General features: G+C 31.4%; 1 protein-coding gene across 1 annotated transcript; it reads left to right on the top strand.

Moving 5' to 3' along the window:
• The first annotated feature begins 71998 nt into the window (after positions 1 to 71998).
• On the top strand, positions 71999 to 241861 carry LOC129976262 (heparan sulfate glucosamine 3-O-sulfotransferase 3A1-like). Its single transcript, XM_056089742.1, has 5 exons — positions 71999 to 72796; positions 110575 to 110754; positions 228400 to 228618; positions 236211 to 236367; positions 239438 to 241861. The coding sequence occupies exons 1-5, from the start codon at positions 72522 to 72524 to the stop codon at positions 239681 to 239683; spliced, it is 1077 nt and encodes a 358-aa protein (XP_055945717.1). The 5' UTR covers positions 71999 to 72521; the 3' UTR covers positions 239684 to 241861.
• The last annotated feature ends 46497 nt before the right edge of the window (positions 241862 to 288358 follow it).

Here is a 288358-nt window from a genome sequence, read left to right as displayed (position 1 = left end):
TTTTTAATTCAATTTCATCTCTGAATTCATCCGATTTATCCAAAGATAACACATTTTCGAAACGAGTTAACTGAGCTTTGATGCTTCCTTTTTTAATATTTAGTTTTTCCATATTCATGAAATGAAAATTATTCATACAAAAACGAATATTCCACGAAACTAATACATGTAAACGAAAACGAAATCATTCAAAAACTCCGGCTCGACGGACCAAAATGTAGAATATTAAATGTAGATTACTAAATGGACTGTATGCATTACTTTTTCTATAAAGTTTCGACGAGTACTGGTTCGTTTCTTAAATGATGAAACTAATTTGTAATCAACAATATTTAATTAACAGTTCAATACTATTCATGACTGAACGCTCACCATAGAACGCTAACCACGCAACGAGACGAACAAGAATCTTAAAGAACAAATATCAGAATCATACAGAAGAATGGTTGCCACAATTGGCGCACTATCATCTGACATGGCGATATTAACAATATTTTTGATTGATATTTAACAGTGACTATAACTGTAGTTTTATATCAGATTTTGGTTTCAGTTGGTGGGGAAACAAGCTCCCGAAATTCAAAGTGCCATGATTGATTCAGTAAACATGCTGGATTCGCGATAAAGATCTATATTTCGTAACTGCTGTTCGCCAATTCCATGCAAGACACGGACCTTCAACAAGATCCTCAATTTTATGCAGGGAAGGGGTGTAAGATATTTATTGAAGAATATACAAGAAAGTTTCAGAGGAACCAATCTCACTGGTTTATTTATCGCTTTCATATGCTCAGGAATAGGTACATCGATTGACAAAATACCCTGTGCACGATATGATCCGAAGTTTTCTGCACGTATACATTGATTTGTATATGCCAAATGGCGCCTATCGGCATATACAAATATTTGAGGGGTCATATTCATATGCATACGAACAAACAGATACTCCTTTTGATGAATTTTGTCGCAAATTTGGTAAAGATCTAAGATTTTAGTGCAAAGGGTACTACACCAAATTTTATATCAAAACTATTTCTGTTTTTTAGTTATTGCTTTCGTAAACAATGGGACAATCAAAATTTTAAAAATGTTTTCTTTTAGGTTCCAGAAATGATTATAATATGGATTTTCCAACAAAAATCGAGTGTGAATTCTTTCACGATTGCAATGTTTATTCTTCGAATACTTTTTATTTACTTAGCAAAGAATAAGCAAAATCCTGAAGTCGGATATTTGATAATTATATGCTTTTGTTGTATAACACGGAACGTTGACGAAGAGCAGGTGTTTAATTTTAGATTCTAAAATTAAATTAAAGTGGTAGATATGAATTTGACCAATTAAAATATGATAACCGGAATTACAGGTTCATAAATACGTATGTTCAGTCTAAAAATGTTCTTATAAATAAACATAGTCAAGTTTTTGTGTCGTCTTCTTTCGAATTTTCTGCTTCTTGTATAGATAAACATTTCTTCCTTATATAAGAACTTAAAGTAAATATCCCTTCAAAAGTATCTTCACCAAAAAATAATAAACAATTTCGTTTTAAAAAACCATAACTAAAGGAAAAGAGTGAACATTTTTTCTCGCTTTCTCATCAAGCGTCACCTTTCGAATCTTTAAACATCGAACAACAAGTAAGAAAGTATCTTCTTTTTGTGAAAATAAAGAAGGGGTTATTGTACTATAAAACCCACTTCCTTTTATTACAACAAATCAAAAATAGATGTAGTTAAAAAATTACTTTCTTAGCAGGTTCAAATAAAACAATTCGGAGTGAGATCGCTTCTAGATCGCAATTTTTTTTTCATTTTCGTTCTTTTTCATATCATTCCGAGATTTTAATATTCATCACAGTTTCAGACATTTTGATACATTTTCTTTTCTCACAGCACGAGGGGAACCGGTTGTGATTTATAACTGTGAGCTGATTGTAAGTAAAAACTTTTATGCTCATCGGGTAAAAAAGATAAGCAAGCGACCTTCTTTTGACGTTTGTTCTTACACGTGGGCCGACAGCGAAGCGGTTTCCGTTTGAGACGCTGTGAACTTAATTGTTCTTTAAAATGCTCGAGATGTCGCAGTTTGGCGCCAGAGAAAAAGAATTCAGATCCCATGAAATGTTTTCGCGAAAATGCGAGGATTGAAAGTGTTCAAGGGATCACTGGCAAAGCTTTATTATCATGCATCATAAGCCAAAAACATTCGTCAACTTCAAACGAGAGTTGGAAATTTAATTATAGAAGCTTAGATGCACAATTTTTTTTTAGCAATCGCATTCGCTTATTTTTAAAGATAATCACATTTTTTTTTTCATTCATACCTGATATATAAACCTATCAATAGATTTGTATTATTCTTTTTCTGGTTTTTAATATTCTGTTGGAGACACTGGGGGAACTGCAATGATTATCTTTATTGAGAAAAAAAAATTTAATATGTACTGCGATTTCGAACTGTATAGACTTCGAATTTTGCGCAAGCGCAGTGAAAAACCACAGTCGTTCCGATATTGTGATGAGCAAAACGTTCTTTCTCAAAACAGAACTTATTTCTCTTTTTGAGATGCTGCAAGGTTTCAAATGTTTTCCCGATGAAGAGAAAATTTTTCATGCTCTGAAATTTGAATATAAATAAAAAAGTGACGGATAATAATTGACAAATAAAATATTACTTAAAAATATTATATTAGAAGCCCTTTTTTTTTTCTAAATTTATATGAAAGTAACACTGCTATATATGTATTTCTTTAATTTTTATATTTTTATGATTCTTTATTACTTAATCACAACTAAGCAAATCTTTGCAATCAAGTAAGAAAAACAAGCGAGATAATTGAAAACATATATTTTGGAATTAATGTTTTAGTCAAAATTTAATTGGAAATTAATTATTGTTCTTTTACTGTTTATTTGTTGAATTTATTTATATCAAATCAAAATATAATTCTATATCTCCTAATATTATTTAAAATTGATTAGAAAAAGTCAAAATCTAAGTTAAGGGGCTATAGGACCTTTAAATCTTTAATTTTACGAATTTTTTAATGAATTTATTTGATAGCCGAAATCCTTCTGAACATTATTTGGTATCTGAACATTACATGTATGTGCATAAATTAGTTTAAAAGATGTAGACAAAATCGCGAAGATCACTTTTATCTATATCTTTCAATAAACTATATCTACATCAGAAGCGTTTACTTTAAAATCATTTTTCTCAATATAATATTTTCAGAGCTTGCGCTCAGGATTAAACACAATCGTTCATCGTATCAATATGAAATTTTCCAGGTATGCTTATATAGACGTAATGAGGGCCGCGATGGCCTGGTGGTAAGGTTTCGCCTTGTGAGCCGTAGGGCTTCAGGTTCGAGACCGATTGCACCGAAGAACCGTCGTGTAAGGGGGTCTGTTGCACGTTAAATCCGTCGTGCCAAACGTCCTCCCGCTGGTGTGGTGTGGAGAGGGGGGTGCCAGCTCGGATGTCTTCCTCGTCATCTAACCGCGGATTAAAATTATGAGGTCCGTACCAAAATAGCCCTAGTGTTGCTTTACAACGGGTCATTAATATAACTAAACTAAACTAAATACACGTAATAAAGAAAAGCATGTAAAATCGAAGCACTATTATGTATACTTCTTTTTCAGTAAATGCTAAAAATCTTTTAAAAAACCGTTATCATATTTTAACAACATAAAAAGTAAAATAACTCGAGTAAATCTATTAAAATTTATATCATTTTGCATGATTATCAAGTTATGTTCCTTGGGAGTAAATTGGTTGCAACATTTGTTAGTATAAGTTGCTTATTTGCTGAAAAACTATGCGCGCAAGCAAATTCTGTCTTCGACAGTTTACACGGAACATGATTGCTTTCGTACATATTTTATTCAATGAAAATTATTTCACAAACTTAGATTCATAATTATAAGGTTAAATCTAATATATAAAAATCTCGTGTCATGGTGTTTGTGTTCGTACTCCTCCGAAACGGCTCGACCGATTTTTATGAAATTTTTTATGTGCATTTGGTAGGCATGAGAATAGGTCGTAAAGTATAAATAATATATTTCATAATGCTAGGTAATTAGGGTGTCCCTATCCAGAATTTTTTTTTGTATATTTTTTTTTATTTGGCATCAAAAAATACCTATAACCCCAAATTTTCACCCCTAAACTATTCTATTCAAAAGTTCATAAATCGATCATATCTGACAGCAAAATATAGATCATTTACTTATTTAAAAGTTGCAGTGTCAAGAATATTTCGAGAATAGGTTCACTTAGGACTGTATAAAATTTAGATTTCATAACTTTCTTAAGTTTATTTATAGACAAAAACAAAATAAAAAATATATATTTAACGTCATTTAAATCCTTTAGAAAATAAAACTAAAAACTGAGTTTTATGATGAATCTTTGTAGAATAATTCTTAAGATACTACATAAGTTATGAAAATTATTCTGTAGTGCACGTATGACTTAAATACTGAACGATTCTGTTTTCAGTACTCACATTTTTTAAAAAATGCGTGGTTTCAGTAAAAAATGTTTTTTTATATTGATTGCAGTTTAATCATTATCACTTTAATTTTACGGGAGCTGATTGAAAATTAGAGAGAGAGTACATTATGGCTTAAGGTGTTTTTAAAAGTATGAGTGTGAATTATATGACTATCAAATTTGAAGCTTAAAATATTTTGATGAAGAAGCAATTGTGAAAACACATAAAATATTTCTATGTAACTTGAAATTTTAAGGAGCATTAAGAACGGCGAACTGGCTGGTCGCCAAAGGCGGCTAGTATCTTATAAAACTGTAGTAAAAAAATCTATTAAAATTAAGAATTTTTAGGAACGTTAGGAAGAGTTGCATTTGACTAACTTTCGAGGTCTGCTTTAGCTGTTAAAGGTCCTAGAGTTCCTGAAATCGAAAGACATAGATGCGCATAAGTCATAACTAAGATGACTTATAGTCATTTTAGTTATGCAACTAAACTTTATGCAACTAAGTTGACTTTATGCAACTTTAGTATGCAACTAAGATGACTTATAGTCATGACTTATGATAGATGAGTATAAGTCATAACTGCCCTCTCCTTAAAAAGGCTGATTTTCGACTGGGCAGTTGCATAAAGTTGCTGTGTTGTGAAGGAGGCCAAAGTCAGGATCGTTAAATAATATTATTATTCTAGGTGTCAAATAAATATTTTTTTTAAAAAAAATAAGAAAAATAAGATTTTTGGGGAAGGTTTTACCTTTCTTTGTATTTTATAAATCTTTATCTGAAGATCTTTATGGATATTTCTTTTTCGTCCATTTCCTATTATGAATTTTAGGCACATGTGGCGGATTTTGCGATGAGCGAGGATAGAATCCGGGACCTTGTGATTCGCAGCCGAGTAACATGACCACAATACAAAAGCAATTGCTGGTGTAGGGTAGATGTTAACTGGCTTATAAGCTTTCACCACAGACTCTCCCTCCAGTGAGTCGCAGGTGAGACGAACGATATGGCTGTTGAGTAGTGATGTATTATTAGCTGTTGAGTCTAATACACCTGTACCCATTTGAGTAGCGCCAAGCGTTATGGCGAGCGTATGTGGGTGAGTGTTTGCTGTTGCTTCGTCAAGTGAGTTTGACGACTTTGGGTTGCTGTGGATAGATGACGCCACAACAGCTGTAATAAAGGCTGAAGGATCATCGTCCGAGATCACCAATGTGGCGGATTGGTATGACCGAGGATAGAACCGGGGACCTTGTGGTTCGCAGCCCAGTAACATGACCACAATACAAAAGCAATTTCTCGAGTAGCGTAGCTGTTAACTGGCTTATAAGCTTTCACCACACATATGTACAGGGTGATTATAATTAAAGTCACGATTTCAAAAATCGATAATTTTAAAAGTACTGGTCAGAGTAACTTGATATTTTAGCAGAACAATCGTGAAACAAGGGGATTTTGTTTGGCGGAGGAAAAATATAGTTCCAAAATGGACCGATAGATGACGTTGTCAGGAGAAATACCAAAAAATTGAATCGTTAAAAACAGGAATATTGTTAGCCTAAAGGAAATAATATCCAGGGGTTTACTAAAAATTTATTAGCGATAAGACAAGAATACAAGTTTGTAGCGACAACAGTGATAATGACAAAAAAAAAAAAAAAAAAAAAAAAATGGAACAAACATCTTTCTTATGGTTTAAGGCATAAGTTGTTCGATATGCCCTTCTCCTTGTTCCGTTACTGGTTGAAAGCGCAAAACGGCATACTCCATAACAGATCGGAGGGTATCTGTACTGATACAATGGATGTGGTGTGCAATGCTTGCCTTCAAGTCTGCTAGATTCTAAATCCGCCCGTTGTAAGAAACATTTTTCTGGTACCCCCAAATCCAAAAATCACACGGGTTAAAGTCGGGGGAGCGTGGCGGGCTCATTGTTGGAAAATGGCGGTTTATGAGCCTATCATCTCCGAAATGAGCATTCAGCAGCTGCTTCACAGGAGTAGCAATGTGCAGAGAAGCTCCATCTTGCATGATCATTGTGCGATCCACACATTGACGCTGCTGAAATGCCGGAAGGACATGGTTAAGCAAAAGTGCTTCATACCGCTTGCTAGTAACGGTGCAGGTAACGGAACCCGCAGGTGGGATCTCCTCGGAGAAAAACGGATCGACGATAAACGCTGCCGTAATTCCGCACCACACAGTGACTTTTTCAGATTGAATGGCTGTAGCTGGAAAGGATTCTTGGTCGCCCATATCCTGCTATTTTGCGTATTTACAGAACCACAAATGGAAATGGGCATCGTCAGATCACAGAATATTCCATGGCCTTCCGTTGTCCACTTCCATCACGGCAAAAGATTCAGATGCTTCCAAATCAGCAGGTAGCAACTGCTGTACATGAGTTATCTTCCTTCTTATAGTAAACTGGTAAAAGTCTTTTTTTTTTCAAGCTGTTTTTATAGAGCTTATTAAAATTTTAAATTATTTTGATTTCTTGGGAGGATATACAAACATGGATTTTCATTTTAAGATGTAAAATTTATGCATGCTTTTTAACTCTGATCCACATTACATATCGATCATAAAAATTAAATACGAAAATCAAAAACACATTTTCAAAGAAAACTAGTCGAACACTCATTTGCTATATTTGTGATGAAGATTTAAAACGAAGCTAAATAATTTGAAGGTGCGTAAACAAAGAAATGTAGACTGCAGTAAGGGAATAATAGAGGTTTGTCTGTATGCTGTTGTTGTTACTTATGGCACTTGTCATAGACAAACCTGCTGACAAAGTCAGTGATTTAAGACCGAGTTTGGGCAGTTGCTTCTCAGGGTAAAGGGCCCTCAGTGACTGTGGGTATCCGAGTCTGACTTCTCATATGAAGATGACACTCACACACTCGTTTATACAACCCCTTTTTCCGTGGGGGGGGGGGCTCGTTCACACACCTCACAGTAAAAACACAGCATAGAAAACAACAATGCCCAAACCAGGACCCGAACCCGGGTCACCCAGATCATGGGGAAGATGTTTAGTTTAGTTATATTAACGTCCCGTTTGAAGCAAAACTGGTGCTATTTTGGAACGGACCTCGTAAATTTGAACCGCGGTCAGATGACGAGGACGACACCTGAGCTGGCACCCCCCCCCTCTCCACACCGCACCACACCAGCGGTCATGACGGATTTAACGTGCAACAGACCCCCTTACACGACGGTTCTTCGGTGGAATCGGGTCTCGAACCTGAAACCCTCCGGTTCCGAAGCCGAGACCTTACCACCAGGCCACCGCGGCCATATCACGGGGAAGAAGCGCTATCCCTAAGCCAGAACGCTGGCAGATTTTTCTGTATGATTCTGACATATGATAATAAACATATGATTCTCTTGACGTATAATTCTCAAGAACGATGGATTAAATTCAAGTTATTTGATATAGTGTGAAAAATTGACCCGACCTACAAGATTTTAAAAAAAATTTATTAGAATTTGATTCAATGCTAGTGGCGAAGTCTAGTATTAACTTTGCGAAAAACTGATTACAAGAATTCAAAATATGTACACTTTCGAATTCTTTTAACTTTTTTTTTACTCATATGCTAAAATTATTATTAATATTATTGTTATTCAATAAAAAGAAATAATAGACATCAAAACAAAAGCATGAAGCCTTGTAAACAGAAATTAAATTGCATTGCATATTCTAAAAAAGAAAATTCATAAATATGACTTAAAATTAATATATATCTCATCAATGTAATTAAAATTGAAATTTGCTTAGAATACTTCAATCGGCCCATGACGCTTTTAAAATTTTATTTAGGTTCCAACAATTTTTATAAACAAAATTGTTTTCTGCTTTTTAATATGATAATAAAAGCTTTTTAAACAATTTTATTTAGTTTATGTTATTGGATGTTTGTAAAGATGAAATTTTACAAATAATTTTTCATTCACTTCCTGATATTCAAGAATCTAAGCATACAAAGGCATTCCTATTTCAATGCACCATTTCAGTATTTTCAGACCTTAATTATCATTTAATCATTAAATTAAATTAGATTTGATTTTTTTTTACTGATGCCATCTGCTACAGGATAAGTGAAAAATTAATTTCAAGAATCCATAATATGTATAAAATTAATTATAAAAAAAAATTTAAAAATTTAAATAAAAAGTAATGTTTGTTTAGCACAATAAGAAAAGTGTGTTTTTATTAAATTTGTTCATCTTTATTTTATAGTTGCATACATTTAAAAGGAGTAGAAATGAAAACAATAAGGTCTAGATCCGGTACAGATGATTGGATATTTAATTTTAAAAATCTTATTCAATTAATTTAATTAAATTTAAATTCCGTAAAACTGGAACACTTGGTATTTTAAATGAGAATTTGATTTTGAGATTCTATAGCATTTAAAATATTTATAAATTAAAGGGGGGAAATTAGAAAATGGTTTAAAAATAAAATTTAATTATTTTGTACATTAAAATGGGTTTTTAAAAAGCGTTTTAATTTCTTTAAAAAATATAATTATAATCTGGTTTTAGCAATAAATTAATTTTAGTACTGAAATTCTTTCGCTTTTAGAATGCGTGTGTAGTTTGACTGAAGGGCATATTTTAAAATGTGATCGAACATTGAAGAATATTTATTCCTTTTAAAAAAATTCTGGGCAACTGTAGTTATTTTTTTAGATATAATTCTAAGATACACAACCTGATCTGGCCAAATATATAAATATATGATAAAGCATCTTCTGGATAAGTGCTTTCTTTAAAAAAAAATTACTAATAAGATTTTGATGATATTTTATATTCTCCATTAAACTCTTAAGTACTAATATAGTAAAATTTCCGTTACCCGTATTAATTGGAACCAAAACCAATGATTCGGATAGACAAATAACGAATAGTTTAGGGTTAAAAAAAGAAATTTCCAAATATAATGACTGCTAAATAAATGCTGTTTACATTTTATATTTTTGAATACTACATAAAAATATTGTTACGGTTCGAACCGGTTCGTGAATTGAATGGACTTAAATTAAAAAGACACGAACATAAATTTATTTACATTAGTTATTTGCAAATGTTTTTAGTTAATAAAGAAAGAACAATCGGTTTTTAACAGGCTACATCAGCAACGTTTAGCTCACACAGAACACAAGTGAAAAACTCAAAATTCTGCGCAGCAAACTGACTCAGGTTCTCGGCCAAATTTAGCACTTCATATCTGTCAAAAACACCGATGATCGCATCCCATATTTACTCACTAAAATGCCAAAAGCGGCTCTTTTTTAAAAATAAACAAATTAAATGATGATATAAACTTTTGATATAGACAAATAATTATAGACAAAAAGCTTTAGAGCTCCCACAAAAACTTAATGCTTAATGGATAATGGTTGAGCTGAAGTGAGAGATCTGAAAAAAATTAGAAGTCTGATCATGAGGCAATGCTTGTGGAGAAAAGCAAGCCAATCAGTGTTGAGATACTGGAGTGCAGCACTGTGAACCAATAAGAGCAGAGGCTTAATAAGTGAGAGATTCCTAAATCAGGGATGGGAAAGAACAATTAATACATGGATGGTTTGGATTAAGATTAATGGGATAATGGATGATACATGGATAGTTTGGATTACATGGATTAAGTTTTATCAGACGAGCTTTTGGAAGAAATAAGTTTCTGTATACCACCAGTGACTTTAAATAATTGTAGAAAAAGTAGTTTAATTTCTTGCATGGCTTGAATCAGATCTTGCATAATAATGGTAAAATTGGGAGGAAGTGGGTTTTCTTGGTCATTGGTGGGTTGACTCTGGAGATTCATGAAAGGATTGCGTAGGAGGCTGCTGTTGCGGGATATTTTCTTATGTCGCGCTTCCCTAAGTATTGCTTGTTATATTTCTATCGTTTTTTAGGGGGTGGGGGTTCTTTCCAGGCGGCTATATAATGTTCTTCTTGCAATTACTACAAGTGAACTGCCTTTCAATCTTGCTTTTAATCTCTTTCGGCGATTTCAGGAAGGCTTTTATACATTCACAGAAATTTCCCGATTTTTCAAGAAAGGAGTGGAAATTTCTCAATGCCAAGTCACCATATATATCGTCGCTTTTCGCCAAATATAACGTCGAAAACCTTTCAAAAAGGCAAAATGTTTAAGAATGCAAATTTCGTAACAATAATCATTGCTTGCATTTAGAGTCAGTTGTAAAATTGTCAAATATGCAAATGCAATTCATTTCGAGGGTGTGTTTTTTTTTCATTTGATTATAACTTTTACTTGAAAAGATTGTGTTTGCGAACTCCTTACCCCTTTCCAAAGCCATTTGGATAAATAGATTTTGGGTAACTGGAGTGATTAAGAAAAATTAAAGAATAAAAGCAATTTATGATCGATTGATTACTATATCATTGAAAAACGATCATTTTATATAATTCCATCATAATTCTAAGCTTAGACATTCATTTTAAATATTTGCAAATGTTATCTCTGTTTTATTCATATTTCCTTAACATTTGTTTCTTTTATGATAAATTTCTCGTTTTCGTGTTTCATAGTGATAAGGAAAAAAACATGACTAGTAACCAAGATTGCAATTTCCTTTGTGGCATGAACGAATGCGTTTCCTGAAGTTTGTGGAACCTATTTTGCAAGCTGTCTGCACGAACAATGATCTATTACAACTTTTATTAGTCATTCATTCCATCTTAAAAGATGTGTGGGGAAATATTGCGAACTGATGAAGTGGGAGCTTTATTTGAAGTTATTTTTTTTAACCTTTTTCATGAAAATCGATTATTTTTCTGAAAAATCTGGAAAAAAAATAATGGAGAGTGTGAGAGAAATGAAAGAATAGAGGACATTTCTGAGGGATGTCTATAGCAAACGAACACAAATATATACTTTTGCAATTGTTTAATTTTCGAATGAAAAGAATGCAACAGCTAAATTGAAAAGAAAACTGAATAGGTTTAAATAAGAAACATTTTTAAACACAAATTTGGTTATCTATTAAACATAAATTTAAGTAACAGCAATTTTTAATATCCAATTTCCTAGTGTACTAAAAAGCAAAATGTTTTCATTACTTTATTTTTTTTTAATTTCAATTTGATTTATTTATTACTTTATTTTTTTTATTTTGCTTTAATTTTTTAAATATTAATTACTTTAATTTTGATTTTTTATTTGATTTTTTTTATTTTGATTACTTTATTTTTTACTTCGATTTTATTTTGTTTATTTTATTTTTTTTTATTTCGGTTTGACATTTTTTTTTTTGATTACTTTATTCTTTCTACTTTGATTTTATTTTTTCTATTTTGATTACTTAATTTTTTTATTTCGATTTTATTTTGTTTATTTTATTTTTTTTATTTCGGTTTGACATTTTTTTTATTTTGATTATTTTTATTCTTTTTATTTCAATTTGATTTTTTTTTTAATTTTGATTGCTAGTTGTTTCTTAAACTAATCAGATGGCATTAATCATCATCAAAATAAAATTTTATCAAAATCAATCGATTATCAAATCAATGGAATAGAATCAAAATTTAAATCGATTGAGGATTAATACAATATATTTCATAAGAATTGACATTTTCTGATAAAATAATGGGGAAAAGAGTGAGAAGTATTTATTGCGCAATTTTTAACAGAATTTCAACAATCTCTTAATTTTCAACAATAAATTTATTATTGCTCTAAAATTTAAAATGTTTTTATGATTTCATAAAATATTTAATTGTGTATTGTTTAATATAAAGGCGAAAGAGTGTTTATTATTTGCACAGTTTATGTGAGAAATAAGAAATTAAATTACGGAACCTTGAAAATTAACAGACAAATGAATTAAGAGGCTACATTTTTTTATGGCATTATTATGCTATGGAACGTAACTCCAACAGAAAAGCTCATTTACACAATAAAAAGAACAAATGAAAGCCAATTAGCAGTTTGAAATTTGAAAATGCTTTGGTGCGGGTATAACGACCATCAAAGTTATAGTAAAAGATTTTATGGAATTTAAAAACAACCAATATTTCCGGTGAATGTACTAGCGAATATCTGGAGAGAATGAAACCATTAAACCAGAATGCTGAGAGTCAGGGCGCTCCTCGAAAGGCAGGTTGTTTGACAGATGGGACGTTAGGATAGATATAAGATTAGAAAGTCAGACAAGTACCGAAATAGTGGTCATCGGTATGATTTTCAAATTCTCTCAAATTCATATGTATGCCAAACTGTAAAGCTTGATTTTTAACTCGAAATTAATGAGCTTTCTCTTTTTACCTTGAAATTAATTCTCTTTTTACCTTGAAATTAATTCATGGGGTTTGTTTTGATTCCTTTATATCATGCCAAAATAAGCAAAGTAAGCTTTTACTACAAAATCTGAATCGTTTTTTTTTGTTGTGTTGTTGCCTGTTTATTATATAACTGCGAAAAATATAGTGTTGATTAAATATATCCTTTGGAAGTCATTTTTCTCAGGTGCAATATAAATTATAAATTTTTAAAAAATTCTACTCAAGGCATGCAGTTGTACCTATTTATATATACACTCACCTTGCTTATTATATACATTAATGGAGAAGTAGGAAAAAATGGTAAAAAGTGGAAGGGGAACGTAGGAAGCGGAAGAGGTGAACAGTGGCATACAGTGATTAATTCAGATATTTTGTTGCCCTAAGCAGTGCACATTATGGGGAGGGGGGGGTTAGGGGGATCTTTTATTAAATATGTATTTATTTTAGTGAATAACATGCATTTGTTTTCATTTAGCGTTTGTGGTCTCAGGCTGCCCAGCGCCCCATTTGTACAAAATATTATTGAAGCATATATTCGATTGCATAAACATTGTAATAATCAAGCAAACAAAATGAAACATACAGGAATCTGACCAATTATCTTTGTTACAACATTGATATTATCCTTATATTTTATTATTCATAGAATTCGTATTTATTGACAAGTACTTATTTGCAAGTACGTATTTTCGTACTTATTTATTACAAGGAAAATAAGCTGTCTAGTTGGAAATCCGCCACTGCAAACATGTTTCAACTTGCTTATGATCCGTTTTAACTTGTTTTCTCTGACTTTACCCTTGTGCTTAACACTCAATCTACTAATTTAAAAGGAAATTTGCAAATAAATATTAATTTTTCTTTTTATGGATAGAATTTATATAGATCTAATTATATTTAAAATCTTAAAATAGGTTTAATAAGTTTACAAATATCATAACATTGTTCTTCAATTCACAAAATTCATACACAATAAACCTGTGTTAAAAATGTTCACGAAGGAATTTTTAATTCTTTCCATTATTTACCATTTATAGAACTATAAAAAATTTATTATTTCAACACTAGAAACTTGCATTAGAGGATTTTAGATGACCCTAAACTAATTTTCATTGTTTGGAGACACCTACAGCTAATGATCAATGATAAAAATGAATCTATTTTTTATCTACAAACCATTGATTCCGTGAGAGGATAAATTCCGTTGAAAAGGAACTTTCAAAACTTGCCGCTGCAGTGTCTTGCAGGCATGGAAGGTCAGTACGTTGATAAAACTGTAGGGGGACAAAGGGAACCTAATGTTGACCAATGAAAACTTATTTTGAACGAATATCATACTGAGTGTCAGTCATTTCTGTAAGTAAAATTTTTATCAATTGAACAACTGAAAATGTACATAATCAGTTCTCCGTGCCTTCATTGTGACTCGCTTTTTTTTCACAGCGCCATAATCTCTCCTATCGACAATGTTAGTTTTTAATCGAGAGCAAATGGTCTCCCTAAAACTTTCTAGCATACTCTCTAATAAAGTTAAATTTGTGTTTTAGACACATTTTTTCATATCCGATTGAAATCCCAATTTGATACAAAACTTCAACTGCAATAATTAAATCACTTGCCAAATTTGATATATTTGTCATTTCGTTTTTGAGTCATCGCTCTTAGATACTTGTGAAAGTACCGACAGCTAGATGATCAATTCCTTGCTAGATTTGGCTCAAAATTTGATAGGTATCTTCACTACAGATACTTGTGAAAGATAGATAGACAAGTATCTCTCAGATATTGTGAAAGTATAGACCACCAGATGAACAATTCCTTTCTAGATTTGGCTCAAAATTTAATAGGTATCTTCACTACAGATACTTGTGAAAGATAGATAGACAAGTATCTCTTAGATGTTTGTGAAAGTACAGACCGCCAGATGAACAATTCCTTGCTAGATTTGGCTCAAAATTTGAAAAGTATCTTCACTACAGATGCTAAAAATCAAATTCATCCATCCAGCTTGGTAGTTATCATATTAATTTAACTACCGTACTTACATTTGAAGAGCCAGACATACAGACTTCTTCTACCCAAAATTTGATAGAAATCAACATTTTTGGTGTAAAGACCACATGCCAAATTTTATCCATCTCTAGCTCAAAGCGTTTTTGCTTTATCTTTGTCACAGACGGACAGACATTCTCCAAAAATGAATTTTTCGAACTCTAGGTGATCTAAAATGTGGAAATTTATCAAAATCTCGAATTCGGATTTTTTTGGCTATTACAATACTGTATTTATACTTCGTGCATAGAAAGTAACCAGGCTAAATTCGAGTCAAGGATTAATATTTCGTAGATCATTGTATGCAATACCATATAAGGCTTTTTCTGGGATAACAACTTTATTAAGCAGTATGAGAGAAAATTCTGTGGAGACCACTTAAATATAATTTTGCATATGAATTGTAATATGATGAAATTGAAAACGTTTATCGAAATATTCAGTCTAGTGTTTTTCCCATTGCTTTTCACTATTCCAATGAAATTTGGCTTCATTCCCTTTTGTCCATTTTCGCTGCAGAAGTTTCCAAATAGGGAAAGTTATTTATGGCCACACTGCTCATCTTACAAGACAACTGTCTTTACAAAAATAAATAAATTCATAATCTGTCGTATTCTTACTGCTTCACCTGACAGCTCCGAAAAAGCAACATCTCATTATTCAACTTTTATCTCTCCACCAATCACTGAAAGCGAAAATAAAGCATCTAAAACAATTTTTCATGAATAAATAAGTCGCTTTTTTTATAATTACTCAATATGCTTCCTGTGTCTCTCTCTTATCTATCTTTTAGATTTTTCAACCATTACTCATGAAGTTTTTTTCTTTTTTGGAGGAAAAAAATGACAAAGCAGGATTTTCACTCCATCCGAAATGTAAATCAAATGATGGGGACTGATGATGAATACGAAATAGAATTGCCATTTTTAGATCTTTTCTTGCTTTTTTTTCCATTTTAATATGTCGTGTTGGTTTTATCAATGGAGTTGAGGGTTACTAGATACTGTAACATGACAGACAGTTCGGAAGTTTGAAATCGAACGTTGTTATGAAAAATGAACGATTCAAATATGTTTGTTGAAGGAATGGATATTAAGACCCCCCCCCTTTTCTTTTCTTTTTTTTTCTTTTTGGAAACATCGTAGCTAATATTGACTGCCTACGTTCGAGACAATTTTTTAAGGCTATTTTTTAAGCTTTAATTGGTGTTTTCTAGCTAAATGGGATATTATAAGAATAAAAATCTATTTTAAAAAATTCTGTGACTTCCCAATTTTTTTGAATTGTCAAATTTGATGTAAATTTTAGCAAAAATTAACCAAAACGGTTAACACTCTACACAAAATTCTAATTCAGCAATTAAAATTTTCTTTACACATATCATACATAACATAGTTATCTTCAAAATGAACTAAAATCTAAGAGATTTATTAAAATGCAAAAATATTATGAAGGTTTTTATGTTGCCATGTACACATTATTCATAATTTTTCAGATATTTTCTAACAAAAAAGGCTATAAGTAAAAAAGTATTAGATGTATAACAAAACTTTTAGTTCATTTCATAGACAATGATATAAAGATCATTTTCTAAAAATTTCATTAAAAAATATTAATTAATGCTGGAGATATCATGTTAATGGTTTACAACTTCTATCGAAAAAATTATTTTGAGAAAAATGAGTTTAAAGTTTACAGTTAATTTAAAAAAGCATTTCCTCTTAATAAATCAGTCTAAAATTCTCCACATTTATAGGTCAAACCTTCTTTTACTTCATGCATTGCAAATTTTTTCTTTCGCTGAGCTCTTTTTTTCTTTCTTTGAACTTTTGCAGCTGGTAATGAGTGCCTTTTTGAGCTACAAATTCAATCATAATCAAAAAGCTGTAGTCCTTTATGAATTTGACTACCAACTTCTATTTCCAATTGATTTAACATACTTTTTATGCCATTCCCACCTTCATTAAATTGAAGGACAGCAATATAGGACCCCAAAGACAGAGTTTGGAGCTCAACAAAATGTTGTTTTGGGACTATATTCCAGAGCAAACCATTAAAACTCTCATTAGCATTTTGTGTCATTCCATGCAAGCACTTCTTTAACAGTTTTTGATCACAAATCTGCATATATAAAGGTTTGATGATGTTAATAATTTTTTCTGGAAGTCCAATGGATTTCCCAAGAAAGATTTTCCCCTGTGCCATAGCTCGTTGATATTTACACCAGCTATCGACACCTACTGGACATTGCCCATGCATAGGATGTTTTAAGCTGGAACAACAGTGCTAAAATGCTGCAATAACTCCAGACTGCGTGTTATTTAGATTATCAAGATTATTACGAATGGCAATTCCATAGTAATTCTGTAATCTGTCGATAAAATTATCAGTTAATTTGCCCTTGCCTTTCAGGCCGTTTGTTGATTTTTTCAATTTTCTCAACCGACTGCCAACTCTTTTTTGCACGTGACCAATGCATTCTAATTTGGTGACCGTATTTACCCCATATATATTTTTCACAGCATCATAAGCTTTGGAGTCACCATCGCCATAATACTGAGTATATTGCAAATTTCTTGAATCTTCAAAGCGTTCAAATATACGATAGGCTCCGACAGTCTCCATACTAGAAGCAGAACCTTTGTGATTTCGACAAGTATGTTTTTTCTTGTTAGATTTTGACATGCTGTTGCACTCTCTACAAAAATTGGACATTATTTCAATATCTAACACCTTTCCAGTGTCAACTGATATGCAACTTACGCAACCATTGCGGGAAGAATAACCACGTTTCTGCCATGTACCATCCACAGACACTCCACAATTTGAGGTATTTTTCTGTGATGTGATTTTATTAGCAGCAGTTTTCATAGATTTTTTAGCTGCTTTAGAAGCAGCCTCCTTAAGTTTTATCTCTTGATTTCTAAAAGTTCTTTTGGAAAGAAATGGCAAATCCAGAAGACAGAAAAGTTTTCTCCCACCATTATATCCTTTTCCAATCAATCTTAAAGCCAAAACAACAAGTGTGTTCAAGTGATTCTTGTTATCGACTTTCATTACTGAAGGAAATCCTCTGGCAAAGCTGCAGTTTTTGCATCTTATACAAAAATTTGATGATATACCAAATCTGGAATCTTCATGTAGCACCAAATAATTTTTGAAGCACATAGGACAACATAATGCAGCAATTACAGATATCAATATTTGCACACTTATGATACGATTTCCAGAGAATTCAGAAAGAGTTTCTTTTGCAAAATCATCATAACTGGTACTTACAAGTTTCGAAACACTTGCAGTTAATTTCTGATCACCATTATCAGGAACATGCTGATCATCTGTTTTGGTACTCGCATTTGAATAGTGATTCCCAACAAACTTTCGTTTCTTGCTGCGATATTTTTTTGCGTGACCCATTTCAACAAAGTTAAATGTGATTTACGATCAAAATAAAATCTAGAAAAAATAGATTTCAGTGAAAAAATTGCGAAGAAATATAAGAGTCGAAAAGCGAACTACAATGTAAACAGAGTCTCGAGAGAGTGACAATGTTGCCATTTACCAGGAAGAAAACTAAAAAAGTAGATATTCAAAAGTTATGGCCGTGTACTGGCAACATTATAAAATTATTATTTGCGTTTTAAAACAAGAAAAAGGTAAAAAATATGATAAAAGGGGCATTTTACAACAACTTCCGGTTAATTTTCAATTACACTGCACTTTTTTAATTTGATATATCTAGGCTTCTAGAAGACATAAAATGAAAAGAAAAACAGTTTTAGAAAGAAAAATGTTTGAATTAAAATATTTTTGAAAAAAATTTTTTTGACCAAGATGGTCGAAAAATGCCATTTTCAACGTAGGCAGTCACCTTAATCTCACTTCGTCTGACTTGATTGCATCAACCACTGCATTCAATGCATAGCGACTTTTACATCGCACAATTAGCAAAAAGAACGCAAACTTAAAAATATATCACCCCTCAACCACTCCCCTCCTCTTTTATTAAAAACTTATTAAATATTTTTACAATGTATTGAAATAACTATATGACAATTTATGATAACTTTAATTTTTACTTTCTTTTAGAGAAAGTATAGAAATATAGTAAAATACGAAATCAAAAAATAAATCTCTAGATTTCGCCGAATCTCCACGTTTTATACCTCTCTGAGTTCGAAAAACATATTTTTGGAAAATGTCCGTCTGTCTGTCTGTGACAAAGATATCTAAAAAATCCATTAAGTTAGACAGATAAAATTTGGTATACGGTATTTAACTCCGAATTTGCAGATTTCTTTCAAAATTTGAGCAAAATACATCCAGATGAAGTCCGTCTGTCCTGCTATTCTAATATATGTAGACACAATAATTACAAAATGGAGAGAGCTATATAAACAAAATTCGGTACACAGATTTAACATCGATAGCATAGATATCAATAAAATTTTGAGTTAAATCCAATAAGGGGTTGACCGTCTGTTGACCTCCAATTTCAGAAACATGCAAACAATAAGTCAAAGATAGAAAGACTTTAATATATAAAAATTTGGTATGAAATTTTGTCATTGTACGAGTAAATTAGGGTCAAATGTTTGTTTTAATAGGTTGGGATAAACAAATCTAAAATACAAATTCGATTTTTGGTTGATATAAACTGCATGCCGGAGTAACTAATGTACGTCAATACCAAGCAAAGCGTTCTCTGAAATAACACCTTTATTAGAGAGCATGCGAGAAAGGTTTGGGAAGACTATTCCGGCTGCATTTCTCTCTCTCTCTCTCTCTTTTAGCATGTGAGAACATGACGTTGTTTTAGTTGGGGGGGGGGGGGGGGTTGAAGCTCGAAATTGCGTAGGCAATGAATAAAGCATAAATGGCACTTTTCAACATCATCGTTTAATCGAATATATTTTTTACCTGCTTTTGCCAGTATTGCGATATTATTATGTATGCTTCTTTGAAAGTAGATGCGTTTTTAAAAGGTTGACCTGCTTTTACCAGTATTGCTTTATTATTACGTATGCCTCTTTGACAGCAGATGCGTTTTGACGTAGAGCAATGACATCATAGCTGTTATTTCATCTCAAAATCGGTCGAGCTCCAAAACTCTGTTTGCCAGCTAGAAAAATTGAAAATGAAAGTTTAAAAAAATTATCATTATATATATATATATATATATATAGAGAGAGAGAGAGAGAGAGAACTATAGAGAAGTCTCGTGATTGGTTTCAAACCGGTTTAAACTGGTTAATGACTTCAATTAATTAAGACAAATAAGGACTTAAAAAATAATAATGTTCTCACATGATAACTTGAAATTTGCAATCGTAGATTTCATTTTAATTTTTTTATTATTAAATTTATTTTTATATTCTGATTGAAGGTTATTCTGATAAGGACTTAAAAAATAATAATGTTCTCACATGATAACTTGAAATTTGCAATCGTAGATTTCATTTTAATTTTTTTATTATAAAATTTATTTTTATATTCTGGTTGAAGGTTGACTGGTATCCAGTCACTATAGGATATTATTTCCATTAGCGCCTCGGAATTTCTAAGGTCAACCTTGCTGATATTGTTCATTCAATAAATTATATTGTATAAGAAAGATACATTTCTCGTGATAGTGTGTAATAGTTGAGTTCTAAATTCGATATCTTTATTCACACGATAAAGTCAAAAATTATTCCTCGTTGAAAGGCTTTTTCAAACAATAACCCAGCATTTTTTTTTTTTTGGTAATTAGAGAAAAATATTTTAACAATTTCAAAATAGGCTGATCTTAGAGCAAGAGTTACATTTTCTGCATATTTGGAACGAAGGGTTACAGAAGCGAGTTTTGCATTCCAAGCTGAAAACGCAGAGCCAATTATGAGTCAAAAACTCTTCTATTTATCATCCTAAATTATTACACTGGTTTCAAAATTATTCTTATCAGATGAAATGATGAATAATTACGAATAATATATGGCTCTCATTTTAGTAAATATATATTCATAATTAAATGAAAAGCCTTGTTGTTTTAAACTAAAAATCGTTGCGTAATTACTGCGAAATGTACGCAGAGACTGAACGCAATTTATAAACTTTTGTAGATAAATATCTGACACGCGTTTTGCCCTCAATTTCTAACTTTGAACGAGGTTATCCTTATCTTTAAACTGTGAGTAGCTTATTAACGTAATATGGCACTGAGCATTAATTTTTCTGACTTTCTTTAAACTTGGACATCGAATTAAAAAGATGAGATAGCATGGATTGTAATTTTAATGTTCGAGCTTGTAATGATTTTGGGAGATATATGACATAGATAAAGTTTTAAGAACCTTGAAGGTATTTAATACCTTTATCTAAAATGGGGAAACACAAATGATGGACCCGATTTAAAAAAAAATCATATTTTCGAAACTACTGCACATATTACAATAAATGATGCATAAATTTAAAGAGAAATATACCAAGATTTTTTTCATTTACAAATGTCCGATGTGTGACCCTCTTGTTACATAGCATGCGTCCCGTCTGTAATCCAATTCGTTCCAAACAATTTGTAGTATTTTCTTTTGTAGTATTATCTTTGTCATAATTCCATAAAAAGAAATTATCGAGACCAAAAATTGTTTATGTACCACCAATGCTGAAAACACTACCAGAACTTAAAGAACGCATTTGTGCAGCATTCCGAACCATTGACAGAGTGATGTTACAAAATGTTTGGAACGAACTGGATTTCAGATTGGACGTATGCCCTGTAACAGGAGGGTCACACATTGGACATTTGTAACGGAAAAAAACTTGGTAAATTTCTCTTTAAATTCATGTATCACTCATTGCAATATGTGCAGTAGTTTCGAAAATATGATTTTTTTTAAAATCGAGTCCACCATTTGTACTAGAAGAAAAGCTAAATATAATAATAGAAAAATATTTAACTTAATATTATTCTATATTAATATTATTCTAGAAGAAGAATTCTTAATATTATTCTAGAAGATAATAGAAGGAAATAATAGAAGGAATATAAAATATAATAGAAGTAAAGTTAAATCGAATAATAGAAGGAAAGTTAAATCTATATAATAGAATGAAAGTAAAATCGAATTCATTACTAATTCAAATTATTTTTCCTGCTCCCTTAAGTTTCTTATTAATATAGATTAAAATATTGTTTAAAATTCATGTTATTTTCGTTCATTCAAGTTTTTATGAAGTCTCGATAGTTCAATTATTGGCAGTATCCAAATTATCAATTGCTTTTTCTACTGCAATGCTTTTCTAGTCTACTGTTTGGAAACTGTAGATAGTTTCAAAGTTATTCATTGAAATTGTATTCGAAATTTTTTTTTCTTTCTATAAAAAGTGTCTTATATCAGATCAGGTATTTAATTGTTATTAAATAAATAAATAAATAAAAATCAATTTAAAAAGGCAAAACTTATTAATATAATATAATAATGCTGCTACGAAAAATTTAAAATCTGAACCTGGTAGCTATAGATCTAACAATATCTTTAAAACCAAGCTTTGCTGGGCAGATTTTGTTTTGTTTTGTTTTCTTTTGTTTTTTGTCAAATCTTATTTTTTTCGAAGAAAATATTTCGATTCGAATCATACACTGATTACATATGAATATTTTTCAATCTTACCAGCATATGAACTTGTCATTTAAATATAAAAAAAAATGTGAATGCATTTAGTTTAACACTTTAATCTACTGCATTCATTTTACAGTTTATCTATCATTACTTACGTTTTTCAACTTAAATTCAGTTTTATCATGATAAAATCGAGTCCGAGAGGGCGCCATATGACATTGTCAACATGAGAGCAAATAGAAAAAGGCTCTAATAGCTAGTTATAAAAAACTGTTTTCTTGTGTGTGTGCGTGTGCGTGTGCGTGTGCGTGCGTGTGTGTGCGCGTGTGCGTGTGCGTGCGTGTGTGTGTGTGTGTGTGTGCATGTGCGTGTGTATTTGTGTGTTTTGCGTTTTTTCAGGAAAGACAGATAGATAAATTTAAAAAGCAAAAATATTATATATATATTTACATAAATAAAAAAAATAAAGCAAAATGCGCGACTCGAACCGAGGACCTGCAGTGCACGCGGCATTCGTGTTGTTCTGGCCATTCTACTGCACTTCGAAAGAGGAATTTAAATATACTTATTCTAACAATTAGTTATTAAAAAATGCTTTGTGTGTGTGTGTGTAAAATTACGTTTTTTCAAGAAAGAAACCTATATAGATGAGTTCAAAAAGCAAAACCTTATCTATTAATAAAATTTGATCCAAATCGTTAGAACCGTTTCTGAGATACATGAAATAAATAAATTTGCATGTATAAACGAATCGCTCATTTAAAGTAGTTATAATAGATCTAAAATTTTGTCTTATACAGCGCTAACTCACGAACTCAACCGCTCACTTTCTTATTTGCTGTTAGCAGATATTAAGATATAGAAAATAATTAAAATTAATATGTATATATATATAATTTGGATATCCACTAAAAGAAGAATTTTATTTACCTGTTAATTTTGCAATGCTTTAAAAAAAACGTAAGAAAAATATTAATTTTGATTTCAATTTTTACAGTTCACGGAATTTCAGTGTTTGACCGGAACTTCACTTTCCAACTCTCTTGTTGATTTATTATTTATCTTCCGCGATGGCATTATTTGGTTATCGTTTTTATTGCTTCATTTCCAATTTCTAAACACCCCATTGTTTTTTAAGCTTATGATGACTCATTAGATTTACATTTCCAAATGTCATTAAAAATTCACTGTTTATATATTTCAGTGATAGCATTTTAAAATTCATTTCTTCCTGTCATGTTTTGTTATGCTTTTTGCAAGGCTGCCTTATTATCTGTTATTGTTTTCAAATAGCATTATGGACTGCCTTCATTCCTATTTGCTGTTGCAGGTGGCCAAAGCAGAAAAATAAACAGCAAAAATGCTTAATCATTGCATTTATTACACAGAATTCTTTTTAAAAAAAATAAATCTGCGTTTAATGATTAAAAACAGATGTATTCTTTTTCTTTTCATTTAGGTTCAGCGTTCCTTTATATTTAAACAATACTCACATTTTAGATTATCTCAAGCGAAAATGACAAAACTTATCAAGTATTTCAAGCAAACAAACTGGTAGTCAAAAGTTCTCTGAACTGAGAAAAAGTTTTGAGAGAACACATTTTGGAAACTGAGAACACATTTTTGGAAAATGTCCGTCTGTCTGGCTGTGACTAAGATAACTCAAAAATGTTTTGATCTAGTCGGACGAAATTTGGTATATAGTCTTTACAACATGTTTGTGCCGGTGATCTGGCCTAGGGATAGCGCGTCTTCTCTGGGATATAGACTTCCTGGGTTCGAGGATGGTTGTTCTCCACCCTGTGTTCTAGCTGTGAGGTGTGTGAAAGAGCCCCCCTGTTAAAGGGAAGATGTAAGCGAATGTATCTTCATATGTGCTACATGTCAGACTTCTGCCCTCGGATGCTCAGGGGCTTTGCCCTCAGAAGCTACTGTACACTCGGCTTAAATCACTGACAGTTCGTCAGTGGGCTTGTAAAATACCATAAGTAACAACAGAAACACCAAATCTGTAGATTTCTTTCGAATTTTAAGCAACGATAACACGATAATTTCAAAACGAAGAGGTTTAGATGAATAAAAGTGGGTGCTCAGAAAAAAAAATCTAAACTGTAAACACCTGTCAAATTGTGAGCAAAATCCAACAAGGGGTTGGCCGTCTGTTGCTCTGTACTTTCAGTAGCATATAAACGAAATAACTCAAAAATACAATTACTTAAATATATCAAATTTGGTATGATTGATATACCAAATATATAAATATATTAAATTTGATTTTGAGATTACAAGTCTAGTTCCGTGTAGAATTTTGGTATCAATCTGTTGGGGAAATTTGTTTTAAACACAAATTCGATTTTCAGATACAATTAACCGAATGCCAAAAATTAATCGCCAAAGATGACACAATAGATTCAGTAAAAAGGCTAATTTCACGCCAAAGGTAAATATTTCGTAATTAATATACGCCAATGCCATGCAAGATATTCTTTGAGATAACACCTTTATTAGAGAGCATGAGAGAAAGTTTTGGAGAAACCACCCCTGATGGCTGAAGAAAGAGACCATAAGATCTCGCTCTGGTACTTTTAAACCAGAACGCAATTAGCACCAATGAGCTAAAGTTTGACGCTGATATTGGTTATTATTTGCTGTACGTTGCTGCATTTTCATCATTAGTTGGCGCCAATGAGCCTCAATTTGTTATCTTGGCGATGGTTGTTTTTTCCGTCAGCGAGATACAAGCAGTATCGCATCAAGATGTAATACCTATTTTTAATGTGTTATTACTTTGTAGCTAAATGTTGGCGACAATTGACACCAATATTTTAGTTTGCCGAGGATTGGTGCAATGTTATCGTAAAAATACTCTTATTCCCATTTCTTACTTTCTGGTATAGGCAGTAGAAGAAAGAGAAGATATTGCAATCATTAAGATTCTAGCAAAAGGTTTCGCCACATTTCAAATTACAGTTCATCAAAGATGATTTTTAGATTATTTCTGTATTGTATTTAGAGTTAGATAGAAATCTATTTCAGTGGATCCTTCATATCGCCAAGAATGCAAACAATGACAATTTTGCCGTGTTTACATTCGACTAGTTATAAGACGGCCAGTAGACAGCGCATGCGCAGAACGGGCCTGATTTATGTTTGCCTCAATTTCATAAGATAGATTCAGGCAATCCATTCTTGGCTATAAATTGCCGTTTTGGTGCCCCTGAATTTTTCATTTTCACTGTATTCGTATAAAAATGATGGATATTTACGCAAAGAAACATGGTAAAATAAAATGAAAAAGGTCAACATACCTAAATTTGGAAAATTATTTTTTAAAAAAAAAGACCAATAAAAAGAAAAAAAACAACAACATCGCATCAGAAAGAATAAAGAGCAAAAACTGTCGAAATTAATCTATGATATGTGAACAATTTTTTCGCGCCAAAGAAACCGCCAAATTCTACAAACGCATGCGCAGTAAGAAAAAAATACAATACAGCGGCATGCTGTTGTCCTGTCGGAACAATTACTTGCCATGGACCGAACTGCATTTTTTAGCTTTTCTACGCAAGCGCTGCCTACTGGCCAAGTGTAAACCTTGCATTCGCCAAAATACCATATGTTTAGTTCAATCATAAAAAAAGTAAACAAATCAGCAATAGGGTTGCCAGAAAATATTACTGAGCTTTAATGCTTGGATAACCATATTGGCGACAAATTCGAGGAAACACACTAAAGTAGATTTCAAACGATTAATTAAAAATAGAAAATTACGATTTGAAAATAAACAGTAGACTTACTTTTCTTGGCCTAGCTTTCAGAAAAAATGCCAATAATGTTTTTTTTCTTTGAAATTTATTTTACTGTGCCTCTTCATATGCCAATATGAACTAACAAATATCTGTTAAAGCAATAAGAAAGATAAGAAAACAATGAAACAATCATAGATAAAGTATAAATGTTTCAAGTCTAAATCAATATCCAGTTTTAGTAGATGAAAAAAGAAATTCCATATGTTTTTTATTATATTTTCCAGTTTTACTAGAATTTCTATTTATTTTATATATTCTGTTTTTATGTCATATCTTTATTTCTTTAATATATAATTTTTATAGATTCTTTTAAATTTCGAATTAAGTTTGGATTGTTTCAGCTTCCAAAATTTGCCTTTTGAATTTTTATCGGTAGCGAATCCGTTGGCTTCAGTGAAATCTATAATTTTTTTAATAGATTGTGCTAGTCCTTGTAAAATAGAATTATAAAAAAGTTTGAGATGTTGTGACATTTTTAATGAACAACGGTAACAAAATTTTGATTTAAAAATCATTCGATGGCTTCATTATACAAATAAAAATAATAATTTTAAGCAAATCAGCGGAGAAACAATCCGCTCGCTATTCGTGGAGTCTTTCTGTCACTATTAATTTCTTAAACAAAATTAAATCAAGAGAGCCATAAACTAAGACAAAAAAAAAGCGAAAAAAGCTCAAGCATTCCGTTGAAATAAAGAATTTATGTTAAAATCACGATTTGAAAAATAAAGTCAAACAACTTTAAAAAGCTCGAGGGCAGACGATTTTTCAGAAGATAATAGATTCAAAAATTCATTTATGAATACGCGAAGGAAAAAAAAAAAAAAAAAAAAAAAAACTTTTTGAAATTTGATTTAAAGATAATCCCAAAATGTTTTTAATTTATTCGAAATAATTTTATTTGAAAGAAATTGATTTCATATTTTTATTTAATTTTGTAAAGAATAATCATATTTTAGTTATTTTAAATTTTCTTCTCTTATAATTCGTATAGAGGAGATACAATTCTACAACAAAAACACTAGCCAAAGGCTGCCAGGAACTTTTCCACTCAATTATATGGGTTGCCATATTGGCGACAAACTCAAAGAGCACACTAGAATTGATTCTAACCGTCTATTTTATTTTTTGTGTTAAAACATCTTTATATTTTGTGATCGAATATTTTGAGCTTAACAATAGCGAATCATTTATAGTTTACTTAGTAAAAACTAAGGAACACTATGAAGTTTTTATGCTATCCTTGACAAATCGTGCAAAATAGTACAAAAGTCGCCAAATATTAACTAAAAAATACAGTTATTAAATTTAACAGTTTATCGCTTGATTAAAAAATTAGTTTCGGGATTGTGCTACGTTCTTTAGTTTAGCCATTTACTAATCTCGATTTCCTGTGCTAATACTTATAAAGAAGAAAAATTATATTTTCTAAATATTATTGGCATTTATATTGGGCATTCGTTTTTTACAAGTCATTTTTTGGAAGGCATTTACAAGGCAAAAGCTATCCGAATATAAATTAATATGATAACTTCGAAACAGAAAGAATTCGATAAATAAATTTGGTTCACAGATTTAACATCTAAAGTAGAGATATGTATTGAATTTGGAGCCAAATCCGTCAAGAGGTTGACCATCTGCCGGTCTGTAGCTTTGCAAGCATGTAAATGCGATAAAAACGCAATGACTGAAATATATGAAATTTGATATGAGATGTAACTACAACTGTTGTCTTATGTCAAATTTTTGTTTTAATCGGTTGTAAGAAAGACGTCTAAACTATTCATTCGTTGTTCTGGTACTTTTGTATTAATCTTATCTTAGCTATCAATCGCCAAAAAAATGGCCAAAGAGAGCAGACTTAATAAGAGTCTTTAATAGACTCTTTGGTCATTACTGTTCGCCAATGAAATTTGGTTACTAATGCACAGAATATACGAGAAAATTTCCTGGAAAGCGCTCTCTCTGGTTGCTTTTTACATGTGGTTCATAGATTGGTACATTGTCTCTAAATTGCGGCATGCATGATACAAAATCACTCAAAATGATCGTCCAAGTAGATCGCCGAATTTAGAATTATCAAATCAGGCAGGCAGTTATTTCTTGGTTTGTAGATGTTCAATGAGGAAAGATTTTTGAAATTTTGATTTGGCTTTTTAACTAAAAAAAATGAATTAAATGGACGGCTTCTCTTCATAACTTTATCGTATATTTTTACTCAAAATTCATATTTATACTTTCAAATTTAAAAAATAAGCTTTTCCAAAGCTTTATAGATTCCGAAGTGAAAAAGGTTTTTAGAATCGATTTTTCCGAACAATATTTCTATAATTTTAATAAAATATTTAAGTGTTTTTCAAAATAATGCTTTCCATTGTTTTAATTACAACATTTTGCTCTCAATTTACTATAAGTATCGATGTTTTAGCATCATGATTTAGAGTAAATTTTATAGATGAATTATATTTGGAAAAATCAAACCTAAAACATTATCAAGTTATGATGTGTCTGATGAGAAATTCTAAACTCCGTTCTCTCTCCCTCTCTCTCTCTCCCCTCTACCTTTTTTAATATTATTCTTAAAAATACAAGAATAGACAAACCCTCAAACTATTCATGGATCTGATGGAAAATTTGACAGAAATACGTAATTTTAGTATAAGGATCTCACGCCACAATTCTAATGTTTCTAAATTCTCGTTTTCACATATAAATGCTAATGGAAAGGATCCATATTTGGGAAATATCGATAATATCTGATAAAAATCGGCATTCTCCAAATCCTTTGGTACATATTTGAAATATTTGCTAATTATTGTTTATTTTCGTTTATATTTGCGAATGTCGACATTCAGCAGGCAGTAATGGTGTAATAGAAACATGAAAATGCTTTTGTTAAATTAAGACAAAAATACAAGTCTTTAATTCATATTTTAATATTAAAATATATCCTGATATATATCATAATGGATAAAATCTTAAATAGCAAAATATACAAAAAAAAAATCTTGTTGAACCTAAAACGGGCACAGCATTCTAAATGAGAAAATAACACTAATAAAACTACAGAACAACTATTAACTACACAGAAGCTAAATATAAAATGTTATATATTTTCAATCGATGCAATAATAAGTCACCAGGAATGTTGGTTATATTTAATTTCAGATAAATAAATAACTTAGATATGACTTCATGTTTTTTATTCCATCAAATATTCAGATATTAAAGATCTGTTATTTTAATTGTGTCATTTAAATTCTGATCATTATCTTAATATCATGTCCTGTCTCATTCATTGTCTTCCACAATATCACACCCATAATGTAACTATGCTCGGTTCATTTATCTTCTAGAATTTCGCGGTATTGTAACTTCACCTTTTTATTCATTTTGTAAAAATGCGCAGACAATAAAGCTATTTTTATTATTATTATTTATTCTGTTTAATATTTGTATAATTTACACAGTATGAACTATTCAGATATTAAACAGAATCCTTCTTCTTTAGTTTTCAAAATTGGAAGAAAATCATGCGATTAAATATTTGAAGAAGTCATATCACTGACTCTCCGACGAACCCGAAGGCCCACAGATAATAAATAATAAATGACCGGACCGCCGCAACAGCAACACTGACGGGAACTGTGGTTGAGTCCTAAGGGTACCACGTCCCGTCATTTATGGGTGGAGCCAGACCCCCACCTTTTCATGCACCCTCCAGGGTGGCGAGATCCAATCACCATGCCGGAAGCATCTCATCTTCATTAAGAAATGCCCCCCCTCGGTATAATAAATATTTGATGAGAAAATTAAGACAGTTTTCAGGATAACAATATAAAAAAATTCTTGTAAATTAGTGCTAAGTGTTGTAATTAGTGTAAAATTGTCATGCAAGAATCATTTTTTTACAATTACAGAAATGTAAAAGATTTTGTAGTTGTTGGAAATTATGTAGGTATCTTTCTATCTATAAATAGATAAATATTTAAAAATTTGTCAGAATTCTGGAAAAATTTGCATAACTATTAAAATGGTATCCTTTAAAACAAACTGTTAAACTTTAAAATGGTATAAAATTTATTTTTGTGCAATAATAATTTCGGGTTTTTCGCCAAATTTCAGTTTAATTTTTAATTAATTAAAATTTCAAATAAGTCACCCAGAGATGTACATTTCTACTCTCTAAGATATGTATGCATCGAAGTTAGTAATTGGAGGTCAAACTTTCTGGTAAGAAGATAGCCAACACACAAACACACACTCACATATTCATCCATATTATTAAAAGAACTGTAAACTATTAGCCTCTCTGGTTGCGCCCACTCGGCTTCATTTTTCATCTCTCAAATCTCTCTTATCGGCATACACCGGCGATTATTCGAATCTAAAAGAATAAAACCAAATATTCAGACTCTCGCCAACCTATTTTGTGCGCGACGACATTCACCAGAGAATACTAACAATCTTTCATTTCGATCATTCACTATAATGTACGCATCAGCTCACCAAGTGCTAGTAAATCCTGAAATGGGTTGGTTTCAAATTTGATACAGAAATGAAATTCTACCGATTAAACCAATTCCAAATTCCATTCATGGAGTTCATCATGTTCTTGAGCTGACGTTTTAAAAAAACATGCAAATAATATTTCCAAAAAGTAATTTATCAGATTCAACAAGTTTAGAACATGGAGATTCGACTACATTTCTTAAATCCATTTATTGACGATTCTTGTTCTTTCCTCTTTGGAATCAAGACGGTAAAACTGAGTATTGTTTTCACATCAATGTTTAATCAATTTTCAGACTTTAAAGCCATATTTATTACCTGATCTTAAATCAGCCTTTGACCCTATCCTTATATCAACATATTAACAACTAGGCATATACCTAGCGGCTCAAGAGGAAGGCGAGTTCATGTAAAAGGATTAAAAATTGCTGTGAGCCTTGTTGTGAATAAAAATTGTTAAGAGTTCATCATTTAAAATTGTTATTCGCCTAACTGACAAATAAATAAATTCGTCAAATTATACAAATTTCATTAATTATAAGATATTAAGACGATAATGTGTTTCTATATTGAATAATAGAAATTATAATTAAATATATGTTGTTTCTTATGGCACTTAGACAAGCCTGCTGTTACGAAGACAGCGATTTAAGCCGATAGGGGGGCGGCTCTTATTTTAGAGCGCCAATTAGGGCCAAGAGTACGACTTTGCCACTCACGCATCACTCATTTTTTTTTTGCACAACCCCTTTTTACAGGGGGGCACATTCACACAACTCACAGATAGAACAGAGGAAGAACAACCACGCCCGAACCGGGACTCGAACCCAGGACGCCCAGATCACAGGAAAGACGCGCTATCCCTATGCCAGGAGGCCAGCATTTAACGTATTAAAGTGTTTATACTTACTTATTGTTTATATAATGAAATATTAATTATTCGTTTAACCGGTTATTTGTTTTCCATTTCATGAATTCTGTAAAATATTCATTTAGATGTTAAATTTGCTTGAAGTTTATTATTAAATAATAATTAATTATTTTTTTGTAATTATGAAAATCGCTAACTGAAAATAATTTCCTAATCGCTCGAACCGTGTTCTTCACCATAATTTTTATTTCTAAGTTGCGCGGGTTATTCTTTTTCTCACGGAATCAAAATGTATAATCGTCAAATTCTTTTTTAGAACTATATAAGCTCAGAATATTTCCTCATGTGTGCTCTTTCGTACTTTTTGTCTCCTTATTCTGTTTGCTGCATTGCTTTCGTTACATCAATATATATATATAGTAGACTCCCAAGTACCCGGTCTTGTGGCGGAAGGGCAGTTCGGATAACAAAACAGCCGGATAGGCCGGAGTTCTATGAACTCATCTCTTTGCCCATCAATACCAGAAGACAAAGTTTATATGCCAAAACTGACTGCTATAATATGCATTTTCTCACTTCTTATTGAGCACTAAGCTCTCCATTTATCTCTAGCCACTTAGAATGTGAAAGCGGCCCGATGAATTATAGAAGAGTTGCCGGTAACGTGTCGAGTTAAAATAGAAGGCTCTGTACTGGTATATACTTATATTCTGCACTGCATTCTTCAAAAATTTATTAGAGAAAAAGTAAGTTAAAGGATAAAACCTGCTCACATTTTAAAATAAATTCTTTAATGCCCAATTTAAATACAGGAAACATAAACAATGTTGCCAATGCGATGAATTGCCTTCTTCATTTAATTACGATGAAAGAAAACTAGGCCGGATAGTACGGAAGCCGGATAGTCGCGAACTTGATATTTGGGAATGTTGTATAGTGTGTGTATTTGTGTGCGTGTGTGCGTGCGTGCGTGCGTGCGTGCGTGTGTGCGTGCGTGCGTGCGTGCGTGCGTGCGCGCGCGCGCGCGCGCGCGTGTGTGTGTGTGTGTGTGTGTGTGTGTGTGTGTGTGTGTGTGTGTGCGTGTGTGTGTTGAATAAATATTTAAAAGGAATTATATATTCCTAAGCTCATTTAATTTTTTCTAAGAAATATTTCAAATGTTAGACAAAGTTGATCAGTCCTTTAGAGGGGCTTCATATTGTGCTTTGCATGTATAAAAAATGTTAAACTCCGCGGTAGTCACTTTTACACCATCAAGAGACTGTAAAAACTAATCTAGGTCTGAAATTTTGGAATTTGAGCTAGACTTTACCCGAACCATGCGTTTTAATCTCAAAGTAAATCACAGCCAGCGACATACAGACACAAAAAACTGCCTCACACCAAAGTAAATGAGAGAAGATAAATGACTAGTTTAAATTAAAACATAAACTTTAGCATCCCATCTATCGATACAAATTGTTCATTTGTATCGGTATCACGAATAAATATCAAACATTGTGCATCGATTTATCACGGCCAACAAAATAGTAGACAGGTAACATTCTTCTTTTCGCCACCAACCACCTGTAAGAGGATTCTTCAACTGAAAGATACTAGTATAGTATTTCAATCATGTCGCTTACGACTCAGCATTCCAATCGCGTCTTGTTTCTCGGTATCTAGCCATGATGTATGCCGTAACCATAGTCGTGTGGCCCTAATGGAACGCCTCCTCAACTTCTCGTTCTAATGGGGGGAGGGATTAAGATATTACACCCTCAAAATTTATGGTCTTCGTTCTTCAAAGGAGGAAATAATTGAATGGCGAAAACTAATTGGGCATCCGCTTCTACGAAGTGCTAAACAGCGCTCGTGCCTTTTTTTAAGAGCATCATAATTCTTTCCTCTCATCGTTGCCACAATAAAAAAAGAAAAGTAAAAAGTATCCAAAATGCATTTCGGTCCGTTTAATTTGGGGTTGTCGTGTTGTGTGTCTTGCAGTTTAAAAGAATGTTATCAGACTATCGTTAGTGAGAACCAGGAGCGGCTTGAGTGGTGGCACCGAGGAACAGCAGTACTCAACCCTCCTCCTCCCCCCCAAAAAAAATCTATATAATCTCAAATAGAATTGCTAACTTGTTTAATTTTGTTCTCAATATCTAAATCTATCAATTATTTAATACCATTCCTTTCAGTGAGAACAAACAAGTGAAAGAAGGGCATGCAGTACTTTTTCCCTTTTTAAACAGAGAGAGTACAACTGGCTTTTTAATTTCTGGTACACGTTGTATAGAAGAAGTGTAATTATTGCAAAAAAAATTCAAACATGAGATTTTGGCAAATCTTTACGTTTTAGACAAACCTTAATTCTAAAAATACAGTTTCAGAAAATGTCCATCTCTCTGTCGGTTGTCGGTCTGTTTATGACAAAGACAGCTCAAAAACGCTCCGTAAAAGACAGCTGAAATTTGGTATACAGTCTTTACGCCAAATTTGCAGACATCTATCAAATTTTGAGCAAAATCTATTCAGAAGAAATTCGTCTGTCCAGCTGTCCGAATATAAGTTAACACGATAACTACCAAACGAAGAGAGCTAGATAGATAAAATTCGGTGCTGAGATTTAACATCTATAGTGTAGATGCCTGAAAAAATCTGAGTCAAATCCAACAAAGGGTTGATTGTCTGTCGGTCTGTCCTTTCAAAACCATGTAAGCACGATAATTCAAGCAGGCATTAATTTAAATATATGAAATTCGATATAGAATTTTGTGACTACAAGTGTAGTTTTGTATCAAATTTTTATTTCAATCGGTTGAAAAAAATGTGTCTGAAGCACAAATTCTATTTTCGGATACTTTTAAATGCATGCCAGGGATTAATCGCCAAATAACTCGCCAAGTATTACATGAATAGATTCAGTAGAATGTAATTCAATAGATTCTAAATTCACGCAAAAAGTTAAAATTTCGTAGCTGTTGTACCCCAATGACATTCTGACGTAAGGCGTTCTCTGGCATGACAAGTTCATTCGAAAGTATGCTAGTAGGTTTCAGGGAGATCACTTCTGCTACTTTAAGTTTTCATGCAGCAGACATTTTTTTTCTTAAGCCTGGAATTTCAATATAAAGAAAGCAAAAAAATGAAGGCTAATTATTGAGAAATAAAAATTAATCAAAAATATTGTATTATTAAATTATCTGTAAACTCAAAAGTAATATCCTAACATGCCTTAAAACCTTGCAATTTTATGATTCCTTTATAGTTCGACCACAATTGAGTAAATCGTTTGTTTATCGTTTCCTCGTTAAAACATACCTGTACTGAATTAACAATGTAATTATTATTACAAAAATAATTAAATTATTTAATTTTTTTTGGAAAATCAAAATTTAAGCTATATTAAAAGACATCACTGTGCTGTGTAGGATAAGTTATATAACACTCAAGGCTAAAATGTAGCTATTGCTGACTACTCAAATTAATAGTAAGGAGAATTTAATCATGTATCAATGCCCTAATTAAATGAATGTGATCTTTATTTAGTGAAAAGTTAGTATATTATTCTCGTTAATATGCTATTTTGCCTTCACGATTTATTTCTAGTTGCCTTCGACGATCAGCTGTTCGCTCAACATATATAAATAGCATTCATTTAGCATTGTCAACAACTTTGATGAGCAATATCTTGTTATTAAAAAAGGTTTTGTGTTAAATTGCACTGTCGACAAAGAGCAAAATGACAAAATTAATTGGTAAAACTAAGGACTGAAACAAAGTTCCTTTTTTTTCCAATAATTTTTTTAAAACTAGATGTTGATATAGATACATTAGTGAAGTATCTAGGGATCGTAAGCTTTCATATAAAATAAAAACTGGCGAAATCAATATAGAAATTGTAGCTGGGGTATTTTATCAAGAATTGTTTTGTTATAAAAAATATACGATGAAATAGAGTTTTTGAGAATTTCCCTTAAAAAGAGGGTAAGGTTGAGGCAATCATCCATTGATGACACATCAAGAAATCAAAAGCTTTGATTCCGAATCGAAGAAATCGGACAAGCGGTAGTGACCATGGATATAAACGAAAATATGCACACACACAAAAAAAAAGAAAAAACGATGATAAAAAGAGGTATGTCCACATCGCGATACACGAGCAAAGTGACAGAAATTTTCCCCTTCAATGATTTTTCTAAGAAAATCTATTAGGAATATCTATGACGCAGACCTAGAAATGGGAATCTTAGGTATCTTTGAAAGGAATACGTAGGAATGAAGGATTTTTATTCCTTCCGAAACGTGAGAAATTGCAATGGTCAGTTTTCTAGAGAGGGTATTAGAAATAATTAAATAAATAGTGCTAATTGGATCAGAAAATAAGAAAATATTTTAGAATGAAGTTAAAATGGGCCAATTTAAAATAAAAATTAGAAAATTATTTAAGATTTAAATTATACTTAAAATTCGACAGGATTCGAAATAACATATATATATATATATATATATATATATATATATATATATATATATAATGTTATTTCGAATCCTGTCGACTAAATAATATGTAACATTATTTTGGTTGAAGTACAATGCAGGTTCGAAGACGTTGAAGAGACATGTTATATTTTTAAATTAATTTTAATACCCATGTCGTGAAAGCATAATTATTTACAAGAAGGCGCAGCGCGGCACAAAAGCAGAAGTAAAGAAGAACAAAAGGGACGAGCAAATGATCACTAGTCTTATATAACATAGGATTTCTGGCCAGGCGTCAATTCAATACATGTGGTGACCTTTGACAAGATTGATTTTTTACAAAGGGATTAATTAAACCGAAAGTGGAATTGGATCACGAAATAAGAGAATATTTTTAGAATGAAGTTACGATGGGCTAAATTAAGATAAAATCTTGGAAATTAATTAAATTGAAATTAGAATTAAAATATCATTACATATATATATTCCAAAAGTAAATTTTATTCTTTTTATTTAAAAATAATTATATTCTGTTTTTCCTCAGAATGAATTTAACCAAGAAACAAGCTTCTACATCATGACACTCCAGTCCATCCAATTATTCTAAATAAATTGTCCACTTCTGCCTCTCACTTCTTGTTTAGTTTAGTATTTTAATAATATTATTTGAATGTCTTGACTCGTCATATTACAACACAGCTAATATCGCATGTTACATGTTTCATAATTCTCTTTGCTCTTCACTGGGATGGACGATACGCGTATTTTCAAATTGAAGATAATTTTCATTTATTAAACGTAATATAATAAATTACAAAACTGTATCAGTATTAAACTGAAACAAAATACCTGAGGATAATAAAGCTATTTTTATTTTTTTTAACTAAAATTATGACGCTTGAGACAGTGTCGAAAAAATTGGAACATTAATGATAGCAATTCGATAAATTTTTAAAAGAATTCTTTAATTTTTTTTTCAAATTTAAAATTTTTTTTTTTGTCATCTATTTTTCTTTCTCATATACGAAATATATAAAAGAAAAATAGCATAATTGCCAAAAAAATTCGAAGTCGAGATTTTGAAGAATCTTATGTTTCACACCAATCTGAATACTAAAAGATGCATTTTTGGAATAATGCCTGTTTGTCTGTAAATACGATAACACAAAAATATTTTAAGCTAGACGGATGAAATTTGGTATATAGACTTAATAACACATTTGTAGATTTCTATCAAACTTTGAACGAAATCCATTCAAAGAAATTCAATCTACCTAGTTGTCGAAGCACAAGTGAACACGATAACTGCAAAACCTAAAGATCTCGTTAGATGAAATTTGGTACATAGCTTATGTAAAATGAAAGAGAGGTGCTCTGAAAAATTAACTAAACTAAGATTATTAAGAGTAACTAAGTTAATTTCTAAGATAAGAGAAGCTGAGATAATTAAAGAGTAAACTAAGATTTCTTCATTCAATGTGATAAAATTAATTTAATTTCGCATGAGATTGTATAATCTTCTCGCCTTTCGATATAATACACTGGAACTCTCAGACCACAGAATAGTTCATATTAACAGCTCTGACTGTATCACCTTCATATATCTTAAATAAATATTTATTTCTTTTTTGCAGAAGAAAGAAAAACATTCTGAAAGATAAGTAATTAATTAAATAAAGTCATTTTCAAGATTTTTTTTATACGTACATCAGTAAAAAGCCAATGACAGTGCTACCCTTAAACCTTTCCCGCTTTCTAATAATATAGATGTCATCCTAGAGAACACCTTGCATTATTTTATCGCAGAATAGTTAAGAAATATTAACCTTTGGTGTAAATATAGTATTTCTGTGAATGTATCGCGTGATCCTTGGCGAGTTTTTGGCGATTAATCTCTACCATGCCCATCCGAAAATCGAATTCGTGTTTTTAGACGCGTTTTTCCCAACCGATTGAAATAAAAATTTGAGTTAGAACTATAATTATAATCATAAAATCACGTACAAAATTTAATAAATTTAAGTTATAGTGTTTTTGAGCTATCGTTTCTTAAGTTGTCGTTACGTGTTTCTGAAAGCAGAGACCAACAAATGATCAACTCCTTGTTAGATTTGGCTCAAAATTTGTTCGGTGTGTAGACTGTAGATGTTAATTTTTTTCTACCGAATTTTAATCATTTAGCTCTCTTCGTTCTGTAATAATCGCGTTACAGCTGGACAGACAGGCTTTCTCTGAAGGTATTGCGATCAAAATTTGACAGATATCTAGAAATTTAGTGTAAAGACTGTATACCAAATTTTATGCATCTAGTTCAAAGCGTTTCTGAATTATCTTTATTACAATCATACAAGTAGACAGCTGGACAAACAGACGACAGACGGACATTTTCCAAAAGTGTGTTTTTCGAATTGAGGGAGGTATAAAGGAGATTCGTCAAAATCTCGAGTTCGAATTTTTTGACGGTTACAATACTTTTTCTGTACTTTGTATTCGAGAAAGTAAAAATGTTTATTGTTTTTTTTAAATTTATTTTCTTGCCTTTTTTTTTTTTTTTTTGATAATTTGATTTTTATGCATAATATAATTTCAAACATGGAAAATATATTTACCTATATATTTAATAAAAACATTATTATACTATATTTTCACACCCTAGACTAAATGAAAAACTTTATGAATTCCCCATAGCATAATCCGAATACAAACTTTTTAACTTAGGGACTTCTGATCAAAACATCTCATTGTTTCATTTCTTTATATCATATAACCAGACAGCTTGCGGTGCGATTTGTTTCAATCGACTCATCCGATACGAATCCACAGGTGTCTAGATTACGCAAAGAGCCCGCTTTGGATTAAAACGTTCGTGCGTGGTGGGCGTGAAAGAGACCCAGGGTCGCGACCCCACGCCCCCATTTATCATGCGCCGTCGCCCCCGATAAACGCCCTCCATTACCCCTAACGCCCTGCGATCAGGGCGGTTCCGAGCCTTTCTTTTTCGGCTCTTCCCTAATAAAAATAATAACGGATCAGCCTTGTTATCGCTGTGATGCTCACGTTTCTAGTCGAGTTTTGACGGGCCTTTTAGCCCCTAATCGCCCCAAAATCGGCATGGATGAGGGTTCTGGAAATGGTTTGTTAAGGTTGGAAGTGATTTTGATTTTGACTTCCAAGTGCCCTATTTAGAGAAAAATATGGTGCGATATTGGAAATATGATGCAGGACTTTTTAAACTGTAGGTCATAACTTCTTGTAGAATCATGTGAAAGAATGTTGAGTTTAATATTAAGTTTACAATGCATTCTTGCTTAAATTTTTCAGTATCTGTTAAGAAAAACAGTGACTAAAATCTCTTCGACTCAAAATAATTCAATGAAAGTAGTTTGATTAAATAATTCATTTCGTCCACTAAAAGGAAATTTTTTTATTTCTCGATGCGAAGTATACAGAAAGAAAATATTGTAATCATCAAAAAATTCGAAATCGAGATTTTGACGAATCTGTAAGTTCCAGACCTCCCGGAGTTCATAAACCATGCAGGAATTATGTCTCTTTGTCTGAAGACAAAATTGGTAGATTACTCTCAAATTTTGAACGAAATCTATTCAAGTCTATCCTGTTTGAACGAAATCTTTCAAGTCTATCCGGTTTGAAAGAAATCTATTCAAGTCGATCCGGTTTGAACGAAATCTATTCAAGTCGATCCGGTTTGAACGAAATCTTTCAAGTCGATCTGGTTCGAACAAATTCTATCTGGCTGACAATCCGTTATAATACAATAACTACCGAATGAAGGGATATAGATGGAAAAAATTAGGTATAAATATTTAATATGGCATGCATATAATTTAAAAATAAATCAATCAAAGGGTCAACTGTCTGTCGGTCTGTACTTTCAGAAGCATGCACACAAGATAATTAAAGAAATTCAATGAATTAAAAAATTGAATTTGATATAGGATTTTGTAAATACAATTGTCGTTCTTCGACAAATTTGATTTGAATCGGACGGAAAAAAGGCAACCAAAATGTACATCCGGTTTTCTGGTACTTGTATATAAACTGCATCTGAGCGATTAATCACCGTGTATTTTTTTTTTTCTTCACAGCTTTGGAATATATCATTGCACAAAAAAAAACCATTTTTATTCCTTTTTAAAATTCAAAAAATAAAAATAAATAAATAATGATAATAATAATGAAGATAATAATAAGGAATTTTTTAACTTCACTTTTTTATTTGTTATTATTTATTTATTTTTATTACTTTCTTCACTTTAAACTACACAGACATTAAACTGAATTCTTTTTCATTAACTTTCAACAGTGGAAGAAAATCACGCAAAAAATATATATGATGAAACAATGAAAATGGCTTGAATTTCAGAACAAAAATCTAATTTGTTGGAAATTACACACAAAAAAATTTTTTTTTAAATTTAAAAAATAAAATCCAGAAAACATTTGCACGACTATTAAATTGATATCATTAGAAAGACGAATTTTGAAACAATGTGATTTTTATGCAATACATTTTCTGAAGTTATCGTGGAAAACGCAAGAATTCAGCTTAATTGCGCCAAATTTGGCAATTCTAGGCTTATTTAGCTCTAACACATACACAAACATATTCATCGTTATTGAGATAGTGATTTTATTTCCGTAACAAGGATAGAAAAAAAATTGATTTTCATCAAATTTAATTTTTGTACTATGAGTAAAAAAACAAAGGGGGAAAAACAAATTTATATGTGTGTCAGTATCCTTGAAGAGAATAAGATGAATTTTATTTTTATTTATTACAAGTTGCGAGATCAACATGTTCTGTAAATATATTATTTGTTTTCCATTTCAATGAAACGCTCTTGCGTGATTTCATTACTATTGTGTTTTTGTTCAAATTATTTTTAAATTTAAAATTAGAGTTGGAACTTTATTCTCAGCATATCGAGTGACTTTCAACGGTTTTTCTTGTACTCCAGGGCATGCAAATTGATTTTTTTTAAATTTAATATTTAACCTCTAAACTATTTTAATTTCTCTGCAATCGACTCATCAGTATAGTCAACCATCTAACTCTCCGACCCGCCCGAAGGCACACGGATTTAAACCATAAAACTGAATGACCGGACCGCCGCAACAGCAACATTGGCGGGAACTGTGGTTGAGTCCTAAGGGCCGTCACCGGCCAAGGTACAACCCTCCCCGAAGGAAGTACGCCCCGTCATCGATGGGAGGAGCCAGATCCCCCACCTATTAGTGTACCCTCCAGGGTGGCGAGATCCAACCCCCATGCCGGAAGCATCTCATCCTCATTTCGAAGTGCCCCCCGGGGGTATGACTCATCAGTATATATAGTCCTCCACCGTCGTCTGTAATGAGTCCGTTGGGAAATTAAAAATGGCTCTGTCCTTTTGGTCTGCGTTTTACCGAATACGCAAATCAAAACTTCACATTAGATGTCTAGCAACTGACATAGGTAACTTTTTTTTTAATGTTTAAATTGATCGATTTATCGGTGCAAGAATAAATAGCAAAGATCAATGAGCTGAAGTCTGCAATTTTTATTCTTTTATGATTATGCTGATTCACTATATTCGGCCTTCACGGGATAAATTAAAGTTTATATTTAATATTTTTTCCTGCATTTTTTTAAAATGTTGTATTTGTTTTTTTTTTTTTTTTCTTCTTCTTTTTTTTCTTCATTTTATTAGTGAATCACTACTTCAATTAGAATTTAACGATTAATTTTTATTAAAATGCCCACGAATGTTATGAATGGAGAAGATTCCATCACAAGTAAGTGAAACTTCTAATATTACTATATATGTAAACTGAAGTGTATTGCAAATAATAAACTTTGTTCATTTCTTAATCACCCCCTCCCCATGATATTTTCTAGTTCAGATTTCCTAGGTTATTCTATGACAATCAGATCTTGCATAGTAACCGGTTAACAACCCGTTAATACGGGCATAAATTCTAGTCTTAAAATAAATGCTAATGGATTCCGTGCGATTTTCGTATTGAACTGAAATATTTATGAATGACTTAGTCTTAATTATAGATAAAAATATTCTTAAGTGTATGACGCACAAATGACATACAGACAGCCCAATCAAGAAATTAATGTAAAAGTGAAAATTTAAAAAATTCAATCGAATCCTAACGTTTGCTGATTTAAGTGGTTCGGGTCTTTCTTTTTTGCACTCCGTTAAAAAAAATTCAATTGTCATTATCGCTGTGACTTTTATAGTCTTTATCGAATTCGGCCGTATTTTTCAGCTCCTAGTCGTCTCAGAATCGGATTGGATGAGTGTTCTGGAAATAATATATTGAAGCTGGAAATTATATTCATTTTGAATTCCGTGTATAGCCATGTGACATATAACACTAAAAATGTGATATGATTGTGAAAATATTACACAGGATTTATAAAACTACGGATCGCGACCCGCACGTTTATATTACTACATATTGCTTTTACAAAACGCTTTTGGTTATTGTATTTTATAAATCTATATATAGAGAGAGTAGAAATAAACAAGCAATGAGTAAATAAACATTAAAGGCCTTGTTACACTGAAGAAAATGTGGGTCACAATTTTGCACTCTTAAACGGGACAAAAAATTATTCTTCCATTCATATAATAATGATTCAAAAACTTAATAATTGTTTAATTAGCCGTTTTTTAATTACCCATTACGTCAATTCCCTTTATTTTTAAAACATACTTAGATCACACCTTTCACATAAACTGATCGCCATTTATGATATTTTTTTTCCATATAGGAGAAAAAAAAATCTGATGATTCAGGAGATTACTTTGAATGAATCTCGGAATAATCGCCGATTAGATCTCGTTACGGTTGAGTTCTGTCAGTTGTAATTTTTCAATTTTCATTCTTTATGAAGATAAACATTGCAATTTCAATTTCAAATTTCCTACCATGAGTTACGTGTACTGAATACAGAACGATGTCTCTATAAATTCAGAAGCCCATAATGGCTTCAATCAAGAATTTTGCAAGTTCAAAATAACCATTTCCCGACATTATTTCATATTTTTTTTTACATAAAGAACATTAAATTTTATTTAATATTAACTAACTTTTATTCACTTACCTTTCAATTCATTAGCATTTAAAAGAGAAAGTCATTTATTGGAAATATTTTTTAAATGGGTCATATGTATGTGCGATAGTCTTACAAAAATTTTCAAAGATAACAATTAATACAAATAATTGAAACAAGGAAACTTGTTTTCATCATAAAAGAACTTTAATTAGTTAATGTGTATTAAAAACAAATACATTTAAAAAATGAATAATTTTACGAAAGAATTCGAAGCGAATAAATAAATAGACGAATTTAAAACGATTAAAAAACGAACGTATTTCTGAAAAGAACAAGCGGGAATGCCCCTCCCCCTTCTCGAAAAATTCTCGTAAACACTTCAATAAAGATGTTATACCAGAAAATGCTTTGCATAGCATTGGCGTATATTACTTACGAAATATTAAATTTTGCCGTGAATTGTGCATTTTTACTGAATCTATCCTGCCATCCTTGGCGAGTTATTTGGCGATTAATTCCTGGCATGCGGTAAAGAGTATCTGAAAATCGAATTTAGTTTTAGACGCGTTTTTCCCAACTGACTGAAACTAAATTTACCACAAAACTGCACTTGTAATATATTTAAATCATTACGTTTTTAAGTAATTGCGTTTACGTGGTTCGGAAAATACAGACTGACAGACGGTCAACCCGTTGTTGGATTTTGCTCAAATTTTGAAAGATGTCTAGACTATAGATGCTAATTCTGTGTATCGAATTTTATCAATCTAGCTGTCTTCGTTTTGTAGTTATTGTGTTAAATTATATTCGAACAGCCAGACAAACAGTCTTCCTCTGGGCAAACTTTGATGAAAATTCGATAGAAATCAAAATTGGTATGAGATCGTATACCGATTTTCATGCATTTAGCTCAAAGCGTTTTTGTACTATCTTTGTCCCAGACAGGCGGGTATTTTACAAAAATGCATTTTTGGAAGATCTGAAACGTAGAGATTCGTCAAAATCTCGAGTTCGAATTTTTTGAAGATTATTGTACTTTTTCTGTAATATATATATATATACTACAAGGTAATAATCTTCTCAGAGTAGTTTGTAGTTTGTTTGTACAAAATAACAATAATTGAATGATGTATTTGGCGCAAGAACTTTCATCAAATAAATCTAAATGTAATCGCGCCATTCTAACTCTATTAAGTGGTTTTAATTATTTAGGACATAGGTTCCCAAAGTGGTCCAGGTGGACCCCCAGGGGTCCATAGGAGACAAACAGGGGTCCATAGGAGACCAAACAGGGGTCCATGTAGACGTGAAAAGAAAACAGGGGTTCACACTTTCTAAGTGGGGGTCCACGAAAAATTTTCTGGTTTTCATAATAAAGAACAAAAATTTTGGCTTGGATTTACCTATCAACGTAGGCAGGTAGCATCATTCACTAGGTAGGTACTCAAAAATATTCGAGACTCAGTTCAAACACAGAATTGAATAGAACAATAGATAATAGTACAAGTGGGGAATAGTGGGAAATTGCGAGAAAATTTTTGATAGCGTTTCCCTCGTCATAACTTGTCAAAAGAAGTTTTAGTGCCGTTACCAACCTGTTAACAAAGAAAAGGAGCAGATTTAACATCACAGAACGGGGAGATTTGAGATTATTTCTTACAAAACTGAAGCCAAATATTGATAATTTGCTGTCAATTCATCAAGTACATCCGTCTCATTAAAAGTATGACTATTTTTTATTGTTGATTTACATTTCATAGTTCATTGTTGATTTTTTTTGTCAATTGTTGATTGTTTGTAATAATAAATGTTTATAATTTTGTATAACCACAAGTATTATTTTAATAAATAGGACACAAGAAAATGTGCTACTTTTTTTTCTTCATAACAGCCCCAATTTAGGGTGATATTTTTTAGGAGTTTTGGGAATACAGTAGAAATGTAGCAGCAGGGGCCTGCCGAAAGTAGTAAAACTTTGAAAAAGGTCCACGAGAAAAAAAAGTTTGGGAACCTCTGATTTAGGATGTACATCTAAAATCTATTTCTAGCTTTCAATGAATCGAAGATATCATAAAACACAGAATAACATTTATTGACGAACACGAACACAAAGAAACATCGTTCTACGTTACATCTCTAATAGACATTACAAATTTTGAATAGTTAAGTATATAAAAAAAAGAAACGTATCAAAGTCCAACAGAAACTGCGCATGCGCCTGTTGACTACAGCTGGAATAGGGGAAAGGCGTCTCTAAGAGGGAACAATAATAATAATAAAAGAAAATTTCTTTTCTGTTTACTTGGTTTTTTGTATGAAGTACAGTATGCAAAGAGATGTATTGTAATTTATTTAAACACTCTTTCGCCATTAATATTAAAGAAGTGAATCTCTACAAATATTGAAAGAAAATGAATGTATTCAGCTTTCTACAGGAAAGACTGTCTAATTTAAAGTAAACTAAACCGCGACTATTCGTTTTTTTTTATTCTAATTAAATTTTAATTAATCAAAAATTAAATGAGATTTCGGCGTTTTTGCATGATAACTCCAAAAATTATCATTGCACAAAACTCCTTTATGCATAGTTTTATGATTTAAGAAGCCGCCATTTTAATGACATCAAATTAATTCCAATGTAATTTTTTTCTTGAATTTTGACATTTTTTTAAAATTTTTTTAATGGATTTCATTATTGAACTCAAATTCTAATTGTCTTCATTGTTCATCATATATTTATTTGTGGATTTCCTTTCATTATTTATAGATAAGGAAGCATTATTCTTGTTCAAATCTGTAAAGCGGGAAAACAACAACAAATAGATGTTAACAGTGCCGCTGAAGTTAGATGAATCGGACTTAACGTTTTTAATAGCAGTATAATGTCACAGAACTTTTTTCTGTTTGGATTATTCATATAGTATACAGTAGGAATAATAGGTGTAACGTTATTCAGATAGCATAGCTTTCGTTTCTGTTACAATTTGATGCTTAAAAGGGTTTTAGGGGTAATTGTAATATATATGCACAAGAGATATGATTGAAAATAAAAGCTAATATTCCCTGCAAACCAGCTAGTCGACAAAGGCGGCTGATAAACGCTACTAATAATAAAGATGAATAAGTGATGTGTGTGGGAGGGGGAGATAAAACGGCTATTGTAATCAAATTAGATGAATTTTATGTTAAATGTAGTTAGTTATTAATTCCAAATATTGCAAAAACTACATTGAAACATATATAATGCCATATTTGATAAATAGAATTGAATTAAAAAAAAGTAATTTTATTTATATTTTTTCATTTTTAATTACTGTAATCAACTTAGATAAATTCTATGCCAACAGTAATTAATTATTAATCCGCATATTGAATTAATGGCACCGAAACATGTATAATACCGATATTTCATAAATAAAATTGGATAAATTAAAATCTGTAATTTTATTTGTACTTTTCCATTTTTAATTACTACAATCAACTGATATAAATTCTGTACTAAAAATAATTAGTTTTTAATCTATACTTATAATAAAGCTCAATGTGTGTGTGTGTGTGTTTGTGTGTTGGCGCTCTACAGGCCAGGTCATTTGACAAACAGCTATCAAATTTGGTACATGTATACCTTAGAGGTCGGGAATGTGCACCTGGGGTCCCTTTTTTTGAAATTTTAATTAGAATTTTAATTATTAATTAAAAACTAACTTTCCCGCCAAAAAATCTTCCATTTTCCCCACCGCCAAATGAGTAAGGCTTTAGTTCTTTTTTTCTCCCAACAGTAATGAGGCTAGGGTTAACATTTTTCGGCGGATTATTTCAAACGATTCTGTTTATTTTCTTTATGTTTTATGCATTTAAAATTAAACATTGTTCATTAATCCATGTTTCAGATTCATTCTGAAGTACTTTTGAATTAAAATAACACAGAATAAAGGAAATTAAAAATGTATAATCTGCCTAGCGTTACCCCAACTGGCGTAGAAAAATTCACGCATTTACGTTGCCGTAAGTGGCGAAGAAAATTCACGCATGCGCATTGTTTTCTCATTGTTGCCATGACAACCATTATCAACGGATGATTTAAATTATTTTTAGGTTAGTTGCATGCTTTTGTAAGTAAATTGTATTTATGTTAGTTATATATTTTTTGTATATGCTTATAGTTTTAAGTACATCTTTTTTTAAGTAGTTTTTTTAAACCTGTTTTAGACCGATTATTTTAAACGATTCATTTTATTTTCTTAGTGTTTCATGCATTTAAAATTAAACATTGTTAATTAATAGATCATGATGAATCTGAGAAAATGTTGTTGACAAATTCTTGAGATATTACATAAATTAAGAAAGATATTCTTTAGTGCCCATAAAGTTTAAACGCTCAGTGACTCTATTATCAGTAATCATATTATTAAAAAAAATGCTTTGTTTCAGTAAAAAATATTATTATATTAATTGCAGATTAATCATTTACACTTTAATTTAAAGCATAAATTTTACGTGGGGTAACAGAAAATTAGAGAGATACATATCACATTATGACTGAAGGCCTTTATAATATTATGAGTGAATTATATGACTATCAAAATTTGAAGTTTTAAAATATTTTGCTGAAGAATCTATTAAAGTTGGAATTGTGTAAAATATTTAATGGTACGACCGGAGTTTAACCCCCTGCTTGACCAAATTTTTAAAAATCGCCAATAACGGCCTTGCGAAATGTTCAAAAGCAAAGGAGCAGATGTTCAATCATAGTGCATAATAAAGATTGGCAGCTTTGGCGCGTTATCGCAACTTGACGAAGAAGGGGGTTAAACTCCGGTTCAAGCTATTTAATTATTAAAATTTGAACGAACATTAAGACTGGCGAATTGGCAGGTCGGCAAAGGCGGCTAGTTCCTAATATTTCACCAACGGCACTTAAAACATGTATGACACCAACAATTGATAAATAAAATTGGATTAATTAAAATCTGTCATTTTACTTGTATTTTTCCATTTTTACTCTCTACAATCATATAAAATGAATTTTAATTTGGTAGCTGTAATTATTAATTTCTATTATCTCATCAGTGGTATTGGAAACTGATATAATCTTTGCATATGATAAATAAGATTATTTTAATTTAAAAATCTATTTTTTAATTTATACTTTTAAGATTTTCAATTTCTATAATCAACGTAGACGGATTCTACGTTGGCGGTAGTTATTAATTTCCATTGCGCTACCAGTTATACTTGAATCTTTTAAAGCATCAACAAAAGACAATATGGTAATTCGATTTCTTTCTACATTGTAACGAGATAAAAATATCTCACCAGTTGGCAACACTTTTTTATTTTTTCTTATTATTCAAATGAGGATATGGGCGTAATTGTGAAGGATGGCAGTAATTATATTATAATTTCACAAATTAAAAAAGAAGCTTCCATTGTTCAATAACGAAAAAAAAAAAAAAAAAGAAAAAAAAAGCTGGCATACCACACTGCAAAGAGAAGCAACTCTACCCAAAGATTTTTTCAGCCCTATAAACCTGAGTAATTCATCATCATATCATAATATAACAGCGTTAAGAAGTAATTATCTAAAAGTAATTACACTCGGGTCGCGAAGTTAACCCACGGAGGGGTGGTCCATGGACAGCCAGACTCCCTTATTTTCCTCGAAAACTAGTATTTTAAGCTCTGTTTATATGTGTTCTAAGTGAACTGCACTCCGACATTTTTGTTTGAATAATTCGCCATAATCGATATATTACTATTATTAACTTATTCTAGTAAATATGTAATTATTGTATTTATAGAAGTTTTTAATAATTGGAATTTTCCAAGATTTGGCAGGTGGTTTCGAGGTACTAAATCCATAACAACTTATATATTTTGTGTTGGTTTTATTATTCGCCGTTTGAGAAAAAAATACGTGGAACAGAAAATGAGGCTCATATAATACAGAAGTTATGGAAAAGCATTGATTTTCGAATATTCGAAATTCAGGACTGTAAAGACTTTGCCAGCAAAATGTTTCGGTATATTTTGTGATTCTTTTTTTAAATTCTTTTTTAATTTCATTCCAAAATAAATAGGGTTTATTTTGGATTTTTTTTTTTACTGCATTGCCATGGCAACAATAATAGAGCGAGATACTTAATTTTCTTTATTTGATGAAAAATGTTTGGAATGAAAAATGAAGTTTCGAATAGTAGAGGTATTGATTTTGGAATATTCGTAGTTCCGGAAATTAAAGAATCGTTAGTAAGACATTTTTTTAGTATTTTGTCTTTTTTTTTTTTTAATGCGTCCATTTCTTTTAGGATTTTAATTGTGTTGCCATGGTTACAGCATGAAAGGCGCCATGGGTTTGTTATGCGTTTCTTTTGGAACCAACTGGGTCCATTCTTAAAATTTTGTTTACTCTAAAAAAAGGGCCATATGATAGCAGATAATGAGTTATAAAATAAGAAATTAAAATTCCTGTTATTTCAGAAAATATGTGCCAATAAACGCCCAAAATTGTTAACAATACGCTTGAATTTAATTTATAAAATAATAAAAATTTAAATTTTAAGACTCATTTTTATTGAAAAGCAGAAAATATTCTTTTACTTAAAAAATTTGTAAATTACAATGTACAGAAAATCCAAAAACGTAAGGCGTTGAGAAACCAATATTTTAAAGATATTGTAATTTTAAATGTATTTTCAATACTTGTTTGAATTTAGTTTTCTTATATCTATTGATATATAATTTTCTTATAATCAATTAATAAAAAAGTGTTCTGAATTTTCTGAATTTAAAATTTTTAATCAACAATTATAATTGTTATGGTACTTTGGCAATAATTTGTTCTCATATTTATTACCACATGACGCACCTCTTAGAAACAGAAGTTAAAAGTAATCGTTTAATTGACAATTAAATTCTGAAAATTATTAAAATATTGTATAATAATTGTAATATTACATAGTAAGAAAACGGCGTAAAATTTCAAAACTATAGCACATAAGAAAGAAAAATGTCAATTACAAAATGCCGTCAAGTTAAATAAAAACATGCTATTCAAATTTTTCACATTGATTCTTGGAATAGATATTTTGGAAAAATTCAGTAATATATTTAAATTTTCGTTGCATCTTTTTACTTTTTCATATACGAAATACACAAAAAGGAAGTATTGTTTTTTGTCAAAAAAAAAAAATGCGAACTCGAGATTTTGACGAGTTCCACGTTTCGGACTTGGGTTGAAAGTTGTGTTTCAGACTTGAGCTCTTAAAAAAAATAAAAAGACATTTTAAACTTATTGGATCTCACATGAAGAGATTTTATCAGATTATAAGTTAGTACGATGCATACAAAACGAAGAGAGCTAGAAAGATAAAATTCGGCGCACAGATTTAACAACTTTAGTAAAGACGCCTATCAGATTTTGAGCAAAATCTGGCAACAAGTTGACAGTCTGTACTTTAAAAAACATGTAAACTCAAAAACGCCATGACTAAAATATGTCAAATATGATAGGTGTTTTGCGACTGTAAGTATAGTTTTCTGCCAAATTTTTGTTTCAATTGGTTGGTAAAAACGCTTCTGAAATGCAATTTGATTTTTGGATAATTTTGGCCGCATTCCAGGGATTAATTTATACACACGCTTGTTGAATCCATGCCAAAAGAATTTTATCTAATGAATACCCAAAAAAGTATTAAAATATTTGATTATTTACACTTTTTTTTTTACATTTGTTGAATATTCAAAGTTTCTAGTTACTTATGTGAGATTGTTTTTAATACTTTCTCGGTAAATTTATTTTTCCATAAAAGATATTGAATTTATTTTGATTACAGTAAGCAAGTTTTATTATAACGAAATAAAGTTTATATGAAAACTTTTTTAAGTAAATCTTTTAATCTTTAGAGAATGTTTGTTTTTTAAGTAAGTTTCAAAAACATAAGTGTTTAAAAATAAATCTATGTTTGGTATACAAAGTTTTATTGAATTAGAAGGAGATGTGAAATATGCATACAAAGCCTCAATGTTTTTTACTTGTATAAAGATATTATAAATATGTGAAATCATCTTATCATTTGCTCGTTTTTAAATTAAAATTATAGCATCAGATGTACCAAACGAGTTTTAAAAGATTGAAAACAATTGGAAAGAAGAAGAAATAATATTTTTTAAATTATATGAAATTTAATTAAATATTTTAAGAATAATACAAAATTTAATTACAACATACATTACATGTGTGTGTGTGTGTGTGTGTTTCTTTTAAAGTCAAGTTGAATTCCTATCACTTATTAAGTTTACTTTATCTATTTTTACAATTCAGAATGCTCATTTAATTAAAGAATTGTCCTTTTTAATGAAAAAAGCAGCTTTCATGGTGTAAAACACATTATTCTGAGACAAGATTATGAATAATATTATATGCTAATTATTATGCTAATCAAATTTTTCTAAATCTTTCCTCTCCAAATGCAGGATGTTAAACATCTTTAAAAACAGAGCAATACAATAAAAATTAAAATTTAACACATTTCTAGGGAAGAAATTCTATTCGGTCCAACTAAAGTAGTAATAAAACAATCAGCTTTTTTTTCCAATTTAAGAGCTAGTTGAATTTAAATTACTCATTAAGTTTAATCTAACTTAGTTTTCCAATTCAAAGTGCTCATTTAATCTAAACATTTGCCTATTTTTATTTATTCATTTTTAAAAATAAATCGTACATGTAATCACTTTTTTACACCGAATAACTAAGTTTTGAAAGAGAAATGATAAGCTGGGTTAATTGCTTTGCAAAGCCTCTGAAATTATTATTGTCATTATTCTTTTTATTTAAAATGTGCCAAACGATTTTAAACGATTTATTAATCACATTCTCAAAAATAATACAATCGGTCATTCGTAAAAATTTCGACTTTATCTTCTTTATTTAAAGTTATATTTATAATAAAATCATATTTATATTTGAATACAATCGGAAAGAAATTGAAACAAAAAAAAAGTCGTAGTGAATTGTTCAACAAAATATTTCAATAAGTTTATGAGAAAATATTAGAACTGCATTTAAATTATTTTTTAAAATATGAAATTATTGGAAAATTATTTTAAAATCTTGAACAGAAATTTTTTCAAAACTATTGTTGTTGTAAACGCCTGTAAATTCACCATTCACTGCATTATTTGTTCTTTTTTCGAACGAAAGTTAGTAGGGCAACTTTCTTAATTACAAAAGAAAAAAAAATTGGTTTAGCTTTTTAATCAAAATTTATTTTTAAAATTATGATCTTATATTATGCGTTTCGTTGTCAGAAAATCTTTCCTATCTTAAGGCAGCAATGCTAGAATTAAACCTTTTCGTTAATTAATTACCAAAACATCTAAAATTAATTTTTGTAATAATTGAGATTAAAAATATTCCTAACTGTGAACTGGTAAGAATTAAATTACGAGATATTTTTTTCTATACTTCTAATAAACACTGCAGAAATTTTATTATTTTATTTTTTTACATTATCCGATATACTCAGTATTGCTTACTATAAAATTAAATTTCTGTTTTTAACTACTGGAAAATTCACTGTGTGATTGGCAAAGTAAAACCCTCGTTAAAATCTCTCTTGTACTTCGGTATTCACGAGCAAAATTTGAAATGCTTTCAACAAATATTTACAGCGATGATCAAAGTTATTTCATATCAAATCAGCTGTTGAAACCTACATGGTTACATGTTCATCATATGCTAGAAAGTAAAAATATATTTAAATGTTTGAAATTAACAGAATTCCTGAGCAAAAATCTTTTTTTTTTTTTTTTTTTTTTTTTTTTTTTTTTTTATCGTTTGCAACTTTGTTTTAAATAAAAGAGAAAAAAATCTTTTGCACCAAGAAATTTAATATCTGATATCTTATTGAAAAATAAAAAATTGTTCCAAGCGATTTTTTTTTTAATCGCAGAAAAACAATTTGTCATAACATTTTAACACTGTTTTAAGAAAAGTATGAAATTTATATGGGAGGTAATTTAAACATGTGAGTTATCAGCATAAAATAAGAAAGCAACCATTTTGAACAGTGAATTTAAATCTCTATCTCTGATTAAAAATAAACTCTCAAAAATTAAATTAGTTTTTAAACAATGCAAACGATTAAAAAGCAATTTTCAACATCAATCATGGCAATGAAATCTTGCTTAAATATCTTTTTTAGTCATGTTTTGGCTGTTTTAAATTGCGCGCATTATATTGTCTGCATTATGTGTAATTTTAATATAATTTTTAATTAAAAAAATAACCATGGAAGTAATTAACTTGTAACAATTACTAAAAACTGCCTATATTTCTCAGCATATGTGACCAAAATTTGAAGAAAATCTGTTTAGTCGCCTGAACATCTTTAGCACATAAAAATTTAATTGCTTCAATTACATTTTTTTATGAAAAAATAAAATTCCTATTTAAAACTGCCATGTGAAACGAATGCCGTCGAATCGGTAAAAATAATCATAGAAAGGATTTTTTTTATGTTTTTAATTCAAACTGTTTTTTACATTTTGTGAAAATTATTTGCTCTTTTTTTAATAATAGTTCCTCTTTTTCTAATAATAATGAAATGCTTATCTTATCTTTTTTTTTTCTGTCAATATGCTTGTTTATATCAAGTTTGTTTCGCACCTGCACGTCGAAGTGGAGAATAAAAGACGAATGGAAAATTAAAATCTTGCCGCCTATATTTTGATGAAATGAGCAATTTTATTTTTAGAGGTAAGAGAAACGAGATAAATTTGGAACTCAGGTACAACCGTCCAACTGTTCTATGTCGAATTTAATATGGGGGGAAATATATGATCATAGTCTAAATTATTCTACAGGGGATTGTTCTATTAAATCTAATATATCATGATATGAGCATGCCCAAGGAATAAAAGAACACAAAACTACATCAAACAACTCTACGGCTGTTGAAAACCGAGCAAATTATCCTTTTGAGAAGTTCGCTTTCACCGTTTAACTAAAGCGCTTATAACTGAAATTTTCCGCAAACGTTATCAAAGCTCTTTTGTCAAAAAATTGTTCCTTTTCAAAAAAAACATAACAGAACAACCCGTAATAACCGCTATGATCTTCTTGCGGTTCTTTGTTCCTGGTTCTTTTACGCATGCCCAATGTTCACGAGCGGATGAACCTGGAAGTGGAGGGAGGGGGGATATTCAGGCATTTATCACCCCGTGTTATTATTCGAAGCTTTTCTAGGTTTCTTTGAGGTACCGACCGCGAAATTTCGCTCCTCCTCCCTCCCTCCCAAACCCTAAAGAGGGGTATTCCGGCCCTTAAATGTCTCGGTTATGGATTGATTGAGGAAATTTCATTCTTCTGTCGCATCTAAAACACCACTGCGGGGCTAAGTTTTTCTCAAAGTGAATCATAAAAATCCAGTGATTTAGATTGATCGAGTGCGATTTCCGGGCCATAGAAGTCCGCTCCAGTATGCTAATAAATCTCCATCAAATGCTGGTTATTACGATTCTGCAAGCTGAAAAAAAAAATCGTATAAAATTGCAGTTTCTAATAGATTGTATACCAAATACGTACACTCCACATTAATATACTGTATATGTTACCGTTAAAGTATGAAATCCGTAATTTTATAGAATACCTAGTTATTCCATGAAGTAACTGATCGTGTCCGTTAAAGTGTAAAACTCTCTTGTATTTCATAGTTTAACTAGTTATTTCATAGAATAACGATCTGCAACCCGTTAAAGTGTAAAATAATCTATATCATATATCTCGCACGACAAATACATTTACCTTCCGCCCCTACTGCATTTATGTTTTTGTTTGTTTGTTTAGAAATAAAAAATGTTTTTGTTTTAGAAATAATGTTCTTTATAATTCCAAGTGGCATTTTAGTAATCCTTGTTGTAACAAATGATTTTATGGTTCGTTTCCATAAATACCATTTATACTCTGCATAAATTAGATAAATTGCTTCTTTTTCATTTTAATTGTCTATCATTAGTTTCATTTCATTTTAGACAAATTGTTTATTTTACACTTAAACTGTCTCTCATTAGTTAATTTATAGAATACCTAGTTATTTCATAGAATAACTAGTTAAAGTGTCAAATTAATAACATATTACACACTTTAACGAACACGATCAGTTATTTCATGGAATAACTAGGTATTCTATGAAATAACTGCATTATATACTTTAACGGTAACATATACATATATATTTTAACACAGAATAAAATTTTTCACGAATTAAACGGAATTATTATAAAATTAAAACATTAAGAATGTTGTTAGAAATGTCGCCATTCTGGTGTCGTCATTTTAGATATAACAATAGCCATTACATTTAAATTTTTCAAAGATACTATAAGGCTGGTAAGAAAAGTATTGGAAACTAACGTATCTAGATACAATTAAAAAAAATTTTAAGAAACTTGATCATAATGATTTATACAATAAAATATTTTTCAATTTCAAATTTTCATCGACACGGAACTTATACTATTTATAAATCAGACTGATTTGTCAAGATTCAGTCTTTCTAAAGCTTCAATTAAAAATATTTTAAGAAAATTAATCATAATGGTTTGTTTGAACAGTAAAATATTTTTCAGTTTCAACTTTTCATAGTCATGGAACTCATAATATTTATGAATGAGATTGAATGAGGATAATTTGTCAAGATTAATTATTTCTAAAGCTTCAATTAAAAATATTTTATGAAATAAGAAAATAATGGTTTGTATAGTAAAATATTTTTTAATCTCAAAATTTTCATGGACATGGAACTCAGACTATTAATGAAGCCTTTCATTGTTCTATTCCTTGTGCTAAATAAGTGATAAAGTATTATCCACAAAGTTTTGCCATCTTAATTTAAAATTCTAACTTTAATTTACGAAATGAAACTTCCACTACTTCTAAAGTTAAACTTTATTTGTAGGTAAAACAAAATTCTAAAAAATTATTAAAGGCATGCTTTCAACAACTAGCGGGAATGGTCTCTTCGAAACTTTCTCGCATACTCTCTAATTAACTTGTTATACCAGAGAATACCTTGCATGGCACTGGCGTACAATAATTGAGAAATATTCATTTTTGGCCTGAATTTAGCATTTTTACTGGATCTTTGGCGATCATGTCATCTTTGGCGAGTTTTTTTTTTTTTTTTTTTGGTGATTTATCCCTGGCATGAATATTCGAAAATCGAATTTGTGTTTTAGACACATTTTCCTCAAACGATTGAAACAAAAATTTTACACAAAATTGTACTTACTACAAAATCCCGTACCAAATTTGATGTATTTATCATTGCGTTTTTGAATTAGCGCGTTTACATTGTTACTGAAAATACAGACCGATAGACAGTCAACCCATAGTTGGATTTGGCTCAAAATTTGACTGGTGTCTACACTATAGTTGTTAGATCTGGGTACTGAATTTTGTCTATCTAGCTCTCTTCTTTTTGTAATTATCGTGTTAAACTATAATTAAAGGACAGACTTCATCTGAAGAGATTTTGCTTAAAATTTGATTTAAAAAAATGCAGATTTGGAGTAAAGAACTATACTAAATTTCAACAGCTAATATAAGCTAATAACTCAAAGCGTTTTTGAGTTATCTTTGTCACAGGCAAACAGACAGAGGGACATTTTAGAAAAAATGTGTTTTACGCATTCAGGGAGATCTAAAACAAATTTTTGATGATTCAATATTTTCTCTATACTACATATACCAGAAAGTAAAAATCTACCGACATGAGAAATTAAACCGTATTTTCCATATCTTCATTAATAATAATGGCAGATAAATGCAGGATAAAGTATTTGTGCCAGGGCCCGACTTAGCTAAAGTGAGACTCGGGGCAAAAACTTCTTTGGGGGGGGGGGCTCTACTTCACTACTTTAGTAATGAAGAACGTTCATTAAAGAAGGAAACGTAAAATAAAATTTCTATTCGATTTGGGGACCCCTCTGAGGGGGGCCCGTATGTCTTAGTCAAGCTCTGTTTGTAGCAATGATAAAACCGATTTGAATTTCATTATATACAATCTTTACAATTAATTAATTACTTTAAAATTAATTAAAGGAAGGAAAATTATATGGCAATTTATATATATATATATAATTTTAAGATGACATAAAATAATTTGTGTGCCATAATATTATTGAAAATTATAGCAAAAAAAAAAAAACACGACAATTTTTATCACTTTTTTAAAATCTCAAATCTAAATTAAGTTTCAAAAAATTCTCTCTGAAACGCACATTACTATTCTCCAAAGTATATCCGAAAATACATGTACCAATACATGTAGCTATGAATCAAACAGCCTCGCCTGTAGAGAGCCAACGCACACGCATTCATCTTTATTATTTGTTGAAGATAGAGGCAGCGATTGCTTATACAATATAGTCATAAAAGAACTTTTGCCAGTTATAGGCATAGTTAATCAACAGAGTAAAACCAAAACTCATATCAAGATTGAGTAAAATAGGAATTAATTAATTTTGCAAAAAAAAAAAAAATAGAAATTAGTACGATAATATGCTGATAAGAGTGACTTCAGCGGTGTTGTCACGTACGTATAGAAAATTCGCATTATTTAGACAGATTCTGTGAATTATGCTTGCGAAATGTGCATTTGACATGCATACGTGACAGCGGTCTTATCTCTCTCTTTCTCTCTCTCTCTGTTTTTTTATTCTGAAAAAAAGAACGGCCAAGATTCACTCAGAAGTTCTTTGATTCAATGTTGATTTCAGCTTAGTGTGCGTCCCTAAGCGAGTTTCATTCATAAAATTTTTTTACAACAATAAGTCGTGTAATGATGCGTTGAATTTAGAAAACTTTAAAAACTACATGAAGGACCAATGTATTTGGTAGTACAGAGAGGAATGATTAAAACCAGCGGGTGTGGTCTCCTTGGAATTTTCTCGCTTATTCTCCATAAAAGTTTTTAATTTCTTATCCCTTTATTTACTTTTAACGACGATATTAAATACTTTTTCTGTAAACACCTTATTACCTTGGAGGAATGATGTTAAGATGTCATGCATTATTTTGATATTGTTTGAACGCCAGGGAGATCTTGCGAAAACATCGGAAATTAAATGAAATAAAATTTTAAATTGACCACAGAGATTGCTAAAAATTGTGTTATTAAAGAATTTGACTAATTTTGAGGTTGAAGTAAAGCAATTCAAACAAATATTTCAGTTCGGATTTTCTCAGATTAGAGTGGTGTGGTTTGAAAGATTAGAGTGGTGTATATTTTTTCCTACCATATGAAAACTAAGCTCCAGAATTGAAAATAATGTCAGGGGGAAAAAAGTTCCAAAAAAAGCATTTTAAGAAGTTTTTAAAGTACAAATTTTTAAGAGTGTATTAAAAAAGTATAAATAAAATATTAGTCATAAAAATATAGATTTTTCCCCTATAGAAATATAAATTAAAATTGTAAACACTACAAGAAAATTGGGATATTAATTCCTAATATATTTTAAAAGAAAATCCCAAGGTTTTTTTTAAATAATGATTTACAATATTATATCCAAAAAATATTTTCGATTTTTTAGTACAGTAATGAAAGCAACCTTTTAAAAAAATATTTTCGATATCTTTAAAATATTTTATCATTCTTAATTAAAATTCGCAATCAATTTGCAATCAATTTTTTTTCTACCTATGCAATTTCTTTCTAAGGAAAGAGTGTTACTGAATGTAATTCTTTTCTAAGTAAATAGTGGCACCAAAATTAATCTTTTTCTAAAGAAATAGTGTTACCAAATGTAATCTCTTTCTAAAGAATCAAGATTAATCGATTAACTGATAATTAAAATATGAAAATAACTCAGTAGCTGAAATATGTCTTTTTTGGACCTAAACAATGTGCATTATGAGGTTTCTCGTTAAATAAATTGGTCGATTTAATTTCAGAAATCCAAATACTTTTAAATCTTAATCTAAAAACGTTAGTTTTTTTTTGTTTTGTTTTTAGATTTTTTTTTATTTTAATAATGTTTTACAATATATAAGTTTTTATTGTTTAATTTAATATTATTCATTACTAAGTGCCATTTATGTTTGGGCACAATGTTATTTAAGCGGACATTCGGTTGTTTTAAATCTGTAATCTAAGTGAATGTGAGGTACCATATTGGAACCTAACTAATTATATTTGAAAAAGTGTTAATGATATCCAAATGTTTTGTAATTTTTATTTATGATTTGTATCTTTTACAAAGTCATTTAGCAAATTACTCTGTCAATTTTTTTTAATCGATCTCTCTGTTTCTCTCCTTAATTAAGCCATTCTAGGCAGCAGTCCAATCTGCTTAGTCAGAAATTCGCGCAGAAAATATAATATCGTCATGAAAAACATTCAACCAATAAAGATTTAAAAAATAAAGTATATCGGAAAGCAAGGGAAAAGTCTATTACAAAATTCTTTCTTCAAAATCAGATTGAGGTGGCCTGGTGGTAAAGTCTCGGCTCGTGAGCCGTAGGGTTTCAGTTTCGGGACCCGATTCCACAGAAGAACCGTCGTGTAAGGGGATCTGCTGCACGCAAAATCCGTCAGGCTAAACCTCCTCCTGATGGTGTGGTGTGAAGAGGGGGTTGCTAGCACAGGTGCCGTCCTCGTCATCTGACCGTGGTTCAAAATTACGAAGTCCGTCCCAAAATAGCTCTAGTATTGCTTTAAATGGGATGTTAATACAGCTAAACTAAACTAAACCGTCTCCAAAATCATTTAAGAAATCAATGGGAGTGATCTCCGTAAAATTCTTTCGCATACTCTCTCATAAATATGCCCCCCCCCTTCTCCCGCATAAAATTGCAAATTCTGGATAAGGACACGAATGCCTTGCATGCCATCTGTGATAATTAATTCCTTGCATGCTGTTAGTACCCGTAAATCAAATTTGCATTTCAGACACGTTATTTACAAGTGATTGACAAGTATTACAAGTTTACCAAAATCTGATACAGAACTATAATCGCATTCACAAAATAACATACTAAACTTCATATATTTAAGTTATTGTGTTTGGTTTGGTTATATTAACGTCCCGTTTTGAAGCAACACTAGGGCTATTTTGGGACGGACCTCGTACGTTTGAACCGCGGTCAGATGACGAGGACGACACCTGAGCTGGCACCCCCCTCTCCACACCACACCACACCAGCGGGAGGACGTTTGGTCATGACGGATTTAACGTGCAACTGACCCCCTTACACGACGGTTCTTCAGTGGAATCGGGTCTCGAACCTGAAACCCTCCGGTTCCGAAGCCGAGACCTTACCACCAGGCCACCACGGCCCTGTGTTTTGAGTTATCGCGTTTGCAAGTTTCTCAGAATACATACAGACGTATGCTCAATCCCTTGACTGATTTAATACCAAATATCATAAGTCATATTGTACTAACTATAGATGATAAATCTACCTACCAAATTTTATTCATCTGACTATCTTCGTTTTGTATTTATCGTGTTACCTTATATTTATACAATTAGACAGCCAGCTTCCTCTAAATGATTTTTTGAGAAAATTTGATAGAAATCTACAAATATGGTGTAAATAGCGTATGCCGAATTTCACTCGTCTAGTTTTATCGTATTCATATTTACACTAATGGACAGATAGGAAGACAGACAGACATAATGCAAAAATGTCAATGTTTTTGTGACTGAGTGAGGTTTGAAACTTGGAAATTCGTCAAAATATCGATTTTTTTTTTTTTTTTTTTTCACCATGTGAAAACATGTTTGGTTTGGTTTGGTTTAGTTATATTAACGTCCCGTTTGAAGCAACACTTGGACTATTTTGGGACGGACCTCGTACTTTTGAACCACGGTCAGATGGCGAGGACGACACCTGAGCTGGCACCCCCCTCTCCACACCACACCACACCAGCGGGAATGTGAAAACATGGTGTTGTTTTAGTTAGGAGGTTTTGAAACTCGAAATCGCGTAGACAATGAATAAAGCATAAGTGGCAATTTCCATCATCATCTTTTAATAGCATATATTTTTTTACCTGCTTTTACCAGTATTGCTTTATTATTACGTATGCTTCTTTGACAGCAGATACGTTTCGACGTAGAACGATGACATCGTAGCTGTTATTTTATCTCAAAATCAGTCGAGCTCCAAAACTTTATTTGCCGGCTAGAAAAATTGAAAATGAAAGTTTAAAGAAATCATCATTATATATATATATATAATGATATTTTAATTCTAATTTCAATTTAATTAATTTCCAAGATTTTATCTTAATTTAGCCCATAGTAACTTCATTCTAAAAGTATTCTCTTATTTCGTAATCTAATTCCACTTTCGGTTTAATTAATCGGTTAATCGGTTTAATTCGGTTTTTGTAAAAATAATGCGTCATCAGTGCTACGTATCAAATGAAAGTGATACTTTCATTGCCTTTCTCAAGGTCAACACATGCATTGCATTGGCGTGTGGCCGGAAACCCCATGTTATATAAGACTAGTGATCATTTGTTTCTGCCCTTTTTGCTTTCTTTCTTACTTCTGCTTTTGTGTCGCAGTGCGTCTGCTTGTAAATAAATTGCTTTCCCGGGATCAATTAAAATGAATTTAAAACTGTAAAGTGTCTCTTCACTGCTTCGAACCTGCATTCTATTGCAACCAAAAATGATGTTATATATATATATATATATATATATATATATATATATATATATATATATATATATAGGGAGAGAGAGAGGGAGGTGATAGAGACAGATAGAGAAATTTCGTAATTGTTTCAAACCGGTTTAAACTGGTTAATGACTTAAACTAATTAAGACAAATAATGATTTAAAAATAATAATGTTCTCACATGATAACTTGAAATTTGCGATAGTAGATTTCATTTAAATTTTTCTCAAGCTTTTTTTTTTTTTTTTTTTTTTGACGATTGCAATGCTGTCTGTACACAAGAAAGTGATAAAAACGGGCAATGTGTAATCATAAAATTACATTAAACATTGTAAAATTATTGACATTATTATTTTGCTCCTCATATGGGAGGTTAACATCAGATCTACTACCTTTAGAATTTAAGGGAAGTTATAGAATTTGAAAAGATTTAAAAATAAATAAAAAAAAAAGTAAAAGCTCCTCTTTCCGTTGCCAGTGTACGGTGAGAAAATTCAAAGGACACACATGTCATCTTTCCTCTGTTGTGGTACACGCAACCTAAATCTTCACAATGCCCCGTCTTACATGAAAGGAACAAGATTCACCTGCATACGACATTTTTTACATGTCCTGTCAAGAATCACCTTTCACGTCAGTTCCTGTACCTTCGAACGTAAGAAATTCTTCCAGCTCGAATGCTCCCTTCCCTGAACAAAAAGTCTTTTGAGAAAATCTTTTGAACATCCCATCATGGCCGTGCCCCGAAAATCACCGTTTTTATTCGCAGTATTGAATTTTTATGAACCAGTATTAGAAAAAAAAAAAAATTGCTTACATCGATACTTTGTATTCTATCGATAAGACATCGTTTTCTAGTCTCTGGTATGGTTATTTTAAATTTTCCCACTCGCTGCCACTTTTTTTGTGTAAAAGTTTAATGATTCCCTTTTTATTTTAATAATAAATAATTAATTTAACAATTTCAATTTTGATAATTAAAATTGCAGTAATTTAAATTACATTTTCTTTGTTTTCCAAAAAAAAAGTTATTTTATTATTTAATTATAATATTGTATTGTTATTTTAGAGATATCTTTGATCCGAATTTAATATAAGGGATTGAATTCAATTGAATCTGTACATTATTTACAATTTTAAGCTTTACTTTTTACTTTTTCATATATGAAGTCACAAAAAGAAAATATTTCAATTGTTGACAAATTCAAATCCGACATTTCGACCAACTTCCCCGTTTCGAGTCTCCCTGAACTGATAAACGCATTTTTAAAGTTATGTTTGTCTGTGAACAATTTGAAAACGATTTCAGCTAGATGAATAAAATTTGATATTCAGTCTTAACACCAATTTGTAGATTTTTTTTTTTTTTTCAAATTTTAAACGAAATTCATTTACAGGAAGTTCAACTGTCTGCCTGTCTAGTAAATAAGTGAACATAATAATTATAAATCCCCCCCCCAAAAAAAATCCCTACATGAACAAAATTTATTACACAGTTTTAACATCTAAAGTGTAATTTTGAACCTAATTCGTTCGTACTCATTTGTCAGTTGGCCTATGTATTTACATACCTGCGAACGCCAATACTCAAGCTAAGTTTAATTATATTAACATCCTGTTTTAAAGCAGCACTAGGTCTATCTTGGGACGGATCTCATCATTTTGAACCGCGATCAGATGATGAGGACAACACCTGAGCTGCCACCTGCCTCTTCAAACTACACCATACCAGCCCAAGGACGTTTGGCCCGGACGGATTTAACGTGCACCAGACCCGCTTACACAACAGTTCTTTGATGGAATTGGGTCGCGAACCTAAAACACTCTGGTTCCGAAGCCGAGTCCTTACCCCCAGGCCACCGCGGCGAAAAATATTCCTATTCATTTTTAGATTTCTATGTATCTATCGGTTTGTCTCTAAGCACCTTAATTCAAAAATCCAGATGAAATTTAGCATGCGATTTTTAGTATACAGATTTAGCAAATTTAGTATACAGATGAAATTTAGCATGCGATTTTTATTCTATGTATCTATCGGTTTGTCTCTAAGCACCTTAATTCAAAAATCCAGATGAAATTTAGCATGCGATTTTTAGTATACAGATTTAGCGAATTTAGTATACAGATGAAATTTAGCATGCGATTTTTATTCTATGTATCTATCGGTTTGTCTCTAAGCACCTTAATTCAAAAATCCAGATGAAATTTAGCATGCGATTTTTAGTATACAGATTTAGCGAATTTAGTATACAGATGAAATTTAGCATGCGATTTTTAGTATACAGATTTAGCGAATTTAGTATACAGATGAAATTTAGCATGCGATTTTTATTCTATGTATCTATCGGTTTGTCTCTAAGCACCTTAATTCAAAAATCCAGATGAAATTTAGCATGCGATTTTTAGTATACAGATTTAGCGAATTTAGTATACAGATGAAATTTAGCATGCGATTTTTAGTATACAGATTTAGCGAATTTAGTATACAGATGAAATTTAGCATGCGATTTTTATTTTAAAAAATGACAATTACTAAGCTTTAGGAAAAATCCGTCTATACATCGTCGAAAAAAAAGTCGACCCATCCATCCAAATGAATGTGAAGACGATCAATTAAAACTGCTGCAAGATGGATGGATGAATTTCAACGTATGATTTTAGCTCAAAATTTTAGGTTCGTGTTTAAAAGTAAATTAAATCCGTCACAGGGTAGTACCTGTTTATGAGTTTGCCAGTGGCGGAATTTGGTGTTTTGCGGTCCCAGTTTATGAGTTTGCCAGTGGCGGAATTTGATGCTTTGCGGTTCCAGGCAATGCACTTCATCTCTGTGTCCCTTTTAATAAACTGGTGAATTTGTTTAACTTTTCAAATATTTTTATCATGTTAATGATTTAATTTAGATTATCTTTTTTATATTACTAACTTTGTGAACGAGCGTTTGCTTGCCGGCGTCTTGGCCTAGGGGTAGCGCGGCTCGTCTTCCCCATAATCCGGGCTTCCCGGGTTCGAGTCTTGGTTCCGGCATGGTTGCTCTCTCCCTTGTGTGACGCGTGTGATAGAACCCCCCTGTTGTGCACGCGAGTATGTGAGTGTCATTTTCATATGAGATAAAGCCAGACTTCTGCCTGCGGGTGCACTGAGGGGTGTTTACCCTCAGAAGCTACTGTATCCCTCTCTGCCTGATCTCTTGTCTTGGTTTGAATCGGTGTTCAATCCAAAGGGGATAAGCAATTATTTATTTATTATGATTCCAGACTGCCCGGTATCCGAATTTGTGATCATATTATTGAAGCAAACATCGGGTGCTTATATATCTTCTAATAACTAAAGAAACATACAAGAATACAACTAATTGATACAGAGATGATAACAGTCCAATATCTTATAATTCATAGAAGATGCATTTATTTGGCAGCTAGGAAAATGATTTTTAATTGATCGGATTGAGATCCCTTTTCAGGCTCCTAGGCAGCTGCCTATCCTGCTTACAGTTGGAAATCCGCCACTAGCGTTTGCTCTTGTAATTGTGAATGCAGCAATTCAAAACACAAGAATGATCGATTGTAAAAGTTTCGAAAGTAACTATATTGTTAATATGGTATTTATCTAAGTGGACTCATTATAAATTTTAAAATAAGGTGAACCACAATTATTTCTACATAGCAATGTTGCATTCTTGCCATTTTCAAAATATTTCCTGGAAGTTTTTCAAGCATTTTTTTCAATTCGCGTTGGATTTTTCGTCGCCTTACAGTGTTGTTTCGCGCTTAAAGCATTCGTGTCACTAAAACAGGGGAAAAAAAAAAAAAAAAAACTTTTCATTACTCATAGCGGCAACGTCGTAAATTTACTGAATCATGTATCGCGTTTCTGTTGCGGATTTTAGGAGCTTGTTGCAAAATTTCGCGTTCACTCTTTGTACATGTTATGATCGTAAGAATAATAACGCGCGTGGTCACTAAAGTTCAAACTGTCCAGCCATCGATGCACATAATGAGTATTTCTTGGAGTACTGATTTACGCACGTTGTTACTCCCTGTCATTATGTGCACGGCTTTGGATCGCTGTCTTTCGGAGTTTTACAGAATTTGTATTGAAGTTTTCAGTGATCACTTCGCAAGAAGTATGAAATTTTGTATGCATTCTTGTCTTCAAATTATTTTTTTTTTTTTCAAATTTTGGACTCAATTGATCAATGATAAAAATTAGAAAATTCTTTTTCGATTATGTTTTTTATACTATTTAGATAAAAACAAAAATTTCAATATTACGTACGCATACGAAAGTTTTTTCGGAAAATCATTAAATTTAACTCAATAAACGACTAAAACGGAATACAAAATTAACATTTATTGACTAGTTTCTGATCATCTTGTTATCGAACCACATTATGTAAAGGTAGGAAAAAATAGCAGTGAGCTGTTTGAGGGGGGCGAAACTCGAAATTGCACAAGAGGAGCTGTTGTTAATCGTGTCCGGGACGATGTAAGGAAAGGTGCTCCATGTGACCACCTTCATTCACCTGTAAAATTTCAAATCGGTGGACAGTGTGTTCAACAGCAGGTCGTAACTGATCAGTTGTGATGCGTTGAGCGTTATGGAGTACTTTAAGTCATTCAACGTCTCAACATCTGCACGACACACCAGACTTTTGAAGTGCCCCTAGAACTAGAAATCGCACGGACATAAAACATGACAACGTCTGCAAACGTTTCATACCCTAACCTGTTTTTCATAAAGCTCCCTCTTCTTCGCAAGCATGCAAATCTCGTCATTTTTTTCTCCTACAATTGACAGCTTTTTCCCGGTTTTACATTTTATTACTCATAATTCTTGTTCTCGATTGTTAATATTGTTTCTGTAATTGTTTGTTGTATTAAGTTTAATGTTTTCTGGAAAAGGCGCCCTCTGGTGCACACTTTGGAACTAAAACAATTTCGAGCACATCTCACGTATAGTCTCTATATCAAATTTCGTTCAAATGCGTTCATCTGTTTGCGTTGTAGGATGCTGTTTATAGGGGAAGATTAATTATAACCACTCTGTATTTCGTGTAGAAAAAAGTAAACAAAAAAAACCCCTTCTGGTATAACATATATAACTGTTTAGAAAATAGAGGAAAATATGTAGTACTAAATTTGTACCATTTACCAGTAAATATTAATGATTTCCAAATTTAGATATTAGAAATATGAAGCTTAAGATATGAAACCATTATGAAAACGTTTAGTGCTAAATTGGCTACAGAGCAAAATTTCCTATTGCAAGGCGGGAATTTAACGTCTTTCTTGTAGATAATTAATCTCTTGAACTAATATTCTTCTGTCACTAACACAGAGGATTAAGTACATCTCGTCAAAACAATCTTGAGAAGAAATGTCTTGACTCCCATCATTTTACACCTAAAACCATACCTTCTACGAAAGCGCTGAGATTCCAGTAAAATGAAAGACATCAATTCTGCTAAATGAATCGTCAGATTAAAGCTTCGTGTCTAATATCTCCTCACTAATCCTTTACTTATTAGAAAGGGTGTGGTTACCAGTTCTCAGAAGAATTAAAGCTTTCGATTCTGTCCTAATATGTTCATAGAAAGAGACAAAGTACGATCGGGCCTTAATGTAAAAAGCAATATCAGACGGAATTTGTAAAAGACATATTATGGCTGTTACAAAATAACTGTCAATTGTGCTCGGATTATCAAATACAATAGAATTCCAATAATCCGAGCTCTGTTTACCTAGATGGAGACAAGGAAAGGAATTTAGAGGTGATGTTTTCTGGAAAACATTACTACATTACATCGATTGAAAACATCACATCGATTGAATATTCAGACATTGTTACTTTAATGTTATATGTGGGGGCTATAAGCACAAAATGCCGAACAAATATTGTTACGATATCTTTCCAACATTGGTCGGCATTCAAAACATCGAACAACATGATGGATATATCGTACAATATTTTGTGCTAATAGTGAGGGTACAAAATATAAACAACATTGTTTTTGTAGTCATTAAATGAACACGATATAAGCAAAATTCTTTTTTTTTTTTCTTATTCTCTCTGTTCTAAAATATTAATAGCAGTTGATGATTTTACTTTATCCCATATAATAGTAGCAAAAGAAAATAAATACAGAACGCCTCATTTATTATCAAAAAGCTAGATTAAATTAAACAATAAATTACATATATTAAGCCTAATTTTTATTTTGAGTGTTCAGATAGTTTCTTTTTTCAATAATTTCTTTACTGAATACTTTACTTTAAATTTATAGGTAGGATCTCTTGGCTGCGAAACTTTGCTTTCTTATTCTTTTCTGCAAGAAATGATTTCATTGAACTTGAAATTCTTTGAAATTTTTCCTTCTTTCAAAATTCCGAATAATATAGATTTGTGAATTTCAATAGCGTGAACTACAGATCTTATGGACTTGTTCTGCTAAGATATAATTCGTAAAAATTAAGTGAACTTGAAAATTGAAAGGCGTGTCAAAACAAATAACAAATAGCCTGGATTTTAGTTAGTAAGAAATAATCATTTTTACCAATTTTTTTTTCAATTACCCAATTATCTACATGTTTGATTTACATATCTGCATCATAATTAGATGTAAGGAGTGAGAAATAATCATTTTTACCAATTATTTTTTTCAATTACCCAATTATCTGCATATTTGATTTACATATCTGCATCATAATTTAATGCAAGGAGTGAGAAATAATCATCTTTACCAATTTTTTTTTTCATTTACCCAATTATCTGCATGTTTGATTTACATATCTGCATCATAATTAGATGTAAGGAGTGAAAAATAATCATTTTTACCAATTATTTTTTCTCAATTACCCAATTATTTACATGTTTGATTTACATATCTGCATCATAATTTAAAGCAAGGAGTGAAATATAATTATTTTTACCAAATTTTTTTTTCAATTATCCAATTATTTGCATATTTGATTTTCCGTTTCGGATCTGGCCCTAAATGATTCGCATTTATCCTTAATATAATTAATGGCGTATTTATGGATTTTAGGGCATCAGGAGGCAATGTTCTTTTAATAATTGATAAATTTTGTTTCACATTTCTTAAATTTTTTTTAACTTAATTAACGAGTTAATAATTTCTTTTAGTTTAATTTCTTATTTTAGTAATTTTATGAAAACATAAGCGCTTTTATTTATTTATTTTTTTCAATATGAGTATCATGTAAAAAAATGACTAAAATGAGCAATTCGGTAAAAAAATTAAAATCATAATTATTTATTATGTATTTTGTTACTTATAAATAAAAGCATTTAATTATGATAAGTTATAATTAAATAATTAACAAACCGAATTTAAATTTTTTTTAAATTATTCGAGATTACTTGTTAAATGGAATCAAAGGTAGCCAGTTAATAATTAATATTCCAAAATATTATAAAAATTAATTATTTATACTTTAATGAGTTTAATTATTATTTATCTACACATATATTATAGTTTTAATAATTTATTACTTAAAAAATTTGTATTCCTGGCAAATTTATTTAATTGATAACTAACTATATAACATTTTTTTAATCTACTGATCATGGCCTCTCTCAGCTCAGCGCTATAAACAGCTCGTTGTCTGCTTGCAAATCAGCCAATGAATGTTATTCTATCTGGATACATAACGACGATATATGCTAGTAATCTATTTTATTATTTTATTGACAGATGGCAGGTTCTCGATATGGAATGCCAGAAGATTTAAGAATATATTTCAGAAAAGGAACTACTCTTACCATTTTAATTCGAAGCTTTTTTCATTTATCTTCATAAATACTTTCTTCGTACATTAATTTTACAGCTTTCGATACGAAAATCTATCGTTCGAGAGAATAGAGCTCAAGGATGCCTAGTTTATATTCTGCATCACGTATTGCAGAAACAACAAATCTTATTTCCCCCTCAACTTGTTCCCCTTAATCAATACATTTGAAGACTTCATTGGCAACACAGTACGAATAGAAAACATTCCGCAACAAAATCGTCTGCGCATGAAAAACTGTTCCGAAACGTGATTCAAATAGTAACAATTGCTCGTGTTTAACTCGTGGAGAGGGGGATCTATTATTGATTACACCCCTGACTGAATAATGCACCAAACCCTGAGTCCATTTCAGATTAATTCTGGGTGCGAGGTATATTTAACTGGAAGAGTGCGGAGAGGTTGACAGACATTTAATCACACAGCTTCCGGGCATAGATCTATTTTATCAATCAACTTATCATTTTGCACCACCGTTCTTCAGTTGCAGCTGCTCTCAGCGAAAATATGAGCGCCGTTGAAATGTTTAATTAATTTTTCTGTTCTTTATATCATTGTTCCGATGGGAAATATTTTATCCATTGAGCATTGCTGGGTGCAGACAGTCACTATTACACATTATCTTGTCTGTAAATTTTAAGTATTCAAGAAAGTGTATTTTAATCTCGACAATGTTTCTAGGTCAGCTTAATATCTGCAAATTGCATGAATAAATAAAATGATTAAAAAAACGTTCTAAACACTCTACAGAACATATTTTTGGACTTAGAGCTACCAAATTTGGAACTAATTATCATTTCTTGAGTAATAGATGCTCATCAAGAAAAGTTCTTTTAATATCAAATGCATATTTAATTAAAATTTTATAAAAATTCTAAGGGTTTTTTCTCTCTCGAAACTTTGGAGCATATTGTTGCACATAATCCATTTTTACACTATTTCAAAATGCAAAAAAAAAAAAAAAAAAAAAAGAAGAAGAAGAAGAAGCTTTACAAAGATGCTAATTTTTTTCGGTGCAAAATTTTTTTTAATTAGCATAAATTTTTAGGTATATTTTCCAATATTTTCTATCATTTTAGTTATTTGATTTCTACTCAAACATGTTGTGATGATATTCATTACTTTTCATGTGTGTAGGTGTTTGTAATCTAACGTTTTTATTGTTAAGAGCAAATTTAAAAAATAAAATAAAAACTAAGAAATGAAGTCAAAAATTTTATAGTGCTCCAAATTTTTGGATAAAAATCGAAACTTCTTTATGGTTTCTTTCTTTCTTTCTTTTTTTTTTTTCCTTTTTTTTTTTTTTTTTGTATGTATAATCCTTCCCATTTCGTGTATTTTCAAATAAACCAAATGTTCTGTAATATTTGTAAAATATGTTCAAATAGGAACCTGTGTTTCATTACCATATTTTCGCATTCCGTCAAAGCAATTGATTAATAATTTGAAACCATTTGAGCTTACATTCGAAGCTGAGATGTTTTTTTTTTTTTTTAAATCTTCCGAAAAACTTGTATTTAAAAATATATATATAAATTCTCGTTAAAATATTCAAAGATATCAGATAACTTGGGATACAAAAAATGACAACATTTAGAAAAAAAACAAAACAAACAAAAAAAAACAATATGAGTAAGTTCGAAAAAAAAAAAAGAAAATATAAAGAATTCCTTCTTAATAGTTAATTATTTGTTAAATTCTATTTAAAAATTTGAAAATGTAACTAAAATGTGATTTCTTTTGAAGAAGAGCAATAAATTATATTTACTAAATAAATGCATAACATTTCATAGAAAAGTCGAAGTTGGGCCTCAACTCTCTTTCAAGCTGTAATTTCAAACAACTCACGAGCAAAGCATTTGCAGATAAACTCTCTCTCCATATTTTCCTTCAACACTTGAAATTTTTTGACATTTATTGATTGAAGATATTGTTGAACGCTGGGATGACAGCCTTTGTAGCTAAAAATCCCTAAATCCCCCTCATTCAATCAAACAAACAATCAAATTCATAGAAAAGCCCGAACTGAAAATACTCTTACAAACAATAAAAACATGAAAAATTAGAGAAGAGAAAAAAAAAATGCAAGTAGAAAAGGAAGTGATTCAAAATTTTCTATTCGTATCAGCGTATCACAAACAAAAGCCAAAAAAAATGAAGCAGGGACATTTTCTCCTTTCCTATTAACATTTGGCGAGATATAACTTGCGATCATGCCAATCTGGCGTCGAAAGCAACCATTCAACCGAGCCAACTTTGTGAAAGAAGTCAAGCAGCTGAAGTAATGTCGTTGGAGTCCTCCAAACCCTCCCAGAGCGTTGGTGAGGATTGTTGTTTGTTTGGGGTTGTGGATGTTGAGGAACATGTGCTCGGTCGCTCCGACTGTTTAGAAATATAAGCGGGAATGTTTGTGGACGTTGTAAACTTTTATTTTTAAATACTTAAAAATTTGGCAGCATAATATGAGTTAATTTACTGAAAGGGGAGAATTTTTCGAGCACTGTTTAAGAGAAGCAAAACTGTAGAAAATGTAATGGAATTTCGGCTATCAAAATTTTTATTAAATGATACAGCTACACTTATTTGATTAAAAAAGCTGACACCGATTTCGCTTTTTTAAAAAATAGTGCATTTTTGAAAAATAACATGTTTTTATGATCACTTAACATTGGCCAAAACTTACAGCTGTTTTTGGCGTCACTGTTGGTGCCCTTTTGATATGGGTTGACTGTTTCGATTCGTATTCTTATGAAATACAAATCAAGTGCGGCACCACACAGGTGTCTGTGAGTTCTGAAGGGTATGGCTTGTCTTAAGCAGATTCGCAGGGGCTTGTGGAAAGCCCTTGCTGTGTCGGTGGCCCTCTGCATTGTGGTTTATGTCGCCTACTTGGATGCCCAGATGCGCTATCGGACATCTGTGGTTCAGGAAAGAAAAGATTCTGGTCAGTGGAATGCATCCACTAAACGCCGGACACTGATGCAAAGATTGGACTGGTGGCAAAAAAATGGGATTGTAGTGAGATCTTCAAACAATGACGGCGATAAGTTGTCATCGTTTTTCGACACGGATGAAAGGTAAGATCTGTTTGAACTCTATTCACCTTATGTAAGTAACAATAAATCTGTCTTTGAATGATTTTCATTGACAAACAGTCGAAAGAAATTGAAAATCTATGCTTATTAATTATCATTCACAAAATTATTTAATTATAAATTCGTTTCGATGACTTTTATTAAATAGTATGATTTTCTTTTATTTAAAATCGGAATTAATGAATATTTGAATAATTGCTGTTTATTTTTGCTGTTAAAAAATTATATGAAATCATTTGTTTGATGAATCGTCAGAAAATCATTTATATTATATAAACTCATTTAATGAAAAAATTACATGAAAATTTAAAAAAATAATTCATTATTTCATTTCTGTCTTGTACCACGAACAGAATAATTTTAATTTTTTTGAAAAACAAACTCGAAATTAATAAATAATTCAACTATTGCTTTTTAAGTTTGTTGAAAATTTTCTTCAGGAAAGAGAAAATGGAATCCATTTACCATTTTCAACCATTAAATAACTGATAAACTTATTTGTACGCTGCATTACTAACAGAACAAGTTTGATTAATTTTGCATCGCAGAATTCGAAAATAATAAATATTTTAGCAATTGATATTCATTTGCTTAAAGTAATTACTTGAAAATTAAAACGAGAAAGTAATATTTTTGCTACCGGCTGCCATTATCAACTTTTGAACAGTTGTGTATTACAAGTTGTAACATAATTAGAAATTAACATATATATCTGAATACTTGTTATTCATTTGTTGAAAAATAATTTCTTACATATTTACTATATCTCTATCACTTAAAACTTAAAGGCTATGAAAGTTTGAAAAGTTTCTAATTTAAGAGAAAGAATATTCTGTTTTTAAAAGTTGAATATTTGTTTCTTTGGCATGCAAAATTCAATGAATTCTTATACATTATTTCAGCTAACATAACATAACACATTAAAAACACGTTAACTGCAACTAACAAAATACATTAAACTATCATGCTATACTTAGGTTGTTATTCAAAAAGCACAAATTGTTATTCAAAGCAATATATTATTGTTGCCAAACCCTTGTTGGTGAAATAATATTATTAAAAATAACAAAAAATTTAAATTAACGCTTATACTGCAAAGAAAAAAACTTAACACAATATTATCGCTTTCAATAAATCGTTGGCAACTAACTACTCATATGATAATTTTTTCAACAAATTTTGCACTTGATTTGTTTATGTTCTGATATGGAATAAACATTTATGTTCTGATATGGAATAAACATTGTAAAATTCAGTTTAGTTTCATTCAATGAAAAAAAGTAATTTTCGTCAAATATAAACGGTTATATTTTCAAGCAATCATGTTTTTAAATTGATTGTTTATCTTTTTCACCTACTAAAAACATGAATTTAGTTTGGAATGTATTAATTCATTCAAAAAAGAAAATTTTTGGGCAAGTTAATCAAAAAAAAATCGATGAAATAAATTATTTATGTTTATATTAAATAAAGCGCTTTCAGTTTCAGAAATCCAATAATAATTGTAAACGCGTTCGAATGGTGAGATTTTGCCATAAACAAAGAGAAATTCTGTTGGAGAAAAAGTTTATTTGGATTTGCCTTCTTTTAATTTAAATTCTAAATTCATGCAGTACTTTTTTAAATAAGTATATGTCTCATGTTAATTTTACTAACTAGAAATGGCCGTGTTATTACAAGTTTTAGAAAGTTCATTTCCTTATTAGTTGTGATGAATTAACATGGACATAAAACCATTATTTAACTTGAAAGTCTGTCTTTTATGGTAATGAACTGACCCTTCTTACCGTAATTTCCTTATTTTGAATCATTAATTTCTTGCTAACTGAATCTCATTTTGCCGTTAGCAAATTATTTAAAGCATCTACGTCTAGGGGCTCAAGGAATATCAAATGGAAGATAGCGTATAAGAAGTTGAATAAAATTCATTTGAAAGACAAACTGAAGAAAAATTTTAAAGGAAAAAAAAACATTTAAATCAAATCATTTTGGAAAAAAGAGGGTAAAAAGAGATTAAAGAAGTATAAAAATAATTTTTTCTGCTACCTGAAAAATGATTTGTATACAATAATTGTATTAAGACGATTATATGTATAAGATGGCAAAGAATGTTTAATAATAATAAGAAATAATCTCGGAAGGAAGATAAATTTCTCGGAAATAAATTTATTTCACTTCATTTCTTAAAACACATAATTTACATTTAAGTGTAAAACTGGAAAACTGAATCATTTTATTTCAAATTGTAATTTTAGGCATTTTAAATTGAATTATATACATTTTAATTGTTGTACTGTATACATTTTAAAATTAATATATAAAGAATTGTATACATTTAATATTTATTGTATACATTTTAAATTTAATATAAAAAAACCCAATAAAAGTACTAAAATAACAAACGATTCGTCATTAAAATCGTTTGCTTAAGAAAACACAGCATTATTCGCGAGTTTTAACTGAGTTGCTCGAATTCGATAGTACAGTAGGTTAATAAATAATCGCTATAAATATGCAGAAAATTAATCAAACTGTTATAAATGATTCTAACCTCTGAAATAAAACATATTTATGGCTATATGAATTAAATGAGAAACACTAGATTTGTATTCTTCAAATTAAGTTTTCTTAAACAGTGAATAGGATTGTAATTAAAGAAGAATTGAGTTACAAAAACTTTCAGGTTGTTTGTCAATTTTTTTTATATTCATAAATGAAATTTTTTTGGAACTTATCTTCATTGAATAATTATTTTAAATTCAATTTTTTTATTAGCAACTTTTCGCAATAAACTTGTTTACCCAGAACATTATTTTTTCTGGAACTATTAATATGCTGTACCTTTTTTTATTTTTAATTTCACCTTCTTGTTTGATGAGATTGGAAAATATGAATTTTATAGTATCATTCTGCAACAAATTATTATTATTGCGTGAAATTAAAAAAGTACGTACACTATGAAATAAAAGCGAGAATTAAAATCCTATTTCGAAGTTGATATCATAAGAATCCATTAACATTGCAAAAGCGCGCTAATGTTGTAATAATGAAATTAGTTTTAATTTCATTGTCATAATAAAAACACTGCTGCAGACTATGTATCAAATTAAATATTTAAAAAATATATCAAAGTCTGAGAAAAAATTAATTGTATAGAAACAATATTAATTAAACAACTTATAATTAATTAATAATTATAAATTACAGTGCTGTCTACAGTTTTAGCTGAAAAATTAATTGTAAGTTATAAGTCATTCTCTTTAATTTATAACTAATTTTTGTACTTCAGAAAACTGAGAGTAGCTTTTCTCCTCTCTTGGAAGATTACATATACGAAATTTCGTCAAGATAACATAAAAACTGTAGGTTTCCTTAAAAGAAATTCAAACATTCGTGTACACATTTATAGATTAACTAGTTGATATACCTGGCGTTGTTGAAAATTAAAATCCTTTCATTGATAATATTTTTAACGCTAAAGCTACTTTTGTATAAAATATAAAAATATACAAAATTCTTTCATCGTTTGCTTTATTTAAAATTAAAATATCATTTGAGCCAGAATATTTTCAGAAACAATCGATAGACAATTTTCTCCATAAGTTATTAATCTTTGCTATATTTATACAGCAAATTTTGTTCACAGAGCAAGAAAAAAAGTTTTCATTTAACTTTGGTTTTAAACAGGGTTAAATTACTACTTTGAGACTATTAAGAGCATTGTCAAGAGGTGTATTAAATTTGTCATTAAGAAGTTTACAGTATATTATTAATTTTAAAATTTTGAAGGCAGAATTATATTATTGGAATTAGAATAATGTCGTCAGTTGAAAAATGTTTTGTAACATTTGAGTTAAAAGTTTTTTTTACCCCTTTTGCTTATTTGAATCTATAAGTTGAATAGATGTTTAGCAACTTCATCTTCCATGACTTAATTTTATTAAAACGGCTATAAGTCCTTTAAAATGTGTTAGTTATTTCATTTAAATTGTATGTTAAAAACAAATTTGTATCGAAAATTGGTTCATGTTTCATTTAATTTGACTTTTGGAAAATGGCATCAATCTTTGGGTTCTATCAAATATAAAGCATATTCTACGAACAAGAATTTCTAATTGAAAACTTACACAGAAAACATCATAGCATGATAGTATTCTTTCAGACATGATTTGCCTAACTTTGTTTTTAAAATTTGTTCTTAATTAAAGTAGCGGTAATGTTCTGATAAAAAATGCATTTAATATCGTCGCTACGCTGAGTTTTGAGTATAAATTGAATAACAAAAATGAAAAGTATAATTCTTAAATGTAATTAAAATACTTTTAAAAATTTAGCGAAATAAAAGAAAAAGATTGTGCAGAAGTAAAACTGATATCACTGGAAAGTTTATTTTTAAATTTAATAAAAGTATAGAAATAACGGAAGATTTTTTTATTGAAAATCAAATTAGAATTTTTATAAACCTTATTTTTAATAAGTATTTTCTGCCCTATAAAGTGTTTAAAATTATTTTTGCAACATGCATATTGCATCATGTATGTCGAATGTCATAATCAACAGATAAACAGTCCAGCCGATAAAGATTATCGCATTAAAAACCATTTTTACTATAACCGTCTTTATAATTTTTGTTTGGGTTTTTTTTTGTTCGGTTTTAGCAGATTTCTCTAAATAAAACAAATCATCTATGTTGTTTATAGTAAAAGCTAACATAGATTTTAAATATTCTAGTTTGTCGCTTTTTTACATAGTAAAATATTCTGTTATTGTAAATATTATTCTTATCACTTTAAAAATAAACTTTATAGTTGAAAATATCTAAAGGGAATTAACATAAAAAGTAAAAGAATCAAAAATAAAAGTTTTAAATTATGTATTTGAAATTCAAACTATTCTCATCCATTATGTATTATTTTAACTCAATGATATCAGTGTTTAACCCTGTCAAGAAATATATATATTTTTTAACGAATACATATAAATAAACATACAATAAATATTACTAAATACAAAATCCATTATTCTTTGTAGCAGTAAGTTTTTTTTTTCATTTATTTATTTGCTCTGTTAAGCGAACTTTTCTTGCATTAAAGATTTCTAAATATTTTTTCTTTCTACGAATTCAGCGTATCCTTGAAATAATACATGAATGTTTGTATTTCACGGAAAATTTGCATTCTATAAGAAAATTGACTGGAAGATTTTTTTTGGAAGTGATTATACTGTTGAATTTTATCTACATCCATGAACATTTTTCTGTGTAACAGAAAATTAACAAGACAACAGAATTTTATCTTCTTAGAATTTATACTTGTTTAGGTTTTCATTTGTTGATTTTTTGCAAAACTGATATGTTTTTGCTTTTAACCGAATGATAATCGCGCTGAATATAGCTCGCAATTTAGACATGTGATCATTTAACATTTTCACTGTATATTTCCTTTTTTTTAATAATGAAATCTTCTGTTTTTTATGATGAATTTAACATTAACTTTTTTTAATTATAAGACTATGTAACAGGGCGTTGAAACTATCTTCACGTATGGAAGGTAAAAAATTTTTTAATGACACATTTTATCGCGACTGAAAAGTTAGGAAATAGTATATGTAAGAAAATTTATCATTTATACATGTTAACTCTAAGAAATTCAATCTATGGAGAAAAAAAAGAACCGTTAAAAATAATTTGTACACCGTAGAAATCTAAAATACGAAATGGATTTTCTTATTCTTGTTGACAGAAGTTACAAAGAAAACTTTATGGAGATTTCATAACAGCTAAATTGGTAAATATTTTGTTAACAAAGAACTATGGTTATATGTTGTAAAAATTTGCAACTTTTGGTTACCAGTTCAAATTTGGCATCGTTACTATTGCTACCACAGGAATTAAAAGAAATTAAACAAGTTAAAGGAGCAACGAAAAAGAGATTTTAATGAGCAGCACAGAAAAAGATGAATCGACTTGAGTCAGAGATAATGATGAGATGGAGAATTCAAATTAGAATCGATTGCAGGGCGGCACGAAGCAATTTTCAGCTTGATCTTGGCAGTATATTTCCCTTTACAGAAAAGATTATAACATCATTATTGTTGCCATTCCTATTTAATGGAATTATATATATTTCACATTTTTTTAGTTATTTGTTTATTAATTCGCAATGTTTTAAATATAGTTTGTCTCAATTAGCTTTGATAGTTTTGGAAAAAGCTGAAAAAAATGAGCATCGATGATTTAAAAATCGTTTGGTACTATTGATGTTCCCATTTTAGCTAAAAAAATAAAGTTGCAGACGATAATACTTAACATAAAAATGTTTTTATTGCAATAAAAATATCATAAACATTGTTATTCTTAAAAAATTGGTTTTATAAATGTTCGCATTTTTCATATGTATATGATATCCAGTTGATACGAGACAGCCTATGATTTTTTGTAAATGTTTGTTAGGTTATAAGCATTTGATATTTTACTTACCGGAATTGAAATATAAGGAAAGACTTAGTGAAAATTTCTTCACAGTTAATTAAGTAGTTAAATTGTTATTGATAAAAGACAAAATATTTTCATCCCGTTGAATACCGGATGCATCCTTAATTAAAAATAATTATTTTGCGAATTTGAATTAAATAATTTAACCAAGTAAAATATTCTAAAAGCAGCGTGCTTTATGAAAGCTTTTGAGTTATCAATTTTCTCTAAGTTTCATACTTTTTATAATGGCAATGGCAGATTAAATTCTCTTGTATAGAATATTGTATAGATTGTCATAGAATGTTTCTGTGGCGGAAATCCGGTCATTGTAAATGACGAATATTTATAGTTTTCCTTACTTTTTGGTACTGTAAAAAATCATATTATCATATTTTTTAAGGGGCAATTAAAAATTATATAATTTCTACCAAGGATAAAAAAAACTATTAATTTTTATCGATGAACTACATTTCTGAGATTTCAAAAATGCCGTCTTAGTATATTATGAGGCTTTTAATGTCAAACAATGGTAATACAAATTGAAATATTTTTAACATTTTATATAAATTCTATTTTTGAATTAACTGAACAAGATGTAATAATAAATTACTTTTATTTTAAGGCAATCTTTATTGGGTAATCATAGGTATAGATTTCCGAATTTTTATCACAGAACAAATAATAAAATGTCGTTCTCTTTAATGGATACATTGCGATAATTTTATTACAAGGGACAGAAATTAAAATTATCATCTTTATTTCAGAAGTTCTCGATATTTTTTTTCTTAAAAATTAACAAGGGAACGCATTTTAATTTCATTTAGATACAAAATTAAGTTTTATCGTCCAATTTTTGGTTTTGAATTCTACTTAAAGCGTCTTGAATTAAATTAATTAATATCCTCTGAAATCTTTTCACCCATGGCTTTTAGTGAAGTAATATCAAATCACTGAGATGTTTCAAAGAATTTTTTAAGTCATCGAAATGGATAAAAATGAAATGGGACCAAGGAAAAATGGCACACGAACAGAATTTTTCTGTAGCATTGTTTATTTATTAAAGTTGATGTAAATTTAAGAAAATGTTTATTTTCTTTAATTTTGCTGTTCAAAAAAATACTAAATTTAATTTCCGATTTACAATTAATTAATTATTTTTCAAATTTTTATAGATTTACTCATTTACTCCTATTATTTATTCTGCTTCATGATTTAACCAATTCGTAAGTTCAAAAACTAAAATCTTGATGTCTAATTTAATGCTGATCTTGGCGATATTCCAGTGTTATCTTTCTCAGTATTAACATTTTCATCCGTGTTTTGAAATTGAAATTGCTTCCGTACGAATTGTGATGTAAGCGACTGGAAAAAAGCTGCTATAAATAACATCGTTTTGTGTCTTTTCCGAATGATTTAATTACCTTACTTTCACAAGCATTTCAAATAAATTTGAATTATACTTATTTTTGAATTTATTATTTTTAGAAAGACTGCGTATTTTATATACTTAGAAAGATTTGGAGTTTAGACCGTTCTTTGCGATCTTTTGGCTAATACGATATTTTATATTATGTTTTTAATTCAATTTTACATTTTACTCCTATTTTTTTCGTTGTTGTGCCATTAGAGCGATACTATTATATTTAAGAATTTTTCTTGTATGTAGTTTTCACTTGTTTTGAACTTTTCTTATTTAGATAATTTGTACCTTTTACTCCATTTACTCCATAAAATCTTGGCGATAATAAGATGTAAAAGACTGTTAGTTGGTATTTTCCTTCTAATAATATGAAGCGTCTTTGCCATGCTTCATATTACATTTTGACCGAACATAATCCCGTGATTATCCCATTTTTAAGATTAATAATATGTATAAATGGATCGAATATTTTGTTCATGAAATAGTTCCTCGTTTATTGTTATGTTTCGATCTGTTTTGTGTCAAAGCAGATAATTTTCATTAAATATGTTCCTGCTTTCTGTTAATAGAACAAATTGTTCTGTTCAAAGTAATTCAAATCCTGTAAATTTAAGATCATACCGTAAATATCTCATGATTTCTTTCAATTAATTGTTAGTTATTATTTCAAGAATACAGTTTTGATCCAAGTAAAAGTTTAGACAAAGTGAATATTTCTTGATATCCATGCATTGTTTCTAGAAAAACTTTTAGAAATAAAAGCGTCTAATTCGTTCAAAGATTTACACCAATGCGGATTTTGTTGTCGCTTCTTAATTTTGATCACTTTGAAAGATAGAATTGTTCTTCACTGTTTTTTTAGTTTTCTACTTTGCTTTTGAACTGCCATCATCCGTATTTTCCGGCTTGCACCTTGTGAAGTATTCTTATGTACGATATCGATGTTTATTGATGAATTTCCTTCATTTTCTCATACAGAGAAGAAATTATTTATAATTTCTCTAAAAAAAAATCAGCATTCTATTACTGAAGTTTAGTTGCCAGGAATGCGGTCATCTTAAGATAAATAAAAATTTCGATCCGAACCAGGATTGTTTTCAAATAAATATCTCAAAATTTGTTAACAATTTTTTATAGATATTTTTTTTTTATAAATGCTCCTTGTGACATCATGAGAGAAAATATATGTTGAATATCTAGAGAAATTAAGAATAAAAAAAATGTCAAAAGAAATTGATACCTGTTATTTCAATAAAGTAGACTGTTTCAAACATAAAACCGAATGTAGATGACCAGCTGGTGTTTTTTACCATGACCTCTATTGATTTATACTGCTTCCAATCAGATTATAATCAAATGCCCTTGAAATCAGAAACAAATATAGGTCGCTGGTAAATTAAAATAGAATGGAAAACACATCCTTATCTGCAATATCTTTTTCAGCTGTCAAAATGGCCGTAGCTCTCATTTTGGATGTACACATTTCTTGTGTCAAAAATAAGCAAAAATTAATTTTAAAAATTCTGCATATTTTTTAAGAATAATTAGCAAAAGTCTAGAATAAATAAAAAAAACGAAGAACAAGCTAAAAAAGATAAACATTTGATATTTGTTTGCTGACAAAATGAGAAATTTTTACCTTTATAATGCAAAAAAAAAAATTGTTGTTGATCGAAAATAAATTATTCTTAATTTTTTACCATAAGCATTCTTAATTCGCTCACTAAGTAAAAGTCTGTGAAAGATTCCTTTAGAAAATTAAATAATAAATCAGAATTTAATGATAAGTGAAACAGCGTTACTATTCGTATAATTCAAAGTCCTAGATCCTGAGAAGTCTCTATGTTTGAAATATGATATAACAAAAAGAAACCGCTGTCATAAATAACCTCACTTTGTGTCATTTACATACAATTTACTGTATGTTATTTTCTAGTTAGTTTACGAGCAAGTTCAAATAGTATCATTTTCTAAATATTTTTCTTGGGATTAAAGAAAATTATTTATTATAATAAATACCATTATACTTGATTATTAACCATTAGCAATCTAATTTTTACCAATACGAGAAGAGTCCATTAGGATATTCATAGATGATGCGAAATTAGTAGTAAGCAAAGCAGCTTTATTATTCGTTTGTTTCGAAATCTGACCGTGAGAAGTCTCTTCGCGTGAAATATGACGTAACAGAAACGAACAACTGTCATAAATAACATCACTTTGTGTCACTTATGAATAATTTATTTTTGTTACCTTCACATGTTTCTGGTTACATTATAACCAAGTTTGAATAATATTGTTTTCTTGTATTTCATATTTTTTCGTTAATCGTTTGCTATAATTTCATGTTTTATATTATATTTCATCTAATTTCATAATAATTAATTTCATTTCGTAATTTCTTATATTTATTATTTCATATATTTTTCTTTCTTTTTTTTTCCTGTATTAATTACTAGCCAATGGCATTCTTAACAGCCATCATAAACCAACGTTTGGTTTGGTACCTTAATTCAAGTGTCAATTACACCACAGCATAAACCAAAAGGACATAAAAAAGAATCTATTAGGAAATTCTATTATATGAATCAAAAATTATGCGAACGAATATTTTTATTTGCCTAATTCAAAACTGATTACTGTACTTATCGGCTGTAACGGCCACCAAAAATCGCCAAGAAAAGATTACGCCAATTAAGCGATTTCAATCGTTAAACTATATAGCACGTGATTCGCACGTTCAAAATTTTTCGTAATAAATGATAATGCACTTGAGTATATTTTTATAATTTGGCTAAATTTTTTCTTGCCGCTTTTTGGTCGCCGTTAAAACTGAATTGTGCCCTGATTACGAGTATCTAAAATAATCAGATTAACCTCTAATCGCAATTAGAAACGATTTCTAAAAGAAGCGAGAAGAGATTCTTTGGCGAGAATTCAAAAAATGAATGTAAAAAAAAAAATCCTGAAATGATTAATTAGTATAAATAAAGCTGATTTTCCCGCCTTTTAACCGCCAATTTTCTTGTTCCCTATGGAAATCAAAATTATTAAACATATTTGCTTAGCACATTTTATTCTATAACTGTGAAGATAAATCGTTAATTTTTAATTAATAGAACACTTTTGTTCCCTCTGCATACACACTGAAGTGCACTGGCAAATAATGTGGCGTTTATCAGAAAGAATAAAATAGTTATTTTTATAACTTAAAATCTCTGTTTCTTTTCCTCATGCGTTATGTTGCAATAGCAAACAACATGGCGGCATTTAAGATTCGTTTAGCTAATGGAATTGAAAATATCCAAAAACTAGATAAAAATAGATATATATAAATAAGATTTATTTTTATTTTATTAATACTGAAAAAAAGGTTTTTTTTTTTATTATTATTATTATTTGAGAATTCTTAAAAATATTTCCGTTTCTTTTAAATTGATTCAAAACGTGGCTACTTATTTTTAACGATCGATGAGAAATTAAAGTTTCAGTTGAAAATGTTTATCTTCGTATTCTATGTTGTAAATATACATCTAAGCTGCCACTCATAATATCTGTAATATTCTTTAAAAAGAATTAACAAATAAAAAAAATCTTTTTGTGGTTTTTAAATTTTTTGAGAAGCAGAGATATTAAAAACGCTTTGGTGAAATGTATTTTTTTAGTTTGATTAAGATTATAGTTGCAAACGATAAAATGATTTCGTTTTTTTCTTTCTAATATTTTATGTAATCTTTTGTATAAAAAAAAAGTTACGAAAGTTTTATGTTTAGTGAAGCGGCGGAATTTTGCTGAACACGAATATAATTGTATTTTGTAATTTCCACACTGATCTGCTATTAAAACCTGATTTGATAATTTAAAACTTCTATCACTGCTATAAATATTTGCTATATCATAAATATTTCCAGTTTTTGCGTACTATACTCTAGTACAAGCAATTTTTTTTGCAATTTTTCTGACAATTAAATAGTTACTTTCACATTATTAAAAGAAACATGAAGATTTTCCTCCAAGTAATGCTGTGTTTATCCGCTAGTTTATAAAAATTTTCAAAATAAAAATAAATAAATGAAAAAGCCATTTAAAAAATCATGATTAAAATATCTTACTATTACTTTTATTATTATTATTTCAAATTGATTTTAATTTATTATTAATGTCAATTTGGAAGACCTTATTCTAATGTAGTATTAGAAAGGAGAATTTTGCCCTATAAATCTGATTTACTAATGAAATGTAATTTATCTTTAATATAATACTTATTTATAAAAATAAAAAGAGATAATTCGAGAAAATAACTCTTTTTTAATCCAGTATTTTTTTAATAAAAAAATTTAATTAAGAGTTAATTTGTGATATGTTATGATGGATTCTAGTTTTAGAATAAAAAGAAAGAAAGATTTATTACAATAAAAAGAAAGGGAAATAAGTAAATTTATTGCAATAAGAATTTTTTAGGGAAAAGATTTTCTTTGAAAGTATTCTATTATTTTTGACTATAATACCATTTTATACTATACCATTGAGTTTTGGATTTCATTATATCATTATGATTTTTATTGATAGTTTGCATATTATGAACATATTTTCACCAAGTTCAAGTCAACTTAAAAATAAATTCTTCAATGTTCCGCTTTTTTTTTTTTTTTCCATTTTGAAAAGACGGTTAAAAAAAAATATTTCTTTCATTCTCTGCATGCAAAAAAATTCTAAATATATCTTAGTTCTATGCGTCAACCATTTTTCACGCTTGTCATCAATTAACTGTTAATTACTCCGCACAATACTGAGAAAACTTGGAGTTGCTTAATATAAGAACAAGACCTTTGGTTGACGAAGCCAGAAAGAAAAGAATTTAGTCTTTTTATGCAAAATCAGAAAAGAAAGACTGATGTACTGAAAATACAGATAGGCGACGCGTTATCGATTATTGCCAGGTTTAACGATTTTCTTAATTTTTATATAAATAGGGAAAGTAGAAAGAATTAAATAAGAAAGAATAGGAAGTTAACTTCCTAGTTAGCAACATATTAATCAGTAAACTGTTTCGACTTCTTCGGAAAACGAGCATCTAAATTGTATCTTTTGAATAATCATTTATTAATTGTAACTACTGTGTAATATATACTTGTTTCTCCTGATTAATTATTACTCCTGACGAATAAATGCTCATAAAGCAAAATGTCGTACTTTTTCCGTGACGAGTATACTCGTCAAAAACAGTTAATGGGTTAAAAAGGTTTGAAATTTGACATATAATTTTATCACTGAAGTTAAAAATCAATGTCAAATTCTAGACAAAATTCGAGAACGGGAAAAGGTAATGTTCTAAATGCACTTTAGTGAGAAATATTCGCGTCATTATTGTGATAATGAAGTTAAAGCACTTTCATTGTAATTCTTTCTTAAATTCTTTCAAATTACTAAAGAAATTTTAAAAAATGCATTGTACGTTAACTAATTGCATACCATACGAGCTAAGTAAAAGTAGAAATGTGGTTAAAATTCCAGTTTATCTAGAGTATTTCTATGAGAATTTTGGAATTTTACGGTTTCTTTCTTTCTTTTTTTTTTTTTTTGTAGTCTATATTTTTAATTAAAAAAATAATTATAAGTAAAAAGTTAAGAAAAGAAGATATGAATTGAAATATTTATTTATTATAATATTGAACGTATGAATATGAATGCGAATAAAAATATTGATTTTAAAAATCAAAAATATTAGAAAATAATTTTATAAAGATAAAAAAAAAATTATAACCGTTTAGAATACGGATGGCGAACTTCAAAACTGCCGTCCGGTTTGGCATAGTGATTTGCGCTCGGTATTAGGACGTCAGCGACCGACCGGTTAAGACTTGGTTTTTACATTGGCGAATTTCCGACTGGACACTAGCCTGGGGCACTTAGGCTGATAGTGAGCCGCTAGCAGGGTGATTAAAAACTTCATTTTTCCTATTTGCCAAATATATAAATTTGTAAAATATACAAATTCTATGAATTATAAAATATTATGATCTTATTAACATATTAAGAAGTATTATTGTTCAGATTCTTATAAGTCTCATTGAATTCACATAGAAACATTTATAAAAACCAAATATCTACTTCAATAAAATTGCGTACAAACATGGCTGCTGGGCTATGTGGAAGAATAAAAGATAAATTAAAAACAAATGAGTTATCACAAACTTAATAAAATAAATCCTTAAAGTGATGAAATGGGAATATAAATTGTTCAGTTTATTAAAAGAAGGGCCTCTCAATGCACTCAACAAAGGACAGCAAAAGAGCTAGTGTCCCCATTAGTTGTTTATAAATGTAAGTGTCGGAACTCTGTTGCTAAATAGCGCTGGGGGAAAAAAACGCCTTTTGTGATTAATATTTGTTAATTATATTGAAAGCTAAATATTAATAAAAATTAAATCCCAAAGAAAAAGAGAACATTTTTATCAAAAACCAAGGCCTAGATAGGAGGACGATATAAAACCGCGATGAGTATCGTAAGAATCAAAAAAGTATTTAACGCTCAGTGCTTAAATATTAAAATACATTATAAATGTGATTGTAGTTTAGTTTATTTAAGGTAATTCTTTCAACATCCATAAAAATTCTCTATCCAAAATAATCGTTTGCATTGACTTTTTTCATGGCTTTTTTTTTGTTTGTTTTTTTGCTCTGTTTTTTTAATATTTTTGTGCATTAGCTTTGGAAATTTTTGCGCTAATGCTCCTGAATTTGCCATTTATACTATTTCATAAAATCACATTAAAAAAAAAAAACTTTTTCGCGCTTAACTGTCATCTCTGAGTTACGATAACAAAATACTCATAAAATAAATACAACGTGACAAAAGATTTGTATCTTTATTTAACAGAGTTAAGCTATCGACTTAAACATAATTTAGTTTTCAATCAACCGTGATATCAATTACAAATTTTGTCTTATCAGAGTTGGCCACATGTTGATAATTTATTAGTATTATCCTAAAATATTTTTTTAAATATATACTAGCCATTTATTGTGACCAACTAGTCTGCCGGGAAATTCGTTTAGCTTCAATTAAATTTTTTATGCATAATTTGATGTTATGATTCTTTTAAAATATTTTTAAGCATGAAATTGTAGTAGATATTAAAAACATGTTGTTTTGATAGTCTTGCACATGTTCTATTTGTTCATGAACCTTCCTAATGGAATCATAGCTCTTAACAACTTAATACATGAAAAATGAAACTTCTGGAATATCTATTCTCTGACTGCACGTAGTCTTAGGCGATACTATTGTTTCATTTCCTTATTCCTCCTTAAGACGAATAGAGTAATTCTATTTTAGCTTTTAAAGAAAATGATAAACATGTTATTAATATTTCATGAAACAAAAATGAAGCTTGGTGGAATTCATTTAAACAATAAAACAGTATTAAAAAAATGCTTTTCAAAAATGATCAAACTTCAAGAAATAAATTGCATGACAATTAAATGGCCATCATTAATTTTTCGAGCTTTAAAATGGCATGAAAATCATTTCTATGCAGTAATATTTATATAAATTAGAAAAGAAATTTTAAAAATCTCGCTTAATTTTTAACTAATTAAATTTTTAAGAAAACAGGAGAAGTAGTTTTCCCAAAACTTTATTGCATACGCTCCAATAAAAGAGTTATCCTATTTTCCCCTCATAAAATTGTGGACTTATCCAAAGTCCACAAAATTCTTAACATGGTGCAAGTAGTTAGCATAAAGTGAATGCTTAGCATGCAACTGACGAACTATAGTTACGAAATATAGATGATGCGAATCTAAAATTTTTACTGAATCTATTATGCCGTCTTTCGCGATTAGTCTTGGTATGAGTTTTATATATAATAATCAGAAAATCAAATATGTGACGCCTGATTTTCGATCGATAAAAACCAAAATTTGACATAGAACTACAATTGTAATAACATATCTCATACCAAATTTAATTTAGTCTTTGCACTTTTGAGTTAATGCATTTACGTGTATGCGAAAGTACAGACCGACAGACTGTCACTTTTGATAGATTTAGTTCAAAATTTGATTTAAAAAAAATCTACATTTTAATTTCTAAATCTGTGTCGCAAATTTTAATTATCTCAACTTTTCACCTTTTGTAGTTATGGCGTTCACTTGTAGTCAGGCAACTGAACAGTCAGACTTTCTCTGAATGTATTTTATCGAAAATTGATAGAGACGTACAAATTTGATGTGAAATCCATGTGCTAAATTTCATTTTTCTAGTTCTTCTGTCTGCGTTTTTGAGTTATCGTGTTTGCAGATAGATATTCTAAAAATGCATTTTTCAGACTGAAACGCAAATTCGTCAAAATTTCTCGAGTTCGAAATTTTTGGTGAAAACAATGCTTTCTCTTTGTATATTTCGTATACAAGAGAGTAAATGTCATGAAAATTTGTTCGTATACAAGAGGGTAAATATCATGAAAATTTGTTCGTATACAAATTTGTTCGTATACAAGAGAGTAAATATCATGAAAATTTGTTCATATACAAATTTGTTCGTATACAAGAGAGTAAATATCATGAAAATTTGTTCGTATACAAGAGAGTAAATATCATGAAAATTTGTTCATATACAAATTTGTTCGTATACAAGAGAGTAAATATCATGAAAATTTGTTCGTATACAAGAGAGTAAATATCATGAAAATTTGTTCGTATACAAGTTCGTATACAAATTTGTTCGTATACAAGAGAGTAAATATCATGAAAATTTGTTCATATACAAATTTGTTCGTATACAAGAGAGTACATATCATGAAAATTTGTTCGTATACAAATTTGTTCGTATACAAGAGAGTAAATATCATGAAAATTTGTTCATATACAAATTTGTTCGTATACAAGAGAGTAAATATCATGAAAATTTGTTCATATACAAATTTGTTCGTATACAAAAGAGTAAATATCATGAAATTTTGTTCATATACAAATTTGTTCGTATACAAGAGAGTAAAAATCCTGAAAATTTGTTCGTATACAAATTTGTTCGTATACAAGAGAATAAATATCATGAAAATTTGTTCATATACAAGAGAGTAAAAATCATGAAAATTACTTTGTACACAAGAGGATAAAAATCATGAAAATTAATTCCGAGAAAATGAAGTTATATAGTTAATCTGTAAATCAGTCAAAGAGGAATTGTTTAAAAAACAAAAAAGAAAAGAAAAGAAAGAAAAAAAGGAAGGAGAAGAAGAAAGAATTCTGGCCATTCTTTAATATCTCATGTAATTTGTAATTTTTTATCAGGATTAAAATAATTTTAACTGTGTGAAATATGACATGCTCTGTCTATTTATAAGATTAAATAAAATCGCACCTGTAGAGGTTAAATTGCCCTAATCCGAGCTCTATTTTTCGTTGTTACAACGTTCTCGCGCGGAATTACCACCTTCTGAAATCATATCACCTCTCGCTGTCAAACGATTTGAAAATAAAATGCTAGTTCGCCGCTAAAACCAAAATATTAAGCAGCTGTTCTTTGGATTAAGTTACGCCATATCCGTAGCCCTGTCGTTATTAACAGTTGTTTATCTGCCTGTTTAGTTCAGATGTGAGGGGGGGGGATAGAAAAAACAAAACAATACGTCGAATCGCCCACATCTTCACATAAAGCTTGATTTATTTTCCACAGGAATGCGACTTAACAAAATGAGTTAAGGGACACGTGACATTCAAGTTCAGAGCAATTCCGCTGAACTCTTTGGCTTCCTTGGCGTCAAAAACCGAACAAATGGCTTTAGCGCGCCGCAATTATAAATGTTACGCCTCTCGCTTCTTAATTTAATATCCGCTCTTTTCGCTGGAAACACAATGGGTGTTTACGTTGATGCCGCTAAAATGTTCACTTTTTGAAGAATTTATTAATATATTATTCGGTTAATCCGACTACTGCATCTCTCGCTGTTAGAAACCTAAGTGATTCATCCGGTATTTTTGTGTTTCTTAATAGCTGTAATATGGCTTAAGGTAAAGCTTGCTTAATCCTTGGAAAATTTTCAGAATTGTGAAAATTCATAATCTTTCCTGTTTTTCATTTTTTTTTTGTACTTACTTTACATTTTATTACTTTTTTATTACGTTCAAGCTACTTATCCTTTTAAAAATATCCAAATAGGTTAAAAACATGAATTTGGACAAAAATTCGCATTTTTATTTTTATTTTTTGCAGTTTTAAAAAATAGATATGTTTCTGTTTCCATATCTTTAATTTGTTTCTATGTCAATTAATATCCAAATTATAGCAAACGATTGACAAGTAAATTTTGCTTATTTATAAACTTTAAATGCATTTTTGGAAAAAACGAGTTTTTTCATAATTCTATTGCATCACCATATCTAAAAAGATATTTTATTAGGTATGTTAATGAAATTTTTAATTAGTGCTCTTTATGTTATGCAGAATGTAATGAACGATGGATTTAACGTTGAATGTTCTTAAAGTGGATTTGCGATTATTTAATATAAATATTGTTGAAAAAAATTCCAAAATGTCATAGATAATGTCATATATTACTCACAGAAATTTTATTTTTGAATATAATTCCTAGATTTACACTCTAATATATGTTATACATGTAATGTTGCAAAGAAAAATGAAAAACTGTAAAAAAAAAAAAAATTCTCTAGAACAATCCTAGTTTTTGTAAATAAATGCTAAAATTTACTTTAAAATATGCTTTTTCTTCAGAAGTTACATATATATTTAAATAAATTCATTTTTATTTATCATTTTAATCTTATGTTAATAAAAAAAATATAAAGTATATGTTTTTTTGAAAAATCCCTTCCAAACTTAGTCGGATATCTTAAGGAAAGTAAAATTATTATTAACGAATGTTTGATTCCCAATAAAAATATCAGAACCACTTTTAGGTAGTTTAGGTTATTGTTCGTTCCAGTATTCTGAGACGAACACTTTTGACAGTTCTATCTCACTACTGGGTGAAGGATCTGAGCCATTTCCGGAATTTACTTTATTGTTAAATGTAAACATCGCCTCCTTTTCTCTTTCCTGTCACCCCTATTTTGCCGAATTAAGCCCATCCTAACGCATCCGCAAAAACGCGAAGGGTTTTAGAATCCGTTGGCAAACAAGAATGATTTTCACAAAGAATTTAAAAAAATGGGATCCATAATTCTTTTTCTTTTTCCTAAGAACGAAATAAAACTATTTTCTGAGCGTACGATATTTCTTTGTCTTTTTTGTTGATATTAACGTATGAAATTCCTGCACTTATGTAGACCAGTAGGAATGGTCTTCGAACTTTCTCGCATACTATCTAATGAAAGTATTATCTCCCTCTTCATTCCAGCATGAAATTGCGGATGCTTGACAAGGCTGTGCGTCATGAGTGCTCATATCTTTATTTTCAGAGCCCCGCGTATGAGAATTGTGTGCTTAGTAGTATGATATGAAAAATCAGTATTTGTGTTTTGTGGCGAATGGAAATGAGAGAGGATAGAACCTGGGGCTTTGTAGTTCGCAAGCCCAGTAACATGACCACAATACAAAAGCAATTGCTCGGTTAGCGTAGTTGTTAACTGGCTTATAAGCTTTCACCACAGTTTTATTAGCCTTTTCTCATTTGATAAGGAATAGTTACGAAAACTTACTATTTGCATGCGATCTTTGACGATTATTCACTATGACGGGGTTCGTACTCACATACCATAAAACCAAATCTGTATTTTTGATGCTATTTTCCGATTTATTGTAACCAAAATTGGACGCAACTACATTTATAATCACAAAGTATACATATCAAATTGCATTTAATTATGTAATTACGTGTTTGTATTACGTATTTACATGCAAGCAAAAGTGCATAACGACATAGGTCAATAACTTGTCCCAAATTTGGTACACATATAATTTTTAGATACTTAATCCATGTACTATATTTTATTTATATATTTTTTTTCGCTTTGTAGTTTCATTTTGTAGTATCCTGTAAACTTGTCTTCTCAGCCAGAAGGACAAACTGCCACTGAATGGATTTCGTTCAGAATTTGACAGAAATCTGCAAATTTTGTGTAAAATTCATATATTTTCATTTGTCTGGATCATCGTGTATCCATCGTGTCATCCTTGGCGAATTATTTGGCGATCAATCCTTGGCATGCTGTTAATAGTATCCACAAATCGAATTTCTGTTTTAGACACGTTTCTCTAGATCAACTGAAACAAAAATTTTGACACAAAACTGCTGCAATTGTAATCACAAAATACCATGCCGATATATTTAAGAAATTATGTTTTTGAATTATCGCTTTTACATGATTCTGAAAGTACAGACAGATAGACAGTCAATCCGTTGTCAATCCGACAGTCAATTTGGTGTAAAGAGCATCTCGAGTTCGAATTTTTTGTCTATTACTATATTTTCTCTGTACTACGTATAGAGAAAGTTATACTACATAAATAGCTGCAATTTTTTAAATTTGTATATGCTAATAAAGTAAAGTATATATCAATAATGATTTTTAAAGTGTGTTAATAATGTATATGTGTTTTGTGGTTAAAAAATTCAAGAAGAAAGAAAATTGGCGTGACCTCTTATAATTTGAAGCTGCTGCTGTTGTCAAACATCTATTTCATTTCTTTACTTAAGCTTTATTTTATTTATTTACCATTGTTTGAATTGAATTGCTCGAATTATTTTTCGTTTAGACATCGTTAAATCATTTCTCCAAAGTTCTAATTTCTCAGTTCTTTTCTTTTGTATCTCAAAGTTATGTACAAAGTTTGTACAAAGTTATGTTAATTAATTTATTTATTTGAAAATACAGGTAAAAAAAGATGTCAGGTTTTAACGGCAGCAATTTTTAATCTGTCATTAAAATTAATTTTGTTTCAAATTTTAAAATTCTTTTAAAACCATTAAAATGCATTGCTAAAGATATTTTAAAAAATAAAACCAAAATATATATTAAAAAAAATAATTCAAAGTCTCGTTGCTTAGCGACGGAAATCGTCTGCATCTATTCAATTATTAAAGCTTATATATTTAATTAAAAAAATGGGGAATGAAATTGGCTGAATTAAGAAGCAAAATTTTGAATTTTTAAATAGTATAAAAATATTTCTTGCGAAATAATTTTCTCCAGAATTACTGCTGACAATTGCACTATTTCGGTTAACTTCTAATTTATTCAATATTTAATTATTTTTTTGCATTTTGGAAAGTTGGCATTTTTTTTCTTGTCTTAATTAATAAATGTGCAAAGTTTGGCTGTATTCGGCCCACTTGTTTACGAAGAGATGTGGAGTATATTTATCTGGAATGGTTTTTATTTATATTTATGCTATTTGGCCGTAAAACGTGTAATTCAATTTCAGGTTATCGAACTATTGGACAAAAGATATCGGTTTAATGTCTCTTATTCCATTGTATCTTTTTAACTCGACCTTTAAGATATTTTTAAACATAAATTCTTTTAACTCGCTTTGTTTCTGTCAAATAAAACGGGCAGTGTTTAGATCATTTGGAAAAGTTTGACCCCAATTAAAAAAAAAACTTAATAAAGTTATCTGTTTTCTAAGATCGATACTGTATGGAGTTGAGAGAAATATATTATTCCAAAGGTAAATTTTTCCATACATAGTTTTCTACCCGATCTTTTTTTCTTTTACGTCTACTCATCTAAAGCTTGCGTTTTTCAAAACAGATGAATATAAATAAAAAACTCCTTTTTTACTGTTTTGAAATCTGATATATTCATTCTTTTTCCAGGCTGCGAAAATTTCGCAAATACCCATAAACAATCTACATCTGTCATTCACAATGCTTTGAAAATAAAAATTATGAACCCATCTAAAAGCGCAGAATGTCAGAGAAGCGTTATTTATATAAAATGCGTAACCTTGAGTCAGTTGGTGATACCTAAATGTAAATGAATTTTATTTCATTTCATAATTTAAGTTCCTGTTTTGAAATCAACCAAGATATTTTCTTCTTTTTTCTTTCATATTCTTACACAATTTGGTAAATTTTCTGTTAATATAATGAAGTTAATGTTAATATAATATAATGTTTTGTTATTTTTTTTCATCTTTTGGTCTGAAAATTGGTTGTCGATAAATAATTTTGATGATAATACCGAAATTCATTTATCCGTCTGTGCTTTTAAACTGTCGTATTCAGATACGAATTAATAAATATGTTAATAGACAGCCATATATTTGATGGATTTGGTCCAGAAAGCGATACAGATCTGCAATTCGGGTACCATAGAACTCTCTCTTATTCTGTATTCCCACTAGACCACAGAGCAGCTGCTGCGGCCTAGTTAAAATATCTCACCTTCTGGACCCGAGGGTTCTAAGCTCGTGACCCGATTCCACTAAGATCCGTTGTGTATGCACATTAACACTGACATCGTAGATTAATATTCTCCTGTTGATATATGATATGGATGTTTGAAGTCAGGGCCCAACTTAGCGCAATTGGGACCCGGGGCAATAATTCTTTGGTGGCACCCATCTGTCTTTTTTATCTTTGAAAAGCAATGTTATTTTAATCAATTTATTATTTTCTTTCCATTAACTAAATTAAAGATGCATAAAACGGTCAACAATGGGAATTTATTAAAGGAAACATAAAATAAACTTTCTATTCGATTTCGGGGCCCCCCTCTGTTGTGGGGTATCGGGGTAACTGCCCGTATGCCGCTACCTTAGTCAGGCTCTGTTTGAAGTGGGGTTATCAGTTCAGGGTCGTCTCCGTCAAAAAATTACATGGCTCGTCCCAAACTAATCGTGGTGTTGTTTCCAAATGAGACGTTAATATAGCTAAACTAAACAAATCGTCTAGCCCAGTGCATCTGTTGATAAACTTGTTACTTGTTAATGAGTCGTCTTGTTAAAATTTGGAATCTCCTCTTTTAGTATATCATTTGTTTGTTTAACATGCGCCTATTCAGCTATATAACATAAAATCAACGTTTAAAATGTTATCATTTTATAATTCAGTGGTATCTATATGATTTATATAGTGCGGAAACATTCTGCAATCTTACATATGTCCGAGCCAATTAGAATTCATCAGAAAAGAAATCAGATTACTATTAATCAATGTGCCAAATTTCATTTATCTAGCTCATTGTGTTCTTAGGTTACCTTTTTCCCATGCATACAAACTTTCAAAATTTATCATAACTTTTTCCGGATTTTGTTTAAAATATGATAAAAATCCTTATTGGGTCATTGTGTTTACAGAGACGCCGACCTTCAATTGAGCGGTGAAAATATTTTTTAAGAATAACCTTAAATAATCACAGGGAAAATGTAAAATTAATAGCGCAGGTCAGTAAAAATTGCGGAACTTTTTATCAAAACTAATGAACGTCTCAAAAAAATTCATTTAAGAAATTTGGCTTGTAAAAATTGTTTTTTTAAGACATATGATAGTAGGTACTGTTGTATTTTCATAATTTCAAAAAAATAGTTGTCGGGGAAAAAAGTCATGATTTAAAATTTGGTTTCTATTAATCGAATTATAACCCGATATAATTATGATATTTAATTAATTCGAGGTCTACTATGCCTGAAATGTCAAAAATGGATTTTGATAATTTGGAAATTAAAGAGGTTTAAAACGCAGAAATCTATTAAACTTTTGAGATCTTCCTTTTAGCCCATTTTAATATTATCTCTTTGCACGTTTCCTAAACTTTAAAACGAATTATTAAATTTCTCTACTTTGAAGAATATCTCTTCAAAACTGTGATCTATTTTATTTCAATTGAATGAAAAATCATAATATGAAATTATTCTTCTAGATGCTTTGTTTGTGAAAAACTCGGTCTAAACTGTATTGATATCTGCATGCATTTCTAAATCTTTAAATTAAATTTCTGACCTTTGAAAAGAACTGATCTTTTAGACGCACTGCTTGTGAAAAACTCCATCTAAACTTTATCAATATCGTTTAGATAGAGTTTTTCACTAACACTTCTCTTAATCGTTTGATTTTTATCAAAAAAATAATAATAATAAAATGTAAACTGTTTAGGTCAACTGAAATAAAATGGTTGCAATCTTAAAAAATCGAATAAAATTTTCCGTTGTTTTTTAAATCAATACAATAAATTGTTTTAAAAAAAATATCTTTTGCGAAATAAATTTCCCCACCATATTTAAGCCATCCATCTTCAAATCTATAAATATATATTCCAAAATTGGCATTTCCAACATAAATAAACTCTGTTTTTTTTTTTCTTTCTGATATGAATATTTGTGGAATCATTTCACCTTCAACCGAAAAAAAAATTTCTAAACTGCCTGTGACCGATTCGTATTTATCACGTACAGTTCCCAGAAAAGTACGCGAACTCATTCATCGGAAGGAATGGGAATGCCAAATGCGCATGTGTCAAGCATAAACATCAACTCGAAGGCAGCTGGTGACACTTGTATGTAAATGTGTTCTTGTTCGCCTCACGATTTTTGATATTTCGTCGAGATAAAAAATCATTATCGGTAAAAGCAAACGTGTCTTCGTTCTCTTTGTGTACGAAGCAATATAAACTAAAAAACACTCGTACTTGAAATGATGTCAATGAGCACGGGATTTATCAGTCATCTAAGATGAAGTCACTTTTTTGGACAAAAATATGTCATTCGAAGGCCGATCTACCTTTTCGTGTGCCGAGAGATTTTAATAGCGTGAAAATTAGATCGTATCGAATTTTCTCCTTTTAGTTCGAAAAAACCTTTAGCGAAATTACAATAGCATTCACTTAATCCGTATTAATAGGGACCAGGCACTATCTAGATAATCAAATATCTGGATAATGAAACAAATGACGAAACCAATGAAAATAGTCTCCCAAAAACTTTCTTGCATTTTTTATAATAAATGTACTGTTCGTTTCAATATTCTGAGACGACCACTTTTCGGCGGTTCTATCTCTCTAAGGGGTGACACACGGAAGGATGTACACCATTTCCAGAATTTACTTTATTGTTAAATGTAAACATCTCCTCCTTTCCTCTTTTCTCTAACCTCTATTTAGCCGAATTAAACCCATCCTAACGCATGCGCAAAAGCTCGGAGGGTTTTAGAATCCGTTGACAAACAATGCTTGTTTAATAAACAATTGTTATTAAATTGTTGCTAATAATTGTCAACTAATTATTAGCTGCATGATACTGACGAGCAAAACATACGGAAGAATCTATTGGCGATTAATCGCTTATATTCAAATAATATGAAAATACCTGAAAAACCAAAATAGTGTTCTGAACCTGAGGGTTTTTTTAAAACTATGAATTAGGTGTATTGCTGGTCAAATGACCAAATGGGTTTGATAGCACATTGAGGGGACTCTAGGTTTCTAATCGATTTTTTCTTATGCCATAATTTCGGAAAAGACGTCTCTTATTTCGTTTGATCTTGGCAAAAACTTAGATTAGACATATGACCAGCAAGCACTCAGTTGCGAGTTTTTCTGTATATTTAAATACTTCAATATAATGAACAGATATTTAGGAACTGTAAATATATAGAAATGAAATTGGAATACGTAAAATGATTTCCATGTTATGTGAATGCATAACGTCCTTGGAGCAATGTTCTTGGAGTCCTCCCGCTTTTACTTAAAACTATAAATAATATTCATATAAAGCTATGTAAATAAATAAATTTGAGTATGCTGAATGATTTCAACGTTACCTCTGTACTCTACGCCTCTGGAGTAGGTAGCTTTTATTTGGAACTGCAAATAATACCTATGTAAATTAATGTAAATACATATAGCTGAATGTGCAAATTGATTTCAACAATGCCTGAATATTCTACGCCCCTGCAGCAATCATATGTTTCTCGGGAACTGTAAATAATGCATACATATGTGAATAAATATATTTAAGGATGCAGAATGATTTCAACGTTACCTCAGTACTCTACGCCTCTGGAGTAGCTAGCTTTTATTTGGAACTGCAAATAATACCTATGTAAATACGTGTAGTTGAATGCGCAAATTGATTTCAACAATGCCTGAATATTCTACGCCGCTGGAGCGATCAGATGGTACTCGGGAAGTGTAAATAATGCATACATATGTGAATAAATATATTTAAGGATGCAGAATGATTTCAACGTTACCTCAGTACTCTACGCCTCTGGAGTAGCTAGCTTTTATTTGGAACTGCAAATAATACCTATGTAAATACGTGTAGTTGAATGCGCAAATTGATTTCAACAATGCCTGAATATTCTACGCCGCTGGAGCGATCAGATGGTACTCGGGAACTGTAAATAATGCATACATATGTGAATAAATATATTTAAGGATGCAGAATGATTTCAACGTTACCTCAGTACTCTACGCCTCTGGAGTAGCTAGCTTTTATTTGGAACTGCAAATAATACCTATGTAAATACGTGTAGTTGAATGCGCAAATTGATTTCAACAATGCCTGAATATTCTACGCCGCTGGAGCGATCAGATGGTACTCGGGAAGTGTAAATAATGCATACATATGTGAATAAATATATTTAAGGATGCAGAATGATTTCAACGTTACCTCAGTACTCTACGCCTCTGGAGTAGCTAGCTTTTATTTGGAACTGCAAATAATACCTATGTAAATACGTGTAGTTGAATGCGCAAATTGATTTCAACAATGCCTGAATATTCTACGCCGCTGGAGCGATCAGATGGTACTCGGGAAGTGTAAATAATGCATACATATGTGAATAAATATATTTAAGGATGCAGAATGATTTCAACGTTACCTCAGTACTCTACGCCTCTGGAGTAGCTAGCTTTTATTTGGAACTGCAAATAATACCTATGTAAATACGTGTAGTTGAATGCGCAAATTGATTTCAACAATGCCTGAATATTCTACGCCGCTGGAGCGATCAGATGGTACTCGGGAAGTGTAAATAATGCATACATATGTGAATAAATATATTTAAGGATGCAGAATGATTTCAACGTTACCTCAGTACTCTACGCCTCTGGAGTAGCTAGCTTTTATTTGGAACTGCAAATAATACCTATGTAAATACGTGTAGTTGAATGCGCAAATTGATTTCAACAATGCCTGAATATTCTACGCCGCTGGAGCGATCAGATGGTACTCGGGAACTGTAAATAATGCATACATATGTGAATAAATATATTTAAGGATGCAGAATGATTTCAACGTTACCTCAGTACTCTACGCCTCTGGAGTAGCTAGCTTTTATTTGGAACTGCAAATAATACCTATGTAAATACGTGTAGTTGAATGCGCAAATTGATTTCAACAATGCCTGAATATTCTATGCCGCTGGAGCGATCAGATGGTACTCGGGAAGTGTAAATAATGCATACATATGTGAATAAATATATTTAAGGATGCAGAATGAGTTCAACGTTACCTCAGTACTCTACGCCTCTGGAGTAGCTAGCTTTTATTTGGAACTGCAAATAATACCTATGTAAATACGTGTAGTTGAATGCGCAAATTGATTTCAACTAATGCCTGAATATTCTACGCCGCTGGAGCGATCAGATGGTACTCGGGAACTGTAAATAATGCATACATATGTGAATAAATATATTTAAGGATGCAGAATGATTTCAACGTTACCTCTGTACTCTACGCCTCTGGAGTAGGTAGCTTTTATTTGGAACTGCAAATAATACCTATGTAAATTAATGTAAATACATATAGCTGAATGTGCAAATTGATTTCAACAATGCCTGAATATTCTACGCCCCTGCAGCAATCATATGTTTCTCGGGAACTGTAAATAATGCATACATATGTGAATAAATATATTTAAGGATGCAGAATGATTTCAACGTTACCTCAGTACTCTACGCCTCTGGAGTAGCTAGCTTTTATTTGGAACTGCAAATAATACCTATGTAAATACGTGTAGTTGAATGCGCAAATTGATTTCAACAATGCCTGAATATTCTACGCCGCTGGAGCGATCAGATGGTACTCGGGAAGTGTAAATAATGCATACATATGTGAATAAATATATTTAAGGATGCAGAATGATTTCAACGTTACCTCAGTACTCTACGCCTCTGGAGTAGCTAGCTTTTATTTGGAACTGCAAATAATACCTATGTAAATACGTGTAGTTGAATGCGCAAATTGATTTCAACAATGCCTGAATATTCTACGCCGCTGGAGCGATCAGATGGTACTCGGGAAGTGTAAATAATGCATACATATGTGAATAAATATATTTAAGGATGCAGAATGATTTCAACGTTACCTCAGTACTCTACGCCTCTGGAGTAGCTAGCTTTTATTTGGAACTGCAAATAATACCTATGTAAATACGTGTAGTTGAATGCGCAAATTGATTTCAACAATGCCTGAATATTCTACGCCGCTGGAGCGATCAGATGGTACTCGGGAACTGTAAATAATGCATACATATGTGAATAAATATATTTAAGGATGCAGAATGATTTCAACGTTACCTCAGTACTCTACGCCTCTGGAGTAGCTAGCTTTTATTTGGAACTGCAAATAATACCTATGTAAATACGTGTAGTTGAATGCGCAAATTGATTTCAACAATGCCTGAATATTCTACGCCGCTGGAGCGATCAGATGGTACTCGGGAAGTGTAAATAATGCATACATATGTGAATAAATATATTTAAGGATGCAGAATGATTTCAACGTTACCTCAGTACTCTACGCCTCTGGAGTAGCTAGCTTTTATTTGGAACTGCAAATAATACCTATGTAAATACGTGTAGTTGAATGCGCAAATTGATTTCAACAATGCCTGAATATTCTACGCCGCTGGAGCGATCAGATGGTACTCGGGAACTGTAAATAATGCATACATATGTGAATAAATATATTTAAGGATGCAGAATGATTTCAACGTTACCTCAGTACTCTACGCCTCTGGAGTAGCTAGCTTTTATTTGGAACTGCAAATAATACCTATGTAAATACGTGTAGTTGAATGCGCAAATTGATTTCAACTAATGCCTGAATATTCTACGCCGCTGGAGCGATCAGATGGTACTCGGGAACTGTAAATAATGCATACATATGTGAATAAATATATTTAAGGATGCAGAATGATTTCAACGTTACCTCTGTACTCTACGCCTCTGGAGTAGGTAGCTTTTATTTGGAACTGCAAATAATACCTATGTAAATTAATGTAAATACATATAGCTGAATGTGCAAATTGATTTCAACAATGCCTGAATATTCTACGCCCCTGCAGCAATCATATGTTTCTCGGGAACTGTAAATAATGCATACATATGTGAATAAATATATTTAAGGATGCAGAATGATTTCAACGTTACCTCAGTACTCTACGCCTCTGGAGTAGCTAGCTTTTATTTGGAACTGCAAATAATACCTATGTAAATACGTGTAGTTGAATGCGCAAATTGATTTCAACAATGCCTGAATATTCTACGCCGCTGGAGCGATCAGATGGTACTCGGGAACTGTAAATAATGCATACATATGTGAATAAATATATTTAAGGATGCAGAATGATTTCAACGTTACCTCAGTACTCTACGCCTCTGGAGTAGCTAGCTTTTATTTGGAACTGCAAATAATACCTATGTAAATACGTGTAGTTGAATGCGCAAACTGATTTCAACAATGCCTGAATATTCTACGCCGCTGGAGCGATCAGATGGTACTCGGGAAGTGTAAATAATGCATACATATGTGAATAAATATATTTAAGGATGCAGAATGATTTCAACGTTACCTCAGTACTCTACGCCTCTGGAGTAGCTAGCTTTTATTTGGAACTGCAAATAATACCTATGTAAATACGTGTAGTTGAATGCGCAAATTGATTTCAACAATGCCTGAATATTCTACGCCGCTGGAGCGATCAGATGGTACTCGGGAACTGTAAATAATGCATACATATGTGAATAAATATATTTAAGGATGCAGAATGATTTCAACGTTACCTCAGTACTCTACGCCTCTGGAGTAGCTAGCTTTTATTTGGAACTGCAAATAATACCTATGTAAATACGTGTAGTTGAATGCGCAAATTGATTTCAACAATGCCTGAATATTCTACGCCGCTGGAGCGATCAGATGGTACTCCGGAAGTGTAAATAATGCATACATATGTGAATAAATATATTTAAGGATGCTGAATGATTTCAACGTTACCTCAGTACTCTACGCCTCTGGAGTAGCTAGCTTTTATTTGGAACTGCAAATAATACCTATGTAAATTAATGTAAATACATATAGCTGAATGTGCAAATTGATTTCAACAATGCCTGAATATTCTACGCCCCTGCAGCAATCATATGTTTCTCGGGAACTGTAAATAATGCATACATATGTGAATAAATATATTTAAGGATGCAGAATGATTTCAACGTTACCTCAGTACTCTACGCCTCTGGAGTAGCTAGCTTTTATTTGGAACTGCAAATAATACCTATGTAAATTAATGTAAATACGTGTAGTTGAATGCGCAAATTGATTTCAACAATGCCTGAATATTCTACGCCGCTGGAGCGATCAGAGGGTACTCGGGAACTGTAAATACTGCATACATATGTAAATTAATATATTTAAGGATGCAGAATGATTTCAACGTTACCTCAGTACTCTACGCCTTTGGTGTAGCTAGCTTTGATTCGGAGCTGAAATTAATATCTATGTAAATTAATGTAAATACGTATAGTTGAATGCGCAAATTGATTTCAACAATGCCTGAATATTCTACGCCGCTGGAGCGATCATATGTTTCTCGGGAACTGTAAATAATGCATACATATGTGAATAAATATATTTAAGGATGCAGAATGATTTCAACGTTACCTCAGTACTCTACGCCTCTGGAGTAGCTAGCTTTTATTTGGAACTGCAAATAATACCTATGTAAATACGTGTAGTTGAATGCGCAAATTGATTTCAACAATTCCTGAATACTGTACGCCCCTGGAGCGATCATATGGTACCCGGGAACTATAAATAATACAATAAATGTAAATGTATATAAATAAATATTTACTTTAAGTTTCTACCGTTTAGCTTGCAAAAGAATTTTTACGTTACCTGAGTTGCCCTGGAGCGGCCAGCTTTTATTTGTAAATAATATCTCTGTAAATTTATGTAACTAAATATAATTCTGTATGTAAAATTATTTCAACGTTGCCTGAATACACTGCATCTTTGGAACAGACAGTTCTTTATTGGAGATCGCATGTTTCATTGCAAAATATGTTTGTCTTGGCGTTCATAAATCTTCTCTAAAAGTACATCGGCGGAATTTTCGATCATCCTATATTTTCCCAATATGTGAAACCAGCAGATAATATAAATTTCCCTGCATGATTAAACAAATGACAGTGACTTTCAAGTTCTTGCTCAGATTCCATGCTTCTGTCTTGAGTAAGGATTTGGTAGTTAAACAATATTTCCTAAGAAATTTGCTATGCGCAGCTTCGGCATATTTTGCTCCATAGCGAAACATAGTTCTGTGGTACAGAAAAAAATAAAAATAATCCGCGCTTTGTTTAACTAAACTCCTGCTCTCATCCCATAGTTGATTCACCGCTTTAGATGTCTTCCGCCGGCATTCATTATCGGCGATGCTCGCAATTTTCATGTCTTATTCACTGAACCAGAAATCCTTTGGCAACTAAAAATAAAAACTTATGGGGAAGAGAGAGATTCGGGTTTTGTATTCTTCGAGTCGCGGCGTTTGATTGATGTTCAGTAATCACTGAAAAATAAGTAAATAAATTGTATATCTTTCGAAAGAAGTTTCATCATTTTAATGAAAGTTTCTTTAAAAAACCTTGGAAGTATCTGAGTGACATAAAAAGTGTTCGTTTCAGGAAACTCGAGATAATCAATTTTGGACGATTTTATCCCTCTATGAGTAAGATTAGCGCATGTCTTTATTGCCTTGACCTTCCTTTCTGGGGTGGGAGAGGGTTCTTTCAGTTCCTTTTTTCTCAATTCTACACAAAATATATAAAGAGAAATTACTGTAATGGACAAAAAATGCGACTTTGGGATATTGATAAATCCCCACGTTTCAGACCTCCTTTAACCCTTTCTAGGGCCGTGGGAAGCATACTTCCCACGGCCCTAGAAAGGGTTAAAGGAGGTTCTGACACATTTTTTTAGTAAGTCAGAAACTTAGATGCTTCAGTTCTTTATCTCAGACAAAACAATCAGACTGTGTCTTGATTTGTTACTTAATTATTAATTAACCAAAATAATTAATTAATCAAATTAAATTTATCTAATAAGCTAAATGAATCCCTTTTCTTATTCTAATTTCAAGCCTAAAAATATTTTAACATAATAGGACTAGAAAAAAATGGCCTTTTAAAGAGTTAACCCAAAAAAAAGAACGTTTTTGGAATTATGTCCATCTTCTTATGAAAACGATAATTTAAAAAATGTTATGAACTAGATGGATGAAATTCGGTGTATGGGTTTCGTACCAAATTTGTAAATTTCTGTCAAATTCTGAAAATTGACAGAATTTGTAAAATTCTGTCAATTTTCTCGGAATTGAACAAAATCAATTCCGAGGAAAACTGTCTATTCAGCGATCCGAGGAAAAGAATTGGATGGATAAAAAAAAATTTCAAATTTATTATCTATTAAGTGCAAATCTGTATCAAATTTGGAGCCAAAGATATGGCTGATCGTCTGTCGTCTAGTACTTTCTTATGTGCGTAAACGTGATTACAAATTTTGGCAAAAAAAAATTTAGGCGTTGAAAATACATACTCGATCTTCTGTGTTGGCGATTTGTCGCCAAAGATTTTATATTATTAAGTGTAAAAGCTGGATTCACGCTAAAGGTCTATCTTCTGTAGTTAATGATCATTGGCATGGCTTTTCTGGTTTTTGAGTATTAATCACATTCTAGCGATTAATCGCCAAAGCACGCAGGTTAATAGATTCTTTCGTAACTATTTTTCACCAAATGTCAATTATACAGTGTTGGTATTCACTACTATATTTATAAAGCACACAACTCTGGTGTGAAAATAAAAATCTGCGCTCTTATAGTGTTCATGTCATTGTATATGATCAATTATTTTATGTGGGCGAAAGATGATAACATCTTTAATGGAGAGTACTCTCATTAATTACTTTCTTGTATTCTAAAGAAAAAGTATTGCAATAGTCAAAAAATGTATCTTCAAGATTCGCCATTTTTACTGTATATATATATCGGGAAATTATGTATTTTGACACCTTTTTCGTTAGCTTTTAACACTAAATTCTAACATGGAACTCATTTATACTCACAAAAAAATATGCCGAATTTCTTTGATTTAAGTCATGGCGTTTTTGAGTTACTTCGTTTACATGCATGCGAAAGAACAGATCGACAAACGGTCAACTGTTAGAAGGATTTTACCCAAAATTTGATGATTATCTGTATTTTAAATTCTAATATTGTGTATCAAATTTCATCTACATAGATTTCTGCGTTTTGTAATAATCGTATTTTCTTGTACTCGTACAGTCAGATAGACACACTTCCTATGAACGTATTTCGTTCAAATTTTGAAAGAATTTTTCAAATTTGTTGGTAATTCCATTCACCAAATTTCAGCCGTTTAGCTCAAAGCGTTTTTGATTTATCATGCTCAAATATAAAATAATGTGAAAAGTGTATTGTTCAAACTCGAAGAAGTCTGAAACATGGAAATTCGTCAAACTCTCGAGTTTGAATTTTTTTGACGATTACAACACTTTCTCAATTCACCAAATTTCAGCCGTTTAGCTCAAAGCGTTTTTGAGTTATCATGCTCAAATATAAAATAATGTGGAAAGTGTATTTTTTCAAACTCGAAGAAGTCTGAAACATGGAAATTCGTCAAACTCTCTCGAGTTTGAATTTTTTTGACGATTACAACACTTTCTCAATAACTCTTATAAGAGAAAATAAATTAAAAAAAAAGAGTTAATCGTTGAAAAATTTGGTATTCATATGTTGGTAAAATCGTCTCATTTTAGACTCAATGAATTCAAAACGGCGTTAAAATAAATTATTGTGTAATCAAGAAAAGCAACAGTAATTTATTTACATGTTAAGAATTCAGTTAACCACGTGATCGTCCTGGGCGGAGCTAGCTGCCAATCATGTATCACGTGGTCTCCCTGTTGTTTAGTATATTTTTTTTTCCAGTTGAAGCGAACTTGACTCCTGTACTAGTAGGAGTGTGATTTCGGCTTTCTCTCTCGAGAAATTTTATGTGTAGTTCTCTAGGTCTACTACACAATGGCGTACTCATGTGCCTTTTGTTGTTGATGTTACCAATAAACCCCAGAAAAGACAACCTGTGTCTTCAAATCATTTCACCCAGACCACAATCTTCACTATCAAATAAATTATTGTGTAACCAGGAAATGCATCGATAATTTATTTATAGGCGTTTTTGTGCCCACCTCTGCATATTCCGGCGTTTTAAGCAAGAAACGTGTGGCGCGATGGAAACAATAAGCTGCTGCTCATATTTTGAAATATATTAAATGATGTTTATTATATATAATATTATATGTGTAAATGCTCTGCAGTATAGGGATAAATGCTATTAAAATGCGTGATTTAATAAACCACAACTAAAAGCAATTTTGTTAATTATATTGTCTTCCGGTCTGATTTGATACTTGTCGGGTTTTAAGGCTCCAGTACCTGCATGCCAATCTGTGAACTCAGTAATGCAAAAACGCTAAGAAATAGAACGAATGAAATTTGGAATATAATCTTTACACCTAAATTGCAAATAGTATTAAAAGTTGAACGAAATTTACATCGGTAAGTCTGTCTGTCCGACCATAGTTATTATAATAAATACTACAATCATAAAATAAATTGTAATTTCATTTATTTAAAATAAAGTTAAAAATTATTATAATATTGTGTAAAGATGTTATATCTAACAGGACTGATGATTACATAAAAAGACAAATACCATACAAACTACCTTCTGTAAACTATTTTTTTGGAAATGTCACTCAGAGTACTTTTGTATTGTTATTATGCTTATTTGTTTCATTTTAAGGTAAAAGAATATAAAATATTCAAATTCATTTGGATGTTTTGCTATTATTGATTTATTAATAACAAATCCATTAAATTTTATATTTGTATGCTTTTTGGCATTAACTTGGCAAAGCCACATCTATTAACAAAAAAAGAGAATATGTTTGTCTGACTGACCATGCGCATGTAAGCATATAACTCAATAACATAACGAGCTTCATGGATTAAATTTTATATGCTGTTGTATAACTAAATTTATAGATCTGAGATAACTTACACACAGAAAAATTGTATTTAATATCACTGTGGGTATAAAAAACAATTACTAAATGAGTGCAAAAGTTATTTTAAAAAGTTAGAAACAAAGTTACACTAAAATATACCTAAAAATATTTTTAAAATTTTATTGAAATTAGAGAAAATAAATTGTACAGAAATAAAATTATTATCACCGAAAAGCTTCATCTTTAGATTTTTTTAGCTGTGTGAAAGTGTTTGTCGCGCCGTAATATGTGCCGGATTTAAACTTGATGTAGTCCTAAACTATTAAGTAGGTTCTAAAGATGTAATTCTTTGTAAGTATCTTTAATTAGTTCATTTTATATCATGTATGACACTGATTCACTCGGATAGTTTTTTAAAACGGGCTGGGACTCAAAAAAGTGGGGACCCTTGAGCAATAGGTTGTGTCCTGTATGTAAATTTAACACTGAAATTATAGAAGAAAAACATTAACATTTTTTTAGTTATTAACTTTTTCTTAAAATGCATATATTACTCCAAGAAATAAATGCGTGCTAAATTTCGTAATTCCAGTTCCAACGATCTACTTCGTAAAGCATTTTAAACGATTTTTGCATCTCGATGTCAGATCACACAATTTACTATCAATATATCAGGTTAAAAACATTGTGATGCTTTTTACGTTTTCGAATGCGAAGTATTTAGAAGGTATAGTAATAGTCAATAAATTCGAATTCGAGATTTTCTTGAATCTTTACATTTTAGACCTCCCGGTGTCCGAAAAACACATTTTTAAAAAATGTCTGTCCGCATGTCTGCCTGTCTTCTGTCGGTGAAACAGATGACACAAAAACGCTTGAAATTTGGTATATAACTTCTCGGTTGATGGCTTCTTGGTTTGGTATATAACTTGATGGTTGAAATTTGATATACGGCCTTTATACCAAATTTTTAGATTTCTCTCAAATTTTGAGCAAAATCCGTTCAGAGGAAGTCTTGTCTGTCTGGCTGTTCGAATATACTATAATAGAATAACTACAAAATGAAGAGAGTTAGGTAGACAGAAATAACATCTATAGTCTAGATACCTTTCAAATTTTGAACCAAATCAAATGAGGGGTTGACCGTCCGTCGGTCTGTACTTCCAACAACATGTAAACTTGATGACTCGAAGACGTAATGACTTAAATATATCAAATTTGGTATTGGTTTTTCTGACTACAAATTCAATTTTGCGTCAAATTTTTGTTCCAGTCAGTTGAGAAAAACGTGTCTGCAACACAAATTTGATTTAACCGCATGTCTTGGATTGTTGTTGTTGTTGTTCCTTATGGCACTTGCCATGGACAAGCCCGCTGTTACGAAGACAGCGATTTTAAGCCGGTGTGGGGGAGGGGTCTCTTGTTTTTTTATTAGCGCTAAGTAGGGCCAAGAGTACGACTTTGCTACTCACACATCACTCATTCGTTTACACAACCCCTTTTTACAGGAGGGCACATTCACAAATCTCACAGATAGAAGAACAACCATGCCCAAACTGGGACTCGAACCCAGGACGCCCAGATCACGGGGAAGACGCGCTACCCCCAATGCCCGGACGCCGTCTGTCAGGGATTATAGCCAATAAAACTCGCCAAAGATCACACGATAAATTCAGTAAAAATACTTTATTCACGCTAAAGTTACCATATCCTAACTATTGCAAGGTGCTTTCTGTGATAATACCTTTATTACAGAGAATGAGGGATAGTTTTAGGAGACTATTATCTCACGAAAGAGTGGCATTTATCTTTGTATTCATTTAAATTTTAAACATACGCGTATAAATATTGTAATAACTGCGAGAGTATAATGAAACATAAAAATCTCGCTAATCATAATTGGCAAAGTGTTTGGAAATGACATAAAATGGCATTATCCTAATTATTCTTAATTTGTATATTTTACAAATTTGTTTTGCTCTTAGGATAATGATGTTTTACTGGCCATACCTGCGGCCTTCTTTCAAACCTGAGGTTCTAGGTAATTGTCTCATCTGCCAAGTCTTAAAAGCTGCCTCTTACTAAAATATACTGATAAACATTTGCGAAATTCTCCAAAAAAGTGTCCTTCAAATCAAAACTGCTTTTATTATCTTCTTAATTCAAACACTTAAAACCTTTTGACAGTATATTTTGGGCCACAATATCTCATATTCTATCACAATACAAATTTACTCTACTTTTAAAAGATTTCACCCATTCTTCCAACAATTCTCGTCTCTTCAGATAGACATCTGACACTAAAACACGTTTCTTTCGTCCGTTATCATTATGCTTTAAAAGTGAAATGTCTATTTATTACAGTAATAATGCATCGCATGTTGCTTACAAAAATGATGAATGTGGCCAAGACCCTGCAAGAATTCTTCGCCAAGTATAATAACACATTAGGACGTGGTCAGCTCTTGTTTCTTAAAGCACAGCAATTTTAGACCTTACAATGCGAAATTTGTTTGCCCAAATGTTCTCTTTTATATTGCCTTCTTGTTTTGTTTGATGATTTCAAAAATTGCTATCTTTTGCAGGCGGGACTTAAACAAAAGAGGTTTGAAGCGACGTCTTCCCGGTGCCATTATCATCGGTGTGAAAAAGGGCGGCACCAGGGCTTTGTTGGAAATGTTGAGGTTGCATCCGGATGTTGTAGCCCCGGGACCTGAAATCCACTTCTTTGACAGGCACTATGACAAAGGATTGCACTGGTACAGGTAGGTTTCAACAATGGTGTCTTCATATTAATGTGCTCAAGATATGAAAGAGCGAAGGGTTATTTTTTATGGAATTTAAATTGCTTCAAAGTGTTAGAGATGCTTAGAAGTTATTAAATTTCATTTGAATTCAAAAAAGAAAATCAGATATTTTATAGAATTCAAATAATTTAAAATGTTGGAAAACATTCTTTAGGTGATAAATTTTGTAAAAACAATGAATAATAAAATGTAGACATTTTTTTTTTTTTTTTTTTTTGTATGGAATTTCAATTTCTTTGAAATGTCAGAAAACTGTGAAGTAAATTTCAAATACACATAAAATAAAATAAAAAAGTGATTTTTTTTCAAAAAAATTTAATTTACCTAGAAAGTTATATGTGAACACAAAATTATTCGAAAGTGCAGATATTTATTTTCTTAGTTTCTTATAAATTTGCCCAAAGAATACAAAATTACTTTTTAACATAGAATGAAAATGGTTTTAAAATTTAAAAAAACTCCGAATTAGTTGAATTTGTTTTATATTCTAGATTATATAACTTCTAGATATAGAGTTAATAGAAATTTGTAACTGGATTTTTGCATCCATAACGACGAGGGGAGTTAGCACTGAATATTTGAATTAATGACATTTTGAGGAAGATTTATTTATGATAAAATTATATGAACAAAGTTATACATATCAGATTTATCTATAAAATTTATTTATAAATCTTAATGAAATTAAATATTTATAAACTAGAACAAAAGACCAAATGGGGTCGCATAGACGAATTTAGTGGCCACTATTCAATTCTTGGGAAGTGCTCTTCTGTCTTATTGTTTAAAATTAGCAGGTAAAAATTACTAATAAATGGTAATGACAAATATAAAAGTTATCTCACTAAAAATATTTTATAAAAATTTAGCGAATAATCATTTTTAACCCTTTCTGGGTCAGATTGTTATTTTTTCAATAGAAAATGCATATAAAAAAAGCTCAAGTTATTCAAATAAAAATGAATAAAATAACCTACAAATACTTCGTGTTTAAAATCAATAATTTAATTTATTTTACATGGATAAATTTCATCCACATTAATTATTCATTTGTATCCCAATCATGTTATCATGTAAGTTCCAACGTGTTTAAAATTATTAATTTTTTTCTATTAATTAATTCCATCCACATTAATTATTCATTTGTATCCCGATCATGTTGTTGTATACGTTCCATGTTATACTTGCCACTCTAAATTAAAAGTAAAAATGCATTAAAAAAGTGGTTTAATGGAACTGGAAATGGTTCGGTAAATTTTATTTTGTTTATCTTCAATTAATACTTCAATTATTTGAGTTATCTTTTTAGATGCAAGGTGTGTTTTTTTTTATACTTGGGATGAAAAATTTTAATGCTACCAAAAATTCAGAACGAAAATTTAGATCGCCGTTAATGAAAATTTACAAAACCCAGAACCAGAATCTTCCCCATCAGTGTCAAATCCATAATCTCACAAAACCACATTTTGGTCATGACTTCTCAGTTTTACATTCTGCAACAGCAATTACACTCTTGACATTTACAATCTCATTCCCAATCCCTCTCAAACAATCAAATAAAAATAACAAAAAATATCCGACGATCAGTGCCATCTCTCTACTCAACCCTGGAGGTCCATGATTGGGGTCGGGCAGAAGTGAAAACAAGCAAACGGAGCGCAGTAAATGACCCCCAAATCAACGGTAAATGTTTTATCACCAGTTCACTGGACGACCTTTTTCCTCTGGGTAAATCTGGATGTTCGGATGGAAGAGCCATCCGTACAGAATCTGTCATCGGAATGAACCGTCCATATTAGCCTCCTGAACTGAACTGAACTGCTTTCCTCCTTTTTTTTTGTTTTTATTCGAGGAAAAAGTAGGGAGATAAGCATCATGGAGAACTGCAAAAGAGTGTTGGCTATGATCGAGTAGAGAGAACGGAAGATGCCTTCGGTTGATAAAAAGGGTGGTCGGCCAATTAATCTTCAGATTTGCTTTATCACCTCGCTAATGGGTAGTTGACAAGTATTTATTATTAGAATGTTAACACCATTGATTATAGGTGGGTGATTTGGGGCGTGATTTTGAGCGTGCTTAAATTTTTTCTTTTGAAGATGAGTGACTTTTTTTTTTCTGCTGTTAGTCTAAAGACTAGACATCTGGAATGATGGTTTCAATTAACCACTTAAGTGTTTATCATGAATGTCTGTGCACATATCGTATTTTTAACTTGTGAACTAAAATCAAATACTCATAGACGATCATAATTATCATCATTACGTAGTGGTCGTAAACACCTAAAGTACATTATGGATCTTGGCAGAATCAAAACACATTCCATAAGCATATAGTGTTTTATTATGAGATAGTAGAAAAGGTCGATTTGCTGAGGGGTTAACAAAGTTATTTTAAGTGAAGGTTTGAAAATGTGTTTTATGAGATCTTGTCACTTAAATTATTCATATATATTTTTTTATATTTGATGACATCTGTTGAAGAAATTGTAAGGTCTGAAGTTTCATCGTGTGATGACAATTTTATGTAAAACTAGCCATTTATCACGAATCATATTTTTAAAGTGTGAATTATCTGTCATTAAAGTATGAATTATTTGTCAAATATCGTATTTTTAACTTCTAAATTAAAATTAGATACTCATAATCTTCATCATTATGTAGAATTCTTAAACACCTCAAATACCCTATGGATTCTTTGCTATATTAAAACGACAATAATTTATATTTGATATATAATTTAATATTTGATGGTCCCCATTAATGGGTCTGAATTTTCTGTCACTTATATTTTTAAAGTGTGAATTATCTGTCATATGTCATATTTTTAAAGCTAAAATTATATATTAAGTATCATATTTTTAAAATGTCAATTATCTGTCATATATCATATTTTTAAAATGTGAATTATTTATCATATTTTATATTTTTAAAGTGTGAATTATTTATCGTATATTATATATTTGAAGTATGAATTATTTGTCATATATCATATTTCTAAAGCGTGAATTAAAATTAAATTATTCGTAGATGATGATAATCATCATCATTGCATGAAATTCTTTATCAATTCAAGTGCTTATACTCCTTTACCCTTTATAATAAAACTGCAATTTATTTCACTAAGAGAAGGCGTTTTTTAATTAATAAACAAGGAGAATTGAGAATCGTTTGGAGTAGTTCCAAAGGTATTTCGAAATTGGTTTTATAAAATTTAACTATTCTTAAGTAATTTTATATTTTTAATTTTAGTTAACCACTAGAAATTTACCTCTAATTATATTTGTAAGGCGTGAATTATCTTTAATATATCATATTTTCATCATATAGATGATGATAATCATCATCATTAGCTCATAAATAATACGAGTGCTTATGCCCCCCCCCCTTCCTTAAAATAAAACGGCAATCCATTCCATTAATAGAATGGATATTTTTATTTAATAAATAAGGAAAAATAAGAATTAGTAGGAGTAGTTCCAAGGGCATTTCGAAATGGGTTTTACAAAATTTAATTATTCTTGAATAATTTTATATTCTTAAGGACATTTGTTGTAGATATTGTAATAACAATGTTAGATCAAAGGTTATCCGCTTAAAGTGATGACTTTGATTAGCATTTAATAAATTATATAAGTTAATGGTTTTAATTAACCTTTTAAAGGTTGATAATGTTGGTTTTAATTAGCCATTTAATTTATTTCAAGTGTTAATCATACATTGAATTATATAATTTTTTTAACTGACAAATCGAAATTCGATCCTTCATAAACAATCATTAATCATCATCATTATTACGTGAAATCCATTTCAAGTGTCTAATGGATTCATCGCTTTATGAAAACGAAAGCACATATAATTTAATATATTATATTGTAAAGAAAGCTGAAGACAAGGATTAAGTGGAAAATACACTATAGAATATAAAAAATCTGATGACATGACAATTCTCTGTTAAATAATTTGCGAATAATTAAATAAAATTTTAATATATAGTAATTTTTTAATAACTTAAGAAGATTGGACTTGGAAATCCATCACAAATTTCAATATCAAAATTTTTTACGATTGCAGTTATTTTTTTTTTTTATATATTTTATGCCAGAATGTTAGTTTTTCGTTTCTACTGCTGTTTTGAAGTATTGAATTTCATGAAATAAATATCACATCAAACTGTAGTCAGTTTGAATTATTGCATCACATGAAATCGTTACAACTTTTAGCTGTTTAGAATTCTATCTCGTGAAATACCATTACAAATTTCAACTATTTTGAAGAATTCCATCTCATGAAATGCCATTTCAAATTTAAGCTATTTTGAAGAATTCTATCTCATGAAATGTCTCTACATATTTCAACTATTTTGAAGAATTCCATCTCGTGAAATGTCACAAATTTCAGCTGATTTGAAGTATATCATCGCATGGAATCTCTGCAAAATTCAGCTGTTTTGATGTATTCCATTCCACGAAATATGTAGAGATTCACTACTTCAAAATAGATGAAATTTATAGATATTCCATCTCATGTAATCTTTACAAATTTCAACTGTTATGAAGGATTCCATCTCATGAAATATTACTACTAATTTAATCTATTTTGAAGACTTCCATCTTATGAAATGTCACAACTTTCAGTTGTTTTGATGCATTCCATCTCATGAAATGTCACAACTTTCAGTTGTTTTGATGCATTCCATCTCATGAAATATGTAGATATTCACTACTTCAAAATAAATTAAATTTGTAGGTATTCCATCTCATGTAATCTCTACAAATTTCAGCTGTGATAAAGGATTCCATCTCATGAAATTTCACTACAAATTTCATCTATTTTAAAGAATTCCATCGCATAAAATGTCACAACTTTCAGCTGTTTTAAATAATATCATCGCATGGAATCGCTAAAAATTTTATCTGTTTTGATGTATTCCATCTCATGAAATATGTAGAGATTCACCACTTCAAAATAGATGAAATTTGTAAATATTCTATCTCATGAAATCTCTACTCACAATTTTTAGTTGATTTGAACTACATCATCGCATGAAATCGCTACAATTTTTAACTATTTTAAAGAATTCTATGTCATGAAATCTCGCTACAAATTTCATCTATTTTGAAGAACTCTTCTCATAAAATGTCATAACTTTCAGCTGATTTGAAGTATATCATCGCATTGAATCTCTACAAATTTCAGCTGTTTTGATGTTCTCCATCTGATGAACTTTGTAGATTTACTACTTCAAAGCAGCTGAAATTTGTAGATATTCCATCTCATGAAATCTCTACTCATTTCAGCTGTTTTGAATTATTCCGTCACGTGAAATCCCTATTTATTTCAACTGTTTTGAAGTATTCCATTTCGTGAAATCTCTACACATTTCAGCTGTTATGAAGGATTCCATCTCTTGAAATATCAGTGAGAATTTCATTTCCCTGGAATATTTACTCTCGATTCCAGTCTGCATCATGAATGTTCCTCGAATATTATACAAATACACTGTCCAAAAAGATAATTTCTTTTGACGAGTTTTATCTCATCCTCTGAAATAGTTTCATAAAAAATGTCGAAAGCAGATGCATTTATTCTTGCTCGCGTTGAGCTAAGCGATAAGAGGAAATTCCTATATCTGAAGTAATAAAAGTAAATAAAAGCTTTTTCACACATTGCTGTTATCCGTGAGTTAACGATAATAAACGACTCGTAAAGTAAATACGACGTGACGAAAGATTTGTTGCATTATTTAGCAGAGTTTAGTTCTCGACTTAATTTCGTTTTCAATCAACCGTGATATTAGTTACAAATTTTATCTTATCAGAGTTGGCAACATGTTGAAGATTTATTAGTTTCCTCTCAAAATATTTTTTTTTTCACTTTTGTGTGCTTAATCTGCTTAATTAAAGAAAATGGTTCCTAGTTTATTACGTATTTACAGACTAATAAATTTGTAATAATTGAAAAACATAGTCGCTGTTTGAACAAATACTATAAAAGTATGTTTACAATTTTATAGTTTGAACAGCATAGTAGCAGCCCTTGACAACTAGCTGTTACGTCAGGTATATTAATTGGGTTTAGTTTTAATTCAATATCTTATGAATAAAGTGGTGTTCTTTTTCCTCCTCGTCAAAGCATTTACTAAGCATAAGATCATAAGCGACATTGAATCAATGATATTTGAATAATCTTATATTATTCCTGTTTATATTATAAATGAACTTTTTTTAATGAGTCAAGTCCCATGACATCATAATTGTCGGTCATAATTTCCTATAATAGCATGTTGCCATTCGTAGACTTCTGTAGCTTCACTTTTTTTTTATTCCTTATTATTATGCGCAGATAATAATCAATATAAGCTTTCTTTTTTACATTTCAACAGTGAAAGAAAATCCTGCCATTAAATACTCAATAAAGCAATGAAAAGCCATTAGAACTTTTTTGCAACTATAATAATTATGGAAAATTATACAAAAAAAAGTTTTTAGGAAATTAATAAAATTTTGGAGAAATCTGCGCGATAATTAAATTGGTATTATTAAGGAGATATTTTTTTCTTTAATTTTAAAATGCTGTAATAATCAGTTTTCGGGAGTTTTCGAAGAAAAGCGCAAAATCTTTCTTAATTTTAATTAATAAAAATTGATTGAGAATATAAAGTTAATGAACAGTAATGTAATTGCAATTCAAATCAAATACTTCAATAATTGATTTTTTTTCAAAACAAAATTCAATTTTAGTTCATTTGTAAACTTAAATTAATGTACTGTTTCTCGAACAAGTCAGAACATGCTATCATTCAAAAACTCACCAAAATACCGCGATCTTGAATGTCTATCTATTTTAAAAAGGTAAGGTCTATCTATTTTAAAAATGTTTAAAGTTAGGATTGCAATAAAAAAATTGTCACGTGTACATTAGGCTAGAAATCGCCCCTATGTAATGCAACTTTAGTGGCCATACATTAATAAGACTAGTCGTCATAATACTAACCCATCTAGCGAAAGTTAAGTCTTATTTTCTTTCCCGATTGAACTTTTTATTTTACACCTGTTTCTTGATTTCTTTTACATCTTTTCTTCTCTGACAGAATGCAGTTTTGGGGGACACGGCGAGCCCTCTCCAGAGAATTTCTAATGATATTTTGCATCTCCATTAATTATTAAAAGTGTGAATTATGAAAATTACAATGAACATGCTGTTATTATCATAACGTACTATTTAATTATTTTTAAAAAGTCAGAATGTTTTTAATATCAAGCTATTTTAAATTTTGTTCATGTTTTCTGAAATTAAAAATTAAGGAAAGGCAAAAATGATGATGAATTTAACATGAAATGAAGTTAAACTTTAATCTTATGCATTTCAAAATATGCAGTTATTATATTTTAACTTACAATTCCGTATAATTCTGTAGAATGTTATTATAAATAGTCCCTTGAATGACATAATAAAAAGTTTTTATTGTAATTAGTTTGTATACTTATCTTATTTCTTTTTCCATCAACAAACATATTCTGCGCGAGAAGTTTTCATAAATAAACTGTCAAATTTCCATCCCCCCCTTTAGGTGATTTCAAAATATGCAAATAACAACCTATTTTGCTAGCATTGCTTATGTTGCAGTTATATTGCCTGCATTAACAAGTAGTTGCAAAATAACACTATTTCTAGTGCTTGGTACTTCCAAGAAAGCTGTGCCTGGAATGAAAATGAAGATTTCCTTTTACTTACTATAATAAAATTTTCATCACTGGAAAACGACACCACACTTTTCTTTTTTAATATTCTTCTCCTTGTGAATTGGACAGGAACACTGACGCTTGCAAAAATCGTGCTCAAATTTCTAGATGACAGCAACAGATGCTCAGATTTCAAAACACCTTCCGGGGGAAATTGTTCATGCGTATTAATCCTCTAAAAAAAGAATGAAGACCGCCTTACATTGACACCGTGTTTACATTAGCATCCCAATCAGGTGTTCGCTCACTTTTTATTATCGTTTGCTAGCTGCTTACTGCCAGCAACATGAAATAAATTCGTGAATTTCAATTCAAAGTGATTGAAAAAATTATATTTTTTATTGCGGATTTAATTAAAAGCCTTTTTACATTTGATTAAAATTAAATTGCAGGTTATAGCTGATTTAAATGATAATTTATTTTCAATCATTATGATTTTTTTTTTATTTTGCTCTTAATGTTTTCAATTTGAATCTGCGTTCTATTTGACAGCTGAGTGAATTTTGAGATTCATTATAAATCACCTTTTATCGAGATTAAGTATAATTTAAGTTATTAATTTCAAATTGGCTCATTTAAATATCAATTATTTGTTTTTAATTATTTATTTTTTAAGAAAGAAAGCAAACGGCTACTTCAAACAATTTTTCAATCTCTTTGATTTCATTTATGCATAATTTTACTAAATAATAATAGCATTTATTGCTCTAAATTTTTATTTAAAAATTTTTTATATAATTCAGAGGAAACTTTTCCTCACATAAGTTTTTAGAAACGAATAAATTTTGTAATTTTTTCAAATGGATCTGTTTTTTTCTTTTAACTTTATGGAAGCTATTTGTAACTTAGAAAAAATATTTTATTTTTTTTACAAAGGGAAAAAAATATATAATGTGTTTTGTTTCTTCTCTTATTCGGTGAACTATGGATTAATTAAATTGGATTTTATCTAAATACTTATTTTTATTTTTTCCTCTAATTTGGAAGTACGTTAAATCTGGCATTACTAAAAAGTTGCATGCAGTAGCGAATTGCATGTATTTTTCACCTTTAAAAATATGACTTTAAAGTATTGCTTAATGGTAACAGTTATTTCATGAAATAACTGATAATTTTCTATGAAATAATACATCTAACAGTATCATATATGCCTTTTAATGTACGCTCAAAGTAATTTATTGTGTTCGGTTTGCCCATTTGGCTTACAGAGCTACAACGCTCCCTAAAGGTATTTTTTAAAGTTAAAAATTCTTTTTTATAATCTTTTTTTTTCTACTTCGGGAATTCGATGCTTACTTTCTTACTGCATAAGCTTTATATAATATTTATTTTCTTTTATTAGAGTGTACTCTTCCCAAATATCTATATCTATCTGTATATATAGGAGTCATTTCCTAAAACATTATTCAGATGAAAATTTTTTATCAAGGATCATTTATATTAATTGTAATGCGTAAATAAATAATGTTGGCAGATCAATTTTCGAACATCTTATTTCATATTTATTTCGGAACTAGTATTATCCAGCTTACTGAGCTAAAATGTAAGTGGGTGGGCGAAAGAGGTTTTGATATTTTTTTTATTTAATTATAGTTTTGATTTGAATTTTTGATACTCTAATACTTTTCTCTATTAAATTTATATTTTTTTGTCTTAATAACAGATGTAACTTTAAATAAATGCTTTTCATAGTAATAGTTTAACAGAAAAGAAAGCCAATTAATGCTAAGAATAAAACATGTAAAATGCGCATTTGTTTGGTAGCCAACAAATGCCGACACTCATACGTCAGAAAAGCGCTAGAAGTAAAGCCAAAAAATTAGTTATCAGCACATGTTTTTATTTTCAATTTCCGAAATGTACTAACTATCTTTATTCGGCATTTATTGTTCTTTTATATTTTTTTTATTATGCTATATGAAATAGATGAAAATTATTGAAGTTTTTGATAATAATTGTCGTCTGTCTCAAGTTAATGTGGGGTGGAAAAACTTTAATGGATACCACCTATATGTGTGTGTTTAAGTGTAACATAGTTTTGCTGATGCATAGCCGAATAGGAGACAAATTTGGAATTGACATCCAATTTATTTTTCAACTGGAGGGCATAGATGGCACGTGGGGACCAAGGCAGAACACATCTGTTCGTAACAGAGCACAAAAGCAAAAGTGTGAGGAATTTTTCCCTTAGGTCTTTTACTAAGAGATATTTTTTAGGGATTTCTTTGACACTTATCGATTCAAAAAAGGGAAAATATGCCATTGGCGTTAGGTATTTTAATTCTCTTGGTGCGTGAGAATTATGATAGTTATCCATTTTTTAGAGCACGTGTTAAAAATAATTAAATTTAAAAAATGTGATTTTAAAGAGGAAATAAGAGAAAATTTTAGAATTTATTAACATGGGTTAATTTAAGAAAAAAATAAAGAAATTAATTAGACTTTAAATTTGATTAAAATATATGATTACACACACACACATATATATCCGCATAAACTTATATCTTTTTTAAATGGCCTGTTGTAAAATTCAATTTCATATTGTTTTAAACTAAATATAATCCACTCCATATACATTGTAGAGAGTCAGAAAGTAAAACTCAACATTCCGCCTTTGTTTATCAAAAATGAGATTTACAACTATAGATCAAAGAACTTATTCCTTCTACAATGCAATTTAGTGAAAGTAACTCTATATCAGTTATTTGCTCCAAAGTGCATTTTGGATGCTGATAGCGGCATCGTGTATTTGCAACGAAGACAGCACACATCATGTTCTGGGATCCTTTTAGCTCTCCGGACAAAGAGGATGTTGTACTTGAGTAATCCAGGTAAAACGCTTGGTGGAAAGAATAGCTCCTTTGTTATCACTATGGAACTGACATATGATTAATTGCGCCGAAATTTAGTTGTGTTACTTTCGTGTTTAGGTCGGTGTAAATCTTTTGAATGAGAAGATAGCTTTGTTTATCACGGCATTAGTGATTATTATAGTGCGATCAGTAGCACTTTTCGACTCAACACATTGTAACTTCATCAACATGTTAATTATATAATTTAGATGAATCGTTGTTTTCTATACAAAATAGCGCTATAATCGTCAAAAAATTCGAACTCAAGGTTTTGCGAATCTTCTCTTTTCAGAACTCCCTGAATTCGAAAAACACCCTTTTTGGGGATTACATGTCTGTCTGTCTGTATGTGAACACAATAACTAAAATACATTTTGAACTATATGGATTTGAATTATATGGCATGTGGTTTTTGCATCAAATTTGTCGACTTTTGTCAAATTTGAAATGAAATCCATTCTCAGGAAGTTTGTCTGTGAAGTGTTCGAGTACAAGTGAACGCGAAAATTACAAAACGTAACCAGTGGGAGTCATCTCCACAAACATTTCTCGCATATTTTCTAATAAAGGTGTTAGCCCTCTTACATCGCATTAAATTTTGTATAAGGCCGCGAATACCTTGCATGGCATTCAATATTAGTTATGAAATATTGATTTTTAGCATGAATGTGGCGTTTTTAGTAAATTTATCATGTAATCCTTGGTGACTTTTTTTGGTTATTAATCTCTGGCAATAGATAATAGAAATCGAATTTGCGTTTTAAACGCGTTTTTTCCCAACCGATTAAAACCAAGATATGACAAGCAACTACAATTGTAGTTATAAAATGACATACAAAATTTGATATATATGTAGGACTGGGTGGGACAAAATGCCCATTCAATCCCATTTGGATCAGTGTCTAGGGTACTGATTAAGAAACTTTTAAAGAAAAACAAATAGTTTATTTACAGTAAACAAAATTAAAAGGACATTAACAATTAGGACGGGAAAGATTATTTACATTAAAGTTAGAAGTAAAATATTTAGATGGCACCAAGGGCGAAGCCTAACAAGATGTCTGCTCATGGCTAAACTATGTAACGCCTCTCCCCTTCTCTGCTCTCGAGCGAAAAGCCAACAGAGCTCGCTTATTTATTAAAATTTATGGTCACGTGAGTTAGCACTTTGGATTAGTAGAACCCATGGTGCCATCTATTACAATACAATAAAACTAAATTGAATTGGATGCATTCAGTATAACAGTGGAATGGTAATGGCCACTAATTAAAACTCTACGCATATTAAATCATTATGTTTTTGATTTATCGTTTTTACATAACCCCAGGGGGGAGTACCTCGAAATGAGGATGAGATGCTTCCGGCATGGTGGTTGGATCTCGTCATCCTGGAGTGTACAGAAATAGATGGGGGGGGGGATCTGACTCCTCCCATCCATGACGGGACGCACTTCTTTCCGGGAAGGTTGTACCGTGGCCTGTGATGGCCCTTCCCGCCAGTGTTGGTTATTAATCTCTGGCATTAATCGTGTGCCTTTGTGGCGGGTCGGAGAGTCAGAAGTATGATTTATCGTGTTTACATGCTTGTGAAAGCGCAGACGGATAGAAAGTCAACCTCTTAGTGAATTTGGTTCCAAATCTGAAAATATCAATACTTTATATTTCTTATTAAATATATATTTTTTATATTCTAGTACCAAATTTTATTCATCTAGCTCTCTTCGTGCTGTTATTATTTTAATTCGTATTCGAACAAACAGATTTCCTCTTAATGGATTTCGTTCAAATTTGTAAGGAATCTACACATTTGGCGTAAAACCGTGTGCCTAATCTCATCGATCTAGCTCAAAGAATTTTTTACTTATATTTGCCACAGACAGACATATAGACAGACGGACAGCCATTCAAAACGCCATAAATGTGTTTTCGAACTCAGGAAGGTCTAAAACGTAAATATTTGCAAAATCTCGAGTTAGATTTTTTTTTTTTTTTTTTGACAATTACAATACTTTCTCTTTATTTCGCATACGAGAAAATAAAAAGCTAGATGGATAAAATTTGGTATTTAATATCTAAATTGAAGATCCGTATGAAAGTTTTAATGAAATATTTAAGAGAAAAGTTTCGACTTTTGCAAACGGAACGGAAACGAACATAGAGCAACAAATCAGTGGCCCAACATTCAAAACAAAAACGAAATACGGCATTTCACTTAATTGTATAAATATTATAATATAATTAATTATATAATTTTATAATCTTTCATTTAGTATTTTTACTTTCTCGTATACAAAATGCAAAAAAAAAAAAAAAAAAAAAAAAAATATTGTAATCATCAAAAAATTCGAACTCGAGATTTTGGCAGTCTCCACATTTTTGAAATTCCGTTTGTCTGCAAATACGACAACCCAAAAGACGTTTTAAGCTAGACACGTGAAAGTTGGTTTGTGCTCTATACACCGTATTTTCATTCAGCGAGGATCCTAGGGTCACGGTGGCCTAGTGGTAAGATCTCGGCTTCGGAACCGGAGGGTTTCATGTTCGAGACCCGATTTCATCAAAGAACCGTTGTGTAAGCGGACCTAGTGCACGTTAAAACCGTCGGGGCAAAATGTCTTCCTATTGGTGTGAAGTGGAAGTTCCGAGATGGGTTGCCAGCTCAGGTGTCGTCTTCGTCGTCTGATCACGGTTCAGAATTACGAGATCCGTCCCAAAATAGCCCTAGTGTTGCTTTAAAACGGGATGTTAATCTAAGTTAACTAAAATCAGAGAGAATCCTGGTAAAAGCGAACACAGTAACTGCAAAACTTTAAATAATAAATTGAAAAAAAAAAAAAAATCGAAAAAGCAAGTTTACCATCTAAAATGATGATTCCTGACGAATTCTGAATGAAATATGTCATAAATGTTTATCGCCTGTCGGTTGGTACTTTGGTATGCGTGTGAAACGCAATAACTATAAAACGCTATGATTTTAATAAATTTGAAATATAATTTTGTGATTGCAATTGTAGCTTTATGCTTAACTTTGGTTTCGATCATTTGGAAAAAAAATACGTCTAAGTTACAAATTCGATTTTCAGGTGGGGCCGCGGTGGCCTGGTGGTAAGGTTTCGGCTTCGGAACCGGAAAATTTCAGATTCGTGACCGGATTCCACCGAAGAACCGCCGTGTAAGGGGGTCTGGTGCACGTCAAATCCGTCATGACCAAACGTCCTCCCGCTGGTGAGGAGAGGGGCTTGCCAGCTCAGGTGTCTTCCTCGTCATCTGCCCGTGGTTCAAAATGACGAGGTCCGTCTCAAAATAGCCGTAATGTTGCTTTAAAACGGACGTTAATATAACAAAATTCGGTTTTGAGGTATTATTAAACACTTGTGAGGTATTAATCGCGAAAAATCGCGCTCTATATTTAGTAAAATTGCTAAATTCAACCTGAAGATCAATGTATTATTCATGAATGCCATCCATGCAAGGTATCCATGGTCTTGCATAAGGTCTGCATTTCTATTAAGAAACTTTTATTGTGGAGTATATGAGAAAGTTTCGAGGAGACCACTCGAACTAGCCGCCTTTATTACTCGCCGCCTTTGGCGACCAGCCGGTTCGCCAATCTCAATGCTAGTTAAAATTTTTAATATTTTATGTAATTCCTACTTTAATAGCTTCTTCATCAAAATATTTTAAAACTTCAAATTTTGATAGCCATATAATTCACTCATTATTAAGGCCTTCAATCATAACGTAATATGTATCTCTCTAGTTTTTTTGTTAGCTCCCGTAGAATTTATGCTTTAAATTAAAATGGAAAGGATTAATCTGCAATTAATATAATACAAAGCATATAACTAACCTAAAAATAATCCGCATCCGTTTAAAATAGTTGTCAACAATCAGAACACAATGCACATGCGAGAATATTCAACGCCAGTTAGGGTAACGCTATGGAGATTAGAAATTTTTAATTTTCTTTATTCTGTTTTATTTTAATTCAAAAGTACTTCAGAATGAATCTGAAGGATCTATTAATTAACAATGTTTAATTTTATGTGCTTCAAACATTATGAAAATAAACAGAATCGTTTGAAATAATCGGTCGAAAAATCTTAAGCCTCACCTTATTAGCGTGGGGGATAAAACCCTGAAGCCTTACTTATTTGGCGGTGGGGAAACGAAGATTTTTTTCGCGAGAAAGTTAGTTTTTAATTAATAATTAAAATTCTAATTAAAATTTCAAAAAAAGGGATCCTAGGTGCACATTCTCCCCCTCCAAGGTATACATGTATCAAATTTTATAGCTATAGGTCAAACGGTCTGCCTGTAGAGCGCCAACACACACACACATTGAGCTTTATATAGATTATTGGTCATATTAATCGAGTTCCATAATTCTAACTTTAAAATAATTCGACAAATGATCATTAAAATTCTTTTATTCATATACCAATAATCCTTTCCAAGTTATTTTCATAACATAACTCTGACGCATTTTTTTATTAGAGAACAACACTAAAACAATAAAATATGACGTTCATTATTTGATATATTGTGATATTTATTACCCCGATTTTTTTTAACGTTCCAAGTCGCTATTTGCTTACATCTCATCCATCAATCGACTGTTAATTATTCTGTACAAGATAAGAAGAATTTGAGCCGCCTGATATATAATCCTGCCCACCGACTTGTTCTCTGTTGAACGAAAAAGAGAAAGTAAATAATAAAAATGTTATTATTTGAGCCCAAAAAAAGAAAATACCGATGCATTGCAATTTCAGGAAAAAAGTTGACATTTTATAGAATATCTACGGTTATGGCATATGTAATTGGAGACTGAGTCGTGATATTATTGTCCACTCTTTTATCATATTTTACTTTCAAAAGTAACTTCAACGCATTCCATGGCGTAAAAAGTATCTATACATTCTAAGCCCCCCCCCCCTATAGGATTGGGCGATGACTGAACTTCATCATCTCGATATATCGTCCAATACATGTCGATATTTTTCGATGTATCGTGGTGTGGTTATTTATTTATAGCTATTATAAGTAATAAACAGCATCTCTTAACATACTGACTAATCAAAATAACTTCAAATGAAAGGGAGTTTCATTTTATATAATAAGAATATTCTGGTTCTTTTCAATAAAAATAGTTAGAAAATAATTGTATTAAAACCCCATTTCATAAAGTGTATCAATGCCAGAGCTTTACCATTATTTCTGGGCGATACCTAATTCTTATTTCGCATACTCAGAATTTACTTAAATTGTAAATATACATAAAAATAAAAAATACATAATTCTTTTATTATATTTAAATATAAGTGTGTTGATGGCATCTTTCAGTTAAGGAACAGAAAAAAAGTTTATTCCAAAATGACAAGCTTGAAACAATTATTTTTATATATTAGAACTGACAGTATTTATTATATTAGAAATATTAACAAAATTTAAGTATGAAGGTGAAAAAGAATGAAAAGCAACAAAAATAAACACTGACCGGAAAACAAAACAAAATCGAGCATGCGAATTAACTGTGAATATCGATTTATTTTATCGCATTCATCGTAAACTATGATTCATGGTCAAGATAGCGATAAATCGATATTTTTCAAAAAACGATATCAATAAATCGATATTTTTCAAAAAATGATATCAATAAATCGATATTTTTCAAAAAATGATATCGAAAAATCGATTCCTCCCCCCCGATAAATCGAAAATTGGCACAGCCCTACCCCTAGTGACTTACAGTACTAGAAATTTCTTAGAAAAAAAGTTGAAATGAATAGGAATGAATCGGCATAAAAGCAAGAGACTGCTTCCTAGAGAACGACGTGTAAATAAATTCCCTGTTTTCGAACAAATATGTTTTGTGAAAATTCTACTCATAACTCTATTCTTCTTTTTCAGTCAAAATCTTGTATATCTTTTAATGAACTATTTGTTAGCACTTCACTTTTTACATTACCAGTGGACATTGTCGAATTACAACTGATCATTTCCTTTCAAACGCTGACGTTTCAGCTCATTGGATATTCTTCACCAGTGTCCACTTCTTCGTGGCTGTTTCGAAGTCAAGCACTACCGACTCGAGTCAACAACACATGGCTTCCACAACAAACTACAAAGCGTTCTCTCCACAACAGTCTTTATCCTTTGTGGAATGGAGAAGAATGCTTTTGAAAAATGGAATGAATCCATTCGATAAACCCTCTCTGGAACACTTCACCCCCCGCAGGTCGGTGCTCAGGGTTCGACAACTTCTCCATTCAGTGTCTATGGAGCGTGGAGAGGGTCCGTAATACCGCTGAAGCAATTCTTTTATTCGGCCCATAAAGGTCTGTCGGGTTCCTGAACTGTTTATTACGACATGGCGTCCCCCGCCCGTAAATTTGACCCGAGGGCTATTGTTGAAGCTCGAGTAGGACGGTCGTAAACAGCGGCTGTTCGGACATCTATTCCCACGATGGAGCCATTTATTTTGGTGCGAGTCGTTTCTGGAAAGGCAGGTCTATTTTCTTTCCGTATTTCTTTTTTGAAAGCCGTTTCTGATGAAACAACTTTTTTTTTCTCCTTTGTCAATCAATTGATTGCAGTTGATATTGTTATTTTTGGAGTATTCCAGTTTCTGCCTGTGTAATGAAGTTTTGAAATAAGAAAGAAAAGCATCAGCTGATATGCTGAAAAATAGAAAATAGCGTTTTTCTTAAAGAATCTGAGGTTTGAAATGATGAAAGCATTAAGCGCTGACAGAAATACGTCGCGGGCGTACTGGCATAGGGGTAGCGCGTCTTTCCCATGATATGGGCGTCCTGGGTTCCAGTCCTGGTTCGGGCATGAGTGTTCTCTTCCCTGTGCTCTGTCCGTGAGGTGTGTGAAAGAACCCTCTGTAAAATAGAAAATAATGTTTTTCTTAAAGAATCTGAGGTTTGAAATGATGAAAGCATTAAGCGCTGACAGCAATACGTCGCGGGCGTACTGGCATAGGGGTAGCGCGTCTTTCCCATGATATGGGCGTCCTGGGTTCCAGTCCTGGTTCGGGCATGAGTGTTCTCTTCCCTGTGCTCTGTCCGTGAGGTGTGTGAAAGAACGCTCTGTAAAACATAAAATAGTGTTTTTCTTAAAGAATCTGAGGTTTGAAATGATGAAAGCATTAAGCGCTGACAGAAATACGTCGCGGGCGTACTGGCATAGGGGTAGCGCGTCTTTCCCATGATATGGGCGTCCTGGGTTCCAGTCCTGGTTCGGGCATGAGTGTTCTCTTCCCTGTGCTCTGTCCGTGAGGTGTGTGAAAGAACGCTCTGTAAAACATAAAATAGTGTTTTTCTTAAAGAATCTGAGGTTTGAAATGATGAAAGCATTAAGCGCTGACAGAAATACGTCGCGGGCGTACTGGCATAGGGGTAGCGCGTCTTTCCCATGATATGGGCGTCCTGGGTTCCAGTCCTGGTTCGGGCATGAGTTTTCTCTTCCCTGTGCTCTGTCCGTGAGGTGTGTGAAAGAACCCTCTGTAAAATAGAAAATAGTGTTTTTCTTAAAGAATCTGAGGTTTGAAATGATGAAAGCATTAAGCGCTGACAGAAATACGACGCGGGCGAACTGGCATAGGGGTAGCGCGTCTTTACCATGATATGGGCGTCTTGGGTTCCAGTCGTGGTTCGGGCATGAGTGTTCTCTTCCCTGTGCTCTGTCCGTGATATGTGTAAAAGAAACCTCTGTAAAAATTTATTATATAATTGAATGCGTGTGTGTTATCTTCATACGAGTCAGTAGTGAGACTTCTGCCCTTGTGTGCTCAGGGGCTTACCTTTCAAAAGCAATTACACACTCGGCTTAAACCGCTGACAAATCGTCAGCAAGCTTGTAAAGTGCCATAAATAACAACAACAGAAATAAGCCAGAATTCCATTTATCCAGATTCTTAATCATCCGCGTTGCTTTGAGAAAAGAAGAAAATCCCCTAATAAAATCTTGCCGAGCAAAAATAAGTTAATGGATTTTAACTAATATGGTAAAGCAATGAAAATTTAATGCTCTGTTAAATGTACAAAAGATAAACAGCATTATTTGTACAGTCATTAAAATGATGCGTTAAATGAGATTGCAGTTCCCCCCCCCCTTTTTTTTTCATTAACTATTGGGATATTAGGTAATATGAGAAAATTCTGTCTGATATCGAAGTTGGAAATAGATTTTCAGTAATTACTTTAACTTTATCAAGAATTTACTATTCTGAATTACTCAAAGCATAGTCCAAAACCCGCAGTTGTCGTAATTCAAACTGGCATTTTTTTTTTTTTTATATGATCTTGTCCCAATCAATCCGAATAAATGAACTTCTTGGCAAATTGAAAATTTGAAAACATTTAAAAAATAATTTAATTTTTGGGATTGTCTAGTGATTTAATTAAAATAGACATTTGGTTGTATGATCCTCTTTGGGTCTGGTCCCAATTAATCCGCATGAGACAACAAATTTAAATTTTGAATACATTTAAAAAATAATTTAATTTTTGTGAATGTCTAGGGAATTTTTTCAACCAATTCATTTTTGCTTAGTTTGTTTGCAATATAGCTTTCTAAACCTCATACTTTTATGTTTTCTTTATTTCAGATTTTTTAAATAAACAAACTGTATAGTTCACACTTTAGTACACATATAAAAGAGTATTCAAAAGCATTTTTTGTATTATTTTCTTCTAAAGGAACTGTAATTTATTCGATAATTTATTATTTGCGTATTTTGCACTTTAGTACACATATAAAAGAGTATTTAAAAACATTCTTTGTATTATTTTCTTCTAAAGGAACTGTAATTTATTCGATAATTTATTATTTGCGTATTTTACATTTTAGTACACATATAAAAGAGTATTTAAAAACATTCTTTGTATTATTTTCTTCTAAAAGAACTGTAATTTATTCGATAATTTATTATTTGCGTATTTTACACTTTAGTACACATATGAAAGAGTATTTAAAAACATTCTTTGTATTATTTTCTTCTAAAGGAACTGTAATTTATTCGATAATTTATTATTTGCGTATTTTACACTTTAGTACACGTATAAAAGAGTATTTAAAAACATTCTTTGTATTATTTTCTTCTAAAGGATCTGTCATTTATTCGATAATTTATTATTTGCGTATTTTACACTTTAGTACACGTATAAAAGAGTATTTAAAAACATTCTTTGTATTATTTTCTTCTAAAGGATCTGTCATTTATTCGATAATTTATTATTTGCGTATTTTACACTTTAGTACACGTATAAAAGAGTATTTAAAAACATTCTTTGTATTATTTTCTTCTAAAGGATCTGTCATTTATTCGATAATTTATTATTTGCGTATTTTACACTTTAGTACACGTATAAAAGAGTATTTAAAAACATTCTTTGTATTATTTTCTTCTAAAGGATCTGTCATTTATCCGATAATTTATTATTATTGAATCCCATTAAAATTTAATTCTAAAAATATTCTTATTTTTAGAATATTGTATTCTCTTTGGAAATTTCCCGTGATCAGAATTTTAAACCCCAAGGCGTAACGGGAAGTGAGTGAAGAATCGTTAAATAATTCCATCTTTACATACATAAAAGAAGTGAAGTACGTCAAACAGATTTTAAAGCTGCATATGCATTATCTAAGTTTCTTATCAGAATATGCAGTAAATAAATTCCAAGTAAGATTTTCATCTGTCACACAGCTGTCGATGTGTCTGAAATGTAAATAAAACGATATCATCTCGGAGATATGAAGAGAGAATAAACCAGTGGGTGTGGTCTCCCTGAAACTTTCTCGTATGCTTTGCAATAAATGTTTCAAAGAGCCTATTAGTGTGCAATCTTTACTCTTAACCCAGCGACTATTAATCGCTGGATTGCAATTACTGTACAAGAACCAGAAAAAAGAATAGGTATTTTGGATGGCTTTTTTTTAAACCAACTGAAAAAAAAATGAATACAAAACTATGATTGCAGTCACAAATTGACATACCAAATTTCATATATTTAAGGCTTTGCGTTTATAAACTATCACATTCACATGCCCGTGAAAATACAAACAGACAAAAAGTCAATCCCTTGACGCTGGTCATGTTGACGGGTTTGGTTCTAAATTTGGTACATGCCGAATTCTAAAATTCGAATTTTAAAATTTTGCCTTTTCAATTATATTAGTATCGTTTTCGTAGAAATTTTCTTTAGATTTTTATTTATTTTTCAAAAATTAATAAATAATTGAATAAATGCAGACGATTTTGAAATTTCTAAATATTCAGTTTCTAGGCAACGAGGAGATCTCGAACTATTTACTACCTTTATTTTTTTACATTTCTGTTTCATTTTTTTAAAGACTATTTTTGGCATTGTTTTATTTGTGTGTTTACTTTTAAGAGTTTTGAAATTTATTTGTTAAAAATAAAATAGCAGTCGATTGAAAATTTTGTGTATTATAATATCTTACTTAAAATAAACTCTAGCAATAAAAATAAGTTATGTAAAATGCGTTTGTTTATGGATTTTTTGTGATCCCATAATTGGTAATATTAAATAAAAACTAAACTAGACTCAGTGGCACGATAGCCTATGTAGGCCGAGGCCTACAGTGCTCATATCTGCTTTCTTGACCGAGGGCCCTGTGATGCAAGGCATATGTCCCAGTTAGGTGGTCAGCTCGGGGTGGTCCCTCGGAACCCCCAGTGTTTAGTTCCCAAGCATGCATGGTCTTCAGTTTATCGACCCACTGAAGGGATGAAAATGCTGAATCGACCTTGCCCAGCCCGAGGATTGAACCTCGGACCTGTGCGTTTTAAGCGCGAGGTGCCGACACTACGCTAATATTAAACAAATTCTTATCTTTTCACATACATAATCACATTTTTACTGTCCGATATTAAAGTAATAGCAAACTTTTAATGAAATTTTTGCAATAATTAATTAAACCGTAAATTTTTTTCTTCAGTAAAAAAAAAAAAAAAAAAAATTCCGAACAGCGTTGGGATATTTCAGTTATCTGGTTAATGAAAGTGCATTATGTTAGGAAATTGTGGGTTTAATTAAAATATTTTGCTCTAATGATATTTAAAAACAAGATATATATATATATATATATATATATATATATATATATATATATATATATATATATATATATATATATATATATATATATATATATATATATATATATATATATTAAAATCTAATTTAAACTTAATTAATTTCCTAATTTTTAGCTTAATTTAGCCCATATTAACTTCATTCTAAAATATTCTCTTATTTCCTGATCCTATTCCACCTTTTTTTTATTTAATTAATGCAACGAAAGCTCTGTAAAATTGCTGACATAGACAAGTTCCCACAGAGTGAAAGGATTGAAAGGATAAAAAATTATCAAGCTAAGACATTCTAAAAGATCCTTTACCAAAATCGACGCGTGTAAAGAAATCCCTATCAAAATCTCACAGTATATAATCACAGGGATAAATCTTTCATTAGTTTTCCCTGATTTTCTCTCTTGTGTCGTTCTGTGTTGATGCGCTCGTCGCTTATGCTTGTACATAAATTATGCCTCCCGGGATGAAAAAAACGAAGTTTCAAATTCGGAAGTGTCTTCTCTGTCTTTGGCCACGATTCTGCTTAAAAAATTATGTTTACATATATATTTATATATGTATTAATATTTTACACTTTAATTTAAATCCAGATTAATTCTCAAATTTTTATCTTAATTTTGCCCATAGTGACTTCATTCTAAAATATTCTCTTATTTCCTGATTCCATTCCACTTTTTCTATTTAATTAATTCAAGAAACGCTTTGTAAAATGCTTAGATCGGCAATTAACACGCTCTGCATGAAGGCATAGAAAAATGTCTAGTAAGCACATTCTTTTAAAAAAAAATCCCTGTGTTTATCCTGTGCTTGGCATGTGTCAGAAATCCCGATCGGAATCTTAATAATATTAGCACTGTGAAAAAATATTTTCCCTATCAATATCTCATGTTATATAAGACGAGGGATTATTAATTTCTCTCTCTCTCTTCCCTTCTGTTGCTGTGAGCGGACGTGCTTTGTCCGCACCTCTTGTAAATAAATTATGCCTTCTCGGGATGGATTAAAGCGAACTTAATTTAAAGTGCATTCACTGTCTCCGAAACTGCCTTCTGATTAAAAAATTATATGCTTACATTATATAATGGTGAAATATTCCAAATATTCACTTTCCGCCCCCCCATCAGAGCAAAGCAACTGTAATTACTTTTTCACAATCTGCATGGCTGATATGAGTAGTGACAATTTTTTTCCCAACAGCATTCTCCTTATGTAATTCGTCAACTTTCTTTTAAGTTCTGGAACAATTGCTTCGATACGAGGTTTATTTCGAGTCAGCTTTTCTGCACCCGAGCGTCTGTTAAACAGTGGGGCTGTTCATTCACGGAGGAACCGAGATGAATGACAGATCAACAGCCGAGATGTCGACTCTCGGAACAAAGAAGCGAGGGCAGTGAACAATTCCAGACACGTTGATGTCGGGAAACGGCTGACAGCGGGAATATTTTTGTCCACCTCTTTCTGGGTCCCCGTAGAGAATAAAAAGTTCAGCTCCCAATGGGCTGATGCTGTCATTTGATCCATTTTAGATGTTTAGTGTCGGAATTAAAAATGTAAAGAATAAAAGAAGGCAGACACATAAAATACATTAACTGTAAATTTTTTTAAATGTTTTTTTTCTTCTTTAAAATTACAAATACAAATTGAAGTAGTGTAAAAATTTATTGTAACTATATAGCAAAATTCACTCTAATAATTCGGATTGAAAAATTTTAAATATTTGAAAAATTAGATACTCGAATAAAAAAATTCCAATATTATAAAGCAAAAATATTGATTCGGCGTCCTGGCATAGGAGTAGCGCGTCTTCCCCGTGATCAGAGTGTCCTGGGTTCCAGTCCCGGTTCGGGCACGGTTGTTTTTCATCTGTTCTATCTGTGAGATGCTTAAATGTGCCCCCCCCCCCCTGTAAAAAGGGGTTGTGCAAGCGAATGTGATGCGTGAGTAGCTAAGACGTACTCTTGGCCCCAGTTGGTGCTACTAAAAAAAGAGACGCTCCCTTGGCTGAAAATTGTTGACTTCGTCAGCCAGCTTGTCCATGGCAAGTGCCATTATAAACAACAAGAATACTGAACAGTTTATACAGTTGGGTTTTAGATAAATTCGAATTTCAATTTCCTTACAGCTTTGTTCCTAAAAACAGTATTATGTCATTCCATTTTTTTCAAAAATGCACTTACCAACAACAACAAAAATCAGTGAGCCGCATGGAGGGTAGTATTGTCATTCTGAGACGACCACTTTTCGACTATTCTATCTCATTAAGGGGAGAGACGCGGAAGTATGAACGCATTTCCGGAATTCGTCATTCTCTGACCTTGATTTTCGCCCTATTAGATACTTTTTTGCTCATTTTTTTCCCTCACATGTATGTGAGTATTGTGTCGTTTCCGACAGTATTATTTTAATTCATTTTGTGAGAAATCCGAGTTTATTTTATTGTTAAATATAAACATCCCTCCTCCTTTCATCTTTCCTATTACCCCTATTTTGACGAATTGAGCCCATTCTAACGCATGCGCAAAAGCGCGGAGGGTTTTAGAATCCATTGTCAAACAGTAAATTGAGGGTTTAATTTTTTTAGTTTAGTTTAGTTTAGTTATATTAACATCTCGTTATAAAGCAATGCTAGGGGTATTTCGGGACGGACCTCGTAATTTTGAACCGCAGTCAGATGACAAGGACGACGCTTGAACTGCAACCCCTCTCCGCACCACGCAACACCGGCGACGTTTGGCCCAAATGTTTAACGTGCACCAGACCCGCTTACACGATGGATCTTCGATGGAATCCAGCCTCGCACTTGAAACCCTCCGGTTCCGAAGCCGAGATCTTACCACCAGGCCACCGCTGCTCAATAGATGGAGGGAAACGATAATGCACAAAGCGTATACAAATAAAGAAAATACAGGAACAATGAATCACAAAGAACACAAAATATTTATATTTTGCATAACAATATAAATATGGAATTTAAAAAATATACCAATCAATTTTGAGTACAAAAGTTGATGATATTTTATATTTGTCTTGGAAAACTTTAAAAAACACATAAAAAAACATCACAAATATTTCTTAATCAGATTTTTTATTTAAAAAAATTATAAAATATGTGCATAGAAAATTGTTAATGTAATTAAATTAAATAAATACATTTCTAAAATAATCCTCAATAACAGTTTTCCGAACAAAGTGAATACTATTAAGTATTTCAGGACAATCAATCTTTTTATTAATAATTTGCTAAGAATATTAATTCATTTAAGGTATGTAAAGTATGAAATCTTTTATTTCATTGAAAATATGGTCAATTATTTCATGAACCAACTTAGAATTCTGTGAAATAGTTTAATTATATACTTTAACGGTTGCATATACACTATTAAATTTTTGCCACATCCTTTTGAAAAAATTTAAATTTACAGTAAAATTTCTCAAACTTTTTCTCTCCGTCTTACCCTTAAAAAAAATGTCTTCATAATTTCTAAATTTCAGTCAATTTAAACAGCTGGTAAAGGTAATTCACTTAATTTTTATTAATAAAATCTGTTTGAAATGTGAATCTTTATTATTATTTTACATTAACGTCATATAATTTCCAGTTTCTATTTAATTTTTTAAGTAATAATATAAAAAATAACAGAACAAATCATTCGAAGTTCCTCGTTGAGACAAGTAAGTTTATAATCTAAATAATACCGGATGATGAAGCCAAATGCAAGTGACTCCATCAATCAGTCGTATTCATTTACGATATATAATTTACGCATCACGTTATCCATTAAATGATGCTTAATTAACGAGAAAGAAATAAATGCAAATTTTTCCATAAATCATTTGTCTTTCTGTGCAGATGTATCAATTAGAACAGGAAGACATAAAATATAAATAAAACAACGAACCTGTCTCTTAACTGGATAGGTTCCAGTTAAGTAAATAAAATAAAAAGTCGTTTGAAATTAATGTTCGTACGAACGTTTCTTCATTGATATTTTCTCATTCGATTCATTGTAATTAAACCTTTAATCGTTTTTGAATCCGAAATGAATGTTATAATGTGATGCTGGCGTTTTGCTAAATTGTTTATTGAAAAAAATAGAACGGCAGTTCTTTAGGATGATGAACTTAATATAAACTTAAGGTTAAGTTGAAACATTTAGAATATAAAACTACTATTGCATTCTGGAAAAAAAATGATTATTTATTAAAATAATTGAAAGAAGAAAACAATTTTTTTTATTTGTTTACTTCTACATATATGATGTTTTGTGTTGTTATCGGAATATATAAAAGGAATACCCACAGAAATGAGCTTTGAGCACTAATTAATTATTTTCTAGAAGATTTATTCATAATGTTTTAACAGATGACTTTGACGTTAAATGATTAGTGTTTAATTGCTTATGTTAATGACTGAGCTTGACGTCCGATAATGAATTACTGTGTATAATATATTTTTATTTATATTTCTGCTGATGGCTATCTTTATATTACGAATCTTTTCTAAGGAAACTGGTTTTCTACCCATTTTATTTTCCTGTTAAAGTTACAATGGTAGATGCAATAAATAAAAATCGGAGTCAAGCACTCAATGAAATTCATGATGTAATTAAAGAAAATGAATCTACTTTCTCTTGACACCTTTAGGTCACAAGAATGATCTGAATGTAAAACGAGAATTTTGTTTAAATAATATGCGAAATGAAAAGAAAGTATATTCGAAATATTGTATTTATTGAAGTATTTGATTAAAAGAAAGTATTTATTTAATAAATGAAGCTAAAGTATATCCTAGACACATTTGGATATTTTGTTCGTTTCGGTTCTGAAGAAATTATAAAAGCAAATACTCTTCATGAATGTATTTACTTATAATGTAAATTCTGTACTTATTGCTGTTATATTTATATCATTGAAACAGAGAAAATTAATTATTTAATTGCGTTCTATTTCTTTTTATCTAATTGTATGATACCTTCTATACTAGGAATGCATTATCGTTGTAATTCAGTTGAAAAATCTCTGGAATTCAAAATATTAATAAATTTCCCGTAATGTTAGAATCAAATTACGTCTTAGAAAGACAATTTTAGTTAATTAGCTAATCAATACAAAAAATGTAATACATTTACAATACTTGGGATAATTATTGGTTAATAGTTGCATTTAAAATATGCATTAAGGGATTCTGTTCTAGAACAATAGGAGCATCAGAGAAATCCTGAATTGTAAATTCCAAATCAAAAAAATGAAGTGAAAAGATTTTGGATCTTTGTTTCCTCGAAGATAATAGATTCTCCTGAAGAACAAAATAAATATTAGAGGAAATAAATAATAGTGTAGGCATTTCTTTGATGCCTCATATATTTCTTTGATGCCTCATTAATTCTGAATTTAACTCTAAAATTATCCCGAAATAAAAATTTCAATAGTTTTTGGAGTAGCTTGTTTTTCAGTACCATTATTCAACAGAGCTTTAGCATTAGCACCATTTACTGAAACACAAAATAAAACATAAAACGATTTTAATTAACTGTTTAAACGAACTGATATAAACATCTTAATGATAAATAAAAGAATTTCATTCGCTTTATTAATTGCTGCTTTGAAACTACGTGGATTATTTAATTCATTCCATTAGAAGCTCATCGTTCTCTGGACTTTTGTTTCTTTCTTAACTTGCACTTATTTTATTCTCATCAGATTTATGATACCAAATACTGGTGCATGCTTTGAAGATTTTTAAAAAATCCAATTCTACAATGTATTCGAACTTTTTTCCTTTTTATTATTAATTTATGATTAAGACAGTATAACGTCGATTAACTTAAAACTAATACTGTACTTACTATACTATTACGATTACTATATTTGGATATACAAATCTGGTAGATTTAATTAGATTAGCGTTTTGATTCTTCGCAAAGGTTAATATGGAACGATTCTTGCATTCTTATATGGTGGTCAGAAGACCAGTGGCATGTTCGGTAAGGGGAAATAGATACCTGGCTGCCCATCTAAGGTAAAATAATAGCATATTCTTGTTATTGATAATGATTACGAATGAACGTTCTCTCGCTATACCATTACAAATGACGCATGAGACAGCTCACGTTCTTCCAAATTAATAAATCACGTAACGAAAAAAGTAAAAATCGTTTCGAATAATCATTTATAAATTATTATTTACTAAAGTTTCAAATTCTGTTCTTTGAAATGTATTTATCTTTGCAAATAAACATATTTGAACTATTTTACTAAGAATCAAATTAAATAGTACAGAAAATTGATAAGCGGACTTTTTCTCTTTCTTCCAATTAAATTCAAAATTTATTTTGTATGAAACCTTCATGGCTTAGTTTAAACTCTTTCAATGAAAACTTGTTTATTGTTTATTTTCATTAATTATATGCTTAAATTTCACTGAAATGAAAATAACAATGCGACCCTCCCATTTTCTAAATGCCTTTTATTTAACTTTTAATTGTTCTAGGTTTATTATGAGATGATAATAAAAACATACCAGCTTTTCTATGATTTTATCATTTTCATGTCTCAAGGTTAAACATTATTTAAAAGTGAAAAAAAAGGGCAATTTAATCTTGTTTGTAGTTGCACAGCTGTCTTTTCACTTCCTTTCCTAAGTTTAGTATGTCGATATAAAAATCGTCTGCACCTTTTGCATTGACATGTTTGCTGTCGGCCGAATGAATGATTTAACGCCGGATATCAAAAAAACAGGTTTCGATGTTTAAAACAAGTAACTTGAAAACAACGCATGGGTGCTTCCTATATATTCGTTTGCATTTTATTTATTTAAAAGTTGATTTTTTCCGCCTTCTTCTTGAAATTTATGAAAGCATTGTTCTTTGAACATTCATGAATAAATTTAGAAAAAAGAAAATTTTTTGCTTGATATAAATTCAATCTCAGAATGGTGATACGAACAATGCAGTTTCTTAAGTGGTGAGAACGCGTTTTTTTATTGATAAAATTGGATAAATTTGGAGCATGCTTTGTTTTAGAAATATTTTCCCATTTTCATATGCTCTCATATGCTTGTGGGAGGAATGAAAATTATAAAAATGGAAATTTCAGATTTCATTACTTAAAAAAAACAATGTGAAAATAAACATTTCCATTCATTAGATCATTACATGCAAAGAGTATTTTCGATTCCCACATCAGAAAAAGAGCGGCTTCAGTGCCTGATTCCTTTAAAAATAATAACTTATACAGATTTTCACATTTGTTTACGTATTATAATTAATATTTAAGCCGTTATAATAAACACGTGCTTCAGTGTTTGAAAAAATACTTTAAATGACGTAAAGGATTATATTTTATGTTGTTTGAGTCTATAGATGTACTACTGAAAAAATTAATCTGTCTAAAATTAGTCTGAATTTTTATTTAGTCTTCTGTTTACTATATTTAGTAAGCGTTCTCAACTAAACGTGTTTCGTGCATTTTCTGAAACTGCAACTTCCCCGCATTTTTTCAGCATATAAATATAATCATTCATTTCTTTCGCATTATTTCATATCCGACATCTAATTTCATGATGAAAACTTTGAATCTTCAGAAGAAAATGGTGTCTCTCCATTTGTAGATGTAGAGTATCTCTTACGTTTCTTCGAAAAAGTCTAATTTCTGACATCTAATTTCATGATGAAAACTTTGAATCTTCAGAAGAAAATGGTGTCCCTCCATTTGTAGATGTAGAGTATCTCTTACGTTTCTTCGAAAAAGTCTAATTTCTGACATCTAATTTCATGATGAAAACTTTGAATCTTCAGAAGAAAATGGTGTCCCTCCATTTGTAGATGTAGAGTATCTCTTACGTTTCTTCGAAAAAGTCTAATTTCTGACATCTAATTTCATGATGAAAACTTTGAACCTTCAGAAGAAAATGGTGTCCCTCCATTTGTAGATGTAGAGTATCTCTTACGTTTCTTCGAAAAAGTACAGCCATTCCAAATAGTACCGATTTCTGACTTTGCGCATGCTCAGTACAAAACATAACCTTCCCACTGTACATATCTTTCTTTTCAGGCATGTTAGAAGTGTGTATTAAACGTGTTACCAGAGTAGAAAATCTTTTACGAATCTGAAACTAGTCTAAATGAATAATAAAAAATAAAAAAAATTAAAGGATATTAAATGATAGATAATAAAATGATTAAAAAATTGTGCTATCAGATTTTTTCATTGAAAGTTCTGTTTGTGTGTTTGTTTTAACTTTATAACTTCACGATATTTTTTTTTTTTTTTTTTTTTTGTTGTTGTTGTTTTAAAATTTTGAAACGGTGTAAAGTTTATATTTCTGCGCAATAATAGCATATAATTAACGTTATGTGCAATAATAATGTAGTTATCTAAGAAAAACGCCAAAATTTTATTTGATTTCCATGCCGAGATGCATATTACTAACCTCTAAGGTAAATATGTGTCAAATGTTGTAACTGCCGGTCAAATATTCTGGAGTATAGAACGTCTACACATATTCATTCCATTTTCATTATTAGCAGAAATTAAAGCTACTTTGGTCACCCTGCACCAATAAGAAATTCGCCGATATATACCAAAGTGCTTGAATTCAAAAATATTTCATTTTCTGACATTGTCATTGTTTTGTACTGCGAAAAAAAAATGGAATATGTCATTTGAACGACATCTTTTTCTTTAAAAACTAAAACTAAAATCTAAAGGTAAAAACAAATTTGACTCAGAATTACAATTTTAGTGACAAGATCATAAACCGAATTTCTTTTATGTGAGTCGTTGCGTTTATATGCATATCAATGTACAGACCGACAGACGGTAAACTAGTTGAGACGAATCTAGAATTCATCAAATGCGAATATATGCTCAAAATTTCATGCGAATCTACAATTTAACGACTACGAAAATGCGTTCAAAATTTCATACGAATCTACAATTTAACGAATGCGAATATATGCTCAAAATTTCATGCGAATCTACAATTTAACGACTACGAAAATGCGTTCAAAATTTCATACGAATCTACAATTTAACGAATGCGAATATATGCTCAAAATTTCATGCGAATCTACAATTTAACGACTACGAAAATGCGTTCAAAATTTCATACGAATCTACAATTTAACGAATGCGAATATATGCTCAAAATTTCATGCGAATCTACAATTTAACGACTACGAAAATGCGTTCAAAATTTCATACGAATCTACAATTTAACGAATGCGAATATATGCTCAAAATTTCATGCGAATCTACAATTTAACGACTACGAAAATGCGTTCAAAATTTCATACGAATCTACAATTTAACGAATGCGAATATATGCTCAAAATTTCATGCGAATCTACAATTTAACGACTACGAAAATGCGTTCAAAATTTCATACGAATCTACAATTTAACGAATGCGAATATATGCTCAAAATTTCATGCGAATCTACAATTTAACGACTACGAAAATGCGTTCAAAATTTCATACGAATCTACAATTTAACGAATGCGAATATATGCTCAAAATTTCATGCGAATCTACAATTTAACGACTACGAAAATGCGTTCAAAATTTCATACGAATCTACAATTTAACGAATGCGAATATATGCTCAAAATTTCATGCGAATCTACAATTTAACGACTACGAAAATGCGTTCAAAATTTCATACGAATCTACAATTTAAAGAATGCGATGACCCATCCAAAATGTCATACGAATCTACAATTTAAAGAATACGATGATCCATTCAAAATTTCATATGAGTTTATAATTTAACGAAGATCCGTTCAAAATTTCATATGAATCTACAATTTAACGAATGCGATGACCCGTCCAAAATGTCATACGAATCTACAATTTAACGAATACGATGATTCATTCAAAATTTCGTTAACGAATGCGAAGATCCGTTCAAAATTTCATACAAATCTATACTTTTGATGTTAAAATAGTGTACCAAATATATTATTAATAGTTATAATGAACGCGATAACTATTAAACTTAAAGTTTAATACTTATAGTGTTCACTTGCACTTACACAGACCAACTTCCTGTTATTGGAATTTGTTCAAAATTTGATAGGAAAAATCTACAAATTTGGTAATGAGACTTCATACTAAATTTCATCTTAGAGAAAAAGAGTTTTGAGCTATGTACTTACAGACAGACAGATATAATGCCAAAAATATTTTTTGGGGATTCTAGGTCTGAAACAAGGAGATTCGTTGAAATCACGAGGCCGAATGTTTTCTATTATTTCAGGTAGAAAATTCGTGTAGCAGGTAATAAAAATGAAGAACGAAAGTGATCTGGATATGGTTTGATCTTTTTAACTTTGCTCTAATATGTCTCTACATTGAAACATAATGCTAAGTGATTTTTTCAATTTTTGCGAATTATTTTAGAACAAATAAAAGATATTCCATTATTTAATTGTAATGTGTGAAAAATAAAATACACGCTTACATTTCTTTTTATCTGATTATATAGGAAACTGATTTTTTAAAAAACTGGATTATTTCCAATCATACCAAATTCGCTTATTCCAAAGAACCGAAATAACATTTTCCGAACAAAATATTTATTCCTGTCACTTCCGAACAAATTTTTATAGCTCTCTTTCCAAGTTTACAACCTGCATTTCCAAATGAAGCTATTCGAATTTTTTTTACGCCTAAATCAATATCCAAATATATTCGGTGACATTTCCGTCCTACTTCCTTTCATTTCAAGTCACGAAGATGCCAAACGATATTCTTGGCCTGACATTTTGTATTTTATTTTTTTGCTCGTATTACGTTCTTATCAGTCAGAGGCGCCGATAGAAGCGTCAGCAATCAGACCCCAACAGAGACCATCCATGGGGGTCTCGAACGCAGACGATCATAAAATTCCATCCTCACTTCCATATTCGGAAGATGTTCTATCTGACCCTTCTCCTTCATTCACTTCCTCAGGTAAAGTTCTGTTTTTACTACAACATATGCATGAGATAAATCTTGGGTCTGTTCCACGCGGCAAACATTAAAGCGATTTCTATTTTTATATTATGGATATAAATTAGTTTGTCACTGCTATTCAGTTCAGTTCATGTTCTTCACGGTATTTATTGTCTGGAGCATTCATATGTAAATTGAAATGATTGCAATTCGACTGTGTTGAATATTGTTTTTTTGATTTATTGAATGGAATGTATTGAAGATTACATTCATTCATATTAAGGTTATTTTTAGACAAGCCGCTTTTGGTAACCTGTTAGTTCAGTTGTATTAATGATAGCTAATTAGTTTTCAATTAAATGCTTAGGGCAACTATGTCTTATTGGATTCATCAGTAAAATGTTGATAAAATTCAAATTTTGATAGACAAATGACATACTGTGTATTAAAAGCCTTACGATGTTCTGTTCAGTCTGCTAAATATTTATCTTATTTTCTTTATGCATATAATTATATAACAAAAAAGCTCAACAATGTTTAAAAATGGATGCACTTCAGTAGTTTCTCACCATTGCTTGGTTATAAAGTTAAAGTTTGCTATAAGTACAACAAAATTTAAAAAAAAAATGTTATTAAAAAAATCAAAAGTTAAAATGGAAAAATAAACCGATCTTTCTATCTTGATCATCAACAGCGGAAAAAAAATGCTAGGATGAAATATTATTTGTAATAATTAAAACGATCGGAATCACCAAACGATCTTTTTAACATTGAAATATGTTATTGTCAAATGCGCTAAAAATATTATTTCAAAAATAGGGGAAAAAATTATATAGCAAGAAAAATTGGTTTCATTTTAAAATTATGTAAAAATCATTTTTGTTCTGTAATATTTTTGAATTTTTTTGCTCAAAAACAAAAATTAGATTTTGATTTATTTTTAATTAATTGAAATTTCAAAATATCGCTGTAACATTTGGCATGTTTAGATCTGTTATACAGATCGCCAACACACACATTATTAATATATATGTTATCTCTATTAGTAAAAATTTGGCATTGAAATTCAAATGTTTTCCTTGTTAGGTGAATTAGTGAGCAGAATGTATTGATCATTAATTTAATAGTAACTAGATTTCTGGATTATTCTAAAAATTATTATTATATTATTTAATGGATTAGATTGTTTTTAACGCATGTTAAGCCTAGCAATATGATTTATTTCTTCCTAATATCGCATTCCCAATTATATTCATATAAATTTAGGCTATTCAAACCACTTTTGGTCATCCCCCCCCCTTTTTTTTTTTTGCTTTTAAATGAAATACTTGATACAGAAATATAATCTTCACAAGTTGTACACAACTCGTGATCAAAAATGGAACTAAAACTAACTGGAACAAATTTTAGGTAATCATGTGCGAATGAGTATGTTGATGGACATGTACTTTGAACTTACTATGTACCATATTGTGCATATTAAAAATTATATAGTTTTTTTAATGATTATCAACTGAAATGAGGATTATTTGAATTTAATTTTCAGGTAATCATGTACTAATAGTAATTTTCATGGATAGGTACTGCGAACTCAATGGCCACCGTATTTCGCCAAGTGATCTGATATTTTTTGAAACATCTGATGCAGTGATTGTCTGAATTGAACTGCAATTTTCAGATATTCATGTACTTGTAGGAATTTTTATGGACAGGTGTTTCGGATTTATTGGCTACCGTATTTCGATAAATGATCTGAATTTTTTTAGAACTCAGCCGGAATAATGATTACCAAAATTAAAATGGTAACTTTTAGGTAATCATGTACAACTTGGAATTTTCATGCATAAGTCTTTTGGACTTTTTGGCTACTGTATTTTGATAAATGGTCTGAAATTTTTAGAAATTAGATGGAGTAATCATCATCTGAATTGAATTCGTCATTTTCAGGTAATCATTTACTAGTATGAATTTTCAAGGACTTACATGGACATATTTTGATAAATGGCCTGAAAATTTTAAAAATCGTTTGGAATGATGATCACCTGAAAATTTATTGGAGTAAAATTTAAGATAATCATATATATGTATGGATTTTGATTGCATGTAACTTGACTTATTAATTACTATATTTTATCACGCGTCTGAAATTTTTAGATATCAGCTGGAGCAGTGATTACCTGGAAATCGGTAGGAGTAATTTTCTAGTAATCATGCGCTTATATAAATTTGAAGAAGATGTTTTTTAAACTGTTTTATTATATTCATCGTTTGAAAATTAGGTGGAATCTTAGATAATGACGATCTAGACTGTTGAACTGATACTTACAAATATAAATCTTGCCACAATTTCGATAAATCTCCGCGTTTTAGGGTGAAAAATCAGTTTTGGATATTTACCAGTTTCTGTTTCTCTTAACATGATAACTAACATGAAATAAACATGATAATATGAACATGAAATAAGCAATTAAATTTAGTAGGTGAAATCCGATATTCTGTCCTTACACCGGAATTGTAGATTTCTATCATATTTTAGGAGAAATCTGTCTAGACGAAGTCTGTATAATTCAAAAATAAACTACATGGATTAATAAATTCTGATATATGTATATATTTATACTGAAATTATAGATCTGTATCAAATTTTGGACCTAAAAGCAAAGATTCAAAATTTATGTTCAAATATCTCCATTATGTTGTAAAACTATATGCAAAAGGCATCATTTTGTTTAGTAATATGTAAAAAAAAGTGGAAAGAGGAACACTCCCTGTGCTTTAAACTGGTAAATTTTATATCTTTCAACTATTTTATGGTTTAATCCATTAATAAGTGTTGTTTAAGGAACGCCTTAAAAAACATCGCCTGAATCATCATTGGCTACGCAACGTTGACGCAGCTGTTCAGCGAGACACAATTCGACATTTTTAAATTTCACGCGCATTTTTTTGACCGTCCAGGATGCTAGTGTTCACTTTAATGGGCAAACCTTCCATTATATTTGCAAAACAGGTAGCAGTAATTCAAAGTCCCATAAAACTTACCAGGGTGGAGTTGAAATTTGCCTAACTAGGGTGCGGCTGTCTATCTACGTATCATGTTCCATGCTTGGAGTTATCGTTGCTGTTGTCTGAACAAAACCGTATAGAACAGATGGTTTTCCTGAATACATTGATGACCAATTTTAGTGTTCGAATTACCATAAGGCTGTGTTTTGATTTTGAAAAAATAATTCTGTCCATTTTCTTTGGTCTATCAAAATTAGCATAACACCTGTTAAAAAATTATGCTCATATAATAGGGGTGGTGGAAGTTGTTCTAATCTCATGATGTACCGCATCTGTAATAAGTTCATAATCTAAATGCTCATAGTTAAATAAAAGTATGGAATTTTGTGTCTGCAGAAACGACTCGTGTGTAAAGCTCCTAATTTAATTAATTTTGCGCAAGATATATAAATCCACCTACAATCTAATAACATTCATTTTACAGCTTTCAGTATCCAGAGAAAACGCGGCAAATATATCTTTAAAAAGCCAAATAAAATGCCCATAATATGAAAATCGCATCGTCCAAAATGTTCCGATTTCTATGGTTACGCGCACGAATGAATGAAATAATTTCGTCTCGTTACATAGTTTGCAGTGGGAAGTTCTGTAGAAATTGTAGAGCCAATTTCTATCGCTTCATGAAAGGTTGAAGATATTGTTGCGAAATTTCCGGGGTTCGTTTGGATAGTGGAAGTTATATGGTGTTAAGAACGCTCGAGGCGGCAGTAGAAAATAAAACAACGACGTTTATTTACACGAAGACACACAGGACAGCACAAAGATGACAACTATATACAGCACAGAAGAAGATTATCTTCAGCCGAGACGTGCAGCATACAACAGTATACACAGCAGCTCTACTCCGTCGCTGCTCCGCTAGTCCCTGGAAGATGAGTTCTTCACCGTCGCTTCTTTCTCTCCACTGGTCCACGACTCGACTCACCACTACGACGACTCCACTGGTCCAAGACCACTCTTCGCTGTCGCTTCCTACTACTCAATTCACCACTGGTTCACCACTCGACTCACCACTGCCCGGCAGCTGCGGGTGCTTCCTTTTATAGGTCTCAGGAGGTGGGGCTAGAAGCCTCTCAGCCAATCAGGAACGTTCGAGGCGTAACTCCGTTCCCACTGGACTTATCGGGAAAATTCTCGATGTTTCGGGTATAATCTATTTTGTCGCCAAATTCGTCGCCAAGTTTGTCGCTAAGCTCTGGGACCTCCTATGGAACCCACTATGCTGGGAAGCCGCATCGCAGATTCGTAACAATATTGTCCCTCATTGAACGCTTTGTTCCATTCAAAATAATGGAAATACATCATCTTTATGATGTAACTTTAAACAACTTTATGACGCATAAAATTTTTTCGCAAGCCTGAAATTTCAATATTAATAAAAAATGAAAGATATTTATTTATAAATAAAAAGTAATTAAACTATTGTTCTAATACAATTATTTTTTTGTAACTAAATGCAGCCCTATATTTATGTATTGGTTTTAAATAAAGCTACATGAATTTTTTTTTATCGTTCAGTCGCCGTTGAGTAAATCTTTATAAATGAAAGAAAAAAACTGAAGGGGGAAGGGAATCGGGAGTATTTTATTTAATGTTTTTAAAAAATGAACCGTTAATTGGAATCTTTAATTTAATTGAAATTTTTAGTTGGAATTACAATATCTTATACAGTGTTAATCCAAATAAATTTATATAAAATAATGAGATAAATTGATGGAAAAAAACTAAAAATTTTGATAATTCTAATTAAATATCGATATTTTCGAAGCGTTGATTTAATGAATTTGTTGTTATCAGTTGAAGAAATGCAGTGTACCAATATAAATGCAATTTTTTTTTCTTGAATTAATAAACACTGTGATATTTTTTTTAGTGAAGGAAATATTAATTATTTAAAAATAAGAAGAATAAGTTCAATTACTGTACATATTTGTTTCAGTATATTTAATATTTATAGATGTAATTCATAAAATATGTACGTTGCCACTGAAATTATTTTTTAAGCAAAATGGCCTGCATTATTTTGATTTTTTAAAAGGATAATTTAAATTTTTTTAAATAATATATTTTGCTTTTAAAGAATTTTTTAAAAGATATTTGACGTATTTATATTTTAATTCATATGCATAAAAAATTTCATGGTCCTAAATAAATATTTCCCAAAATTGCTTAATAGTCCATCATCCCTTTAAAAGCCTCTAGGAGGTTTATTAGCTCCTGGTCGTAACATATGTGAATTGCTAACTTCACAAAGGCAATTGAGTAAAAATGCAGCTGACATTGTGTGATAAAGACATTTATCCGTCTTAAAACAACAGGTTTTTATTTCATAAAACTGCTGTCTTGCATTAAACCCTCCCTATATCAACACGAGTCATTCACCAGTGTTTATAAAAGCCTGCTTCCTCAATTACCTATATCATTCGAAATAAACGATTTTTCTTGACAAATCCTTGACGATAATAGTACCCAGACCACCAGGGGAAGCCGAATCACGGCAGCCCCCGCAACCCAATATCATTGTCGTTTCTGATCAGCGGCGGCCTCTACTTCAAACACCGAAGCCGACACGCTCGCGTTATGGGACGCTGCCTGTCAGCTGCGACAGATCGCAAATCGCACGTTATTGGCACCTGTTCCTCTACCCCCGGAACGTGGCAGCTCGCCGCATTCCAACAATTTGCCAGACACTTTACCCCCACCCCTTCCTGCATCCCCGCAGTCGGGTTCGGTCTTTCCGGAGATGTGACACGCGCGGTCGCATCTGCGCCCCATACGTCAAGCGGCGATATCGTCTGCGTTTGTTGTTCAAAAGAGATGGCTCTCGCTTCTGCACCCCCACCCCCGCAGTTCTGTCACCGTCACCTATCTTCTTTCTCTTTTTTTCCCCGGACATGATCTTTTAAAAACAGCAGTCGCCGTCTTCGATTGTTTGATTCGGAGTGATAACGTTAACCAGTTGTCACAAATCGTCTGCCAAGAAAACAAACGATTTTCAGTAGTTTGTTTACAAAAAAATACGCAATATTGTATGAAATTTGCTGCGCCTAAAATTTGGTCATGTGGCGGAATTAAAATGTCGATAACACTATTTCGATTATGAATGAAATTTGAATCTTTTGATAATTCTAATTAAATATGGATATTTTCGAAACGTTGATTTAGTGAATTTGTTGTTATCAGTCAAGGAAATGCAGTGTACCAATATAAATGTCATTTTTTTTTCAAATTAATAAACGCTGTGACATATTTTAACGAAAGAAATATTTTTATTAAAACAAATAAAAATAATAAGTTCAATTACTGTACATATTTGTTTCAGAACATTCAGTATTTATAGATGTAATTCATAAACTACGTCCGTTGCCACTGAAATTATTTTTTAAGCAAATTTCATACATTACTTTATGTTTTAGAAGCAAATCATCTTGCTCTTTAAGGAAAAGGGAAAAATTTAGAAATTTGAAATATTCTAGTACTAATTATCTTTTTAAAATAATTATTAGATTTTTTGTATTTCTTATTAATTAAATAAATGCATTACACCTTCAAATTTTTTATAATATTAAAAAAAATCTGTGAGATAAGAAATTAGAGACTTTAAAAAAAATTCAAAAATAGTGAAAGTTTAAATATAGTAAGTAACATCTGTCTTTTAAATACGAAACTGTTAAAAAAAGTGCAACAACATTTGAATAAGAATAACCATTTTTGGGAAAAAATTCAATTATTTTTAATAAAGAATTATAATACATTTAAAAATATTTATATCATTAACATAAAAACCATCGTCAATTTTTCATAGACATTTTATGATTCAAATGTTTTTAAAACACAACCGCTTTCGTTTCCCTCAGATTTCGTTATGATCTTTTGTTTTCAGAAATCATTCATGGCTTTGATTGCGCTATGCTCACTAATGTTGCCATAACTGAATTTAGAATTCTCTAACTTTTTTCTTTCTTGTATACATTATATAGAGTAAATATAGTAATCGTTAAAAAATTAGAATTTGAGATTTTGACGGATCTCCATATTTTAGACCCCCCCTCCTCCTTGAGTCCGGAAAACATATTTCTTAAAAATGTCCGTCTGTCTGTCTGTGACAAAGATGACTCAAAAATGTTTTGAACCAGACGGTTGAAATTTGATATACGGTCTTTACATCAAATTGATTTCTATCAAATTTGGAGTAAAATCTGTTTAGAGGAAGTCTGTCTGTCCGACTGTTCGAATATAATTTAACACGATAAAACAAAGAGAGTTAAACTGGTGAGATTTACAGAAATTTAATATTTATAATCTAGGAACCTCAAATTTTGAGCCAAAACCAACAACGGGTTGACTATCTGTCTTTCAGTACTCTCAGAAACATGTCAAATTTGGTGTGTAATTTTGTAATTACAAGTGCAGTTTTGTGCCTAATCTTTTTTTTTTTTTTCAATCGATTGATAAAAACGTGCCTAAAGCACATGGATTTTCGAATTTGTTACTATTAAGCATGCCAGGAATTAATCGCCAAGGAATTACTCGCCAAGGATGATATGATACATAAGTAAAAATACTAAATTCACGCCAAATGGTAATATTTCTCAATTATTGTACGTCAATGCCTATGCAAGGTATTCTTTGGTATGATAAGTTTATTAGAGAATATTTTGGGGAGACCAGTGCTGCTGTTTTTTTTTTTAAATGTAATATCTCATATACGAAATATACAAAGAGAAAGTATTGCAATCACTTAATAATTCGAACTCGAGATTTTGATGAGTCTTCTCGTGTCGGGTCTTCTAAGTCTTGTAGTGTTTGTGCTTTACTGTGAACATGATAATAAAAAAGTTAGGGGGTTGAAATTCGTGTGTGATCTAGTCATCGAAATTTGTAAACTTTTTTCAAATTTTGGACAAATTTGGACAAAAGAGAAGTAAGTTTTCTATCAAACTCAAAATCATAATTAGCCGAAGAGATAAATAAAATTTGCTTTACGGTTTTATCATATGAAATTTAGATGTGTATTAAATTTTGGACGAAATACCTAAACAAGATGACGATATGTCGATATATATGTCCTTGAAAGCGATATGCAAAATAGCGCAACAGCTTAGAGAAATGAAATTTGGTATGTTTCGTTTTCATCTTAAAGGACTTGTCTTCTCCATTTACATCCGTGAGATATGTTCAGGGGATGCAGATGCTTATGATGATAATCTAACAGAATGTGCTAAAAGCTGAGGGAAGAGTACTCATTTGGATTGTTGTTGTAATCGGATCCTTTCATTTTATTGTCAGTCAAGTTAAGAAATGACAAAAAACAACAAATAGAAAACTTCAGTCGTTTCACGATTGAATGACGTTGTATGTGATCCTGTGCTTATTTTGGTTACTGGAAATCACTCAGTTTTTATTTTGGGCATTAAATATCGGTTAATATCGTACAATATCGGTTATTAAATAAATTCTCTTAGAAATCGATTACTTCTAAGAACATTAAGTCAGCGGTTTCGAAACTGTAGTTTGTGATCTCTTACTGAATCGCGAAACAGTTTTTAGTGGCTCTCTAATAGATATTGGGTGTATATTGCATTTTTTTTTCACTATTTGCAAGAGTGTGGTATGGATTAAAATTTTCATCAAATCCCGTGATAGCAGCACGTCAGAAATAGCGCAATATGCAAACAAATGGCTCGTGTCAATTGAGACCTCAATATCCTAACCAAACCCTTTCCGTAATGTTCATTCATTTCAAATTGCGTATGCATTAATTTCGGAGTGGTTCGTGATTGGGTTGTGTGACATTTATTAGATAATAATTTCTTTTTCTTAAAGAAAGTTTCTTTTTGGTCTATAAAATTTATTTCGGAAAGAATTTATCATTTCGGAAAGAATTTATCAGTTATCATTTTCGTTTTTCGAAATAATCATTACACCTAGGAAAAATTGATACTTTATAGATTCCGCTTCTAAAAAAGTGGATCGCAGTGTTTAAAAGTATTTGAATTCCTTCTTTAGGATCATAGTCGGATTATCTGCTTTAGGATATGCCCTGCTTAGGCTGTTGCTATACTTTTGCTATGATTATAATGTTTTGTATTTCAGGGCTTACAACTGAAGAATTTTATTTTATTTCAATGCGTCCTCCTCAATTCTTAACGTGGACATCAAGATTACTTGGTAAAAATTATTTTAGATTGCAAAATGAATTTAAACATAACATAATATACTAGCATAAATCATATTATTATTTTTTATATTTTTTACCTATATTTATCGCTTTATATTTTTGTGTTTTTATAAGGGAATTCTTATGAAGAATAACGGAAGATGAATTTTAGAATAAACTAGACCATACATCAAAAAACAAATAGAAAAAAATACATTTTCTGTTGGAGTAAGTCTTGCGTTTCATAGACATTACTCAGATTATGATATGATTTCTGTACCTTTCTGATTTGCGAATGTTTCGTATTATCTCAAATTTTATGGAGGTATGACTTTGCATTGTTCGTTTGCTTCATAAAAACAACTCGTTATCCATTTTCTTACCAAATGGCGCATAAATATTCACAACAGCAGATGAAAACTCATCTTCCTGTAACATTTTCTTACACATAAACATTTTTATGCATCTATGCATATGTGAAGACAACAGTGAAAACGCGAGCAATCATTAAAATCCCACATTCCAACCATTTTTTTTATTTGTTTCATCTTTTCTTCATCATTGTTTAAAAGATTTTGTTCAGTAAATATAACTTCCTTCCTTCTAGTAACAAAACAAAGAACAAGTAACAACAACAAAAAGAAGAAGGAAAAAAAAAAAAAAAAAACCACTGGTAGAATTCAATAAATGAGTTTATGTACTTGTAATTTTTTTTTTTTAACTTTATATTATCGTCTGCATTTATTACTGTGATAGCATTCTGTGAAAATACTTTTCTTTTCTTCTTTTCGTTCACGATGAACTTCATTTAATGAGTAATTCACATATTCTGTAATACCTTCTTAAAGCGCGCACCGTTCAGCCAGGTGAGGTAATTTAAGGGTTTTGTTTAGTACTGGAAATGTGTTTCTATAATTTTATTCTTTTGTGGTTTTCATGGATTTTATTCTTCTTACCATTGTCTTAATGTGAGAAAAAATATTTTTATTCAGTGATGAATGACTTTCTTTTGTTTTATACATGAACAAAGTTAAATTCTTACTGGAAATTTTGGTTTTCGTACTGAAAAAAAAATAAATCTATTCTTACTTCCGTTACCATTTAAATTTAATTTTACATAAATTACAACGACTTTTTAAACAAATTTTCCGTTACCCCAAGGTATTATAAAATCACAAGTCAGTGGTTGTTGTTTTTTTAATTACTTTAGCGGGCTCAAATGTGATTTGTTACATTTGAGTAGTTTTCTTTCAATTCCATTATGCTACAACTATTTATTATTAGATCATAAATTTATTGAAAAGCTAGATTGCCCTTAATTTTAAGTTAAAATGACGCATTTGTCTAAAAGTGGAAATGAACTAATTTTTTTAATTTAATTTATTTCTTACGAGTAGCAATTATGTAGTACGAGTACATTCCACTATGTAGTACGAGAAGCAGTAGTGGAGAAATAAGTTGCATTGAGTACATGTATGTAAAGTGTATTTTACCTTTTAACTAATAAAATAAGAAATTCGCACATTTCCAATCAGAATGATATATATTATATATATTTCATTATATATATATATAATATCTCATGAAATATTCATTCAAAATATTTCATATCGTATTTTTAAAAATATGAGGTTATTATAAATTAAAAAGACAAATATTTATCAATTAGGAACAAGTTCAGTTAAAAAAGGTTCCCAATAATTAAAAACGAAATTTTTTAATGAAAATTCTTTAATTTTCATTAATATTCGATACCACCGAATTCATTCCTGAAATAACATGTGGTTATGAAGAGAAATCGCGATAGTTTTTTCGAATTATCAGTTGCATCAGTCTTACATTAGACAGTGTTCCATAATTATGTCACTAAATTTCTTTGCTATTTTTTAATTCAATTTTTTTTAATTAATTCTGATGAAATCTTTTTATTCATTACAATTTTGAGCGTGAGATTAGAATTCAAAAATTACAAATATACAATTCATGAACTTAAATAATTTATTTTAACTAAGATATTAAACTATTTTTTTTTCATTTATTTTATCGATTTATTTATTTTTACGTATGCTTGTTTTACACTGATTTACTGTGGAATTAGGTTGATGCGATTGTTTTTAAATTCAAATCTGTCTGTAGTTCGAATTTTTTCCTGTGTCTTATTTATTTTCATGTTTTGTCTTAAATATCTTTTGCAATTCTAATTTATTTTGATTAATTTGAAATCCGAACTTTGATTTTTAAAAAAAGTTTTATTATTATTATTGAATCCATTAGTTAAATGTATCTGTACCTTAAGTAAAGTTACCTCAGTAATCTTAAATAAATAATCTTCAAGATCATAATTCATGCAAGGACTACTGTGCTACGTTTATTTAAAACGAGCAATAAAACGCGCGTGTTTCTAAAAGAAAAGAAAAAAAAAAAGAGAGCAAGAAAGAAATGTCTTTAAGCACATTAAATCTGAATTTTACTTTTTATTTTGAAGTTTCGCAGCCTGTTATTGTATTTAAAAAGTTGTATATTGTTTGTTAATTCAAATTATTTCTTTATTAAAATTGTTATTTTAAAAAGCATTGAAAATTTCTGAATTATAATTCTTATAATTTTAATATTAAAATGATTTATTGTTTACTTATTAATTGTGCATGATTTCTTAGCTCGGTAAATATTAAAAATAAATCTTTAATGATATTTTTTGCGTAAAAATTGCCTATTTTTATTGAAACTTTTTTTAAATTCGGTTTTTTGAATGAAACTAATTTTTATTGCACTTTCGTCGGCTTCGAATTAGGGCCGATTTCAACTGTAAATGAATTTCTGCAATTTTCGAAAAAATAAATTAATATCACAGTGTTATAATAACCGTACCTATGAGAACTAAATATTCTGCGAAAAATAACAATCATAATTTCTGTTGAAACTTTTAGGAAAAAAAAATTAGTAACACATAAATAGGACCAGACCTACATCCGCGTCTATTATTGCAAATAACATGCTTCTGTAATATTGCAGTTACCGTGCCACAAAGGCCCATAAGTTCAGTAGAAGGTGGGAGGGGACCATAAAACGAATCAAAAATAGATAGACTGTTTTTCTTCGAAAACCGCACCTCACCCTAGAATTTCTTAGAACCTCTCACCAAAAACGGTTAAATCCAACAAAGAATCAAAAATTCCTTTCGCTTCGTCTTCGTAACTGTCACCGCCAGACGGTGTGCGCCTCGGCCTAGCAGTAGGTCCAGAACCAATATAAATAAAGGGGTGAAAGAAGAGCGTTACGGAAGCGATTATTAAGATCCGGGCGTGGATTATAAAAGTGAGGGTTACGGAACGGACCACCCCAAGAGCAGAAGCAAGAAGGTCGTTCCATGCCAGATCGCTATCAGCCCCCGTTTGTGATATTTGAGACCAGAATCGTTTGCTATCGGGAGGCCCTGCTTTGTCGCAGGGGATGATGAATTTGGGTTACAATATTGCATCTGGAATAACACGGATTTCGATATCTCTGATTTGAATAGGGCAATTTTAGGGGGAGATCTTTGAGACAGATAAGCAGTTGATACTAGATTTTTTTTTGTTTTTTTGTACTGATATTAGATTTTTAAGGTTATTTTTTTAAAGATATTTTTGGGGAAGATTGTTGGAACCAATATATTGTTGAAGTTGACCAGGTGCATTTTCAATAGAAGTTTAATGAAATATAATCAGTTGTATTGCTTAAGTTTGAGTTATTTAAAGGTGCGCCCTCAAAAAATTCCTTAAAGGTTCTTTCCTTTATCAGCGGATTATGTTTCAAGGTTACTATGGAAACACAACAAAAGTGGTCTTCCCGAAACTTTCTCGTATACTTTTTAATGTAGAAGTGCAATCCTCCCCCCCCCTGCATAAAATTGTGGATCTTGGGCAAGTCTGTGAATGTTACGTGTTCAGATATTTACAGTGCACTCTCGAGTATCCGGTTCATAATTATCCGGCTTCCGTACTATCCGGCTTAGTTTTATTTTGTCGTAATGAAATAAGGAAGGCAAGGCTTTCATGGACAAAATTCCCAAGATATTAGAAGCGGGCATTTGCTGCAATCCTCCTACGTGTCGTGTGTAAAATACAAGTTGTGACAGAAAAAGAGCAGCGTTCTGCTGGTTGTTCATTGTCCCGCCAGTGTGTAACGGACCTCAGTTGTTGCTGCTGTTCCTAGTTACAACTTAACAATACATAAAGTATTCGTGAATTGTTCTTGGGGTATGCTTAATGTTTTTATAAGTTACTACAGTGAAGATTTCAAAATGGGTGATAACTGAAAAAAAGAGTTGTGACTATGGAGGAGAAATTAGGCGCTTTACAGCGGTTAGACTCTGGCGTAACAGCAAAAACCGACGACTGCTTCTATGATTCGACGGGCAGCGTTCACGTTTTACTTGGTTTCGGATAAATAGAGGGCTTTGCATTCAATAAGAAGTAAGAAAATACGTATTATAGCCGTGAATTTTGGTATAAAAACTTTGTCTTCTGGTATTGGCGGGCAAAGAAATGAGCTCATAGAAATCCGGCCTTCCCTTCCGCCGTATTAGGCCGGATACTCGGGAGTGTACTGTATTTTCAGAATCTCTCAGATGAGTGTTTTGTGATTCCTAGTATCACAGAGAAAATCGAATATACATTTCGGACTTTTTTTTTCGACCGACTAAAATCAAAATTCGACGCAAAATTACAGTTTTAGAAACAAGCTCAAATACAAATTTCGTTTATCTAAGTTGTAGTATTTTTGAATCATTGCGTTTATATGCATGCGAAAATACAGACTTAATAAATTATCAGATTTATTTAATATTTGATGGGGATCTAAGTTTAGATAATAAACCTGTGTTGCATTAACATGTGTACGAAAGCGCTGGCCAACAGACGGTCAGCCTTTCAACATATTTGATTCAAAATCGATACAGATTTCAATTTAAATATTATATTTGTGCAGATTTTATTCGTCGTATGTTTTGTATTAATTTTGTTTATCTATATACTTGGACAGATAAACTTTCTATGAATGTATTTCGTTCGAAGGTTTTATGAAAATCTACAAGTTTGGTTTGAAAAGAAGATTCCAAATTTCATCTGTCGAGCTTTGTTTTGTATTATCGTTTTCAACAGACAGGCAAAACATAATCCCAAAGATGTTTTTTTTTTTCAGACTCTGGAAAATCTAAAACGTTAAGATTCGTCAAAATCATCAGCCCGATTTTTATTATTTATTTATTTATTTTTCTTTGACGATTACAATCTTTTTTCTTTATATGCGAGAAAGTATTAATGCAAGTTTATTTCGATAGTTACGGCCTAAATTCCTGCATTGAAGAATTATTCTAAAGTTAATGCACGGTTCTACCTGAAAAATTAAACACTGAATAACTTGTTTCCTGATATTGCTGATAATTTAATTGAAATGAAATAATATTACTTAGATATTGAACATATTCTACAGATGTAATATAATTGTATATGTTGAATAAAATCTAATTTTTTCTTCTTTTTTCCATACGATACCCTGTAGGTTAAATATAAATATTTAATAAAACTTTTTTTTTCAAAAATAAGATATAAAAAATCTAAAATTTTTTTATATATATATATATATATATAAATGTATGTATATATAAAGACACTAAAATTCAAAAAAGATTAATTACTTATTTTAAAAAATAAATACTTTTTCATGCTCTTATTTTTTAACTTTTGCATCTAGAATAATATAAGTGCCATTTTAAATGTTAGATCAGGAAAAAAAATCTCCCGTTTAAAAGAGATTGGAAGGATTGATATAAAAACAGGGGGGGGGGATCTAAAAAATTTTTTTAAAGAAATTTTCTTTTCCTTATATTTTATTTATGATATATAAAAGATTTTTAAAAAATCTTACCAGCACAAAGTTTCGAAGAATACATTTTTATTATTGATTTTTAAATAGACGGATTTTAGAGTTCATGGCTGATTTTTTCTTTCTAGTTCCATTTCAGAAATATCAATGCTATTCAATAAATTGTACTCATAAATATATGGAAGAGATGAGAGCATACCGAATTGGCAATGCAGGGAAAAAAGAATTTTTCCAGTATAACAGACATTAAAAAAATTCTCAAATACTAATAATCAGTTCTTGTCAAAGGAATTGTGTGCATGTGCGCATGCGTGTCTATATTTTTCTGACAAATTTGCCGCAATTGCAGCCATGAAATTTGGTTCGCAGGTAGTAATAAAAGTGAACCAATGCACTTTTAGCCCGAATTTTAAATTCAAATAATACAAATTCAATACTAGTACTAAAATAGTACAATTTCAATACTATTTTTTACTTCTGTTTCATATTTTATGCATTTTTGGTTTTGATTACTCTAATTGCATCATATTGCGATTAACACCGCACGGATCTTTTTATTTAATATAGAGTTAAACGAAATTAGGAATAACTTTCAAAACTGAAAATGACTTCATCGTTAAAGTATTCTCAATAATAACACGAAGTGCTGCCAAATTTCTGCGAAATAATGATAATACCAGTAGAATAATATTTCATTTGATTTTTGATTCTCATTATATGTATATAATTGCTGCATTTTCGAAGGTATAAAAATCCTTCAAAGTATTTGTGACTCTCTGAAGGACCTCAGCACTTCTAAAGAATTCAGAATAATAAAAAAAAAATGTATAAATTCCAGATAAGATATATACCATTAATCACTGAAGTTCAAAACGGAGAAGTTTCTCTCTCTCTCTCTCTCTCTTACTAATGAAAAACCACTTCTGAAAAAAACATGAAAAAGCACTCTAAAGTTCGATTTAATATGATTTCTGTGGGAGGGACTGGGGGAAATGCGTGGGCGAATGCACCCCTCGCAGGGTGACGAATGGAATGCACGCAGTAACACCCTACTCCCACACGATATGACAGAAATCGAAATAAATCTTTTAAATTATCGTCTTTCTCTTACTTGGAGTATTTTGACTTTTTTGATTGTTAAATAATATATCAAAGAATTTGGTTTCGCGTTGCTTTAACATAATTTTGATAGGAGAAATTAAAATTTTTCCTTCAATTAATAAATTAAATATTTAAATGCATATCAGTACACTTTTTATAAAGTATGCAAAAAATACATTACTGTTCTTAAATCAGTGGAAGTAGTCTCCCTGAAACCTACCCACATACTTTCCAATAAAGGTCCTAATTATGTTTACCCCCCCCCTCCCGCATAAATTTGTGGACTTAAATTAAGGTCTTGAATGCCTTGCATAACATTGGAGTTCAATAATTAAGAAATGGAGATCTTTGGCTTGAAATTAAAATTTTTACTAAATCTGTCTTACAAATATTTATTTTCGATGCCTTTTTTCCCAATCGATTGAAATCGAAATTTGGCACAGAATTACAGTTGTCACAAGATCACAAAGAGAATTTCATTGATTTAAGTCATTGCGTTTACATGCATGTGAAGTACAGACGGACGGATGATCTGCCCTTTGACGTACTTGGTTCAAAATTGGATACGAATACAAATCTGTTTACCAAATTTTATTTCTCTGACTCTTTACGTTGTGGCGGATTGATATGAGCGCAGATAGAACCTGGGACCTTATGGTTCGCAGCCCAGTAACATGACCGCAATACAAAAGCAATTGCTCGGTAACATAGCTGTTAACTAGCTTATAAGCTATTCACCGCAGACTCACCCTCCAGTGAGTCGGAGGTGAGATGAACGATATGGCTGTTGAATGGTGATGTATTATCTGTTGATTCTAATGCGCCTGTACCCATTTGAGTAGCACCAAGCGTTATGGCGAGCGTGTGTGAGTGAGTGGTTGCTGATGCTGCGTCAAGTGAGTCTGACGACTTTATGTTGCTGCGTCAAGTGGTGATGTATTAGCTATTGATTCTAATGCGCCTGTACCCATTTGAGTAACGCCAAGCGTTATGGCGAGCGTGTGTGGGTGTGTGGTTGCTGATGCTGCGTCAAGTGAGTCTGACGACTTTGGGTTGCTGCGTCAAGTTAATCTCACGACTTTGGCTTGTTGTGGGTAAATGGCGCCACAACAGCTGTACGAAGGTTGACGGATCACGTCCGGGTCACCAATGTAGCGGATTGATATGAGCGAAGATAGAACCTGGGACCTTGTGGTTCGCAACCCAGTAACATGACCAGGATACAAAAGCAATTGCTCGGGTAGCGTAGTTGTTAACTGGCTTATAAGCTATTCACCACAACGTTTTGAAGTTATCAAATTCAGTTTAGATAGCTTGCTCTGAATGGATTTCCTTCAAAATTCGGTAAATATAAAACAACTGGTCGTATACCAAATTTCATCTGTCTAGTTCGCAGCTTTTTAAAGTCACCATGTCTCCAAGCAGACAGAAAAAATGCCAAAAACGTGTTTTTCCTACTATGGAAGGTCTAAGAGATACGTAAAAATCTCAAATTCGAATTTTTTTGACTATTACAATATTTTCTCTGTACTTTGTATAAGAATAAATAATAAATTAATAAGCAATAAATAATAAATAATAAGCAAATGGTGGAATTGAGTCAAGTCTTACTCACGTGATACACTTTAAATGCATCCATCCATTCAGTTTTTGAATCATTGCGCATCTTATTGGTATCATAGTACATGTCATGCCAGTAAGATGACAACTGAATTCTGTTGGCTATTGAGATGTGACTTAAATTATCAGACCTTTGTAAGTCTTTCAATTAGTACCTCAATAGAAATGGAAAATTTCAAATTTAGTAAATCTTCTTTAATGCGTGTTCAAGAAATCGCTTCAAAATATCATTCTAACGATAACGACATACTATCGAATGTCAGAGAAATGAACATGAATTTGGGGCTAGACAATGTACTAAAGGAAAAAAATATATTGAATTTTTCTTCCTCTACATTTAAATTTTTAACTCTTTTAATGGAAATTTCTTTCCTGAATTCTTACATTTTTTTTTATTGAATATCTTGCTCAAATAGTTTTGAACATCTAATGTTCAAAAGTTTCGTAAAAACTTAAATGTATTTAGTGAATCTGAAATGTACAAAGTATACTAAGAGAACCTGAAATGTACATTTCTTGAGTTAATACGAACGAAGAACGAACTTTTGTGTTTATACTAAATCTAGAATATATATCGTTTTCGAAATCTTGTTCTTTGGGATTCTTAAAAATACTGACTCAGATGTTAAGCACATGGAGTAATCCAAATTCCACAGAAAAAGCAGAATTCTTTGTAGAATCAGCACATGTTTCCAGTTCACACTTGCTCTCTTTCTTCTTCTTTTTTCTAAGTAAACTGGAATTGGAGAAGCTTCGTGAAAAGTAATCGAAAAGAAATAAAAAGAAGATGTAGTGTTTATTCGGCTGAACAAACTGAAGTGCGAACCTGATGATTGAACAGTTTCTTTACCCCCATGTTACCATTTGTTTGTTCTTCTATCGAATAGCACAAATGGAACACAAAAAGCAAACTTCTTTAACCTCACGGGATTTATTCCTACCATCGAAACGTTCTACAGTAGCCATTTTTATTTAAACTTTTTTTTTTACAGGCGACATATTTATTTTTCTTATTTTCCGTTCAGTAATTTTTTTTTTCGTTTGGTTCTTTTGTCTTCAGCTGCTGTTCGTATTGTCTGTTCGAGGTCGAATACGCCCTCTCTATTTCTGTTACAGTTTGTTTATTTTAGCAGTGGCAAAAAGTTTGCTCGAACGCAAATGACGTAAATTAGAATAGTTTTGAATACTTAATGTAGTTAGAAGTGACTCAATTTGTGGTTTGTCTTGAATTTTAAATTAGATTGCAGAGGCAGGAAATGAGCGTTGTTGGTGGTGAGGATTTTAGAATAACAACTTTTTTCGTTCTTCGCAGATTTATTTCATGTTGTCTGGAATCCGTGTGAATCAATCATTCCTCTCTTTCTGATATTTTTTTAAAGATAATTACTCTTGAAAATAACTACATATTAGCGAAGAATTTCTTCCTTTAAAGGCAAAAGGGAAAAACGATAATTTGGAATATTGATTCATGGTATATTGAGAAAATTAGCTATTCTCTTTTGTATTTTTAAAATATAAATAGGAAAATAAAAAAAAAATGTTAGTTAATAATTGTTTAAAACTTTATATATAAAATTTATTTATTATATAAAATAAAAAGTTGATAATTTCTTAACAGATCATTTATAACATTTAAGAAGAATTCAAATTCAAAAATTATATCCTTTAAAATAGCTCATTTTCTTATATTTCTCTGAAATATTTGTTTCCATTTTATCTACATAAAAATTATGTAAAAATTTTTAAGAGTATTCTTATTTAGAAAAACCTATTTGAAATTTTTAAAAATCTTTTTGCCATTTAATGCATTTAAATAATTTTTTAACTGCATTCAACAGTTTTTTGTGTTAGATTGCATTGGAATTAAAACAGAAGTATTTGGTTTTGGTTGTAAAATGAGACATTTTTGCTATTTTAAGGTTTTATTGCTATGATTGTGTCTTATTTTGAAATGGAATAAAATATATTTCGCAAATGATATTTTAATAAAATCTGGTAAACTTATTTTTCAAGTAGGGACATATTTTAAATTGATAATATTATATTATATTAATCATGTAAAATAATCAAAATTAGCGTAAAGTTATGAAAATTTCTCCATGCATGTCATTTTGATAAAACTAGTTTGATTTTTGAAAATCCACCATGCTTCAGTGCACAATAGACTTTGACAGAATTTCTGAAAAACTAAAAATGAAATTGATGGTTGCAATCGAATCGTTTCATTTTGATTCGGATGCACCTATTATTTACCGATCCTATCTGTCTTATCCAATTAAGCCGTAAGTCATGTATCTTAGTAGTACGTGACCTTTTGAAAGGATAAATTTTTCCCAAAAGTATTCATTGCGCGTTCAGTGCTAATTTCCTTGAAAAAAAAATCTATTAATAAAAGATAATTTTTTTTTTACCTCTTAAGAAAATTTGCACCAAATTCTCTTAGCAAGAGAATTTGTAAGAAGAGAATTGTAAGAAAATTCTTCTTAACAATAAAACGAAACAAAAGAAAAAAAGTCTGTACTGAAAAAACAATTCTATCTGAACGGAAATTGTGCAAATCTCTGTAACCGTAACGATTCATTGACTATCTGACTTTGGAATTGTAAAGCGGAAGTTTGGCTTTCGCGTGTTTAGTTCAAATGCAAATGAAGACATTTATGTATTCCTTTCTTTCACACTTCTTTTTCACTCTACCTGTACATGCTGCAAGGACATTGAGGACGATTTGGATGGAATACTGAACAATTCTGCCCTAAGGAATATTAGTGTCTTATAAATCGTTAGAGTGTCCAAGATGATGGTTCTGATTTTTATTGGCATGTTCATCCATTCGTTAAAAGTTTATGATCATGTCTAATCTTTATCATTTATACTTCCTTTAAACGAATTATTACCATGAAAATCGTTGTTGATTTTATATCACAGTTTGAAAATGTTTAAAATAAATATATAGAATAAAATAGTTAGTTTTAATGTGCAGTTATTTCATATTTTCATTTTATCAGAAAAATTGAAATTTGTTTAGAATTATTGTCATTGCTTTGTGATTTAATTCATTTCTAAATGGTGCATATTTAATGATAACAACCTTTATTATTTCTTTTCAAGGACAATAAAATTAAATCTTTATGACCGAAGAAAATAATTTTCAACAAAATTCCCCTTTTTATCTTGTTCCGTCCTACTTGTTTCCAATCAGAATGGGATGTGCAGTAAATAAAGCCCAAGGACCAAAATTGTATGAAGTTGCTCTCTGTTTGTTTTCTTAAGGATTTTGTTTCTTTTTTTGTTCTTTGTTTCTATTTTTAAGGAAAAAGGAATATAATTTTAATGATGTATAATTTTATGCAGTCGTAATAAATTAAAAATATTTCTTCAGATTTATTGCATTATGGAATGAAAGTATAATCAACCACAGAAATGAAAGCAAAACTTCCATAATTAAAATAAATGTTTATGCAAACAAATGTAAATAATAGGGTTGTTTGCACTAAGCTTTTTGAGTGTTTCATTACTAATAATTAATAAAAAGCATAATATTAGATCCTGGATTTAAAATTATACACAAATCCACTATAAAAGAGTGGAATAAATTTTCGGTAATTTTGTTTAGAATATGAACTAATTCTGCTGTAATTAATAATTAGAATCTGCTTAATATTGGCATTTTATGGCGATAACTTTCGAATATATTGCAGAAAATTCTTACTCCACCTTAAAATTCAGATAGTTATCTCTATAATGACACCAATTTAAATGTCTTCAGTTTTTACCCAATTTCATCAGATTTTTAAAATCTGTTTGTGCATAATTAACTCTCAGACTTTTCATTGTTCAATGAAATTAAATCGTTTTCGTTATTAATACAAATATTTGCGCTTTCTTTTTTCATTATTAAAGGTTAAAGAATAATTATTTTCATATTCATTGGTAATATCGAAGTGAATTTTATTTCCCTTTTTTTTATATCTGCAAATATTTTTCTGGAATTTTTAAACAAAACCCACGAAGATATTAATTATATTCTGTACTCGAAATGATAATGATTTTTTTCGCCATTTTCGAAACTAGCTAATATGCTTTTTGACATAAAAAGCAGCACACTATTTTAATGTTGGAGTCAATTGCTTGTTTTGTATAAAGAATAAGAAAATGAAATGACTACGTGCAATTGGATGTCAGAATTCGCATACAGTTGCGTTTGATGACGTAAATCTATTAGACATGTTCATGTACACAGTGAATGAAGCAAGAGCAAGGTTGCTGAAATAATGCAGCATTACTGTCTGTAACATTTTGAACTTTAAAAATAATTTATTAAAGGAATTAGGAATATCCAGTTATTCATAAGACTCATTTGAAATTTTAAAAAAATCAATATTCACATCGACGTGGTCGTCAGAGGCGATTAGTAATATTACGCAGAGGGTTTTAAACTTAACTTTGTAGCATGCGAACAGAATCAAGTATTACTTTTTACCTGTTTTCGTTTCTCTTAAGTGTACACGTTTACAACTTTGTTGTAAAGACCACTTACGAATTTCATTTAACTAGCTAGTAATATTTTTGATACGTCGTATTCACACGAATTACAGACTTTTCATTGAAGGCTGTGTTCAGAATTTTTTTGTAGATTTTCTACATCAAACCCTTACCAAATTTCATTCGTTTAGGTTTTTCTTTTTTGATGAAGTATGCAAACGTAATTCCATCTTTTCCACGCCTAATTCAAGAAGATTTAAAATCTATAGACAAATCAAAAATTTTTTTATAGAATTTTGCAAAACTTTTTGCTCGTATATTGGATAAAGTTTTCCCAATTTTTTTCTATTCATATATTTTTTAGAAACTTGATTTTTTTAATATGATTTCACTGACTTTGACTTGTTTCATGTTTATAAAGCTGAAATTTTTGTATTTAGTTTTTGTATTTTTATTTTCTGATTTCCTGGATTTGAGAAATTTTGTACATTTATATATTCTAGTGAACAATACATTAATATTTTCAAAACTTAATCAGTTATTAACTAAATTTTCAAAATATTAAAATAATGTCAATTTATATGAATTTCTCAAAATTTTGATTCCATGCTCAGGGCGGTGCTTTGAGGTGAATCTAAAAAAATATTTGAATTCAAGATTCCGTAATATAAATTATTTGTAATGTTAAAAGTACAAAATAATTGAACTAAAAATATTCTACACTTTTAAAACAATAATTAGTTTAGCTTAATAATTTAATAATTGCATTTAGAAACAATTCTGTCTCTCTTTTTTGAATAAAAATCCATTTTTTCATGAAAATGTTTGAAGAAGCGTTTGTATAAAATGAAATAAATGAACAATAAATGTAATATTTGAAATGTATTTGTCCTTATTATTTGGCTCAAAAGGTTTTTAGGTCTGGGAACGAGGGGGGGGGGGGTGAACCAAAATATCATCCTCCCAGTCTCAACCAATTATGATTTTATTTGAAAGTTCATGATCTGTAGATGTGTCTTCCAACTTCATTATAATCTAGAGAAATTTCAAAAACACTTCTTCGTTATACATTCTCTGTAGGAAAAACCTTGACACTGCACCCCAACCATCATCACTGCACTTATTTCAATTTTTTAAAATTTATTTTAAATTGTTGTTGTGATTTACGGCACTTTACAAGCCCACTGTCAGCGATTTAAGCCGAGTGAGCGTCTCTTGTTTTTTCAGTAGCGCCAACTAGGGCCAAGAGTACGATTTAGCTACTTTATGCGTCATTCCTACTACTACATTCGTTTACACAACCCCTTTTCACATGGGGGCACGTTCACACACCTCAGAGATAGAGCACAGAGGAAGAGCAACCGAGCCCGAACAGGGACTCGAACCCCGGATGGCCAGAGGACGAAGCAGATGCGTTACTCCTATGCCACGATGCCGGCATTTATTTTAAATGAAAGCTCAAAATTCCTAGATGCGTCATCAGTAGTCTTTACAAGATTTTTCTTGGGGTAAAAACATTTTTTGGGACAGAAAAGATATATTAGAATATGATAAGCATACTGGATGACTTAATTCATCAGGACATCCTAGATTATGGAACAGATAAATGATTTTGTCATAAAAAAAGCTCAACCCCCCCCCCCCCCAAAAAAAAGAAAAAAAAGAAAGATGCTTTTTATCAATGTGATTGACGGAAGAATGTTTCAGCGACGATTTGAACCTTGCTGTATGAAGATTTATGCAAAATATAAGTCTGTGCTGAATTTTTTTTAATGATTTTAGTCAATGACCAGAAATTAATGGAAAATATTAATGGCAGGAACGTCAATACAGCAACTTAAGATGTTTCCGTAATTCTTGAAATCCATGTCATAAGCGATAAAACACGATTATGTCTATATGATACTAAAATAAAGCAAGGGATATAATGGGGGGGGGGAACTCGCTAATAAGAGGAAAATCTATACTTATATAAAGCTCAATGTGTGTGTGTTGGCACTCTACAGGCCAGGCCATTTGACCTACAGCTACCAAATTTAGTACATGTATGCCTTAGAGATCGGGAATTTGCACCTGGGGTCCCTTTTTTAAAAATTTTTAATTAGAATTTTAATTATTAATTAAAAACTAACTTCCCCGCCAAAAAATCTTCCATTTCCCCCACCTCCAAACGAGTAAGGCTTCAGTTTTTTTTCCCCAACAGTAATAAGGCTAGGGTTAACATTTTTCGGCGGATTATTTCAAACGATTCTGTTTATTTTCTTAATGTTTTATGTATTTAAAATTAAACATTGTTAATTAATCGATCTTTCAGATTCATTCTGAAGTACTTTTGAATTGAAAAAACACAGAATAAAGGAAATTTAAAATGTCTAATCTGCATAGGGTTACCCCAACTGGCGTAGAAAAATTCACGCATTTGCGTTACCGTAACTGGCGTTGAAAATTCACGCATGCGCATTGTATTCTGACTGTTGACAATATTATTATCGGATGATTCTTGATTTAAATTATTTTTAGGTTAGTTGCATGCTTTTGTAATTAAATTGTATTTATGTTAGTTATATATTTTTTGTATATGCTTATAGTTTTAAGTACATCGTTTTTTAAGTAGTTTTTTTAAACCTGTTTCCGACCGATTATTTTAAACGATTCATTTTATTTTCTTAATGTTTGATTCATTTAAAATTAAACATTGTTCATTAATCGATCTGTTCATGACGAATCTGAGAAAATTTTGTTTACAAATTCTTGAAATATTGCATAAATTAAGAAAGATATTCTTTAGTGCCCATAAAGGTTAAATGCTCAGTCACTCTATTATCAGTAATCATATTATAAAAAAAATGCTTTGTTTCAGTAAAAAATATTATTATAGTAATTGCAGATTAATTCTTTCCACTTTCATTTAAAGCATAAATTCTACGGGAGCTAATAGAAAATTAGGGAGATACATATTACGTTATGACTGTAGGCCTTTATAATATTATATTATGAGTGAATTATATGACTATCAAAATTTGAAGTTTTAAAATATTTTGATGAAGAATCTATTAAAGTAGGAATTGCGTAAAATATTTAATTATTAAAATTTAAACGAACATTAAGATTGGCGAACTAGCTGGTCGCCAAAGGCGGCTAGTATTTAATAAAAAAACGCTCATTATATTCTTCGATAGTAAGAAAATTATAAATAAAGAGCTAGATGTAATTAAACATAAAATTACTGGTAAATATTGTTTAAATGTTTTGAAGCGTTTAAGGGCTTGTGGTAATTTCTGACTAATTTATCCAGAATATTGAGAATTGTTTGATACACTCGGGAAACTTTCACCCGAGACCAACTTTTAAAGCGCAGTAGAAGGTCACACCTAGCTCAAGAATGCCATGTGGCTAATAGTTGTCTCGATAATGTTGTTATCTCAACTGTTTACATTAGAACAATACTGGTGCAATAGCAGAAAGACGAACTATTGCACTCAATAGTTGGCTCGTGGGAACGTACTTTCAGTGGCATCTCATTTGCTGTTCATATGTTTTGGGCCGAGAATAACGTCTACCTTATTCACTTAGCATTCGTGACTTTTTAAATCCGAAAAGATAAAATGAAATTAAAAAGGCGTTATTTTAATGACATTATGACAATACGAATATTTTCGATGTGTGCTTGAAAGGGGGGGAGGGGACCGCAAAAAATGAACAGTAATTCATTAATTTACTGCAACAAGTGTAGAAGGGGTGGTTATTTTGAATAAAAAAAATGCCAAAACGAATATCATTTTTTTTTCTATTAAATTTTAATGGCACAGTCTTAAAATCTTTTTTGTCACATCGTATATATTGTTAAGAACCTGTGATGCTGCTTCCCAGCATAGTTGGTTCCATAGGAGGTCCCAGAGCTTGGCGAATTTGGCGCCAAAATAGATTATACCCGAAACATCGAGAATTCTCCCGATCCGTCCAGTAGGAGCTGAGTTACGCCTCGAACGTTCCTGATTGGTTGAGAGGCTTCTAGCCCCGCCTCCTGAGACCTATAAAAGGAAGCAGCCGTGAACCAGTGGAGTGCGCCTGTTCCAGTGCAACCACCTCACGCTAAAGAACATTGAAAGTCCACGGCACTCATGTGAAGCCAAGTCAACTTTCATCAACTACTAGCCATCTACAGGAGATAGCTTCTGTTGGAAGCGGGCTCTCCTTTAACCACAACCACACCAGTGGAGTGCGAGAATAGTCGGAAGCGACAGAGAAGGGAGTAGTCGGAATCGACGTTAAAGAACTGGCCTTCCAGAGATAATCGGAGCAGCGACGGAGTCAAGCTAGTGCTGAACTAAGCTGTGCGCTACTGTCTGCAGTAGAGTTTTGTTGTATGCTGTTGTTGCTGCACGTCTCGGCTGAAGATAATCGTCTTCTGTGCTGTATATAGTTGTCGTCTTTGTGCTGCCCTGTGTGTCTTCGTGTAAATAAACGTCGTTGTTTCATTTTCTACGGCCGCCTGCTGATTGATTATTCCCCACACCATATAACTTCCACTATCCAAACGAACCCCGGGAAATTTCGTAACAATATTATTTAAAAATTTTATTACAGCAAAATTATAATATTTAAATATTTTATTGCAGCAAACCAATCTTTAAAAGCTCACCTTTTTATCTTTAATATCTGTTAAAATAGCCACCATATATTTGACATATAGCCACCATATCTTTTTTTTGTTTATTAGTCTTTTTGTTTTAGGAATTTTTTTATTCCATATATCGCTTCCAATTATCCTTTCAAAGTGAGAATTGCAAGCCGCCTGCGGCACTTCAAAGCTTTTAGTGAAAAAAATGTTATAAAAAATGCTCTAAACTACTTATACCGGATGGCAACTTTTGCCCACTGAGTCGAATCGAATTCTGAAAAAAGTGTTTTCGGCCCACTTTTTCACATATGGCCACAACTAAATTTCTTCCTATTTAGCCATTTTTTTTTATTTTCCACTTTTAATATCAGGAAATTTACATTGTATACTATATATGTATACAATGTAAATTGTATTTTTATTATTTCTTCTGAAACAAATTCTTATTTCTTTTGAAATTATTATTTATACTTTTGAAATTTCATAATTTAGTCGTATTGAAATTCAGATTTCAAGCTTCGAAAATAACTTCGATCGTCATTTTCATCTTTGTAAAAAGCATTTTATATTTAAATTATTGTTCTTAATTAAGTGTAGTCATTTTTCATTGGAAGTACTCTTTCCCATTAGCTATCAGATTTCTGTTCAATAAAGTTTTCTACAACCCACGCATTCTGTTAAATTGAATTGCTTCATCTATTCGTTATGAAAAGAATTACTAAAAAAATGCATTTTATTTTTATGAATTTTTAATTAACTTTTAGGGTTAGAGAAGGTACGTTTTATTTTTATTTTTGTTCTCCTATAAGCTTGATTGTTTAACACACAATGCTTGCTAATTATAATGCTTTTTGCTTCTTCAGTTCTATTCTTCACTTAGCTTATAGGTTAAGTCGAGCTATAATGCTAAGCTATTTATTATATAGCAATTTTATCTCTTGAAAAATCTGTATTTAATTGAAAGATGTTAGTATCTGTGCAATTCATATCTGTATATCTGTTCTGTTTTATATGGATTTCACAATTACTGATCTGATTTGAAAGAAGTTGCCAAAAATATTGACTTATAGTTTCTAATAAGTAATTTTTTAAAGAACTTGTTGTTGGGTGTTAAATATAAATATTTAATTAATAAGAGAGCAATAATTTGGATATGAGTAAATTATTTCTTGAGTTGGGAAACTGAAGCTAATATTAATAGATATACGAATTTCGGCATTATAAAATATTTTGTTTAATACAATACACTTAAATCTGTCTTTGAATGTCAATATAATGTTAAATAAAAGACTTATTTATATATTTCATTTTCTAAATTTTATTTATATAGTTGTATTATTTGAAGTTATATAATTAAGGCAAGTAAGTATTTTGCCTCTGTATCTAAATTTAATGATAATATATGTTGCGTTTTAGGTATTTGCCTTGAATTAAAAATAAGGCTTACACAATTAATTATAAAACATGCGTGCAGTAAATTGATTTTTTTATTTCTACACACTGAATCTTTTTTAATACTTTTTTTCTTCTACATATTTTTTTAACTGTTTTTTCTCTTCCCCCAAATAAATTTTATGTTCTATGTTCTGAGAAACGAGTTTTTCTTTTAATAAATTTAACTGAAAAAAAAAGGAAAGAAAAAAGAAGAGAAAAAATATTTTTAATGATTTAAATAATCATATATAAAACTTATTTTTTCACTTCCCGTTTTAAATTGTTTTATGACAAAAATACCTACCGCGAAAATCGAATTTCTAAAGCATCATCGAATACGCTTTGTTTTGAAACTAAAGCTTCAATTGTATTCATTACGAATAATGCGTTTCATAAATCAAAATTGATGTTTTGGTTTAGAAGCAGTTTAGCGGAATTACGTTCTTTTGGTCCTTTATTTTTTTTTTTTTTTTTTTTTTATTTGGAATAAATGATTTTTTTGTTAAAGAGTTTTATTATTAGCAAACGATTTTTTTTCCCCGCAGTCATGAGTTATGTATGGGAAATATTTTATTTGAAATATGCGTTAGAAAATATAAAGAAATAAACACAGAAAATGATTCGAGATTCTAATTTTTGAGTAAGGATAATATTTATATATTAAAGAATAAATTTTGCCTCTTCAAGTAAGATTCGGGAGGAAGGAACCCAAATCGAATAAAGTATTTAGACTGCTATTCGAATCTCGCTTTGAAATATTCCCTAAAATTTTTTTAGAATGATTCATTATTTGTAACTTGCAAACAGAATACGAAAATTTGTATCTTTTTTTTCTGGATATTGTTTAAACATTTTTAATAACAGTAAATATAAAGTCGAAAGTATTTGTAATTTCATTTCTCAGCGCCAAATTATTATTCTAACAATAAAAATAATTATTATAAAAAAAAAAACTGAACAATTTTAAAATGTGCCATTTTTGGAATGTAAATAACAATGTCAATATATGAATAAAGAATAATGATTAAAATTTAATTATTATATAAAATAATTTTTATCTCAAGCATTTATAATCAACTTAATATATATTGACATTGTTAAATATAAAAAAATATATAATTTAATCAATAAGATTACTTAATTGTATTATAATTTTGTAATATATTTAAAATATATTACATATATTTTATATATATAAATAATTTATAATAATAATGTATATAATAATATATAAATAATATATATAAAATATAGTAAATATAAAAATATATATAATTTAATCAATAAGATTAATTCATTGTATTATAATTTTGTAATGATAATATACGTAGTGAATTATTTTTCTTTCTCGTGTACTAAGCGAAAGTATGGAAATCATCAATCAATTTGAAATCAAGATATGAAAAATCTAGATATTTTGGATCTCCTTGAATCTGAAAACAACATTTTTTAATTACATTGATTTGGCTGTGAGTTAACTATAGTTTCTCAATGAGCTAACCGGGTGAAATTTGGTTGGCAGTTTTCACAGGAAAATTATACTGATTTATAAAATAGTAGACGATGTTCGTCGATGGAAAAATATCATAAAATTTATCATGCGATTTATAAATTTAGAAATAATGTTGATTTAAATACATATTTGTATGTCTGTGTCCAAATTTGAATTTGATTCATAAAGGGATTAATCATCTGTTGATATCTATTACTGCATATATGTTAAAACAATAACATGAAAACGCAATGGTTTAGACAAATGAAATTTGGTGAGTGTTCTTGTGATTAAAATTTTAGATCTGTGCAAAATTTTTAATCTAGTCGATAGGAAGACAGACATTCAAAATACGTACTTACATTTTCCTTTTATCTAATAAAAATTATCATTTTTATGTTGTTGTTTTTTTGCATGTTTTAAAACTAATTTTAGGCTCAAATTAATAAAATTTTGAATAAAAAAAGGATTGCCACCATTGCCATTCAAAATATGCAATTTGTGATTCTCTTATTTTTTAAAATCAAGAAAAATATAAAAATGGAATAAATTATCTGAAGCAGAAAAAATCGTCTGCAATTGAGTAGAATCATTTTATTACTGCGAAATAATTCTTGCGAGAAATAAATGAATTCAACTTTCATACAATTGATCAAATACTTAATTACTGTTATTCTTTTATATAATTCTAGTTTTACATTAATGTAAAATACTATTAAATAACATAATTAAAGTAAAGAAGCTTTTATTATTTCTATAAAATACGTATCATTTGGCTTGGATATATTTCCATCGTGACCGCCTTAAATATAATAAACTCTAAAATAAGTGGTATTGTGTTTATAATAGAGAGCACCAACTTACATCGCCACACATTTCCCCAGGAAATAAAGCGGATTTAAACCTCAGATATTTCTACAATTTTAAATTGGTTAATTAAAGAACACTATTAAATTAAATTTAAATCAAAAACATTCCATTATTTCAATATACATAATTTAGTTTGACAAAATAAATCTTCCATTATGGCTGTGACCGTTAGAATCTTCTTTTTATAAATCCTCATTCTGATACGATCATTAACGACACACCTCATCATCACAAATAGAGCTTGACATTCTATTAAATCCGATAAGATATTAAAAAAATGTATTAAAGAATGGATCGAATTTCTTCACCTTTTCCAATGCTAAGTAAAAGAACACCCGCCATCAATAATGGGTCGATTTTTCTTTCTGTTCTATTTCTTCCCCAGATCTTTTTCTCTATCTCAAGAAGCTAATTATTTTTATCATGAATCAATCGTTTGACCTCTGAAATGTAATTACAAGACGGTTTGCTACTTGGAAATATTTATCGCTTTTCTTGGTCGTCGGATTCAACTAGGAGGTCTTGCGAAATCCACCGTACGGGCGGTCTAGAGAAGAAGGAGATATAAATATAGATTATTTTTACTCTTAAGATTAATTGGTTTGGGAGAACCACCGAATCAAGGTTGAAATGTAGTCTAATTTTTGTATATAAAGTTAGGGAGGTTTGTGGAGAAAAAATTCGATGTATAGGAATTTCGATTTGCAGAAAATTCGATGTATAGAAACTTCGATTTGCAGAAAATTCGATGTATAGAAACTTCAATTTGCAGAAAATTCGATGTATAGAAATTTCGATTTGCAGAAAATAAAATGCGTAGAAATTCGATTTGCAGAAAATTTTTATATATAGAAATAGATATTTCAATTTTTTTTAAATCTTTTTTTGAAAATAATTATCCATATTTAAATTTTTTTTAGTTAAAAAGACTTTAAATAATTAAATTAAAATGAATTTATTTAAAATTGTAGAAATAAGAATGATTTTTCAGAATTGTTGATACTGTATTTATCGAAATCTCATGTTTCTTTGATGCGTCTTTATATTTTTTTCTCTATTTGTAATGTTTTATATTAAAATGAACTTCTTTTTCATACTTTAAGGTTTCAATTTAAAGTCAACTTTCTTTATAAGAAATTAGAAACTAAACTGAATTTGAAGTGAAAATCTTGCGCTTATATTTCCTTCAGTAAAAGCAAATAATTATATACAGTGGCTCAAACAATTGAGAGTACACCTTACTTTTACTTGATAAAACCAACTTTCATCATAAATAACACATTACCGAGAAGAGCAAATATGTTTTTATTTTTGCACAAAACAAATGATTTAATTTAAAGTAAAAACAAAGAACAATCAACGAAAAACATGAGAACAACGAAGAGTTTGAGAAGCATTTTAAATAAACATACTTAGAATTTTGCCTCAAAAAGTTGAGAATATACCAAAGGAAGTATTGTAATATCTCGCATAGAAAGAAAATCTCAATATTTAGTTGCATGTCTTTTGGCTATTATAAAGACCTCTAAACGTCGTAGTACTCATTCGACCCATTTTTGGTGGTATCTGAAGATATTTTATCTCATTCTTATTGAAACACTTATTTTTAAATGAATTTTGTTTCTATTTTTGTATTTTGAACCACTATTTCGAGTGTGGTCCTTCAGATATTCAATAGCATTTATGTCGGGGTACTGTGGTGGTGTGTATAACTTCTGTTTACAATATAAAAGACACCACATTTTGACGTTACGTGCATTCTGTTTGGAGTCGTTGTCCTGCTGGAAAATGAAATTTCCCTCTAAACTAAAATTTTTATCACTTTCCTTTAGATTGCTATGAAAGCAATCAAAGTAAACCATATACGGCACATAATGCCATCTGTAAGAACTAAATTTCCTACCCCGGATGAAGCCATACAACCCCAAACCATGACGGAGTCAGCAACATGTTTAACTGTAGAAAGTAAATTTTTTGGATCCAAAGCAGTATTAGGCTTTCTCCATACGGTGCGATGGCTGCCACTGCCAAAAATGTTGATTTTTTTTTCCCATCATTAAATACAACTTTCTTCCAAAAGTTATTGGTCTTCAATGGAAGAGTTTTTGCAAACTTTTCTGAATTTGCAAGCTTATGAACTGTTTCTTTCTAACAGTTTTACTTTTATATCTAGCCTGTCTAATTATATCCGTACAGTTTCAGCAATTACACTTCAGCTTATGATTTGAGAAATTTCTGCAGCAAGTTGGATGAACAATATGCTAGCAGCAATCTAAAAGAAAGTGCTAAAAATTCGGATCTAGATGGAAATTTCATTTTCCTGCAGGAAACGACCCCAAACATATTACACGTAACGTCAAAATATGGTGTCTTTTTCGTTATAAACAGAAGTTACATACACCACACTGTACCCCGACATCAATGCCATTGAATATCTGAGGGCCACACTCGAAATAGTGGTTCAAATATAGAAACAAAATCCATTTAAAAGCACGTGTTTCAATAAGAATGGGGTAAAATATCTTCAGATACGATCAAAAATTGTTTGAATAGGTACCACGACGTTGAGAGGTCAGTATAAAAGCCAAAAGACATGCAACTAAATATTGAGACTTTCTTTCTATGCGAGATATTTCAACATTTCCTTTGGTGTAAGAATAAAGTAAATTCTGGAAATGCGCACATCCTTCCGCGTCTTTCCCCTTAGTGAGATCGTCGAAAAGTGGTCATTGCAGGATACTGAATCGAACATGTATTTGGCAACTATGCTAGTAATATTGTTTTGATCAACGTGCCATTTCTGCTTTAGACAAACTCTACTCCTCACCCCTCTCTTCCTCGCTACCCGTTTCGCAGCGTCTGATTTTCTAATAACCGGAAGCGCGTTGAGAAATTTTAACTTAGCTCGTAATTCTAAAGTAGAATCAAAACAAAACTCCGACTGGGCAGGTGGAACCATTCTTCTGGAGCTGTTGGAATGATTCATTGCAATTGTCGAAGCATTTCAGGCTTTAAGAGTGTGTGAGACGTATGTAATCTTTAAATTTATGAGGTAGTTAGCTTGTTTCAACTGTATTCTCTCATTTTGTTCAGTAAAACAAGTCCCATTTGTTATTTTCACACCACGTTACACATTAGCGCTGGCAAATTTTTTTCTCTGAAGGAGTAAAAAAGTAAATCAGCTCAAAAACATTCCATCTAATATTTTCTGTCCTTTTCCACAAGGATTTTTTTTTTTTTTTTTTTAATATCGATACTGGATTGAAGTAGTGGCAAAATAAGTCACATTTGTTATTTTTACACATTTCATAGTTACGCTGGCAAATTGTTCTGGTTATAAATTTTTTGAAGAAGTACAAAAGTAAATCGGTTCAACAACTTTTCATTTAATATTTTAATCCCTTTCCCACAAGGATTTTTTTTTATATTGATACTGGATTGAAGTAGTGGTAAAATAAGTCACATTTGTTATTTTTACACATTTCATAGTTGCGCTGGCAAATTGTTCTGGTTATAAATTTTTTGAAGAAGTACAAAAGTAAATCGGTTCAACAACTTTTCATTTAATATTTTAATCCCTTTCCCACAAGGATTTTTTTTAATATTGATACTGGATTGAAATAGTGGCAAAATAAGTCACATTTGTTATTTTTACACATTTCATAGTTGCGCTGGCAAATTATTCTGGTTATAAATTTTTTGAAGAAGTACAAAAATAAATTGGTTCAACAACTTTTCATTTAATAGTTTAAACCCTTTCCCACATGGATTTTTAATGCGTATATTGACTTGATGTTTTCTTATTTGTTTGTTAAAATAGGTTCCAATTGTTATTTTCACACTTTTATTTGCTACGCTAATAAAAGTTGTTTTTATATATTCTTTAAATTAAGGCTTCTTTATGTAATTAATAATCTTAATATAGGGGTTAAGGTTTTTCATGACTGCTCATTATTTATATACTCGAAATAAATCAGCAATTAAATGAAAGAGAAAAGTAGTTTTACTCTGTTATGTAATGCTAAATTAAATATTCCATTTTAGTTAATTGAAATCAGACTGCAGATCTACACAAAATTTTCAATGAAATCATTCAACAGGTTTGTCTGTCTGTCTCCGTTCGTATTTGAATACGGTAATTCAAAAACGCGAAGTATTAGGGGGATGGCATATGGTTTTCATTTCCAAAATTATAGAACTGATTTCTAATTTGAGATCAGAACTAATTTTGAATACAAAAGTAGACTTTTTGTATATTTATATAGAAAAGCTTATAATTCACGGAAAGAACAAGCTTATTAGTTGTATGTTGTGTAATCTGCGCCAAATTTGTGATAAAATTAAAACCAAAATGGGTTATTTGTTTATATTTACGACTCTATCTGCCAAATTTACTCAGCAATTTTCAAACTGCGTGAAGTTTTCTAAGCCTTTCATTATACATTCCCGGGTTTACATAGCGATTTTTAGGTTGTGCCAAAATAATGCATTTATTTGGGGATTTTCTGATTACCATAAGTTCCAGACCCTCGGGGGGGGGCACCTTGAAATGAGGATGAGATGCTTGGTTTGGTGGTTGGATCTCGCCACCCTGGAGGGTACACTAATAGGTGGGGGATCTGGCTCCTCCCATCGATGACGGGACGTACTTCCTTCGGGGAGGGTTGTACCGTGGCCGTTGACGGCCCTTAGGACTCAACCACAGTTCCCGCCAATTGCTGTTGCGGCGGTCCGGTCATTCAGTTTTATGGTTTAAATCCGTGTGCCTTAGGGCGGGTCGGAGAGTTAGATGGTTGACTTGACTTACCATAAGTTCCATCATGCGTATGATGCCAAGATTTCTCCAAGATGATTGCATTCCTAGGTTTGCTTGGCAATTTTCAGTTTACGCCAAGATACTGGGTTTATTTGGCGATTTCCGAATTGCGGCAAAATTGCTGATACTGTATTGCCAATCACCAAGTTAGCAACGATTTTGGTGACTTATCACTGGGGGGGGGTCATAAAATATACTAGCATTCCAAAATGCACTACATTGTGGAAGTATACGAAAAAGTCGAAGGTAGCTGCTTAATTTAGTCCTCATAAATATTTATGTCTGTTCTTAATTAGTTTAATGGAATATTTATGAAAAATGATTCGAAGGTACGTATAGGTGATAAAGAACTGTATTAATCAAAAATCAATACACTTGGATCCTGCTTAACCCTACAGGAGTCGCCAGACAGTGCAGGCTTCAGAGGTACCTTCCCCATCTCCAATTTTCAAAACCAGATATTTTTTATTGATTTTATTTAAATCTTGACTAAATTTCCGTTTTTAAGTCAAAATATTTATAAAAAAATGTGAAACAGTTAAGATTTAACTGTGGATCACTTTTAAAAGAGCTAGTTTAATGTTTCATGAATTTAAAAAAAAAATAATTTAAATTTAGAAGTAATTTTAAACGAAATTGTAAGAAAAGCTTACAACCTTATTGATCTTCAAATGTCAATTTAAAAGTATGAAAAAAACAAAACAATCTAATCTCCGAAATTTAAACAATCACTACCTTTAATTTGAAAAAGTTTATTTCATAAATCAAATGAAGGCAAATTAATTAAGAATTAAATTATTCTATAAATACTGCTAAATAAATTTTCGAAGCCTCTAGTTTCCATCTTTGGTCGTTCGATTTCTGCTCGGCTGATTACCGAAATCTAACTCGAACCAAATTTACTCCCAAACCACTGCAAGGAGAATGCTAGAGCCAAGATCTTCCTCTCATTGTTCTCTGGATTCCTGGGACGTCGGAATCCATTGTTACCAGCCTTTGAAAAAACCAGTTACTCTTCGTAGCCCATCTTGGACAGGAGGGAGTCTCGGGTTGTCCCCGCTAAAGAGAAACGATTTAGACAAACAAGCGCATCCCGCCTCTGGAAGACCCCGACCGTATCGGCCGGGAAAAGCACCACTCGGAATTCGTCAGCCCCGACACTGACACAGTGCGGGTATTTTTAAAAAGCTGGGGAGAGGGGAGACCTCTCCATGTCAGGACGACATTCTTTAGAAGAAACAGCAGGCTTCAGTTGTTGGGCTTCAACTGAGACTAATGGGTGGCTGTTTCGACTTCTTCGCCCTTGCTTTGCGAAAAGAAGAGCTTCACTTTTCTTGGTGCTGTGAAACTTGTCAGCAAAAAAAGGCTCAGGGGTCTCGATTTAGGATTATGAATTTGCTGTAACACTCAGTGGCGTAACCAGCATTTGGTGCCTTATTGCTCTAGTATAAATGTAGTGCTCTTAGTATGTATTTCGTCAGCGACTGATATTATGAAAAAATTATCGACTGACTTATAATATCTCTGTTGCAGACGATATTACTTTTTCTGAATTACAGAAATAAATTAACTAAGCCTTCTAATGTTAACTCCTTTCTTATTAGTTCTTCCTGTACTTTTGTTATGGTTAAAATGGAATTTGCAATGGTCAGCAGCGTAGCTAGAGTCACCAACCCCCGAATGACATTATTATTTCTCCTCCTCTATCATACTTATGTAGTTACATTAATATTTCCCCCTTAGCTACATCCCTACAGTAGCGATCGAGCTGTGGCGTAAGTAGAGGCGATCTAGTAGAAAAAGTAAGTGGTGCCCAGAGCATAATATTCGATTTTTCTCCTTTTCCTCATCGTATAAGCTTTTAAAATTAAGTAATGAAATGAATTCTTGTTAGTTTAGTGTTATCTAATTACCTCAGTGGCGTAGCAAAGGTAAACACCACCCGAATGACTATTATTTCTCCCTTTGTTATGCTTAGCTTCAAAAAGCTTAGTAAATCCACTAATATTTTATTCTCTGCTACATACCTCCTACATTGGTGCCCAATCAACGGCATAGCGAAAGTAAGTAGCGTCCAGGGCGTAATATAACATTTCTTCCCCCCCCTCTGAGATTTTAGCTTTAAAAAGTTAAAGAAACTTTGTAGTAGTTGCATTACCCTATCTTTTCTTTTGGATAATAGATGACGATGCCTGATTAGGCGCGCATCCCATAGTGCATTGCGATTGTAATTATTAGAAAATGAGATGCTGTTTTGTTAAGGTGCGCACGTTAATGTCTTGTCTTTTCGTGTTTGTGTTTGTTTTATGTGAAATGTAATCATTAAGGAAATTTTTCCGAAAACATACGTCATGTTGCTTCCACTGCAAGGATCATTATGATCTTCATTCCACCACAACTTTAACATTTTTTTCCCTCGGCATATCATTTCCCCCTAAATTACTAATTGGGACAGTGACATAACAAAAATAAGTTGCGACCCCCCTTCCCCCTCATATTTTGCTTCAGAAAGTGGAGTAAATGTATTGGGAACAATTTTATTTTTTAATTTTTCATGCATTTTTTTTTTTTTATTTTTTATTTTTTTTCTCTGCATTATATGTCTCTTCACTTTAAGGTTAGCTGTTAGAACTGCAGTAAAGCAATAGTTATACCTGTGCGATACTATATTTTGGTGATATTTTCAGATTCAGAAGTAATAAAGGAGAAAAAATATGCGCCACTGTTTTATCACTGCAGCTTTAAGTGGTAATTAGAGCATCTGTTATATCCTCCCCTTTCATCTCCTTCTCTTCATCCACTGATTAGGGAATGTATAAATCACTTACTCTCTTTCTCTCTATTTACTCCCGTTGGTATGATGCGGAAGTTTGGAAAGGGAGTACCAACTTAGGTGTCATCCTCTAACATCAATTCAAAATTATACAAGGTCCGACCCAAAATAACCCTACTATTGCTTTAAAGTGGGATGTTAATAAAACTAAACTAAAACCAAACTAATTTCTCCGTCTACTAAGGAAACAATACTAGTTCAACTCTTTGGGGATAAGTAGGTTAAAAATATTCACACCTTTTTCTTTCATGGTGGCATTATTTTAACCCACCGCGGAAACTTTAAATTGCACATACTCATACAGTTTAATATTTTATTGAAAGTTTAGCTGGAAATACTATACGTAAATGCGTGTAGATAGTTAAGTCTAAAAAAATTATACAAATCAAATCGCACTAATAAGTGGTGTGTGTGCTGCTGTGATTAAGTTTGACACATTGTGTTATGCAGTGAATTTTTGTAGTTCATAACGATATGTGTTATTTTAATATGAGTGAATAAATTGTTTTATTAAAAAAACATGTCATTTGATATTATTTACTAATTTTGAAGCTGCAAAATTGTGGAATTATCAAGGTCCCAGGATTTATTGAAATGTTGTTATTTCTTTTCTTATTGTGAGTTATAATTTATGTTAAATAATCGAAATATATGATTTTTTTTTCATTTTTTGTTATAAAAAATATCTGTGATACTAGAATTTTTATTTTCTTTAAAATCTATACTTCAAAGCGTTAATGTGTCCAGGTAAGATAGGCAATAAAATTAGTATAGACACAACAAAATGCACTACTTTCATTCACGGATTTCTTAAAGCTTTGTAATTTCAATAAACACTAAAAGCAAATTTAGAGTTTAAAAAAATTTCCATACGATTCATTAAAAAGCTTAATTTATCGAAAAATTCAATTTTTTTTAAAAAAAGTTCGACAAGAGAAAAAATTTATTTTCCCAGAAAATTTTCACTAAATTTTTCAGAAAAATTTCGAGTGAATTCATTATAAAATAGATTCCAAATCCTGCCAGCATTTTTAAGGCCAATTTATCAGCAATCTTTTTATGCTGTTGCGTGGAAACAGAAGCTACTCTATTATACTCAGGTATTTGATTTTCAGCATAACCTTCATATTTCATATTAAAGATATTTTTTATTTATGTGTTTATATTTCATTTATATATTTATATTTCTTTGATATATTTATGTACTTATACTTTATTTATAATTTCTTCCAAAGCTTAATAACTACAGTATATAGTATTTTCATAAAATTCTTCTAATTAACGTGGAAAAATCGCGGCATTTAATTCAGTTTTTTGTCCTAATGCAATGTCTTAATGCAACTTAAAAATAAAACAATGTAATAAAAATACAGTTAACTTACCAAACAAATTTGGGGGCTTTGAATTGCTGTGTCAATTTTCTACTCAGCAAAGGCAATATAAGACTATCTAATATGTTAAGACTACTTAAATTTATACTAAACAATATAAAAATTATAACCTGCCTAGACTGTTCAAAACTACCTAATCGACATTACCTGCTATATTTTATTGTTACCTGCTGTATTGTTTATCCTATTATATTGAATATTCAATTCTTGTTATATTTCAACATTTTTTTATTTTCAGTCAGACATTAAAATATTATTAGTTATTATTAATTATTGTATTCAAATTTTGCGTGAAAAATTCCGAGGTTTCAAATATCAGGTCTCGTAAGCTTTAGTAACCAGTGGCGCCAGGAAATATGATTTTTCCCCCCCGTCCCTATGATCTAACAAATATCAATGACGCTCATGTCTCTGTATTATTTTTTTTTATCTTCCCACGTCATATTTCATTATAAGAAAGAACATAAGCACTCTGATTTTTTTTCCCGCTTGGGTCGATTTCACCACCCTTGCTGGCTTCCCCAATCGTATACAGACGATAAGCTAATGGTGCACTTTCACTTCTTTCCCTTACTTCAACACTCAAATGGTTGATACAATCCAAGAAAAATATCAGGCTTATAAAATGGTACTTATCGCTCAACAAGGGAAATTAGCGGTCCAAATTTAAAGGTCTGTTTAGAGCTGAGAAAAGAAAGTTGCCCTTCTACCACCCCCTAACATTCTACAAAAACCTCTAAAAATGTGCACCTTACTCATCATATGAAAACCTAGAGATGAATGCCCTAAGCCGCTGTCTCTCTCTTTATATTAGTTCTGTCATCCCCACCATAGATATGGGCAGGTATTCTTGGTTTGCTTGGAGGGGTGGGGGAGAGGAGAAATAGACAGCAGCTGTCGAAGATAGGGTGACAGCTGTAAGGGTGACGGAACATAACGCTTTGTCCATCTGTCATACATTCGCGGTGCCCCCCTTGCTCATAATTCTCAGGCTAAATGAGTTGGCAAAATACGATGGTGATAAGTGTAATCTCGTTTTTGAAGCGAAAGTGGAAACATTTTGAATTGTAGGACGAGGGTCGTGAGGTTCGGATCAGCCTGGTAAGAGGGTGTTTTGACAGCAAATTCGCATGAATTGTGGCTGCTAAGAAATGCGGATTATGTCCTTGCCGCTGTAAATCCTGCTGTCGGTTCTCTAAGCTGAAGTATATTCTTTTGTTTTGGTGGCGTTTCCGGCATTTTCTTACACAAAAATCCGGATGTTCCAAGAAAGGGAGGGCGTATTTCTTGCTGTAACCGGAATGTGTTACGCGTAACTTGTTTGTTGTAACATGTGTAACAAGCTGTGGCTTAACGCTCTTGAAAGGTATCAGATTTGCTCAAGACCTTGTATTGGAGATCTTGCTCGTCCTGCTCTTTTCTAGTACCTTCCTCCCTTCCTTTCCCTCTCGGATTAAGACACAATGTTCGAAAGTAATATATTATGAACTATTAAAAAGCCATGGTGAAAAATGATAGGATAAGATAGAGATCTCAATCCCTTGAGAATTCACCTTGTTTATAGACCTGGCAAATACTGAATTCGGATATTAAAATCAGACTTTCTTCTGCTGGTATAGTATGGAAATTGAAAAGATGCGTGTCGGTTCTAATATCGTCCTCATCTTCTGATTTAGATTCTCAAAATGACGCCAATTTTGGAAAAGTCCCATTATAATTTAGGAGCATTAATGGAATTAAACTTGTAATTTATTCGTTCAGCGCCCTCCCCCCCCAGTAGATGGGAAAAGTCCGTTAATTGTTTGGGGGCATTAGCAGTTACGAGGGAACTCAATATGTTTTTCGTATTCTTCCTTATCAAAATTGTGACTGGTAGTCATTATTTACGGTTGATTCTGATACAGATAGTAAGATACTAAGTCGTGTGGTTTCTAAGCGTTCTGATCTGGCTAATCTTGTTGAATGATTCGCTTGTTATATGAGTACATTACTAACTAAATAAATTGTCTTTATTAGAGATTACAACTGGTTTAACTTGCGAGATTGATAAGAAGTATATCTGACTAAATCTTGAGGGGAAGTTTGTTTGAGATAAGGATATGAAACTTGTTTATAAAATTTTGAAATATGAATAAATTAATAATCGAATAGAAACGAAATCAAATTAATCTTGTTAATACTTCGTTTATGTAGCTGGAATTTAATTAATCTGTCTGTTTATAATGACAAGTAATTAATGAATAATCAACTTATTAACTTTATACTTATACCAAACACTTCTTTCGGATCATGGATTCTTTCTGGGAATAATAAACACTTTATTAAATAGTGGTGGATAATTCTAACATAAAACTGTGTTCTATTTGTCTTATCCTTCTTTAATTAAGTGATTTTTTTTTCTAGATCTTAATTTATATATTTTCTTGATATTCTTACGTTTTAGCAATAAATTAAAATTCATATTAATTCTGGTGATAACGTAATTTCGAATGTTGCTTGGAAATAAAATTTATATCCTTCTGTTTAAATCAGTACAACATTTACGATAGCGTTTCGAGCGTTTAGCTGACTAAATCTCCACAAATTTATTTCTAGTTTCCTATCGAATCATTGCAAAAAATTTAAAGAATCTAATTTATAACGGCTAAAGTTTGATTTTTAGTATGAATATAAAAGTTATGTTCCTTTTCTCCGACTATCATTTAGAAATTTGATAATAAATGATTTGTGTACTAATTAGTGTACTAAAAAGCAGAAAATAATTTTTTAAATGGAATTTCATAAAATATTTTAATTTTTAATGAATGTAGACATTGCGTGGAATTAATTTTTTCATCACATTGTTTACTCCGTCACAATTTTATTTCGATCTGCGTATGTTTTGTTAAAAAATTACTTTTTATTTTTTAATACACTGATGAAACCATATCTTTTTAAGAAATTTTTTTATGTATTATTTTTTATTTTTAAATTTTAAATTTTTTTATGTACTTTTTAAATTTCTTTTTCTTATTTCTGTTATGAAACTTTGTGATAAGTTATTTCGTATCAGAAGATAAATCCTATTAAATAATATTTCTTCCTAGCTTCATTCTTTTAATATTAATTTCTAAAAATGAACCTTTTAATCTTAACATTATTCTTTTCCTAATCATAAATATTCTAATTCTTATCTTTTTGTAATATTCTTAATTTCTTAAAAATATGTTCTAATCAGAAGGTGAAATCTTCTGTCTTTTACAAGTTTCTTTGTACGTTTTGTATAATATTCTTTCAAAAAAATTTATAGTTGTTTAAAAAGAACAAATGGTTTCTGCTGAATTAAAATCGGAATTTAAAATTAACTGAATATTATTATTTAAGTTCCAAGAATTTTGAAATATTAGCTGATATACGCATCATTTCTTTGGATTAAAATCTTTTCATTCTCTGTTTTTTTTTTGAATAATTAACTGTTAAATTAATTGTCCTTATCCATCAAAATTTGCAATTTGTGAGCAAAATGTAAAGATTTTTAAGATTTAAAAACATAATAGATATTTCTAAAAAAATTAAGTGTTAACATATGTTAAAGTTTTTAAAGATAAAACTCTTTTATATAAATTATTGTAACACGCATGTTTTTTTTTTCTATCGTCTGCAAGATTATTTTTAATTTAAATGAGAAATTCTGTAGCATCAAAGAATTTTAATGTGGTTTCTGGAAAAATTATATAGTGTTCCAAACGATTTTTCAATACCACAAAAAAAGCTAATATTTCGAAAAGTTTTTGTTAAGAAATAATACTAAATTTATTTAACTTTGTGAGTGTTTGCGATTTAGAATATGAAGACAACAATTTAGAAACTGAATTTAAATCGCCATCGACATTGAGAAGCAAGTAATCTAGTTGCAGGAAATTTTAAAATAATTTCCAAGCTAAAGAAGTATTTTTTTGTAATTAGATTTTTTTCTCTTGTTTGGCTATTTTATGTTCAGTTTACTAAACCTTTGGCTTCGTCATGTTTCTTGCTTGAGCACCTGCATCTTCGCAATGGAGAAATAGTTTTTAATTCATAAAAATAATTAATTAATTTGTTACAAGATCATTATTAAAATCTTCCTTAAGTTTCATAAATTTCTAGCAAAATTTGAAGAAACTCTTATTTACTAGTTCAAATTTTTGTCAATTACAAAAAAATATAGGTATTTCAGGTTTTTTTTTTTATTTGTATAGATTAAGTTGCCACCAGAAAAACAAATTTATAGAAAATTTCAGAGGTATGTCCCGTGATGAAATTAGTGATTAAACGATTATAAAATTCCAGCTTTATAAAGGTAAAATGACTCGTAATGCTAGGAAAGTGTGTAAATACGTTCTGTATAATTCCTAATCTGACGAAGGTTGTAAACCACAGCTTTCGAAATTTAAGTATTAATTTTTATATACAAATATCATTTATATTCCTTGCAGAAAAGGGGAGGGGAGCTCATTTTACTGTAATTTTTCCGTTTCTATTGTAACTGATGATCCCAACCGTTATTTCTAATCAGATGTTCCTAGAACATTTCGCTGATTTCCATCTTTCATATGCTGCGAATCTGAATCAACTCACTTCCTCTAAAAAGGGCCAACTATCTTCAGCTGAATCACGTTAAGAATAGAAACCTTTTGGAGACCCGCAGCTGTTGATTAATCGATTGATATAAACACATTTACCATTGCCACCATCTGCTGCGGTTACAAGCTAGCCCCACTTCTCACCTTATTGCATCTGTCTTCACTTTATTTTCAATTCCCGCTGATATAATGGCAATAAAATCTTTTAAATGGCATCCTCTAAGCTCGCGCTTGGCTTAAATGGTTGTCAACAAGACGGATGGTTATTACGGGTTTTTTAGGTAAGATATTTTTTTATAATATATAGGAACAAGTTGGGGGATTAAATAACGGGGAATAGTTATTTAAAGGTTCATTTTTTTTCCTTCTCAAGTGCATGCAAAAGTTTACAAATAGGAAAGATGGCGTTAAGTTATGTGTTAAGGAGGTGGGGACCTTAATCGTTTTATGTCTCTGCTTGGATGATAAAATAGCCATTGGTAATAAATTTGATGCATTTTATTACGCAGGAGAAAAGGCAAGAATATGTTATAAAAGTGATATAATAGGTTAGAAGCCGTTTGAATTTAAATGGCAACAAAAAAGCGTCGTATCATGATTTATTCTTATGGTTATATTGAAAGGGGGTTTTACCCCCTTTCCTCCTTCATCTTTGAATTGTGATGTTTTTTCTTTTATGGAATGCCCGGACTCATAATTCCAATGGAAGATTACCCCTTAAAAATAATTCATTTTTTCAAATTATAATGTACTGTAAAGATATATTTATTTTTTCTATATATCTAAATATTTAAATTTAATATAATATATATAATTTGCCAAAATCAATCTACTCAATTGCAACTACTGCTCCGATTTCGCCAATTTTTATTTTTAAATAAAAGCTCGTTATTCCTAAATATATCATCAGCGGTCGCCTATCCTCTACTACTTTAGAGTTTTAAAGAAATTCACAGAAACACTCTTTCACTTTTCATATGAAGTTCACGTATTCACAACGAATGAACGCATAGATAGGCATGCTTTAATAAGAGTCCCCCCAGCGTAATAACTGTACTGATTTCACCAATTTTTATTTAATATGGAAGTTAAAACTACTAGAGTAAGACTTAATAGTCACCTGCCGTCTACTACCTTCCATTTTCGAGAAATATCGCGTTATAAAACTTTGATGGAGCTCCCAGCCTTAACATGTGTAATTAATCAATTAGAAGACTGTATGTTTATTGTGCATATATTCTTTAAATTGTTACATTTTTGTAATAAGATGCAAGTGTTGCAAATTAATTAGCAGTATTGAATTATTACCGGTATTTGATGGGTGAACAGCTGGCTATTATTGTTTTAGAAACTGTTTGAACATTTTCAGTTTTGCTAAGCCAATAATAGTTCAGCACAGAAGTTTTTTTTTTTCCCAATCCATGTAGGAAATTGTAAACTCATCTAATTTCTATCGGTCTTGTTTCACTTATAGAGAAATGTTCAATTGATAACTTCAGATATCTTGAAAAAGTATTAACGAGATGCAGGGGATATTTTTATTTTCTTTACAACCGTTAAAAATACAAATATTAAAAAAAATACTAAGTTAAAAAATTCTGCATGAAATTTTAAAAGTCAAGTTCGTATTTTCTTTCTGTACAGTAAAATTGCTAACCCAAGAAACAAAAGTCAGTGGCACGACACCCCATGTGGGCAAAAGCCTGCAGTGCCCATATCTACTTCCTTGACCGAGGGCTCTGGGATGTAAGGCATATGCCCTGGTTAGGTGGTCAGCCTAAAGCCCCTTTCCAGGCCACGAACCGTGATTCTTCAAACAGGACGCGCTTTTTGCCTTTGACCCTCACTTGCGGTTTTCTGTGGTGCTTTGATGTCTCTAACTACACTCCGCTTAGGGCTGAACCCCCCAGAGGATAGTTCCCAAGAATGCTTGGTCTTTAGTTTATGGACCGACTGAAGGGATGAACAGCTGAGTCGACCTAGCCCAGCCCGAGGATCGAACCTCGGAACTGTGCGTTGGGCGCACGAAGCGCTGCCACTGCGCCAGCAAGCTCCAAATTTCATGGCTGTACACACTGCGTCTACACTTTTTTTTTTTTTTTTTTTTTTTGCGAAGTAAAAAATTTTCCCTTAAATAATTTTCAGACTCGGGTCATTCCTTGCAAAAATGATCTTTTGATATGGACTTTCAGGATTTAACAATGATTAAATAACTACTCTTTAAAATTATTAATTACTTTTAAACTAGAGATGGGTTTCGGCCTTTTGCGGCCCTAAGCAGTGCTCATTTTATGAATCAGTCAACTTAGCACCACGTACTAATATTTGTAACTTAATTAACATATAATGAATTATTTCTTTGTTTGATATTTTTATTTTAGTAATTCTGCGAAAATGCATTATTTTTTTCAAATTATTTATGATTCGTATGATTATGCAACATCCACTTTTGAAACTCAATATTGTTTCGGCATACGATATTTTTAAGTACTGGAACAACTAAGCAAGCATAATGAAACTGGACCATTATATTTGGCAGAATGTTTAGATTATTCTAATATTTTACGATTCATCTAATTTGTATTTTTTGCAAATTTATTTATTTGGCAACTAGACTTAAAACATTTTTTTAATCGACTTTTCTGTACAAAGGTTTGAAGTAACTTCCTTGTCCGAAATCAGTTACTGGTTAAATCCAGAAATAAAATGATTCCCAAAATCACTTCCTACATTTATTTTTAATCAAAGAATTATCGTCACCGAAATGATTCTGATCTTACAGCAAAACGAGCTGCTGGAACAGATAACATAAGCAGGGAGGAAAAAAAATGTCACCTGTGTTATGACGAACGAGGCTGACGCGCCAGCGGTACTTTTTACTCATCAGTGGTGGGCGTGTGCTTGGCCACGCCTATTTCGAAAATACCGCTGTTGCTTCGGTTTTTATTGGGCCGAGCGTTGTTTTCGTTCGGTTTTCAAAGGCACCGCTCTCGAGTCTGGTGGAATGCAAATGTGTCTGGAGAGTGAAGAATTTGTGAGGGTGTATTCTGGGACACATCTTTTTTGATGCCTGGAATTGTTGACATTTCACACATTTCTTTTCATGGTTTTCCAACTGAAGCATTTTGAGGAACATATTTATTTTTCTTTGTCAAATCAGTGAAAAATTCATTCATTGCATGTGGCGAACGATTGATGGTATTGTTTATTTATTAAACTAGGATCTATTGCTGTTATTAATTAGATGATTAATATGTTACATTAACATCCTATCTCAAAATTCCGTAAGAACCGTTTTACTGTAAACTTTGTCATTTTGAACCAATGACTGTGTCACTAGCGTAGCTATGAAAAATAGCGCCAGAGGCATAATTTCATTTTTTTGATTCTTCATGATACTTTATTTTCAAAAATGACATAAACGCACTGATATTTTATCTTCATGGAGCCCTCTTAGACTGTTACCAGGGGCATCAATAAATATATTTTCCCTTGCCATTGGTTTGTATCCGTAGCTGACATGATGGTCTAGATTAATGTGATCGTGGTGTTTTAACTCGGAACTTGAAGGCTCGTACCTTGATACCTTGTTTCATCAGAAATCCATCCTGATTGTAGCTCTGAAACTGAGATAGTGATGACATAACTTCCATGTTTTTAGACTGACGCCAGGAGCATCTCTTTCATTCTGCTTCTATTTCACTGGTCACAATCCGTAACTCACAGGACTATCGGATTTTATAGTAGTGTTTCAACTCCGAACTTGGAGGTTCTGAAGTTGGATAGCCATCAAAAATCCATTGTATTTTTAGCTTTGGTGCACGCTAGAACTAAAATCATGGATTGTGGTGAAATTGTTCTGTGTCCGTAACTGCATACTTGGAGATTCATAAGTTGGAACTTATTCCTTATACGATTCGTCATGTTTGTTGACCTATTGCACATTTCAATTGAGATAATGGATCATAGTGAAATCGTGACCTCCTTCACTTTATGCAACGGAAAAGTTGGTTAGAATAAGGTGGTTTAGATTAATGTGATTGTGGTGTTTTAACTCGGAACTTGAAGACTCGTAAGTTGCATACCTTATTTCATCAGAAATCCATCCTGATTGTAGCTCTGAAACTGAGATAGTGATGACATAACTTCCATGTTTTTAGACTGACGCCAGGAGCATCTCTTTCATTCTGCTTCTATTTCACTGGTCACAATCCGTAACTCACAGGACTATCGGATTTTATAGTAGTGTTTCAACTCCGAACTTGGAGGTTCTGAAGTTGGATAGCCATCAAAAATCCATTGTATTTTTAGCTTTGGTGCACGCTAGAACTAAAATCATGGATTGTGGTGAAATTGTTCTGTGTCCGTAACTGCATACTTGGAGATTCATAAGTTGGAACTTATTCCTTATACGATTCGTCGTGTTTGTTGACCTATTGCACATTTCAATTGAGATAATGGATCATAGTGAAATCGTGACCTCCTTCACTTTATGCAACGGAAAAGTTGGTTAGAATAAGGTGGTTTAGATTAATGTGATTGTGGTGTTTTAACTCGGAACTTGAAGACTCGTAAGTTGCATACCTTATTTCATCAGAAATCCATCCTGATTGTAGCTCTGAAACTGAGATAGTGATGACATAACTTCCATGTTTTTAGACTGACGCCAGGAGCATCTCTTTCATTCTGCTTCTATTTCACTGGTCACAATCCGTAACTCACAGGACTATCGGATTTTATAGTAGTGTTTCAACTCCGAACTTGGAGGTTCTGAAGTTGGATAGCCATCAAAAATCCATTGTATTTTTAGCTTTGGTGCACGCTAGAACTAAAATCATGGATTGTGGTGAAATTGTTCTGTGTCCGTAACTGCATACTTGGAGATTCATAAGTTGGAACTTATTCCTTATACGATTCGTCGTGTTTGTTGACCTATTGCACATTTCAATTGAGATAATGGATCATAGTGAAATCGTGACCTCCTTCACTTTATGCAACGGAAAAGTTGGTTAGAATAAGGTGGTTTAGATTAATGTGATTGTGGTGTTTTAACTCGGAACTTGAAGACTCGTAAGTTGCATACCTTATTTCATCAGAAATCCATCCTGATTGTAGCTCTGAAACTGAGATAGTGATGACATAACTTCCATGTTTTTAGACTGACGCCAGGAGCAGCTCTTTCATTCTGCTTCTATTTCACTGGTCACAATCCGTAACTCACAGGACTATCGGATTTTATAGTAGTGTTTCAACTCCGAACTTGGAGGTTCTGAAGTTGGATAGCCATCAAAAATCCATTGTATTTTTAGCTTTGGTGCACGCTAGAACTAAAATCATGGATTGTGGTGAAATTGTTCTGTGTCCGTAACTGCATACTTGGAGATTCATAAGTTGGAACTTATTCCTTATACGATTCGTCGTGTTTGTTGACCTATTGCACATTTCAATTGAGATAATGGATCATAGTGAAATCGTGACCTCCTTCACTTTATGCAACGGAAAAGTTGGTTAGAATAAGGTGGTTTAGATTAATGTGATTGTGGTGTTTTAACTCGGAACTTGAAGACTCGTAAGTTGCATACCTTATTTCATCAGAAATCCATCCTGATTGTAGCTCTGAAACTGAGATAGTGATGACATAACTTCCATGTTTTTAGACTGACGCCAGGAGCATCTCTTTCATTCTGCTTCTATTTCACTGGTCACAATCCGTAACTCACAGGACTATCGGATTTTATAGTAGTGTTTCAACTCCGAACTTGGAGGTTCTGAAGTTGGATAGCCATCAAAAATCCATTGTATTTTTAGCTTTGGTGCACGCTAGAACTAAAATCATGGATTGTGGTGAAATTGTTCTGTGTCCGTAACTGCATACTTGGAGATTCATAAGTTGGAACTTATTCCTTATACGATTCGTCGTGTTTGTTGACCTATTGCACATTTCAATTGAGATAATGGATCATAGTGAAATCGTGACCTCCTTCACTTTATGCAACGGAAAAGTTGGTTAGAATAAGGTGGTTTAGATTAATGTGATTGTGGTGTTTTAACTCGGAACTTGAAGACTCGTAAGTTGCATACCTTATTTCATCAGAAATCCATCCTGATTGTAGCTCTGAAACTGAGATAGTGATGACATAACTTCCATGTTTTTAGACTGACGCCAGGAGCATCTCTTTCATTCTGCTTCTATTTCACTGGTCACAATCCGTAACTCACAGGACTATCGGATTTTATAGTAGTGTTTCAACTCCGAACTTGGAGGTTCTGAAGTTGGATAGCCATCAAAAATCCATTGTATTTTTAGCTTTGGTGCACGCTAGAACTAAAATCATGGATTGTGGTGAAATTGTTCTGTGTCCGTAACTGCATACTTGGAGATTCATAAGTTGGAACTTATTCCTTATACGATTCGTCGTGTTTGTTGACCTATTGCACATTTCAATTGAGATAATGGATCATAGTGAAATCGTGACCTCCTTCACTTTATGCAACGGAAAAGTTGGTTAGAATAAGGTGGTTTAGATTAATGTGATTGTGGTGTTTTAACTCGGAACTTGAAGACTCGTAAGTTGCATACCTTATTTCATCAGAAATCCATCCTGATTGTAGCTCTGAAACTGAGATAGTGATGACATAACTTCCATGTTTTTAGACTGACGCCAGGAGCATCTCTTTCATTCTGCTTCTATTTCACTGGTCACAATCCGTAACTCACAGGACTATCGGATTTTATAGTAGTGTTTCAACTCCGAACTTGGAGGTTCTGAAGTTGGATAGCCATCAAAAATCCATTGTATTTTTAGCTTTGGTGCACGCTAGAACTAAAATCATGGATTGTGGTGAAATTGTTCTGTGTCCGTAACTGCATACTTGGAGATTCATAAGTTGGAACTTATTCCTTATACGATTCGTCGTGTTTGTTGACCTATTGCACATTTCAATTGAGATAATGGATCATAGTGAAATCGTGACCTCCTTCACTTTATGCAACGGAAAAGTTGGTTAGAATAAGGTGGTTTAGATTAATGTGATTGTGGTGTTTTAACTCGGAACTTGAAGACTCGTAAGTTGCATACCTTATTTCATCAGAAATCCATCCTGATTGTAGCTCTGAAACTGAGATAGTGATGACATAACTTCCATGTTTTTAGACTGACGCCAGGAGCAGCTCTTTCATTCTGCTTCTATTTCACTGGTCACAATCCGTAACTCACAGGACTATCGGATTTTATAGTAGTGTTTCAACTCCGAACTTGGAGGTTCTGAAGTTGGATAGCCATCAAAAATCCATTGTATTTTTAGCTTTGGTGCACGCTAGAACTAAAATCATGGATTGTGGTGAAATTGTTCTGTGTCCGTAACTGCATACTTGGAGATTCATAAGTTGGAACTTATTCCTTATACGATTCGTCGTGTTTGTTGACCTATTGCACATTTCAATTGAGATAATGGATCATAGTGAAATCGTGACCTCCTTCACTTTATGCAACGGAAAAGTTGGTTAGAATAAGGTGGTTTAGATTAATGTGATTGTGGTGTTTTAACTCGGAACTTGAAGACTCGTAAGTTGCATACCTTATTTCATCAGAAATCCATCCTGATTGTAGCTCTGAAACTGAGATAGTGATGACATAACTTCCATGTTTTTAGACTGACGCCAGGAGCATCTCTTTCATTCTGCTTCTATTTCACTGGTCACAATCCGTAACTCACAGGACTATCGGATTTTATAGTAGTGTTTCAACTCCGAACTTGGAGGTTCTGAAGTTGGATAGCCATCAAAAATCCATTGTATTTTTAGCTTTGGTGCACGCTAGAACTAAAATCATGGATTGTGGTGAAATTGTTCTGTGTCCGTAACTGCATACTTGGAGATTCATAAGTTGGAACTTATTCCTTATACGATTCGTCGTGTTTGTTGACCTATTGCACATTTCAATTGAGATAATGGATCATAGTGAAATCGTGACCTCCTTCACTTTATGCAACGGAAAAGTTGGTTAGAATAAGGTGGTTTAGATTAATGTGATTGTGGTGTTTTAACTCGGAACTTGAAGACTCGTAAGTTGCATACCTTATTTCATCAGAAATCCATCCTGATTGTAGCTCTGAAACTGAGATAGTGATGACATAACTTCCATGTTTTTAGACTGACGCCAGGAGCATCTCTTTCATTCTGCTTCTATTTCACTGGTCACAATCCGTAACTCACAGGACTATCGGATTTTATAGTAGTGTTTCAACTCCGAACTTGGAGGTTCTGAAGTTGGATAGCCATCAAAAATCCATTGTATTTTTAGCTTTGGTGCACGCTAGAACTAAAATCATGGATTGTGGTGAAATTGTTCTGTGTCCGTAACTGCATACTTGGAGATTCATAAGTTGGAACTTATTCCTTATACGATTCGTCGTGTTTGTTGACCTATTGCACATTTCAATTGAGATAATGGATCATAGTGAAATCGTGACCTCCTTCACTTTATGCAACGGAAAAGTTGGTTAGAATAAGGTGGTTTAGATTAATGTGATTGTGGTGTTTTAACTCGGAACTTGAAGACTCGTAAGTTGCATACCTTATTTCATCAGAAATCCATCCTGATTGTAGCTCTGAAACTGAGATAGTGATGACATAACTTCCATGTTTTTAGACTGACGCCAGGAGCATCTCTTTCATTCTGCTTCTATTTCACTGGTCACAATCCGTAACTCACAGGACTATCGGATTTTATAGTAGTGTTTCAACTCCGAACTTGGAGGTTCTGAAGTTGGATAGCCATCAAAAATCCATTGTATTTTTAGCTTTGGTGCACGCTAGAACTAAAATCATGGATTGTGGTGAAATTGTTCTGTGTCCGTAACTGCATACTTGGAGATTCATAAGTTGGAACTTATTCCTTATACGATTCGTCGTGTTTGTTGACCTATTGCACATTTCAATTGAGATAATGGATCATAGTGAAATCGTGACCTCCTTCACTTTATGCAACGGAAAAGTTGGTTAGAATAAGGTGGTTTAGATTAATGTGATTGTGGTGTTTTAACTCGGAACTTGAAGACTCGTAAGTTGCATACCTTATTTCATCAGAAATCCATCCTGATTGTAGCTCTGAAACTGAGATAGTGATGACATAACTTCCATGTTTTTAGACTGACGCCAGGAGCATCTCTTTCATTCTGCTTCTATTTCACTGGTCACAATCCGTAACTCACAGGACTATCGGATTTTATAGTAGTGTTTCAACTCCGAACTTGGAGGTTCTGAAGTTGGATAGCCATCAAAAATCCATTGTATTTTTAGCTTTGGTGCACGCTAGAACTAAAATCATGGATTGTGGTGAAATTGTTCTGTGTCCGTAACTGCATACTTGGAGATTCATAAGTTGGAACTTATTCCTTATACGATTCGTCGTGTTTGTTGACCTATTGCACATTTCAATTGAGATAATGGATCATAGTGAAATCGTGACCTCCTTCACTTTATGCAACGGAAAAGTTGGTTAGAATAAGGTGGTTTAGATTAATGTGATTGTGGTGTTTTAACTCGGAACTTGAAGACTCGTAAGTTGCATACCTTATTTCATCAGAAATCCATCCTGATTGTAGCTCTGAAACTGAGATAGTGATGACATAACTTCCATGTTTTTAGACTGACGCCAGGAGCATCTCTTTCATTCTGCTTCTATTTCACTGGTCACAATCCGTAACTCACAGGACTATCGGATTTTATAGTAGTGTTTCAACTCCGAACTTGGAGGTTCTGAAGTTGGATAGCCATCAAAAATCCATTGTATTTTTAGCTTTGGTGCACGCTAGAACTAAAATCATGGATTGTGGTGAAATTGTTCTGTGTCCGTAACTGCATACTTGGAGATTCATAAGTTGGAACTTATTCCTTATACGATTCGTCGTGTTTGTTGACCTATTGCACATTTCAATTGAGATAATGGATCATAGTGAAATCGTGACCTCCTTCACTTTATGCAACGGAAAAGTTGGTTAGAATAAGGTGGTTTAGATTAATGTGATTGTGGTGTTTTAACTCGGAACTTGAAGACTCGTAAGTTGCATACCTTATTTCATCAGAAATCCATCCTGATTGTAGCTCTGAAACTGAGATAGTGATGACATAACTTCCATGTTTTTAGACTGACGCCAGGAGCATCTCTTTCATTCTGCTTCTATTTCACTGGTCACAATCCGTAACTCACAGGACTATCGGATTTTATAGTAGTGTTTCAACTCCGAACTTGGAGGTTCTGAAGTTGGATAGCCATCAAAAATCCATTGTATTTTTAGCTTTGGTGCACGCTAGAACTAAAATCATGGATTGTGGTGAAATTGTTCTGTGTCCGTAACTGCATACTTGGAGATTCATAAGTTGGAACTTATTCCTTATACGATTCGTCGTGTTTGTTGACCTATTGCACATTTCAATTGAGATAATGGATCATAGTGAAATCGTGACCTCCTTCACTTTATGCAACGGAAAAGTTGGTTAGAATAAGGTGGTTTAGATTAATGTGATTGTGGTGTTTTAACTCGGAACTTGAAGACTCGTAAGTTGCATACCTTATTTCATCAGAAATCCATCCTGATTGTAGCTCTGAAACTGAGATAGTGATGACATAACTTCCATGTTTTTAGACTGACGCCAGGAGCATCTCTTTCATTCTGCTTCTATTTCACTGGTCACAATCCGTAACTCACAGGACTATCGGATTTTATAGTAGTGTTTCAACTCCGAACTTGGAGGTTCTGAAGTTGGATAGCCATCAAAAATCCATTGTATTTTTAGCTTTGGTGCACGCTAGAACTAAAATCATGGATTGTGGTGAAATTGTTCTGTGTCCGTAACTGCATACTTGGAGATTCATAAGTTGGAACTTATTCCTTATACGATTCGTCGTGTTTGTTGACCTATTGCACATTTCAATTGAGATAATGGATCATAGTGAAATCGTGACCTCCTTCACTTTATGCAACGGAAAAGTTGGTTAGAATAAGGTAACCACTAAGAATTCCTTATTCAGGGTGAACTGAAAGACTCTAAAAATCGGTCGGTCTGATCGCAAATATAACAATGTTCCTAAATGATGTTTGATTTGTTGTCCCTGAGCCAAAATTTGATCGAATCTGTATCAAAATATTGAGCCATTTTTGTCAGAAGTAAAATGCATTGTTCTGTATCGAACCTAGATGTTCACCACTCCCTTATAAAGCTTGCCAATCGAAAATTTTGCCGAAAATCGATCGGCCTGTACGCTAAAATTGAAAATATATATCAGAATTTGAACCCAAACGATTCAAAAGAAAAATGCATGGTTCCATATGGATATTTGAATGCCCTTCATTTGTCCTTGAAACTGAATACAGAATTTGTCATGTTATGGACTCTCACAAAAACGCTGAAAAGAAGAGTCCAACTGCGTACATCTACCATAATTAAAAACGCTTACGCTTTATTTTATTAAAAATAAATAAAGAAATCAGAAATTTAAATTTTTGTGATTCGCAGATAATTTATTATTCAATACAAATATCCTTCGAAATCATAGGTCCAGATTATTAATCTCAGAATTGTCAAACGACAGCGCAAGAAAATGATTGATGAACACATTCTTGTAAAGAATAAAAGATTCGAAATTTTTGAACGCATCATTTTGAAGATGGTACGCTATACTTATTAATCGCTGATCTGTATTTAATGAATCCTAATGTAATAAATAAATTCCATCAAATGTATTCAACTTTTGAATTTTAATGATCCTTAATGATATGCAAATTTTAAGGATTGCGATAATGCTCTGAAACTATCTGGAGGTGAATTAATGATCACTGATAGACAGATAATTTATTTATCTTAAAGTCTTAAGATAATTATCTGTAATAAATTTTCTCAACTAATTATCCTATAGGTTCAAGACAAATTGCTGAAATGTAATTTCCTTAGCTATCTCGTATGCTTTAACAATACGTGCGTATGTTAATGTAGTGCGTAGCTTCGTCCTAGGAGAATTATTGAATGTACTTTTGAATCTTGTTTCATAAATCGATTACGTTCAAAATAATCCGGTTCTAAATAAGGTTTAAAAACCATATATAAAATTCCTTTTAAGGTATGCTTATAGTGGGTGTGTTGTGATTTTGTAAAGAACTGCCCGGTTTTAAATAAAATATTTTTAATCTCCACAAACACAGCGACACTACAAAATTTACAAACACTTATCTACTACACACACATAGAAAATTAGGTTAAAGGAAACAGTATGGTGGATGGATTCCCCCGTTTCCAGCCGAAAGCATTCGGCGTTAGCGCAAGGGTTGCGCATTGGAAAAAAATGTCGGCCTCAGGATGCAGATGCTTGTCTTCTGTAAAACGCCACAAGGGGGCGCTCTCTGCTGAAGGGGAAAAAGAGGTGCTACATGCTACTTTTTTCGAATAACATACTCGCATGAAAACAGCAGATATTTAAACTGCTTTTGGTGAAATTAAATAAATTTTATTAAATCCATTAAGCGCCTTTTTTTTAAACTGCACATTGTGATTTGATGTAATTGAAAAACATAAATTTAATTGAACTAGTTTTATTAAATTACCTGAAATTTAAAAAGAAATGTATGTATTAGGAAATAAAAGAAATGTGGAAAAAAAAACTATTTCCAGGTTAATGTCTAAAGCAAGCAGTTCGTTTAATAATAATTCTAACATTCGTAAAAGCGCGCAACTGAATGTTTTAATGAATGAGCTTGAGTTCCACCATGTCATTAAAAACATCATTATAAACTGGAAACTAATTAAAGAAAATTAGTACAATAATAATAGTAATACTGCTAAAAAGGGAATTTTTTTTAATTTTAAGATTATGCAAAAACCATTTTTGTGATATATAATATTTTTTGGCAATATGAACATTAAATTACATTGACAAGTTATAACAATTGTCCGTATAGTGATGGTTAATCCTGTATCCGGGCTCGATTTAATTTGATTGATTTCTTTTCCCTCTTGTTTTCTTTTATATCTTCTTTTCTTTGAATGAATAGAGTTTTTGATGAGCTCTATCCAAATTATTTCTAATAATATTTTTCGCTATCATTAATTAGCGAGGCGTTGAATTAAATGTAGTTGTAAAATCATTCAATAAAGCAATCTGCAACGTTCGTAGGACACTTTGTTTATATTTTACTGTTGTCATTCAACAATAAGTAGACCAATTTCTATGCCACGTTTGTTATCGTTTTATATAAACAGATTGAAAACTGTGCATTTAATAACTTTAATGTCATACGAACACTAATGTTTTCTCTAAAAAATTTTTTGAAAAATAATTGAGGATTCTTCATGAAACCATTTGATTTGAAAAGATTATTATTTCACTTATTGAATTGTTATTATTGTTGACTTAAAAGATTGTTTGGATTTTTCTTCAGTAATCAGGAGTCCAGCTGTAAAAGAAATCAACACGTTGTTTTTAGGGAACATCTTTGTTTTCTAATACCCTCCCCGAATTATTATTTATGTATATATTCATAAATTTAATGAATTTTCCTTGGACACATAAGAGTGAAATTTGGACACTCAGCATTCTCTGAACATGTCCGAGAGAAAGATTCTTAGAACTATCTTTGGCCCAGTGCTAGGGAGAGGATGTTGGGGAACTAGATTCAAATTTGCATTACACAAACTCTATAGGCAACCACATACAACACTATTTATCCGGAGCAATAGGTTAAGATGTATCCACTTTTAAAAATCCTATAGGATCCCGTGAGAGGGAATCCTATGAGAGAGGATCCTGTGGCGGTTTGTGATGCGCGAGGATATAGCCTGGGATCTTGTGGTTTGCAGCCCAGTAACATGACCACTGTAGAAAAACAATTACTCGTGCAGCGTAGCTGTTAACTGGCTTATAAGCTTTCACCACTGACTCTCCCTCCAGTGAGTCGGAGGTGAGACGAACGATATGGCTGTTACGTGGTGATGTATTAACTGTTGATTCTAATGCGCTTGTACACATTTGAGTAACGCCAAGTGTTATGGCGAGCATGTGTGGGTGAGTGGTTGCTGATGCTGTTGCTGCGTCAAGTGAGTCTGACGACTTGGGTTGCTGCGTCAAGTGAATCTGACGACTTTGGTTGCTGGCAGATGGCGCCACAACAGCTGTACGAAGGTTGAAGGTTCATCGTCCGAGGTCACCAATTTAGCGAATTGGTATGAGCGAGGATAGAACCTGGGATCTTGTGGTTTGCAGCCCAGTAACATGACCACAATACAAAAGCAATTGCTCGTGCAGCGTAACTGTTAACTGGCTGGTCACCACAATTGAGTAAAAATCCTATAGGTGAGAGGAAGATCTCCAACTAGATGGTTGAATGATGTGGAAAGAGACCTGAGTGTTCTGAGAATAAAGAACTGGAAGGGAGTTGCAAGGGATAGAAAGCGCTGGACAGTGCGCGCGGTTGTGGCAGTCAAAGTCTGCAAGGAGCTGTTGTGCTCATGGAAGAAGACATATAAGAGATGTCTGTTCTATATAATGTGCATTTTTATTATACGGAAAATTCGAAAGTGCACTTTCTTGTCATCTAAAAGTGTTGTTGCGACAACGAACACTAATTTCGTATTCGTTTCCTTTGTTTGTGCATTATATAAGCTTAAAAAAATGATATCTAGCCACAACAAACGTGCCTAAACGTTGTCATTTGACCATGATAGATTGCAAGGTCTCAGCAAAATTCCATAAAACTTCAAAATCAAACATTTAAAAATTTTCTTTCCATATTGCCTTTTATAATTAATCATTATTTTTTTTAAAAAAGCTAAATAATAAATTTAGAAATCTTTTTAAATAAACCAGGGAAGTATAGGTATGGGAAGTTTAAAAATTAATTTTGCTCTTACGTTAATCATTCTTCTTTCTGACTTGAGTGAATTTTAAATTTTAAGTTTGGCGGAGATTAGAAAAGAAAACTCTTCCGAAGATAACTTTTAAAAATATTAAATATTAGTTGCCTTTGGTGACCAGCTGATTTCGTTGGGGACATTGGTTATATTTGATTTCAGTGAAATCGTTTAGATACATGTTTCCATCTAATTACCAGACATCTGCTATGCTATTTTAATTGTCTTATGCTCATTGCGTTCTTTTCTAATGAAGCGACTCCCCCGATATCATTGCATTATTAATTAAAAACGTGAATGTGTGGTCCAACTGTCTTTTAAATTACGCGGTTTTGTAACCTCACTTTTTATTCGGTTTGTATATACACATATATTTCATCTTTAGCTTTCAATGATAGAAGAAAATCACGTGATAAAATATTTCATGAAAAAATGGATGGTTTGGGTAGTGGACCAAAAAATATTTTGAAAAAACTCCCACGATTATTCAACTAATATCATTAAAAATGCAATTTTTTTAAATTTCAAAATGATGTAAAATTTATTTTTGTGAGAACAGTATTTTCAAAAGTTATCCTGACTGGACACCATAATTAGGCTTAATTTTTAATTAAAATTCTAAGTAAAAACTTTTTAAAAAATAGCTCTAGGGTGCATATTTCTACTTTCCGATATATATAGTAATTGTAGATCAACGACCTGCCAAACACACATACAAATTTTGTTGTTGTTTCTTATGGCACTCACCATGGACAAGCCCGCTGATATGAAGACAGTGATTTTAAGCCGGTGGGGACGCATCTGTGGTTTTTATTTTTTTAGTAGCGCCAACTAGGGCCAAGAGTACGACTTTGCTACTCAGGCATCACTCATTTGCTTGCACAGCCCCTTTTTACGGGAGGGCACATTCACACATTTCACAGATAGAACAACGATGCCCAAACTGGGACTGGAACCCAGGAGGCCCAGAACACGGGGAAGACGCGCTACCCCTATGCCAGGAAGCCGGTACAACAATTGTTCTTTGTGATTAGTAGAGTTAGTAAATGTTTTTCTTAATAAAATAGATTTAGAAAAACGGGACAATCCGAAACAGCTTTTTAATCCAATACAAAGAGTCCAGAATCAGGACTGTCCTGCTTACCCAGGGCGGGCATCTTATTCATAATTGGTATATATTTGACAGAAAATTTATTATCATTATCCAAACTTATTATCTTTGTGCCGAATATGTGACAGATAGTCCAAAATTGGGAATATCCTTTTTGATCTATAACATTTGGTCACTTTATCTCGAAAATTAAGATTTAATTTGAAACAACGAGTTCAAAATTGGGACTGCCTCTACTAATCCGAAACACTTTGTCACTTTAAATGTCATGATGAGTAAAATTGTAGAACATGGCATAATTTTCATCCAAAGAGCTGATATGCTAATCGTCTTCTTCCCTGGGCAAAGAAACGAAACCGGCTTCTACCTGTTTATTTAAGTCTCCAGATTACTTCTTTTTATGAAATAATAAATTTTGGACTTAGCGTACCATTTATATCATACGGCTGTATACTAAACTGCCCTGATCCAAAGCTACCCCTCTCTGCTTATTACGGGGTTGTAGCTGTCCTGAAAAGTTTTTAAAACTTGGCATAAGAGTTTTATATGACTATTGTGCATTTTACTGATATATCGACTTCTTCATTCAGCCGCGCTGTATCGGGACTTATGCGAGATATCATGTCATTTAAACTTGCATGAAAATTAATTTTGGTGATTGATGTGGTAACTGTCCATGTCCAAGATAACCGCTTCTCTCTTTTATATCGAGACAAATCTAAAGTGTGATAACTGTTCTGAAAAGTAAAGTTTTTTGGACTTTACTACATAATATTGTTCCATGACAGTAGTATGTTGACCATCCTTATGCAAACACGCAGGCAGTGAATCACAGCCATGGACCTGTCCGTATCCAAACTTACCTTCTCACTATTATTTTGCTGAAATCGGCAAGATCTCAGTTAAAAACAATAAGTGCCAAACTAACATCGATATCACTTGCCGAGTGAGACCTGATACCATCTGCTACCCATTCCGACCCTATACGTGAATTCCAACGTGAGATAAAACATGCCCCTTCCCATGTATATATCCCCTCCTATCGCTTGCGAGGTGCTGAAACAAATACTTAGTAGAACTTGGATCCATCTCTTCTATTTTTAGGTCAAACTCTATCGGAACGAGGATTCCAGTGTTTGTACTTGGGGCATGGAGGGTGGGATAGGGGTGGTGGAGGGATGAGAAGTACCACTTGAATGCAAGAAAGTAAACTTCCGTAAACTCCTCTGGAGGTGGTGACACGAGGAAAGGTTCTTGTAGTCGTCACCCGTGGACTTGTGGCCCAGAAATGCCATTGCTTCGACTCCGTTGTCAAGTTGGAAAAGAAGTTCCTGGAGTTCTGTTGTTTAGTGGAATCGCTTGGAAAAAATCGTTTGAAAAAGACAGAAAGAAAAAAAAAAGGATCGGTAACTTCGGCGATGAAGGATATGGTGATGGATGGTAAGAGTTGATGTGGAAATAAGTACTTTGGATATTCATTGGTGACTCATGAGGGATGAAAATGACTCTTTGGAAGTTCGTGCTTAACCTAGTGTAGGCGGCAGTTTAAAACAATGACTTGTTAATCATCCCTGACATAACTATGTTCACACTTCTTCCGGTTTCATACACATTAGGGAATAAAAATAATTTTAAAAAATTGAAATCTGCTATCGCAAATTTCATGTCATCATGTCAGAACTTTATATTTTTCAAAGTTATTGTTGTCTTAATTAATTTAGTCATTAACCAGTTTGAACCGGTTTGAAACAATGACGTGACTATCAGAATACGCATGATTCAATATTTAGAAAAACGATGAATTTTTTTTCATCTCAAAATCAATCGAGCTCCAAAATTTTTTTCTCGATAATTTTTTTTTTTTTTTTCTGGAATAAGTTTTTTGGCCAGAAAAGTTTAAAAAGTAAATTTCAAAATGTATATTATTATTATCATTATGATATATATATGTGTATATATATACCTTTTGATACTTCCCCTCGCTGTTTCGTATTGATTCATGTTTCCTTCTTTATGCTTCTTCTGGTGATAACTTCTTACGACCCTGCCCTTTATTGGCCAGATAGGAGAATCAAGTACATAGTGGACATTCGCGCCAAATTGTAATTTTTTTTGTTGGTAATAAATCGCCAAATGTGACAACCTTCTTTAGCATTTTCTAATGTGCATTTTGATGCTTAAAAAATCACAAACCAAAACAATATCATGTTCTCACATAATAATAACAAAAATAAGTAAATATTTCAAAAATTTATAAGAGACTGTAGGACCTTTAACAGTTAAAACAGACCTCGAAATTTGGTCAAATGCGACTCTTCCTAACTTCAAGGAAAAATTCTGAAACTTGCACGAGATTTCTTACCACAATTTTATTTGGCATTAAACTTTATAATTATGAATTCTTAAGTCTGTGAAATAATTTTCATTAATTTAAATATTTGTAAAAAATAACATGTTCCGTATAAATTGTTGAAGACAAAATTTGTCTGCACGCAAAGTTTTTCAGAAAATATGCAATTTATATTAGCAAACATTACACCAATTTACTCCCAAAGGACATAACTTGATAATCACGAAAAACGATACATATTTTAATAGATTTTTACTTAAATTATTTGATTTTTTATGTTAAAACATAATACCGTTTTTAAGAAACAATTTTTAGCAAATTAGCAAGCGAAAAAGTACACATAATAATGCTTTGATTATGCATGATTCTCTTTATTTATTATGTATGTATACCTGGAAAATTTCATATTGATACGATAAACCATCTTTGTTTAATCCTTAGCGCAATTCTGAAAATGTAGTATTGAAAAAAATGACTTTAAAGTAAAAAAAAAAAAAAAAAATCTTTATTTAAACTTAGTCGCTCACGAATGCTACAATCAAATACCACTGACCTTCACGTTTTGACTATATCTTTTTAACTAATAAATGTACGAACAAGTGCAATACCTTAAAATGTTCTGGTTTCGGCTATCAAATGAAATCATAAAATAAATTTTGAAAAATTAAAAATTTAAAGGTCCTATAGCCCCTTGATATAAATAAGTAATTGTGGCTCTTGATATAAATAAGTAATGCTCGAAATCCAAAACTTTTTTTTTTTTTTTTGAATATTGTAACCGATATATGTAAATTGTTTATAAATAGTTTTGAAATTTTCTCACCGAAAGGTGGAACGAATCTATACGAGTTCAAAATGATAAAAAGGATTTTATTTCTATTAATTTGTTTTGAAAACGCGAGCTTTAAAAATAGAAGACGCAGAAAAAGATCCTTGGAGATTTAAGTATATTAAATTATAGCGGAAAAATTACTTTTTGGAATGATATATATATTTAAATTCCATCAACTATCGATCTTCGAAAACAGGAAAATTTATTTACTGTATTTGGATTAGGACGAAACTTTTCCAAATGATCTAAACACTGCCCGTTTTGTTTGACAGAAACCAAGCAAATTAGTATAATTTATCTCTAAAAACACCCAGAAGGTCCAGATTTAAGAGATGCATTGTATTTAGGATATTAAACCGATATCTTCCAAAGGTCGATAACCTGACAATTGAACTTCCGGGTTTCCTGTTATAAAGGTAACCTAAAATAATGTTGATACAAATAAAAATTATTGAGGATAAGATTATTTCATATCTCATAAACATTGGGCGTAATTAACCAAACTTTGTGCACTTATTAACTGCCAACTTTTCAAGGAGCAAAATTTAATTAATAATCATTAACCCTTTCACTGATTTATTTTCTTTACTATGAAATTAGATGAGGTCTCCAATTTTCGAATGTTTTGTCGTTTCGATTTATTTAAGAAATAAAAAAGAACACTTGAGATATTTATTTATTCTATGTAATATCTGTATATCATTATAACAATTAGGAATAGTTTATTTGTTGTTCGAACGAGTAAAAATGAGTTAAATTGATGCACGCATACGTACGGGCAAACCGGTTAAGGGGTTAATTAGTTAGAAGGTAACTGAAAATTTGCCTGTAGTAACTCTGAAACAAATTACTGAACAAGAAATAGTTTTTATCATTTTAAAAATCAAAATGACTTTTCCATTGATACCAAATTTATTTTTTGTTGATCATATTAACTGTAATTTAAGTACCTTAAATTATTTTTTTTCATCGTCTGTGGTTTTTAAAGTTGTCTCTGATTTCCTGTTTTGTAATAAAAATCGTTTTCTACATTTTATTTTCAGCTGATAACATTAATTATGATTTAAGTACGTTAAATTATTGTTTACATCGCCTATGTTTTTTTTTTTTTTGCTTATTTCTGTCTTCATAGTTTTCATTTCAATTAAAAAAATCATTTTCTACATTTTATTTTCTACTGATCATATTAATTATCAATTAAGTTCCTTAAGTTTTGATTTTCATCTTCTATGGCTTTTCGAATTGTTTCTACCTTCAAAATTTTAAACAAAAAAAAAATCCTTTTCTACATTTTATTTTTTAATTATAATTTAAGTACCATAAATTGTTGTTTTCATTGCTTATGGTTTTTCCGATTATCACTAACTACATATTTTTGAATAAAAAAGTTATTTTCGACATTTTTTTTTCAAACGATCATATTCGTTGTAATTTAAGTACTTTAAATTAATTGTTTTCATTGCCTATATTTTTTCCTACTGTTTCTACTTTCATATTTTTGAATTAAAAGTCATTTTCTACATTTTAATATTATTTATTTCTTATATTTCGTTATTATTAATGTTATGGAATTTTGCTTGTAATTTTTTTAGAATCTTTACTAGCGCGTTTCATATTAATCGATGGCTAATTAAGAGCGAAAAAAATAGAGCGATTAACTAATAATTATGTTCTGAAAATATTTAAATATTATATTGTTATCTTGAACACACAGCTGTACTAAATTTCACAATTCTATAACATTAAAAAAAAATTATTGAAAAACCGATTACAAAATTCTATCTTTACAAGCATGAGACAGACCAAATTGAATTTTAAAAAATATTAAATATTAACTTGGTAGATATAAAAACTACATCGAGTTTGAGGGATATGAAGAAGAGCAGGCACTCAAACCAAGATTCCTCTTTCTAAATTGAGGCAGAAGCCAAGCATGAAACGCTAGGATTTGATTGATTGCGTCTGAGTTGAACATTAAATCGAATTCCTTACTTAATCTTGAGTGCAATTTCCTGGCTATTTCTCAACTTTGATTAGTTTCGCTGCCACTGAAGTTTGCTTCGGGTAATTTGTAATACAATGTTGAAAATACATGTATATGGCTGCCAAAAGAACTCTCACTTATCGGTAAACAGCAGTTGCATGAAATTTGCACACGGCATTCGAGAGTCAATTTCTAAATCAATTATGTTGTTTTCAAATATCAAAATTATTATTTACATTTTTATTTAATGACAAAGATTAAGCCAGAATTCTGTACTTCTATATAGCTTTTTTTTTTTAATGACTTCTGAAATAATTTTCATTTGAAAATAATTTATATATCAACCTAAAGAACTCGAGTAATTTGTATATAATCTTGATGATACCCATTAAATTGCTATATTTTTTTTATTTAATTTTAATTGAATTTATTGAAATTAATTTTTAGACATTTAATACAATACTTTCTGTTATTGCAATTAAATTCAAACCGATTTTAATATTACATCAAATTTCAGGTGAATTTCTCTCAGGTGTTTCCACCATTACTAAATATTTTGAATAAAGAAACTACTGTCTTTGGATATTAATTCTTAGGTGGTTGCATTCTATTTAATTAGAACATATACTCGTTTAAACGAATTTTTATCATTGTGATAATATGACGGATTAAAAAACGAAAGTTGTAGTGGAAAATCTCATGCTCACATTTGCAAAATATTAATACTTACGTATATATGTTATTTTTTGTACACATAATTGTAAATATATAGTTATATATAATCGGATTGAAATAAATGATGATATACTAAGTAAAATAAAATGCATTGCTGAATCCCTGCCCCTACCTCCCAAATGTTGAATAAAAGATATCAATTGCAGACTTCGGATCATCTATCTTTATTACAACCTTTATAAAAAAAGTAAATAAAATGTGTAGTTTACATCCGTAATTAATTGTATTCATTAGCATACATGAAAAAAATAGTTTTGAATCTTTAATAGACAAAACAGCTAATCGTTTTGGACTAAAAGACGAGAATTCTTGATTACAAAACGGTTTATTTTCACTTGAAAGATGCGGGCAACACATAAATAAAGATAAAAATATACCTGAAGCACAGTGAGGCCATGGATACAGAAAATAAACTGCAGCAACGTTGCTATTGGCAAAAAGACGAACTAATTGGCATCAGGAATAAAATTGGTTACCGGTACAATTGTATAAAATAAAAATAATAACAAAATTATTATTTTTACGTAATGCTATTGGGGAAATGCACAAAATATGATAAATGAAAATATTATTAAGATACAAATATTACCAAATATACAAACATATTCCAAACAACAACATTACCACGCTTGATAGGGAATTATATAACATAATGCAGAGAATATTTTGAAAATCGGTTTATTTAAAAGTATGACTTTTTGATTTTTAAAAAATATTCATTATAATGAATGCTGCAGTGATATATTCGACTATAGTTCTTTTAATTTAAAGTATAGTTCAGTATTATTAAATTATTCTTTGGGAAATACTAGTAAGAGTACTTATTATGATGTAAGAACATGATGTTGTTTTGGCTTGAGGTTTTTGAAGCGATTTGAAGGCAACAAATTGTTGAATCCTTAAAATGCGTAGGCAACAAATTATCCCTTTTTTTTAATTTTGGAGTCGGCTTTCACAGTATAGCTTTTGAAACATCTATCGTTTACTAATGTTGTTTTATTTTAGAGTCGGCTTTCACAGTATAATTTTTCCATTATCTATCGTCTGCTAATGTAATTTCATTGTTATTATTATGTTCATGCGCTTTATTTTAAGACAGTAAAATAAGAAATAACAAAATTCATTTAGGGCTGTCATTATTTATTAATACCAAGTCCATGAAATTTTTTTGTAAATTTTACGACTTTAACGTGACATAACCACATCTCTACCAGCAATAAAAGAAAATGTGTATCTTCTGTGCTCTACATGATAGGTCATTTGATTTAAATATGTCAAATAAGGCACAGATATATTTTGAAAGTTGGAAATATGCATCTTTCTGAAATTTTAAATAGAATTTTAATTTATTAAATATTAAGCAAGATTTTGGCGCTTTCCTGCGTTAACTCGCGAAAATATTTGTGCATAAAATTGACAACCACAACAAACTTTTAATCCCTTTAAAAATTGTATTTTACATAGTCACAATTTCATTATTGAATAAATTTTTGTGAATTCCAGGATTTTTTTTAAAGACAACGTTTGCTTAGATTTTAATAATATATTTTATTATTGTTATGTGATGCAAATGCACCCAATATTTAATAACCTGTTTTTTTCCATTGCTGAAAAGTATGGAAGAAAAACTCTGTTTAATATCTTTGCAGTTAGTTACATGTGGAATCAAAAAAAAAAAAAAAATGAAAGTACATCACCAAAAGAACCTCCAAGTGACGTTGCTAATGGCGCTATAAATCGAATCCATTTCGGTTATATCTGAAATGCTTTCGTACGCAATAAATAGAACAGATATAAGGATATTAAAATAACATGGCTTCGATATCTATCAAAATTTAATACTTAACCAGCAGGGGTAGCCTTCCCAAAATTTTTTCGCATATTCTCTAACAAAGGTGTTTTCCCAGAAAAGACTTGCACAGTGTTGGCGTACAATATTTATGAAATATTAACCTTTGACGTGAATTTAGCGTTTTTACTGAATCTACCGTGTCATTCTTGGCGAGTTATTTGGCGATTAACCCTGAAATGAGGTTAATATTATCGGAAAATCGAATTTGTGTGTTAGGCGCAATTTTCCCAAAAGATTGAGATCAAAATTTGACACAAAACTGCACTTATAGTCACAAAATCACATGCCAAATTTGATATATTGAAGTCATTGGGACTTTCAGTATATGTATCTAAAAGTAAAGATCGACAGATGGTCAATACGTGGTTGGATTTGGCGCAAAATTTGACAAATCTGTTTTTCAAATCTTATTTATCTAGCTTCTTTCGTTTCCTAGTTATTGTGTTAACTTATATTCGAATAACCGGACTGGCTGCCTTTCTCTCATCAGATTTTACTCAAAATTTGATAGAAATCGGCAAATTTGTTGCAAGGAACATGTACCAAATTTCATCCTTCGACCTGAAAGTGTTTTTGGGTTATTTTTGTCACATTTGTATAGACGGATGGAACATTTTTCTAACTGAGGGAAGTCTAAAACGTGGAGTCAAAATCTGGAGTCCGAATTTTTTGACAATTACAATACTTCCCATATATTACGTAAACAAGAAGGTAAAAAATACATTATTAAAGGAATTGTCAAGTAATGTAGGCGAGATTTAATTAAAATTAAATTCTATTAATATTCTCTGTGAAATAGCTAGTTACCAAATGCCGCTAGATTTTAATAACTTTCCTCCTATTTGTTTACTTTAGCTTCTGTTCCGTTGCTATGCTGCTTTTGTTTGTCATTCCAGTTACTAGAATAAAATTCAGGCAATATTTTTTGGCAACTGTTTAAAAAAATCGTTTTCAAAAGCCGCTTCAGTTATGTTTGCCATAAACAGCTCCAAACGAGAAGTATAGTGACATGGGTGCGAGGCTGAATCATCGTCCATAGATTCATCAGTCCAACTGGAAGGAAAGAAAGAATCACCCGTAGAAGAAAAATTAAAAGAAAAAGAAAAGAAAAATCTGTACTTATGTTAGTCTGGATGACATCTAAGAGTGGTGAGATACCACTCGGAATATGGATTTAAAACTTCCGTAAGCTCTCATCCGACTGCTGCTGTTGACAAACTGCCTTCTTTCATCGACATCTCTTCCACCAAGAGCTCATTTCTCGACCTTGAGGACCTTATTCTTGTGTTTTTATTTCCCAACTTCTTGGGAAGAATCATTAATTTTCTTGCGGATTCTTACTAGATCTATCTGCCTCTGCTTTTTAAAAGAAAAATAATCCAGAGCTGACAATGACAGCTTTGCGGAAAAGTTCGTGTAGATGGCATCTGACAAATCCATTTGTCATCGTGAATTTGTCAGATTGAGATCTTATACGTCCAGTGGGGATTTCTTCTTTTATTGTTAGTGTTATCAAATTAGGCTTAACAATGTTTGTAATGTGACTCCTCCCGGCGGTTATGGTTGTTGCAACACCACCTTAACGATCGTGCTCGTAAAATAGCCGTCCCCATAAATTGGAACTTCTGACAGGAACAGATGAGTTTAATTGGCCTGAGGCATATTCTTTCTTTCAGATGGAAAACTTCCACGCGATTTTAATGGAAAAATAATATTGTTATGTATATGTATTCAGGGTGTCCACTCTTATCGTTTCCCATCAGAAATGGACATATAGTTCCAATTGGAAAAATGCTTTAACCCTTTCTAGAGCCGTGGGAAGTATGCTTCCCACCAAATTTATCAATCTCTGTATGAAATTATGTAGGTTGGCATAAGTTCTGACACATTTTTTTAGTAATTCAGAAACTTAGATGCTTCAGTTTTTTATCTCAGACAAAATGACGTGTCTTGATTTGTTACTTAATTATTAATTAACCAAATTAATTAATTAATCAAATTAAATTTATCTAATAAGCTAAATGAATCCCTTTTCTTATTCTAATTTCAAGCCAAAAAATATTTTAACATAATATGACTAGAAAAAAATGGCCCTTTAAAGGGTTAAATGGTGTAAAAAAATATATTTTATGTTGTTTGAATAAATAAATTTATTTCTCAAAATGTTACAACTTTTTCAACAACTTTGTTACAGTCTCTTGGCCCTATCAATCACATCTAGTAAAAATATTTTTGAAATTGTAAATGTGAAAAAATTTGTTTTACTTTGTTTGAATGAATAAATATATTCCTTTAAAAGTTACAACTTTTATAATAACTTTTTTATAGTTCCCCGGTCCTATCAGTTATATCTAGTAAAGTATTCTTGAAACTGTAATTGTGAAAATTTTTATTTTATGTTATTTGAGTAAATAAATGTATTTCTCAAAAAGTTGCAACTTTTTTTACAGTCCCCTGGTTTTATCAATCATATCTCAAAAAAATATTCTTGAAATTGTAAATGTGTAAAAGTTTGTTTTGTGTTGTTTGAATGAATAAATGTATTTCTCAGAAAGTTACAACTTTTACAACTATTTTACAGTTTTCTGTAAAATATTTAGTAAAGTATTTTTGAAACTGTGACATTTTAAACAAACAAGGAAACAACAACAAAAACACAATCTTGTGAAACCAAAACTGATAGACTTATAAAAAGTCGAAATTTTTTATTTTAGATTAATTTCTCAGATAAATTAGGGGTTCTCGTGAGATATTTAAAAAGATCGTTTGCTAAACGAAACTATGCACTGTTTGTGTTACTTTTTGTAATTGCTTCTAAAAATAAATTTGTACTTTTAATAATAAATTTGTACCCTTTTGACAGTTGTAACTTGGTCAATTTTAATCATTAAACAATGAGGATTTTTTTTTTTTTTTGTCGAATGTTTTAGAATGTTAGTTTGTTTTTAGAATGTCGAAATTTTTTTAACTATTATGATTGTTAGGACCGGGTAAAAGTTAAATTTCGTGGCTTTTTAGAAATATATTTACTAGCTGAAATAACATAAAATATAATTCTTCCATTTAAACCATTTTTCCAATTTGAATTTTATGGCTACGTCTAGTTTCTTGAAATTAGCTATTGTCTATGATAAGGAACAACCTGTGTATGTGTGAGTGCATGCTGATTCAGCCTCGTGCCAGCTCAGGTGCCATCCTCGTCATCTGACCTTAGTTCAAAATTACAAGATCCGTTCCAAAATAGCCATAAGGTTGCTTTAAAATGGCTCGTTAATATAACTAAACTAAACCTAAAAATGATATTTTAAGATTCAGGGATCTGATTTATTTAATTAATTGTTATTTTTAATTATTATTTTATTAGTTGTTAATTAAGTATTTATCAGGATTTAAGATCAAGGATATGCATCAAAACCCCGAATTCGAATTTTTCAAGCAAGTACTCATACAAGGCCAACTGTTGTGGCACAGTAGAAGGCCATGTCTACCTCAGGAAGATCATATGACCCCGTTGGAACAATAGAAATATGTTGCGTCAACAGTAAAACAACTATTGCGTACAATACTTTGCCTCGAGAGAAAGCTCCTTTACAGTTGTGAACTTAGATATTTTTCGGCCCAACATAATACAAATTATAGGACCCTTCTTTTAATAACAGGTCAATTTAATCTTACATTATAACGCATTTTAAAATTAATCAATGTATTAAGAATTTTTTTTATTCATTTTATTAATTTAATGAGTTTTTAAAAATATGCATACGTTTTTGTGCCTTTAATTTTAAAAATATGTGTCATGCAAAAGTAACTGAAGTGACAAAATTTCTTGGAAAATTGACCGTAGCTGTTAGTTAATGATTCTCTTACATTTAATTATTATGAAAGATTATGAAGAAATAATTAATTATATAACTATATTATGGAATATAACATAGTGAGTTAATGAATTACTAATATTTCAATGTATCATAAAAAACAAAGACTTACTATTCATTAACGGATTCGAAAACCCTGCCGCGCATTTGCGCACGCGTCTGGATGCGTTTATTTAGTCAAAACAGGAATGAGAAGAAAAGTGAAAATCGGAGATGATTACATTTAACAATAAGAGTACATATAGGTGAACTAATTCATAATAAAATACTTTAGAACAACTTTTATTTATTATAAAAGGCTTAAACTTTAAATTACGATGAATAAATGGAAGATTTCTGTTCTAGAAATTTGATAATTAACTTTTTTATAAAATAATAATAATTTTTTAATTAAAGGCAGATAACCTCGATCTCAGTTGCCACCCCTAAAAGCATTTTTACCACTTGAACTAACCCACGGGGGGCACCTCGAAATGAGTATGAGTTGCTTCCGGCATGGTGGTTGGATCTCGCCACCTTGGAGGGTACACAAATAAGTGGGGGATCTGACTCCTTGCATGGATGACGGGACATACTTCCTTCGGGGAGTGTTGTACCGTGGCCGGTGATGGCCCTTAGGATTCAACCACAGTTCCCGCCAATGTTGCTGTTGCGGCGGTCCCGTCATTCAGCCTTATGGTTTAAATCTGTGTGCCTTCCTGTCGGGTCGGAGAGTCAGTTGGTTGACTTATCACTTGAATTAGTCATATGGGCAATGAATATGCAATTTTAAATTAAAAATAAAATGGTACATTCAGAAACGACACGACATGCATTCACATATACGTGGGGGGAGGGGGACTGCATGAAAAAATATCTTAATGAGGCGGAAAATCGTCAAAGAATGACAAAGAATTCCGGAAAACGCTCATCTACCGCGTCTCAGCCCTTAGTGAGGTAGAATCGTTGGAAAGTGGTAGTCTCGGAATACTGAAATGAACAGTGCACTTTAATTAATGATTTTAATAATACAATATGTAAACGCATTGTAATACTAATTCATAATTTAAAAAATGATTTTTTTAAAAATCATTTATTTAACAACTAGGTTAGTAATATTTTTTACTCGACCAGCTGAGACTACTTTTCTGTCCAGTGGCATTAGGCACTTGCCTAATTGGAAATCCGTCTGTAAACCATTACAAAATTGAATTATAAAAAAAATGTCAAACATTCACAAGAAATATATAACATACCAACAAGACAATAGAAAAACGCACACTTATTCGAACACATGCAACAAACAGAAAGGTTGGGAACGTTTGTCTAACGGAAAGGAGATGATGAATCATTCTAGCACTCGGTGTCAACCCCAGGCACGTCTGCCATCGATCAGTTGATTTAAACAAGCGTCTTTTTTCTTTTTTTCCTCCCAAACAATGTCTGTTGTGCGTCTAGCCGTGTTGCATATGGCAGTAGTTGCAACGTAACACAGCGGAGAAGTTGATAATTTATTTGAAGTAGTAAATTACGTTTGTGGAATGAATATATGGCCTTAATTGGAGAGGAAAACTTTTTCTCCGAATGCCACCGAAGACGAGAAAAATGATCGCTTGGTGTAATCGGCGGTTGTTAAATTTAATGAATTTTTGTTTTTCGTGTGTCCGACTTGTTTGTACGATTGAAAGAAATCCTTGGTGTTAATGAATTTAATTTTTAGAAGAGTAAAAGAATAATTTATTGTTTTTAGCTAATCAAAAGAGTGAATTCGCTCGGCTTTGCTAGTGGCAGATTTAGGCTTTTTGAGCCCCAAGTTAGTGAACATTATCTGACCGTTCTTTTAACAAGTTTCGAATTAGTTACAAATTTCAACCCCTTCTCTTTTTTTTTTTTTTTTTTGTTAGATCAATATGTTCATTTTTAGAAAAATGAAAGAATAATTCATTGTTTGATCTAATCAAAAATTGTTTTAAGAGTGAATCCATTCAGCTTTGCTAGTGGCAGATTCAGGCATTTTCAGGCCCAAGTTAGTGAACATTATCTGACCGTTCTTTTAACAACAGTTTCGAATTAGTTGCACATTTCAACCCCCTCCTTCTTTTTTTGTTAGATCAATATGTTCATTTTTAGAAAAATGAAAGAATAATTCATTGTTTGATCTAATCAAAAATTGTTTTAAGAGTGAATCCATTCAACTTTGCTAGTGGCAGATTCAGGCATTTTCAGGCCCAAGTTAGTGAACATTATCTGATTGTTCTTTTAACAACAGTTTCGAATTAGTTGCACATTTCAACCTCCTCTTTCTTTTTTTGTTAGATCAATATGTTCATTTTTAGAAAAATGAAAGAATAATTCATTGTTTGATCTAATCAAAAATTGTTTTAAGAGTGAATCCATTCAACTTTGCTAGTGGCAGATTCAGGCATTTTCAGGCCCAAGTTAGTGAACATTATCTGATTGTTCTTTTAACAACAGTTTCGAATTAGTTGCACATTTCAACCTCCTCTTTCTTTTTTTGTTAGATCAATATGTTCATTTTTAGAAAAATGAAAGAATAATTCATTGTTTGATCTAATCAAAAATTATTTTAAGAGTGAATCCATTCAACTTTGCTAGTGGCAGATTCAGGCATTTTCAGGCCCAAGTTAGTGAACATTATCTGATTGTTCTTTTAACAACAGTTTCGAATTAGTTGCACATTTCAACCCCCTCCTTCTTTTTTTGTTAGATCAATATGTTCATTTTTAGAAAAATGAAAGAATAATTCATTGTTTGATCTAATCAAAAATTGTTTTAAGAGTGAATCCATTCAACTTTGCTAGTGGCAGATTCAGGCATTTTCAGGCCCAAGTTAGTGAACATTATCTGATTGTTCTTTTAACAACAGTTTCGAATTAGTTGCACATTTCAACCTCCTCTTTCTTTTTTTGTTAGATCAATATGTTCATTTTTAGAAAAATGAAAGAATAATTCATTGTTTGATCTAATCAAAAATTGTTTTAAGAGTGAATCCATTCAACTTTGCTAGTGGCAGATTCAGGCATTTTCAGGCCCAAGTTAGTGAACATTATCTGATTGTTCTTTTAACAAGAGTTTCGAATTAGTTGCACATTTCAACCCCCTCCTTCTTTTTTTGTTAGATCAATATGTTAATTTTTAGAAAAATGAAAGAATAATTCATTGTTTGATCTAATCAAAAATTGTTTTAAGAGTGAATCCATTCAACTTTGCTAGTGGCAGATTTAGGCATTTTCTGGCCCAAGTTAGTGAACATTATCTGATTGTTCTTTTAACAACAGTTTCGAATTAGTTGCACATTTCAACCCCCTCCTTCTTTTTTTGTTAGATCAATATGTTCATTTTTAGAAAAATGAAAGAATAATTCATTGTTTGATCTAATCAAAAATTGTTTTAAGAGTGAATCCATTCAACTTTGCTAGTGGCAGATTCAGGCATTTTCAGGCCCAAGTTAGTGAACATTATCTGATTGTTCTTTTAACAACAGTTTCGAATTAGTTGCACATTTCAACCTCCTCTTTCTTTTTTTGTTAGATCAATATGTTAATTTTTAGAAAAATGAAAGAATAATTCATTGTTTGATCTAATCAAAAATTGTTTTAAGAGTGAATCCATTCAACTTTTCTAGTGGCAGATTCAGGCATTTTCAGGCCCAAGTTAGTGAACATTATCTGATTGTTCTTTTAACAACAGTTTCGAATTAGTTGCACATTTCAACCTCCTCTTTCTTTTTTTGTTAGATCAATATGTTCATTTTTAGAAAAATGAAAGAATAATTCATTGTTTGATCTAATCAAAAATTGTTTTAAGAGTGAATCCATTCAACTTTGCTAGTGGCAGATTCAGGCATTTTCAGGCCCAAGTTAGTGAACATTATCTGATTGTTCTTTTAACAACAGTTTCGAATTAGTTGCACATTTCAACCTCCTCTTTCTTTTTTTGTTAGATCAATATGTTCATTTTTAGAAAAATGAAAGAATAATTCATTGTTTGATCTAATCAAAAATTATTTTAAGAGTGAATCCATTCAACTTTGCTAGTGGCAGATTCAGGCATTTTCAGGCCCAAGTTAGTGAACATTATCTGATTGTTCTTTTAACAACAGTTTCGAATTAGTTGCACATTTCAACCCCCTCCTTCTTTTTTTGTTAGATCAATATGTTAATTTTTAGAAAAATGAAAGAATAATTCATTGTTTGATCTAATCAAAAATTGTTTTAAGAGTGAATCCATTCAATTTTGCTAGTGGCAGATTCAGGCATTTTCAGGCCCAAGTTAGTGAACATTATCTGATTGTTCTTTTAACAACAGTTTCGAATTAGTTGCACATTTCAACCTCCTCTTTCTTTTTTTGTTAGATCAATATGTTCATTTTTAGAAAAATGAAAGAATAATTCATTGTTTGATCTAATCAAAAATTGTTTTAAGAGTGAATCCATTCAACTTTGCTAGTGGCAGATACAGGCATTTTCAGGCCCAAGTTAGTGAACATTATCTGATTGTTCTTTTAACAACAGTTTCGAATTAGTTGCACATTTCAACCCCCTCCTTCTTTTTTTGTTAGATCAATATGTTAATTTTTAGAAAAATGAAAGAATAATTCATTGTTTGATCTAATCAAAAATTGTTTTAAGAGTGAATCCATTCAACTTTGCTAGTGGCAGATTTAGGCATTTTCTGGCCCAAGTTAGTGAACATTATCTGATTGTTCTTTTAACAACAGTTTCGAATTAGTTGCACATTTCAACCCCCTCCTTCTTTTTTTGTTAGATCAATATGTTCATTTTTAGAAAAATGAAAGAATAATTCATTGTTTGATCTAATCAAAAATTGTTTTAAGAGTGAATCCATTCAACTTTGCTAGTGGCAGATTCAGGCATTTTCAGGCCCAAGTTAGTGAACATTATCTGATTGTTCTTTTAACAACAGTTTCGAATTAGTTGCACATTTCAACCTCCTCTTTCTTTTTTTGTTAGATCAATATGTTAATTTTTAGAAAAATGAAAGAATAATTCATTGTTTGATCTAATCAAAAATTGTTTTAAGAGTGAATCCATTCAACTTTGCTAGTGGCAGATTCAGGCATTTTCAGGCCCAAGTTAGTGAACATTATCTGATTGTTCTTTTAACAACAGTTTCGAATTAGTTGCACATTTCAACCCCCTCCTTCTTTTTTTGCTAGATCAATATGTTAATTTTTAGAAAAATGAAAGAATAATTCATTGTTTGATCTAATCAAAAATTGTTTTAAGAGTGAATCCATTCAACTTTGCTAGTGGCAGATTCAGGCATTTTCAGGCCCAAGTTAGTGAACATTATCTGATTGTTCTTTTAACAACAGTTTCGAATTAGTTGCACATTTCAACCTCCTCTTTCTTTTTTTGTTAGATCAATATGTTCATTTTTAGAAAAATGAAAGAATAATTCATTGTTTGATCTAATCAAAAATTGTTTTAAGAGTGAATCCATTCAACTTTGCTAGTGGCAGATTCAAGCATTTTCAGGCCCAAGTTAGTGAACATTATCTGATTGTTCTTTTAACAACAGTTTCGAATTAGTTGCACATTTCAACCCCCTCCTTCTTTTTTTGTTAGATCAATATGTTCATTTTTAGAAAAATGAAAGAATAATTCATTGTTTCATCTAATCAAAAATTGTTTTAAGAGTGAATCCATTCAGCTTTGCTAGTGGCAGATTCAGGCATTTTCAGGCCCAAGTTAGTGAACATTATCTGATTGTTCTTTTAACAACAGTTTCGAATTAGTTGCACATTTCAACCCCCTCCTTCTTTTTTGTTAGATCAATATGTTCATTTTTAGAAAAATGAAAGAATAATTCATTGTTTGATCTAATCAAAAATTGTTTTAAGAGTGAATCCATTCAACTTTGCTAGTGGCAGATTCAGGCATTTTCAGGCCCAAGTTAGTGAACATTATCTGATTGTTCTTTTAACAACAGTTTCGAATTAGTTGCACATTTCAACCTCCTCTTTCTTTTTTTGTTAGATCAATATGTTCATTTTTAGAAAAATGAAAGAATAATTCATTGTTTGATCTAATCAAAAATTGTTTTAAGAGTGAATCCATTCAACTTTGCTAGTGGCAGATTCAGGCATTTTCAGGCCCAAGTTAGTGAACATTATCTGATTGTTCTTTTAACAACAGTTTCGAATTAGTTGCACATTTCAACCTCCTCTTTCTTTTTTTGTTAGATCAATATGTTCATTTTTAGAAAAATGAAAGAATAATTCATTGTTTGATCTAATCAAAAATTATTTTAAGAGTGAATCCATTCAACTTTGCTAGTGGCAGATTCAGGCATTTTCAGGCCCAAGTTAGTGAACATTATCTGATTGTTCTTTTAACAACAGTTTCGAATTAGTTGCACATTTCAACCTCCTCTTTCTTTTTTGTTAGATCAATATGTTCATTTTTAGAAAAATGAAAGAATAATTCATTGTTTGATCTAATCAAAAATTGTTTTAAGAGTGAATCCATTCAACTTTGCTAGTGGCAGATTCAGGCATTTTCAGGCCCAAGTTAGTGAACATTATCTGATTGTTCTTTTAACAACAGTTTCGAATTAGTTGCACATTTCAACCTCCTCTTTCTTTTTTTGTTAGATCAATATGTTCATTTTTAGAAAAATGAAAGAATAATTCATTGTTTGATCTAATCAAAAATTATTTTAAGAGTGAATCCATTCAACTTTGCTAGTGGCAGATTCAGGCATTTTCAGGCCCAAGTTAGTGAACATTATCTGATTGTTCTTTTAACAACAGTTTCGAATTAGTTGCACATTTCAACCCCCTCCTTCTTTTTTTGTTAGATCAATATGTTAATTTTTAGAAAAATGAAAGAATAATTCATTGTTTGATCTAATCAAAAATTGTTTTAAGAGTGAATCCATTCAACTTTGCTAGTGGCAGATTCAGGCATTTTCAGGCCCAAGTTAGTGAACATTATCTGATTGTTCTTTTAACAACAGTTTCGAATTAGTTGCACATTTCAACCTCCTCTTTCTTTTTTTGTTAGATCAATATGTTAATTTTTAGAAAAATGAAAGAATAATTCATTGTTTGATCTAATCAAAAATTGTTTTAAGAGTGAATCCATTCAACTTTGCTAGTGGCAGATTCAGGCATTTTCAGGCCCAAGTTAGTGAACATTATCTGATTGTTCTTTTAACAACAGTTTCGAATTAGTTGCACATTTCAACCCCCTCCTTCTTTTTTTGTTAGATCAATATGTTAATTTTTAGAAAAATGAAAGAATAATTCATTGTTTCATCTAATCAAAAATTGTTTTAAGAGTGAATCCATTCAACTTTGCTAGTGGCAGATTTAGGCATTTTCTGGCCCAAGTTAGTGAACATTATCTGATTGTTCTTTTAACAACAGTTTCGAATTAGTTGCACATTTCAACCCCCTCCTTCTTTTTTTGTTAGATCAATATGTTCATTTTTAGAAAAATGAAAGAATAATTCATTGTTTGATCTAATCAAAAATTGTTTTAAGAGTGAATCCATTCAACTTTGCTAGTGGCAGATTCAGGCATTTTCAGGCCCAAGTTAGTGAACATTATCTGATTGTTCTTTTAACAACAGTTTCGAATTAGTTGCACATTTCAACCTCCTCTTTCTTTTTTTGTTAGATCAATATGTTCATTTTTAGAAAAATGAAAGAATAATTCATTGTTTGATCTAATCAAAAATTATTTTAAGAGTGAATCCATTCAACTTTGCTAGTGGCAGATTCAGGCATTTTCAGGCCCAAGTTAGTGAACATTATCTGATTGTTCTTTTAACAACAGTTTCGAATTAGTTGCACATTTCAACCCCCTCCTTCTTTTTTTGTTAGATCAATATATTCATTTTTAGAAAAATGAAAGAATAATTCATTGTTTGATCTAATCAAAAATTGTTTTAAGAGTGAATCCATTCAACTTTGCTAGTGGCAGATTCAGGCATTTTCAGGCCCAAGTTAGTGAACATTATCTGATTGTTCTTTTAACAACAGTTTCGAATTAGTTGCACATTTCAACCTCCTCTTTCTTTTTTTGTTAGATCAATATGTTCATTTTTAGAAAAATGAAAGAATAATTCATTGTTTGATCTAATAAAAAATTGTTTTAAGAGTGAATCCATTCAACTTTGCTAGTGGCAGATTCAGGCATTTTCAGGCCCAAGTTAGTGAACATTATCTGATTGTTCTTTTAACAACAGTTTCGAATTAGTTGCACATTTCAACCTCCTCTTTCTTTTTTTGTTAGATCAATATGTTCATTTTTAGAAAAATGAAAGAATAATTCATTGTTTGATCTAATCAAAAATTATTTTAAGAGTGAATCCATTCAACTTTGCTAGTGGCAGATTCAGGCATTTTCAGGCCCAAGTTAGTGAACATTATCTGATTGTTCTTTTAACAACAGTTTCGAATTAGTTGCACATTTCAACCCCCTCCTTCTTTTTTTGTTAGATCAATATGTTAATTTTTAGAAAAATGAAAGAATAATTCATTGTTTGATCTAATCAAAAATTGTTTTAAGAGTGAATCCATTCAACTTTGCTAGTGGCAGATTTAGGCATTTTCTGGCCCAAGTTAGTGAACATTATCTGATTGTTCTTTTAACAACAGTTTCGAATTAGTTGCACATTTCAACCCCCTCCTTCTTTTTTTGTTAGATCAATATGTTCATTTTTAGAAAAATGAAAGAATAATTCATTGTTTGATCTAATCAAAAATTGTTTTAAGAGTGAATCCATTCAACTTTGCTAGTGGCAGATTCAGGCATTTTCAGGCCCAAGTTAGTGAACATTATCTGATTGTTCTTTTAACAACAGTTTCGAATTAGTTGCACATTTCAACCTCCTCTTTCTTTTTTTGTTAGATCAATATGTTAATTTTTAGAAAAATGAAAGAATAATTCATTGTTTGATCTAATCAAAAATTGTTTTAAGAGTGAATCCATTCAACTTTGCTAGTGGCAGATTCAGGCATTTTCAGGCCCAAGTTAGTGAACATTATCTGATTGTTCTTTTAACAACAGTTTCGAATTAGTTGCACATTTCAACCCCCTCCTTCTTTTTTTGTTAGATCAATATGTTAATTTTTAGAAAAATGAAAGAATAATTCATTGTTTGATCTAATCAAAAATTGTTTTAAGAGTGAATCCATTCAACTTTGCTAGTGGCAGATTCAGGCATTTTCAGGCCCAAGTTAGTGAACATTATCTGATTGTTCTTTTAACAACAGTTTCGAATTAGTTGCACATTTCAACCTCCTCTTTCTTTTTTTGTTAGATCAATATGTTCATTTTTAGAAAAATGAAAGAATAATTCATTGTTTGATCTAATCAAAAATTGTTTTAAGAGTGAATCCATTCAACTTTGCTAGTGGCAGATTCAGGCATTTTCTGGCCCAAGTTAGTGAACATTATCTGATTGTTCTTTTAACAATTCGAATTTCAAACCCCTCTTTTTTTTTGGGGGGGGGATCAATATGTTAATAATCTTTTTTTTTTTTTTTTTTTTTTTTTTTTTGCATACGAAGAATATAAACAGAATGTATTGTAATCGAGAGATGAAATTTGATATTGCTAACACGTCTTTACGCCATAAGTTTTGGATTTCTATGAAATTTTAAACGAAATATATTTACAGAAATTTTATCTGCCTATTTAAAAGCAAATTACCTGATTACTAACTATCGGCAGTAGTCAACCCAAAATTTCCTCGCATATACTCAAATAAAGATGTTATCTCAGAGAACGCGTAATATAGTATTGGAGTACAACAGGTACAAAATATTAACTTTTGACGTGAATTTAGCATTTTTATTGAATCTATCGTGTAATAGCGAGTTATTTATCAAATTTTCTTTTAATTGTATCCGAAAATCGAATGTGTCGTTTAGATTCTTTTTTCTCAATCGACTGACACAGAAACTTGTCAAAACACTGCACTAGCAATCGTAAAATCCCATATCAAATTTGATATATTTAAGTTATTGTATTTTTGAGTTAGACATGTTTCTGTACGTGTACATGTTTCTAAAAGTACAGACTGATAGACGGGTAATCCTTGTTGGATCTAGCTCAAAATTTGATATATTTAAGTTATTGTATTTTTGAGTTAGACATGTTTCTGTACGTGTACATGTTTCTAAAAGTACAGACTGATAGACGGGTAATCCTTGTTGGATCTAGCTCAAAATTTGATATATTTAAGTTATTGTATTTTTGAGTTAGACATGTTTCTGTACGTGTACATGTTTCTAAAAGTACAGACTGATAGACGGGTAATCCTTGTTGGATCTAGCTCAAAATTTGATATATTTAAGTTATTGTATTTTTGAGTTAGACATGTTTCTGTACGTGTACATGTTTCTAAAAGTACAGACTGATAGACGGGTAATCCTTGTTGGATCTAGCTCAAAATTTGATATATTTAAGTTATTGTATTTTTGAGTTAGACATGTTTCTGTACGTGTACATGTTTCTAAAAGTACAGACTGATAGACGGGTAATCCTTGTTGGATCTAGCTCAAAATTTGATATATTTAAGTTATTGTATTTTTGAGTTAGACATGTTTCTGTACGTGTACATGTTTCTAAAAGTACAGACTGATAGACGGGTAATCCTTGTTGGATCTAGCTCAAAATTTGATATATTTAAGTTATTGTATTTTTGAGTTAGACATGTTTCTGTACGTGTACATGTTTCTAAAAGTACAGACTCACAGACGGGTAACCCTTGTTGGATCTAGCTCAAAATTTGATATATTTAAGTTATTGTATTTTTGAGTTAGACATGTTTCTGTACGTGTACATGTTTCTAAAAGTACAGACTGATAGACGGGTAATCCTTGTTGGATCTAGCTCAAAATTTGATATATTTAAGTTATTGTATTTTTGAGTTAGACATGTTTCTGTACGTGTACATGTTTCTAAAAGTACAGACTGATAGACGGGTAATCCTTGTTGGATCTAGCTCAAAATTTGATATATTTAAGTTATTGTATTTTTGAGTTAGACATGTTTCTGTACGTGTACATGTTTCTAAAAGTACAGACTGATAGACGGGTAATCCTTGTTGGATCTAGCTCAAAATTTGATATATTTAAGTTATTGTATTTTTGAGTTAGACATGTTTCTGTACGTGTACATGTTTCTAAAAGTACAGACTGATAGACGGGTAATCCTTGTTGGATCTAGCTCAAAATTTGATATATTTAAGTTATTGTATTTTTGAGTTAGACATGTTTCTGTACGTGTACATGTTTCTAAAAGTACAGACTCACAGACGGGTAACCCTTGTTGGATCTAGCTCAAAATTTGATATATTTAAGTTATTGTATTTTTGAGTTAGACATGTTTCTGTACGTGTACATGTTTCTAAAAGTACAGACTGATAGACGGGTAATCCTTGTTGGATCTAGCTCAAAATTTGATATATTTAAGTTATTGTATTTTTGAGTTAGACATGTTTCTGTACGTGTACATGTTTCTAAAAGTACAGACTGATAGACGGGTAATCCTTGTTGGATCTAGCTCAAAATTTGATATATTTAAGTTATTGTATTTTTGAGTTAGACATGTTTCTGTACGTGTACATGTTTCTAAAAGTACAGACTGATAGACGGGTAATCCTTGTTGGATCTAGCTCAAAATTTGATATATTTAAGTTATTGTATTTTTGAGTTAGACATGTTTCTGTACGTGTACATGTTTCTAAAAGTACAGACTGATAGACGGGTAATTCTTGTTGGATCTAGCTCAAAATTTGATATATTTAAGTTATTGTATTTTTGAGTTAGACATGTTTCTGTACGTGTACATGTTTCTAAAAGTACAGACTGATAGACGGGTAATCCTTGTTGGATCTAGCTCAAAATTTGATATATTTAAGTTATTGTATTTTTGAGTTAGACATGTTTCTGTACGTGTACATGTTTCTAAAAGTACAGACTGATAGACGGGTAATCCTTGTTGGATCTAGCTCAAAATTTGATATATTTAAGTTATTGTATTTTTGAGTTAGACATGTTTCTGTACGTGTACATGTTTCTAAAAGTACAGACTGATAGACGGGTAATCCTTGTTGGATCTAGCTCAAAATTTGATATATTTAAGTTATTGTATTTTTGAGTTAGACATGTTTCTGTACGTGTACATGTTTCTAAAAGTACAGACTCACAGACGGGTAACCCTTGTTGGATCTAGCTCAAAATTTGATATATTTAAGTTATTGTATTTTTGAGTTAGACATGTTTCTGTACGTGTACATGTTTCTAAAAGTACAGACTGATAGACGGGTAATCCTTGTTGGATCTAGCTCAAAATTTGATATATTTAAGTTATTGTATTTTTGAGTTAGACATGTTTCTGTACGTGTACATGTTTCTAAAAGTACAGACTCACAGACGGGTAACCCTTGTTGGATCTAGCTCAAAATTTGATATATTTAAGTTATTGTATTTTTGAGTTAGACATGTTTCTGTACGTGTACATGTTTCTAAAAGTACAGACTGTAGACGGGTAATCCTTGTTGGATCTAGCTCAAAATTTGATAATTGTCTATCACTATAGTTTATTTTTGTAACTATGTGTACATAAGTATATAATTATTTGTTTGTATTTTAATACGTCCATTATGGAACAAAAAAATCCACGAAACTAATAATATTATTGAAAAATCATATATAGTGAATGATTTTTGTATTTACAAATGAAAACATTTAATTATTTTGGTAGATTACAACGGAATAATAAACTATAAGCTAATATAATATTAACTATTATTATTTTACAAAGTCAAAGAATATAACAAAGTGGTTTGGAACAATTCAAGGCGATTTGAATTTTTCTTACATTATGAAAATCTTTACCCTTTTTAAACTATATTTTTAACTATTTGTAACAACAGAAAAAAAAAACCCTCAACATTTCTCATCTTTTGCAGGTCACAGATGCCTCTTAGCTACGACATCCAGTTAACCATGGAGAAGACCCCCAGTTACCTGGTAACTTCCGGTGCTCCTCAAAGAGTTGCTAATATGTCTAAGGATGTGCTGCTTTTGCTGGTGGTCAGAGATCCAGTGACCAGGGCACTGTCGGATTACACACAGGCCTCCAGCAAGCGACCGCAGGACACTAGATCTTTCGAAGACATGGCTTTCAGGTGTGAAATGGCATCACATAATTCATATTCCAGATATTTCAACTTTTTAGAATTATTTTATATTGTTAATCACTGTAATGAAGTTTTTTGAATGGCTATCTAAAATTTTAATGTTCCTGTAATCTTATTAAAACGGCGATGTCGAGACTTCCTAACTTCAGAACCTGATGATCTCAGTTTCCAAGAATGGATTTATTGTTTATTGTTCATCATACGCCAAAATAAGTTTGGCGCTTATTTTGGCTCCCTTTTCGTCTACCAAGCGATATCCGACTTCCTTGATATGTTGACGATTTGAATGTAAGGTTTCAATAAGATTACTTGCATCTAGATATATTATTTGGTGATCCTCAGATTAAAATTTATTGAGAATATCTGTTTTTAAATGCGTATCGTCAGTCAAGAATGACTAACGCAGTTTGAACGAAAATTATATGACCAGTCACTAGTGAATGATGTGATCTGAACGAAAAATATAAAATCAGTCACCATTAACTGATGTGACTTGAAAGAAAATTACAAATTCTGTCACCAGTGACTGTCGCAGCCATTATTGTTCATCGTACATTGCCTTTAAGACGTCAAGCGCCAAGCTTATTTTGGTGCCTTTTCTGTCTAGTCCGCGATATCCGACTTTTTGATATGCTTACAATCAGAGATCTATGTAAATTTGTAATAAGACTGCTTCCATTTAGGTTCATAATTTTGTGATCTCCTTATTAATATTTTTTAAAGAAAGTATCAATTTTTAAAATTATATCGTCAGTCTACAATGATTAATACAACCTGAACGAAAATTATAATATCCATCATTAATGACTGATTTGACTTGAGTGAAAAATTCAAAGTCAGTCACTAGAGACTGGTGACTGAAATGAGACTTAGTTTTAATCCGTTGCAGTACACTACATAGCAGTCACTAGTGACTGATGTGACCTGAACAAAAAGTATAAAGCAGTCACTGATGATTGTCGTTGTCCCTATGAGAAGTTCAGTGTTAGTTCAGTGTTACTGGTGACTGAAAAGAACTTAAAATTTTAATCCGTTGCAGTACACTACATAGCAGTCACTAGTAACCTGAACGAAAAGTATAAAGCAGTGACTGAGGATTGTCGTTGTCCCTATGGGAAGTTCAGTGTTAGTTACTGGTGACTGAAAAGGAACCTAAAGTTTTTATCCTTTGCAGTACACTACATATCAGTCACTAGTAACCTGAACTAAAAGTATAAAGCAGTCACTGAGGATTGTCGTTGTCCCTATGAGAAGTTCAGTGTTACTGGTGACTGAAAAGAACTTAAAATTTTAATCCGTTGCAGTACACTACATAGCAGTCACTAGTAACCTGAACGAAAAATATAAAGCAGTGACTGAGGATTGTCGTTATCCCTATGGGAAGTTCAGTGTTAGTTACTGGTGACTGAAAAGGAACCTAAAGTTTTTATCCGTTGCAGTACACTACATATCAGTCACTAGTAACCTGAACGAAAAGTATAAAGCAGTCACTGATGATTGTCGTTGTCCCTATGAGAAGTTGAGTGTTACTGGTGACTGAAAAGAACTTAAAATTTTAATCCGTTGCAGTACACTACATAGCAGTCACTAGTAACCTGAACGAAAAATATAAAGGAGTGACTGAGGATTGTCGTTATCCCTATGGGAAGTTCAGTGTTAGTTACTGGTGACTGAAAAGGAACCTAAAGTTTTTATCCGTTGCAGTACACTACATATCAGTCACTAGTGACCTGAACGAAAAGTATAAAGCAGTCACTGAGGATTGTCGTTGTCCCTATGAGAAGTTGAGTGTTACTGGTGACTGAAAAGAACTTAAAATTTTAATCCGTTGCAGTACACTACATAGCAGTCACTAGTAACCTGAACGAAAAATATAAAGCAGTGACTGAGGATTGTCGTTATCCCTATGGGAAGTTCAGTGTTAGTTACTGGTGACTGAAAAGGAACCTAAAGTTTTTATCCGTTGCAGTACACTACATATCAGTCACTAGTGACCTGAACGAAAAGTATAAAGCAGTCACTGAGGATTGTCGTTGTCCCTATGAGAAGTTGAGTGTTACTGGTGACTGAAAAGAACTTAAAATTTTAATCCGTTGCAGTACACTACATAGCAGTCACTAGTAACCTGAACGAAAAATATAAAGCAGTGACTGAGGATTGTCGTTATCCCTATGGGAAGTTCAGTGTTAGTTACTGGTGACTGAAAAGGAACCTAAAGTTTTTATCCGTTGCAGTACACTCCATATCAGTCACTAGTGACCTGAACGAAAAGTATAAAGCAGTCACTGAGGATTGTCGTTGTCCCTATGAGAAGTTGAGTGTTACTGGTGACTGAAAAGAACTTAAAATTTTAATCCGTTGCAGTACACTACATAGCAGTCACTAGTAACCTGAACGAAAAATATAAAGCAGTGACTGAGGATTGTCGTTATCCCTATGGGAAGTTCAGTGTTAGTTACTGGTGACTGAAAAGGAACCTAAAGTTTTTATCCGTTGCAGTACACTACATATCAGTCACTAGTGACCTGAACGAAAAATATAAAGCAGTGACTGAGGATTGTCGTTGTCCCTATGAGAAGTTGAGTGTTACTGGTGACTGAGAAGAACTTAAAATTTTAATCTGTTGCAGTACACTACATAGCAGTCACTAGTAACCTGAACGAAAAGTATAAAGCAGTCACTGATGATTGTCGTTGTCCCTATGAGAAGTTCAGTGTTACTGGTGACTGAAAAGAACTTAAAATTTTAATCCGTTGCAGTACACTACATATCAGTCACTAGTGACCTGAACGAAAAGTATAAAGCAGTGACTGAGGATTGTCGTTGTCCCTATGGGAAGTTCAGTGTTAGTTACTGGTGACTGAAAAGGAATTTAAAGTTTTTATCCGTTGGAGCACACTATATAGAAGGGAAGTTTGTGGAGTTGTTATCATATTAGATGCCATATTCATAGTCCGACTGTTATTCAAAAATATATTCGTTCCAAAATAGCTTTAACTGGATCTTAAGTCCTGTACATTTTACCCATGTTTAATTAATTCATTTCACTGAAGTAATAAGAATCTTGGAACTCCGAAAACCAGTAGTAAGGTCTGTAGTATGTAACTTTGATTTTATTAGTAGTTATTCCGGTTCAATGCCATGCAAATTGCTTAGTTTCATTTATTACTGGAAGACCTGAAGAAAGATAATTATAGGAGTGGTGGCCGTAAGATCATTTTTATACTCTCAGATGGAAATTGATTTTATAAACAAAATTGCCCAGCTAAGAGTCACGCTTTTCTTTCAATTTTGTTAATAACATAAATTTAGCATTTTATTTTTATTTTTGACATAAACGGAACATTACAAAATAAAATTTAGAATTTGTGCTTTTAGTGGTGCGTTGGAAAACATTTTTTAAAAAAAGGATAATAAGATTAATCCTATATAATTACTTTGTCAAAAAATATCGTATTATTTAATTTAGTTTTCCAAAATTCGCCAATTTAAATCATCTTTCGTAACTTTTTGATTTTTTTTTTTTTTTTTCACCTACACCAGAAAATTTTTTTCAACTTCAAATGTACTATATTATTTCTCTTATTATGTTAATTTTTAATTTTTACGCTACAAAGTTGCTAAAAATATTGGCATTAATATTATTAAAAATTAGTTTCAGGTACTTTTTAAAAATCTTAATCTAGGTAAGGTCCCAATATATATTTTTTATTTAGGCTTAGGTCTGGTTAAATTCTGCTATTTTTTTAGGCATAAATTAAATTAGGTCCCGACTTTCTTCATTTAGGCTTGGAATTGGTTATTGAAATATAGTGCAAGTTAGATCCTGACATTTCTGTATAAAAGCGTATAATTATTATTTTGCTCGTATTGTATAAAGATTTAGAGAATGGGGTCTCAGATGCCATCCTCGTCATTTTACCATGATTCAGAATTAAGGTCCAAAATAATCTATGAGGTACTTCAAAATGGATTGTAAATATAACTAAAATATACAAAATTATTATGTTAGAAGCCTGGTTAGGTTTTCTATTACTTCTTTTTAAAAACAAAGAGTAGATTAGATCTTGGTCACTTTCACCATTTGAGTGTAATAGCAATTTACTGTAGCAGATGCGGTCCTCCCGCTGATGTGGTGTGGAGAGGGGGGTGCCAGCTCAGGTGTCGTCCTCGTCATTTGATCGCGGTTCAAAATGACGAGGTCCGTCCCAAAATAGCCCTAGTGTTGCTTCAAACGGGACGTTAATATAACTAAACTAAACTAAACTGTAGCAGATGCGTATAGTGTTAAACAAAACGCGTTGATTATATTAGAAAAGGTTTTTAAAATCTGAATTTTCTGAGCTTTTTTTGTAGAATTTTGCATAATTTCACATTCTTTTTCAAAGATTGTATCGTAATTTATTAAAATTATCGATCTGATCGAGGTTCAGGTTAGATTGTTTTTATTTAACTATATCAAATCATGTCAAATCATTCCACAAAATCCGGGTATGCATTATAATAAAATGTCCTTCTTTAAAATAAAATTGACCATTGAGAATATGTGACCATAGAATAACACATAAAAGACATATTGTCTTATTTGTCTGTTATCTATTATTCTATTGTCACAAATGTATTGTCCTCCAACAGATTATGTGCTTCACTGTTTACTTGTGCTGTGTTTTATCTCTTTCTTAGAAAAGCTTTTTTTTACGTTGCTAGATTGGAGTTATGTCTGCGTAAACGTGGCATGACACGAATGCCAGTGATGAACCCTCCGACTTAATTAAGCGAATTTGAGTTAGTTAAGCTTTTCTCGCCTCTTGCGACACGCATTCCGACATACCACGGGGAAACATTTGTCACCCGTCATTCCTTAAATGCGACGCAATTACCTTAATTGTTGTAAGGAAAATGGCGGTGCCTCGAGCACGAGCAAGGACGCACCTTCCTTAATTGATGACTTGAAGTTACTTGGAAAAAAGAGTTTGAGTGCTTTCAACGCGGTGAATTGTTTCTGCCGTTTTAATTTCGTTGTTTTTAATAATGCTGTTTTGCTGTTTGTTTTAAAATGTTCGCGCTGACGAAGTTAATATGTAATGATGATTTAAATAAGCGAAATTTAATTAAATGATTACATTAATTTTAATTGACGAGATCGCATAGATTAAGTGGGAAAGGCTAGGAATTTTGACTGTCTAACCTGGATTTATTCTAAAAATTTTATGTATAGTGCTTCCCAAAAGCGATTTTTTTTTTTTTTTTTTTTTTTACCTTTTAGAATGTTGTTAGAAAACTTTTGTAGTTAGCCCTCAATTCAAAAAAAAAAAAAAAAAAAATATGCTGGATAAATTTTCATTCAGATTTTGACGAATCTCCATGTTTGAGACTTCCCTAAGTTCGAAAAATATACTTTTGGAAAATGTCCGTCTATCTGTCTGTGATTAAGATAATTTAAAAGCGCTGTGAACAAGATGGTTGAAATTTAGTATATGGTCTTTACACTAAATTTGCAGATTTCAGTCAACTTTTGAGTAAAATCTGTTCAGGGGAAGTTCGTCTGTCCGGCTCTTCGAATATAAGCTAACACGATACTTACTAAATGAACAGAGCTAGATAGATAAGATTCGGCATACAGATTTAACATCTATAGTATAGTCGTATCACTGATATTCCTATCGCCCGAAGGCACACGGATAATAAATACTGAATAACTTGACCGTGGCAATAGCAACACTGGCAGTAACTGTGGTTGAGTCCTAAGGGCAGTCACCGGCCACGGTACAATCCCTCTCTTAGGATGCATGTCCCGTCATCGATGGGAGGAGACAGACCTCCACCTAATTATGTACCCACCAGGGTGGCGAGATCCAACCACCATGCCGGAAGCATCTCATCCTCATTTCGAGGTGTCCCCCGGGGGTAATATCTATAGTATAGACAGCTGTCAAATTTTGAGCCAAATCCAACTAAGGGTTGAATTTCCGTCCGCTTGTACTTTCAGAAATATGTAAACGCAATATTTCAAAAACGCGATGACTTCAATACATCAAATTATGTATGGGATTCTGTGGCTAGAAGTGCAGTTTTGTGTTAAATCTTTGTCTCAATCGGTTGAGATCGAAGTTTCTAAAGCACATAATTGATTTTCAGATATTGTTAGCAGAATGCCCAGGATTAATCGCCAAATAATTCGCCAAGGATGACACGATAGATTCAGTAAAAATGCTAATTTCACGCCAGAAGTTAATATTTGGGAATTATTGTAAGGCAATGCATAAAAGGTGTTCTCTGTCATGGCAATTGTTTTTAGAGAGTATGCGAGAAAGTTTTGGGGAAACCATCTCGCTGGTTTTATTCTTCCTTCAAATGAGAATGTACAAATACAAAGGCAGAAAAACAGTCGCAAAAGTGATCGGGTATCAACACATTTTCAGATAAATTCAACAAAAAAATTGTTATCATTGAATTGCTATTTTTATTTTAACATAATGGTTACATTTTAAATATCGTTTGGTTTTTGAATTTGCTTATTTATTTCGGAAAGAATTTTTAGCAAAAGAAAACAGCGATTGATACTTGGAAACAAATTATTTTTGGCCATAAAAGTAATAAATCAGTTCAAAATGTTAATAAATATAGTAATTTTATTGTTTATTCTGTGATAAAACGCTTTGAAAAAAGAAAATCGAATCCGAAACATGACAAGAAGTGATCGTCCAAGTAAGCTGATTTGTCATGATATGAATGATATGAAATTTATCATTTTAACAATTTATCCTATGTTCACTGCTGTGAAAAATTCTATATAATCGCTAGTTTTTTTTTTTTTTTTTTTTTAACTCAAAATTTACCAGAAACCGGACGAGGAGTGCTTAGAACAGCATATATGGATACTCGGGCATAAGTAAATCTTTTGTGATCGAAAAGAACTGAAAAATTAGAATTTTCTTCATAAAATCAATGATAAATAAATAAGAATTCTATTCGAAACACATCTTGTTTACAGATCAGCGCAAATTTAATTTTTTTATCGTGTTTAGCATGTAATGGAAAAAAATTACTAACTTATAAAATAAAATAAATACTGTGAAGAATGTGGAAGTGAGTGTTCTGTATGAAAAGTATTGTCAGAACGTTTAGATTTTAATATATAATTGTCTTTAAATAATTTTTTTTTAAGTTTTAAACTAAGAACATAAAATTCGTATATTGGAAAGAACTTCATTTCTTATCAAGATAACGATCTTAAGTATATAATTCTCATTGCTCTCTTATAGAAATACCTTTGGTAAAAAAACAAACAAAAAAAAATTAAAATTCGTTGAGAATTCTCTTTTTTGATGAGAATTCTGTTTCGATGAGAATTCAATCCGCTTTAAAATCAACAACTTGAAATGAAATTATAAGAAATTTTCATGAAAATAACCATTAAAATATTAAATAACTCGTATAATATGAAACAAATCGTATAAATGAATAAAAATTATTCAAAAAGATAACTAAGTATTCTGTTTGTCTAAGCTTTAATTCTATTTGCTCTAGGAATTTTACTGTGGATATTCCTTTTCACATTGGATACTTTTGTATTGCAGAAATGCAAGCACAGGACTTGTGGATGCGGACTGGACAGCCATCCGGATCGGTCAATACGCTAAGCACTTAGAACGCTGGATGCGATATTTTCCTCTCAGTCAGATCCTAGTGGTCAGCGGTGAGAAATTGGTGGAAGATCCCGTCCAAGAATTACAGGTATATGCGCTTTTGCGACATTCTTTTTGTTTGTTAAGCATTTGTTATATCACATGAAATAGCATAACAATGATTGGCTCGTTTTAAAACGAATAAGGCGCAATAATTCGTTGTTTAATTTTTTTTATCAGTTTTCACGCCAAATATAGTATTTCTGAAATTTTATGGTAACTCTAAAAATGTTTTACACCATATCTTATAATCAGCTAAGAAGAAGAACTATTGGCGAGTCTCGATGGTTGACACGATTTTGTCTATTTGGCGAGAAATCGCGTTCTGTTCTTAAGATTCTAGAAGATTTTTTTTCCCCTTCTAGAATGGGTTTAAATTCTAGATTTTTCTAGAAATCTTTAATTTCTTGTAAAGACCTATCGGTACAAAATTGGCAAGTAGAAACATTAAAAATTCGTTTTTAAAACATAAAAATGAAAGAATGATATTTAATTCATAAGATGAAATAAATATCTTTCTGCGATAATTTGGTCTGAATGCAGAAAAACTTCATAATTACGTTTAACTTCTTACTGAATATTTAACAAATTTTTGCGTTTTGGAAAGTTGGCAGCATTTTTTCTCTCGTTTTAATTAATTATTGTCTCAAATTTAGTCGAAATTATCCGAGTAATTTAAATGGAGATAAAGAAAAATATCCACAATGATTTTTATTTATATTAAAGTTTTTATTTATATTAAGTTTTTATAGAGGATATAATAACGAATAACTTCTCCCAATTAACGGATGGAAATGTATTACAAATAAATAATAACAATGTATAATATTTGCAAAATGTTTTGCTGAATATTTTAAAGCATAAATCTTGCTTAATTTGCAGAAAAATATTTCAATGGTTAATAGTAATAAACAAAAGAAAAATGAATAGCTTTGATATAAAACAATCGGTACAATTCGGTTTTAACTGCAACCAAAAAGCGCCAAGAAAAAATTTCGCCAAATTATACTCAATTGCATTATTATTTATTATGAAAAATGCTGAACGTGCGAATCACATGCTATATAGTTTGATGGTTGAAATCGCCAGATTCGCGAATTTTTTTTCTTGGCGCTTTTTGGTCGCCGTTAGAACCGACAAATACCAAACAATTATATTTCAAAACTTTGACATTATGTAAAACATTTTGAATCGCTAATAAATAACATGAAAGTCATTTTTCTTTTAGCATGAGATTAACTGGTTTATATAACCTCCTGGTTATATAAAACACAAATGAGTGGTTTGATAAGAATTTCTCTTTCCTCCAGTAATAACAAATTCCATCTTTCGTCAAAGAACTAATTGAATGTTGCCATTTCTGCTCAATTAATTTGTTTTGTTTTCCCATTCGTATGCTTCGAACATTAAATCAAAAATGTCGGTTAAGTTTCGAGGAAAGAGGGACTAACAAATTTAGACCATTCTTAACAATCATAAACAGTTTAAAAATCATTTTATATAATAAAGAAAAAAAATGATTCATTTTATATAAAAATAAAGAAAAAAAATATAAGAACTATAACGTGTGAGACAAACAAAATGTTTGGTAATTGGATAAAGTGATTATTGCAAACGATTTTTATATATGTTTATTTTTTTTTAGAATGTCACGCGATTATTTTTTTTTATTTTGTTTTTTTATTTCATTATTTTAGAAACTATGTTTTAGCAACAGTAAAATATTTTTTGATTTTGATATAAAATGAATAATATATAATATATTCCTTTATAAAAATTCCTTTCGGCTAACTGGAAGTCTGTACTGTTATAATACAAATACTGTTATACCACAAATACTTTGCATGGTATTAGTGAACGATAAGGTATAAAATAGAGACCTTTGGCATGAACACGCCAAATTTACGCCAGACAAATTCTCGCCAAATTTCGACATTAAACTACAATTGTAGTCACACGACAACGTACCGAATTTCATTAATTTAAATCATTGCATTTATATGAATGCGAAAGTGCGGACCAACAGATGACCAACTGTTTGACTTATTAGGTTCAAAATTTAATACGAATCTGAGTTTTTGATGTTTAACCTGTGCACCAAATTTTATTTACATAGCTCTTTGTGTTTTATAGTTATGGAGTTTGTATTCCGACAGACAGACAGTCTTCCTGTGAATGGATTTTGTTCAAAATGTAATAGAAGTCTACAAATTTGTTCACAAGATCATGTACCAAATGCCATTAATCTATTTCATAGTATTTTTAAGTTATCGTGTTCACTGACGGACAGACAGATATAATGTCAAAAATAAATTTTTTAAGACATTTGAAGAGATCTAAAATGAAGGCATTCGTCAAAATTATGAGTTTGAATTTTTTGACGATTTAAACAATGAAATCTTTCCATTGAACCAACCATAGGTAATGTTTTTATTGTTATCATACAATTCAGAATTTAATGCAGAATAAATAATATCAATGTACCAATATTACTGAAAATAGTATACAAATCTATGCTTGTTACGAAGTTTATATTATTGAAAAGCTTTGAAGTAGATCAAAAAAGATGTTTTGAACCAAATATATCAAAGATTTCACTGTCTTCTGTCACAAGCATGTAAACGCGATAATTAAAAAACGCAGTGACTGAAATATCTTAAATTTGGTGTATCATTTTGTTACTCTAACTATTCGAGTTCTATCTTAAATTTTGATTTCAACCGGGACGCCATTTCATTTTTTGGGATTTTGCTTTAACCGCATGCCAGGGATTAATCGGAAAAAAATTCGTTTAAGGATTAAGGAGTTGGATTCAGTAAAAAGGCTAAATTCCCGCCAAAGGTCAATATTTTATAACTAATTGCACTCCAATCCCTTTCAAGGCGTTTTCTGTCTTACCAAGGTTTACAATTTTTTGCGGAGGTTTTGGAACGCCACTTTTATTATAGTCTGTGTATTTTCTGTAGGCGGTTCAAGGTCAACTCGTTATTGGTTGTCTGGTATCAGTAATGGAAAACACTATAACTACAAAATACAATGAACTAGATAAAGGAAATGTGGCATGTGCTTCTGCCATAAAAGTTTCAATTTAATCTTACTGACTGCATTTTTTTTTCTAGGCTGTACAAAAGTTCCTCGGCCTCCGACCCCTCATCGGAGCCCAACACTTCTTCTTCAACCAGAGCAAGGGTTTCCCATGTCTCAGAAAGACGCCTCAAAGTACGGTGCCCCATTGCCTCGGCAAAACCAAGGGTCGCTCCCATCCTTCGGTAGCCCCAGCCGCCCTACAGAGGCTCAGAGACTTTTTCCGCCCCTTCAACCAGAAGTTCTATAGGATGGTTGGCAGAGACTTTGGATGGTCGTGACGTGGAAGAAACAGAGACTTTGCATTCAGCTGTTGGCAAAGCAGCTCCATTTTGGAATTGGCGTTTTAAACTATGTACAAATATTTTATGGACAGAGGTGTTTTTTCGTATGCATTTATAAATAAGTTTGATATAAGAGGATAAATGTTAAAACCAGTGTCATAAGCAAAGGATGAGCGGAAGGAATGTGGATTCCCTATGCGGCAATCTTGGGTGGGGCATTGCGAAAACGGAATTTTATTGCATTTATCACATGTTTAAAGTCGCAAATTCAGACAGGAGCAAAGAAATAATTGTCCCGACCATTTATTATGCAACCTTTACTTAGCTATATAACTGGTAAATAAGTAATTTTTATTACTTACTTTAAAGTGGAAAAATAAAATTCAGGATGCCTGCGTTGTGTTTTTATGAAGGATGACTTATTGATCACAGGGCATGACTAATTATTGAAATGTTTCTTCAAGTAATGGTTCACAATTTGTAAGACTACTGTAATTTATAAATAAGATTTCGTCTTCGCAATTGGAAAATAATGGAATAGAGCCCCCACTTTTTAACGATTTGTTTGAATATTAATACACCATTTTGAAACTGTGTGAGACTTATAATCGTGGTCAGATGATAAGGATGGAGCCTTGGTTGGATCCTACTACGTACCAGATTTTGACACTGTCTGGCACATGTTTGATATAGAGAGTTTTTTATAAGTCAGGCTCAAGTACAGGATCAGGTATTTAGGGAAATCAGGTTTCGAATGTATAATCCTCCAATCCTGATGCAAGAATTTTTCATCATGTTTTTCAACCAATCAAAAATGATCGCGTACTTTATGTTTTATATCGTGACATTATGGATTGTCTTTTATGCGGCGTAAAAGTTGTTTAACTGAGCTGTCTTCTTTTATACCATTCTTGGGATTTGATCTCACTTCTAAATTTATAGTTCCTCAGTGTCTAAATTAAATAAGTTATTTTACTGATTATTAATTTATATTCTGTTTTTATAAGCTTTATCTACATATATATAGATTTTGAAAAAAAAATCTTATGTAAGTTTTAAATTATCGAGTTCCTAATAACCAAATCATAAGGATACCGAAATTTTCATTTCACTGGAAATGCTAGCCCATTAAAAAGAGCCATGGAAGTAATTGATGTTTATTTCTGTTTTGATTGATTTCTTTTAGTAAAATTAAATATTTAGTATTTTTAACCCCTTAATCACCGAGCCCGCAAGTCAAACGGAACATTGTTTTATAGAATACTTGAGAATATGTGTGTGTTGTACCGAATTATGATGTATTTTATTGAATTCATTTCTGTTTAAAAGTCCACGAAGTTATAAGTCGATGTCTGTTTGACTTATGGATATGATGAATAAGGGGTTAAAAATAGGAAACATAAGCAATACCAAATACAAAGACGATTCATTGAAGTGATTTTTAACCAAATCGGTAGGATAAAACATTCCTGAAATGGCCGGTGTTCATCAAAGTAGATTATAAAAAGCGCAAAGCTTTATATAAGCCATTACTTATATAAAGAATAAGTAAAAACGGGCGCATTTTACTAATATTAATGAGAAAAAAAATGGGAAATTTTTTGAAATAGCTCTTCTGAAAATGCCTTTCTTTCAGAAAGATTATTTTAGAGAAATCTGTCCAAATTTGCATTACCTGTAAGATAAGGATAATTACTTTACCTTAAAGTCAATGAATTTATAACTAAAGCCTACATGTTTTTTGGTTTGAAGTAGAAACGAATATGCTATATTTTAACTACCTTCTTTTAATTAAATAACTTTTAGAAAAAGAATTCTGCTACAGTTTTTAAGTGTTAATAAAAATATTTTGAAAATGACTTTCAATATTTCTTTTCATATTGTGCCAATTCTGTTAAACGTGCCTTGAAACGTGGCTGAAAGGAAATTTATATTGTAAAGAAAATATATTTTAAGTTTATTGTTGTTTGTGTATAAAATAAATCTTTAGAAGGGGAATAAATAATTGTATTTATAGTTTTATATTTATATATATGCTGTTAAGGTGTTTTAACAAATGCCACTTGAACAGTGTTGGAAGAAAGTATATGCTTTTGTAATGACAAACGTCCTATTTAAATTTATATATTAGTGTAAATATATATTTTGTGTCAATAAAGATCTATGTTGCTATTATTTGAAATATTTTTTATTTTTATTTTTTTATATTTTATACTAAAATACCGACCTAAAATAAAAAATTTAAAAAAAATGCACAGTAAAAAATAAGGAGATGAAATTGAGGATCGCGGTTTCATTTTTATTCGTGGGTGTATCTAATATTACCTTTAAAGTTTTTTCTTTAATCAAAAATAATTTAAATTTGAAATAAAAGTGCAAATATAAATAAATTTGAAAGCTAAACGCCATTAGAATGAATCATTCGTATAAAGCATATTAAAATGAAGCAGCATGTTACATTTTCATTGTGCTGCCCTCTATGGGTGATAAAGTATTAATATCAATATTTTCTTATGAACTGCAAATAATGTAGTTAATAAAAACGTAATGTGTAGTTGAGTTTTTCTTTTAAATGAATAATCAATTTTGAAAATGGAAGCGGAATATGAAACTTGCGAATAACACATTAATTTGCTCATCAGGGGATGAAAGTTCTTAGCACTTAGAGGAATTAACTGCCCTATTAAAAAAATTCTAGGACCTTTAAAAGGAGTGAAAGAGGGGCAGAGTGTTACGTTTTCCCGCCTTAACTTTGGAACATATCATTATACAAAAGTGATATTTATACTTTTAAAAACAAGTTTATCAATGACCTAAATTTTATTTATTTACAAATATTTCTGAATTAAATTTTTTTTAAATAATATAAATACAATATCAATATCCTTTTTACGTTGATGTACTAAACCAATTTTATTTCGCGTGCTTTTCCAATATTAAACAAATTAAAAATATTTCTTTAATAAATAAATACAGCGAAATTATTGAAAATGTATATAGTTATTTTAATGAGCGGTGGCCCTTTGTTAAGTACATATTACATGCGGCTCCATAAAAATTATCTACTTGAACTTATCTGGATTTCGCAATTATTGGGATTCTGTTTTAAGTAAAAGTTGAAAAAACTTTGTGTATTTATAAGTCAAGTATTAATTCATAGGTTTTAAAATACAGATCGATAGACAGTCAGCTCTTGTCGGATTTTACTCAAAATTCGATAGGTGTATAGATTATAGATGTTAATTCTTCGCACCGAATATTTTCTGTCTAGCTCTTTCCGTTTTGCAATTATAGTGTTAACTTATATTCGAACAGCTGGACAGACAGACTTCCTCTAAACAGATTTTGCTCAAAATTTAATAGAAATCAGTAAATTTTGTCTAAAAACCGTATACCAAATTTCATTTGTGCAGCTCAAAGAGTTTTTGAGTATTTTTCTTTGTCACAGACAAACAGAGGGACATTTTCCAAAAACATATTTTTCGAACTCAGGGTGGTAAAAATGTGGAGACCCTTCAAAATCTCGAGTTCGAATTTTTTCATGATTATTATTCTTTATCTATACTACCTGTACGAGAAAGTGAAAATTGTGCGATAACTAATCTGGCATAATAGAACAAATGGCATTTTCTTTCATCATTTTTTCATTTCTTTCTTTCATCAACGATAGACATTTTAAGTTATTATTCAAAGCCCCGGGGGGCACTTCGAAATGAGGATGAGATGCGTCCGGCATGGTGGTTGGATCTCGCCACCCTGGAGGATACACTAATAGGTGGGGGATCTGACTCCTCCCATCGATGACGGGACGTACTTCCTTCTGGGAGGGTTGTATCGTTGCCGGTGATGGCCCTTAGGACTCAACCACAGTTCCCGCCAATGTTGCTGTTGCTGCGGTCCGGTCTTCAGTTTTATGGTTTAAATCTGTGTGCCTTCGTGACAGATTGGAGAGTTAGATGGCTGACTGACTTTCCACGAATATATTTTTTGAATTCGGAGAGATCTAAAATGTAGAGATCCGTCAAAATCTCGAGTTCGAATTTTTTGATGATTACTATTCTTTCTCTATACTACCAGTACGAGAGAGTGAAAATTGTGTGATAACTAATCTGACATAACAGAACAAATGGCATTTTCTTTCACTATTACGATAGACATTTTAAGTTATTTATTATTCGTAAATATTTCTAAAATTTTAGCATAAATTAATGTCTAAAAAAGAGTTGTAAATCTGTAAGAGTTGTAAAAAAAATTATATATCTAATCCTGGATAATAAATTTAAGAAAATGTAAATTTATCATCCAAGATTTATTTAAAACCGATATCATATTTAAAAGAACCAGTTATACAGTTTATTTTTCTTTTCAAAGTGTTGGCATACATTTTCTCTAACAATACTTGTGTATAAAAATAATTTGCTACTTTTTGCGAAATATTCAGGAAAGGAGTTGTGCGTCTCTGCTTACTTTTTTTCAAAAAGTCGCCACTTTACAGTACATAAACTGCTGCAGCGCAGAATGTTTCCACGTCTTTATCCGACCAGCACGTCATCCATTTTAATTAAAAATTATTTCCAAATAATATTAAAAATTTAAAATCAACAAAAATCAATATGACAGTGGTGTATGATGAGAGCAATTTAGACCAGATTTACGCCATGGGAACAGCACCGTTTCTTCTTCTTGCGTACAGCCGACCACCCCGCCACCACTGAACGTAGCAGTATCGACAGGATTTGTTGTGGCCGAGTGCTATCATTAGCATTGTCCAACCTTGCATTAATCGATTTGTCAAACTGACTTTCTCTTCGAGGAAGAAGGACTGTCCTTGTTCCTTATCTACAAACTCTCAAATAGTTGGTAAAAAAACTGACCATTTTTGACATCATGTCCTTCAGAGTTTTAAGATTACCTGGGACCATCAGTACTGTACTTAAGTCATTATTTATAATTTTCAGATTCTTTCTTAACTCCGAGATTTCAATACATTCCTTAAAATAGCGGTAAACAGTACCAATTCCTCCACAAATGCATTTATTGTCCTGCATTCTTCCAAATCTTTGGAAATATGCAGGAAATCTCCCATATCCTGATATAAATTGAATTATCAGTGGATGGTATCTTCTTATTTTTATTTCTGGATGGAGGGTGGGGTGGGGGAACGGCACCACTGAACGGATTCTGAATAACCACAAATACGGGGGAAAATGCAAGATGCACCTCACGTAAGGCTATGGGAACAAGGTTCAGAGCCTGAATGCTCCCATATGCTTCCCATAGTCTGAATACGTGGGAGCATTCAGGCTATGGGAACAAGGTTTAAGAGAGTCTTTTTATCCGAAATATTTAATATTAAAATCATGACTGCCGTGGGGGTTCACCGGTGACCGGCGGGCCTATATAAATTACATCGTAAGGAATGCAGAGAGGCAGTCCCTTCTCCAACACCCTTGTTTCTGGAACCGGCAAAGATCTCTACCAATTTTCTCGTCATTAGGCTCAGAAGATCAGGGCAACTTACAACGCCAGATCCTAAAAGCACCATGATCATGAGATAGCCTTGCTCCGCAAGGCGGGTGCTCCAAAAATTCTTCCATCTCACAGCGAAGCAGTCAACGCGTTAACTAGTTGACGGCTCTAAAACCTCTTAAGTGACTGAATATAAGAATTCAAAAACCCATAGATGTAAATTTATATGTGTTTTACTTTTTCTTACATGTATATATAGAGACAGCATATAAATGCTCACAAAGCTATAAGTATTGCGGCTAATACTTTAAAAATTTTCTTCTATTAAGCAAAAATAATTATTCTATCTTTCAGTTTTATAATTAAATAACGCTTTAATGTATTTCAAAATAGCGGTTTTTTTAATGATTTAGACTTTTAGATTTAGAAATTTTAAACTTTCAATCTTTCTGTAAATTCTCGATCCTTTTTATGCAGAGGTTGCACTTTGATTTCTAGAATACGAAATATACGTAGAGAAAATATTGTATTTGTTGAGAAATCCGAACTCGAGTCTTTGATATATCTCTGCGTTTCAAACATTCATGAATTCGAGGGAGACATATTAGAAATAATGTCTGTCTAATGGATAAAATTTGTTATATGGTTTTTACAATCAAAGCTAGATATTTCTATCAAATTTTGAATGAAATGCATTTGAAGGAAGTCTGTCTGTCCAGCTGTTAGAGCATAAGTAAACATGATTACCACAAACTGTCGGAATCTATCGGAAATAGCATTCCGGTATGATAATTGACATAAAATATTAACTTCAAATTTAACTGTCACGAATTTATTTATTTATTTTCAAAATCTTCAATTATAATTCCACCTGAAATCGTAGGTCACTATTTTTAGAGTAGGAATTCTTAAAGATAGAAAAGTTCTTATAGACCTTTCCCGACTTCAATTTTTCAAAGAGTATAATAGATAACGATATAAAATTTATAATAGGTATTTCACTCTACAAAAGACACGCTTTATTAGAATTCTTAATTTTCACTCTAAATTAAACAAATGTTAATGTCTAATGTTTTTCTTAATTTACTTCTGATCTAATTAAGCTATATCAATGTTCCCTGCTTCATTTTATAAGACTTTTTAATATCTATAACTTTCCTACTAAGATTTCTCCTCTCAGATTAATAGCCTTCAATTTAAGAGAAAAAACTCTTTTAACTCCACTTTATCCAGTCTGATACCCTAAATTAATACCTAATATATTACCTATAGTTACATATAGTATAATATATTATCATACTTTATATTTTTTGTATTCTTATTCATTATTATCATACTTTTATAGCTTTTGACGAATCTACAAGTTTTAGATCTCTCCGAGTTCGAAAAAAAACACATATTTGAAAAATGTCCGTCTGTCTGTCTGCGAGGAAGACAGCTGAAAAAAAAATGCTTTGAGCTAGATGATTGAAATTTGCTATGCTTCCTTTTCACCGAATTTGAAAATATCTGTCAAATTTTGAGCAAAATTCATTCAGAGGAAGTCCGCCTGTCTGCATGTTCGAATATACATTAACACGATAACTACAAAACGAAGAGGGTTAGACAGATGAGATTCGGTGCACCGAATTAATATCTATAGTCTAGACACCTATCAAATTTCGAGCCAAATCCAATAAAGGATTGACCGTCTGTCGATCTGTATTTTTAGAAACATGTAAACTCGAAAACTGAAAGTCGCATTGGCTTAAATATATCAAATTTGGTTATGAATTTTGTGACTGCATGTGTTGTTTTGTGTCAATTTTTTTATTTCAGTCGGTTTTGGAAAAGCGCGTCTAAACACAAATTCGATTTTCGAATTCTATTAATTTCATGCAAATGATGAATCGCCAAATAAATCGCGAATAGGGATTGCAATACCGGGATACCGAATACCGGTATTTTGAGCCATTTGTACAATTTTGTAATACCGGTATTCACAAGTTTAAATACCGGTTTTTCGGTATTTACTAGAAATTTTTAAAATGGTCTCCACTATATGTTCAAGTATCGCGAACATAACAAAATAGTATGCGTTTTTGTTTTTATGTCTCCATAAGGGCGAAATTAATTAACTAATTAATGGCTTAATTAATTGCTTAAATCTAAATGAGCGAAACATGGATTATCCCTGGAAGAATATATTGTATCCATAACGACTGATGGAGCAACAATTACGAAAAAAGTTGGAGAGTTGATTGGTGCAAATCGGCAGTTGTGCTATGCACATGGAATTCAATTAGGAGTAATAGATGTATTATACCAAAAATATAAAGAACAGAAGAATTCAAATACTGTGGATATAGAAACTTCGGATTCCAACTTTGGAAAGAGTAAGAGTGAGAGTGATATTGAAAAGGAAGATAACGACAATGTAATCGTGGAAGAGGATATTGCTAATGAGGATGAAATATTAACCTATCAAGAATTGCTTCCTATAATTTATAAAGTTCGAAAAATTGTTAAAATATTTAAACGTTCCCCTATAAAAAGGATATATTACTAAAATATATACTAACTGAAAATAAACCAGAATACATGTTAATATTAGATTCTAAAACACGTTGGAACAGTTTACTCTTAATGAAGGAACGATTTTTGAAACTGAAAAAGGAATTGTCTCTTGAACAAAAATTAGAATTAGCGATAAATAAAAAAAATTTCAACGAACCAAAATACAATACAGTAATCAGTTATATCCAAAACCATCCGACGGGAAATCGATTTATTTGAAGATGAGGGATTTAGAGGTAAATACTTGGAAAAAGTATATCGCGTATTGCTAATACCACCAACTAGCGTAGATGCCGAAAGAGCGTTTTCGGCAGCTAGTAATTTTTACACAAAATTACTTTTCAGGCTTAATGACGTACAATGGATGCACTATGTTTTTTTAGATCACATTTCAAAAATTGGTAATAGTAACACAAACTGAATAGTGATATTTACACTTTTTTGTGATTTAAATAAATAAGATGTTTCTTTACGTTTTTGTGATTATATACTGTTATAATTTCTAAGTTACAAATTATTTTTTGTAATATTTACACTCTCTAACAAAACTGGCAAATAAAAAAAGAAACACCTGTGTTTTCTTTCTTTTTCCAAAATTTCTAATACCGGTATTGAAACCGGTATCCCGGTATTAAGATTTAAAAAATACTGAATACCGGTATTGAAATTTTGGTTCGGTATTGCAATCCCTAATCGCGAAGGATCACACGATAGATTCATTAAAAAAGCGAAATGTATGTCTAAGATTAATATTTTGTAAAAATTGTATGCCAGTGTTATGCAAAGTGTTCTCTAGGATAACGCCTATATTATAGAGTATGCTCCCGTAAAGTTTTTTTTTTAATTTCATTGTTTTTCAAGACAGTTTTTTCAAACTAATAATGAAAATCTGAAACTTGGATCTCTTTCTTTGATTAATTATGCACAAAATTTGACGGAAATAAGTAATTTTGATATTAAAACCACATAAATTTCATTTGTCTAGCTTGATTTATGACTTATCGTGTTTAGAAACAGAGAAACATAATTCCAAAAGCGCCAAGTACTTGACTTTTCTATACATATTATAAGAAAAATAAAATTTATTTTGAAAAATCTTTCAAACCAGTTTTAAACGTTTTTAGACCTACAAAGCTTAAGTTTTGATTTCATCTTATATTGATTAATGAATATCAAAACATGCTAGCTTACTTTGTAATCTGAAAGAGGATCAATCAAAATTCTTTAGTCCGATATTTTCAGCAAAGACGATTAACAAAACTTAATTGGGAAAAAAAGAAAGAAAGAAAACTCATTGAGATAGCATATCTGATAAAAGTAAACAATTTGCTGGATTCTTTATTTGGAAGTATAGACACATTTGCTTTGCTTCGCTAGTTAGATAATTTTCTAGAAGGATAAGATTTTTTGTTATCTTAGGCAAAATAAATTTGCGAGTTCTCCGGAAAAAAGAAGATATTGATCTTATCAACATCATCAAGCGCCAGAGGATCTACTTGGCGTTTATATAATTTTGAAAATATTCAGGAATTGTTAATATAATGAAATTCGCTTCAAGAACTTCAAAGTATCCTAAAAAATTATCATAGCCAGTGGAAGTAGTCTCTCTAAAACATGCTCGTTTATTCTCTAATAAACTTGCCATGCCAGAGATCGCTTTGTACTGCATTGGCGTAAAAAAAATACGAATTTTTAAAAACCTTTGGTGTGAATTTAGCATTTTTATTGAATCTATCGTACCATCCTTGATGTGAAATTTGGCGGTCAATCCCTGGCATGCGGTTAATAGCACTTGAAAAAATGAATTTGTGTTTTAGACACGTTTTTCAAAACAGATTGAAACAAAAATCTGACATAAAACTGCACTTGCAGTCACAAAATCCCACCAAATTTGTCATATTTAAGTCATTGCGTTTTTTAGTTTTTACATGTTTCTGAAAAAACAGGCGGAGAGACCGTCAATCCCTTATTGGATTTGGCTCAAAATTCGACAAGTATCTACACTGTAGCTGTTAAATCTTTGTACCGAATCTTATCAATCTAGCTCTCTCCGTTTTTGTAATTATCGTGTTAACTTATAATCAAACAGCTGGACAGACAGATTTTTCTCAAAATTTGACGGAAATCAACAAATTTGGTGTAAAAACCGTATACCAAATTTCAGCCGTCTAGCTTAAAGCTTTTTTGAATTTTTCTTTGTCACAGACAGACAGACATATGGGCATTTTCCTAAAATGTGTTTTTAGAACTCAAAGAGGTCTAAAACATGTAGATTCTTCAAAATCTCAAGTTCGAATTTTTTAATGATTATTATACTTCGTATATACGACTACTATACTATGTATATACGAGAGTGTAAAAAATGCATTTTCTGTGTCATTTCCGGTAGAAATAGATATAATATTTTAAAGCTTGGTTTTTTTTAAAATTCAAAGCAGTTTTCTTTGAACAACTGAAGAATGGCAGTTGAGGGATTACAGAATAAAATTAGAAAAATCAACGTATTACTCAATTTTATACAAACTTGATCCTATTTTATACTGAAATTAATTTTGCAGAATCTTTTTTATTTACCAACAGTATTCAGAGTCTTGTGTAGCTGGATCTATCAACGAAAATGGCATTAAATTTGTTAGAGTGGCAAGTGAGAGCATAGAATAAACTGCTACTATCAAATTTCGATCATTTACTCATTTTAAATTTATTATCAATTAACTTGAATAATCTACAGGTGGCTATGAACAATGTCAAGTCTTCCCTTTCTAGAAGCCGGTCCTGCAAGCCGGCGTCCTGCAATTGGGGTAGCGCGTTTTTCCTCGTGATCTGGGCGTCCTGGGATTGAGTCCCGGTTCAGGCATGGTTGTTCTTCCTCTGTTCTATCTGTGAGAAACAAAAGAATAAGGAACATATGAAGAAAAAAATATTATAATCATCTGAAAATTCGAACTCGCAATTTTGATGAATCTCCTCTTTTCAGATTTCTCTTGACTCCGAACAAGACATTTTCGAATTTTATCTGTCTGCTTGTTATGTCTCTCTGTAAACGCAATGACTGAAAAACGCTATGAAATTTGGTACATGCGGTCCCGTTTTGAGTTATCGCTTTCACATACAGACACACATATTCCGAAAAAGTGTTTTTCGGACTCGAGGAGGGGGGGGGGGTTAAAAAGTGAAAATTAGTCAAAATCTCGAATTCGAATTTTTCAACGATTACAGTGCTTACTTTGTGTATATTTCGTATAAAAGAAAGTAAAACTTAAAATTCACGCTTGCTTGTTGAATTGTTTATGTCTCTATCGGTAATCTTATTTATTGACGAATATGAAATTAATGAATATTCAGAAGTCGCCAAAAAGTAATTGAACTAGAAATCGAACGGAAGTGTTCTTCTCTCGTGTTTTTCATAGACCTAAACAATGTAGTTCCTTGTTTCCTATTCCGCATCTACTCTCCGCTGCATCTTCTGAACATACAACGAGAGCGGGGTACTGTAGAAAGAAAGGGCTCACGAGTATCTATAAAGCCGTGTTCTAAAGACCTGTGCGTCTGCAGACATGACATACTTTCCACTCTTGCTCCTCTCTTACGGTTTTCCGGGGTTATTTGATGTCTCTGGACGCGATCCGGAGTTTCCGTCAAATTGTCGGTAAACTGGACTGACATCAAAGAAGGCAAGAGTAGAAGGTGTGTCATGTCTGCAGACGCACAGATCGTTGGAACACGACTTAACTGTTCACGAATATCTATATCCCTCCTGATACTTCCACCAGGGGCACTTCAGATATGAGGATGAAAAGCCACCAACATGGGGGTTGGTTCTCGCTATCCGGATGAGTACAGAAATGGTACGGGGTTAACAACCCCATATGGATGAGGGGACGTGCTTCCCACTGGAAGGGTTGTCCCTTTGTACTCCACCTTAATTTTCTCCAATGCTGTCAGGTCAATTAGATTTTTCTCCGTGTGCCTCATGATGGATCGAAGTAGACAGTGTGTGATACCCCTCCTCCCAGATTTTGTGAGTAATGATCTTCTGCTATGACTAGTTTTGTGCTCCGTAATATAAAGAGGAAAAATGAGTCAGATTGTTGGACGTCTTTCTCGCCATCGACTGGATCCAGCATTTGGCACAAATCTACAATTTTGGCTACAATTTTTTATTTAACTAAATAGTTGCATTTTTAAATTATTGTTTTCACGCGCATGCAAATATATAGATAGATAGATGACCAAACCGTTGATAGATTTGGTCTTAAATGTAATACATATCTATTAATTTTAATACCGCGTTTGATTCATATAGCTTTTTACATTGTTATTGTTATGTTCGCATGCATAAGAACAGACAGACTTCCTTCATCGGATTTCGCCAAACGTTTGAGAGAAATTTATAAATTTGGCATGAAGAATATAGCTTAAATTTCGTCGCTTATTTTACTTTGTTGTATACGTAATACAGAGAAAGTATAATAATCGTCTAAAAAATCGAACTCGAGATTTTGACGAATCTTCACGTTTTAAATCTCCATGAGTTCGAAAAACGTATTTTTGGAAAACGTCTGTCTGTCTTAGGCAAACATAATTCAAAAACGTCTTGAGCTAAACGGGCGAAATTTGGTATACGGTCTTAACAGCAATTTTACAAATTTCTGTCAAATTTTGAGTAAAATCAAATTCAAAGAAAGTTCGTCTGTCCGATTGTTTTAGAAATACGATAACTACAACATGAAGAGAGCTAGATAGATAAAATTCGGTGCTCAGATTTAACGTCTATACTGTGGATGTTTACCAAATTTTGCTCCAAATCCAAAAACGGGTTGGCTGTCTGTACTTTCAAAAGCATATATACGCGAGAACTGAAAAATGCAATGACTTAGATATATCAAATTTGATATCTGATTCTGCCATTACAAGTGTAGTTTTCTGTCGAAATTCGGTTTCAGTCAGATGGAGAAAACGCATGTAAAACAAAAAATTTGATTTTTCCGATACTGTTCACCACATGTCAGGTATTAATCGCCAAAATTAATACGACGGATTCAATAAAAATGCTAAATTCACGCCAAAGGTTAATATTTTGTAAATACTGAACGCTAATCTGGTATAACATCTTTATTAGAGAGTATGCGAGAAAGTTTTGTGGAGACCTCTTCCACTGATTTAATGCATTTTTAAGTAATCTTGCTCAAAGATAAAAGCACAAACAGGCATAATTCCAAAAATGTGTTTTTTGAACTTAAGGTTTTCTGAAATGGGAGATTAGTTAAAATTCCATGGCTGAATTTCTTTGGTGAATTGCATTATTTTTTAAATATATTTAGAATACGAGAAAATAATAAAAAAGAGGAAAGAGCATTCATGTAGCTTGAATTTAAAAATTGCTTTTTTTTTCTTTGTCTAATCCAGTACATTTTTTCATTCCTATAGTTCATCATTTCCTCAGACGATTTTGCTGCCATATATAATTAGATTGCTTTGAAAAAAATACAAAAGTACTATATTAGAATTCTCATTCTAAAATTTCGAATCTTAAGCGGATCTTGTTTTCGATCAGAGCATATTTTTTAATAAATAAATATAATACTACCTGATTAAATCACAAATAAAAGCCCATCCATCATTGTGAAGTTTTTTTTTCATTGGCGAAATCATAATGCCAATCGGAGAAACATTCGAAACCACCGCATCCTTCATTCGCCTCATTCATATTTCGTTGTTCTGAATGTGCACTCAATAGTGGACAAGCGTGTGTCAAATGGTCTGCGCGGCCTTGTCTTCTGTCAGATTGACAATTATGTTGCCATTATGGGCATTCTAATTCTGCCGAGTCAAATCGTCTGGTGAATGAAGTTCTGCCGAAAGGTGTGGCAACTTAGTGGAAAATATAAAAATTCAAGAGTGATCGAAGAAGGCTTATAATTACACCACGCCCAATTTTTAAAATGGTTAACCTTTCTGGTGAATCAAGATCCAATTAAGGTTTTCATTCGTCTTCAGGGGGATGTTTGTTCTTTGAATTGTCTTTCTTATTTCTTCAGGTGATAAAAGGCGGACCTACCAATGAGTTTTTAGTTCATTGGCAGATAACAAATTATTAAAATTCTATGATCAGAGTCTGGTTTCCTGGTGATTCCTGATTATTTGATTATATTGTTCTGAAACGTCAGGTAATTGCATATAATATCATCTATTAATATGCAAATGATAGCTGGTGCACTCAGCTTGGTCTTTTAAAAATAATATCTGAAAAAAATGTCTTTAAATGAATGTCTGAAAGTTCTCACAAAAGAAATCACCATTGAGCTAGGTGAGAAACTCTTTTTTACTGTCTTGTATACGTAGTAGAATATAGGAATCGTCAAAAAATTCAAACTCGACATTTTGACGGATTTTTACGTTTTAGACCTCTTTAAGTTCGAAAAATACATTTTTGGAAAATGTCCGTTTGTCTGTGACAAAGATAACTCGAAAGCGCTTTGAACTAGACGATTGAAACTTGGTATATGATTTCTATCAAATTTTGAGCAAAATCCGCTCAGAGCGAGTCTGTCTATCTGGCTGTTCAAATATAATTTAAAACGATAACTACAAAACGAAGAAAACCAGATGAATAAAAATCATTGCACAAAAGTAACATCTACAGTCTAGATACCAATCAAAGTTTGTGCCAAATCCAACAAGGGATTGACCGTTTGTCGGTCTTTACTTTTAAAAACATGTAAACGCGATAAATGAAAGACGCAATGATTTAAATAAATTAAATTTGGCATGCAATTTTGTAACTACAAGTGTAGTCCTGTGAAATTTTTGTTTTAGTCGGTTTTGAAAAACCTGTCTAAAAAACAAATTCGATAGTCGGATACTATTAACAGCATACCAGGGATTAATCGTCTTAAAAACTCGCCACGAATGACACGACAGATTCAGTAAAAACGCAAAATTCACGCCAATTGTTAATATTTCGGAACTATTATAAGCCAAGGTTATGCAAGGCGTTCTCTGGGATAACACTTTTATTAGAGTGTATGCGAGAAAGTTTGGGGAAGACCACGCCCTCTGGTTAATACTAAAAATAAGTTCTCACGGATGGAAAAAAAAATGCTGAATCTTCAAAGAAATATTTAGAATCTGAACAACAGCATGTATTTTTTTTTTTCCAATCCTTTGCGGTCGTAAGCAGATAACAAAACATCACATTTGAATCAAAAGTTCCAACTGTTTTCAGATTATTTGATATTTATTGTTTACTAATATCATGAAATTACAAATATCAATAAACATTATCATGCCATTAATCTATAGCCTATAATAATTGAATTAATACACGGTATTATATAAGTTTCAGTATATGAAAAAAATTGCCGAAAAATTTTTGGAATTCTCGATTAGTAACTTATTTTGAAGTATTAAACATAAAGTCAGGTATGTTACCTATTTTTTTAATTCATAAAATAAATTCCCATTTATGAAAGAAATTTCAATCTCTTCTTAGCAATTACTTCACAATTTACGCCAAAGCTTGTGAAGCAGTAGAATTTTGTCAAGCGAAGAAATAATATTCCTTCAAATTTTTATTGTGAATTATATATATTTATTGTTGTTTCTTATTGCACTTGCCATGGACAAACCCGCTGTTACGAAGACAGCGATTTAAGCCTGTGGGGGAGCGTCTCTTGTTCTTATAGAAGCATCAACTAGGGCCAAGAGCACGACTTTGTTACTCACACATCACTTATTCGCTTGCACAACCCCTTTTTACAGGAGGGCACATTCACACATAGAACAATGGAGGAACAACCATGCCCAAACCGGGACTAGAACCCTGGACGCCCAGATCACGAGGAAGACGCTCTACCCCTATGCCATGACGACCGGCACACTTATTGTGAATATATGTTTATTGAATTATACATATTTATTGTGAATTGCATTTACTTCGTAAGTCGTTCAAAAGAAAACTGGAAGCCCCACAAAGGAAACCAGCTGGAGTGGTCCCTCCAAAACTTTCTCGCATATTGTCTCATCAAGGGTCATCCCTGAAAATACCTTACATAGCACTGACGTACAATAGTTGCGAAATATTAATTTTTAATCTGAATTTAGCATTTTTATTGAATCTATCTTGTCATCTTTGGCGAGTTTTTTGGCGATAAATTCCGGACATACATTATTAGTATTCAGAAACCAAATTTATGTTTTAGACACGTTTTTCTCAACCGGTTGAAACCAAAATTCGACACAAAATTGCACTTGCATTCACAAATCCCGTCATATTTAAATCGCTGCGTTTTTGAAATATCGTGTTTGTATGCTTCTGAAAGAATAGACCGACAAACGGTCAATTCCTTGTTGGATTTGGCTCAAAATTTGACAGGTTTCTACATTCAAGATGTTAAATCAACGTACCGAATCTTATCAAACTAACTTTCTTTGTTTTATAATTATTATGCTGACTTATTTTCGAACAGACAGACAGACTTTCTCTGATCAGAGTTTACTCAAAAACTGATAGAAATTTGCAAATTTGACGTAAAGACCTTATATCAAATTTCAACCTTATAGCTCAAAGTGTTTTTGACTTACCTTTGTCAGAGACAGACTGACGGGCATTTTCCAAAAGTGTGTATTTCGACCCCAAGGAGATCTAAAACGTGGAGATTCGTCAAAATCTCGAGTTCGAATTTTTTGACGATTTCTATACTTGCTCTATACTACGTATGCAAGAAAGTAATTAAAAAAAAATCTTTACAAGAAAATGTCTTGCACAAATTCTTCAAACATGGGAAATTTGGTGGTTGAATTGAGGTATCAGTTTGCTAAGGGAAGAGAAGCGATTAATTGTAAAAAAGTACCTGAATAAAAGCCTACGATTTTTCCAGAAAGTATTCGTTATGCTTTTATTTTCCATCATAGAGTTGACCTCGGGGGGGGGCACCTCGAAATGAGGATGAGAGGCTTCCGGCAGGGTGGTTGGATCTCGCCACCCTGGAGGGTACACTAATAGGTGGGGGATCTGACTCCCTCCATCGATGACGGGACGTACTTCCTTCGGGGAGGGTTGTACCGTGGCCGGTGACGGCCCTTAGGACTCAACCACAGTTCCCACCAATTGCTGTTGCGGCGGTCCGGTCATTCGGTTCTATGGTTTAAATCCGTGTGCCTTAGGGTGGGTCGGAGAGTTAGAAGGTTTCCATCATAGAGTATACATCCATTGCTCCGAGTGGATTCTGAACAAGTTTCAAATTATGCAAGTTTGTGGTTTTTAATTCATAGCGTTCTAAAATTGCAACTTCAATAATTCTGTACATTTCTGTGTCAAAGATAAAAATGGTCATTCATATTGTCACATTTAAGGACGAAAAAACTTATCTGATTTTGTTTGCCAGCACTGAATGGAATGATTCAAAATTCCGAAAAAAAAGATAGCATTTTTCATTGTTTGAAATCAAACATTAGGTATGGATGGCTATGGAATGTGCTTTTGTAGATGATCACATAGATAATGATTGTATTTGCTTTTTATTGTAGTAAAACTAAAGACACATCTCACAATCGATGAATTTTTTCATTTTCTTAAATGAAAGAAAAAGTTCGCAAGAAGGGAAAAAGTCAAATGATTTGACAACCAAACACAACACATCAGTGAAATAGAGGGAATTCACGAACTCTTGATTTTCTTAGATTTGCACATTTTGGGGAAATGGTTTGATCGTAGTAACATTGCTGTACAAAAATATCATGCAATGATTTGATTCTAGACAGATCACTTTTATATTGTATCAAAGTATTGTACCTACGGGCTTTATCTATAATGTTACCAATTGATGATTTAGATTTAATATATTTTATTCCATTTTTCATGGATAACTGCTGTTAATTATTTTTATAACTTAAAACGAGCAATTCTTGTATATATATATATATATAAAATTTTATTTATTTCAGCTATAAAATTTGGATCAAATTTTATATTTAGATAAGGTTTTGCTTTTTAAGTTTATCTATATAGTTTTCTTTTCTGGAAAAACGGAATTTTACATGAAATTTTTTTTTATAGCTATTAGAATAAATATATTCAACGTCAGCTTCGACGCTTTATATTAGCCAGGTTTGGTTTGGTTTGGTTTAGTTATATTAACGTCCAATTTAAAGCAACACTAGGGCTATTTTGGGACGGACCTCGTCATTTTGAACAGCGGTCAGATGACGAGAACGACACCTGAACTGGCACCCCCCTCTCCATACCAGCGGGAGGACGTTTGGTCATGACGGATTTATTATATTACTGCGTTTATATATTTCTGAAAGTACAAACGGTCAACCCATTATTGGATATAACTCAAAATTTGATAGGTGTCTAAGCTCGATGTTAAATCTATGAACTGAATTCTATCTCTCTAGTTCTCTTCATTTTTGTAGTTTTCGTGTTATCTTATATTCGAACAGCCGGACAGGCGGACTTCCTCTAAACAGACGTTGCTCACAGTTTGATAGAATTCAACAAATTTGGTATAAAGACAGTATACTAAATTTCATCTGTCTAGCTCAAATCGGTTTTGAATTATCTTTGTCAAAGAGAGATGGACAAACAAGCGGACATTTTCCAAAAATGTGTTTTTTGAACTAAGTCAGGTCTAAAACGTGGAAAGTTCCCCAAAATCTCGTTTGAATTTTTTGACGTTATTATACTTTCTCTATACTACGCATACGAAAAAGTAAAAATAAATGAATTTCGTATTGATTATTCATTTGCTAATAGTGTGAGATATTAATGCGTAGTGTTAAATGAACCGATTAACGACTATAATATTTATTATATATGATCCTTTTTCTTCATATTTGTTTATTATTTACTAATTTTAATGTTTGGAGGGATTTCTATACAATGCCTATCACTATGTATGTTTTAGCTCTTTTATTCAACATTTTAAGTTTTCTAATACGGTGAATCCATACTGCACATGAATAATAATAAATAATCCATATTCTATTGAAAATATATTACAAAATAATTTGTCTTGAAAGATTCTAAGAAACTTTTTTGTGATGATCCAGCCTATTGTCATGATTTTATGGGCAAATATAAAAAATTCAATGCCCAAAATTCACACTCTATTTTCTGGTACTTGTGTATTAACCGCATGCCAGCAATTAATCGCCAAAGATAGCAAAGCAGATCTTTAAAACCCCCAACATATCCAGGCTATTGTAATGTCTTGATCTAGACTGATCAAATAACGAAGCAGAATTTCCAGACAATTCTTTATTTTACAGCCCTATATATACAAAAGAACAACTTGTTCTAATCTTGATTAAATAAATAGTTATTTACACCTGAAGTAGGAGACACAACAGTCAAAGTCGAAGGCTTTCTTGAAACTCAGTTGGTTCTCGGTCTCCGAACTCGTGGGCGTAGTCCAACAGTCCGCCTGCAATACGTTTTCTCTCTTGTCCTAAAAAAATAAATCTCCGCACTTTATTTCGGAGTCAATCTCCGCCTCTTAATTTACATTGGTCATTTGAGCACTCTTTTTGCCAATCGGGGTTCAGCCATATGCTCTCTCAGCGGCGCCAGTGGGTCGTGGGAAGGTCCTTTCACAAAGAGAAACATCTCGCATCCAGGTGTTTGGACACCCCTTTCTCTTTGAAGGTACTATCAATACCTCTTTGACGAGGAATTCCACATGTGGTCTTTCACTGTAGTCGCTAATGAACAGATGCGAGACCACCCAGGTGAAAAGATCCACCATCTGGCTATCTCGAGGAGTTTAGTAAGTAACAGCGACGACACAGCTGGCTGTAAATGTCTTATCGGTACTGGGAAACGGGGAATGTTACAACCCTTATTAGAGAGTATGTGAAAAACTTTTAGGCAGACCATTCCCACTGATTTTTGTGGGTAAGATTTAATAACGGTGACTCTTTCATTTTCTTTTAACCGTTCAGTTGTTATAATGACTGCTAGCAATAGATCTGATGTACGGATCTTAAACGTTTGTATCAAATTTCGTCATGTAAGTGTTAAAAGACATGATGTCATTTCAAAAGATTTGGCTCAAAATACGATATTCACTTCATAAAAATGCCTTGTCGATAATCAAAAAATAAAAATTAATAATGTTATTTAGACAGATCCATGATTTTAGATAATTCACTTTTCGATCCTTTAAATCTGAATATCTATGAAACGTGGAAGAATTTCATTAATGAGTTACAATACAATTTATCGCTCATACGATTTAAATCTAACTGGCTTGAATGCCTTCTTCCTAGCTTGAATAGCTTCTTTCCAAAATTTATCGAAGCCTTTTTAATAAACGTACTTGTGTATTATTAAACATTTTTTTTTTTTTTTTTTTTGTCGAGTGGCTATTTAAGCCAAGTATTGCGCAGTAGCTTCTGAGGGTAAAGACCCCTGAGCACCCGAGGACAGGAGTCTGACTTCCAGCTCATATGAAAGTGGTACTCACACACTCGCTTGCACAACCCCTTTTTACAAGGGGGCTCATTCACGCACCTCACAGAGAGAACACAAGGAAGAGAACAACCATGCCCGAACCAGGACTCGAACAAGGGAAGCCTAGATCAAGCGGAAGACGTGCTACCCCTAGGCCAGGACGTCGGCTGTTAAACATATGCTATTAGTGAATAATCGTTGCGAAAAAGTTTATTAGCGTGAAATGTTTAGTGATTCATCGCTGGGATGAAAATGACAGAAGCACCAGAATACAGTGCATGTATTTTGAACACCTTTTTTCCAACTGATTGAAACCGCAATTTGGCACAAAACTGCAATAGCAGATCACTTACCACGTTTTATTTATTTAAGTGCTATCGCGCTTACATGCTTATGATAATACAGACCAACAGACAGCTAACTCCTAGACGGATTTGGTTCCGTATCTGATAGATATTAACTTTTTGGATGCTAAATCTGTGTACCAAATTTTATCCATCTAGCTCATTTTGTTTTGTATTTAAAGTACTAACTTATATTCGGACAACTAGACAGGTAGAGTTTCTCTTAATGGATTTCATTCCAGATTTTATACAAATCAACAGATAGTTACTTTCGTCTTAAGACCATATGAAAAATTTCATCCATCTGGCTCAAAGTGTTTTTGAATGATCATATTCACAAATAGAAAGACACACAGATAGATTAATGGTACAAACTTATCTTTCTCGGTCCCTTTAGATCTAAAAGTATACTGAAAAACGGAAAACGTTATTTAAGAATTAAAATAAAAAAGATCCAAACGTATCTTTCTCGGTCCCTTTAGATCTAAAAGTGTACCGAAAATCGGAAAACGTTATTTTAGAATTAAAATACAAAAGATCCAAACGCATCTTTCTCGGTCCCTTTGGATCTAAAAGTGTACTGAAAATCGGAAAACGTCATTTAAGGATTAAAATACAAAAGATCAAAACGTATCTTTCTAGGTCCCTTTGGATCTAAAAGTGTATTGAAAATCGGAAAACGCCATTTAAGAATTAAAATACAAATGACCCAAAGGTGTCTTTCTCGGTCCCTTTAGATCTAAAAGTGTATTGAAAATCGGAAAACGTCATTTAAGGATTAAAATACAAATGATCCAAACGTATCTTTCTCGGTCCCTTTAGATCTAAAAGTGTACCGAAAATCGGAAAACGCCATTTAAGGATTAAAATACAAAAGATCCAAACGTATCTTTCTCGGTCACTTTAGATCTAAAAGTGCACTGAACATCGGAAAACGCCATTTAAGGATTAAAATGCAAATGATCCAAACGCATTTTCTCAATCCCTTTAGATCTTGTACTTGTAAAAAAGTGTACTGAAAATCGGAAAACGTCGTTTAAGGATTAAAATACAAAAGATCCAAACGTATCTTTCTTGGTTCTTTTAGGTCTAAAAGTGTACTGAAAATCGATAGTTAAACATTAAAATACAAATAATCCAGAGACATCTCTGATTTTTTTATATCTAAGAGTTAAACGAAAATTGCTAAGCTTCATTTACAAATTATATAAAGGCATTTCTCAGGCCCTCTAAATCTGGAAATATACAAAAAAGATCGAAGAAAGCCATTTTAGAGTTAAAATGTAAGCATCAGACACAACAGGTGCTTCGGAAATTCACGAGTGCATGTCAGAAACCTCCACCGAAACATTACCACCACACGCACCGCAATCTCCAGCAAACAATGACAACACCAAAAATAAGAGCGGCTCGCACAATGCAAGGTGTACCCACGTGGGAAAAATGACCGGTCAGAGGATTGATGGAGCGATAGGTTCACGGCAAAGATGATAAAGTGCAAAGCGTTCGAAGAAAGCTCCACGCACAGAATATCGAGCATACGCCACACCCTCGAGTCGCATTTGCGAAAAATTCATGTACCAGTTCTTCTTATCTCGACTGTTAATATACCACGCCCTTGTCTCTGAAATGGACCTCGGCTTTTGGGTATTTTTCTTTTAACAGGAGAAAGAAAAAAAAAAATGTACATCAGAAATGCAAATGTACTCGCTGCCTTTTCTTTCTGCGTATACCGACATCTGGTCACTCCGTGTTCCGGGTTGTGGCGCGCGAAGTCTTTTGTCTGTCTGTCTTGTTGCTAAGAAGAATGGTAGCCCTGAGCTGATTTTGAATTGAAGTAGCTGGTGTAATGTTAATTTGCCATTTTGAAAGAAATTTGGTGCATTTTTTTTTAATATTTTTATCGTAAGTGTAGCGTTTGAAAGTTCGCGCAATTCCGAACGCTTTGCTTTTAATAATAACGCCGCCATTGGCGATCAGTTTGTTCGTCCAGATTATTGACTTTTTAGATAGTGAAAGGATTGATATGAAAATGCATTTTTTAAAGGGAAGTTGCAACCTGTTATTTAACATGACTAAAAGACATGGATTAATTAAGTCTTCTGAAAAAGTACTGGAGTGCAAATTAAAAAATATGTGTACAAATAAATAAAATTGAATGAAAATCTTATTTCGGTGGTAATAATGTGCAAAAAAAGGTAATTTTTACTTTCTTGTATAAAAGTACAGCGAAAGTATTGTAATCGTTAAAAAATTCAAACTCGTGATTTTAACAAATCTCCACGTTTTAGAACTCCCTGAATTGAAAAAAAAAAAGTGTTTGAAAATGTCTGTCCGTCTGTCTGTCTGTGACGAAGATAACTTCTTTCTCGTATACGTAGTATAGACAAAGCATTATAACAAAAAAAAGCAAATTCGAGATTTTGACAAATCTTTAATTTTTATCCCTCCCTGAGTTCGAAAAACAAGTTTTTGGAAAATTTCCGTCCGTCTGTCTGCCTATCTGTGACAAAGATAACTCAAAAACACTTTGAGCTGATGGGTGAAATTTGGTATAGGTCTTTACACCAAATCAGTAGTTTTCTATCCAGTTTTAAGCAAAATGCGTTTAGAAGACGTCAGTTTGTCCAGCTGTCTGAATACATATTAACACGATAAATAGAAGAGAGCTAGATAGATAAAATTCGGTACAAAAATTTAACATCCATATTGAAGATAAAAATCAAATTTTGAGCCCGATCCAACAAGAGTTGACCGTCTGTCTGTCTGTACTTTTAGAACATGCAAATGCGATAACTCAAAAATACAATGACTTAAACATATCAAATTTTGCAGGCGATTTTATGACTATAAGTGAAGTTTTGTATCAGTTTTTGTTTTAATTGATAAAGGAAAGATGATACAATCAAATCAATAAAAATGCTTCATTTATACCGTAGGTTAATTTAAATAAAGAAACGTAATAAATTTAAATAAAGTAAATTTAAATAAATCATACATGATAGGGTGAAGATTCGTCAAAAATTAAAAAATAAGGCGTTAGTTAACAATTGTTGAAAAAACAGAAAAGACATAGCACATAAAAATGTAACGCATTTTTCTAATGGGAAAAGTCAGCTAAGGCAAAATTTCTTTTGCCACAATTAAAAAAAAATATTTTTAGATTAAGAAATTTTAAGTTAATGAGGAATTAAATGTCTTGTTATAGGAATAAATTTTCAGTTAATGAATATTTAAAAAATGTGTAGGGTTAGAATTAAAATTCATTTATGAAATAGAAAATAAAGCACCGATTAGCAAATGCTATTATGCGTAAAACACTCCGTACACATAAAAACACAACGTTTTTTTTTTTTTTTTTCCTAGAAAGGCAAGCCAAAAAATATCTTCCAGGAAAATATCACATCTGCCACAAATTTTTAAAAAGCAAAAAGGTTTATATTTAAAGACTTTTAATTAAAAATGAATAAAAATTATTTAAAATAATTAATTATTCATCCAAAGAATATTAAAATCGTGCAATGTTTAGATAAGATTTGTTTTGAGACAGAAAATGAAGCATTTATTAACAAATGTCCTAAACATTTGCAAAGCATTAAAATATATCGAATTATTTTATTGTGGAAGAAGCAAAAGTATACGAATTATTTTACTGTGGAAGAAGCAAAAGTATATAATCTCTTGCAAAATTACAACTGCTGCATTATGAAAAAATTCACATAAAGAAATATGAGTGATGTAACACGCCTTCTAAATCGTCCAGTAGACATATCTAAAAAAATTTTCGACGTCTGTAACCCCCCTTCCCCCCCCCCCCCCTTTTTGCTCTTTGCGAAGACATCATGTTTTAGGTTTCTCTAAAAATAATACCATCACAATTTTATAGCTAGTGCACTCACATTTTTAAATCCTGCCTCTTACACATAAATCAACAACATAAAACTAGACACGAAATTCTCTAAAAGAGAGATAACCGTTGTTATTTTCACACGTAAATCCACACAGGACACCATGTGTAAGCCCGGTTACATGGATTCCAGAATTCGCAGTCGCACAATCTTTTTTTTCCTCTAAACCATAATGATTCATTCAAGGAATCCACGGCTTCGGCACGACTCCAAAATATGCGCGAGACACAAGAGGGGTCTTGTGTCCTCCGACCATACACTTTCTGTCATCAAGGAATGACAGAAAAAAGAAAGCTTTATCAAATGCAGCCTCCCCCCACTTCCAACCCCTCCTCCGTTGCACAGAAGCGAGCGAACGAAACCCCAAGAATTACCGTTCTCATTAGGACCTACAACTAAAAAAAAAGTGCTAAAATGGGCCAGTAATGGGATGAGGGAGGCTTGGAACGGGTTGAATCGTTCGGTGCGTCATCCCCCGCGGCAGCTGTGGTATGGTGATGCCCAGGAAGAGAGGAGTTACGGCACATTATAAATTCATAATGCGGTTGCTTTGATCTTGTTGGTGGAATTCTCATTGAGAGCAAACTAAACAAGAGGTGTGTGTTCCTGTTTATAGAAGAGCATCCGTGGTATTGTCAAAACTTATGTTAATGTGCATCTTTCCATTCCAACCAATTCGCCACTTTAAGAGCCCTAAAACCACAAAAATTTTACTTTAATAGTAGCGGCTTGTCAACCCCGAAAGGACGGTACTGCAAAAAATATTTTTTTAAAGCCAAGATTCTCACGAAATGTCAAATGTTAAATTTCCAGATTTTCAACACTAATAAATGAACAGGATTTAATGTTTGACTTGTCTACTTGGTTCCCTTCAAATACGAAAGCACTGAATTAAAACTGAACAGACAAATTATATTTATTCTCAATTACTTCTGCTTAGTGATTTGTTAGCCGTCATTGACGACCAGTTAGTTTTCCGGAATATTGCGTCCGAAAAATTGCAGTATGCTTTTTTATATGCAATTTGGTATTAAAAAGTATACTGCTATTTTTCAAGAAAATATTCTAAAACTTCAAATTTTGTTAGACTTATAATTTATACTGTTATATTCATTACGCTATGGTCCAGCAAATTCTCTGTCTCTCATCTCATTTAAAATTTGAACTTTGAAATGAAACCGAAACTTCAACTAACCAATAATTTAGTTTACTGTTTTATAATTTTCTGTAGCATCCTAGATAATTTCAGTTTACTGATTTAATAATAATAACAATAACAATAAAAATTAATGCTCTATAGTAAGAAAACAAACAATATTTAGAAATGCAAAAAATATAGAAAATTCTCTTAATTGCTTTCTTTTGAAGTTAAACCTTTTATATAAATATTATACAGCTAAACAAAATTAGATATTTTATTAAACCACGCTTCAAAATGGAGCCAACACAATATAAATAAAAGCCAAATTTTCACAATTTGGCTATTACTCTGAAAAAAGTAAAAGTCTAAATATTTATAGTAACAACAAAATGAGATATTGAAAAATGATTTATAGAATATTATTCTTGGAATACTTTTAATAATTTTTTAAATTAAGGAAACAATTTCACAGGAACTAAATACAATAGAAAAGACAGATTTTTCTCTTAAAAGTTTAGATAGAATGATTTTTTTGTTGCACTATAGTATTTTCAATAAAGCCACAATTTTGCTTAAATTTTAATTCATTGAAATTCTATGTAACATTTAAAAAACCTCTTAACCAACCTTAGATGCAGCAGACTGCCTTTTAGACCTGCCTGTCAAGACACAAACAATCGCTTTTATTATTGGTAGATATAGAGAGAACGATTGAAAAAAAAATTAAAAGAACACATTTAAAGTAAATCAAAGCGTACAATGATGCCTCACCATTGCTCGTTAGCGTGACGTTTTGCCTTGACCCTCATTCATTTCTTTTCATTGTATCGCTACGAATGTCTTTATAAAGCTTCAAAAATTCGATGACGTCACATTAGAAGCCATGAAAGAAATTCCACGCCCATTAAATCAATTAAATGTGATTAGATTCCAAAACCGAATTTAATGGCAATCAAAACCAATAAAATCAACACAAATAAATAAAATTAGAACGTTTCCTTATACAGCCAGGGAGATTTTTACCCTCCGATTATCTATATACTTAGACAATCTAACATTTTCTTAGTTCTCCTTCCGTCTTCCTTAGCATTTCCTAAATGTATAGCGAGAGTTGAGTGAAATGTAGGGATTTTAGGAGGTGGGCAATTTTCGAAGATCATGGCAATCCATAAGCATGAATGACCCCTTCCTGATTCCCATGTGTAATGACATGGTATGATGCGTTTTATGCTGCGTAATTATTGAGTATGCATTTGAGAGGTCTTTTATTTTTTCACCGATTGGATTTAAAATTTGGCACAAATCTACAATTTAGCCACAATGTCCGATTCTAACTTTTATAATTATCAAATTATCGCGCGTGCACATACCCACCCTCTTGATTGGTCAAAAATTTAAGGCGCATCTATAACCCTAATATACTGTTATACATACACACCATTTTCATCTATGTAGCTATTCGTGCTTCGAATTCGCTAACGTAGTGAATACGTATCGAACATATGTTAGTGAATTCGATTTGTAAAATACGTAGTGTGTACGTATATACGTACGAACATAGGTAGATTTCTCTTTGATAGATTTTTAAAGATACATACAAATTTGGCCTTCAATTTTAGTTCAAAGTATTTTTCAATTATCGCATTAACATATAAGCAAAAATACAAAGCGAAAAAAAAAATGAAACATATATCCAAAAAATATGTTTTTCGGGCTCGGGGGAGATCGGAAACATGGAAAAAAGTCAAAATCTCGAGTTTGAATTTTTTGACTATTACTGTACTTTTCTTCATACATGAGAAAATAAATAATGCCGAGTGCATTAAGTATTGTTATTTATTATTTGCATTATTTCATTTCAGTTTATATTCATTGTTATTAAATAATTAAAATATCAAAATATGATAGAATTTTTATAATCGGAAACACAATTATATAAATCTCGTATTTTCCGAATTCGTAATTTTTGTAGTTTTAATGAACTTTTATACATTTTAATTCATAGCTTATTTTTTAATGTCAAACTTACAATATTTACTTTTTTTAAGTACTTCATGCTTGTTAAATATTATTTCATAAATTATAATTAAATTTCTCTATGCCTAAAGCCTTTTTATCATTACATCTTTTTCTTTCTTTTTCACTATCAATGCCTCTCTTATTATTATGTAATTCTCCATCTTTTATCATATATCGTACTACTTTCCTTTCATTATCAGTATCCATCTGAGCATTATTTGATTTATTCTGAGATGTATTCAATCATCCGTATTTCCTTCCATCTGAATTATCCCAATTTACATTTAATTCGTATAATTAGAATGATACTGTATGTTCAACTAGTTATCTTTAGCGAACTTGTTTATTCGCCCTGAGTACTGACTTTTCTAGCTGTTAATAATGAATGCGTTGGAAAATTTTGCACCAGTTTCAAAGCCAATATTCAAACAAATATTTTGTAAAAAATAAAAACTTGCCATAGCAATTGTTAAAGATTTCATTGTTTTGAAAATTCTAAAAAGAAAAAAAAATATCAAATAGAAACAAAGCAGTGATAACTCATTGTCGTCCAGTAATACATTGCTGATCGTAGGCTACGAATATTCAAAAAAGAATGGTAGTTAAATCTTGATGAACGCACTTTCTGTATTCTTGGTTGTTTACAGCAAGCTTCGCAAAAGGCGGCACAATCATTCATTGAAACCTCCGGCTGACGATTGGCACAATACCAGTTACTCGATGTTTCAACCCCTGTTTAAAGTTGATCGAAGACCCAAGCCAAAAGAGACAACCGTTCAACGGATGATTATTTACCTTGCTTTATTTATCCGAGATGCGGTTCTTGGAAAGTCTGGACTCATAAAAGGTGCATTGATGAGTTTTCCTAACCTTTTTTTCTGCAATGAGCAATCGTGGATGGCCTAGTTTCTTCTGCTTCTGAAAGACAAGATGGAGGACTGAAAAAAAATTGATTTTGCTGTCTGACAAAATAAGAATTGTTATTATATTATTGTAAATTTGTTATTAATGTAAATAACCAGAGGGAGTGGTCGAAGGCAAAATTTATCGAAGGTTCTTCAATAAATGTGCATGTGAATTATTAACGTATGTCATTTGGCGAACAAAATTGTGAAAGAATCTAATAATTTAGTTAAAAAGGATTTAGAAAAGAAACGAAGAAAATTTAGGGGGTAAAAAAAAGAAAGAATTTAGTTTAAAAATGGATTTAAAAAAATTCTATTTGAAGCTAAGATTATAAAACAAAAATTCAATACTTAGCTTGTTCTTATTACGTAATGTAAACGTCTTAAACGAATAGACAGAGCAACTGTTCACAAACGAACAGATAGATCAAAAGACATCAACTGACAAACAAACTTATTCTAATATTTAATGCAGGTGTACATCTCATGGTGTGTGTCATTTCCGAATTGTTGTGCATTGAGAGTCCTCAAAGGTTGTAGTAGTCTCTTGGCAGAACCCCGGCTTCGAGGACTGAAGAACATAGGCTGGAGACTCAAATCCACAGAAGGCCTTTATGCGTACGAATCCGATGTTTGTTAAATACATCGAAGGTTATGTGGCTGTAAAACTAATTATTGATATAATGCGAAAGTTCAGTAAAGGGGGGGGGGTTACAGTTCGCATGCCAGTTTTATCATCTGAACATGGTTCAAAATCACAAAGTTCATCCTAAAATAGTTAGTTATCTTGTAGCTTCAAGAAATATGATCCAATGAAATTAAACTATATTAACTCAAGGTCGTAGTAATGAGTTGCAAATATCCCCCCTTCCTCATCATACAATATTTGTCTTTAAAAATGACAAGAATCGTATTAATATTTGTCTTTATTGGTCCTTCTACTCCTAAAGCCCACTTTACGCTATCCGGTTTTTTGATAAACCAGTAATCTAAAGACTAACGACAGACAAATCAAGAGATTAAAAATTTCCATTTCTTAATTAATTAATTTAAAAATTCTTCCCACTTTATTGGTAGATTTGAGATTTTGACTACCCGTAATCTAAAGATTAACAATAAGATGAGAGATAAAAGATATTCATCACTCGTTACTAAGTTTTCTTCGTTCAAAATTGATTTTCTTCCGGGATCAATGATCCACATAAAAAAAACAATCGTACGCATAATACACATGAATTCAATCCACAACTTCTAGCACAGTACCAGCTAATTAAAACGTTAATCAGATTTGAGCTTGAGAATCTGACAAGCTACGTCCGGAGATTCTCATGCAATTAAAAATATCCGAATGCAGAAGAGACGGTCGCTTGATTAATGACATCGCCGAAACCCAAGAGATGTATCGATGAAGATTAATCGATACTAGGATACCCGGTGTCGTTCTGAAAAAGGGCGTGCAATTTATTAGATGGTTTTATTAATGATCTAGTGAAAAGAAAGTCGAAATCGATGTCTTCAAAGAGTCAGAGAGGACGAAAAGCGGCGACCATTTTCTTGTTAGAAAATATGACAATGTGATGGGACAAGAGAGATAAATTGATTTATGTATATTAGTGGAATAATGTAAAAATTAATGATAGTACAAGATGGTGTTCTAGGAAATATGTGATGGTTATATGATCTTGTTGCGCAGCGACCAAGAATTAATCCTTTATGGATGTGGCGTGTGTTTATTTCGAGCTTGGGCGAGGTTGAAACGAGCTAGAAAAGAAGAAACTTGTCTACCATATGAAATAATAAATGCTTATAAAAATGTCTCAATGATCGATGTCATAATAAATACATTTCATTGGTGAGTCGCAGTGGCGGAGTGACCGGAGGCCGTACATGCTGCTTCACTAGTCTTAGGGAATATAATCGCTTAAAACATTTATGCGATTGGGCCAATTTTTAAAATTAAATGCGATGAGAGACGAAAAAATAATAATACGCCCCAGGCGCCATTTACCTTTGTTATGCCACTGATGGGTCCTGCGTCAGAAAATATCCAATCAAATTAGCCGGAGTGAATCATAGATGTCATTGGGGTCATTTGATAGAGCAGAATTTGAAAGGTTTGGAATTTGATTTTTCTGATGTAACACCAGCTTTTAATAAGAGATTTAAATAAATAAAAAAAGAAATTTTTTAGCTTTTTTTTTATTTATTTTATATTAAAGTTCACTTTCAAGCTTTAATCTCAAACTAAAGTCTTTCTATTTTAAAAATGGCTAAAAAAGAAAAAAACCTTTTAAAAAATACAATTGCAAAAGTTCAATTAAAAGAAAAATCCCACAAATTGATATTTTTGCTGAATTTTAATTTTCATTACAACATGCCTTTAACAAAAAAAAAAAAAAAAAAAAGATGATACCACACTGTATAAACAGCGGACATTTTTGTTTGTATATGATATAAATTATTTGATGATGTTTAGGAGCTCATAAAACATCAAATGTTTTATTTCTCATATGATGTAAAGGATTAAACGATGTCAAGTTGTAAAACAGAAGTCATCCTTTTGATTAAATTTGTATTTATTTTTTATGAATGGTATCAAAATTCATAAATTGGCAGCGTCCCTTCTGAGCTACGATCAGTGACGGATATAAGCACCATTCTTTAATATATAAAGGTCATTTATTTCTCACTTCAATATTTTAAAAACTTAATTAACTTGCTAATGATTGATTTCGATTCATTTTTATTTTAATAATTCCTTGAAAATGTGTATATTATTTATTTCTTCATTATGACTCATGACTGCGCAACAACCGCATGCGATCTTTGATAGCTGGGATGCAATTAATACACAAGTACCAAAAAACTAATATGCGTATTTTGAACATCTTACTTCCGATCAATTTAAACTACAACTGACACAGAACTAAAATTGCAGACGCAAAAATCACATACTAAATGTCATATATTTAAATCACTATTTTTGAGCTATCGCGTTTATATACTTGTGAAAGTACGGACAGATGGACGGCCAATCCCTTGATGGATTTAGTTCTAAATTTGATACATATCTAAAATTTAGATGTTAAATCTGTATACCAAAAATTACCATGCAGCTCTCTTTGTTTTACGATTAAATTCGGTCAGTTGGACGGGCGAACTACCTGTGAATGGAGTTCGTTCAAAATCTGATAGACATCTTCACATTTATTGGGTTGGCAATTAAGTAATTGCGGATTTTTTTTTAGAAAATCAAAGACAGTTTTTTCATGGAACTAAATAACTTTATTCTGTAATGTATTGCCCATTTTGATCAATGACCTTTTGCCATCTTTCAGGCAGCATCATAATCCCACGTTCATAAAACTTCTGGTTTTTATTAGCAAAAAACTGAATCAGGTACGATTTGACATCATCATCATTATTGAAATTTTTACCATTCAACGAGTTTTGTAAAGATCGAAACAAAAAGTAATCAGATGGTGCAAAGTCAGGATTATATGGTGGATGTGGCAAAACATCCCAACCAAGCTCCAATAATTTTTGCCGAGTGACCAAAGATGTATGAGGCCTTGCATTGTTATGATGGAATACAACACCTTTTCGATTTGTCAATTCGGGCCGCTTTTCTTCAACTGCATTGTTTAATTTCGTTAGTTGTTCAATGTAGACATCAGAATTGATCGTTCTGTTGGGTGGTAAGAGTTCAAAGTAGACAATTCCTTTGTAATCCCACCAAACTGATAACAAAACCTTCTTTTGATGTTGTTTGAGTTGGTTCACCTGGCCTGCTCCACGATCTTTTCCGCTTGATATTGTTGTAAACAACCCATTTTTCATCGCCAGTTATCAGTCGTTTTAAAAATGGATAATTTTCATTACGTTTCTGTAGCAAATGGCAGCTGTTAATGCGTTGCGTTAAATGCGTTTCTTTCAGTTCGTGAGGAACCCATGTATCGAGTTTTTGAACATAGCCAAGTTGTTTTAAGTGATTTCCAATGTATGTATGTGATACATGAAGCTTCTCTGCAATCTCACGTGTTGTACTGTGACGATCCGAATCGATTATTGCTTTGATTAGGTCGTCATCAACTTCAACTAGACGAACTGAGAGTTTTTCATCTTTGAGTGAAAAATCACCAGAACGAAATTTGCCAAACCAATTTTGACATGCCGTTCTTTTAAGGCTTCGTCACCATAAACAGCACATAACTTTTTATGAGCTTGCGATGCATTTTTTCCTTTGCGGAAATAAAAAAGCAAAATATGACGAAAATGTTCCTTTTGATTTTCCATTTTTCAACGAACGGGAGACGAAAACTACGTAACCGATCAAAAAACTTTTTTTACTGATTGACAGCTGAATTGCCAACTATCAAATAACAAAATGTGTTTTACATTTGTACAACGTCTGCAAACCTAAAAACTCAACTGAAGCCATGTATGAGTGAAATTCGCAATTACTTAGTTGCCAACCCAATAGATTAGAAACTATATACCAAATTTCATCTGTTTAGATTAAAGCGTTTTTGAGCTTGCACAGATAGATACAATCACAAAAATGCATTTTCCGAACTGAGGGAGGTTTGAAACATGAAGATTCGTCCGTCAGTCTCAAATTAAATTTTTTTAAAAATTAGAACTTTTTTTTTTGCATACTCTGTACACGAAACAGTAAAAAAAATATTGGCCAAAACTTTTTTTTTTTTTTTTATCTATAACGTTCCTCCGAAAAGCGGTCTTGGGCAGAACTTATGACAATCCCCCAGGCCATCTATACCTCTCTTAAACCCCTACTTATCTCTACGTCTCTGTATACATTCAAAAATCGTTTTCTAATGATGGTATAGAAAATACCGACTGCGAAATCGGGATCTTTTAAAATTAAAATAAAAACACCACGAACCTAATTGAGAAGCAACCTCGCAACACCCCAAGACAGGAGTGGAAACAGCAGCCCTCTCAGAGGACCTGCAGTGAGAACCATTATCCACAATATAAACAGACAAAACAGCCATTCCGAGAGACAGATCCTTTCTCAATTTAGCGAGCCGCGTCCCGTCCATAACTTGTTGCACGCATGGATCACCCCTACCACCCCCGCCGTCATCGTGCGCACGAGTTACGAGTCCTACCGGGGGCACTTATCGCAGCTTTTTAGACGTGAAGTGCAAGTGAGGGGGACCAGCTGCAAATGAAATGAAGTGTAGAAAAGGTATCCTGGTTATGAAAGTCGATGATGGGAGATCAACGACTATAAAATAAAATAGGATGTTAGCATGCATTAAGTTTTTTTTTCTATAATGTTTATAATTCTATTAACCGCCATTAGCAACCAGCTTCTCCGCTGGGAATATTGATTGTATTTCATTTCAATTAAATCTCTTTTGCATAATCTGTTGTTCATGATTCAATAAAATATTTTTAGGCATCATATTGGCAGGCATTAAAACCGTTATGTTTTAATAACCTTACGACTATTCTATTGATTGTGCATGAGTATCATCCTAATGGAACGGAGTTCTATGACGTCACAGCGATATTAAAAATTTGACTTTTAAATTAATCTATCATTTAACTTCCGTGGCAATGAAATTTCACGTTTTTATTTCTCACTAACCGCCTTTTGCCACTAGCTAGTTCGCCGATGATACTGATGCATTTAATTTCAATCAAATCTCATTTGCATAACTTCACATTCATGATTCCATCAACAAATTATTTTTATTCATCATGTCTTACATGTACTCATTTCATTTATGAACATGAAGCCTTCTAATGAAAAAAAGCCCCTCAAGACATAATAGTGCTATAAATAACATAATTGTTCTGTTCAAAATTTCGCGATATTGTAAGTTCACTTTTTTATTCGTTATAACAACTGAACAGATATCAAACAGAATCCTTCTTCTTTAGCTTTCAACAGAATAAGAAAATCAGACGATGGAATTTTTCATAAAACAATGTCTTTGCAATTTATTTACATTTGACTGTTGCCATACGGCAATAAGTAATAAAAATAATTTCTATGCTACGTACGTTATATATATATTTAACGTAATCAACAAACATTCTCTTAATTATTAATAGAGATCTTGAGAAATGGTCAGTAATTCTTATTTCTGATGTAGAGGGGTAATCAGAAGAGGGTTTTAGATTAGGCAGCTGACTAGAGCTGCTAGGCTGCGAGGGAGACGCAACAGATTAATTAAAGAACTTTGTTTAGTAATAAATATATAAAAAATTGTTTCTCAAATAAATAAATTTGTAAAAAAATACAAATTCAAAGAAAAATAAAATATTGTATTAATATGTTGTCAAATAAAGTTGGTCAGTTTCCTATGTGTTACATTACGTTCACTTTGTTTTTAGAATATTTATAAACAACGAAATTTTTCTTTAATAATATTGCGTGCAAACGTGGATTCTAAACAGTCTAAAGTCATAATCTATACTTATATAAAGCTCAATGTGTGTGTGTGTTGGCGCTCTACAGGCCAGGTCATTTGACCTACAGCTACCAAATTTGGTACATGTATACCTTAGTGGTCGGAAATCTGCACCTGGGGTCCCTTTTTTTAAATTTTTAGTTAGAATTTAAATTATTAATTAAAAACTAACTTTCCCGCCAAAAAATCTTCCATTTTCCCTACCGCCAAATAAGTAAGGCTTCAGTTTTTTTTTCCTTTTTTTTTTTTTCCCAACAGTAATGAGACTAGGGTTAACATTTTTCGGCCAATTATTTCAAACGATTCTGTTTATTTTCTTAATGTTTTATGCATTTAAAATTAAACATTGTTAATGAATCGATCTTTCAGATTCCTTTTGAAGTACTTTTGAATTAAAATAACACAGAATAAAGGAAATTAAAAAGGTTTAATCTGCCTAGCGTTACCCCAACTGGCGTAGAAAAATTCACGCATTTGCGTTACCGTAACTGGCGTTGAAAATTCACGCATGCGCATTGTGTTCTGATTGTTGACAATAATATCAACGGATGATTCTTGATTTAAATTATTTTTAGGTTAGTTGCATGCTTTTGTAATTAAATTGTATTTTTGTTAGTTATATATATTTTTGTATATGCTTATAGTTTTAAGCACATCGTTTTTTGAGTAGTTTTTTTAAACCTGTTTTCGACCGATTATTTTAAACGATTCATTTTATTTTCTGAATGTTTGATGCATTTAAAATGAAACATTGTTAATGAATAGATCTGTTCATGATGAATCTGAGAAAATTTTGTTGACAAATTTCTTGAGACATTACATAAATTAAGAAAGATATTCTTTAGTGCCCATAAAGTTTAAGCGCTCAGTGACTCTGTCATCCATAATCACATTATAAAAAAATACTTTGTGGCAATAAAAAATATTATTGTATTAAGTGCAGATTAATCCTTTCCACTTTAATTTAAAGCATAAATTCTACGGGTGCTAACAGAAATTTAGAGAGATACATATTACGTTATGACTGAAGGCCTTTATAATATTATGAGTGAATTATATGACTATCAAAATTTGAAGTTTTAAAATATTTTGATAAATAAGCTATTAAAATAGAAATTGCGTAAAATATTTAATTATTAAAATTTTAACGAACATTAAGATTGGCGAACCGGCTGGTCGCCAAATGCGGCTAGTAGACAAATAAAATAAAAAAATTAATGTGAAATTAACATAACCAGCGAGAATAGTCTTTCCAAAACGTTCTCATATATTTTCTAATAAACTTGTCATGCCAGAGAACGCCTTACACGGCATTAGCTTACAATAGTTTCGAAATATTAGCTTTTGGCGTGAATTTAGCATTTTTACTTAATTTATTGTATTATCCTTGGCGAGTTATTTGGCGATTTATCCTGGCATGTGTAAATAGTACAAAAATCGAATTTGTGTTTTAGACACGTTTTTCTCAACCGATTAAAGCAAAAGCAAAAAAAAAAAAAAAAAAAAAAAAAACTGATACAAAATTGCACTTGTAGTCACAAAATCCCTTACAAAATTTGATACATTTAAGCCATTGTGTTTTTGAGTCATCACATTAACTTATTTCCGAAAGTACTGAAAGACAGACAGACAACCCGTCGTTGGATTTAACTCAAAATTTGACAGGTGTCTATACTATAAGTGTTCAATCTGTGTACCGAATTTTATCTATATAGCTCTTTTCGATTTGTAATTATAGTGTGAACTCATATTCGAACAGCCGAACTTCCTATAAACATATTATACTTGAAATTTGATTTTAAAAAAAATCTGTAAATTTGGTATAAAGATCGTAGACCAAATTTCAGTCGTCTTGCGCAAATCGTTTTTGAGTTACTTTTGTCTCAGATAGACAGACGGGCAAATTCCAAAAATTTATTTTTTCAAAGGGGGTCTAAAACATGAAGATGTGTCAATATAAAGGTTTTTGACGATTGCTATACTTTCTCTATATTATGTACATGAGAAAGTAAAAATGCTTTAAAATATGAAACTAAATTGACCAATTTATTAAAAGAAGGGCCTCAGATTCTGTATTGTTTAGAACCGCAAAATATGTAAATACACCACTAGAAGTAACCACCAATTCGTTCCTAGGATTTGTTAATATTTACTCAGACGTTAAATACTTTTTTATAAATTCTGCAGTTCACACCACAGCCTAATAATCTGATGGGAAACGAGCACTTCCAATGATAATTCACGGATGGAACCCTTATCGAGTATTATCGATGTATTAATAACCAATTATTAGCATTACAAGAAGAGAAAATAAACTCGGAGAATATTAATTTTAATTGCGGTTTAGCAGCGATAATGTGTGTGTCCTCTTACAGCCAACAGCTACAGAAGTCAGTGTCGTCTGGATTATCATTACGGAGCTATTAATGGAACATCTGGCAATTTGTAAAAGATAATAATTAAGGGGCATTAAATCATACCTTTACCTGATGATACAGTATCTGAAATGGTTTTATAATCACATGAAAATGCTTTCAAACCACGTCACGTTTTTAGTCATAAAATATTAGCATAATTTATATTAAAGGATCGGGAGATATGGAATAAATATATTGTACCTTGGGAGAATTTAGAAAAAAAAATATTGATGCATAGTAAAGATTATGTAAGAGAATTTATATTATAAAATAAGTTTACATACCTTTTAGAATTCAAATAACAGGAATTTTGTCCCTTCGACTTTCTAGCATGATAATAAGCCAATGTAACACGTTTTGTGCTCAGTTTCATAGTACAGAGATGAGAATCAAGTATGTGTCATGCATTCCATTTTTTTTTTTTTTTTTTTTTTTTTTTGCAATTTTTAAAAAATATTTATTATTTATTTATTGCCTGATCCCCAACACTAGATTACATTGTCATTTTGAAATTCAAACCGCTTTTATTGTTTCACCAAATATTGAATCACTTGATTTTTCTTCCATTATTGAAAGCTAAGGAAAAAGGATTACGCTCAATATCTATGTAGTTTACAAGACAAATAAAAAAGTGAAGTTACAATCCCACACAAATTACAAAATAAGCGAACTAGGTAATTACATTTTTATTTACACTATGATGTCATGCGACTGGTTTCCATGATCAAGGTTTATATGCATAATGAACATAGAAAATGTAAGACAATTTTAAAAATGCGGCGTTGTTATCCGATAATTTGGCGAAATCAGGGATATGGAATTATATCGAAATGATTTGTCTAAAATCAAATATGACTAAAATTCCTGGCGAATCAGTTGGTCACCTGAGACGACTAGTTTTAAATAAATTAAAATCCTAAATAATTGAAATTTAAAAAAAAAAGTCTCTGCAATATGTACATCCTGAAGTAAGTTTGCGCCAGATTTGCTAATTGTCGATCAGATGGTTTGGTCGGCAAAGCATCAACAAAAATACACATTCTACTTTAACATTAGTATAGATAGAGATATCATGTTAAAATGGGAACATAATGTCCTGGAGAATATATTGAAGGTCGGGAGAGAATTTTAAAAAACCTGGAAGTCAAATTTTTAGATGATTACAATACTTTTTTTTTTGTTTTTGTAAAAAAAAAAAAAAAGCGTTTACTCTTAAAGTATCTTTGAGAATTATTTACCCTAAAAGTATCTTTGTAAAATAAGTTTTTACCTTTACAAATTAGCTGTAATTAACTACCAGTTTCGTAGGTTTTCGTACGCATAAGTTATTAAATAAGTTTAAGATAAACACTTCCAAAGAATACGAGAACCATACGATCCTTGATCAAAATAATTTTATGCAAACATATTTATTAATAAATATTAATCCACAGTTTTTCTGAAGTTTAAATCAAAAGAAAATTAAATAATGAAAGCACGCGTTTATTTTTACATGAATAACAGAAGCTAATGGATAATTTTGAAAGGATTTTTTTTTTTTTTTTTTTGCACAGTAAAATGGTGCGTAATTTTGAATAGTATTTCACAATGCTTTAAAGAAAATTAATTACATTAAGAGATAGAAATTTTGATCGAATTGAATTTCAGATCATAATTTCAGTATTGATAGACAAAACAAATATTATTCTTCTTTAAATGCAGCAAAGCTTATACAAGGAGATAATATGCAATACTCAACAAGAAATTGGGGAAGAATGCCAAGAAAGCTAGCTATGTAAATGATTCCTAGATTATGTTATAAGCGACAGAACAAAAAATAACAAATAATAAGACAGTGTAGCATGTCTTTTTTCCCCTTGAGCAGAGAGCGCCCTCTTGTGGTGTTTTATAGAAGCCCCTTGTGGCGTTTACAGACAATCAGTTGAACGGGAGACCTTCTTCCTGAGGTCGACTTTTTCCCATGCGCAACCCTTGCGCTAACGCCGACTGCTTTCGGTTGGAACCGGTGGAATCCCACCAACATACTGTTTTCTTTAACCTATTTGTCTATGTGTGTTTGTAAATTTTGTAATGTAACTGTGTTTCTGTAGATTAAAAATATTATATTTAAAACCGGGCAGTTCATTAGAAAATCGCAACACACTCATTATAACAGGAAATGAATGGTTTAAAATCTCTCAATTATGAAATAACATAATTGAGAGATTTTTCTTTCTTCTCATCAAAAAGTAAGAATCTGTAGAGAGGCATATAATATGTCGTAATGTGACCATTAATTCAAAAATAATTAAAAACTCTTGCCTTTTAAATATTACTTTGCCATAAATAACGAGAAAGGATCAAGTCAGTGAATTCATCCTAAAGTATACGTTTTAATGTCCTTGTGTGTCTCCATTTTTTTATTTTCTCGTATGTGAAGTACATAGGAAGTATAGTAATCGTCAAAAAATTCAAACTCGAGAGTTTGACGAATATGCAGCTTTAAGATGTCCCTGTATTTGAAATATACATTTCTGTATTTTGTCTGTCTGTCTGTGACAAAGATAACACAAAAAAGCTTAGATCTAGATGGATGAAATGTGGCAAACGGTCTTTACAACAAATTTGCAGATTTCCATCAAATTTTGAGCAAAATTCGTCCATAGAAAGCCTGTCTGGCCGGCTGTTTGAATTTATTTTATCATGATAACTATAAAACGACGAGAGCTAGAGGAATAAAATTCAGTACGCAGATTTAACATCTATATTGTAGACACTTATCAAAATTTGACCCAAGTCTGATCAAAGGTTGAATGTCTGTCGGTCTGTATCTTCAGAAGCATATAAATGCAATAACTCAAAAACGCAGTGGCACAGATATATTAAAATTGGTATAGGATCTTGTGACTGACTACAAGGGTAGATTTTCCTCACATTTTTGTTTCAATCCGTTGGAAAAACATGTCCAAACAATAAATTTTATTTTCGGATACTATTAATTTCATGCCGGAGATTAATTCAAAAAACACACCAAGGGTGGCATGGTAGATTCAGCAAAAATGTTAATTCGCGCCAATGGTTAATATTTCGCGACTATTATACCTTGTGGCGAATTGCGATGAGCGAGAATAGAACCTGGGACCTTCTGGTTCGCAGCCGAGGAACATGACCACAATACAAAAGCTCATGTAGCGTAGCTGTTAACTGCCTTATAAGCTTTCACCACAGACTCTCCCTCCTGTGAGTCGAACGATATGGCTGTTGAGTTGTGATGTTTTAGCTGTTGATTCTAATGTGCCTGTACCCATCTGAGCAGTGCCAAGCGTTATGGCGAGCGTGTGTGGGTGAGTGGTTGCTGTTGCTGCGTCAAGTGAGTCTGACGACTTCGGTTTGCTGTGGATAGATGGCGCCACAACAACTGTGCGAAGGTTGAAGGTTCATCGTCCGAGGTCAACAATGTGGCGGATTGAATTGAGCGAGGATAGAACCTGGGACTTTGTGGTTCGCAGCCTAGTAACATGACCATAATACAAAAGCAATTGCTCATGTAGCGTAGCTATTAACTGGCCTATAAGCTTTCACCACAACCTCAATTCCAGGGACGGCTTTTTCTGGAATAATCACATTTATTAAAGAGTATGCGAGGAAGTTTTAGGGTGACTACTATCGCTGGTTCCATAAAGAAACAGTGAGATATCATATAATTTTTATAACTTTATATTTTCACACAGCCTATTCAAAAATTATTGACTGAGAATATTAAATGAAAATTAAAAAGTTTGCGAATCGCCTGAAATCCAGGAAGAATTTCTATCAACCTTATACAAGCAGATAGAAAAAAAAATGTTCCAAAATAATTCCAAGCCTTAAAAAGAGTGAAGAATATTGGGATTCTGGAAGGGCGGGTCGGGAGGTAATGGCAGTTGGTGAGAAAAGAAATCTGTTATGTTGTTATGAAATTAAGAATCAAAAAGAAGCAAGCCCTTCTTTTCGCGATTATTCGTTGTGTAGACAAGACAATTGCATGGAACATCTGTCATTTGAAATAAAGGAAAACACCTGGATCAAATCCGCTCGGGTATTTGATAATTCGCCAAGAAACATGGAAAATAACTGTATGGCTTATTTCATGAGTTTAAAAAAATGAATTACAAGAAACTTTAAAGTATTTTAACATGGTAACTCAGCAATAAAATTTTTAAGTAATAATCAGTAAAAGTAAAAATGGTAATTATTAAACTTATGAAGAAGATTGAAAGTATTTCAAATAACTAAAATCACTGATCTCAGGTGCATTAACAAATGATTTCACTGCAAGCTACTTTTTCACTTTTAGTACAAAGAGAAAGCTTGTAATCGTTAAAAAATTTGATTATAAGATTTTGACGAATCTTTATGTTTCAGATCTTTCAGAAGCGTCCAAAAAACATGCTTTTACTTTATATAGAAAATATAGTAGTCGTCAAAAAATTCGAAATCGAGATTTTGACAAATCTCCATGTTTTAGATCTCCCTGAGTTAAAAAAAAAAAAAAAAAAAAAAAAAAAAAAAAAAAAAAAAATTGGAAAATGTTTATCTGTTTGTGACAATGACAACTAAAAAAACGCTTTGAGCTAGATGGATGGAATTTGGTATACGGTCTTTACACTAAATTTGCAGATTTCTATTATATTTTGAGTAAAATCTGTTGAGAGGATGTTCGTGTGCCGTTCGAATATAAATTAATATGATAACTACAAAGTGAAAAGAGCTAGATAAATAAGATTCGGTACACAGATTTAACATCTTTAAATTTTATAGCAAATCCAGCAAAGGGTTGTTTGTCCGTCGGTCTGTACTTTCAAAAACTTGTAAACGCAATAATTCAAAAATTAAATTACTTAAATATTTCAAATTTGATATGGGATTTTGTGGTTTCAAGTGCTGTTTTGTGTCAAATGTTTGCTGCAATAGTTGAGAAAAATGTGTTTAAAGCACAAATTAAAGTTTTCGGATATTATTAATGGCACGCCAGGGATTGAATACCAAATAACTCGCCAAGGACTATAGATGAAAACACGATAGATTCAGCAAAAATGTTAAATTGACGCCAAAAGTTAATATTTCTCCACTATAATATGCAAATACCAAGCAAGGCGTTCTCTGGTATGACAAGTTTATTGAAGAGCATGCGAAGAAGTTGAGGAGAGTGCTTCCGCTAATTGGAATTATGTCTGTCTGTCTGTGAACATAATAACGCAAAAACACTTTAAGTTAAAGTGATAAAATTTCATATATGAACTTAAAAACAAATTTGTGCATTTGCATCAAAATTTGGGTGAAAGCTCGTTAAAAGGAAGCCTGTTTCATTGTCTGTCCGTACTCCAGCAAAAACGGAACCTCAAGAAATATCTGAAGCAGTATGGATGAAACACTGTATGCAAATTTATAATCAGAATTGTGGATGTATATTACGCTTTGGAACAAATCTACAACTTCCATTTATTAATCTATATATTCCCATGTATGTGAAAGTGATAACTCAAAAATACGCAAGGAATTTCGATATATAAAGTCAGGTATGCAATCTTGTGGCCGGTTAAATTTTCTATCCAATCGGGGGAGGGGGGGGGCATCCAAAGTACATGCATAGTTTTTTTTCTTTTCAAAATATTACGAAAACAAAGTGCATGGAAGTTGGGATTATTCATGCTTGCGGACTTTCATAACCTTCGAGGGTTGTTGCCTTTTTCGCGACCTTATAACACTACCGTTGTACTTTCAGAAGATATACAAGAGGATAGAAGAAGACTGTAAAGAAGGAGAAAGTTGAAGGAAGAACATTCTCTCAGATTTTTCTTATGAAAATATGATTTTATGTTAGGAAGACAACAAATAATTTTTGCATCTTCAAGGCTGAGGCACATTAGAATGCATAACAAGCAGATGTCTATCAGAAATTATAAATCCATTTTTAATTTTTACTTATTTGACATTTTACTTTATATTAAAAAATACGGAAATATAAACCGAAACTTTTAATAAATATTTTTCAAAACTAAGCAGTTATACCGCTCGCTTTCTTGCAATTTTCAATAACTGTGTTTATCATCGATTTAACTAGACATTTGAAAAAAAAACATAATTTAAATTAGAAGAAAAGCATAAGAGGAATGTTTTTATGTTTAGAAATCCATTCTATCCAAATGTGTATCATTCTGCAGAAGTTATTTTTTTTTAAATCCAAAAACGCATTCTTATTTCACACAGAAAAGGCTTATTGACAATGTTTTGATGTTGTTGAAAGAAAAATAATTCCAGAACTTCAGTAAAAAAAAGAAAAAACATACAAAATAACAAAATGCAATTTACTTCAACAGTTTTACTTAATATGAATAACATGTCTTACCTGAAAGAAAAAAGAAGAAGAAAAATCTGAAGATCAAATGTTATGAAATAAATGAAGAGAAACACAAATAGAGAAAACAATTTATCGTTTTTTGGAACACATGAATTATATTGTTTTAAATAAAGTTTTATAGTTATAATATAGTTTTATATAAAAATAATAGAAAATATATACAATCAATCAAATGCTGCATTTCTACAAGAATACAATTTATTCCACGCCAATTCCATGAATTAGCTTTTATCGTTTATGTTCAAATAAATGAAACAAGAACAAGGAATTCACAGAAATCGGTTTCGAAGCATTCAACCAATCCCGTAAGAGATGAAACAAATAGTAACAGATTTTACGGTTTAATAAAAAGCTGTTTATTAATAAAAGTCATATTAAGAAGAATTGAGTTGCGAGACTTGGTTTTTTTTACAAGTTATGTTTTTGATGGCATCTCCTTTCTTTTTGTAGATAATCCTTTTCTTATTTTTGTATGTAGTCTTCCTCGTTTTCTTTTCTGGTACTACTTCTTGAGCTTCAGCTACAGTTTTTCTCAAAGCCCACTCCCTGTCTCTATGGGTTTTTCTCGTAAGCTTTGATGTCGCAATTTTTGACAAATCTGGAAGGTAAATGCTTCTTAGTCTGTTGTATTCACAAATTGAGGATTCCTGCACTTTAATACTTCCAAAGTCGACATTAATTAGATGTAAGCCCTCCAGACTTGTAACTCTCGAAAGTGCCACGTAAGCGTGACCGGATGTGAATACTGCGGAACCGATATCCATCAGTGCATTATAGCATAGGCTATACATATCATACTTTGAAGATCAGTTTGCTTTTCTTCTACCAGATTGATTCTCTGAAAAACACCCATTGCGTTTGCAGCTTCCACAGCTTCAAATTGAATTATTTCAATTTAAATATTCAAAATCCCAGTGCGAATATTGTCAACATACGAAAGACCGTTTTACAGTAATCTGTATTGGATACTGTTGGATGCCGAGCCAGTGATCCCAGAGCTTGGTGATAAACTTGGCGACCATTTGGCAACTTGGTGACGAATTTGCCGACAAAATGGATAATGCTCGAAACTTCGAGAAATGTATCGATCCGTCCATTATTACACGCATATTTTAGTTTTTCCTTGATTTATACACTAAACACTAATTGTATTCTAAATTTGAAGCTTCTATGTCTGCTAGAAGTGCCTTAGAGTTTTGATGATCGGTCAGTCAGTCAGCCAGTCAGTGATAAAATTCACAAACTTTGACTAGTTATAATTCTTAAACTAATGGTTCAAATTTAATGAAATTTGAAATATACCGTGTTTATATAATGACTGCTTGGTTACTGAAAATTTAGGCTTCTAGTTTTATCCACAACGAAGTTATAGGGGGTCGAAAATGGCCTGAACTGCTTCGAGAAAAGGATGGTACGGCCGTGCTGCTTGTTTTTGCTCGACTTGGCGGGGGCACTGCCGCGCCCCCATTTTAATAAATGCTGATGAATTTCGAATTTTAAATTTTTACACATATCTTCTGCCCTGTGAATTATATTTAACAAAATATTCTTGAGACTATAATATCTTAAATAAAAGGAGTTGCATCAAAGTTAACCACTAAAGCTGGCCGATTTATGAAAATTTCAATGTCACTATTTTATAAAAACGGACGATATTAGATTACTTCATCGACCATTTCAAAGAAGCCAGTCATATCCAAGGGTTTCTCAAGTATGATTGGCGTAGATTATGAAACTATTGAACTAAAATTGTAATATTCAAAACTTAATAAATCGGTCAGATTTGATCGCAGAAGATAGATACGTTTATTTACTTATTTAAAAGTTGGTATGTCAAGAATATTTTGTTAAATATGATTTCTTAGGATTGTCTAAAATATAAATTTCAGAATTTTTTGAAGTAAATTTATAAGCCGAAAAAATAAAATATTATTACTGAAATCATTTAAATCTTTTTGAAAATAAAACTAAAAACTTAATTTTGCATTGACCTCGTGAAATTTTTGTTGAATTATTCTTTGAGATATTATATATTATGAAAATTAATCTGAAGTGCACTTAAGACTTCAATACCGAATGAATCTGGTTTCAGTTCTCATGTATTTTTTTTTTAAATTACATGCTTGGTTACAGTAAAAAATGCCTTTATATTAATTGCACTTTTATCATTTCCACTTTAATTTAAAATTGAATTTTACCGGAGCTGATAGAAAATTAGAGAGAAATGCATAGTACAATGAGCAGAATGGCTTTTTAGTATAAGTAAATTGTATAACTATCAAAATTTGAAGCCTAAAAATATTTTGTTGAAAAAGCTATTATAATACCAAGTTACATAAAATTTTAATTGAACATTTTAGCGAGCATTAATCCTGGCGAATTGGCTGGTCGCCAAAGTATATAAATAAAAAATAAAAACATGAAGTAATTGATATTCGTTTTTGGGAAACAGTAATTCTAACTAAAACTATAAAAATAATGGACCGTAAATGCAGACAACCTACCAAATAATGGATTAGCATCAGAATTCTGTTTTATTCGAAACGAATTCCATGGACCAGCTATCATAATGTTGGCTCAAGCTAATGGAAACAAAAATAAAAAATTCTCATAACAGGATTCTCAGAAACTGATTTTGAAACATTCAGTTGATCCAGCAAATGACGAAATAGAAAAATTATTTAAATATAATATAATATATTATTTAAATATGGACAGTTTTAATTAATATGCAACTCTTATCAATCAAAAATGAATGTTCTCCAAAATAAATTTCATTCACCTAATACTTGAATCATAATTTTATTTTTAAGCATGAAAAATAATTACAAACATAACCTAAATGATGATAAATGTTAATTAAATTAATGACATCATAAAAATATTTCATCAATTTTTTTTATTATATACAAGAGACAGAATGGTAATTATCGTAAAAACATTTCAAACAAGATAGATTTTTGTATCTTGCGCATTTATAAATAATGATTATCCACAAGAGAAACCTCAAAGGAATCGATTAAAAACATATTACGTTTACCATAAAAAAATATTTGTTTTTCTTTGAGAAATTCGGGCAACGCACAAGGCTTATCATATGTTACTAAAAATTTTGAACCATCTGCCTATGCATTCTATAACTTAACACCTGCTTTCTACTTTTATTTTTCGATTATTTATAGAAGTTTGCCGATATAATTTTATTAATTTTAGCTGCTATCTGATTCCCGATATTGAATTCAGCTTCGTTGAGATATGACAAATAATTTATCATTATTAAAATTAAAATGTAGAACTTCTAATGATTTTAAGATAAAAATAGTTATTTTGAAATATCTTTTTTTATAATTAAAATTATATTTATAATTAATATTCAAGAATTATATATATAAGTGAATATAATTATTTTTCTTTTAAAAATAAGTTATAACTTATGTATTAAGAGAAAATACATTTATTTCTTTCATACAAAGATGCGTATCACATTGATGAAACCATCTAAATTTAATTTTAAAAAAATTCTGAATATTCAAACAAATTTCATTCATATTTATAATTATCTGTCTAAAAATTAAATTATAATCCAAGAATTAGGAGAATACATATTTATTTTCGCACAAAAATGAAAAACATATTAATTAAAACAGTTCGTAAATTGTTAAATTAATTTAAAATAATTTAGAGAAAAAACAAGCAAAAAAAAAAAAAAATACTAGACCAGGACCGAACTCGGGTATTGTGATTCCTATGCGAGTGTCTTATCCACTATAACATTATTTTTTATATTCGCGGCTCGGCAACGGCGACGCATTATCATTTAATAAGCTATATGAAAGTCTGAGGGCCCTTTTCTCGAAATTGACTGGCCATTGCGCTTAAATATTTTTGTGAACGAACATTCTAAATGTATACTACCATTATACTAAATCTCATGCCAAACTCACTTTTCAACCTCGGACCCTCCCCTTGTAAAATTATAAAAATACTGCACTGCAAATAAAAACAATTTACCAAATGATGCATTAGCAATAGAATTCTGTTTTATCCTAAGCAGATTCCATGAATCAGCTATTATAATGTCGGCTCCAACTAATGGAAACAAGAATAAAAAATTCTTACACCAAGATTTTCAGAAACCGATTTTCAAACATTCAACTGATCCAGCAAATAGCGAAATAGAAAACGATTTTATAATTTAGTTTAAAAAAAATCATTCATTTTTTAATTAATAAAACTTTTATTGAGATAATCGTGCTTAGGTATTAAAACTTCAATGAAATTAAATATTAAAATTTATTTATTGAAAACTTAATTTTTGTTAAAAATTTTCAGAAAAAAACTAAAAGGTAAAATCATAATAGCTTAATATAACTAAATTTTTATTTAATGTTGTGTTAACAAAATAAAATGTTTACAAAAAGTATTATATATAGAAAACGATTTTATAACTCAGTTTAGAAAAAAGATTCATTCATTTTTTAATTAATAAAACTTTTATTGAGATAACCGTGCTTAGGTATTAAAACTTTAATGAAATTAAATATTAAGATTTATTTATTGGAAACTTAATTATTTGTTAAAAATTTTCAGAAGAAAAATAAAAAGTAAAAAGAATCATAATAGTT

The sequence above is a fragment of the Argiope bruennichi genome, chromosome 7, assembly GCF_947563725.1.
Source record: "Argiope bruennichi chromosome 7, qqArgBrue1.1, whole genome shotgun sequence".
Classification (NCBI taxonomy): Eukaryota; Metazoa; Arthropoda; class Arachnida; order Araneae; family Araneidae; genus Argiope; species Argiope bruennichi.
Note: the sequence above shows the minus strand (reverse complement) of the source record. Positions and strands in the feature narration are given on the sequence as shown.

Bases quoted from the DNA above. Each gene is read 5' to 3' on its own strand.
- LOC129976262 (XM_056089742.1), top strand. From the start codon at position 72,522: ATGGCTTGTCTTAAGCAGATTCGCAGGGGCTTGTGGAAAGCCCTTGCT. The intron at 72,797-110,574 runs GTAAGATCTGTT...TATCTTTTGCAG, and splicing joins TTTTTCGACACGGATGAAAG to GCGGGACTTAAACAAAAGAG. The intron at 236,368-239,437 runs GTATATGCGCTT...TTTTTTTTCTAG, and splicing joins ATCCCGTCCAAGAATTACAG to GCTGTACAAAAGTTCCTCGG.